Source organism: Schistocerca cancellata, chromosome 6 (assembly GCF_023864275.1).
Source record: "Schistocerca cancellata isolate TAMUIC-IGC-003103 chromosome 6, iqSchCanc2.1, whole genome shotgun sequence".
NCBI lineage: Eukaryota > Metazoa > Arthropoda > Insecta > Orthoptera > Acrididae > Schistocerca > Schistocerca cancellata.
In genome coordinates this window covers 618,726,671-619,015,028 of record NC_064631.1, presented here as the reverse complement: position 1 = coordinate 619,015,028, position 288,358 = coordinate 618,726,671, and the positions used below count along the sequence as shown (strand labels likewise).

Here is a 288,358-nt window from a genome sequence, read left to right as displayed (position 1 = left end):
TTCGGCAACCCCACATAAACTTACCATATGTTAGAACATTTCAGGGGTTTGCATGAAGACCCACCGGATTGTTCACAATTTCGAAGTTTTTTAGGAAGTTGGGGACTTATACTTTCAGCATAAATTGTTTTTGACTGAGTGTGTAGATAGTGGCCACTAGCACATGTGATAAATTGGGATTTCAGTTCTACAGAACTAAAGATGGCTTTATTAAAACAGTTTGTGTTTTGTAAATTCATACAGTAGAATTATTTATATATGTTCTATTGTGTGCTAATCTTAGTTTTTCTCTCAGAACTTCTTTAGTGTGTACTAACCACAGACATTATTTCCTTTTAGCCTTATGTTTTAATCGTCACTTGTTTTGCGTATTAGGTTATTGTTTCATAATCAGAGAATTGTCAAGATGACAAAGTTGAGATGCTGTAATGTGTCAGTGACAAATAGGCAGTATCAGCCACAGATGTAATCAGAGTAATGAGTGGTACTTTTATCATTATTTTGATTTGTGTTACATATGTGAAGGAAGATGGAAGGTTTGTCAAAGGTGACATTAAGTAAGGTGTGTAATGCAACACAATAAATGTAGAAACAACGCCAAAACAGCTCGAAAACGAGATATATAAAAAGTAATTTTGATTATGCAGACTGCCCCAGAAAACGAACTGCAATATGGACACTATACTGGTTATGAAAATGCAGTTGGAAGCCACTCAGATTTTATGAGATTTGACGAGTTCATAACTAGAAACGATTTATATTTTTACATGTGTGTGATTTGGTAATTTAATTTTTGAATCTCTACATGTTAAATTAAATTTTTAGACTCTGTTCTTGCGTTTTCGTCAGTGTCTACAGTAGAGTATTTTACTATGTGTCGATCGTCATTTCTTTGTCTACATAGTGTATTTTTAGTATGCATAGGGATTGCACTTGCTGTATGTGGATGCAAGCTGATTCTTGACACTTTTGCTCGCAGCTCCAGGCTGTGTTGACTTCCTTGACACAGCATGAGGCTACTGTGGATGTGCATTACTGCTCGCACTGAGGTTGATTCTTCTGACTCTTCAACTGTGTTTCAGCGGGGAGGGGGGGGAGTCGCTTTAGGGCCTGTCAGGCTGTGGAAGATGTCCCAGGTGGGCCTAACGTAAAGCTTCCCCAATATGTTTGATGTTTGACAAACACATTCCAGTTGGTATCTGTGGCTGACAGTATCCCTCAACCAGACACAGTCGCTTAACCAGCTCCACAGAAAACCTCTCCGCCTGCAAGATCCAGTTTATCACAGAGGGTTCAATTATTAGTAACTCGTGCTCCAATGTTAGCACAATATAGCTTCACTTAGGGATGTGGCTGCCAAGGAGGGGGAGAACACCAATGTGCACTTCCAGAAGTAGATAGTTCCTGTGAATTAGTATGGGTAGAAGTTATTCGTGGCAACCGCACTAAAATATCTGGGTCCTTTTACCGACCACCCGGCCTCAGAAGACACAACCAAAAAAGGGTCCTAGAAAACTTACGTCTAATTTAAAATATGTACCCGATTCACCTAAATATAGTTTGTGGTGACTTTAATTTAGCCTCCATATGTTGGCGAAAATATATGTTCAGATCCGGGTGTACACATAAAAAAATTATCCGAAATTGTGCTAAACGCAATCTCTAAACATTATTTCGCGCAATTACTTCATGAGCTTATTCGAATAGTAAATGGTTGTGAAAACAAACTTGATCTCTTAGCTAATAACCAACAACAAAACGGAACCATAGATTAGTGAGCACAGGTTTGGGGTAGCGAGACTGGTTACTGTTCCTCCCAAATCCACCAAAATGTTAGGAAAAATATATCTGTCCATAAAGGGGTGATAAAAATTCGCTTCACACCTTTCTGAGAAACAGTCCTTCCAAACTAAGAGTGCAAATGTAGAGCAGATGGGGTTTGAAGTCAAAGAAATAATATCGACAGCAGTTGATTTATACCAAATAAATTAACAAACGACGGAGCTGATACCCCAAGGTACACACAACAGATCAGAACACTCTACACAAAACGGACCAGAAGACTATATAAACAACGAAAACCGCATGCCAAATTGAAACGAACGCAAAACTCCCAGGACGGCGATTTTGTACAGAAGCCATAAATTAAGCGTCGACTTCAATGCAAAATGCTTGCAATAGTCTTAACAACGAACCTTTGTCTCGAAAACTGACAAAGAATCCAAAGATATTCTGGCCATAAGTAAAGTATGATAGCGGCAAGAGATAAACAGAGCCATCTCTTCGTGACAGCAATGGAAATACTATCGACTACAGCCGGCCGCGGTGGTCTCGCGGTTCTAGGTGCTCAGTCCGGAACCGCGCGACTGCTGCGGTCGCAGGTTCCAATCCTGCTTCGGGCATGGATGTGTGTGATGTCCTTAGGTTAGTTAAGTTTAAGTAGTTCTAAGTTGTAGGGGACTGATGACCACAGATGTTAAGTCCCATAGTGCTCCGAGCCATTTGAACCATTATCGACTACAAGGCTGCTAAAGCAGAGTTATTAAGCACAGCTTCCGAAATTCCTTCGTCAAAGAATACGAAGTAAATATTCCATGACTCGGATCAAGAACAACTGCCCTCATGAGTACCTGAGAAGTATGTATCTTTGGAGCTGTAAATCACTTATTAAAAGCAAGTCCTCCGGCCCAGTCTGTAAACCAATTAGGTTCCTTTCAGAGTATGCTGAACCAATACCTCAATACTTAACAATTATATACAGCCACTCGCTCGACGATGGATCCGTAGGCAAAGACGGAAAGTTGTACAGGTCAGGCCAATATTCAAGAAAGGTAGCAGGAGTAATCCACTACATTATTGGCTCGTGTCACTAACGTCGACGTGCGTCATGATTTTGGTACAAATATTGTGTTCGAACATTATAAATTACTTCGAAGAAAACGGTCTGTTGACATATAGTCAACACGGATTTAGATAACATCGTTCTTCTGAAACACAACTAGCTCTTTATTCGCATGAAGTGTTGAGTGCTATCTACAACGGATTTCATATTGATTTCGTATTTCCAGATTTAAAAAAGGCTTTTGACACCGTATCTCACAAGCGGCTTGTAATTACACTGCGTGCTTATTGAATATCATCTGAATTACGCGAATGAATTCGTGATTTCCTGTCAGAGATAACAGTTCGTAGTAACTGAAGGAAAGTTCGAGTAAAACAGAAGTGAATTCTATCGTTCCCCAAGGTAGTGTTACAGCCCCTCTTTTGTTCTTTAACCTTGGGAACGATTTAGAGACAGTCATAACAGCCGTCTTAGATTGTTTCCAGTTGGTTCTGTCGTTTATCGTCTATTAAGGTCATCAGTAGATCAAAACAAAATGTAAAACGATATAGATAAGATATTTGTATGGTACGAAAATTGCAGTTGACCGTAAACAATGAAAAGTTTAAAGTCGTCGACATAAGTGTTTAAAGCTATTACGGAAATTTTGGTAAAACGATAAATCAATCAAATCTAAAGGCCGTAAATTCAACTAAATACCCAGGAAATACAATTGCGAACAACTTAAAATGGAAAGAACATGGAGGAAATGTTGTTGGGAACGAAAACCAAAGACTGCGTTTTATTGCCACAACACGTGGAAGATGCTAAAGATATACTAAAGACGCTGCTTGCACAATGCATATCAATCCTCTTTTGGTGTATTGTTGCCCGATGTAGGACCCTTACCAGATATGGTCAACAGAGTACCAGGATTTAGGGTGGACATCATTAAAACGAAGGCGTTTCTCGTTGCGCCGAGATGTTCTCACGAAATTTCAGTCAGCAGCTTTGTCCACAGAATGGGAAAATATTTTTTCGACGCCGTCCAGCATATGGAGAAACGATCAAGAGAAGGAATAAGGTTCTTTGGTGAGTTTCCATTCCAGTCGGTCAGTGTTAGAAATACGATGCGTTACGGGGATTTCACCAAAATTCCAACAGAGTTGGCAATCTATTTTTGTGTGAGTTGTTAACCCTTTATCATTCGAAGAAGCGTCACCGTTTGTTAGTAACGGCCACAATTCTCTTAGTGACTGATTTAATTGTACTTTATTTGTCACAATGTAATTCGCCAAGTTCATGTCACAACAGCTATTGAGACAGAATTCCGAAACGGAGTGCCTCATTAAAGAAGTAATTGGCAATCACAGACCTCAACACCTTACGGAAAACCTCATAATGTCGGTTTGCAGTAACATAATAGAAGAAATTTCATGTACCTTTTCATACTAGTAAGCTCTTGTTTCGCTAGCTTACGATAACTCTTAAAAAATTACTGTTACAGGAGTGAAATAAATAAAAAGTTAAGTATTGATACATAGATCAGAAAGTTCCATGTGTTTAAGAATTGGCAAAACACTTTCCTCCTTGTGTGCTATCATTCGCCAAGCTTTCGTTTCGATGTCTCGAGCGGTTTAGGAGATATGAAAGATGTTGCGAGTGTTTCATTCCCTCGGGCGTGAGATCGGAAGTGAGCGCGCTACATGGGATCCATTTTCTCGGGATCGGAGGCAGATAGAGACCGCCTCCCAAGTCTAAACAAAAATTCAACATGTTAGCTAAATTTCATACGCAGCGACATATGGTGTAATACGCACCAAACGCCAAATCATGGCGACCCCTAATTTTCGTTGCAAACTTTTTGAGTTTTGCGTAGTGTCTTACTAAAATGTGTACATCACAATAAGAATGGTCATTAGCGAGATGATGGGACTTAACCACGAACTGACCTATAACGCTACAAGGAAGGCAAAAATCAAATATTTTCAGTGAATAGTGTCTGTAAAATCGTTTTAGAAAGATAACAGACTGCGCGCGCTTCGGTTCTATCAGCGCAGAGCGTCGCCAGTCGGCACGCTTGGTGCACGCGTCGCAATATGGGCTGGACCCGCGTGACTCGTGCGGCACGTGCGTGTCGAGCTGCAGTGTCGTGTCACGTCACACGTGCTACACGCGTCTCAATTTGCGCCTAGTCTTAGGCACAACGACGGGGGTTAATGAGGATCCGGAACTACCAGGTGGGTGAGCCCTATAGCCGGAAAGTACCTAGCAGAAATTTTGTGCGGGCGACTGTTGTGTGCGTCTGGACGTGACAGTCCTATAAAAACGCAAAAACGCACCGACACGAAATGCAGTATTTAATCTGGGACAGACAGGACCACCAGAGTGCAGACTATCACCCGTCAGCTTTGACAGTTGCATGGAAACCAGTGGTAGGAAAATGATTCATAATGTTTTGTGGATTCTCGGTTACATAGAAGGGTTGAAATGAAACGTAGTATTAAATGCCAAACGTTTACCGGGACAAATCGAAGGAACACAGACACATAAAAAAAAACAGATAAAGGACGCTTTTGAAGAAAATGGAAATGAATTTGTCAAGATGGAAAACCATGTTGAGCTAAAACGAGAAATCTTGCAGGCGAGAAAAAAATCTGAATTATTCGAAAATTAATGCAAAGTTTGCTAATTGAGCTGTGCAGGAGACAGATGTGGAAGCTCGAACAATCACCAAAAGTGGGAAAACGCTACTAAACAGGCTTCAGAACAGAATAAAGAAACTCAAAGAAGAGCGTTCAGACAACCTGACGGCTGTAGCTCAAATCGCGAAACACAAGGACATGGACAAATGTTTAGAAAAGAGACTCCTGTAACTCTTTGAGAAAAAAGAGTCCTTTGTCGATGACGAAGAAGAATGAGTACCTTGATGTAACGAGTATCGATTGCGATATCAATTACATGTGTTTCACGAAACTCCAACATCAGCAATTAGTTAACAAATTTAAACTTTCTTTCTGCTTCTGGTTTGTAAATGTATGGGTTTACCTAATTTTGGGGTGCTGAATACACAAGTGAAATCAATTTTTCTCTATGAAGTCAAATTTCCTAGATTCACAGCAGAATAAAAAATGGTAGACCCCTAATAGCGAAAATTTACTTAATTAAGTCAAACAAAATTACACATTCAGAACGTTTGAAATCAATACCATTTTGTATGTATATAGGGGTATAAAGCCAATAAATTGTCCAAATTAGTTCAGAAGGTATTTTCCCCTTTAATCGTCTTTGGTTTTTGAAAAATGCAACGACGGAGCTCTTCTTTTGTTTGCTGTTTCATCACTCTCCTTAAGTAGACCCCAGCAGTTGTCACCCATTGTTGAATGGTTCCAATAGCCTTGGTAACAGCGTTTCATGGTAATAATGTCTTGGTCAAAGCTTTCATCATGCTTATCGTTTACAGCTTCCAAATTTTCCGGGAATAAATCAAGGTGAGAATGTAAAAGGTGAATTTTAAGAGACATTCTATATCCCATGTTCCTATAGTTGTCCAACAGACCATTCACAATGGTGACATGGTTTTGTCTTCACTGTTGCACAAAAAACTCTTCACAATTCCTTTAAAAGAAGACCAAGCAGCTAGTTGGATATCTGTGAGTTTGCTATCAAAGGTTGGAACATTCAGCAATTTTATTATTTGTGGTCCAACAACTATGTCCTCTTTCAGCTTAGCCTCACTTAATGTGGGAAACTTTTCTTTCAAGTAATTGAAGGCTTCGCCTTCTTTATCCAGAGTTTTTACAAAGTTCTTGATAAGGCCTAACTTGATATGAACGGGAGGTCCAATGATTTTATCGGGCTCAACGTATGGAGCATTGTTCACATCTAAGCTTTCAGGAACATATACTTCATTATACGACATTCCATGACTATATAGTGCTTCTTGATGTCACGGCTGTCCAAAAGGCACAAAAAGCAGCAGTATTTCGTGAGTCCAGCCTGTAAACCCGTAAGGAGTGCCACAACTTTTAAATCACAGCAAAGCTTTCATTCATGATCCTTATATTTGATTGCCTCTAGCAGCAAAACCATGGTTTCATAAGTTTCTTTCATGTCTACTGTGTAAGCCCAAGGTACCTACGAAAATGCATTGCCATTTTGCAGTAGTACTGCTTTCAAACTGGTTTTACTGGAGTCAATAAATAGTCGCAACTCCTGTGGATTATGTCGTACACCTAGCTACATCATCATACCATTGACATCTCTACATGCTCACATTGAATTCTACATATCGAGATATTGAGCGAAGGAAGCACCTCTTGATATGAAACAGGTCTCTGGAACTAGAAGGTTCCGTTGTTGCAGTCTCGACCCCAAGAGTTCAGCTTGCTGTTTCGAAAGTTTTAGATCGCGAACCAAATCGTTCAGTTCCTTTTGACTAAAGATCTGAGGCGAATATCATGATATTGAGAGTAGTACTCTTCTAGTAATGAAAAAGGAGAAATGCTAATTGAGTTCTGTAACAAGTTTCTGCTAGTAATAGCGAATACCCTATTCAAGAATCACAAGAGGAGGAGGTATACTTGGAAAAGGCCGGGAGATACGGGAAGATTTCAATTAGATTACATCATGGTCAGACAGAGATTCCGAAATCAGAGAGTGGATTGTAAGGCGTACCCAGGAGCAGATATAGACACAGTTCACAATATAGTAGTGATGAAGAGCAGGCTGAAGTTCAAGACATTAGTCAGGAAGAATCAATATGCAAAGAAGTGGGATACGGAAGTACTAAGGAATGACGAGATACGTTTGAAGTTCTATAACACTATAGATACAGCAATAAGGAATAGCGCAGTAGGCAGTACAGTTGAAGAGGAATGGACATCTCTAAAAAGGGCCATCACAGAAGTTGGGAAGGAAAACATAGGTACAAAGAAGGTAGTTGCGAAGAAACTATGGGTAACAGAAGAAATACTTCAGTTGATTGATGAAAGGAGGAAGTACAAACATGTTCCGGGAAAATCAGGAATACAGAAATACAAGTCGCTGAGGAATGAAATAAATAAGAAGTGCAGGGAAATTAAGACGAAATGGCTGCAGGAAAAATGTGAAGACATCGAAAAAGATATGATTGTCGGAAGGACAGACTCAGCATACAGGAAAGTCAAAACAACCTTTGGTGACATTAAAAGCACGGGAATTCCACTGTTATATGCAGAGGAGAGAGCAGATAGGTGGAAAGAATACATTGAAAGCCTCTACGAGGTTGAAGATTTGTCTGATGTGATAGAAGAAGAAACAGCAGTCGATTTAGAAGAGATAGGGGATCCAGTATTAGAATCGGTATTTAAAAGAGCTTTGGAGGACTTACGGTCAAATAAGGCAGAAGGGATAGATAACATTCCATCAGAATTTCTAAAATCATTGGGGGAAGTGGCAACAAAACAACTATTCACGTTGGTGTGTAGAATATATGAGTCTGGCGATATACCATCTGACTTTCGGAAAAGCATCATCCACACAATTCCGAAGACGGCAAGAGCTGACAAGTGCGAGAATTATCGCACAATCAGCTTAACAGCTCATGCATCAAAGCTGCTTACAAGAATAATATACAGAGGAATGGAAAAGAAAATTGAGAATGCGCTAGGTGACGATCAGTTTGGCTTTAGGGAAAGTAAAGGGCGAGAGAGGCAATTCTGACGTTACGGCTAATAATGGAAGCAAGGCTAAAGAAAAATCAAGACACTTTCATAGGATTTGTATACCTGGAAAAAGCGTTCGACAATATAAAATGGTGCAAGCTGTTCGACATTCTGAAAAAAGTTGGGGTAAGCTATAGGGAGAGACGGGTCATATACTATATGTAAAACAACCAAGAGGGAATAATAAGAGTGGACGATCAAGAACGAAGTGCTCGTATTAAGAAGGGTGTAAGACAAGGCTGTAGCCTTTCGCCCCTACTCTTCAATCTGTACATCGAGGAAGCAATGATAAACAAAAGAAAGGTTCAGGAGTGGAATTAAAATACAAGGTGAAAGGATATCAATGATACGATTCGCTGATGACATTGCTATCCTGAGTGAAAGTGAAGAAGAATTAAATGATCTGCTGAACGGAATGAACAGTCTAATGAGTACACAGTATGGTTTGAGAGTAAATCGGAGAAAGACGAAGGTAATGAGAAGTAGTAGAAATGAGAACAGCGAGTAACTTAACATCAGGATTGATGGTCACGAAGTCAATTAAGTTAGGGAATTCTGCTACCTAGGCAGTAAAATAACCAATGACGGACGGAACAAGGAGGACATCATAAGCAGACTAGCTATGGCAAAAACGGCATTTCTGGCCAAGAGAAGTCTACTAATATCAAATACCGGCCTTAATTTGGGGAAGAAATTTCTGAGGATGTACGTTTGGAGTACAGCATTGTATGGTAGTGAAATATGGACTGTGGGAAAACCGGAACAGAAGAGAATCGAAGCATTTTAGATGTAGTGTTATACACAAATGTTGAAATTTAGGTGGACTGATAAGGTAAGGAATGAGGAGGTTCTACGCAGAATCGGAGAGGAAAGGAATATGTGGAAAACACTGATAGGGAGAAGGGACAGGATGATAGGACATCTGCTAAGACATGAGGGAATGACTTCCATGGTATTAGAGGGAGCTGTAGAGGGCAAAAACTGTAGAGGTAGACAGAGATTGGAATACGTCTAGCAAGTAATTGAGGACGTAGGTTTCAAGTGCTACTCTGAGATGAAGAGGCTAGCACAGGAAAGGAATTCGTGGCGGGCCGCATCAAACCAGTCAGTATACTGATGACAAAAAAAAACTCTTCTGTTTGTTCAACACATCCTGATTCACTCAGTGTGGTGTCTGGTTTCGTGGCTTTCAAGTTGCAGACGAGACCAGGCCTCCCCTCACCATGGGGCACAGGCAAATGCACTTAACATACATTTGGATACTTTATTTTATGTCTGGTTTTACTTGAATGTTGATGCTGCGTATCAAATACATTAACTGCATGAAATGATACAATGTGCTGACTATGAGAACACATTTTCACCCCTCATGCCTATCTAACGTAAGCACCAATCTTTCAGTCACTATGTAACGCGGTTAGGATACGACTCTTTTGAGTTAAATGTAGAGCCAAAATAAAACTGATTTGCACTCAATATAAAGCCAAACTCAAAAACAAATGGAATATTAATTATATAAGCAGTATAGTGTTAACCAATCTTGGCAGGTGATGTCGGAAACCGATGTGAAGTGTTCGATGTTAAACCTACAATGACCAGCGTATCCTGGGGAAGGAGACCTGTGCAATTCTGACGAAGTGGAGGGAGACAGAAGCTGTTAAGACTCTCAGAGTTGCGTGAGTCTACCGTCTTCGACCTAGGTCTTGCAGCCAAATACAGTGGCTTAAGGCACAGAAAATTCTGTACGTGGGAAGTGATCCCCCACACTTCAAAATTCCTTTTACCATTTTTATCACTATGAGATGTAGAGCCACTTGGAAAACAATTTCGTACCAAAGACTCAGAAAATGCAAGCAGGAAGTTTGAAGACATAAGGGAATAATAAATTCGAGAAAGAAAGTAACAAATCAAGTGCTCAAAGAAACGAAGACATTAGAAAATATTAAATAATTGGGAAGCGCAATCCGTATATCTCCTACCACAATATCATGGGGTCTGAACAACATGTCATCCAAGTATGAACACTGATGTACATCGAATCTTTGGGAATCTGCGGCGTACTTGTGACAGTATAACAGCTGTGCCAGCAGCTCAGCAAGTACCATACCAGGGTCTGTGAGAGTCAAAAAGGTGCTTAAAATTGGTGCGTTAGCTCCTCTTAGAGTGTAGCGAATGCATGCACCACAATGTGGTGATATTACGAGTGGCTGTGAGTTTCCGTGCCATGTCTGATTCTAGTGTCATGCCCTGCCAAGCCAAAACCTGTACCAAAAGCTTCGTATCTTTGCGAGTGACTGAGAGCGCCGAGTGTGACGAAAATGGTGTTTCTATTACCCACGAAAAACTGTTCAAATGTGTGTGAAATCTAATGGGACCAAACTGCTAAGATCATCAGTCCCTAAGCTTACACACTACTTAACCTAAATTATCCTAAGGACAAACACACACACCCATGCCAGAGGGAGAACTCAAACCTCCGACGGGACCAGACGCACATTCCATGACTGCAGCGCCCTAGACCGCTTGGCTAATCCTGCGCGGCTATTACCCACATCATCAATAACAAACAATCGTCGTCTACACTTACTAACCATGTTGTGCATTTAGTTCGAGTGTTAGTCCTGTTCTTTATTCTGCCAAAATAATCTATCTTTTAAGTCTCAGGTTTATTTTATCCGACTTGTTCTGTTCTAGCTGTTAAGTCATGCCCACATCTATCACATCAGATATTTGGTCATAATTATAGTCCAAATGAACAATTTGCAAGATGTAATTTAAAGCTAAATGCAGAGCACCAGCAGCTTGTAACAGAGGTATTGTTATCTGAACCGGCCGATGTGGCCGAGCGGTTCTAGGCGCTACAGACTGTAACCGCGCGACCGCTACGGTCGCAGGTTCGAATCCTGCCTCAGGCATGGGTGTGTGTGATGTCCTTAGGTTAGTTAGGTTTAAGTAGTTCTGAGTTCTAGGGGACTGATGACCTCAGAAGTTAAGTCCCATAGTGCTCAGAGCCATTTGAACATTTTGTTATCTGAGCGTTATCATAGTTTATGTTGTTTACATTGACGTTGTCACATGAAGGGCTCGCTTGACTTTTGATCAATATCTCGTTGAATGGACACAATCGAATGTTTTTCGTACTCTAGTACTTAATGGTGATGTCGTATAAATATTTGGAAATAAATGTGTTAGGTCTCTTGGATTTTACTACTTCCACTCATCCAGATACTCAACTTCTCCCATGCCGCCCACATCCCACTTGAGCCGTCTGGTGATCAGGAACGGGGTCTCGAGACCTGTGCCAACGTTTTGCAGCCTGGAACGTGACCTAGGACATTTCTGTATACCTGGTTTGTAATTGTGCCGAAGTTGTGACCCATAGTTGTCCATGTTTTAACTGGTTATATTCAACACAAGAGTGAGCAATTAAACCCACCAATACGTGGAGACTGCACTCCTGTTTAGGCCAGACTGGATAGCTCTGGATTGAATGCTCGTGCCGGGCTTCTTCTAAGCGCTGTCGTCTGCTGCCATCAGCATGGACCATTGTTGCAGCCATCCATTTCGCCACCATTCGAGGCGTCTTCGTCTTGCCGTGAGGAGCGCCGGGTTCACTGGCCACATGTGCCACTTCGAGTGGCCGCGCGGTTTGAAGTACCATGTCCCGCCGGAAGTTCGAGTCCTATCAAGGGCATGGGTTTTCGGTTGCTGTTAGCCTAAGTTAGTTTAATGTAGTTTAATTAGTGTGTAAGTCTAGGGACCGATGACCTCTGCAGTTTGGTCCCTTAGGAATTCACACACATTTGAACATTTTGGAACATTGTACTGAGCATCCGCTGATGCCCGCCGTGCGTTGACGCTGAGTCCCTGTCGCGAAACGCCACTTAGAAGCCGGGCATTGCGGCCACGTTGGATGACCAGCCTTGCGTCCTGCGGTGTGCGGCGACGCCAATGTCCGAGCTGCTAGCCTACAGCCAGCAGCACAGTCCATCCTAGATCCTTGCAATCGTCTTGCCTATCCACGTATGCTGCATGCGCCTCTAGTGTGTGAGTGGAAGCGCATTTATGCTTCGCGAATGCTGGCGGAAGTTGCCAAAGCTTACCGATGCCAATTACACACCTGCGATCGAAAGTACTGTACACCCGGGCACATGGTTGGCACAGCCGCGTGAGTGCTTGTTCGCAACCACGTTCGTCTGCCGCTCGTGCACTCTTTTCCACATGGGCTGTTAATACGCAATGTGCGCATGTGCGGTGCTTCTTGCTTACCACTAAACTTCGGCGAAATACATGCGTATGACGAATATCGAATAAAAATTATTGTCAGTTATTCTTGAATAACGAAAGTTATTCGAGCATTATTCACTTACACAAATAAAAACACTTATTTGTCAACTTCGAATAAAAGTATTAAACATAATAACACTGAAATCGAGTGCCGTTTATTGTTCCAATTTTTTTCGTTTATTTGAAGAACGTACTTTTTGTTTCTTTTAAATTAGTCATCAGAACAGCTCTTTTTTTTCCAAATAACTCATCGGAAGGTTTCTTTGATATTCGGAGATTTCCTGTTGACTTTAAAGCAAACACAAGTAATTCACTCCTGACTTCTTCCTTAATCGTGATAACGATTTATGAATACACCTTGCTATGATCTTCAACAAAAAGTGAGAAGTCATCAACTCTGCAGTAGTTTTTGGCAAATAGTTTGTTATAATTCCACTCTAAGTTCAGTTGTCGACTCACATTCCACATAAAACCTTCTTTCTACGCCCCAATATCATTCTAAACACATGACCCAATTTCTTTGACAATTCCTTGGCTACTGTATCACTGTACGTATCTGTATGCCTCCCTTGGCCATGTCGGACAATACAGCTGAATTACAGTTCTTGTTTTAAAATCGTTGGTGGGAGACTTTTGTAATAATCGCAGTTAGTGTAGAAAGGCCAAAACCATCTTCTAATCCTCTCTTGACCTTTTACTATACAAAACTTACAAGTGTGGTGCAATATTTTCTGTACTCAGATCCAGTACCTCTTCAGAAATTTTAGAATCTCAAAGCTCTACGTACCTGCATACAAGCATGTCAAATCAAAAAACTATTCCATATTCTAATGGCAAGCTTACTCATAGTTAATGTTAAAGAAGTTTGGTATGATTTTAACGTCCAGCAGGATTCCATATTCAAAAAAAATGGTTTAAATGGCTCTGAGCACTATGGTACTTAACATCTATGGTCATCAGTCCCTTAGAACTTAGAACTACTTAAATCTAACTAAGGACATCACACAACACCCAGTCATCACGAGGCAGAGAAAACCTCTGACCCCGCCGGGAATCGGACCCGGGAACCCGGGCGTGGGAAGCGAGAACGCTACCGCACGACCTTTCCATATTCGTTTTAGTCGTTAAGAACCATTGAGTTCCAGTTAGTTTCACTAATTTTGTAGCAGTACAAACATGAATGAATCATACTAAATGGACAACCATATCCGACAGTATTAGCGATCTAAGAAAGGCGTTGAATACTATGAGTTTTTGTCGGATGCATTCTCATCGTTGGCTGCTTGTGTAAAGTTCTTGCCCACGTTAGCAGTGGGAGGGAGAGACGTACTGCCGGGTGCAGAGACAGCTGAATGGGGTCGAGTCCGTAGTGTTACAGGGCTGTAACGGACGCGGCAGCCCATCTCCGACCGCCTGGCTATGGCAGCCAATAAACGACGACGGTGCATTGCAGCGCGCGCGCTACGTAGCTACGATTTCCTGGCTGCGGCAGGCATCAGAACAAGTCTCACTCCACTGCAGCAGACTGGCTCTGCGCAGTCAGTTGTGAGCACGGTGTTTCGTAGAGAACATATGTAGTCGTCTTCAGCGTATGTGCACTTGCATCTGTGGCGGAGGGGTGCTAAAATATCCGCTAGCACTGAGTGAAGCAAGCTGCAACTTAATGAACACCTACCTCAGTACAGCGTTAGTTCACCATCCGTTGCTCTGCATTCGTAGGTACTATGTAGACGATGTCAAAAGCAGCGTTGAAGGAAACCATCGTCCATACTTACGATTGCACAGTCCGCGTAACTCATGTAACAAAATAAACCTGTAAATCTTTAGTAAAAACGGACAAAAGTGGATTCTTCCTTCATTGAAAATGTCCGCTTCTCGATACTAATGTATTTTTATTGTCTTTTAGTTATGGTGTCAACAAGCCCACATCTACGACGATAGCACATCTACTACTAGTTCATGCAGCTTATGTCACATGCAAGACAGCCAGAAATGTACTAAGTCCAATCCGTAATATTACGAGATTAATACAGTCAATACTCTGCTACGAAATGAGTTTCACACTCGGTACTTTTCAGTGGATTCTTCAAAGAAAACTGCTCTCCAAAAAATGTTTTGTAAGTGCATACTGAATATGCCACGCAGAATTCTTCACAAAGGCCGACAGCTTCATACGGCGTTTTCTCTACAACAAACACTCCAAAATCTCTCAAACTTCACAGAACTGTCCGTAAATGCATCTGCTTGCACGACGATATAAATCGAACGCCAAATAACAGTCACTTCTTCATTTTACAAATAATTTTTCGGACGCGTTTTACATGACCTTCTCGTCCGGCAGCTAGTCCACGACTCTCTGAATGCCGTTGCTTTCAGGGCATATAACTCATTCCAATGCTCGGGAAAGACTTTACTCTGATTGGTTAATCAAAACGAACAGCCACTCAGATCAGTCTTTCAAGATCACATTCGCGCTTAAGCTGTTTTGCTCCAATCAACATTCGCATATGCATTTACGTCATTTCATGCTGCAATTATTAACAAAATGTTCCACCAAATGAAAGGAATCGAAAACTAAAAGTATGAGTGAAAAATACTTTAGAACTGATCATCCTCTTTGTTGTGGCGTAGCAAGAGCCACGCCACTCTGAGGTAGCCGAAAGGCACGCGATTTAATGCAGACGGGCGTGAGTTCTGGAACAGGATCACTATTGAATGGTAGCAAGAAAAGTACGTAGTTGCTTTATACTTAACTTTTATTCTCTGATGAATACAGCGTTCTTCTTGAGACATTTATACTATAACTCTCAAAGTAGGTAAGGCTAATGGCGCCTTGCTAGGTCGTAGTCATGTGCTTAGCTGAAGGCTATTCTAACTGTCTCTCGGCAAATGAGAGGAAGGCCTCGTACGTCTAGTCGCTAGCAATGTCGTCCGTACAACTGGGGCGAGTGCTAGTCCGTCTTTCTAGACCTGCCATGTGGTGGCGCTAGGTCTGCAAGTACTGATGGCGGCGACACGCGGGTCCGACATGTACTAATGGACCGCGGCCGATTTAAGCTACCACCTAGCAAGTGTGGTGTCTGGCGGTGACACCACACTCTTATCACCTTTCTGGCTGCCTTATTACAAAAGCAAACGCTCATAAACGTACGTCATCTGCCAGTTAGTGGGATTCTCAGTTTTTCATGGCACCCTAGTGGCGTAACACTTGCTAGGTATGTAAGGTGTAATACAATATAGAATTGAAATTTGACGTATGTCCCACATACACGCTCATACACTCTCACCCTAACACAAAATATAAACTTTTAAACTGTTAATTTCATTACGAAAGAAAACTTATCGAAATTTTAGAATTGAAAATCTTTGTAAAATAAATCAGCACAATGAGAGTGCTACTAGTGTCTTCAAATAGCAAAAGATATGTAAACCGTTATTGTTCCTATCTGAATTTACTTTCTTAAGTGTCGCTTAAGTACTTTTCTAATGGTTTTTTTTTTATATCTCCGAAACCATTATAGGTAGCGGTATCAAATTTTGATGCAAAGTGCGTCTGAATAACAATACGTCATGTACCAAATTTTGAATAAAACAGATAATATTTAACACAGGCATTTAGTTTCTTAGGTGAGGTGAATAAGTGATATTAGCACCCGCCACAGTGAGCATTCTCACTGTCCGCTTTAGCGACAGCTGTGGCTATGACGCATACGGCAGGCCACCCAAGTCCGTCGCCGCCGAATACTACTATACTGCAGGCTTACAAAATAGCTTGCCATAACGTAACAAAACTTACTGCAACAAATCTACAGTTACGTAGTAGCTGCGACGCTACACATCATGAAACAAAATCCATGACGACTTTCGACAGCTTGTAGGACGTGGGGAAATTTTTAGTTTTGTAGGGATTTACAATACGACTTCAGATACATAGCCATATATTTCTGGCATTCAATTTTGTAAAACACTGCATGCTTTTATTATGGCAACTGCAAAAACACCCATTGGACAATGAAATGTAGTCTATTTCTTTTCCAAAGTGCTAATCGATTGTTCTATAAACTGACTATTCCGAGACAAGCGGTAGTTAAAAATTGATTGTTTTTTAAATCCTTGCTTCATAAGAATGTATTAAATTTTCTGAGAAACCAAATGCGTCGTCTCCGGCAATGACATCCAGTATCAGTATTCCGTTGTATGATATGAGACTTTTCTCTGGTATTCGTAAATCATTATTAAACGAGTTTTTTTATGCAAAATTGATTCTTAGAAGTAGATGAGTCATTATATTTTCTATAACCGCTAAAAACTACAGATTTGTATAAAGCAAGTGAAACGATAAAATATAATTTTGATAATGATAGTAAAGTGAGCCTGATTAATGAGGCTTTGAATTTATTATGAGAAAAAAGGCGTAACGTAATCGACGTCCTTCGCGCACGGCTGATCGTTCATGATTGACCGAGAGCTGGCTGCTCAACATTGTGGGTGCGTCAACCAGGCTGCCCAGTGTGTTATGGCTGTAAATGTTAAGGCTGTCCCTGCCTATACGTATTTTTATGTTCCATTTGTTACACAGTAAATCAAGTAAAGCCTTGTAGAATTCTACGGTTAGTTTGAGCACTGTTCTGGTCTGTTATGCATAGTGGTGTGCCCTTGACTTCCTTTATCCGAAGAGACTTACACAGACCGATAGAGGGGTATCTACATTTGAACATTTACTTCAAAGAATTTTGCCACTTTCTTTGGCATTATTGTCGTTGTTATACTTGGAAGAAACGATAGGTAGCAGAGGAAATTTTAGGACCAACTGGGGGTGGAACATTCAAGTTTTAGTTTTGTAGTCTGCAACACTTAAGCCACATAGCCACATCGACACATTTCAATGAAACCCATTTGTAAGTCATTTATAAAGCAGAAACTGCAGTGAGTCAAGAGAACAAATACTAATTCTATATAATTAGCAAACATAAAAAAGTATTGTGGCATTATGTTATCCGTTATTTGAGCTACTCTTTATTTTAGTTACTCGTTATTTGAGTTGCTCTTTATTTTAGTTACTCGTTATTTGAGTTGCTCGTTAGTTGAGTTGCTCGTTATTTAAGTTGCTCGTTAGCTGATTTACTTGTTACTTACGTTACTCGTTATTTACGTTACAAGTAATTTAATGACAAATAAATTCGTTTGAATGATCTAATTATTCCCATGATCGTCGAGATAGAAAGTTATTCGAATGGTACCCATCTCATCTCACCAGTACGCCTTATGCTTCCTTTCTCCTTCCGTTAATGTCAGTAACTGAAACGAGTCCTATTAGTTCTTTTGTTCGATTTACTGACGAATGTCGAAAGTGTAGCTGGATTGAGATTCTTCTGTTAATCATAAACACAGTTGACAGTTGACAGTAACAGTCTGTTATCTTGCTCCTCAACACTGTTCTGTTCAAAATATGTCTCAGTTCCAGTACAATTTTAAAAGCTGGCTGACGGTGAACCTCGTTTCATCAGTTATTCTTTCAAGCAAATATAAAGTCCGGCAGTTAAAACAATCACCTTCAATAACATTCAATATTCGATTATCAAATTAATTTTCGTCATTATGTGGTCACATCTGGTGAATCTCAGGTATGCAGCACACACTTTCACCATAGAAAATTAGGAAAATAGACAGCTGAAATGAAATTATAATTCTAAATCCAATCGTTCCTTTGCCGCTACCATTAGCACCGCTACGTTGTGATAAAGCTCTGTAGAATCTCCATTTCCTGTCGCCCACTATACAGTGAGTCAGCGCCGAGTGATACCATGTGAGTGAACTGCCAGCGGCGTGCTTCTGCGTGAGTGAATATAGCGACTGACACTGACGAACGCTACTCAGGAGGATTTGCCAACCTCCGCCCTTCATCGTACCTCCAACGGAACCTTTGAGTCGCACACTTCGAAATCACCACCCAAGGCACGCGCGTTAGTGTGTATGTGTGTGTGTGTGTGTGTGTGTGTGTGTGTGTATGTATGAGTGTATCCCCTTTGGTTGCGAAGGGGCGTGGCTCAATTTCCACACGAAAATTACCTCGAACAAATGTGATCATACATTAAAAAATGCGATGAAATAAGTAAACAGTAGTGTGAGACAAATTCGCTCCTAGTCTCAACCATGATCACGTGTACGTTCACACTAGCTCACATTCTGGAAGACAGATTTAAAATCGTAACATGTTCTGAGACTCCCAATGAATACACAAGTAAAGAGGGAAAGTAAAATAGATTCTCAGGAGTATATGGTTGGCTGATCACTTACCAAAAATAGGGATGAGCCAGCCACCCTGATGACACTGAAAACATCGCTCTAAATTTTTAGGAACAAGCCAGAAATTTCGCAAAACCTTAAAATACGACTACTTCCGTATTTTCAGCTAAAAGAGAGGGCAAATCCGACGGTAAATGAGCTGCTGCCCTCTTGTTCCAACACAAAATACAGTATTCTAAATGTCACCCACTGTCATCTGTAAGCCGCAAGCACTACACAATGGAAGGTCTTCTCGCCGGAGTGAGAAGCCATGCTACAGATGACTGTGTCCTATGCGGACAACAGTTAGAGGCATCTCATCCGGTCTGCATGGCTGCAAGGAGGTACGTCACAGCCGAGATTATTCTCCATCATTCCCTGCCACTCTTCTTAGCATCACTACAACAACTAGATTATAGAATAAAATGGGACGGCACAATGAACGAAACACTGGCTGCTACATCCGCTAATTCATTCACCTTAATTCCCATGCGTCTTGGTACCCAGTAGAAAGAGATATCCCTCCCTAGCCTTTGTAATTGGAGAAGGTTGTCCTGGATATCCAGGACAACTTTTATCTGCTGGTTGAAAGTGTTGACGAGGGTGAAGGGCACCAGTGAAGCGGAACAGACGAGAAACTGAGCAGCTTAAACATATCTCATCTACTACAACGTTCTCAAATCGCCGTCAAAGGCATTGAAGTCTTGAGGTAACTGAATATTGAATGCCCAATCAGGGAAACAGCAGAGCAGCCAGCGCAGTTCCCCTGTCGAGACTTGTCCGTGCCTACAGCTACCTAGTTTTGGTGCTCATTTAAATTCTCGGAAAATTTCCTATTAACAGCATATGCACGAGTGCAAACCCTTCTGTACTGCACTATATCCTAAATTTCCCTTTTCCTCTGCAGTAACCGGAGTGGTTAATGCTGAGGTTAAATCGTTGGTTATCGGCTTGTCCTTACTCCACACCAATACTGACTCCAGTTTACGGTTAAAGCGGATCCCTACGGCCTTGTTACTCACGTTCGACCGGAGAGAAGGTGCTCCATAGCTGGACAGGCCAGAGTATACGCTGAGAGTGACAGTCTGCAAGTGTCGCAGTGCGTGCGTTTATCACGGAAGAAGCTGGCCCTGAGAAAAACGCTGATACACGTTACTGTCGACGGAGAAGAGCAGCATCTCAAGCTGAACTTTTATAGCTTGATGTTGCTGGGGGTGTGGGTGTGCTTTCCAGCTCTGTGGTCAGAGCATTCAAAGACTTCTTTGACCACAGTATTATTCTGCAGAGGGATATTTTTCAGTTGTTGTTTCCTATGGTATGAAATTTTGCTTCCAGTTATTACGGTACAGATGTAATGTAACCTCATTGGCTCTACGTGTTGGGTGTAATGTTTCCTCATTTCATACGTTTTGGCATTGCACTCGATTCTGTGTATCTTCTTCCTCTTTTCTCTACCTTACATGACTACGGATTTCGGAATCAGTGGCAAGTTGTCTGAAAACACACCGACACACATGTAGCTAGTGAGTATTGAAGTAACTTGTAATTACAGCTACGGTGATTTTGTTCACAGGGTTTGCAAAAATTGAGGGCCGCCCTCAGTAAGACTTTCGACGTGTTGGGTGTAGCGCCCGTGTTAGCTACGTAAAAAAGAAGCGATACAACACCCCGAATTGGCGAAACAGGAAAACACTGTTGGCTGAGAAATGTTTTGAATTGTGTGAGGAAATTATGTCAAAATTTAAGTGATTTGTGCTTTTGGTATTGTTTCTTCGTGCACCACAGATGGAAGTAGGCGTCCACCCTAGAGGCATATTTTGAATTATAGACGTTTTGGTACTGTTCCTTCGTGCACCACAGATGGAAGTTGGCGTCCACACTAGCGACATATTTTGAATTACAGGCGTGTAAAGTGTAAGGATTTCTGTACCCCTATTAGGCTCTTTTAACAGCGTCGTGCACCAACGCCGCAACCGTCAGTGTGCCAGAAAGTGGCCCTAATGGCGTGAAACGTTTTGGAAGAGAATTTTCGTTCTGAGGAGAAACCAGTAGCAACACGAGTGTCTAGGCACTGCGAGAAGTGTCTTCTACCTCATTGTAAAGTCTGCACACCACTAGATGCACCATCTGGGAAGAGTTTTCAGATCATTTGTGTGAAGCAAGCGACTCTACGCTTGAAGTAACCGACTGTAAGCATCAACTGCTAGCAGCCGTTAACTACGACTCACAGTGGAAGTAACTGGAAACTCAGCGATCCTGTTACACTTCCCGGACATGGAAAGGTAAATGTAAATTCGTTATGTACAAAATGAAGATCAGAAACTCGAAACCGCTTTTAGCGATAGTTTCAAAGAAGATATAAGTTGACGTATTTACTATTGAAATACGTCTTAGCAGATAGTTAAAATGTACGAGATCCTTCAGAACTACTAGTTACGATGAGAAATGTGCATTATGATTTTATGATTTTTTCAGTGTTTTATGATGAGGATGATGGCATAGATAATGTACATTAAAAGTCGAAGTTGCCACATGAGGAGCTAAGGAGCTCTGTGATGTACAAAACACCAGATGGGTTTGAATGCTAACGTGAACTACCTCAGAGGTTAATGCAAAGCGCCCAAACTAACAGGCCGCTCTTAGCGTCAAAAGAAGCATTATGTGTAGTAGGAATGCGGCACTTGCCATGGGCCATGCCTCCATTTCCATAATTTTAAGTACCACCATAGACGTTGAATGGGTTCAAGTTTTTATGATGACCGAATAAAAGCTAACTGGTACCTCGAGCATGCCAGTGACGCCTACGTCTAAATTGAGTTTCTGTGAAACGACAAAAATAGCTGAGCCACCGCATACTAATCATTTACTTTTAAGTTTCCTTTAAAGGAGTATTCTATGAATGTGGTCTGTGACCTTGTGGCTATAACGATTACTATATTTATTTAACTGTGTGGCTATGAACATTCCCACGCCCGGGTTCCCGGGTTCGATTCCCGGCGGGGTCATGGATTTTCTCTGCCTCGTGATGGCTGGGTGTTGTGTGCTGTCCTTAGGTTAGTTAGGTTTAAGTAGTTCTGAGTTCTAGGGGACTTATGACCACAGCAGTTGAGTCCCATAGTGCTCAGAGCCATTTGAAGCATTTTGCTATGAACATGGATATTAGAGTTCACTCTGTTGCAAGTTCTTTTTATGGAGTGTGGCGACCTTCTGATTACAAATGCCTTATGCCAATCACATACTGAAACCACTATCGTGCTTCGTTAAACCATGTTCTATTAATAAAGGTAGGAATATATATTGTGCTATTGTGTGCTTTTGGCTGGATTATTTTAAGTCACCTTGTACAGTGGTTATCAGCAATTTTCTAATATCGCTATAGTGTCTGAATTTCAGTTTGCCTTTTTTTGACTGTCCTGAATGGTCCGTGCGCGGCTCATGTTCATACTCTTTCTTACTTGACAGCTTGTCTTTACGGATCTGTCGCCTCGTTTCTTATTCGATTTACTGGCATCACTAAGTTGCTGGATTGCCTTCCCATGAATAGCAGCAGCTGCGCGTATCGACAAGAGTACTGTCGTATTATCTTTGAAGCGACCGCTAGTATTTCCGGCTCGTCTTGTGTCGGGAATTTAGTCGGAATGGAGCTCCAGTGAGGTCTGGAAAGCCAGTTCTCATCCGACCGCTGGCGACACACATGCAATGTACGACGGAAGGAGACTTGAGCGGCGACGACCGTTGGTTGGTCGTTCGGTCGGTCGGTCTTCTCTTCAGGCGACGTGTATTTGGTTGCCGACCGCTTCGGGTTCTCTGTGTGTGTCGACTTGCCATTCGTCCTTGTTCCACAGTGATTGCTTTTACAATAATACGAGTTCTTGTGGAAGTGTTTTCGTGGAACTGTGTCTAGCTTGTGTAATTTCGACTGAGCAGTTATGTTAATGCTGTCTGCGTACTCGAGTAGGCAGTCGGTTGGTTGGAACAGAGCAGCGAGGAAGTCTCCACTGCGAGGGAATTTACGTAGTATTCCGCAGGGTGTTTTTAGTCACCGTGTTGATCCTGTTCGAACAGCGTGTAGTTCGACAGCCTTTGGTGTTGTTCATATTTTTGAGTGGTTATTGTGTCTTGACTGTATTTAGACGCCAATTTTCAAGACCGAGTGCTGCTGGTATCTTCGTCCTGGTCGATTTTTCCGTTGTCGTGCTGGGTCGGGTTGCTATCCGGTTATTAATATTACACTTGGCTGCCTGTCTCACCTAAACTTATGTTAGAGTTACCTTCTCAGGTCTACCCTTGGAGCACTTCTGAGCACCATTGTTCTGTTGTTTTAGATTGTGATCTTTTTTTAGTCTCAAATATTGTGCGAGGCCTTCAGCCGTGTTGTTTTTGAATGCTTTTAAGGGCATTTGTGACTAAGTGTTTCAGAAAAATAGTTCGTATGTTTTGTGCAACTGTCAGTAACTGATTTTGGCCCCTTTCCACAACTATAATCTGATCCTCTCTGTCCTGCGAAACCAGATTTCACTGAACACTCTTCAGATTCTTATATTTAACGTATTATTAACTGTCTGTCACTGAAAAGGCTGTACCAGGTTTGCCTTACAATCTATGCCCGTTCGAGTGCTGCTTCTGATCAGTGAGTGTCTCAAAGGATTACAGTTGTTTCGTAGCAACTGTGTCTGTCAAGCTACGTTTCAGAACTGTTGAGTCAGTCTCCTGATCTGACACATCTGTCACAGATCTTTATTCAAGCCGTTACTCTAAGGAGCTGAAAGTATTGTGCAATAATTTCTGGTTTGTACGTTCGGTGCAAGTTTACAACGGACGATGCTTTCCAATTTGCATGTCTTCTTAACTTTTATGGCAGCATAAGATTTTCTGCATCTGCGTTCAAGGTTATGTGCACAAAATTGAACTTAAAGTCATTTGTAACAGAAGGCGTATTATTTTTCAATAAATAAGTGAACAAATACGCTTCACTTGTAATCTAATTTGTCTTCTGACGTATAGGGTGATACGGGTCAGTCCTCCAAGCAATGTAATTCTTCGCTTGTACTCTGCCCCCTCCAAGTGGCTGCTGTTGCGTGTGGTACTGTGTTGCCGATCTCCTCCTGCTCCGTCCCGTACTGTCATGCTGCAGAGATTGACGTAGCTGAGTATACGGGCGTTCCTAATTCCTTGCGAGCTGCGTTTCTGCGTTTATTCACCGTAACGTCTCTTATCTCCAAAGAGTGGTAACGCAGAGGGGCCTTTGTACCCAATAGTACTCAGCTGATACGTTGTCCCATCTATCATGACTGTCTTTTCGGAACTTCCTGATATTATGTGTTTCATATCTTCTTCTTCACGTGAAGTAAAAAGACGGTTGTCGATCAGTTCTAAGAGACGTAATTTTTTTTTTGAAAGACAGTGACTGAATATAATACGCCCATTGGTTGTACAAAAGCCTCTTCACACAGTGTTCTTCATATACCAATGCGCTGATAGTACCACGAGGCCTGTGGTTCCGTAATTTTTCCCTATGTCGTTGGTTCGCTTGCTTCATTTCTCATCCAACGTCATTCGCATCGTCCTTTTAAGTTGTTTTATGAAGTCTCTGTGCGGCTCCTCCGGGTGACATGGCGTTCCCGAAGCTGCGCCTTGTTTAGCGAGTTAGTCGGGCTGTTCGTTGCTGCTGTGTTCTTTGACCCTGATTAGTGTGACTCATTGGTCTTATTTTTGGTGATTTTGTAAGTTACTGAGTGGATTAATGAGTCACTGCGTGGAATGGTTTTTCAGGATCATTACTGCTTTTCGGGAGTCCATTAGGATAATTCTGTCCTCAATGCAGTTTCCTGCGCACTTAAGACCTTTTGGAATGGCTGCTTTTTTTGCCATCATAATATACATTTCTTCAGGTAATTTATTGGGCTGCGTGACTGCTCAAGTTACGTGCTAGAAAAGTCAAAATTGCAATTTAACCACAGCTACTCAAAGGAGGTAGGAAGCTAGGGATATTTGCTGATGGACAAACTTGTGATTAGCACATGATTACAATTTCTACTAAAGAACAAATTTCATAATTACGGAGTTACAAAATTTGAATAATAACACAAAATTTAATTCGGACCTTTGTCCTGTTAAGAGAATATGCAAAAAAAGTCTGCCATGAATTAATATGCTTCTGGAACTCGGGTGGGAGTCTCTAGAGGAAAGGAGGCGTTCTTTTCGTGAATCGCTACTGAAGAAATTTAGAGAACCAGCATTTGAGGCTGACTACAGTACAATTTTACTTCCGCCAACTTACATTTCGCCGAAGGACCACAAAGATAAGATAAGGGAGATTAGGGCTCGTACGGAGGCATATAGGCAGTCATTTTTCCCTCGTTCTGCTTGGGAGTGGAACAGGGAGAGAAGATGCTAGTTGTGGTACGAGGTACCCTCCGCCACGCACCATATGGTGGATTGCGGAGTATGTATGTAGATGCAGATGTAGATGTAATATAACAAACAATATTTTAAAGATAATAATTAGATCTGATTGCCAAAGATTCACAGACAGTCAGCACCATAGGACCACTGTTCAGTTCATTGCTTACGTAACCAAAATTTACACAAAACTAATGATTCACTTTGAGTTACTTATAAAAAGGTCTCGTCCGTAGCGACGGACAGGCAGGCTTCTTAACTAGAGGTTGGTAGAACGGCTTATACACGGTGGTACTCGGAACAAACGAGTAGAAAGCAACCGCCAAGCAATTTAGAAGATGATCGGGCTGGAAACCAGTGCAGAAACCACGCTACACACAGACACGATCTCAGCCTGCCCGCCAAGGCGACGAACTCCATCTGCCTCACGTACCAGGCCATTTCTGCAACAGCAAATAATTCACGTGGCAGACCAGTTTAAGTAGTAATCAGCTTTTTCAAGATCATACAAGGCTTACTAACTACGCGACTACCTGTAACATAACTGACAACCAAACTGAGACATTTACCGAACAAAAGAACAATTAAAATTACACTAATTTACAAAGCCTTGCCCATCATATTAAAATAAAGTCTAAAACGAAAACGGGGGGGGGGGGGAAGAGCACACTAATTAACGTACTCCATCAAATTAACACTGCAACAAATCCTTAAAATAAGCAGTTAACAACACTGGGAAGTCTTGGACTTCATAGGTTCAGTACAACACCCTTTTATTCAGAATCGTCCTTAGCCGATCACCGGCACATACAAGATGCCACCATAAGTTTCACAAATCTTCACACGGTAACAGCAGCATATGAATCATAGTACGTAACTTAATGCTTCCACTTAGACGATGCGAAGATGTCTAGCCTGAGATGTTCAGTCCGGAACCGCGAGACTGCTACGGTCGCAGGTTCGAATCCTGCCTCGGGCATCGATGTGTGTGATGTCCTTAGGTTAGTTAGGTTTAAGTAGTTCTAAGTTCTAGGGGACTGATGACCTCCGCAGCTAAGTCCCACAGTGCTCAGAGCCATTTGAACCATTTTGAACCAGCCTGAGATGACACACCCGCCACCAAAATGCGTCGACTAATCAGCACCGTACACCAGGCGCGTGTCCAAACGGCAATGACGGCGAGGACGGCGGGGTCCAGGCACAGCGGATAGAGACGAGGGCCTGCCTTCAAAACATGTTGGTTCGTTGAACCCCAACCGGCGAGAGAGTTCGCCACACGCCAAGCCGGAAAACAAAAGGCGGAACAGTCAGAGATATAAGACCGGATGAGTATCAGAGACCTAAGTGGAGCATACCTAGCGCCAGTCGCCACCACTCATTTATAAAATCTCCAAACTTGTGCTGCCAGATCTATAAATCCATATCTGGTGCCATTTGGCACCATCTGTATATAGTATGGTGGCGATTATATTGAAGTAGGGAGCCAATGCTTATTTATTGTGTGTGATCATATACAGCACGCACAGCAGAACAACAGCGTACCCCACAGTAATTATTGAAAGCGACGACCGCCAGTCTCAGTGCATGTATTGGAATGGCTTAAGCAGTTCCGCAAAGATTCCGATGTCTCTTTTACACTGAAACAAGCAGCGTGTGATAAACAGCGTACACCTTTGACCACCAAAGAGTCATGTTGTTCACAATGTAGCTCATAGCATGTATGTAGGTTAGGACGGCATACATCGCACTGTCGCATTAAGCTGTGCCGCACTCACACTACTGTAATCAGTAGTGTCAGTTGTCCGTTGTATCAAACGGCTTGTGATGTCTCTACGATGACATGTGCTACTGTGTACAGTGCATGACGCATAGTCAAAGATGGAACTTAACTCGCCACTAGAGTAGGCAGACATGCATTTAATATTATAGTGCAGCAGGATGTAGTGGCTATAAAACAGCAAGAATAAACGGAGAACTCTTTCCAAACAGACGTAATCCTAATTGGACGAAGTTTATTTTCGTGGATACCAATTTACGAGAGACCGGGTCGTTCACGTTATAGGGAGCTGGCCAAGCTTCCATCCAAAGACACGCGCGAACACGAGACTTTGAGGAGAAGCTGGTTGATCGTACGGCCGGCCACCCAGCAATAATCACCCATCAGCTTGCCCATTAAACGCACACTTTGTAGGATACAGTGTAGAGACTACTGGTGGAACAGGTACTACAGCCGTATTATAAATGTGTACAAGCACTGAGACCAACTGGTTTTGAGCCACTCATTCGCTTCTGTCAACGGATTGTCCACCGCAGCGCTGCAGTGACAAAACGTCATACAGTTTGTATTGTTCGCGGAAGAGGCCTCAATCATTCGAGATGTTTCTTCCAATACCCGCAACAACCATGTCTGGATTAAGAACAGTCCTCACGCCATCCACACCGATGACCACCAGCAAACGTATGGGCGAGCATTATCCAAGGTAACCTAATACAATCTTATTTACTGCCTCCCCGTTCGACTGGTTCACGTACCTGGTGTTCCTTCGAGATGTGCTGCAGCAGTTCTTGAAGGCTGTACCTCTTGTTCTACGTGAAAGGATCTGGTTTCAGCAGGACGGCGCTACAGCGCAGGTCAATGTTTATGTCCGCGACCACCAGAACAACAGGTGCCTTCATCGACGGAGTGGAGGGGAGGTTCTGTACTGTGACAAGTGCGATCGCCAGACCTCACACTTCAGGACATTTTCTTTTCGGATTACTTCAAGAGGCTGGTGTATGACACCATCGTAGAAATGATTGATGACCGATCGCTAGGGTCCAAGCTGACTCTTCTGGTGCAACATACAACAAGGATCCTTGACACAGTGCTGCAGAACTCGATTGCCGTGCATTGCATTGAGACTGGCGGTCTTCTCTTTTATCAGTTATTATGAGCTACGTTGTTATGCGGTGTACTTGTGGACTCACTATCACCGGTTTCAGTTTGACCAAAAATGCTTGAGACACCCTGTAGATAAAATTCAGATCGTTTACTTTGGTTTGTGCGAGGTATAAGAAGATATTACGGTCTGAAGCGTTTACTGTACCCTGCACCAGGCTCGTGTTGTCAGTTGCACCTGAGGGCGTTAGCTGTTTGCGGTTTTCGAGGTCATTCCGGCAGCGAGTACACTCTCCCAACAACGAGAATCGCAACGACGCGTGAAATTCTCTCTCCCCCTCACCCCTTACGCCCCTACGGCAGTACACCACTTAACACAACCCTTCCACTGGAAAGATGAGTGGCAAAACCCTCGTCTCACCATTCTGGCAGCTGCGTTCCTCTAGTCGTCCAGTATTTTAATTAATTTTCACTAAATCCATTACATTAAAATATTCCGCACTAAATCTTATCCTCAATACGTAAATACCATATTACATTGTAATATTTTTCACCTAGGCGTCCGCTCATATTCGTTGTCCTAGAGTTTCTTACATTGCCCTCCTTAGCAGCTGACGCCTACAGGCCTGCCTTATCAGCAGTCACAGATCTTGAACACCACAGCAACCAGCCTAGCCACTGTAAAACCCAGAGAAGTATTTTGTATTTTTTTTATATTTGTGATTAACTTGAAAGAAGCATTCATAAAACTCTGTTATCCCTTAGTCTGTAATTCCCTCCTAGAATTCCTTCACTCACGTACCATGCGCCTGTTCAGGAGGAGGAAGGATTGTATAATGCGGAATCTGTACGAACAACCTCAACTATCAGTCGTAGATTCTACATTCAGTACACAGCCCACCTGACCCTGACCCTGTCGTCACTTGTGTCTCTCACTCCATAAGTGCACGCCTCCTTTGCTGAGTGGTCAGCGCTTCTGAATGCCATGCAGTGGACCAGCGTTCGATTCCCGGCCGGATCGGAGATTGTCTTCGCTCGGAGATCGGGTGTTCCGTTGTCTACGTCCTCGTTTCATCATCATTGACACACGCCTGACACGCTCGATGTAGCGTCAACTGAAAAGCCTTGCAACACGGCAGTCGATCTTCCCAAGATGGGGATTCCCGTCCATCAGTGCCATTCCATCATTTGTTCACTGTCTCGGTCTCTTTCTATTATTCCGCTGTCGCCCTGAAACGACAGTGTTCCTTTTAACATCTTTTAAATTCTGGTGATCCACCCAGCTGTCCAATATGACTGGGATACGGGATATTCCTTATGGAGGATCATTTGTAACCCATATTTGCTATAGTAACCGGATATTTTCTTGGATATTATTATCTTCATTCGTGCTGAAAATAAATTTCTTTCGCGCCGCCTACATACAACTCGATGTGTCCTGTACATCTCAAAATCTTTCTGCGAAATTCATGGCCACAGTTATTAAGATCTCAGTGACGTGCACGAAAAATAGTGCTGATTTATCAGGAAAATGTTCTAAACTTGTCAAAAAAATAAGATCTATCATTGTCTGAAGCTTAACAGTTGGTAGTTAGAAGCTTGGAAACCATGAGAAAGAGACGGACTGAAGTATAACCAAACGACATCGCTATGGCTCGAGTTGAGGTGGCTGTGAAGATAGTAGTAGCTCTAAGGTCTCGGTTCCACATTGATCTTTGGTGATAGAAAACACAGGTAAAAGTTTTCTAAATTCACAAATGGGTCGGAAATTGACTATAGGAATCGAAAGAAAGACAGAGAGAATTGGGAAAGAGTAGCGAGACACACACAAACGTAATGTGAGAACTAGTGTGAGATTTGCACACTCATTAAATGTGTAAATCAATTAAAACAGCGCAACTCTTTTTTTATTGTGCTGCTCGGTTCTATAAGGTAAGAGGAAACATATGAAAGCTTGGCAGGATATGTTTCTGCATTAGTTTCACAAGACATTGTATGACTATAAATTACGTTAGCATGACTCGAGCCCACGACCTATCAGTTGTAAGCGTGTGTGTGAGGTTCATTTTTACAGAAAGTTTGAAAGTGAAAAAAAGGCCAGCATGACCATTGTGACTGCAACGTTGTCAAAACCTGCAGGATAATGAGGAAGAGAAGTGGAAAATATTGCTATTTATTACGAGCAATCTGTCTGCAACGCCTAGGATTATTTCTTACCATTTTAACTTCTCAGAAGAGGCTGACTTGAAAATCTCATCAACTCGACTCAAAACATACATTTTCTACCATAACTTGAATTTCCCAGCACTTGGAACATAGGAAGTAAGCTGTTTCCTCTTCCTTGTATTATACATACCAGCAGTTAGTTACTTCAGTCATCTTGAATTTTTCTCATAATTACTTAGTAGTGGAAGAAAGAGACGTCTTCGGCGGTACTGGAAGTGACATTTTAAGAGTTGTTAAAGAAAGTACCGCCCAAAAAATTCCCATTCCTTCTGCAGACGACACTTTATTTCCATACCCCTATAATCACCCGTAAACCAGCTCACATACTGGCATATTCTCAAGTGTTAACGGTGCAATGTCAGAGACGTGTTGTGTGGTTGCGAAAAGATATAGAAATCACTATTATGCAGAGGAAGGCAGCGTTTTGATGTGTAACGTACAGACACGCCAAGATCACCGCTTTGTAAAGCACAGCTTCACAAGTGCGTCTATTTCAGACTCGAGAAAATAATTGTAAATAAAGTAAAGTTTTGGGCACAACCTTCTAATTCACCAGGGTACGGTAAACAGCTTCTAAGCGCTGACATTCTACCAGATGGCTCTGAGGACTATTGGACTTAACATCTGAGGTCATCAGTCGCCTAGAGCTCAGAACTGCCGGCCGGAGTGGCCTTGCGGTTCTAGGCGCTACAGTCTGGAACCGCGTGACCGCTACGGTCGCAGGTTCGAATCCTGCCTCGGAATGGATGTGTGTGATGTCCTTACGTTAGTTAGGTTTAAGTAGCTCTAAGTTCGAGGGGACTGATGACCACAGCAGTTAAGTCCCATAGTGCTCAGAGCCATTTTTGAACTCAGAACTACTGAAACCTAACTAACCTAAGGACAGCACACACATCCGTGCCCGAGGCAGGATTCGAACCTACGACCGTAGCGGTCTCGCGGCTCCAGACTGAAGCGCCTAGAACCGCTCGGCCACATTCTACCAAGGAGAATGATATTAAGGTACGCTTATATAGTATCGCGATGGAAGTATGCAGATTTGTACAATGTCTCCCGAATTAAATTCATCAGTTTAGGCAGCGGCTGCAGTGGAATTTAGATGTGCTGACGCTGTGGGATCTACTTCCTCTTTGTCATAAAGGGACGGCGGAGGGCCGCATCGATGCGTTGGGCATATAGACTCTTTCAACGATAAGTTAATAGATGAACAGCTAATTTGCTGTACAGACGTCTTTCGACGGATTTGCGGAGACACTGGAATCAGTGATCACAATGAAATTTTAGCATAACTGGGCACTAAGTAACAATGGGCTGTGAAAATAAGAAGAAAAATCTCCATATACATTAAAATGGATACAGAGGAGATAATCTAATTTTATAGACTGCAGATAGAATCATTAGATTGCGACAGTACCTACAGACTGTAGCTGCTCTTCTTAGTAGCATCCCATTGAACTTAGGTACTAGAGTTATGCACGGGTCTGTTAAAAAAGAATAGCTCGATGTAGTCATAGAGCCGGCCGCGCACGTCTGATTTCAAGGCCACGCAGCAAACTCGCTGCATATTATAACCTTAGCTGTGATACTGCAGGAAAATAGTCTATGCATTGGCTAGACTGCGGGTTAATAAAATATACAGGAACACAAAATGAAAGTTAAATGAATAATTTAATAACAGCGGTCCTATTATAACGTTTGTAACTGATGTGGACGACAGAGGATTATGTTAATTAATGTTAATTCAAGAACCGACATCTTAATTACACGGTAAATGGACCACGATGTTCAAATAAAATGTAGACAGAAAATCCTCTGATCAGATGTAGTAATGTTACGATGAGAGTGTACAAGAATGGTAGCAAAATCCCCATACTTAATACGAGGTGCGACAATAAAGTAATAAGACTGATTTTCTTCGCCAGGTGTGGCAACACTGCAGGCTTGCGTAGGCACAATATTTTGGACCTTTTTCTATAAGCTGCTTCTAGTCCAAGCGGCACATCGATGCATCTGCTCAGTCATGAGTTGTGCTGTCATAAGTTAACACGTGCTTGTGTCTCTCGTCACGGAAATGAAACCGCATAATATTGCGCAACAGTGTGCCATTTCTTTTTGTGTTAAATTGGGTGAAAACGCGACGACAACTTACGGTGGGCGTCACAAGGCTTTTGGAGAGGAGGTTATGTCAAGAGCTATGTTTTTCGTTGGCATAAAATGTTTAGCGAAGGCGGAACGAATGATGAAGATGAAGACTGCAGTGGACGACCATCAACCTCTTTGATTCCAAGGGAACTGTTCGTAAAGGGGGTGCCTCCCGGACTAACAGTTAACCAATATTACTACAAAGAAATTTTAGAAAGACTTCTTAAAAGAGTTCTTTGCGTCCGTGTCAACATTGCTGATAACTGGATTCTGCATCACGATAATGCGCCATCCCATACTGCTCTGTCAGTACAGCAATTTTTAACCTCAAAACAAATTTCAGTCCTACTACAGCCACCTTATTCACCACTTATCGCTCTGTGCTACTTTTTTCTATTTCCAAGAGTCAAAACGGCGGTCAAGGGACACCATTTTCAAACAGCACAAGATGTCCAAAATGTTGTGACGAGGGTCTTGGAGGATATTACAGAAGATGAGTTCCAGAAATGTTACCATCAATGACAGAAGCGTTGGAAAAAGTGTGTGCAATCAGAAGGGAACTACTATGAAGGTGACAACACTAAGCTTGATTAAAACGGTAAGCAACATTTTTTTCACATCATTCTCATTACTTTATTGTCGCGCCTTGTAGTCCTGAAGGATACACAGAAGCTAAGTCCATTTCGTAATCACAATACTCGAAATATTCACCACCTCAAAACAGTTCAGGCTTCAAAATGACGATTCTCAAGTTAACACAGGTGATACAATAAACAGTGACTCATACTCTGCCTGTTCCCAGTTCCGTAAATGCAGCGGAAGTATTTAGAGTCCGAGTCCTACACTGGAGTACATTCAGACCTCTAGAAACGTGAAGTGGCCTCAGAATAAAGTACGCTAGGGGCTGTTCACCGCCCACAATCAATCACCTACACTACCGAATACCACTCTTACCATAGGCAGATCTCCCTCCTTCCAGCACACGACACAGAAAAGTGTAGGAAAATACTAACGAAAAATCGTAATTGATGAGGGGAAACAAACACTTCGTCGTAGTGTTGATAAACACTGGTAAACATAACGGTTCCCCTTTGTGCTCATTGTTAGCTAAGTACCTGTACCCTTTTTGTATTGGTAGTAGAGGGGATACCTGCAACTCTTAAAGCCTTCTGAAAATTTAAGAAACAATCTCTAAGACTTCTTACTTTTCTCCTATAAAATGTAAAAATATAATATTTAGGAAAATCTAGAAAAAGGAGGTTCACTTCTTCAATTATAATGTGAGTAAATATTAAGTCTGCATTCGATATTTGCTTTTTCAAGTGCAGGTAAGTAATAATAAACTTCGTTCTTCTCTCAAAAACAAATTTTTTATGAACGCCGTCCTGATCGGTATTTCCTGATGTTGTTCCAAGGTACGCAAAAAAAAACGCAAAGGTTGGAAAATGTTCTGTTTTATTTTTAGACTGGAGCATATCTGCTTTTAATTCTGACCATTCTTTCCAGCAATTAAATTGTACGGTTTCTCAAAATTTCATTTTGATGAAGACATCCATAAAGATGTTGAAAACTAGGTCAGTGTACCAAACAGTTATTTGCCACCGGCTGGCTGTATAATCCTATGTTGAAACTAATCGGTATAGTTAAAAACCTGGCGTAGGGTTCTTGATATTTTGCGTTGGTTCCATATTTTTCGTGGACATCTCGTAAGTTAAAAACTGAATTTAGCCGATCAGATGGAGGAAGAAGTTGGCGTGAGCAGCGTATATATAGTTCGACAAGTTTGTGTTTCTTTTTGTCACACGAAAAGGCCGCTGGAGCGCCTGTGTTTCCCCTTTGTCCGCTTTGATGGTCCGGGACGGCATATCCCATGCTATGTCCCTTACCCCTCAAAACCTACGGCACATAAGCGGATGTTCTATTGCGTCCTCAGCACTGGATTATTCGCGAAAGCTCTGTGGTATTAATCTTACTGCAGAGAGCTTCCTATCTGTAGCAATAGTACCATTGGCGTCTGTATACCACGCTGTTTTAACAACGTATAGGAGATATTCCTCCACACAGCCTGTCAGCCATATTGTGGCAGTCGTATTCCCATCTATTTGTAGATAAAGTGCTGTGTGGAGCCTGGGAGAGAGCTTTGTGCGGAACAGGTTGTTATCTAACAGATAACTGCTGTAAAGGCAATGTTTTCTGAAAAAAATCAATTTACACGGATTGGTTTGTATTTAAACGGCGCTCGTTGAGATTGAGGCTGGTGTGTTGTAACAAGGACCATAGTGGGACCATTGGAAACCTTATCTAGTACGAGTTGGTTCTGTATATTACACACTCGGCACATGCATCTGGAAATCAATCACTCCTGTTCCGCACTTGGCTGGGGAAGCGTACACGTTTGCCGCGTGTCCTGAAGTTTTATTTCAGCAGAGCATCTAGTCAGTTGGATAATGGATAGCCCTTTCGAGTTCCTTAGCTACAGGCAAAACCTGTGCTAAGTACCATGCTTTCGCTAAAATTTGAGTAATGACCATCGTAGGCCTCTCTTTCAGCTCAAGATTACTTTTTGCTTTAGCGAGAGTTTACGCCCGTATAGATTGCAGTGCAGCGTGCCAGTTGGAAGCTACAGTCTTTTGTGTATTCGCCGTCATTAACACTGCGAGTATTTTGTGCTGGTCTTTGAGGTTATACCAGTCATGCAGTAAGTTCCTCTTGTTTCTAATCAGAGGCAGAAGCACAGATGTTTCCGGATTAACTGCTGACCTGCTTTCCCGTATTCTAAGGGCAGAAAGCTTTGGAATTTCAGGAACAACTGGGTGCTGGTTTTAATTCAACTGATCAGGAAAACATGGCTGCACGCTTTCTGTGGGCACTTTGATTTAACCATCAACATTCTATTGCGAAAACTCAACGAAGACTGTCAACACATAAAAATCAGTTCGAACTTATTGATTTGCGTACCGTACGAGGACGACTTAGAGCCGGCCGGTGTGGCCGAGCGGTTCTAGGCGCTTCAGTCCGGAACCACGCTGCTGCTAAGGTCTCAGATTCGAATCCTGCCTCGGGCATGGATGTGTGTGATGTCCATAGGTTAGTTAGGTTTAAGTAGTTCTATGTCTAGGGGTCTGATGACCTCAGATGTTAAGTCTCATAGTGCTCAGAGCCATTTGAACCATGTGAACGACTTAGAGATTTTTCAAGAAAAACCGGGAGAAGTGGAAGTCCTCCGCTCCATTATAATGGTGGAGCGGAGGACATCCATGTCTCATAGTTTTTCTAGACCAATCCCTAGGTCGTCGTCATAGCCTATGCTAATCAATGTGTTCCAACCGACTGTTGTGTGTTGAGAGTCTTTGTTGATTTCTCGCAGCGGCAAGTTGAGGGCTACATCAAAATGGCCCATAGCAAGCACGCTCTTATATTCCGTCTAGAAACGGCGCACGTTTGAGTGGGGCAAATGACACTGTTAAGCGCAGGTTTTAATCTGTTTACGATCAGTATTAAGATATGGCGGCTGCTAGGTTGCAATGCTTGGTATCGCTCTCGTTTTTGGAACCAAACTTCCTTTAAAATAACAAAGAACTTAAAAATAAAACTGCACAGGAATAACGTCATTACCACGTGCTTTTCCCTTGGAGCTAGCTTTTACCACTTTTTGGATGTCATCTACTGTAAAACGCTCGTTTAAAAGCATTCTACCCAAAGCATTCTACCACTCCTTGTTGCAACATGTGAAATTTCTTGAAGCAAAGAGAGAGAGGCATTATTATACATTGGTCTGTACTGAAAGAGATTTGAGGAAAGTCCGTAAATTTCTGTTTTAATTTCGCATATGTTGGCGGCTTTAATGCCAGCATTACTAATGCTCTTTTTAAGTAAAGTTTTCATTCCGCTGTCGTTCCCTTTTTGTACTTATAACGAAAGAGGTTCGCGTATCGTATTGTCCATAGGCCTGCTGCCTACTATAGAACTTTTCAGTTTTCAGGTTGTTTAAAGTTTGTGTACGTTTCTAACATCGTCAGCAAGGGGGCGAACTCTACTAGCACAGTATAAATTTCCAAGTGCCAAGATCGCTAAAAACTTTTATTCCTGTAAATGAGCGGCTTCGATAATTATCTGTTGCTGGATTGAGAAAATTGTGTAATTTAAAAGTGAATGTGAATGTCGTGTGACTAGGGCCTCCCGTCGGGTGCAAGTCTTTCGATTTGACGACACTTTGGAGACTTGCGCGTCGATGGGGGGTGAAATGACGATGATTAGGAGAACACAATACCCAGTCCCTGAGCGGAAAAAATCTCCGACCCAGCCGGGAGTCGAACCCGGGCCCTTAGGATTGACTTTCTGTCTAGCTGAATGTAAAAGTATGTCCGAAGATGGCAGCAGAATATTGCCGAAATCGGGCATCTATATGGATGTATGATTTCAGAAACCTTGGCAGGTCGAAATTTTTGTTAAGCATTCTCAAAATTTAAATTTTTATTTTCTTTTAAAGTAGGAGGAAGTTCAGGATGATGACTGACTCAGTACCACAATGTCCTTTAAGCATTTGTGACATGAAGTATTGTCGTCTTTTACCTCTAGGCACTTCAGCGACTTTGGTTTATTAAAAGATTTCGGATAGCATGTTTGGCTTAGTGTCGTCAACATTCAGTCTCGGTGTTTGCCTGTAAATGATAGCGAAGTAGCCGGCGGGAGTGGCCGAGCGATTCTAGGCGCTACAGTCTGGAACCGAGCGGCAGCTACGGTCGCAGGTTCGAATCCTGCCTCGGGCATGGATGTGTGTGATGTCCTTAGGTTAGTGAGGTTTAATTAGTTCTAAGTTCTAGGCGACTGATGACCTCAGAAGTTAAGTCGCATAGTGCTCAGAGCCATTTGATAGCGAAGTGCTTGTTCCTATTTTAAATAGATTTGTTCTGCGAGGGAATCGTCTTCTAAACTGCTTATCTTCGGCTTGCGAGTTCTGTATTTGCTCGCCGGGTTGACATGGAATTTTAAAATTACCTAAATAACCACACTGATCCGAGAATAGCGCCCAAATTACTTCTGCCTCGAGAATTTGACTTGTTAATTCATTAGATAATCACTCCGACCACTGTTTTAAAAATAATCGAAACCTCTGGTATTTGAACTGAAATTGTTCGACATGACTTTGAGTCGATAATGCCTATCAAAACTAGAAGCTCAAAACATTTGTTCGCTCTCGACTCTTGATCTTTGTGCCGTAGTACGCGACTGTAATCTCCTCCAAGTACTGATTTACGGCTTTCCCTACGTAAAAGTAAACATATATCTTCATTGAAGACGTTGTTTCACAAGACCTTCAATTTCCATGCCTGAAAAACACAAGCCATCCCATACCCAACTGACAAGATGTCTACGTCCTTTAATTCTCATTTCCGGGTCGCTGATTACTATGAGAACATAGGTAAAATTTTTTGCGACAACTTCAGCGGTAATTTACTCGGAAAGTACATCACATTCACAATCTCCTAAGAAATAGGAAAGAAAAAAATATTCAGCAGGTAGTTACTTTATTAACTCTGATATTTCAGATGAGCAACTGGTGGCGTTAATGCGTAAATACACTCCTGGAAATTGAAATAAGAACACCGTGAATTCATTGCCCCAGGAAGGGGAAACTTTATTGACACATTCCTGGGGTCAGATACATCACATGATCACACTGACAGAACCGCAGGCACATAGACACAGGCAACAGAGCATGCACAATGTCGGCACTAGTACAGTGTATATCCACCTTTCGCAGCAATGCAGGCTCCTATTCTCCCATGGAGACGATCGTAGAGATGCTGGATGTAGTCCTGTGGAACGGCTTGCCATGCCATTTCCACCTGGCGCCTCAGTTGGACCAGCGTTCGTGCTGGACGTGCAGACCGCGTGAGACGACGCTTCATCCAGTCCCAAACATGCTCAATGGGGGACAGATCCGGAGATCTTGCTAGCCAGGGTAGTTGACTTACACCTTCTAGAGCACGTTGGGTGGCACGGGATACATGCGGACGTGCATTGTCCTGTTGGAACAGCAAGTTCCCTTGCCGGTCTAGGAATGGTAGAACGATGGGTTCGATGACGGTTTGGATGTACCGTGCACTATTCAGTGTCCCCTCGACGATCACCAGTGGTGTACGGCCAGTGTAGGAGATCGCTCCCCACACCATGATGCCGGGTGTTGGCCCTGTGTGCCTCGGTCGTATGCAGTCCTGATTGTGGCGCTCATCTGCACGGCGCCAAACACGCATACGACCATCATTGGCACCAAGGCAGAAGCGACTCTCATCGCTGAAGACGACACGTCTCCATTCGTCCCTCCATTCACGCCTGTCGCGACACCACTGGAGGCGGGCTGCACGATGTTGGGGCGTGAGCGGAAGACGGCCTAACGGTGTGTGGGACCGTAGCCCAGCTTCATGGAGACGGTTGCGAATGGTCCTCGCCGATACCCCAGGAGCAACAGTGTCACTAATTTGCTGGGAAGTGGCGGTGCGGTCCCCTACGGCACTGCGTAGGATCCTACGGTCTTGGCGTACATCCGTGCGTCGCTGCGGTCCGGTCCCAGGTCGACGGGCACGTGCACCTTCTGCCGACCTCTGGCGACAACATCGATGTACTGTGGAGACCTCACGCCCCACGTGTTGAGCAATTCGGCGGTACGTCCACCCGGCCTCCCGCATGCCCACTATACGCCCTCGCTCAAAGTTCGTCAACTGCACATACGGTTCACGTCCACGCTGTCGCGGCATGTTACCAGTGTTAAAGACTGCGATGGAGCTCCGTATTCCACGGCAAACTGGCTGACACTGACGGCGGCGGTGCACAAATGCTGCGCAGCTAGCGCCATTCGACGGCCAACACCGCGGTTCCTGGTGTGTCCGCTGTGCCGTGCGTGTGATCATTGCTTGTACAGCCCTCTCGCAGTGTCCGGAGCAAGTATGGTGGGTCTGACACACCGGTGTCAATGTGTTCTTTTTTCCATTTCCAGGAGTGTATATGCTCTGTTTGTTTGTAACTTGAAAGAATTGGTCACCTCTTGCATCCTCTGCCCATAACGCCAAAATAATTTGATCTGGTGTCCCTGTGATCGAGCGTAGTAGCCATTGTTTGTGTCAGTGTGGCCTCGGTATCCTTCGCACCCGTTTCAGTGCAGTCATGAGGTTCTGTCCCGCTTGTTCTAAAGTGGTGTCATGACCGACAGTGGCTTCCACCTCCGGATACCTCACTCCCTTACGTTTGTGTCTCTCTTCCAGGAGGCCGGATTGAGTTGATACCTGTAACGTTTCTCTCCTAGGACAACTGACTTCTGCTTCGCCAACATCTTGTTTTCCAAAGCACCCCTGTAACTTCCTTTTTTTTTTTTTTGGCTGATGCGCCGTAAGTTGAAAGCTAAATGGATTTTGAAACAAATTGTTTGTGTTTCTCACACGTATCCTTATGTTGTTTGGTGGAAAGGCTTCTAATCGCTACTGTGAGTTACTTGAGGTAGCACCCATTCGGGAACTTTTTACATCTGCAACTTTGGTTGTGACTCCGCATGGTGCACACATTACTTCTGCCTCGAGACTTGTCACCATGGGCACGGTAGGGAGTCGCCGTAAAGGAAGAGAGAGGACAGTAACCCCTGCTACCAAGCCAGCGTACGTATTTCCGTCCGCGTCCTCTTGTGACAGTTGCACTGCTTGTCACAAAGTGCACTGCTGTCGCAAATGATCTTTCCACACACTTCGACCTTGTCTCCGACAGTCCGCCGTAGTTAGAGAAAACAGGACTCTCGACGATCGTCATATACAACGGAATATGCTTCTAGATTAGTTCGTACAATCTGACACTGCTGAGTACCCAGCCCGCCAGCTGTCCATAATTCGTCGAAGTACCGTTTTGTATTCGCCAAGTTTTCTAGTTGCTGTCTCTTTAGGGCTTTCGAAAGGAAGATTATAAACGTTCACACCTCTGACTTCGAATCCTGCTGGCAATATCGATACATCAGTAACATACCAGTAAAAGTGTTTGCTTTTCCTGTTATCGTCAATTTTGTTAATCACTCTCTTCCGAGGGTAAGGTTTCTATCGATAATCCGACTTCGTCGATGGGCAGGAATAATTTCTCTGTGGATTGTGACAACAGGCACATACGTATATAAGGATGTTATGGGAACCCCGTGTAGCTGAAAATCCACCGTCCTAATAATAAGTTGTTCCACGAAGACACAAAGCTACGATGAAAAAAGGTAGCATTTGTAGTGAGTTCTTGTAATTGGAGAGTATTAATGATTGAAATGTCGTAGTGGTATGGTAATAGTGATTAACGTTTTTCAGTCATCATTGGAATGTACGAGGAATTCACGCCATTTTCTCGTATTCACAACATTGTTTGCGTGCTGCGGACTGAAATTGAGCTTTGTTAAGCAAGGCAGAGCGATTTGCCTTAAATGAGACACCTAGAATTTGGTCTAATCTTAGGTCTAAGTAGGTCACTATGAACAACCCTAAATCATGGACTTCCCTGTACGTTTTTCTCAGCCAAATGCTTTATTTTTTCCTACTTTTACCTTCTAAGGCAGTGTAGTTCTAAGAGTCTATGATTAGATAATCAGTCAATTTCTTTTTTTTTCTCCTTTTACCTTCGAAGAATACATGTCTACTTTCAGCCCTCTCGGTTTCGAATATCTGATATTCGGTTTCCAAAAAAAATTGACACTTATTTACAAGTGTTGTATTGAAAACAATATTTATAATACCCAGCCGGGAATCGAACCCGGGCCCTTAGGATTGATTTTCTGTCTAGCTGAATGTAAAAGTATGTCCGAAGATGGCAGCAGAATATTGCCGAAATCGGGCATCTATATGAATGTATGATTTCATGATTCTACAGCTTTGCCTCCACTCTTTATACGAAAGAATAAACCACCATCAGATCGTAAAAACAGTTATCCTTCCCGACATAATGACTTTTAAGACACCGTGAAATAACTAATTTAGCATTGGAAAACACCAAGAAAGCCGCGGAGAAAAAGAAAAAGCTACAGAATCCATGAGTGAACATCAAGAGTTTACAGGCAGGTAGGTCGAAATTTATTAAGCATTCTTCAAATTTAAATTTTTATTTTCTTTTAAAGTAGGAGGAAGTTCAGGATGATGACTGACTCAGTACCACAATGTCTTTTAAGCATTTGTGACATGAAGTATTGTCGTCTTTTACCTCTAGGCACTTCAGCGACTTTGGTTTATTAAAAGATTCCGGATGGCATGTTTGGCTTAGTGTCGTCAACTTTCAGTCTCGGTGTTTGCCTGTAAATGATAGCGAAGTAGCCGGCGGGAGTGGCCGTGCGGTTCTAGGCGCTACAGTCTGGAACCGAGCGGCAGCTACGGTCGCAGGTTCGAATCCTGCCTCGGGCATGCAAGTGTGTGATATCCTTAGGATAGTTAGGTTTAATTAGTTCTAAGTTCTAGGCGACTGATGACCTCAGAAGTTAAGTCGCATAGTGCTCAGAGCCATTTGATAGCGAAGTGCTTGTTGCTATTTTAAATAGATTTGTTCTGCGATGGAATCGTCTTCTAAACTGCTTATCTTCGGCTTGCGAGTTGTGTATTTGCTCTCCGGGTTGACATGGAATTTTAAAATTACCTAAATAACCATACTGATCCGAGAATAGCGCCCAAATTACTTCTGCCTCGAGAATTTGACTTGTTAATTCATTAGATAAACACTCCGACCAAACCTCTGGTATTTGAACTGAAATTCTTCGACATGCCTTTGAGTCGATAAGTGCCTATCAAAACTAGAAGCTCAAAACATTTGTTCGCTCTCGACTCTTGATCTTTGTGCCGTAGTACGTGACTGAAATCTCCTCCAAGTACTGATTTACGGCTTTCCCTACGTAAAAGTAGACATATATCTTCATTGAAGACGTTGTTTCACAGGACGTTTAATTTCCATGCCTGGAGGGGATGGGGTAGATATTTACAACGATAATATCCCATACCCAACTGGCAAGATGTCTACGTCCTTTAATTCTCATTTCCGGGTCGCTGATTACTATGAGAACATAGGTAAAATTTTTGGCGAGAACTTCAGCGGTAATTTACTCGGAAAGTACATCACATTCACAATCTTCTAAGAAATAGGAAAGAAAAAAAATATTCAGCAGGTAGTTACCTTATTAACTCTGATATTTCAGATGAGCAACTGGTGGCGTTAATGCGTAAATATATGCTCTTTGTGTTTGTTTCTTACTTAAAAGACTTGGTCACCTCTTGCATCCTCTGCCCATAACGCCAAAATAATTTGATCTGGTTTCCCTGTGATCCAGCGTAGTAGCCATTGTTTGTGTCAGTGTGGCCTCGGTATCCTTCGCACCCGTTTCAGTGCAGTCACGAGGTTCTGTCCCGCTTGTTCTAAAGTGGTGTCATGACCGACAGTGGCTTCCACCTCCGGATACCTCACTCCCTTACGTTTGTGTCTCTCTTCCAGGAGGCCGGATTGAGTTGATACCTGTAACGTTTCTCTCCTAGACCAACTGACTTCTGCTTCGTCAACATCTTATTTTCCAAAGCACCCCTGTAACTTTCCTTTTTTTTTTTTTTTTGCTGATGCTCCGGAAGTGGAAAGCAGAATGGATTTTGAAACAAATTGTTTATGTTTCCCACAGGTATCCTTTTGTTGTTTGGTGGAAAGGCTTCTAATCGCTACTGTGAGCTACTTGAGGTAGCACCCATCCGGGAAGTTTTTACATCTGCAACTTTGGTTGTGACTCCGCCCGGTGCACACATTACTCGAGACTTGACACCATGGGCACGGTAGGGAGTCGCCGTAAAGGGGGAGAGAGGACAGTAACCCCTGCTACCAAGCCAGCGTACGTGTTTCCGTCCGCATCCTCTTGCGACAGTTGCACTGCTTGTCACAAAGTGCACTGCTGTCGCAAATGATCTTTCCACACACTTCGACCTTGTCTTTGACAGTCCGCCGTAGTTAGGGAAAACAGGACTCTCGACGATCGTCATATACAACGGAATATGCTTTCTAGATTAGTTCGTACAATCTGACACTGCTGAGTACCCAGCCCGCCTGCTGTCCATAACTCGTCGAAGTACCGTTTTGTATTCGCCAAGTTTTCTAGCTGCTGTCTCTTTAGGGCATTCGAAAGGAAGATTATAAACGTTCACACCTCTGACTCCGAATCCTGCTGGCAATGTCGATACATCAGTAACATACCAGTAAAAGTGTTTGCTTTTCCTGTTATCGTCAATTTTGTTAATCACTCTCTTCCGAGGGTAAGGTTTCTATCGATAATCCGGCTTCGTCGATGGGTCGGAATAATGTCTCTGTGGATTGTGACAACAGGCACATACGTATATATGGATGTTATGGGAACCCCGTGTAGCCAAAAATCCACCGTCCTAATAATAAGTTGTTCCACGAAGACACAAAGCAACAATGAAAAAAGGTAGCATTTGTAATGAGTTCTTGTAATTGGAGAGTATTAATGATTGAAATGTCGTAGTGGTATGGTAATAGTGATTAAAGTTTTTCAGTCATCATTGGAAAGTACGAGGAATTCACGCCATTTTCTCGTATTCACAACATTATTTGCGTGCTGCGGACTGAAATTGAGCGTTGTTAAGCCAGGCAGAGCGATTTGCCTTAAATGAGACACCTAGAATTTGGTCTAATCTTAGGTCTTAATAGGTCACTATGAACAACCGTAAATCATGGACTTCCTTGTACGTTTTTCTCCTGGTTTGTGCCTCGATAATCAGCCAAATGCTTTATTTTTTCCTACTTTTCCCTTCTAAGGCAGTGTAGTTCTAATAGTCTGTGTTTAGATAATCAGTCAATTTCTTTTTTTTTTCCTCCTTTTACCTTCGAAGAATACATGTCTACTTTCAGCCCTCTCGGTTTAGAATATCTGATATTCGGTTTCCAAAAAAAATTGACACTTATTTACAAGTGTTATACTGAAAACAATATTTATAATACTATAAGAGGATATTGCTACACATTTTATTTTTATGGCCCATCGATAGCAATCTTCGCATACTCTGCGTTTGGTAGTTACAAAAAGGCACAGTTCTTAATGCATTCCAACTGAATACAATTACAGCAGATTTTGAGATCTCAACTTCATTACATATCGGTTCATAAGTTTCGTAAGTTGCGCTATTCATTTTACCCCTGTATAGGCTAGCTGGAGCAAGCACAACAAACTAGACAGTAAAGCACTTATATTTGGAGAGCGGAATAACAGTATTAAATCTGTCATTGCTAGAACACCATTTTACTCAATAATTGAAATTGAAAACTGAAGAGGGGCAAAGCTTGTTATAAAGGTAAAATTAGGAAACGTCTTCACAAACCACACCTACTATATAAGAAGTACGAAACAAAAAGGAACCCGCAGATTTACAGGTGTTATTGTAAGGTTGTTGGCTACCAGGAGTACAAAAAGTGAAGTTCTCACCAGCAATCGCAGTAAAATAATATCAGAAGGCCTTTGTTTATTTTTTAATGCTCTCGGTGGCACAAAAATCAGTACTCGGTTCCTTGTGGATAACTCGGGAGTCGAAATTGTTAATATCTGTTCAATAGCGGACACACTGAAACCTGTCCACAAATGTTCTTTTACAAACTAAAATAATAGAAATAATGCAGGTCTTCTGCCATCTTTTGTGACTGCAATAAAACACTGATTTAGACCTACCATTTTATTTCAAAACATAGTCATTTGTCACTGTAACAATACTGTTTTTCTTACAAGACTGTAAACAGTTCTCCTGTTTTAAATTATTAATATTACACACTATTAAGTAACATTAGTTCAATACATGAGTTTGTTTTCAGTATTCTCACTACAGGAGGAAGTCATGACAACACCTGAAATTCGTGCAGAGGTTACGTGCAGAGCGTCACCATGAAGTCGGGTGCAGATATCTCGACGCTGGTTTGAAAGTTCGATTTATGAGTAGTTGTGTGACTGACACCAAATCATAGATCCTACGGTCTTGTATGGTGCACAGGCAAAGTGAACTGGAACACTGAGTGGCTTTCTATGGCGATCAATGATCAACTTCGCTACTGCTTTGCCGGACATATCTACGCTAATATCAGTAAATGACTGGGTGGAAGATCCATTATATGGGCGCTATTAGATACCATAATTACACTGATTAGGAAATTATTGAAGAATGAACGGTATCCTTGAGAGGATTTGGCCATATTGGTGAACTTTGCTATATGCTTCAAGATAATCGTTCTAAGCGGTCTGTCCCAACTGGAAAATACAAGACCACAGAAGTAGACAGTTGTGTGCATCCAATTGCAGAACAATGTGTAGTATAGGTCCCCCAGTTGCCGCAATATGAAGTAGTGGGAAAATGAAAAAGGAAGCAAAATGGAAAACGTACAAATTCCCTAAATATGAAGTGGCAGGCACTCAGAATAGCTCATTTGACCTAAATATAACAAGGCGGAAAAATAAAAAACGTAGTTCTACCTCCCCTCCCCCTCCTCCCCCAGTATCTATGATCAAAGATGCCGAAACTCAGAGAAGCCTCTAAGTCATCAAAATCACAGTGACCTATGCATATGAGCAAAAATCACCTACGTGCGCCGGCCGGTGTGTCCGAGCGCTTCTAGGCGCTTCAGTCTGGAGCCGCGCGACCCCTATGGTCGCAGGTTCGAGTCCTGCCTCGGGCGTGGATGTGTGTGATGTCGTTACATCAGTTACGTTTAAATAGTTCTAAGTTCTAGGGGACTGATGACCTCAGCAGCTAAGTCCTATAGTGCTCAGAACCACTGACGTGCGAATTTGAGACAACAACGATGGTGGAACTGCAAATAAGGGCACAGGCACATGACGTCATAGCCCAAAGTGACTGACCTGAGGATAGCATACAGTATTGAAACCATCTACATTAGTCATGTGCATTATTTCCACGTTGCTTAAATGCAAGGTGATGGACCTCAGTATACTAGCACATGATGCCAGGTTACTTGCAGAAAATTCAAGATGGCCACTCGGATTTCTCTTTCATCACAGTCAGTTTACACAAATGGTGGTAGCCCAGTTTTCCTAAGTTTATACTATTTCCCCCATTCCTCTGGTGTCACATTTCACTAACACAGCATGCATGTTTAAAATATTTCACGCATCGTACCTACCAGTTGCCCTAATTTTAAAGCAACATGCTGTTTAAACATTTGTGGTAGGAAGGGATAGGAACAACCGCATCTTCACTTGAACAAGTATCAATCCATGAGGGTACCTTCACTGCCACCGCATTTTCCACCCCCGAGGTACAATTCATGCCATGCATGCACCAAGTCAAGCCGTCTTGCTAGCACCTTCTGCTACTGCCACGAGCCACATAACTGCTACGAGTCTCGTCCACCTGCTCCAGCACTGTGGTTACAGCCGTGAACAATGGCGGTCAACTTTAGGCTCATTCTGCGCATCTGACATCACGTCATCCTCTAACAGGCAATGGGCATTCAGCAGTTTTCCCAGCTCTCTGCTAAGAATGATATGCCTGGTGCGAGTGTTAAACGTGATTGTGTCAGTCTTTTGGTGAATTTGTAAACATTTTGTTGCGACTTGTCACAGCTGACAATGGTGGTAATCGACAAATTTTTCACCAACAAGAAAGTGACATAATTTACAGAATAACTCTTCTTCAAGCGCGAAGCATAAAATGGTTGACCTGCCACAGAAGGTACCAGATCTAAGGAACGTGCTGCCGAAGCAAGTGACGTCAGCTTGAGAACTGTTCACCGCCTGCCAGTGAAGGTAAATTATCTGTCAAGGCCAGTGGAAGTCCAGTTTTCAGATCACCAGGGAATCATCACAGTTGTGAGAAGACTTTCACGAATTATGACGATTTTGACAAAGAAGTTGTAAGGCGAACTGTGCTCAATATGTTTCAGGCTGGCGAATTTCCTGTTGCCAAAAAAAATTACCTAGAAAACGCGTCAAACTACAAATTTTAAAGGTTGTGTTATCTCGATGCGAAGAATACTGAAAAAATATTGGGTTGAAGTACGTATATGGAAATGATGGAAGAAAATTTTTAATGGAACGCTTCAAGGGCACCGATATTAAGAAGTACTCTTGAAGTACTCTGGTAACCTGAACATTTTTTATTTAGACGAAACATGGGTAAACCAGAGTTACACGAGCATAACGTTCTGGAAACTCAGATTTGGTTCGAATGACTTTAAAGTACCGGTGCTACAAGCCAGTTCTGCTTCCGGATTCAATCCAGATAGCAGATTAGCATTGGGGAAAGATAGCAGTTCAGAGGATTAGCATTCTGAAATGCAGAGACATTTACATTACGGTTTAACAGACAATTTCTCCTTACTTGCCTGCAAACCCAGTCTTTCAGATGGACAACGCGATTTGTCGTTAACACGCCACCCACAACAAGTACAAAAAAAGCCGAGGCTTACAAGTGAAAAGGTACGGAACACTGCCATCCCTACACGCGCTGAATTGTTAAATCTTGTAGGCTTTAAAAGCCTCGTGTCAAATTTTATGAGATCGATTGTGTTGCACAGGAACACTGACATACAGTTTGACACCCTATCATTGTCAGTACAGTCCGATGGAGCTCATATGGGCACAAGTGAACAGGTATGTGGCAGAACTAAAAACGACATTTAAAGTTTCTGATACAGAAAAGCCTTTGCTCGAAGCACTTGACAGCATAACTCTTGCTGCATGGTTTGAATGTGATCGCCACGCAGATCGGCTACATGAGGACATGGAGAGAGAAATTTTAATTGATGATGTGCTTGATCCCATCGTCATTACTGTAAGACCAGATAAATCAGACATCGATGTGGACTGCTGTGATGTAGATGACGACGATCGCAGCTACTGAAAAAATGAGTGGTGAGACACACATACAATATTCATGTTGTCTTTTCTTTTTTCTGTAGCTTCTTTTCCTCGGTCACAGTTTTACCAGCAGTGCTGAGATACATTCCGTCTTTTGTGACTGTCATACAAAATTTATTTGAAGCAGACACTCTTTCCTTTATTTTGAAGCATCTTCATTGGACAGTATTTGGCTTCTGCATTCCGGGGCCATTAGATTACCTGTCGTAGTTTTGTGCATAGCTGCGGTGGTAAGATCATATTCAAAGATTGTCTCGACTGAGCTATGTTTAGTACGTAACGGCTATTTGTGAATGACAGACACATTCAAAGATGTTTTCTTTTCTTTTCTTTTTTTTTTAACACACTGCATTCCCAGGACACACAATATATTTTAATATTTATGAATCTGCAGTTTACCCTGCGCACTTCGGCAACTTTCTTTTGGTCGAAGCGCTTTAAAATAAAGTGGAATACGTCTGGACTAACTCACAGTGTGGAAATATAGCTTTTATCACAGTCGGAATATTTTCCAGTATTACATACTTTAATAATTCCCTTCACAAGATTATATAACAACTAATTTGTGGCACAATGTGTCCATATTGGCAATAATTACATGCTGTACATGCGCAGCGCAGAATCCGCTAATCACGGAACCTTATGAGACAGTGCATTACAATCTAGATGACAATGGAACATGTAAACTAATTGGGTAGCCGTCTGTGGCGTTATCAGGGCGTTAGAGTCATGCATATTTTGTTATTTTTTGGCGTTTCACGAAAATATGTATCTGGAAATCATTAGTTTTACCATTGGACCCAAGCATTCGTACTTCCCTGAATGCAGTATCTCTGCACGAAGCACAAAACGAATCATATTGTGCCTGTCGATAACGCATATTATTCCTTTCGATTCGGTCACCTCACGATGGCAGTCGTGTGGTGGTGGTGGCATAACTTCCTCCCCTGCAAGCTCTCCCCAAAAAAAAGCTTATGAACCGCTTGATGTATACATTTCTATGCCTGTACTTCATCTGTTGTTTGCAACCGGCAACTCTGCAACCACTGTCTGTTTTTCTAGATTGCGCGGGCATGCGCGGCCGGGCATTGTTCATGGATTAAACTATAGAAGCGTGTGTGAGCATTACTTTGGTGAGCCACCATAGCACGCCAGGTGCATGACATCACGGCCAACTTCCATCCACCATTGCACACAGCCGATCACTGCCTGTCACTGTCTGTTTCACGTCTCTGTATCGCGATGGCCGCAATCTAGGTGCAAGGGCCGCCTGTGCTGATATCTAGTATAGACACTGGTACCATACGAGCCAACTGTGTGTATTACATAGTGTAGTGTCCACGTGTATCATTCGGCGAGATCCCCAGTGTGTGTGAGCCTGCTGGATATTTTCGGTTTCCCTGTACTGTTCGTAACTAGTCTGTTTCCCACATCATGAAAATGCATTGAGAAGGAGCTCTATTTATAGATAAATAGGGGTCCATATAATTGAGAAAAGCTAAAGGGACTGTATGAGACATGTTTTCAGGTCCAAAGACCATTCAGTATGTAGCAAAATGTCGACGAACCATAAACTCATTGAAGTGTCCAGTGCCATACAAGAGAAACTGTGATTTCTGATGTTGAGCATTTGGAAAGGAAGCAATCACTGAGGCAGGTGCTTAGGCCTGTTACTGAATCTCATGAATGACTCTCAAAGGCAATAGACTTTTAAGATAAAAACTCTATTGGCGATTTCGTTAAACATAACAACATGAACAGACACAATGGGGTAAAGAGAATAACCTTATATGCTGGGTACCAAACCGGTAAGTCTCACTAATAATGCAATACAGTTCAGTGTTAGAAATTTGAAGGACCGCCTGGTATAATGAATCTAATAATCTTAGAAACGTGAAAATTCGACAGTTATTCATTGGAGATAAGGAAATGTATGGTCAAAATTCATGTGTGACAGAAGTTTGTAAGGAAGGCAACGAACTGTTAATATAAAGCCACAAGAGTTTGAAATACAGGAACATTTTTAAACCACCGGTAGGGGCTGTGCCTGCAGCTGTCTTATCTAAATTCAGAATAACAAAGTTAACATCTAGTGCAATGCCGCCAATGAAATAGCTAAACGTTTTAAACTGATCACAGAATCAGCTGCGGCCATCAGTATGGTTCATTTGAATATAATTATTTCAGTAATATTACGGCTTTATTGTTATTGTTACTGAATACTTGTGGAGGTACTTTTTTGAGAACTACATAAACCAACACACAAGACCTTCCCATGTAGGTGCACTGTAATTCAGGATTTGGGTGACATGCAGACGTGGATCTCCTAGATATGAGACAGCATTCAAGAAAGAACAAACACTAAAAATACACTTAAATGATCTTTCCTACATACTCAAAATTTGCCCCTGGTAATAAAGATAGGTAGGGACCCTGCAAAGCTGATCTTTAATTCATATAGATGCGAATCAATCACATACCAGACAAATCTTCAAACAGACCATCACCGACAGTTTTATAACATTTATTTTAAGAGGGTGATGGAGCCGGATATCATATATGAATATTACAATTTCTCCTAGATGAAGGCAATTTTCATGAGCCAGTTGAACTGAACGATAAAAGCATGAACAATGATGCACTTTAATAATAATGAATGGACTGATATTCTCCCACATATCGCTGACCAGTATAATACAAACCATGCACCAAAAATGAAGAAATGAAAACAACTGACATTTGTTATAATGAACTTTTAAATAATATTTGAAGTTATACATGTGATGTCTTATTAAAATTGCAGATTTGATTATGGGTGATTTAGTACATATTTACAGTAACAAGACTAGTCTCCAACACACAATGAAAGAACCCTAGTACTTACGTCTTACAGGGTAGCAGTGTTCGTAAAGTAGCTGGTAGTTTTTATAAAGAATAATTACCGAATATCGGCTAGCTGAACCCCTTTTAAATAGAACATATCGTAAGGAAATGTGGGAATGAGGCACTTGTCAATAGCGTGACTTCCCGTTATCACATAACATTTGGGAGAATGAAAATGATTTTATAAATATGAAACATGCAAGATACAAACAACAAAGTAGCTTAACATGCATGATATGGAGTAGCAAGAGTAGTGTGGTATCCTCTGCAAGTTATCTGTTAAGCTTCACGTCTGCAAGTGCAAATGTTCCAGACATGGAATCAAGTTTGACAAATGACTCGCATGTAGTGACAAGGGAAACAGTCTATTAGACGACGCCATCAATCAACACAGGTGTTGCATACACAGAAAATAAAGATCTACTATGACATAATGCTACAGTTCGAACTTTAGTTGATAGAGCTAAGGAAATATGTGCAAGAATTAGTATGATTATTGGCAAGCTTTTCACAGCAATTGTAGTAGATGAAAAGACTTCTGCAACTTATTAGGTATGGGGTTAAATTTCAACCAACTTATGAATACAGCCCAACGCCTACAGAAGTCAAAGAATAATCCGAAAGCCACGCCAGTGTTTAAAAAATTCGTTCGTTTGTTATTTGCAGCACCTAAAAGGCCCTAAAACTGATTGAAACTGATTAAAATGACGAGAGTCCTACCTCTACCTAGTGGATCTTGTAGATATGAGACAATATTCAAGCTAGAATAAAGGTTACAAATACATTTTAATGGTCATTCATAGGCATTCAAAATTTTCTTACAACTTACCTGTGATAACAAAGAAGGGGAAGGAAGGATTTGCAAAGGTGATTCATCAGTTGCTACAGATGCAATTCAATCATGTACCAGACAATCTCGAACAGACCATGGCGGGAAGTTTTAAATATTTACTTCAGGAGGGCGATGAAACAGTATGCCATAAGCGAATGCTCAACCTTCTCCCAGATTAAGGTAGCTATCGTGGGCGGTTTGAACAGAATGATAAAAATGGGAATGAAGATGCATTTTAATTATGTGGTTCTTACATAGGGACTAGGACTCAAATCCTTCCACAAATCAGTGAGCAGTATGACCAAACCATACACCAAGAAAAAAGAAGTAGAAATGAATATAATTGAGTTTTATGATAATGAACTCTTATGTAACACATGAAGTTGTATTAAAATCAGAGATGCATACGGACAGAAATTTTATATATGTGATTTAGTATGTATTACCAAATAGAAGACCAGTCTTCATCATGCAGTAAACAAACCCTAGAACTTATATCACACAGGATAGCAGTGGCAGTGAAATAGCTTATAGTTTTCATACGGAAAAACTGGAAATATTTTTCACAGAACATATTATAATCCAATGGGGGGTAAAGGTTATTCTTGATGGCTTGGCTTTCCACCACCGCAAAAGATCTAGGTGGATGCCAAAGGTTAAGATAATATGAAATCACGTGAAAAACAACATTGTAGCTTTAGATGCATAATAGGAAGCACATTAGCAAAAGTAATATAGTATGCTCGACAAGTTAGCTGTCGAGCTTCACATCCACAAGTACGACTATTACAGACAAGGAACCAAGCTTGAAAAACGACTCATGTGTAGTGATGAGGGAAACAACCTGTTAGGTAAGGCCAGCAGACAACAAAATGTGGCATACAAAGAAAATAAAGATCTCCTAGGAAATAATGCTGCAAATCGAATTTTGGTTGATGACACTAAGGATATTTGGGCCAGAAGTGATATAATTATTAGCCAATATGTTGCAGCAGTTGTCACTGATTTACAAAATTCGTGCAAAACTTAAATTTCAGCCAAGTTATGATTGCAGCACCTCTCACATTAAAGATAAAGAAGAACAAAAAGGCCACATCAGAAATTGAAAACATTCATTCAGTATGCTTTGCACGAGTGCCTCAAAAGGACAACTGATTAAATTGCCCAGAGTCCTACCACTGCCTACAATGTTGAGTGTGGCTGTTCCACATAACACCACATGTAGATGCACATGAAGAAGGCAATTAGTACTTTACAGCCCATGGGATTCTAGCTAAGGTCCACAAACTTGAGGTTGGATGTACCAAGTGCTTCTCTCTGAAATGCTTTGCTTCCTCTTTATGGTTCCCCACCAATGGCACTTTTCCCTCCAATGCTGCCATTCTGTGCATTTAGTGGTCAGAAAGTTTCCGTCTGCCTGTAGATGTTGAGGAGTCACGCACGACTTATGATCGAGTTGAGTGACCCAGTAATGCAGCAGTATTAATGTGCAGTAGTTGATGGGTGTCGCACTCGGAAATGATGGTGGCCGAAAAAAGCAGTAACTCTAAGCAGAAAGATTTGCAAAAAGTATTTAGGTTCCCTTGTTGACATAGCTACAAAGAATAAGCAAAGACAAACACAAGTCGCAATCTGTGAATGTAAATGGACTGACAGTTTTGCGTTTATTGAAAACTAAACTGTCTTCTGAACTGTCCTGTAAGACAGGAAAAGTTGTATGATAAAAAGAGAGAAACTTTATAACCAAGCACATATCATGATGCAAGGAAGAAAGCGGTTGCTGAACCTTAGAAGAGTTGAGAAAAATCATTTCTCTTCTTAATTACTGAATGCAGTATATGTTATTGTTACAATGTTTTGTGGACACTACAGATATTTATCGGAGAGGAAAAAACATTCACAGTCAGCGAATGTATAAAAAATGCATAGAATGATCTATTTCGAGATTTTAAGAGCAAAGCATATATTAAAAAAATTAAAGACATACTATTTTTAAATCACTGACTGATAGAATAGTCAATATAACCATCATGTAAGTCGATGATCTTAGTCAACAGCAGTTGATGAGTCTTGAGACATAAATGAAGGCACAGCACAAACCTCATTTTTAATGCTTTATTTCGTCTCTGGTCCTGAAGAGGGGCCTTAAGGATCAGATTTGAAGAGAGTTTAACGAATTCTGTGAATGAGGATATTGAAAACAGTCATGTTCCACTCGATGCAATTGTTTGTTTCAACAGTCAAGGCGAAATAGCTGACGGATGAATGAAACGGATTTGCTACTGTTTTGAAACAAAATGTTAACATGAAATATTTACTTATCAGTGAGTAATCAGCGAAGAAGCACCTTATCCACAGCAATTTCCAGAACAAATTAGCGGAAGTTAAGGATTTGATGACTAATGTTATTAATTCTGTTATTGGCTAGATTTGTTAATCATCGCCAGTGGAAAAGGTATTTTGTTGAAGCAGGGCGTGAGTACACGGATCCCCTGCTGCATAACAAGTTCCGTTAGTTATCAAGAGCGAATGTTTTCAAACATGTAGCCTCCTTATTACCAGAAACGAAAGCTTTGCTCCTTGAGAAGGGTGTTCAGTATGCTGAACGGAAGTATGATAAGTGGATCTAAACATTTTATTTCATGGTATCTTTATTCGAAAACAAATTAGCTTTTTATGGTCAAAGTTTTGATAGAGAAACGGTGAGTCAGTGTGCAAGCCTGTTGAAGCACTGACAAGAAAATAAGTCGGATATTCATATTGTCTATCTTAAAATGACAGTCTGAAATGCTGAAATGTGAGGAAAGCTTTTCTCAATATGTTTCAGCAATTCAGTAATGGCAATGCGACGTTAGTCTGTGTTAAAAAATAAAAATCCTCTTAACGCCTCTGTTGCAGAATTAAATATTTCTACGTGTAATATTGACAATGATTATTCTGAAATGGAATTGATGGATCAAAGAGGAAAGTCAGGTCCCTGTTTGAACGTTGTGTTTAGAGATACTGGAGAAAAGCAAAGTGTACTTAGTTAGCAGCCTATTTTGTGAGCTTTCAAAGACCTGGAGCAGAAAGATATGCCCACTTTTAACATCTGGAATACTATTTCTGACTCATACAATCAACTGAAAAAACTAGCGATTACTGTTCGTTCCTTTTTGGATCTACACAAACATGAACACCATAATTATCAAGAATGAACCTTATCAAACATAATCTATGAAGTCATTTTGTTGATGTGAACTTGGAATAGTAACTAATATTAAAAAATGCAAAAAAAACATTACATCATCTTGAGATGAATATTGCGGACCAAAGAGAACACCTCATCGACTTTCATGGTGAAGCAGTTGTCCTATTGTTCCATATGGAGCACAGACGATGTTTGATAGAAAGCATGTGCAGCCAAAAGTACACCAATTTACAAATGAAACACATGTTAACACTAAGAAACCGTCGCATCCTTAACTCTCGAGGCTTCAAACTGTGCTAGAACAATGTCATCACTCATCACAACCGTCCCAGTCGAAAGTGATGAGAGTCAATCATCAGGAATACTTCTTCCCCAACCTTTTTTTAGTGGCTAAATATGGTTGAAAATGACTGCACTCTGAGTGTAGGTATCACATCAACATCAGTAACATGTATTTCAGCATTAAAACTGGACCTGAGCGTTTTAAAAATGCAGTGTTGTTTATGGAGAAATTGGCATCATCAGACGAGTACAAACTACATGCATACGACCCAAGATAACGCTTGCATACATTGATGACATGATGTGTATTCTAGTTGCTTCAAAACAAGAAATTATTTCAATGCTAATAGGAATGAATGATAATGCATATTTCGGGGAAGCTGCCAATCCTGAAGAGAAGAAAAGATTGCTTATCAAATTAATAAGGTAAATTGCCCCAGCCCTGTAACTGATAAGGAATTATTGAAACGTTTGTAAATTCTTTAGGATGGAATTCAGTTACGTTTTTAATATCAAATCATGGGAGCTCTTTGAAGATCATCGTCTTCTGAAAGCACCACGAAGCACCAACTGAATTAAAAACACATCAATTTATGAGACTTTAAGTTCAAACTTACAGTAAAGCGAACATCAGACGTGGTTCAAAGGATGTCGACAATTGTAACTTAACCAGGGCTTAAGTTCACTTTCATTCAGAGTACTACTCATTTTACAATATACAACAAAATAGGACTGATGATATATCCACTCAGCTTCTTCATATGTTTGCTAGGTTTCTTCCAGCAAACTATGAGGGTAAAGAGATTGATGGGCGTCTGCTCAATCCAAGAGAATTTAAGACATTAGCTTCTAAAGTCATTATAGATTGCTCTAAACAGATGGAGAGTGTGAAGCGTGGGCTGATCAATGTCAGTATTCAATTTCAACCCTATGACAACTTCTTAGCAAACACAAAAGTACTGACATTATTATCTCATGATCATGTTATTAGCTGTACGCCACTTACCAGAATCGGGATGACACTTGAATAAATTCATAGGTACAGATTGATCTAAACCATTTCGCCATGGTACCTCACATTGAAAAACTGTGTGTGTTACTACATACCATGTATGCACAATAGATTGTAATTTCTCCGCTCACATATGTGTGACAACCACCTACATTTTATGTCAATGTGCAGTAACCACTCTCCGGTAGTGGGTGGCAGCACTAGCAGTCCTGGATATATAAAACATAGCAGGGGCTGCAGAAAACAGTGCAGAAGTTATCAGAATGTGGAAATGGACTGATTTGTCTAACGTCAAAGAGGACATAGTCATGGGTTTTCTGGCCAAGGTTGGAAGCATTTTCGAAACGGCTAAGTCTGTAAGCTATACATATGCTGCCATGGATAAAGTGTGCAATGCATGATAAAATGGCACTATCGGAAACGGGCGCTGAAACAACTGTGTTGCAACATGGGCCATTGATGACAGGGGTGGTGGGGGGTGGGGGGGGGGGGGGGGAGTGGGAGGAGTGACGGCTGCAGAGATATGTGTGGGCGAACAGACGTGCAACTGTTCAGCAAGTGACCGCTCACAATACCAGGATGAACTTACTATACTCCCATCGATACCAAACCTTCCGGATTTAACCCCAATCGAGAATCTGTATAGCCACCACGATCGGGCTATTCGCGCCATGAATTGAACAGAGAAATGTAGCGCCACTGTCCATGGCACAGTAAGCGGTGTGCCTCCACACCTTTGTCAGTAACTTCCACAACCTCAGTGACTCTCTTCCTTCATGTCTTACAGCAGGTAAGCATTGCAAGAGGTAATTATTCAGGCATTTGACAGGCCGTCATATTAATGTGACTTAACAGAGTATATTATTTACACAATATATGTGTGAGTGACTAGATTTCACTGTTGCTTGCCATACGAAACAAGGTCATATCTGTTTCCTTGTGTATATCTCATTGGCGAACGGAAAGTATATACATCATGTGTTATAATGTCAGTCGTTTGACAATGCTACATGTGGTTTAAGTGTATGTTACGCTTTAAAAGGTCGTTGAAACAATTTAAGTTTGTCAATGTTAACCATTTGACTCTGTAAACTGTGTTATGATGCTGTTAAAAATATGGAGGCATTTCAATCTGTGAAACCATATGAAATTGTTGCAACCTGCGAGGCATATTTCATACTTATGGATTTCTTGTACACAGTTAAACTAGTTTTGTAAATATTGTACAAAGTTCACTACTTCGTTTACTATGAATAAATATTATTATCTGAAATGCCTGAACTGTTCCAATTTGTGGGACACATTTATTCAGAAGCATACTCTCTGAAGTATACAGTGTATGAACACTTCCAAGTATTATTAGCCAAACTAAAATGTGTTATCTACTTTGAAAAATATAGTAGAACTAGTAATTCAACTTTGTTAAAATGGAGTTACGCATTTTCCTTTTCATATCTACCCTGTCAAACAATTGGTTAAAACATGAGATTGCTATACCATACAATGATTAGACAGATGTGCATTGCGCATGTCGTTGAAAGAATTGTTGTACCACAAACAATGGGCAGACACAACTGCAATGGACGCAGCTTTTCTATAAGAACACGTGCATTTGCACATCTTTATAAGTGGTGTTTCCTTCAAGTATAAATGTCAAGCATTTCCTACACTTACGGCCAGAGAGTTCAGCAGAATTACTTATCCCCGACCCACCATCGTGAGGTGGCTGTCGGCTGGTTGCCATGACCTGCCCTGCGCTACCTTGCCTCGTTGGTGAATCCACATGGCATAGGGGGCTGGATTTGGTGACACATGTTTCGTTGTATGACCCCTGGGGCAGCAGTGCCGAAGAGAACTCGCAACACGAGATTTCTTTACATAAAGATGCAACTGTTCCTATCCTATCTTACAGTAAATGTTTTAATAGTATGCAGCTTTAAACTAAGGGCAACTTAGCTTTCACCATTAGTATTTGGAAAGGCGAAAATTATATATACATGGTAGCTGCGTAAGTCAACTGTGACATTGAGACGTTTGGGAGATCGTCTATAATTAGGAGAAATAGGCTACGACAATTTTAAATATAGCACAAGTGGCCTGTGAACTAAGAGAAAACTGAATAGCAATCTTGGATTTAATACTCATAACGAGTGATCAGGCGACCATGCAACCTGTCCTCCTATACTCAGGCCACTATATTATGGACGCGTGACCTAGCCACGAAGCTCATGTTACTGACACATGCTGTCTCAAAAGTATGTCCACATCCTCTGGTCTGCCATCTTGGATTTCGACGTCGTAGGACTGCACCTGCCTATCCAGGTCCGCCATTTCAGGTTCTCACGCCATGGGGCTCTGCCTGTACTCCCTGTTCCACAATCTTGGATCGGTATCAGAGTTCATGACGTCATTCGGCCACACTCTTATTCTCAGGTCGGTCATCGGGTTTGACGTTATATATCCTGTCCTCCACCTCGGATATCTTACTCAGCCCAATGTAACTCGCTCAACCGCCTTAGACTTTTGAATTTATGAGTTCCTGCCATATTTGACTTTCCCACCATTACTTTTTCTTATGAGAGTAAAATCTTCTTAGCCACGATCACAAATAAACGCTACATTGTTGATAACCGGTACCGGTAAACCAAGTTACCATCATAAGATTCATTTTACGCATAAGCCAATTGGCGAAACCGTATGACATTTGGAACTGTGTTCAGAGGCACTCAGTTACCCCTACTCACACACTTCACTTCACACCACGAAAAACCCTTGAGGAACCTAAGTGTGGTGTCACCGCCAGACACCACACTTGCTAGGTGGTAGCTTAAATCGGCCGCGGTCCATTAGTACGAGTCGGACCCGCGTGTCGCCACTGTCAGTACTTGCAGACCTAGCGCTACCACATGGCAGGTCTAGAAAGACGGACTAGCACTCGCCCAGTTGTACGACGACTTTGCTAGCGACTACGCTGAGGAAGCCTTTCTCTCATTTGCCGAGAGACAGTTAGAAAAGCCTTCAGCTAAGTCCATGACTACGACCTAGCAAGGCGCCATTAACCCTATCTGGAGAGAGTCTAATTTGTATCGTCAATAGCGATGTACCACAAGGATGCATAAAAGTTGAGTATTAACTTAGATACGTACTTTTCTTATTAGCATTCAATTACTTATCCTGTTCCAGAATTCACGCCCGTCTGCGTTAGATAGCGTGCATTTCGGCCTCCTCTATCTACAAGGTGTTGGCACATTTGCCAACACATCACTAAGAATCTTCGACAGGTGTCCCAAATCTCATAGAGGATGTCTGTGTCGCTACGGGAACATGTAGACTTCCATTTGGTTGAAATGTTATCTGGAGGCTGGTTTTTCTCTCCCGACAACAAATGGAAACACGCATTCACGTACCTAATCTCATACTGGTGTTGGGCTTTAAAATTTATTCTATGCAGAATTAAAGCCCAACACTTAACACCTGTTACGAAATAAACGTCCTCACAAGGTTTCTAAAAATCAGGATCTGGCTACTCGGTGTAACGGTCTCCATTTATGCTAGAGTACGTCCCTCATTTTGTATAAGGATTTTGTAACACCAGACAAGATATTCTCTACCTTATGGAATAAAGAAGAGAAGTATTACTTCCACAGTAATTAGCCCTTTCTTTTGCGTTGTGCACAGCGGGCAAAGAACCGCAAGTAGACGCTTAAAAAGTAGACAGCCCACTTCCATACCTCCTAAAATGATGGGACCACCTGCCACATCGATAAAATTTAGCTGATTAGGTTCATGCCCTGCGAAGTATTGGTTAGTAACCTGTGTTTTCCTGTCGCGCAGATGGCACTGCAGGAGAAGCGGTCCCTCGTGCAGTTCGGCGTGAACCGCCGGCTGCTGCGCTGCGTCGGCCTGTGGCCAGAGGAACGGGGCAGCCCGTGGCGGCCGTCCCGGTGGCCGACCGCGCTGCTGCAGCAGGGCAGCCTCGCCGCCTTGGTCACCAGCGAGCTGGCGGCGCTGCGCCAGTACTGGGGCGGCGAGCTCAGCCACACCACCATCAACGCCTGCATCATCCTGCTGGTCGCCGTCGCCCTCTGCAAGGCCTCCTCCTTGGTCTCCCTGCGCCGGCCCATCATACAGCTCATGCACACACTGCAGGACACTTCCGTGCCTCAGGTACGGCACCGAAACAAAATATGAGGTTACATTTTCTGTCCCGATGGTAGAGTGCTACCTCTGAACATGTTGCAAGTTTTAAAAAAAGTGTACGTATTCCTATAAGAGGTGCGACGTAACGCGCTCTTTCGCACATCGACGGCGGTTCTGCAACATAAATTGTCGACCCACCTCGATACTGCTGCAGATCTGCACACGCAACTCCTCACTTCAGCTACTTAAGAGATCTCAGAAAAGCAGTGTTAAAGAAACTGAGATTTCATAACTACACGTCGGAGGCCGCTATAAGTACAAAAAGCTGAAAACAGTCTTGTGAACCCTAAAGAATAAATCGGAAATGGGTTGCTGTTCAAATTTCTAAGTTTAAACGTCGTTTTAAACTTGCATTAGAATTTTTTTTATTCCTATTAAGCAAGATCATCAGCCCACATGTGTTCAAATCATTAAAGTTCCTGTCACAGTCATCGTCACACTCAAACAGCCAGAACTTTTCCTATCCATTTCCGAAATCATTTACGAGAGTAACACATTCAATAAGCTGCTATTTACTTCTGCACTCAGCATTCAGTGGTTATCTTTAAATAAAGTTTTTGCTCACCATAAATATTCAGTAAAAAGAATTTACTTAGTACCGCCACGCTTTTAGTTCAAAGTTTACACACGCGATTTTCTCCAGAGCAAAATATCTCTCGACTCTTAAAATTTCACTAATAGTTAATGGTAAACACCAGCCACATTTATCACTGTACCGAAACGCGGAAGTCACAATATCACTTCATTTTACACATAATGCATTCGGACACTTTCGGACACTTTCAGCACGACCGGCTCCTTCGAAAGCTAGTCTACCGCTACTTCGTTCTTCTCTCTGCCTCTACAAGCGCTTCTCTCTCTCATGCGTTAGGTGGCAAATCGTCTCACTTCTTATTGGCCGTACAGAATTACGGCCAATCAGAACCGACTTTCAGGGCGCAGCTCGCACCAAAATTTAGCAAGAACCAATCACTGCCCTCAGCTCATTGGCGTCATTAAAGTAAGCAACTCAAAACTCTCTTGCTAAACAAATAACATGAAATAAACTTTAAGCTGTACTTTACGTCTGGAATTTAACTATATAGTTGCGAACATTCTGGCTGTCTCTTACATATTCAAATATGCGTGGACATCCGTCATCCACTAGTAGGGGAACCACTGGTGGATTCGTTCCTACGATACAAAGCTGGAACACTTGCAAGTTCCTATAGAGAATTACAGACTGAAAATTTAATATTGGCGAATGTCCCACATACACTCACACAAGTACTCTCTTTCACACTCACCCTAACACAAAACATAAATATTACTACAGTCAAATTACAAAAGGTTTTCTGAAATGAGAACTTCCCAAATTTGACTCTACACTGAAGGTGTTACATATCTTTTCAAATAGTCAACTTGGTGAACTAATAACATATCTATATTGATTTAGTTTTTTAAGTGCTGGATAATTACGTTTTTTACTGACTTTTCTTTTTTTTGTAACTTTTAAATTATGACAGTTATTGACTTCAGATTTTGAGAGATTGTTTCTTTACACAACAATGTACCTAATGTGAAGCTCCTCAGGCTATTTCTAGATCAGTTATTTTTATAATTACAGAGAATGTAACTACTCTGTAAGCGCTTCTCCGCTACTTTCATACGCTGCAATCACGCCACATGTTCATGACGCACGTCTGGAGGACACAGCTCGCCCGTTGCAGATCGTATAAGATTCTGGCTGCTTACACTGGAACCCGCATACATTCATGAAAGAAAGCTTTAATAGACAAATTGGCGATCACGCCCTAGCTGCGACGCCTCAGAGGTAGTATTAGTCAATACTAGGCGAATGTTCCTGTAATTACACGTCGGGAAAACATTGGGTATTCAGACACTTTTACTTTTGTCGAGTAATGTGCGCTCAACCTCTCCTGTTACCAGAATTTTTTTTTGTTTCACTGGATACGACTGGGGTGATATAAATCCCAAATAATTTCCTCGGGATATAATGGCAATATTTTAATCAACGAACATAAAAAACATACATTTATTCGTTCAAAGTAATAGCCATCAGTATATTTTAACAAATATCGTATATTCAAGAAACAAAGAGAAATTTATATTGGGGTTACACTGACTCTAGTGGTATTCAGTGCAAAAAGCCAGAAATATATGTTGATGTGTTGTAAATATGAAACTGAACGAAACATCAAAAATGTGTGTACTTAACTGCTAAGGTCATCAGTCCCTAAGCTTACACACTACTTAACCTAAATTATCCTAAGGACAAACACACACACACCCATGCCCGAGGGAGGACTCGAACCTCCACCGGGATCAGCCGCACAGTCCATGACTGCAGCGCCTGAGACCGCTCGGCTAATCCCTCGCGGCAACGAAACATCATTGGATAAATTGGAGTCAGAGAGAAGTGGGCATATATTTCCAAAGAAAAAGGTTTTAAAACAAAGGAAATACAATTTTACAATACGGTTATGGGATTATATTGTCCCCTTTGGTGCTAGTAAGGGTAAAACAACAGCTGAGGCAAGAAACCCGAACAACAGCTTCAAAAATAAGCAAAAAGTAGTATTGTTCATTGTCGCATTCTTTCGGATAACATCTGTTCGACGTAACATATTCTGTTTTCACTAATTTTGCATTCAAGAAACAAACATACGGTACTCAGTGCAAAATCCATGGTCAAACTATAATGTACTGTAGATATAAAAATGATCAAAGCAGCGCTGCATAGAATCGACTGAAAGGATAATGTCCCATCCCACATACCCATATGCCAAATATGTTTCACATACATTAACACATTTCACACGTATTTACACAAATGTTTCACCAGTGTGTCTAGCGAATTTCGCCCTGCAGTTTCATTTCGCGCAGCTCAATGTTTATGGCGCCGTATATCCTGCACTATTTGCTGCACAGTGCTTTAAGTTTGTAGGTCCATCCAGTGTCATATGTGTCTACGGCATGCTTTGTGAATGGAGTTAGTAGCGAAGAAGCAATAAATTAATACGTTAGACATGTTGCTGCAGTTTTTCACCCATCAAAGTATGTGACGTCATATCTCCTGAACTATTTGTCGTACAATAATATATTTTTATAGGTATATTCAGCTACATCTGTGGATACCGTCTGTGAAACTTGTTGCGAATGGAGTTGGCAACGAAGAAGTAATAAATTAGAACGCCGTGCATGATGCTGCAATTTTTCATGCGTTTCATTATTTGACGTCGTATCTCTTGAGCTGTGTATCGTAAAAGCCTATACAGCAGCAAAAATGGATACTTTATGCGAAAACTGTTGCGAATACAGTTAGTAGCAACGGAGTAATACATTTAATCGTCTTGCATGATACGAAATTTTTTCATGCGTCTCAGCTCTTATGACGTCATATCTGATCTAAGTGTCGTACAGTGACACGATTTTCCTTGTACACTCAGTACTATACGTGAATACTCTCTGAAAAATCTGTTACGCCTACATTTAGTAATAAAGAACAATTAAAACAACTTGCTTCATGTGCACTTTTATTCTATGAAAAGCGAAAATGTAATAAGCGACAACCTTTTTCCTTTCATAACTTTGTGGTTGTCGTCAGCGATTGATAATTTCTTCAATATTTGCAGTTATGTGTAAAGTTTGTTGCAAGTTTGTAAATGCTTCCATTCTAAAATACTGGCTGACTAAAGGTATTCTTGAATCGTTGGCTACACTCAATTTTCACCCGCACCTAGACCCCTTTCCTAGGTCGGTGATGCTTACTCTTCATCCCAGCCCCACCCCACCACCCCTGTGATTTTTTGAAACTGTATGTGATGCTTGTATCAAGTTTGGATGATATCAGTCCAGCTGTTTTGGAGGACAAGTGAAATCATAAATTTATACATATATACAAACATAAATTTTTACAACTTGTGTGGATTACTACTCTCATGATCACAGGAGCATTAGCAGTAACCTAAATTAGATGGAAAATGTGCAACACCAAATTTAAAACTAAATATTTTATTACCTCGGGTTACTGAACGTATTACTCATGTATTTAATTATTTTATTAACAAAAAGGTTTAGGCATGTTTGAAAATTTTGTTTATTATCATACAACCAGCAATAAAAACACGAAAATGTTACTTTTTTTCTTGAAATATATGACGCAGTATTGGTTAATTAACACTTCCACTTGCGGTGTACTTAATTTTTTGAGTACTTTTCATTCTCTTCCCGTAGTAACTACAGACGAATTCGTGAAGAAATTAGAAATCGGATTGTGATCTTTAAATCCCACTCACATGAAGGAAATCGGAGAGGACACTCCGTAAGTATCCTTTCATAGACGATAAAACGTTTCCGCCATTAAGTCTTCGCACCAAGACCGAAATGGCAAATAATAGGACAAGCTAACATAGAACAGAAACCCAACGAAATCACTCCCACAATGGAAAGGCAGTTGAATCGGAAGAGATAGCTGTGAGGATCTTCAGAGAATGCGCCAAACAACTTACTCCACATCTAGCAGTAGTTATCGTAGGTCGCTAGAGCAACGAAAAAATCAAGTGATGGTAAAAGCAGGGAATATCAAGCCCGTTTTCTGGAAGAATTGTTGGATACATGCACATATTTAGGAGCCTATATCGCTGATGACCAAATGTCATAGAATTCCGGCCATCATTAACGCTCACGCATTTTGTCGTTTTTGGAGAACGAAAATTCATCTTTATAAAAGTCAGAGATCTGGCGAAAATCAGCTTGCATTTTTCGTCCATGAGTGCCGCAGACAAAGCCGCTCGTACCGTGTCCTTTGGGTATCAGACAGCATGGGATGCAATTCCTCACTGTCCGCCCCTGGTAGCTGAGTGGTCAGCGCGACGGACTGTCATATCTAACGGCCCGCGTTCGATTCCCGGCTAGGTCGGCGATTTTCTCCACTCAGGGACTGTGTGTTGTGTTGTCCTTAACATCATCATTTCATCCCCATCTGGAGGGACCCTAGGTGGAGTGGTGAAACGAATAGCAGAAATTGCAGAAGGTAGAGTGTGACTCATTGAGGGAGAGCTGTGGCTTATGCACGAAAAATGTGGATTACGAAAGACATTTTGGCCACTTTCTTAAGTATTGTTCACTGGTCTGTGGTCCTTACCAAGCTGGATTAATAGACAGTAGAAGAACGGCGTTAGCTTTGAGATTATGCTCAAAAAATTCCAGTGGAAGACGCTGCAAGAGAGACATTGTGCATCATGTGATTGTTAACTGCAGAAATTTCGAGAACGGACGGCCTAAGAAGAGTCAGGCTACGCGTTACTTCGTTCCACATACTTCTAGCGAAATGAGCACTATCAGGATGTGGAAGACGTTCGAGAATACGGAGATTTACCGAGGCATTCTTCTTATGGGCAATTTGCTAATGAAACAGGGGAGAGGGGAAAGTCAGCGGCACCGGAATTACTGAACGCCACAAAATTTCCAGAGTATAGACGCAAATGCAGACCTTCTCCTAGTGGGCTACGTCTTCCAAGAACAGCAAATATCACATGTCACGCTACGTAACAAGAGTACTTGTTTAAAAAAGGAGACTGTTCAGCCAACTTCTCTAATAAAAGAAGGTATCAAACAGCAGAAGTGACATACTGTGCTGGAATTATCTCCTGCCCCATTACATATTACTGTTGTTTTATCTGTATCTATGTAGTTACAAACGGCCCTATACTATATGGAAATTGTCCGTGCCAACGCTGCTGGAAACGTTTACGTACAACTAAAGATATCACGAAGGAACGCGGAAACCAAAGCGAAGATACTCTGACTGAAATATGAATACAAGTTTTCTTGAATAAATATCCAGTTTCTTATCCGTTTCAAAGCTTGGTTTGGTAGTCTTCGCTCACATTTACCAATTAGATTTTACTGGGAGATATTAAATGGAAATATATACTGAATCTTCTGAAATAAGGCTTCGTTGATTCAGTGTATTCTATCATCCGACGACAGGTAGAATACGTGTTCATTACAGCAAAAATGAAACTAGATGTTCCATATGAAATGTAAGCCAGTGACGAGCGACTTATGTCGAATTTCCCAATATTAATTAGTTTTGCGGTGGGAATACAGACGATGGCTATAGACGAACAACTGAAACGTCCCCTTAGAAAAATTACATATGACTGTGCTTAAACTGACACACAAGATATTTTTAGCGCAACGCAATCTGACTTTCAATAATCCCTACAAAAGAATGGCCCTGACTAACATTAACCTATACCTTTCACAAATCACTTACCTCACAAAAATCTTCGTTACTCGAACTACTGCAATACAGCGAGCGCCACTACTGCCAGCTAAATAAAAGATTCAAACTACGGAAGGGACTAACTACTGATAGGCATAGTTAGCAAATGAAAGGTTTCAATAGAGGACAAACAATGTATTTACCTTAATAGTGTTCAAAAGTCATAATATATATAGCAGTTCATGACATCCATTCTTACAAATGTACTGTTTCTGATGGACACACCTCCAGATTATCCATTCTCAAAAATCCGCCATCTCACTTCCCCCACGTCCACCACTGCTGGCGGCTCACCTCCAACTGTGCAACGCTACGCGCTGTTAACCGCCAACTGCCCAACACTACAATAGCCAACAACAATGCAAACCAGCCACTGACTGCACACAGCACAGCCAGTGATTTTCATACAGAGCGCTACGTGGCGTTACCAATATAAAAACCTAAACAGCCTACTAACACAACGTCAAATAATCGAAACTAGTCATGGAGCGAATAAAAACAGAGTAATTTGCCACTTTGGCTGGTTTTTCGTTGTAGTGAGAAACAATCAGTTGCGCAGTGACAGCGATGGCAGCAGCGTATAACCTCGACGGAGAACAAAAACGTTTGTGGACTCTCTGGTAGGTTAGAACAGTGCTAATGTAAAATGCCACAGCAGATGTTGAAGAGCTCACCTGAATAAAGAAACTCATTGTACGAATAAGTTGCATAGTTCTAAATAATAGTACGGAACTCAAGTATTAGGATTCAGTATAGCTGTAAAATTCTTTGTATTCATGAGTAATGTATGAAGCGATAGGAGATTTCTTTGATTCGAAGTGGACTTTGTCGTATGTGCGATGGTCAGATGAATAAGATTCTTTGTATTGGAAGAACCATTAGCGATAAGATCCATTTATGTTAGCGACATGCATTTTTCGTTTAATAATTAGTCTGAGTTTCGTCAACCCTTTCTAGAGACAGACACTGTAGTTTTGCAAGTGTGCTCTTAATATGAATTTTGTTTTTTAACTGTGTGGGCATTTAGCTGCACTGCTTCCATTATAAAAGTGACTTAGTGGTCAGTGTCAGGTTTTACACAAGTAAGTTAGTTATGTCAAACGTTCCCGGACGTTAGCAGTATTACTTTTATTCAGCCTGCGGAGAGCATTTCTTTTCGTCATAAAGTAAACGTAAGATTGACCAGCGGCACAAATTTATCTTCCCAGTGAAAGCGTGTCGATGATTCACGAGTAACTGTAAATGTGACATTAGACGGCAAACATAGTAATTGTTTTAATCTCTTCGGTAATGTGCAGTGTTCACTGTCGATCAGGCCTCTGGAAAAGGAAATGAGCGTATGGCATTCTTGGTCGGGAGACTCCATCCGGGGAAGTTCGGCCGCCGAGTGCCAGTCTTGTTTCAATTGACGCCACATTGGATTACTTGCGTGTCGTTGATGAAGATGGAGTGATAATGATGACAACGCAACACCCAGTCCACGAGCGGAGAAAATCCCCAACACGGCAGGGACTCGAACCAGGGCCCGGTGCATGGGAGAGAAGCACGTAACCACCCAGCTACGCAGGCGGACGATCGGACCTCTTACTTGGATCTCTTATGGAAAATACGGGTTTGCATGCACAATGCCTGGTGCTGTTAGCCACGGATTACGAGATGCCGAGTGGCTAGGGCTTCCCTTCGGGTAGACCTTTCGCCTGGTCCATGTCTTTCGAGTTGACGCCACTTCGATGACTTGCGTGTCGATGGGGATGAAATGATGATGATAGGGACAACACAATACCCAGTCGCTGAGCGAAGAAAATTTCCGACCCAGCGGGGAATCGAACCCGGGCCGTTAGGTATGACATTCCGTCGCTCTGACCACTCAGCTACCAGGGGCGGACGGAATACGGGATGTATGAAACTGAGTTTCGAGGTTCTAGGCGCAATTCTTTCAATCATCCATTCACACACCCATTCACTCAGATACCTTGTTATATAAACCCAGTCTTGAAGTAGAGCTTCCAGGTATGAGGAAAGACTAAAGCTGTAAATCAAGAACCAGGACAATGTAGGCTACTTCTGCGAAGTACTGTGCTCAAGCAATGCACTTATTTAGTTTTACTTTCTAATACTTTCCATTTTAAGCACTGGAGGTAGCTATTGTAATCGTTGTAAGATTTTCTATACAATAAGCAGCCTAGTGCGAAATCAGGCGGATGCTTTCTTCTTCAAACAGATATCAACTTCAACGTGCTCCTATCCATCATATGAACACCAGTCACACTGTCATAGATATATTTGTAACAAATCTCCAAACAGAGTAATTCGTATCTGTCTAGTATCTGCACCCGGCATTTGCGTCCATGAAATAATTTTCATGACGTAATCTCTAGAATGGCCCACAAATGAATCGCTAAGACTTCATACCAAGACTGCAAATATAGCAGTTTATCTGGTCTTGCAACTGAGACGGAAAAAATAGTTTGGAGGATATCTTCTATTCCACTTTTGGACACAAACGAAAATGTACATAGATTTCCTAACAAACCTACTCAATCATATGTTGGACTGTTTCTTTAAAGAAACTGCGACTGTTTTAACAATAAAAATTCAAATAAAACAATTTATCTATGTCAGGCAGTGCCATCCTAATCACCGTAAAAGGAAACGTGCACCACGACTAAATGAAGATCTAAAACAGCTCATGAATCTCAGAGACACTACACATCGGGCATACAAATTACTACGGAAAAACCTGCGTGGTCTTGGTATAGGTAAAGTAAAAGCTGCAGCAGGTCCCATTGTCCCAGCTGTACAACTGAAACGATACTTCAAATTCCCTACAATTACAGTTTAATCACATATGGAACTGAGACTCTTTGATTACTTCATGGGGGTAAATAGCTACTGCCACAAAATTTCCATCTTATGTGTATGACTTGTAACACCGTCAAAAAGCTGTCATGTGTATCAGATCAGCATCCAAATGATGCAGCGTATTACTGACCCGTTACTGACCACTATAACAAACGTCTTCGTCTACTCCTTAACGAGAAGTGTTAATCTGAGGCCTGGAAAAAAGGACTAGCTAAGCTACTATCTAAATAGGACGCAGCCACAGCGTCCTCCCATTACCGACCTATTGGCATTCTCCTTGCGCTGTCTAAGGCTTTGAACATATTCCATGACCAGCTGACAAATTGCCTGACTGCAAACAACCTACTAGACGAATATCAGTCATGATTCCGTAAACATCACAGCAAAACGTCTGCCTTAATGAGGCTAACAGATAACTCGAAGCTTGCTATGGATGCAGAAGAGGCAACTATCATGTCCTTCATGGACTACAGCAAAGCGCTCGACACTGCCGTCGACTTAGACACTTGCCAAACTTAGCTTCCTAAATTTCCCGCCAAGTGCAATACAATGGCTTCGCTGACATATCGCCAGCACTCCGGCACCATAAAGTCTCAATGGACCCAGGTGGTATCAGGTGTCCCCCAGGGTTAGCTGTTATGACCTATACTTCTTTCATTGTACATAAAAGATGTGTCACTCGTATCAACATGTTTGCCGATGACCTCCAGTTGTACCTAAGTGCAAAACCAGTAAACCTGAGGACAGTAATGAAGAACATCAGTGCCGAGCTGTGTGCACTATCAAAATGGGCGCATGACAGAGGGTTCAAACTAAACGTATCCAAAAACTTTGAGTTAGTGGCTGGTGATTCTACGTTCAATAGCCCCAAATATCGGGAATCTCTACCGTACTTAACTCTAAAATGGAAACACACACCCACTTCTCCCTTTGAGGAAAGAGCTGAGAGTCATAATAGATGAAATTATAAATTGGACTGAGCACGAAACTCCAATGTTCAAGAAGCCATTAGCATCCCTCCACGTCCTACACAAGTATAAAAAGCTCTTTCTTCTTGAAGTGAAAAAGAGACCAGTACAAACAATTAACCTTCCAGTTACTGATTACAGCAGTGATAACGTACAAGGCCTTTAGCAGGGAATCTCACGGAGGCTGGAACTGCGTATGAATGCCTGTGATCCTTCTGTCTGTGATGTTCGACTATTTGATCATATTTCACCATCATAAGCACTGCAATCCTAGCTGTGTGCAGAGAAGCGCAGAGATTTCCACACCCTCTGCTTTCTCTACTTTCTTATCGATGAATACGCTCCGTCATATCTGTTCTTGTCTTTGACGCTCTAGTCTGAATAAAATGGCAGAAACACCCGATCCCATCAGATCAAAATCCTTTCTGTCCCATTCCATCGTCCATCTTCTTTCTAGAAGTCATTCTCAGTTGAAGGAACGCGACTCAGGAACAATCTCCGGTATTATATTAGAGAATTGAATATCATCTCCAGCTTCAGAAGATAGTTAATGACATATCTACGAAAGCAATAATAACGATTACCATTGTACGAACTCATTACTCTTGTACATCCCTTTTTCCTACCCGAACTTCCTCATTTCCTATCATTTTTAGCCCATGCCGTTTTCTTAAACTTTCTTTCCCCAGAAATCACTATACAAGAACAAATTTGTTTCGTACACCTGTAAGTTCTTTTGATCTGTGCCAGTACAATTAGTGCTATTACTGTCATTTTTTCAATATTATTATTATTATTAACACTATTAGTGGCAACGACTGGAGTAGTACAAGAACTGCGATTGTTAACCTTATTAGTTCATAGTAAGTATTATATACTGATACTGCCATTGCAGACATTCAAATCATTTAATAATATTTGTCATAGCAAAATTGTCATTTTTTTAGAGAACTACGATGAAAAATAGGTACTGTACATGTGAAACTCTGATCCGATGTAACAGATGGCCTGACGGCCCTAATCATATCAGCATACGTAAGTAAATAAATATAAATAAACAAATATTTTAGACTACAACCACTGATAACGGGAAGATAATCCACAGTAACGAGTTTCAGGAGTCAAGGTCACATCATTCGTCTGTCAAAGTCAATGCTACATGTACCGCACTTCAAAAACTCTCAAGGTCAAAATATGAAAATGGCAATATCACGTACTGTGCTCCGCTTATCCATGTGTCCAAAAAATCGTTTCTTCCATAAGGCGCTAGACACCAGCTGCAGCAACCCGGAGTGGCCGCGTGGTCTGAGGCGTCATGTCACGGAGTGCGCGGCCCCTCCCGCCGGAGGTTCGGGTCCTCCCTCGGGCATGGGTGTGTGTGTGTTGTTCTTAGAATAAGTTTAAGTAGAGTGTAAGTCTACGGATCGATGACCTCAGTAGTTTGGTGCCTTAGAAATTCACATACATTTGAACATTTGAACACTAGGCGCATCAGCTGTCTCTCCGCGCACCACTGTTTCGTAAACACGTGTGCAGAGCCGTACAGACTGCACTGAACCGTCTGCAGTTCCACAAAATTCCAAAGCTCCTACGATAGCAATGGTATTCCATGCCAAATCGTTCACTTCGTCGTAGTGACGCCAACCTTAAAAAAGATCTAAAAAGCCATTGAAGAAGGCAGTGCCGTTTTCGTCAGTTTGAATACTAAATACATTATCAAACTTAGCCCGGTGGATGCTGTTTCAAGTTTCTCAGGCAGGTCGAGTTTCTTTCCTTTCTTATCTACGTATGCCACCCCTAAGTCCTCTTCCATGCCTTCAAGGAGTGACTAGTATCATACACAGGGTGGTAATAATTAACGTGCAACTACTGGCGGGTGACCAGTGTGTATGTAATTATTGTGTGGCAGCGAAATACCGTAGATATTCTTGTGCGTTAGTACGGAAACGATTTATGCTGGTCCGAAGCTCGTGGTCATGCGGTAGCGCTCTCGCATCACATGCCCGCGTTCCCGGGTTCGATTCCCGGCGGGGTCAGGGATTTTCTCTGCCTCGTGATGAATGGGTGTTGTGTGATGTCCTTAGGTTAGTTAGGTTTAAGTAGTTCTAGCAGACTGCTGACCATAGATGTTAAGTCACATAGTGCTCAGAGCCATTTGAACCATTTTTTTTATTCACGCTGAAAAAAATTAGGTCAAATTTTGCCACCTAGGTGCTAAAATATCGCTGTGAATTGAAGAAAAATGTACAGAACTATTTTCATATGACAAAAACAGCTCTTTGTGTTGACAGAACGAATGGGAGGAGCGCATCTACTCCGGAGCTGCGAGGCACGCACGCCTTCTCACTCTGGTGCTCTGCGTCGACTACGCTATCGTGGCCTTCATCTGGGACTCTCTGCCGCTCCTCAACTTCATGCAGCAGTCGCCGGAAGGACGCTACAATAACAGCGACGCCATATTCTCACAGGCAAGAAAACGAAAATCTACAGTACTTTTACAGGTGCCTTCTCCGATGTACTTTTCCAATGGATTTTCGTCGGGCTCATGAGGGTCATTTCCAAATTGCACCAAATTCACATGTAATTGTAGAATTTTAGAACATGTGTTTTGCTCGAGTATCATGTCGTTTTTGGAAACTCAGAATCTACTATGTAGGAATCAACATGGATTCCGGAAACAGCGATCGTGTGAAACCTAACTCGCTTTATTTATTCATGAGAACCAGAAAATATTAGATACAGGCTCCCAGGTAGATGCTATTTTTCTTGACTTCCGGAAGGCGTTCGATACAGTTCCGCACTGTCGCCTGATAAACAAAGTAAGAGCCTACAGACCAGCTGTGTGGCTGGATTGAAGAGTTTTTAGCAAACAGAACACAGCATGTTGTTATCAACGGAGAGATGTCTACAGACATTAAAGTAACCTCTGGCGTGCCACAGGGGAGTGTTATGGGACCATTGCTTTTCACAATATATATAAATGACCTAGTAGATAGTGTCGGAAGTTCCATGCGGCTTTTCGCGGATGATGCTGTAGTATACAGAGAAGTTGCAGCATTAGAAAATTGTAGCGAAATGCAGGAAGATCTGCAGCGGATAGGCACTTGGTGCAGGGAGTGGCAACTGACCCTTAACATAGACAAATGTAATGTATTGCGAATACATAGAAAGAAGGATCCTTTATTGTATGATTATATGATAGCGGAACAAACACTGGTAGCAGTTACTTCTGTAAAATATCTGGGAGTATGCGTGCGGAACGATTTGAAGTGGAATGATCATATAAAATTAATTGTTGGTAAGGCGGGTACCAGGTTGAGATTCATTGGGAGAGTCCTTAGAAAATGTGGTCCATCAACAAAGGAGGTGGCTTACAAAACACTCGTTCGACCTATACTTGAGTATTGGTCATCAGTGTGGGATCCGTACCAGATCGGGTTGACAGAGGAGATAGAGAAGATCCAAAGAAGAGCGGCGCGTTTCGTCACAGGGTTATTTGGTAACCGTGATATCGTTACGGAGATGTTTAACAAACTCAAGTGGCAGACTCTGCAAGAGAGGCGCTCTGCATCGCGGTGTAGCTTGCTCGCCAGGTTTCGAGAGGGTGCGTTTCTGGATGAGGTATCGAATATATTGCTTCCCCCTACTTATACCTCCCGAGGAGATCACGAATGTAAAATTAGAGAGATTAGAGCGCGCACAGAGGCTTTCAGACAGTCGTTCTTCCCGCGAACCATACGCGACTGGAACAGGAAAGGGAGGTAATGACAGTGGCACGTAAAGTGCCCTCCGCCAAACACCGTTGGGTGGCTTGCGGACTATAAATGTAGATGTAGATGTAGATGTAATGTATGCATGCAGGTTGATATCATGTCTCCACAGTTACGTAGCATCAGCCACATCACTTATTAATAGATGTATAAAGCCGGTGACAGCTCTCTATTAAATTATTGTAAACAGGCTGACTTTTAGAATGAGATTTTCAATATGCAGCGGAGTGTGCGCTAATGTGAAACTTCCAGCAGATTAAAAGTGTGTGCCGGACCGAGAATTGCTAGATCACTTGCCCGCGAAAGGCAAAACCCCCGATTTAGAGTCTCGCTCCGGCACACAGTTTTAATGTGCCAGGAAGTTTCAGTCTGACTTTTCTTTCTCCTTCTTTAGAAAGTACACAGGGATCATTTTATTCTTTCTCAGTCCTAGGATTGGTTGACAGCAGAACTTCTCTCTTTGCGTCTTTCTGCACTATGTTTCGTTTCCGTGTAGGAGCTGTAGCTTACGTACAATGAAGAGCCAAAGAAATTGGTACACCTGCCCAATATCGTGGACGGTCCCCGCGGGCAAGCAGAGGTACTGCAACACGACGTGGCATGGACTCGCATAATGTCTCAAGTAGTGCTGGGTGGAACTGTCGCGATGAATCCTGCACAGCTTTCCAAAAATCCGTAAGAGTACGAGGAGGTGGAGATGTCTTCTAAACATCACGTTGCAAGGCATCCCAGAAATGATCAATAATGTTAATGTCTGGGGCGTTTGGTGGCCAGCGGAATGTTTAAACTCAGAAAAGTGTTTCTGGAGCCACTGTATAGCAGTTCAGGAGGTATGGGGCGTCGCATCGTCTTGCTGGAATTGCCCATGTCCGTCGGGAGGCGCATTGGACATGAATGGATGCAGGTGATCAGACAGGATGCTAACGCACGTGTCACCTGTCAGAGTCGTATCTAGACATGTCAGGGGTTCCATATCAATCCAACTGTGACGCCCCACGCCATTACAGGGCCTCCACCAGCTTCAACAGTCACCATCTGACACGCATGGTCCATGGACTCATGAGGTTGTCCCCAGACCCGTACACGTCCATCCACTCGATACAATTTGAAACGAGACTCGTCCGACTAGGCAACATGTTTCCAGTCATCAACAGTCCAATGTCGGTGTCGACGGGCCCAGTCGAGGCCGAAAGCCTTGTGTCATGCTGCCATCAAGGGTACACGAGTGGGCCCTAGACTTCGACAGCTCATATCGATGGAAAAATGGACATGAGCGCTTGGCGTCATTGGCCGGGAGGCCCCTTACGGGCAGCTCCGGCCGCCTTGGTGCAGGTCTTATTACAATCGACACCACATTGGGCAACCTGCGCGCTGGATAGGGATGAAAAGATTATGAAGCTAACATAGCACCCAGTCCCTGAGCGGAGAAGATCCCCGACCCATCCGGGAATCGAAATCGGGCCCGTAGGATGTCAATCCGTCACGCTGACCACTCAGCTATCGGGGCGGACAGTCCACATCGATGATGTTTCGTTAAATGGTTCGCACGCGAACACTTGTTGATGGCCAAGCACTGATATCTGCAGCAAGTTGCGGAAGGGTTGCTCTTCTGTCACGTTAAACTATTCTCTTCAGTCGTCGTTGGTCCCGTTCTTGTAGGATCTTTTCCCCGCCGCAATAATTTCAGAGATATTTGGTTTTACAGGATTCCTGATATTCAAGGTACATTCGTGAAACGATCGCACGGGAAAATCACCACTTTATCGATGCCTCGTAGATGCTGTGTCCCATCGTTCGTGCGCCGACTATAATACAACGCTAAAACTCACTTAAATCTTAATAACCTGCAGTAACCGACCTAACGACAGCGCCAGACACTTATCATCTTATATAGGCGTTACCGACAGCAGCACCTCATTCTGCCTGTTTACATATCTCTGTATTGGAATAGACATGCCTATACAAGTTTCTTTGGTGCTTCAGTGTGTGTTACAGTTTGATTTATGGTTTTCAGTAAAGGTGTTCCTGCACTTATATTCCCACTATCGAACTCCGTAATGCTTCACAGTTGCTAAATATGTATCGGAATTTGATGTACGTCCATATCTCCTTCTCCTCTCTCCCTGTGTCCACTGTCCCTCTACGTCCGCCTCCTCATCCTGCTCCGTCTCTCTTTGCATGTTTTCCTGCCCACCCTCTCTGTCGATCTCCTCCTTCCATCCTCTCTCTTCATCTCTGCCAGCCGATTCTCTATGTCCAGTTTCTCCCCCCCCCCCCCCCCCATTTCCATCCACTGCCCTCTCTGACCTTGAGCCTTGTTTGCTGTTGTTGAAAATTCAGATTCTGTGGTAGTATTCTAATAATATGCCAATAAGGCATAAATACAGCTTTCCTCTTCTCTCTGGAAAGCGTTTCGTGAAACGATTAAAAGTATGTAATGAGAAAGAATATGTACGGAACAAACAATTTGTTTAGTGGTTCAAATGCTCTGCTATTTTAGTTCAAACTGGCTGAAAGAAATGAAACGAACACGCACATCTTCATAGCACAGTAGCTTCTTTCCGCAGTAGGTTTTAATAGAAAACTTTAATATTGTTGAAAATATATTGCCTAAATCTGTATGTATTATAATGAGCACCCTGCAAAAACTTGAAGTAAATCGCTCAAGACCTTTTCCAGATTTGTGGTAGCAACGTTTCCCTATTATAAATTATTTATACATTTATATTATGTATTAAAAATTATAGCCTATGTTTGTTCAGATGCAGGTACATTGCAGTATCGTGTAAACATAGGAGGTCAATCGGTCAAGTACTTTTCGTTAGTTTTGGTAACAACGTTAAACAACGAGTTGTCTTTCTATAATAGTATAGATGGTCATATGTCTCTCCTGAGAATTTTAGCAGCCCCTTATGTCTCAATACATGTCAAAACTAGGAAACTCTTGCTTTTAGAATGGTGTCCAGAACATAGTCTGTCACTAGTCTTTTAACGACTTCGTTATTTGCAATCTTATCAGTCAATTTCCTTTTCAGGAACGCTCGTAAAGATATCCCCAAAAAGTTCAGTCTTTCTCTTTCCTCTGTCTGCACAGTTAGAGTCTCATAACTATACAACACCATAACAGCTAGAAAATGTAAAATCATTCCACAAAATTTTTGTGAGTCAGAGATATCTTAAGTTCCCCCGTCTGCTAACTGTATATCCACTTCTGACAGGACATTCTTGTAGAAAACTACCAAGTATATATCATTCGATTATTCGTCACTGCCAATGCTAGTAATGTAATGTGTAACAATTCGATGCATTTTCCTAATGTGTAGTTATGAATGAGAAACGAATAGATTTGTCGCGTCCATGATTAGAAGTGTGTTGTGTGAAGTACATGTTTAAAATTAAGATATTTATAATTACGAAGAAACACATTCGTTTTCCGTTCTGTCTCATGATTCCTATTTCTTCTCTGAATGTTTTATGCAGTACTAACGTTTTGCCTTCCTATTTATTTCCTACATACTGAACATCCGAATCGACGAAATAGTATTCTTTAAATGCTGTCTCTCTTTCTGTTTCTCTCTCTCTTTCCACTGCAGAAGCAAGCTCGAATATCTTCGGTGTACAGACAAACATTTAGTTTTTAGTACCCATATTGTAGTTCACGTTGGCTCTTCGTTAAGCTTCAGGCACCTAAATCACAAACAAAGCCTCCTATACAAGTCTATAGGTTTTCGTTGGTTTTCCCATTGAAGGAAACCTCTTCTAGGATCATAGGCCGCGGCATTTTCCTCTTCAATTCGTTTTACTCGATCGGCCATTGGTCCGGTACGCTGGGATCTTCATCAGGAACTTGTGGTGTTAATGGTCATCTGAACACTATCAAAAAGACCATCGCTTTCACTTATAAAAAGTAATTTTTTCGATCTTTTGCTGAAGAAGTGGGGTTATTGGATAACATTTCTCCAGCTATCTTTCGTGGGCCATCATCGTTGGGTAGAAAAGATGATTTTCCACTCTCTAGCTGAAGACGGGTTGTTGGATAAAATTCCTAACGCTGCTGTTGTCGAGCAATAGACTCTGGGTAGAAGCGAAATAAGCAAATCAAGAGAGGGGGAAAGATTATCAAAATATTATTGTCACGCCACGGTGGTGGGTTCTTAGATCTTTTTTTTAACTCCGTGTCAAGGCCGCAGCAAAATATGTCTATTTGAAAAAGTAGATAAAAATTCACTTGACGTCATCCTAAGAGACAGTCTCCACCCCTTCCAGTCCCATCAGATGTGGATTAAATTCAAAGAAATAGTATCGAAAGCAGTTGTAAGATGTACACCAAATGAATTAGTCAGAGATGGTACTGATCCCTCATGGTGCACAAAACAGATCAGAACACTATTGCAGAAGCTAATAAGAAAGCATCCCTAATTTAAAAGGAATCAAAAGACCCTAGATAGGTGAAGTTTTACAGAAGCGAAAACAATTTAGTGCGAACTTCAGTGTGAGATGCTTTTAATAGTTTCCACAATTAAACTGTCTCGAACTCTCGCTGAAAACACTTAGAGTTTCTGGTCGAATGTAAAGTACACCAGTGGCAATCAATACCTCAATACGCTCGCTGTTCGATAACTATTTCGATGTTATGGATGACAGTGCCACTACGACCATAGTTATTAAACACGGTCGAGGACATCTGCCAACATGGGTAACTTAGAAGCAGATATCCTTAGTGTAACGAAGCAGCTTAAAACACTTAAGAAAGGCAAAGAATCCGTTCCAGATTGTATACCATTTAGGTCCCTATCGTAGTATGCTGGAACAATAACTTTGTACTTAGCAGTCATATACAACTGTTCGGTCTTAGAAAGATCCTTCACGAAAGATTGGAAATTTACACAAGTCACACCAATACCCAAGAAAAGAAACAGGAATAATCGGCAGAATTTCAGAACCATATCACTAATGGAACCATGGACCTTGCCGTTGGTGGGGAGGCTTGTGTGCCTCAGCGATACAGATGGCCGTACCGTAAGTACAACCACAACAGAGGGGTATCTGTTGAGAAGCATGACAAACGTGTGGTTCCTGAAGAGGGGCAGCGGCATTTTCAGTACTTGCAAGGGCAACAGTCTGGATGATTGACTGATCTGGCCTTGTAACAATAACCAAAACGGCCTTGCTGTGCTGGTACTGCGAACGGCTGAAAGCAAGGGGAAACTACGGCCGTAATTTTTCCCGAGGGCATGCAGCTTTACTGTATGATTAAATGATGATGGCGTCCTCTTGGGTAAAATATTCCGGAGGTAAAATAGTCCCCCATTCGGATCTCCGGGCGGGGACTACTCAAGAGGATGTCGTTATGAGGAGAAAGAAAACTGGCGTTCTACGGATCGGAGCGTGGAATGTCAGATCCCTTAATCGGGTAGGTAGGTTAGAAAATTTAAAAAGGGAAATGGATAGGTTAAAGTTAGATATAGTGGGAATTAGTGAAGTTCGGTGGCAGGAGGAACAAGACTTCTGGTCAGGTGACTACAGGGTTATAAACACAAAGTCAAACAGGGGTAATGCAGGAGTAGGTTTAATAATGAATAGGAAAATAGGAATGCGGGTAAGCTACTACAAACAGCATAGTGAACGCATTATTGTGGCCAAGATACATACGAAGCCCACACCTAACAGTAGTACAAGTTTATATGCCCACTAGCTCTGCAGATGACGCAGAAATTGAGGAAATGTATGATGAAATAAAAGAAATTATTCAGATAGTGAAGGGAGACGAAAATTTAATAGTCATGGGGGACTGGAATTCGAGTGTAGGAAAAGGGAGAGAAGGAAACGTAGTAGGTGAATATGGATTGGGGCTAAGAAATGAAAGGGGAAGCTGCCTGGTAGAATTTTGCACAAGCACCACTTAATCATAGCTAACACTTGGTTTAAGAATCATGATAGAAGGTTGTATACATGGAAGAACCCTGGAGATACTAAAAGGTATCAGATAGATTATATAATGGTAAGACAGAGATTTAGGAACCAGGTTTTAAATTGTAAGACATTTCCAGGGGCAGATGTGGACTCTGACCACAATCTATTGGTTATGACCTGTAGATTAAAACTGAAGAAACTGCAAAAAGGTGGGAATTTAAGGAGATGGGACCTGGATAAACCAAAAGAACCAGAGGTTGTAGAGAGCTTCAGGGAGAGCATAAGGGACCAATAGACAGGAATGAGGGAAAGAAATGTAGTAGAAGAAGAATGGGCAGCTTTGAGGGATGAAGTAGTGAAGGCATCAGACGATCAAAAGGTGAAAAATAGAGGGCTAGTAGAAATCTTTGGGTAACAAAAGAAATATTGAATTTAATTGATGAAAGGAGAAAATAAAAAGATGCAGTAAATGAAGCAGGCAAAAAGGAATACAAACGTCTCAAAAATGAGATCGACAGGAAGTGCAAAATGGCTAAGCAGGGATGGCTAGAGGACAAATGTAAGGATGTAGAGGCTTATCTCACTAGGGGTAAGATAGATACTGCCTACAGGAGAGTTAAAGAGACCTTTGGAGATAAGAGAACCACTTTATTGAACATCAAGAGCTCAGATGGAAACCCAGTTCTAAGCAAAGAAGGGAAAGCAGAAAGGTGGAAGGAGTATATAGAGGGTCTATACAAGGACGATGTACTTCTGGACAATATTATGGAAATGCAAGATGATGTAGATGAAGATGAAATGGGAGATACGATACTGCGTGAAAAGTTTGACAGAGCACTGAAAGACCTGAATCGAAACAAGGCCCACGGAGTAGACAACATTCCATTGGAACTACTGACGGCCTTGGGAGAGCCAGTCCTGACTAAATTCTACCATCTGGTGAGCAAGATGTATGAAACAGGCGAAATACCCTCAGACTTCAAGAAGAATATAATAATTCCAATCCCAAAGAAAGCAGGTGTTGACAGATGAGAAAATTACCGAACAATCAGTTTAATAAGCCACAGCTGCAAAATACTAACACCAATTCTTTACAGACGAATGGAAAAACTAGTAAAAGCCGACCTCGGGGAAGATCAGTTTGGGTTTCGTAGAAATACTGGAACACGTGAGGCAATACTGACCTTACGACTTATCTTAGAAGAAAGATTAAGGAAAGGCAAACCTACGTTTCTAGCATTTGTAGACGTAAAGAAAGTTTTTGGCAACGTTGACTGGAACACTCTTTCAAATTCTAAAGGTAGCAGGGGTAAAATACTGGGAGCGAAAGGCTATTTACAATTTGTACAGAAACAAGATGGCAGTTATAAGAGTCGAGGGACATGAAAGGGAAGCAGTGGTCGGGAAGGGTGTAAGACAGGGTTGTAGCCTCTCCACGATGTTATTCAATCTGTATATTGAGTAATGAAACAAAAGAAAAACTCGGAGTAGGTAATAAAATCCATGGAGTAGCTATTAAAATCCATGGAGAAGAAATGAGGTTCACCGATGACATTGTAATTCTGTCAGAGACAGCAAAGGACTAGGAAGAGCAGCTGAACGTCATGGATGGTGTCTTGAAGAGAGGATATAAGATGAACATCAACAAAAGCAAAACGAGGATAATGGAATGTAGTCGAATTAAGTCGGGTGATGTTGAGGGTATTAGATTAGGAAATGAGATACTTAAAGTAGTAAAGGAGTTTTGCTATTTGGGGAGAAAAATAACTGATGATGGTCGAAGTAGAGAGGATATAAAATGTAGACTGGCAATGGCAAGGAAAGCGTTTCTGAAGAAGAGAAATTTGTTAACATCGAGTATAGATTTAAGTGTCAGGAAGTCATTTCTGACAGTATTTGAATGGAGCGTAGCCATGTATGGAAGCGAAACATGGACGGTATATAGTTTGGACAAGAAGAGAATAGAAGCTTTCGAAATGTGGTGCTACAGAAGAATGCTGAAGATTAGATGCGTAGATCACATAACTAATGAGGAAGTATTGAATAGGATTGGGGAGAAGAGAAGTTTGTGGCACAACTTGACCAGAAGAAGGTATCGGTTGGTAGGACATGTTCTGAGGCATTAAGGGATCACCAATTTAGTATTGGAGGGGAGCGTGGAGGGTAAAAATCGTAGGGGGAGACCAAGAGATGAATACACTAAGCAGATTCAGAAGGATGTAGGTTGCAGTAGGTACTGGGAGATGAAGAAGCTTGCACAGGATAGAGTAGCATGGAGAGCTGCATCAAACCAGTCTCAGGACTGAAGACCACAACAACAACATCACTAAAGTCGATTTGCTTAGGATTTTGGAACATATACTGTGTTCGAACATTATGAATCACTTTGAAGAAGACGATTTATTGACAAATAGCCAACACAGATTTAGGAAATATCGTTCTTGTGCAATACATTAGCTCCCTTTTCTCAGGAAGTAATGAGTGCTATCGACAGGGGGCGTCAAATTGATACTATGTTTTTATACTTCTAGTAAGCTTTTGACACCTTTTCTCATAAGCCACTTCTGATTAAATGTACAATTGTCTCAGTTCATTCATGTCATAAAGTTCTGTTGTAAAAGTCACAGTTCGTAATAACTGACGGAAAGTCATCGAGTAAAACAGAAATAAATTTGGTGTTCGCCATAGAAGTGTTGACAATTCGTTTTTCTTGTTCTCCATAGTCGGCAGCTGTGGCCAAGCGGTTCTAGGCACTTCAGTCCGGAACCGCGCTGCTGCTACGGTCGCAAGTTCGAGTCCTGCCTCGCGCACAGTTGTGTGTCATGTCCTTAGGTTAGTTAGGTATAAGTAGTTCTAAGTCTAGGGGACTGATGACCTCAGATGTTAAGTCCCGTAGAACTTAGAGCCATTTGAACCTTTTCTCCGTAAACATCATGGGATTCAATCTGAGCAGCACTCTTAGATTGTTTGAAGACGATGATATCATGTAAAGTTATCAGATCATCAATAGAAATTGCAAAATGATTTAAACAGTTATCTGCTTGTCGCGAAAAATGGAAACTGACACTCAATAATAAAAAGTGTGAAGTCATCCACTTGAGCACGAAAAGGAATGCGCTAAATTTCAGTTGCGCGATAAATCACATAAATCTAAAGTCTCTAAATTCAATTGAGTACTTAGGGATTACAGTTACGAATAACTTAAATTGTAGTGATCTCATAGATAATGTCGTGGAAAAAGCAAAGCATAGACTGCGATTTATTGGCATAACAGAAAATGTAACAAGTCTACTAAAGAGACTACTTACACTACGCTTGGTCTCCCTCTTCTGGAGTATTGCTGTGTGGTATAGGATCCGAAGCAGATGTGATAGACAGATGTCATCGAAAAACTTCAACGAAAGACAGCTTCTTTTGCAGTTTCACGAATCAAGTGAGAGAGTGTAAAGGATATGATGCATGAATTGAGGTCGCAGTCATTTAAACAAACGCGTTTTATGCTGCGGCAGGATATTGTCATGAAATTCAAATCACCAACTTTCTCCTCACAGCGTGAAAATATTTTGTTGGCACCCGCCTACATAGGGAGAAATGGTTATTATGATAAAATAAGAGAAATCTAAGCTCGCACGGAAAGATTTAAGTGTTAGTTCTTTCCCCTCGCGCAGTTCGTGAGCGGAGCTGTAGAGAAGTAGCTTAAAATTGCTGCGTAGAACCCTCTGCCAGGCACTTAACTGTGAATTGTTGAGTTATCAAGTTGACGTACATCTATATTCCACAACTGAATGCAGTGAGGAGCATGCTTTGAAGCAGAGAATTAGGCAGTGGCCCTCGTAGAGCTTGTTCAGTACCTGGCGTGTCGCTAAGAGCCCTACACAACATAGGGGAAACCGACCTCTTTCTCCCTCCCACGTCAGAGTGATGTCAGAAGGTCACCAACCATGGCAACTGTGACATAAATGTGACATCCATTACACAACGACCACCAGTCGCTTTGTGGCAGTAGAAACTGATGTTAAGAACCGAGACATGGGTGGTAGTAACACTTCATGCTCAACACAGCCATGAAATAGGGCTTTATGCTCAGATAAAACGAGGCATAGCAATCTGCACTGCTAACGGGCAATGAATTACCCGCGCAGACATAAACGCACCCTCCGCGCTGTGGCATGCTATAACAACTGCCGTAAGGGGACAAATTACAAATGCCATCATAAACGAATCAAACCTACGTATTAAGCAAAGAATCTCAGCCTCCCTCAAATTGCTGAAGGGAGTAGGCCACACAAGGAGCACAAAAGTGGTCAATTACACTGAGTCGAGATCGATAGAAAATTGTACAATATTGGAAGGGCTTACTCAGGGTGCCCGCAACACCATGCATACAGAGACTGCAGTTAACAGACTCAGAATAACAGACTGTATCTGATGAAGGCCGACTGGGCACGACTAAAGAGACCGATAGAAGACGCCCCGTTTCAGACAACACAAGGAAGCACTGACTGAAAACAGCCAGACCATAGAGCTAATTCAAAAAGCACAGACTGATGCAGTAGCGATGTCCCACGTAACACCAACCATGAGCCAACAAAATTAGGAAAACTAACTAGAAGGATCGAAATCAATACCAAAAGGCAGAAGTAGGATGGGACAGAGAGGCAATATTGAAACATACGCTATGTGATCAAAAGTATCCGGACACCTGGCTGAAAATGATTTACAATTTCGTTGCGCCCTCCATCGGTAATGCTGGATTTCAATATCGTGTTGACCTTGATGACAGCTTCCGCTCCCGCAGGCAAACGTTCAGTCAGGTGCTGGATGTTTTCTTGGGGAATGGCAGTCCATTCTTCACGGAGTGCTGCACTGAGGAGAGGTATCGATGTCGGTCGGTGAGGCCTGGCACGAAGTCGGCTTTGCAAAACATCTCCATGGGGTTCTATAGGATACAGGTCTGAAATTTGTGAAGGCCAGTCCATTACAGGGATGTTAATGTCGAGTAACCCCTCCGCCACAGGCAGTGCATTATGAACAGGTGCTCGATCATGATGAAAGATGCAACCGCCATACCCGAAACACTCTTCGTCAGTGGGAAACAAGAAGGTGCTTAAAACATCAGTCCTGTGCTGTGATAGTGGCACGCAAAACAACATGGCGTGCAAGCCCTCTCCATGAAAATCACGATCACACCGTAACACCACCGCCTCTGAATTTTACTGTTGGCACTACACATGCTGACAGATGACGTTCACCGGGCATTCGCCATACCCACACCCTGCCATTGGATCGCCACATATGTAACGTGATTTGTCGCTGAACACAACGTTTTTACACTGTTCAGTCGTCCAATGTTTACGCTCCTTACACCAAGTGAGGCGTCGTTTGGCATTTACCAGCGTGATGTGTGGCTTATGAGCGGTTGCTCGACCATGAAATCCAAGTTCTCTTACCTCCCGCCTAACTGTCATAGTACTTGCAGTGGATCCAGATGCAGTTTGGAATTTCTGTGTGATGTTGTGGACATACGTCTGCCTATTGCACATTACGGCCTTCTTCAGCTGTCGGCGGTCTCTGTCAGTCAACAGACGATGTCGACCTGTACGCTTTTGTGCTGTACGTGATCCTTCACGTTTCACTTCACTTTCGGATCGGAAACAGTGAACCTAGGGATGTTCAGGAGTGTGGAAATCTCAGGTATAGACGTATGACACAAGTGTCACCGAATCACCTGACCACGTTCAAAGTCCGTGAGTTCCGCGGAGCCCACATTCTGCTCCCTCACGATGTATAATGACTACTGAGGTCGGTGATAACGAGTTATTGAGTACCTGGCAGTAGGTCGCATTACAATGCACTTTATATGAAAAACGTATGTTTTTCGGGTGTCAGGATACTTTTGATCAACTAGTGTATATAGAGAAAACTAAATTCAGATACAAAGAACTATTTCTAGTACCTAGACGACGACACTGGGACAACTGAATAGAAAAGCTACTCTAAGACGACACTGGTGGAGTACCGTATAGACTAACAGAAAAAGTGAAGACCCCACTAGGTTTCCCCGCACTGGGACTATCACACGTTGTGATTCCATTATGGAGAAGCACAGCATAATATTAGCTGCACAAATTCCTCCCAGACGACACGCACGCAGTTAACCATACAGAAGCACAACTTAAAGCGGAAATGGAACAGAAATAAACGTCAAACACCGTCATTTTTCCTTTCTTGCGAGTGGAGGTCGCTCTGAGGATAGCAATGTTGCATAGGAGTAAAGCCCAACGTCCTGATGACATCCTGACAGGAGTAGTATAAGAAATTGCCCCACAGATTTCACGATTTCTTGCAGCTGTGTTAAACGAGGTGTTGCTGTTTGGTAAAATACCTGCGATGTGGAAAACTGATAACACGGAAACAGACAGGTAAGGACCCTTCACACCAAATGTCATATAGAAAAATATATATACTGAATGTACTAGCCAATGTCCAAGAGGCTCTCCTGTGCAGCTGTCTATAGGCACCCAAGAGACACAGGGGCGTTGTTAAACATCTGTTTAGCTTTGTGTACAAAAAAAAAATTAAAATAATAAGATCAGTAGATGATACGATCATGCGTTCTCTTCACTTAGTTCAAAACTGGGTACATAAATACTTTGTCGCAAACCAGATTAATATCGCATCTGAAGCTGACAATCAATGTTACCCTGCGGTTTTCGCACGTCCAACTGAATTTGAGGCAATTTCGGCGTTTTTATGTCTCCTTCACTATTGTAAAGAGAGAATGGCACAGCGTCATGTGGGGAAGGCACAGTTGTAAAGAAAATTAAGGGATGCCCACAGAGCTTTATATGTATGGTAATTTTTGGGGTTTTTGCTTTCAGACTTCTACTACAATTGATGGACTCGAACATAGCAATGGAATCGTTGCTTATACCGACAATTTACTGGCGATAGCAGCGGGTGACTCGAGGGAACACCTAGAAAGTAAATGAAACAAAGTGATAAAACAGATGAACAGTTGGTGTAAAACCAATGAATTGGACATGTTGTTGTTGTGGTCTTCAGTCCTGAGACTGGTTTGATGCAGCTCTCCATGCTACTCTATCCTGTGCAAGCTTCTTCATCTCCCAGTACCTACTGCAACCTACATCCTTCTGAATCTGCTTAGTTTATTGATCTCTTGGTCTCCCTCTACGATTTTTACCCTCCACGCTGCCCTCCAATGCTAAATTTGTGATCCCTCGATGCCTCAGAACATGTCCTACCAACCGATCCCATCTTCTAGTCAAGTTGTGCCACAAACTTCTCTTCTCCCCAATCCTATTCAATACCTCCTCATTAGTTACGTGATCTACCCACCTTATCTTCAGCATTCTTCTGTAGCACCACATTTCGAAAGCTTCTATTCTCTTCTTGTCCAAACTAGTTATCGTCCATGTCTCACTTCCATACATGGCTACACTCCATACAAATACTTTGAGAAACGACTTCCTGACACCTAAATCTATATTCGATGTTAACAAATTTCTCTTCTTGAGAAACGCTTTGCTTGCCATTGCCAGTCTACATTTTATATCCTCTCTACTTCGACCATCATCGTTTATTTTACTCCCTAAATAGCAAAACTCCTTTACTACTTTATGTGTCTCATTTCCTAATCTAATTCCCTCAGCATCACCCGACTTAATTTGACTACATTCCATTATCCTCGTTTTGCTTTTGTTGATGTTCATCTTATATCCTCCTTTCAAGACACTGTCCATTCCGTTCAACTGCTCTTCCAAGTCCTTTGCTGTCTCTGACAGAATTACAATGTCATCGGCGAACCTCAAAGTTTTTACTTCTTCTCCACGAATTTTAATACCTACTCCGAATTTTTCTTTTGTTTCCTTTACTGCTTGCTCAATATACAGATTGGGGAGAGGCTACAACCCTGTCTCACTCCTTTCCCAACCACTGCTTCCCTTTCATGCCCCTCGACTCTTATAACTGCCATCTGGTTTCTGTACAAATTGTAAATAGCCTTTCGCTCCCTGTATTTTACCCCTGCCACCTTCAGAATTTGAAAGAGAGTTTTCCAGTCAACATTGTCGAAAGCTTTCTCTAAGTCTACAAATGCTAGAAACGTAGGTTTGCCTTTTCTTAATCTTTCTTCTAAGATAAGTCGTAAGGTCAGTATTGCCTCACGTGTTCCAACATTTCTACGGAATCCAAACTGATCTTCCCCGAGGTCGGCTTCTACCAGTTTTTCCATTCGTCTGTAAAGAATTCGCGTTAGTATTTTGCAGCTGTGACTTATTAAACTGATAGTTCGGTAACTTTCACATCTGTCAACACCTGCTTTCTTCTTAAAGTCTGAGGGTATTTCGCCTGTCTCATACATCGTGCTCACCAGATGGTAGAGTTTTGTCATGACTGGCTCTCCTGAGGCCATCAGTAGTTCTAATGGAATGTTGTCTACTCCCGGGGCCTTGTTTTGACTCAGTTCTTTCAGTGCTCTGTCAAACTCTTCACGCAGTATCTTATCTCCCATTTCATCTTCATCTACATCCTCTTCCATTTCCATAATATTGTCCTCAAGTACATCGCCCTTGTATAAACCCTCTATATACTCCTTCCACCTTTCTGCTTTCCCTTCTTTGCTTAGAATTGGGTTGCCATCTGAGCTCTTGATATTCATACAAGTGGTTCTCTTCTCTCCAAAGGTTTCTTTAATTTTCCTGTAAGCAGTATCTATCTTACCCCTAGTGAGACAAGCCTCTACATCCTTACATTTGTCGTCTAGCCATCCCTGCTTAACCATTTTGCACTTCTTGTCGATTTCATTTTTGAGACATTTATATTCCTTTTTGCCTGCTTCACTTACTGCATTTTTATATTTTCTCCTTTCATCAATTAAATTCAATATTTCTTCTGTTACCCAAGGATTTCTATTAGCCCGCGTCTTTTTACCTACTTGATCGTCTGCTGCCTTCACCACTTCATCCCTCAGAGCTACCCATTCTTCTTCTACTGTATTTCTTTCCCCCATTCCTGTCAATTGTTCCCTAATGCTCTCCCTGAAACTCTCTACAACCTCTGGTTCTTTCAGTTTATCCAGGTCCCATCTCCTTAAATTCCCACCTTTTTGCAGTTTCTTCAGTTTCAATCTGCAGATCATAACCAATAGATTGTGGTCAGAATCTACATCTGCCCCAGGAAATGTCTTACAATTTAATACCTGGTTCCTAAATCTCTGTCTTACCATTACATAATCTATCTGAAACCTGTCAGTATCTCCAGGCTTCTTCCATGTATACAGCCTCCTTTCATGATTCTTGAACCAAGTGTTAGCTATGATTAAGTTATGCTCTGTGCAAAATTCTACAAGGCGGCTTCCTCTTTCATTCCTTCCCCCCAATCCATATTCACCTACTATGTTTCCTTCCCTCCCTTTTCCTACTGACGAATTCCAGTCACCCATCACTATTACATTTTCGTCTCCCTTCATTACCTGAATAATTTCTTTTATCTCGTCATACAATTCATCTATTTCTTCATCATCTGCAGAGCTAGTTGGCATATAAACTTGTACTACTGTAGTAGGCATGGGCTTTGTGTCTATCTTGGCCACAATAATGCGTTCACTATGCTGTTTGTAGTAGCTAACCAGCACTCCTATTTTTTTATTCATTATTAAACCTACTCCTGCATTACCCCTATTTGATTTTGTATTTATAACCCTGTATTCACCTGACCAAAAGTCTTGTTCCTCCTGCCACCGAACTTCACTAATTCCCACTATATCTAACTTTAACCTATCCATCTCCCTTTTTAAATTTTCTAACCTACCTGCCCGATTAAGTGATCTGGCATTCCACGCTCCGATCCGTAGAACGCCAGTTTTCTTTCTCCTGATAACGACGTCCTCTTGAGTAGTCCCCGCCCGGAGATCCGAATGGGGGACTATTTTACCTCCGGAATATTTTACCCAAGAGGACGCCATCATCATTTAATCATACAGTAGAGCTGCATGTTCTCGGGAAAAATTACGGCTGTAGTTTCCCCTTGCTTTCAGCCGTTCGCAGTACCAGCACAGCAAGGCCGTTTTGGTTAATGTTACAAGGCCAGTCAGTCAATCATCCAGACTGTTGCCCCTGCAACTACTGAAAAGGCTGCTGCCCCTCTTCAGGAACCACATGTTTGTCTGGCCTCTCAACAGATACCCCTCCGTTGTGGTTGCACCTACGGTACGGCCATCTGTATCGCTGAGGCACGCAAGCCTCCCCACCAACGGCAAGGTCCATGGTTCATGGGGGGGGGGGGGGGGGGGGGAAATTGGACATAGCTGCCAATAAAAGATTCTACACAAAGAAAAAAAGGAAAAAATGCCAAGGAGTCCCATGAACAACGCAGACACTATTTTCGTAACATACAATACAACAACACGATACCTTGGGGCATACACTGAGAAACGACTAATCTTACGTAACCATAAACAAATAGTTTCGAAAAACGCCGAACGAGTATTAGACAAACAACCGTCGGAAATGATGAACACTTTACATTATCACACGTCACACTAGGCCTGTATTACTGCGTGAAGTTTGAATCGATCGTGTGCTTTCCGGCCAGCGCATGTTCGCACTGCCTGAATTTTGCTACTAATAGAGCAGCAGTCAAGGCATGGAAGAGTGCCACTCAGGCTCTCGAGAAATTTTATGACCACACCTGTGCATAGTATTGGGTATCTATCCGATAGACTGCACCATCAGATATGGCGTCGCAGAGTATTCGCTTAGGATGGGAATATTGAGCACCATAACTACAACAGGGGAAGGAATGTTGAGACAAACGCCACTTACGGAGCTGGCGGTTGGCTAGCTAGCAATAGGAATGGGGTAGCAGTGATAAAGGCCAGAGAGTTTATACCTCACCGACCGAAGCAGAAGCATTGTCCACTTCCTGTCTGGACACAATCCTGAACCAACGCAATTATACCACAAGATTGTACTTGTGTGGAGAGAAGTTCGACAGGGCACGTCGCAATTCACTGCATGCTTCTCACATTGGCCGGTCTACTAGAAGACACATTCGATGGCTATACAACATGATAAGGGACGAAAGAGCGTGGAAAGAAATGGACCACAAAGTCACTGCACACAAATACATAAAAGAAAGCCAAAATATACCTGACATGAGACGCAAGAAACATACAAACAAATAACACAACTGCCACATCAGAGGAAGAAGGTTAAAGTCACCAAAGCTACAAGACAGGCGATTATGACAACTCCGTTGACCAAATCACCTAGTACATAAGCAATGAAGGTTATTGTACCTAATTAGGTAAAACCTGTGTAGCGGAAGTAGGCACACAGCTTAATAACGACAAGAACCAACGGTGGGCGCACTGTCATATATCGTGCCACATGTGTGTGTGTATGTGTGTGAGAGAGAGACAGAGAGAAAGAGAGAGAGAGAGAGTCTCCGGCCCTCAGTGGATGATACACAGGACCGAGCAGAGACACCTCTGTGTGAATTAAGGATAGTTGTTGGGGACCTGTGAAGGAGCAACGCAATCTTCACAACGTTCACAACTCGTCCTTCTTCTGTAGCAGCCTGAGCTGTTCGTAATTCAGCTGTGTGTTGGATTCTAGCTGACGTCCGTCGAGGAAGCTCAGCATTTGCTCGTCCCGGAGATGACCCTAGCGGCGCGCCGGCTATCGACGATTGGGGAAGCGGCTGTTGGGGCGCAGTTGTTCTCGCGCGGGCTGTGAGATGTACTTGGTCTCTTGCCAGATTCTATGATGACGCTTGATGACCCATCCGCGATGTACCTGGTATCGGTAGTCGTGCGTCCGGTTTATCTCCTTCCTACCTCTTGCAGGTTTCAGCAACCGAAGGTTCCTATGGGTTAAATTTCGCATCTGTAATACGTCATCTTCGCGGTGTAGCAATTTTAATGGCCAGTAGTGTAAATGGAGCTAGCGTGAAGCTATGACGCAAATCTCGGTTCGTGATCAAATGCGTCCTCCTTATTCCACTACTTTGCCTTAATACGATGTTAACTGTTCTGTTGGTCCCCCGCTAACTCCTCTAATGAAACAGATACAGTTTCTCGCAATATGTCTCACTAGGTAACGAATATTCTGGTTCGTTTCCTTTGGTTTACCGTCCTTTACTGAATGCTTATTCCTTACTCAGCAGATAGTGTCGTAGACCTGATCCACTTGGCGCGTAATGGCTCTCTTCTTTCTTCTGCAGTAGCACTAACGTTCTTACTTAACGTCCAGCATTTCCTCAACAAGTCTCTAAGTATGTGATTTATGCAGTGCTTAAAAAATGCTTTGCTTACTAGAGTTTCGTCTGCCGCAGTACCCGATCATAGCACTGTACCCGTGGGAAGTGCAGACTGGCCCCGTCTACGCGTTCACGTTCACGCTGCAAGTGATGTGCGGCGCCATCTTCACCATGACGCACCTGGCGTGCGACACGTTCCTGATGTCGCTCGTCATCCACATCTGCAGCCAGATAGACGTGCTACGTGCATCGCTGCAACAGCTGGGCCGGCGCGCCGACCGCGTGGGGGCGGCGGCGGCGATAGCGGAGGCGCAGGCAGAGGCGGAACTGTGCATGGGCCGCCTTGGAGGAGGCGGTGACCGGCACAAGGCCCTCTGTGGCCAGGGCTCCGAGCAGGAGCTGTACCATGAGCTCGTGGCCTGTATAAAGCACCACAAGAACATCATAGGGTAAGGCTACTTTTGTTGTTTCCCTTCCCATACAATACCTGTTTCCAGTTCCTGTAAACACTGTGCTCTGGAACTGTGTATCCCGATTGTCAAAATAAGTAAATTCCATATTTTAATGTCGGTAATTTATTATTTATTAATTAGGGTATCTCTGGCCTCCAGCCGCGTCAAGTGATTTAAAATCAGTTACAGCTGAGTGTATCCCAATTCAGTCTGCTGTTTTCTCTCTCTCTCTCTCTCTCTCTCTCTCTCTCTCTCTCTCTCTCTCTCCCCCTCTCTCCCTCTCTGTCGCCCTCACACATACACACACACACACACACACACACACACACACACACACACACACAATGGCCACAGTTTCAATTAGCTCATTCAATTCCACATATCAAACTTTTACGAGAGTCATTTATAGTTTATTTGGTTTTCTTTGCAGTTGTTAGTGATACGAGTTTGATTCTATTGCACTATTCGGCCAATTTGAATCCCCAGACATCCGTTAGTTTAATTTCGATTTTTCATGAATTATTTAACTGAACTGCTGATTTTGAATGTCTGCACTACCTTTATACCAGTTTTATTTGTGTACTTCAATATTATGTTTTATTTTGTTCTGTTTCGGTACTATTCACTCTTAAATATTAATCTAACATTATTGTATTCTTACAGAAACAATAATTTACCTTTATCCAATATAATATACACTATCCATTTTCTTCTCACTGTAAGAAATACAGTAACAGTTCAGGTACAATCTGAATGCTATATTAGCATTTTAGCTCATGCAGTATTTTTACATATACGTGCTAACTTCTTACATTGCAATTTATTTTCTCTCAGCACGTTACCGTATGCAATTCTACCATACTAGGTCACTGATTTTCCTAATAAATCTGTTAAGTAACACAAGCTATAAGCAATCGATTCGAAAAACTCTCCCATGACAATTAAATGTGAACGACCTCCCTTCCCAGCTGAAACAGGAAGCTGAACTGACACTGTTCGCTGATGATACAATCATCATTATTAATCCAGTAAAAAAAACTCCAACTGAAAATGATACAAATAAGGTCTTTGGAAAAGTCATTAATAGGTTTTCCGCAAATGGGCTTGCTCTGAACTTTGTAGAAATACAGTACATCCAGTTTTCTGCTGCAAAATGTACAGTTCCTTCTATAAACATACACATAAACAGAAGTCAGTAGACAGGGTAGAGCATACTAAGTTTCTGGGTGTACATATAGATGAGAATCTTAATTTGAAAATTCATATTTTGGATCTTCTAAAGCTACTAGGTTCAGAAACTTTTGCAATCAGAATAATTGCCATTTTTGAGGATATAGAAATTACTAAGCTAACGTAGTTTGCATACTTCCACGCTCTGATGTCATACTGTATAACATTTTGGGGTAACTGAACATTTAGACAAAAAGTATTCACTGTTCAAAAGAAAGTGGTTAGAATAATGTGAGGGGTTCATAGTCACCCATTTTGTAGGCATCTTTTTCAAAGATTTGGAATTCTTATAACAGCCTGACAGTTCATTTACCCACTAATGAAATTTGTTCTCTACAACATGGACCAGTTTAAAAACAACAGTGACATTCATGATTATAATACCAGAAAAAAGAAAGACTTACACTATCCTTTACTCAACCCATCTTTGGCACAGAAAGGGGTAAAACATGCTGCTATAAAAATTTTCGACGAATTACGATACGAAATAAAATGTCTGATAGACAGCAGTAATAGCTTCAAAAATAAATTGAAGTCATATCTCATTGACAACTCCTTCTATACCATAGATGAATTCTTGAATAGGAATAAATAAATCTATAAATATAGTATAAGCATTTTGTGCCATTTAAGGGTATTGGGTAAAAAATACAAATATTAATCTTTAACTCTGTACTATATATTAAAAAATTCTTGTTTCATATGTGCATTTCTCGTGCACTTGACACGTTCCACATCATAACGGCTACCGTACCGTGCGATTGATCAATGGAACATGCAACCAACTAACTAACTAATTAAGTAACTAACTAACCGTCTAATATCTGGTGTATCACACTAGTGTCTGTTGCAAACGCTTACCGGTCATTGCACGTAAACAGAAAAGGACTTCGTAAGACAGAAACATTGTTACAGCATTTTACCAAATCTTCAAACACAGCTACTGCAAGAGCAGCAAAACCAAATGACGAATAAACAAATATTAGACGTAAATTCACCCTTAAATAAGAAGACATTTAGTGCTAAGTAGTCATCACAAATTACTAAAGAAACAAATATTTTATGACTATGTGCCATTTCTGGTGTATTCTACAGGTACGTCGACGTGTTGCAGCAGGAGCTGAGTCCAGTGGCGCTGGCACAGTTCATGTGCAGTATGGTCATCATCTGCCTGTCAGGCTTTGGCATAGCGGTAAGACTTCACCCTGTACACTTAACAGTCTCCTCATAGGAAAAATATCTTCAGTAGGTGTACGTTAACTCAGCTAACATGTACGGCCATGAAGTAGTATCCATTAACTAGTACTGTTAATTGCGTCTGCGATATATAATCAACTCTTCATCTTTCCTCCGCTAACGAATTTAAACACAACCACCATCAGATCCAGAACTTTGAAGGATAGTGTTTTTTATCCATTCGTTGCCGTAGTGTGAGAAAGGATGCTAATGATCATAGATAAGACCTCATTAGCAATTGGGATCGTTTTCCGCTGCTGTTCTGACCGATGGCCTTGACATTTGCCTTTGGCTCAGCTTTGAGAAAGCAGAAGAACGAACAAAGAGCTGTTTAATGAAAACAGATTCATCACATCATGACAACGGCGCGCTGTTCGTAATAATAAAGGTAGATACAGTTCAGTGAGGTGTGTTTGTTAGAGTAGATTGCATGTACTGTGATGGTGTGTGTGTGTGTGTGTGTGTGTGTGTGTGTGTGTGTGTGTGTGTGAGAGAGAGAGAGTGAGTGAGTGAGGTTGAGTTAGAGAGAGAGAGAGAGACAGAGATGTGACATATGACCAGTGGCAGAAGGTAAACAAGTGTGAAGTGATGGTATACGTCGGATTACTGACATGTGGTCACGACTCAATACATGTTGATCCCACTTGGTTCAGGTACGTATAATATACTGCTTGACAAATACTGAGGAACAACTGGCACTTGCTGAGGAACAACTGACAATTGCTACGACACGACCGGCGATTCCCACGGAACAATCGATCAATTAGAGTTAAAGTAGCTGTAGTGAGCTTGACGTGTCACTGCAGTGAAGCCTGCTCACGAATGCTGTGTGTGGATTCGACAGTTCATGCAGTACAATGTTTGACGAAGGTTTGTATGAAACCGATTAATGTGAAATTTCGTGTTATACGGCAAGTCATCATTAGAGTGCTTATGATCGAAGACAGGCTGTTGAAAGGCTCGAGGCCGGTGGAAGCGTCACTACAGTGACCACATAAAAGGGTTTGTCTAAAGTGTCTTCTCGGCGTTGAAGAAAGTCGCTGAAGTGGAAATGCTTTGCGAAAACATACCGGTGGTCGCAGACTGACCACCACACCGCAAGAGGATAAAAACGCACTTAGGCCTAGTGGCGAGAAGTAACCTCTACTGGACAGATCAATGCAGACCTTGCAATTGCTACCGGGACACGTTTCTCTTGCCAGAACCATTTTACAGTGTTTGAATTAGGATGGTTTCTTTGCTCCGAAGACTTTTAAATGCATCAACCATGAATCGTTGGTGTAGGATGGTTGCGGTCAGCAACAGTGGTCCAGATTGATATTCTCTGACGAACCCCGTTCCACTGAGGCAAGTGATTCTGGCCACTCAGTGCGGAGAGAGGGGGGACAGAACGTTCGTGAATGTCATCGATATGGCCTAGGGGCTATGGCGTGGGCAGGCATTATGCACAGTGACCGAACACCGCTGCATACCTTTGCGCGTGAGGTACCGTCACAGCTCAGCGCTACTGCTGGGAGAGTATTCTGGACCATGAACGTCCTTTCAGGGGAGCAATAGGTTCCGACTCTCCTTTTACGGACGACAATACCAGCTACCACAGGACCACTGAGGTGTCGCTCGCCCTGGAAAGTAAAGATATTCAACTTATGGAATGGCCTCTCTTCTCCCCGGACATAACCCAATAGAGCATACCTGGGATGCTTTTCGTAGACGTACATCTAGGTCAGCACCTCCTCTCCGAACCATGAAAGAACTGAGAACTTCCTTCAGAGAGGAGTCAGAAAATATCCCCCAAGGCCTCCACAACAGTCTGGTAGTTGGGATGAATAACAGATGCAAAGTTTGCATTAGTGCTCGAGGAGGGCGTATTCCTTACGGAAAAGTTAGATTTCGACCTTTATCTTGCAAGTCTGACCTGTGACAAACACAAACATTATTTGTTTAAGGTCCTCCATTCCCATGTGGTGCAATCTGTACAATGTTTCACTACAAATATTCCACTCCAGGTCTGTTACGTATTTATTGTGTTCCATGTCGTCTGTCATTGCCTGCGATTATTCCTGTCCAGCAAAGAATCTGTTTCTTTTCAGCTGTGAAGGAGTGCATGTCACCCGTTTTCTCCAGTAATTTAAAAAATGGCTCTAAGCACTATGTGAATTAACATCTGAAGTCATCAGTTCCCTAGGCTTAGAACTACTTAAACCTAATTGCCCGAGGAAGGATTCGAACGTGCGACCGAAGCAGCAGCGCGGTTCCTGACTCAAGCGCCTATAACCGGTCGGCCACAGAGGTCGGCTCCATTAATTCATATTCATAATTCATGAAGGTGTCGTGATATGTCTATAGCCTATTTCATTGTGCCTTTGTCATCTTTATCGTCTTCATGGTTTAGGCCTTTTGACCTGTTCCACCTAAGAATTGTTCACGCCATCTGCTCAGTAGTCATCCAACGTTTCTTTTGCCGCTTCTGTTACGTTGCATTACAGCTTTAGTTATGCCGTCATAATATATACGTTGGACATGGTCTTTTCAGTTCAGATATTATTTTTCAATTATATTTGCAATACCCTTAAAACTTAGTTTTTGTTCAAAATCGGTATTTCTTTTATGGACTGACCATGAGTATCATGCCACAAAGCGGAGGGACTTCATCTCTGATGATTAGATTCGTCGTAACTGATCAGATATTATGGTTGAACATTCCCTGCAATACAACAGCAAAGGCAACGCTATTACTTTGCAGAGATTAATTATTGTTTCTTTCTGGATGTTATGTTTTAATACGCGTTATATAGTTCCGCAAAACTGCCTGAATCTGGCCAACTATAGCTCTGCATCATCTAATTTAATGAAACTACATCCTAAACTCTCTTACTTGTACAAAAATTAGTCCATCTATAAGAATTTTGGCTTTTGTGGCTTTCAGTCCTTGAAATAACATAGCTTTTGTTTTACCTGCCTACATTCTCATTCCATATTTAGCGGCAATTTTACTCTATTTATGTACTAAAATTTGAAACATTTCTTCAGATTCTCTTATTATAATCTGATGAACCTGAGGGGTATCTGTTGAGAGGCCAGACAAACGTGTGGTTCCTGAAGAGAGCAGCAGGCTTTTCAGTAGTTGCAGGGCAACAGTCTGGATGATTGACTGATCTGGCCTTGTAACACTAACGAAAACGGCCTTAATGTGCTGGTACTGCGAAGGGCTGAAAGCAAATAAAAACTACAGCCGTAATTTTTTCCAAGGGCATGGAAATTTACTGTATGGGCAAATGATACGGCGTCCTCTTGGGTAAAATATTCCGGAGGTAAAATAGTGCCCCGTTTGGATCTCCGGGCGGGGACTACTCAGGAGGACATTGCTATCAGGAGAAAGAAAACGCGTTCTACGGATTGGAGCGTGGAATGTCAGATCCCTTAATCAGGCAGGTAGGTTGGAAAATTTAAATAGAGAAAGAGATAGGTTAATGTTAGTTAGATATTTTTTTTTTTTTTTTTTTTTTTTGGTCATCAGTCTACTGACTAGTTTGATGAGGCCCGCCATGAATTCCTTTCCTGTGCTAACCTCTTCATCTCAGAGTAGCACTTGCAACCTACGTCCTCAATTATTTGCTTGACGTATTCCAATCTCTGTCTTCCTCTACAGTTTTTGCCCTCTACAACTCCCTCTAGTACCATGGAAGTCATTCCCTCAATTCTTAGCAGATGTCCTATCATCCTGTCCCTTCTCCTTATCAGTGTTTTCCACATATTCCTTTCCAGTCACCCATGACTATTAGATTTTCGTCCCCTTTTACAAACTGCATTACCCTTTCAATATCCTCATACACTTTCTCTATCATCTTCAGCTTGCGACGTCGGCATGTATACCTGAACTATCGTTGTCGGTGTTGGTCTGCTGTCGATTCTGATTAGAACAACCCGGTCACTGAACTGTTCACAGCAACACACCCTCTGCCCTACCTTCCTATTCATAACGAATCCTACACCTGTTATACCATTTTCTGCTGCTGTTGATATTACCCGATACTCATCTGACCAGAAATCCTTGTCTTCCTTCCACTTCACTTCACTGACCCCTACTATATCTAGATTGAGACTTTGCATTTCCCTTTTCAGATTTTCTAGTTTCCCTACCACGTTCAAGCTTCTGACATTCCACGCCCCGACTCGTAGAACGTTATCCTTTCGTTGATTATTCAATCTTTTTCTCATGGTAACCTCCCCCTTGGCAGTCCCCTCCCGGAGATCAGAATGGGGGACTATTCCGGAATCTTTTGCCAATGGAAAGATCATCATGACACTTTCTTCAAATACAAGCCACATGTCCTGTGGATACACGTTACGTGTCTTTAATGCAGTGGTTTCCATTGCCTTCTGCATCCTCATGTCGTTGATCATTGCTGATTCTTCCGCCTTTAGGGGCAATTTTCCACCCCTAGGACAAGAGAGTGCCCTGAACCTCTATCTGCTCCTCCGCCCTCTTTGGCAAGGCCGTTGGCAGAATGAGGCTGACTTCTTATGCCGGAAGTCTTCGGCCGCCAATGCTGTTTATTTATCAAAATTTAGGCAGTGGCGGGGACCGAACGCGGGACCGAAGACGTTTTTGATTATGAATCAAAGACGCTACCCCTAGACCACGGGTACAGAACAGATATATGTTAGATATAGTGGGACATAGTGGAGATCGGTGGCAGGAGGAACAAGACTTCTGGTCAGGTGACTACAGGGTTATTAATACAAAATCAAATAGGGGTAATGCACGAGCAAGTTTAATAATGAATAGGAAAATAGGAATGCGAGTAAGATACTACAAACAGCATTGTGATCGCATTATTGTTGCCAACATAGATACGAAGCCCACACCTACCACACTAGCACAAGTTTTGAAATGTTCCCTTAGAAAAATTCATGAAATACTGTGCTGATAAACCTCTTACATTATTTGATTTTCAAACAACTGAGCAAAACTGAACGTACTTAGACATTCACTAAAGTGACACACAATATTCTTAGCGCAACGCAATCTGACTTTCAGTAATCCCTGCAAAAGAATGCCCCTGACTAAAAATAATCTATACCTTTCATGAATTCTTACCTCACAAAAATCTTCGTTACTCGAACTACTGCAATACAGCGAGCGCCAATACTGCCAGTTAAATAAAAGATTCTAACTATTGAAGGCACTAACTACTGATAAACATAGTTAGCAAATGAAAGATTTTGATAGAGAACAAACAATGTATTTACCTTAATAGCGTTCAAAAGTCATAATATATACACTCCTGGAAATGTAAAAAAGAACACATTGACACCGGTGTGTCAGACCCACCATACTTGCTCCGGACACTGCGAGAGGGCTGTACAAGCAATGATCACAAGCACGGCACAGCGGACACACCAGGAACCGCGGTGTTGGCCGTCGAATGGCGCTAGCTGCGCAGCGTTTGTGCACCGCCGCCGTCAGTGTCAGCCAGTTTGCCGTGGCATACGGAGCTCCATCGCCATCTTTAACACTGGTAGCATGCCGCGACAGCGTGGACGTGAACCGTATGTGCAGTTGACGGACTTTGAGCGAGGGCGTATAGTGGGCATGCGGGAGGCCGGGTGGACGTACCGCCGAATTGCTCAACACGTGGGGCGTCAGGTCTCCACAGTACATCGATGTTGTCGCCAGTGGTCGGCGGAAGGTGCACGTGTCCGTCGACCTGGGACCGGACCACAGCGACGCACGGATGCACGCCAAGACCGTAGGATCCTACGCAGTGCCGTAGGGGACCGCACCGCCACTTCCCAGCAAATTAGGGACACTGTTGCTCCTGGGGTATCGGCGAGAACCATTCGCAACCGTCTCCATGAAGCTGGGCTCCGGTCCCGCACACCGTTAGGCCGTCTTCCGCTCACGCCCAAACATCGTGCAGCCCGCCTCCAGTGGTGTCGCGACAGGCGTGAATGGAGGGACGAATGGAGACGTGTCGTCTTCAGGAATGAGAGTCGCTTCTGCCTTGGTGCCAATGATGGTCGTATGCGTGTTTGGCGCCGTGCAGGTGAACGCCACAATCAGGACTGCATACGACCGAGGCACACAGGGCCAACACCCGGCATCATGGTGTGGGGAGCGATCTCCTACACTGGCCGTACACCACTGGTGATCGTCGAGGGGACACTGAATAGTGCACGGTACATCCAAACCGTCATCGAACCCATCGTTCTACCATTCCTAGACCGGCAAGGGAACTTGCTATTCCAACAGGACAATGCTCGTCCGCATGTATCCCGTGCCACCCAACGTGCTCTAGAAGGTGTAAGTCAACTATCCTGGCCAGCAAGATCTCCGGATCTGTCCCCCATTGAGCATGTTTGGGACTGGATGAAGCGTCGTCTCACGTGGTCTGCACGTCCAGCACGAACGCTGGTCCAACTGAGGCGCCAGGTGGAAATGGCATGGCAAGCCGTTCCACAGGACTACATCCAGCATCTCTACGATCGTCTCCATGGGAGAATAGCAGGCTGCATTGCTGCGAAAGGTGGATATACACTGTACTAGTGCCGACATCGTGCATGCTCTGTTGCCTGTGTCTATGTGCCTGTGGTTCTGTCAGTGTGATCATGTGATGTATCTGACCCCAGGAATGTGTCAATAAAGTTTCCCCTTCCTGGGACAATGAATTCACGGTGTTCTTATTTCAATTTCCAGGAGTGTATATCAGTCCACGACATACAATCTTACAAATTGACTGTCTCTGTAAAGATCAACAGCTCTCAAAACTTCGCCATCTCACGCCCCACATCCACCACTGTGGCGGCTCACCTCCAAATGCGCAACGCTATGCGCTGTTAACAGCCAACTGCCCAACGCTACAATAACGACTATTGCAACAATGCCGACCAGCCTCAGACTGCACACAGCACAGCCAGTGATTTTGAAACAGAGCGCTACGTCGCGGTGGCGATACCAACGTAAATGCCTAAACAGCCTACTTACATAGCCTCCATGCTCCCCACAAAAAATTTTGCTTATGGTTTTGGGCAGTGGCCAATAGAGATTTTAAAAAAAATTATAATTACAATAACAAAGAAATCAAATGCACACACTTATTGATACAATGTTGGTCAAAAGCTAACATTTTCTCACAGTCCATAAAGGCAGTCCTGGTCATTCATCACAGTAGTAACTGCAGTTTTTTTCTCAAAGTCTGAGCAGTACAAGAAAATTCACATGGAAGTAGTGGATTTCCATGCAGTCTTGAAGAGGTAGTGTTGTCCTTCAAACGGAAAGACAGTGCTGACTCCTGACATGCAGACAGGTGATGGGCCACAACAGAGCACACCTACAGCAGAGTAAGTCGAAGTTTAGAAGAATATTGGTAGGTAGGTCATCACAGAGCAGACCCACTGTAGTCCCGGTAGCGATTATGGTATTGGTGGGCCACCACAGGTGCAGACCCACTGCAGTCCTTGTAGAAATAATGGTATTGGTGGATCTTCAAAGGTGCAAACCCACTTCAGTCCTTGTAGAGATGGCCAGCAGCCATCTGTTGCGACTCTGAAGGTGCACAATCACCATCAAAGTGCCTTGCGGATAATATAACAAGTCCATAAACCACCACCTGTGCACTCACAAAGTTTTGGGAATCGTCCTTAGAACCAGCAATGCTGTTAACCAGTCCCTTGCTGAATTATCAACACACGTGGGAGCAATAACAGTCCTCTTTTTTGCACATATTGTGCATATACTATGACCAACAGAAATATGTGCAGTCAAATGAATGCTTAGAAGTTAATTAATTTGATGAACTGGTGTCAATTACAATTTTATAACACGAGAATACAATTACAAAGATACAGATACCATCATTAAAACACAATAATACAGATAACTTTTGTAGTAATACAAGCTTTACAAAAGAATCGAAATAACATGTACATCAGTGTTACAGGTATTATGACATAGGTAAATACATAAAAGATCAGTATAACTTTTGAAACATCAACTTCACACATGAGCATTAAAACAAAACAGAATAAATAATGTCTAAACACCTCTACAAAGTAAATAACATTTTATAAATGCAAATTATGTTTGAGGACAACAGTATTCCTCATCACAGTGAATGTAGCTGAGTATTAGAAAAATTGTACAACATAAGTCTTATCAGATAAACATGTAAAGACAGGAAGAACACAAATACACAAGGTACACAGACACATAGTGGAATAACACGAAGGACTGGTCAGGGTTTGTTTTCAGTGTGACATTTGGTACTGCAGTCCAACCCAAAACTTCATTTCATAGATGTTTCCTCTTATTTCACTTTTTTTATACCTTGTCAATGCATTGTTTCCAATTCATCACAACTATCTCTCTTATATAGTCTACCACCTCTTAAGCTAACTTAAATCTACTGAGCTCAGATGCTAAACTAAGGGACGAGGCAATGCAGCGGTACAAAACAATTAACACAAACAGGAATGACAAAAAAATGCAAATTGGCAATGCAAGCAGCAGTATATCTAAATTAGCAAAGCAAATGCAACATTACAACTAATATGAGCCAATGTGCAGCAACAAGAAAAATAAGTCAGTAGTGAAACTGGCTTAACAGAGTAATACGACGTGAAATTTAGTAGCACTATGCCTGGCAAACAGAAGCAGCAAATGCAATAAGTTAAATCTAAACATGACAAGGCTCAAGAAAAAAAAAATATTACAGTAAAGAATTTTTTTATGGTCATCAGTCTACTGACTGCTTTGATGCTGCCCGCCACGAATTCCTTTCCTGTGCTAACCTCTTCATCTCAGAGTAGCACTTGCAACCTACGTCCGCAATTATTTGCTTGACGTATTCCAATCTCTGTCTTCCTCTACAGTTTTTGCCCTCTCAGCTCCCTCTAGTACCATGGAAGTCATTCCCTCATGTCTTAGCAGATATCCTATCATCCTGTCCCTTCTACTTATCAGTGTTTTCCACATTTTCCTTTCCTGTCCGATTCTGCGTAGAACCTCCTCATTACTTACCTTATCAGTCCACCAAATTTTCAACATTCGTCTATAGCACCACATCTCAAATGCTTCGATTCTCTTCTGTTCCGGTTTTCCCACAGTCCATGTTTCACTACCATACAATTCTGTACTCCAGATGTACATCCTCAGAAATTTCTTCCTCAAATTAAGGCCGATATTTGATATTAGTAGACTTCTCTTGGTCAGAAATGCCTTTTTTGCTATAGCGAGTCTGCTTTTGATGTCCTCCTTGCTCCGTCCGTCATTGGTTATTTTACTGCATAGGTAGCAGAATTCCTTAACTTCATTGACTTCGTGACCATCAATCCTGATGTTAAGTTTCTCGCTGTTCTCATTTCTACTACTTCTCATTACCATCGTCTTTGGTCGATTTACTCTCAGACCATACTGCGTACTCAATAGACTGTTCATTCCGTTCAGCAGATCATTTAATTCTTCTTCACTTTCACTCAGGATAGCAATGTCATCAGCGAATCGTATCATTGATATCCTTTCACCTTGTATTTTAATTCCACTCCTGAACCTTTCTTTTATTTCCATCCCTGCTTCCTCGATGTACAGATTGAAGAGTAGGGGCGAAAGGCTACAGCCTTGTCTTACACCCTTCTTAATACGAGCACTTCGTTCTTGATCGTCCACTCTTATTATTCCCTCTTGGTTGTTGTACATATTGTATACGACACGTCTCTCCCTATAGCTTACCCCTACTTTTTTCAGAATCTCGAACAGCTTGCTCCATTTTATATTGTCGAACGCTTTTTCCAAGTCTACAAATCCTATGAAAGTGTCTATATTTTTCTTTAGCCTTGCTTCCATTATTACCCGTAACGTCAGAATTGCCTCTCTCGTCCCTTTACTTTTCCTAAAGCCAAACCGATCGTCACCTAGCGCATTCTCAATTTTCTTTTCCATTCGTCTGTATATTATTCTTGTAAGCAGCTTCGATGCATGAGCTGTTAAGCTGATTGTGCGATAATTCTCGCACTTGTCAGCTCTTGCCGTCTTCGGAATTGTGTGAATGATGCTTTTCCGAAAGTCAGATGGTATATCGCCAGACTCATATATTCTACACACCAACGTGAATAGTCGTTTTGTTGCCACTTCCCCCAATGATATTAGAAATTCTGATGGAATGTTATCTATCCCTTCTGCCTTATTTGACCGTAAGTCCTCCAAAGCTCTTTTAAATTCCGATTCTAATACTGGATCCCCTATCTCTTCTAAATCGACTCCTGTTTCTTCTTCTATCACATCAGACAAATCTTCACCCTCGTAGAGGCTTTCAATGTATTCTTTCCACCTATCTGCTCTCTCCTCTGCATTTAACAGTGGAATTCCCATTGCACTCTTAATGTTACCACCGTTGCTTTTAATGTCACCAAAGGTTGTTTTGACTTTCCTGTATGCTGAGTCTGTCCTTCCGACAATCATATCTTTTTCGATGTCTTCACATTTTTCCTGCAGCCATTTCGTCTTAGCTTCCCTGCACTTCCTATTTATTTCATTCCTCAGCGACTTGTATTTCTGTATTCCTGATTTTCCCGGAACATGTTAGTACTTCCTCCTTTCATCAATCAACTGAAGTATTTCTTCTGTTACCCATGGTTTCTTCGCAGCTACTTTCTTTGTACCTATGTTTTCCTTCCCAACTTCTGTGATGGCCCTTTTTAGAGATGTCCATTCCTCTTCAACTGTACTGCCTACTGCGCTATTCCTTATTGCTTTATCTATAGCGTTAGAGAACTTCAAACGTATCTTGTCATTCCTTAGTACTTCCGTATCCCACTTCTTTGCGTATTGATTCTTCCTGACTAACGTCTTGAGCTTCAGCCTATTCGCTATCACTAGCTGAAACTAGTTACAGAACTCAATTAGTCTTTCTCCTCTTTCATTCCTCGTCCCAAGCCTATATTCTCCTGTAACCTTTTCTTCTACTCCTTCCCCTACAATTGCATTCCAGTCGCCCATTACTATTAGATTTTCGTCCTCCTTTACATACTGCATTACCCTTTCAATATCCTCATACACTAAAGATATGAAAAGTATAATACCTATGTCAGATCTTAACATTAGAGTGATGCATCACCTTAACTTACACTACTAAACAAGTTACCCAGTCATCGACAAAATTTATGTATGCAATTTCTGTGAAGGGAAATGTTTTTTTGTGCTCCCTCATTTTTTTTGTAAGTAGATCGTAAAATTATTATTTACTGGATCTGTAGGCATAAATTATCTATATTAGTACATCTATTAAATTTTATTTTAACTAATGCTGCAGTGCAGCTAGAAATTAAATATTAAACAAAATGAGCAATCTTTCAACTAGTAAGACAATAGATGTAAACTGTTTCTCATCATTTCATTAGGCATTTCAGTAAATACCATAAATTAAGAGCTCCACAGTGTAATCATAGGTTTTCAAGTTTGAGCGTGTCGTATTTGCGATGCTTTCTACAAAGAAATGTCAATAGCGAGTATAATGGCCTCCTTTTTTCTACATCTTTACCTCTGAAAGGCACATACAAATGGCTGTTTTCCCAGATGACTGTCGCTCAGATGGGCCTCCACAGCACATTATGTCAAGGTCATCTACCTTCCTTACTGAAATATTTACGGCAGCAGTTTCCACTACAGTGACAGTCTCATATAAAATAAAAAAATTCAAAGGTTAGAAATTTACATTAGAAGTGTGTAGAAACAAAATCTCATATATAACAATGTCCAAAAAGTTTTGTCAGCATTGTAGTAACTAACATTCACGTATGTACACACATTTCATAACTCATAAAGTACGATTCTTGGTTACCAACATCCTTTTCATAAATCAGAGTCCCTAACCATTACTCCCTATTCCTTACCTTATTACACAAATACATATTCATCAACACGTCTTCAATATTTCATCATAATAAATACATAGCATAATCAGATTCCTCATATGGCATCAGCTTATTGATCATAAACATACCTCAACAGCATAATACACATAGTCGTTGTAACAATAACATCATAACAGATCAATCACATCTCAAAATCGCTGCAGCTTCTTTTAATAATTTCAAGACCTTCAATAAAGTCATCTACCTCAAACGTACTTCAAAAATCATGATCCCATTCCAAATACATCATTCAAAGCTCTCATAGTATCTCAATGGTACCGAAAAAATATGAACAGTTCACACAGTACAGACAAAATACAGTTTCATAAGTGTGAAGTTATCCAACTGTGTAATTGCGTAAACATGTGTCACTGACGTAGTAAAAAAAATGTTTGTTTCTCTGTCAAATAATCAGGTAGCTGTGTAATTCTGTGTTAGAGGAATATAGTACCGATGTGTAAAGTTGTATAAGCAAATACCAAATTAGCTAGGGCTCCTTGTGCTTACCAAACACATGGTACACAAAGTAAGCATGTACCCCTGTGAGGATTAATGTAATTATACCCTCAGGTGATACAGATTACAGATATGGAATGAAATGAATCACGGAAAACTTTCTTTATAATTCAAAAATCGTTAAAAATAAATGTTTTGAGTACAAAATTAATCACTCATATACGTGCCATTTAGCGCTAAATGTGCGTCTTGCTGTAAGATAATTCTGCGGAAGTGTCGTAGTTGTCGTCCTCCGAATCTAATGTTACTTTGATTCTTTTGTAGAGCCCGTATTACTACAAATGTTATCTGTATTGTTATGTTCTTTAACGAAGTATTTTGTACCTTTGTTATTGTATTCTCATGTTCTAATATTGTAATTGACACCAGTTCATCAACTTAAGTAACTTGTAAGCATTCATTTCACTGCACACATTTCTGTTAGCCACGGTATATGCACAATATGTAAAAAAGAGGACAACTAGTGTTCCCACGTGTGTTGATAATTCAGCAAGGGACTGGTTAAAAACACTGCAGGTTCTGAGGACAATTCCAAAAACTTTGTGAGTGCATAAGTTGTGGTTTATGGACTAGCTACGTTGTCCGCGAGACACTACGATGGTGATTGTGCACCTGCACAGTCGCAACAGATGGCTGCTGGCAGTCTCTACAAGAACTGAAGTGGGTTTGCACCTTTGAAGATCCACCAACACCATTATTTCTACAAGGACTACAGAGGGTCTGCTCTGTGATGACCTACCTACCAATATTCTTCAAAACTTCGACTGACTCTGCTGTGGGTTTGCTCTGTTGTGGCCCATTACCTGTCTGCATGTCAGGAGTCAGCACTGTCTTTCCGTTGGAAGGACAACACTACCTCTTCAAGACTGCATGGAAATCCACAACTTCCATGTGCATTTTCTTGTACTGCTCAGACTTTGAGGAAAAAACTGCAGTTACTACTGTGATGAATGATCAGGACTGTCTTTATGGACGGTGAGAAAATGTTAGCTTTTGACCAACATTGTGCCAATAAGTGTGTGCATTTGATTTCTTTGTTATTGTAATTATAATTTTTTAAAAAAAATCTCTATTGGCCACTGCCCAAAACCATGTGCAAAATTTTTTGTGGGGAGCATTGGGGCTATGTATGTAGGCTGTTTAGGTTTTTACGTCGGTAACGCCACCGCGACGTAACGCTCTGTATCAAAATCACGGGCTGTGCTGTGTGCAGTCTGAGGCTGGTCGGCATTGTTGCAAGAATCGTTATTGTAGCTTTGGGCAATTGGCTGTTAACAGCACGTAGCGTTGCGCAGTTGGAGGTGAGCAGCCACAGTGGTGGATGTGGGGCGTGAGATGGCGAAGTTTTGAGAGCTGTTGATCTTTACAGAGACAGTCAATTTGTAAGATTGTATGTCGTGGACTGATATATATATTATGACTTTTTAACACTATTAAGGTAAATACATTGTTTGTTCTCTGTCAAAATCTTTCATTTGCTAACTATGCCTATCAGCAGTTAGTGCCTTCAGTAGTTAGAATCTTTTATTTAGCTGGCAGTATTGGCGCTCGCTGCATTGCAGTAGTTCGAGTAACGAAGATTTTTGTGAGGTAAGAATTCATGAAATGTATAGGTTATTGTTAGTCAGGGCCATTCTTTTGTAGGGATTACTGAAAGTCAGTTTGCGTTGCGATAATAATACTGTGTGTCACTTTAGTGAGTGAGTACTTTCAGTTTTGCTCAGCTGTTCGAAAATCAAATACAATAGGGGTTTATAACCACAGTAATTCGTAATTTTTTCTAAGGGGACGTTACAGTTTATGTGCCAACTATCTACGCAGATGACGAAGAGATTGATGAGATGTATGATGAGATAAAAGAAATTATTCAGATAGTGAAGGGAGACGAAAATTTAATAGTCATGGGTGACTGGAATTCGATAGTAGGAAAAGAAAGATACGTAGTAGGTGGATATGGATTGGGGGGAAGAAATGAAAGAGGAAGCTGCCTGGTGGAATTTTGCACAGAGCATAATTTAATCGTAGCTAACACTTGGTTCAAGCTAGATGAAAGAAGGTTGTATACATGGAAGAAACCGGGAATTACTAGAAGGTATCAGATAGATCATATATTGTTAAGACAGAATTCAGAAACCAGGTTTTAAATTGTAAGACATTTCGAGGGGCATATGTGGACTCTGACCACAATATATTGGTTATGAACTGTAGATTAAAACTGAAGAAACTGCAAAAAGATGGGGATTTGAGGAGATGGGACCTGGATGAACTGAAAGAACCAGAGGTTGTAGAGAGCTTCATTGAGAGCATTAGCGAACGATTGACAAGAATGGGGGAAAGAAATACAGTAGAGGAAGAATTGGTAGCTTTGAGAGACGAAATAGTAAAGGTAGCAAAGGGTCAAGTAGGTAAAAAGACGAGGGCTAATAGAAATCCTTGGGGGAACAAAAGAGATATTCAATTTAAGTGATGAAAGAGGAAAATATAAAAATGCAGTAAATGAAGCACGCAAAAAGGAATACAAACATTTCAAATATGAGATCGACAGGAAGTGCAAAATGGCTAAGCAGGGATGGCTAGAGGACAAATGTAAGGATGTAGAGGCACATATCACTAGGGGTAAGATAGATACTGCCTACAGGAAAATTAAATAGACCTTTGGAGAAAAGAGAACCATTTGGATGAATATCAAGAGCTCAGATGGAAACCATGTTATAAGCAAAGAAGGGAAAGCAGAAACGTGGAAGGAGTATATAGATCGTCTATACAAGGGCGATGTTCTTGAGGACAATATTATAGAAATGGAAGTGAATGTAGATGAACATGAAATAGAAGATATGATACTGCGTGAAGAGTTTGACAGAGCACTGAAAGACCTAAGTCGCAACAGGGCCCCGGAAGTAGACAACATTCCATTAGAACTACTGACAGCCTTGGGAGATGCAGACCTAACAAAACTCTACCATCGGGTGAGCAAGATGTATGAGACAGGCGAAATACCCTCAGACTTGAAGAAGAATATAATAATTCCAATGCCAAAGAAAGCAGGTGTTGACAGATGTGAAAATTACCGAAATATCAGTTTAATAAGCCACTGCTGCAAAATATTAACACGAATTCCTTACAGATGAATGGAGAAACCGGTAGAATCCGACCTTGGGGAGGATCAGTTTGGATTCCGTAGAAATGTTGGAACACGTGAGGCAATATTGACCTAACGACTTATTTTAGAAAATAGATTAAGGAAAGACAAACCTATGTTTCTAGCATTTGTAGACTTAGAGAAAGCTCTTGACAATGTTGATTGGAATACTCTCTTTCAAATTCTGATGGTGGCAGGGGTAAAATACAGGGAGTGAAAGACTATTTACAATTTGCACTGAAATCAGATGGCAGTTATAAGAGTTGAAGGGCATGAAAGGGAAGCAGTGGTTGGGAAGGGAGTGAGGCAGGGTTGTAGCCTCTCCCCGATGTTATTCAATCTGTATATTGAGCAAGCAGTAAAGGAAACAAAAGAAAATTTCGGAGTAGGTGTTAAAGTTGATGGAGAAGAAATAAAAATGTTGAGGTTCGCCGATGACATTGTAATTCTGTCAGAGGCAGCAAAGGACTTGGAAGAGCAGTTGAACGGAATGGACAGTGTCTTGAAAGGTGGATATAAGATGAACATCAACAAAAGCAAAACGAGGATAATGGAATGTAGTCGAATTAAGTCGGGTGATGCTGAGGGAATCAGATTAGGAAATAAGACACTTAAAGTAGTTAAGGAGTTTTGCTGTTTGGGGGAGCAAAGTAACTGATGATGGTCGAAGTAGAGAGGATATAAAATGTATACTGGCAATGGCAAGAAAAGCGTTTCAGAAGAAGAGAAATTTGTTAACATCGAGTATAGATTTAAGTGTCAGGAAGTCGTTTCTGAAAGTATTTGTATGGAGTGTAGTTATGTATGGAAGTGAAACATGGACGATAAATAGTTTGGACGAGAACAGAGCCCGCTTCTCGTGGTCGTGCGGTAGCTTTCTCGCTTCCCACGCCCGGGTTCCCTGGTTCGATTCCCGACGGGGTCAGGGATTTTCTCTGCCTCGTGATGGCTGGTTGTTGTGTGCTGTCCTTAGGTTAGTTAGGTTTAAGTAGTTCTAAGTTGTAGGGGACTGATGACCGTAGCAGTTAAGTCCCATAGTGCTCAGAGCCACGAGAACAGAATAGAAGCTTTCGAAATGTGGTGCTACAGAAGAATGCTGAAGATTAGATTCATAGATCAGATAACTAATGAGGAGGTATTGAATAGAGCTGGAGAGAAGAGAAATTTGTTGCACAACTTGATTAGAAGAAGTGATCGATTGGTAGGGCATATTCTGAGGCATCAATTGATCACCAGTTTAGTATTGGACGGCAGCGTGGAGGGTAAAAATCGCAGAGGGAGACCAAGAGATGAATAACTAAACAGATTCAGAAGGATGTAGGTTGCAGTAGGTACTGGGAGATGAAGTAACTCACACCAGATAGAGTAGCATGGAGAGCTGCATGAAACCAGTCTCTGGACTCAAGACCACAACAACACAATCGGATGATCAGTAAATGGCATCGTAATTATTTTAAAATCATTAGTTCTTTATGTGTCTTTCAGCAAAATAAAATGAACACTTTTATATTGTCAATATAAACATTTTAAAAATGCGAGGTGCTTATAATAGTTTCAACAACGAAACTCTGTCTCTAAATCTGGCAGAAAATGCAAAGAGACTCTGGCCGTATGTAATGTATGCTAGTAGCAAGACAGAATCAAAGCTGTCTCTGCGTGACAGAAATGGACAGACTATCAATGACAGTCCTGTTAAAGCAGCGTTACTAAACCCAGCCTTCCGAAATCCCTTCACCAAAGAAGACGAAGGCAATGTTTCCGAATTCGAATCAAGGACAACTGCCAAGATAAGTAACTTAAAAATAGACATTCTTCGAAAGGTTAAGCAAATTAAATCACTTAACAGAAGCAAGTATTCCGGTCCAGAAGGCATACCATTTCAGAGTATGCTGATGCAGTAGCTCCATACTTAACTAAATACAAGAGCTCGCTCGAAGAAGCATCCATACCTAAGGACTGAAAAGTTCCACACCTCACACCAACACTGAAGAAAGTCAGTCGGTGTAGTCCACTAAATCAGAGGCCCACTTCATTAACGTCGATACGCAGCAAGAGTTTGGAACAAATATTGTGTTCGAACTGTGAATTGGCAAATACTTAACAAGGATTTAGAAAACATCGTTCTTGTGAAAAACAACTAGTTCTTTACTCGTGCAAATTGTTGAGTGCTATCGGCAAAAGCTTCCACATTGATTCCGTATAGCTAGATTTCCAGAAGGCTTTCGACACCGTACTTCATAAGCGGCTTGTAATCAGATTACGTGTTTAAGGAGAATCGTGTCAGTTATACGACTTGTTTCGTCAATTCTTGTCAGTGAGGTAACAATTCACAGTAACTGACGGAAAGTCATCGAGTAAAAACAGAAAGATATCTGGCGTTCCCAAAGGTAATTTTATATACCCTCTTTTTTTCCTCGTTTATATAAACGATTTAGGGGACAGTCTGAGCAGCCACTTACATTCTTTGCAGAGGTTACTGTCGTTTATCGTCTACTAAAGTCATCAGAAGATCTAAACCTTGCAAAAGAATTTAGATACGATATCTTTACGATACGGAAATTGGGAATTGATCCTAAGTAATGGAAAATATGAGTTCATCCACAAGAGTGAAAATAGAAATCCGTTAAATTTCGGTTACACGAAAAATCGGTTAAATCTAAAGACCGTAATTTCAACTAAATATCTTGGAATTACAATTACCAACAATTTAAATTCGAAAACCACATACAAAATTCTGCGGTGAAGGTGAACCAAAGATGGTAGTTTATTGGCAGATCACTTAGAAGATGCAACAGATCTACTACGCTTGGCCGTCCTGCTTTGGAGTACCACTGCGCGGTGTGGGATCATAAACCGATAGGGTTATTGGGGTACATTGAGAAAGTTCAAAGAAGAGCACCACCTTTCGTACTATCAAGAAATATTGGAGAGACTGTCACGGGTATGATAAAGTATTTCGCGTGGATATCATCAAAATAAAGACGTCGGTATCTCCTCACGAAATTTCAGTCACCAACTTTCTCCTTCGGATGCAAAGACATTTTGTTGACGCTAACTTATATAGCGAAGAACGTCATCATAATATAATAAGAGAAATGTGAGCTCGCATGGATTGATATAGGTGCTCCTTTCTTCTGCACGCTGTTAGAGAGTGGACTTATAGAATTGTTGGTGGTTCGACGAATCCTCCGCTAGGTACCTAAAGGTGATTTGCAAAGCAGCCATGTAGATGTAGTTGTAGATGTAGAGGTAGGGTGGGGTACAATTGGCAGCCTTGTCTCGACTCCTTGATTAATATCAGCATATTCTGTCCCATTTCTTACAGTACAGATCCTTCTTTCACTATTTTTGTGCAGTGAATTTATTGTCATAATCAGATTTAGTGAGACTCCCTTTCCCGCCTTTATGTTCGGTAAGACCAAATAATTAGTCATCTAACATTTCCTCAGTTGCGTTTCCCTTTCTTCTGTATATTACTGTTGCCAGAAATATAGATGCACGAGCTGTAAAGCTAATAGGGCAGTAGTTCCCCAATTCACCTGCCGTTGGTACCTTTCGGGTAGTGTGGGTTCCGTTGCTCCACAAGAGCTGGTGGCGGAGTCGGCCGACCCGGTGTCAGAGGCGGCCAGGCCAGAGTCTGAGCCAATTGGACAGGCATCGGAGGTAGGCAGGGTGGGGTAGCAGATGGAAACCAATAACGTTATAGTCAATTCCATTTGTATTTTAGGATACGTTCAATGTACTTGATGCACATAGTTACTGGTTCATTCGCCGTATGTTACAGATTTCTAATGACTTTGGCGCCCTCTGTCGGTACTGTGTATACTTCACTGGAGCAGCCATTCAGCTCCTAATATTTTGCTGGTATGGAGAAGTACTGATCACAAAGGTAAGGTATAGTTCAGTATCAAATATTCGAAGATATAACTAATCTCTAAAGCTTTGACAAATGTTACTTCGAACAGTTTTCGTTAAACCTGGAGCTTTTGTCTGTCTCTAACTGAGCTCCACAAGCTTTAAACTTGGAAGGTATAGTTCAGAATCAAATATTCGAGGGTATAACTAATGTTTCAAGTTACGACAAATGTTATTTCGAATAATTTTTGTGAAACCCATAGCTTTTGTCCTGTCCCTATCTGAGCTCCATAAAATTTAAACTAAATAACTACTATACAAAACTTGCAAAATTGCCTCGTTACCTGTGATTTTTGGGAAAGTGTTAAATAGGGAGAGGTGAAATCAACTATTTTTGTTGCTTCATTTAGTACACGTGAGCATTAATTAATTTCTTGAGATGACTAATTTATCAGAAACTCAACGGAGTTTATTCTGCAACTGTATTTAGCGAACCAGTCTAGTCTAAGATTATCATTCTGGTTTTAAGATGTGCTATGTAATTTCCATCTCTTTTCTCACTGCTATAATGTCGTAGTTGTTATTTTTACAGAGGTCTATGTAGTGATGAACAATGTGTGTTTCTGCTGCGTACGTGGTCAGCAGTACTATTGTAAAAATATTTATTTCCTTTTATGGCCGAACCATTAGCATAAAACAGCTATGGATAAGGACGTAAGTCAGTATTTCAGCCATTTTTATCCATAGCTATTTTATGATATTGGTCAGGCAGTACACGGAACACTTCGATGGAATATCGATCTGTGCACTTATTGATGGAAAACTGTATAAGATAATTGATACATGTATATGCGACAAATGCTGCAATAGGGTATTTGATGCCAACGAACCTTCTTTTTACCAGGTTAATATTAAACCAGGAGATGAGCGCATGTCTGAAACCAGTGATTCTGAATAAATACAGATTACAGCACTTGCGCGATGTCGTTCTTCATATATTTTGAAGCTCTGTAGCATTGTTTACGTAGAATACCATAGCTATTGGGGGGAACAGCTGTTTGGTCACCAAAGATTAGTTTAGATTAATTATTCATTCTATAGACCCATAAAAGAGGGAATCCTCCTGGGTGAGGAACATGTCAGATAAATGCATTACAAAAATATAATTACAAAAACTTGAGATTCATTCATTTTAATGATCCTCCATCAATAAACAGTAAAATTATGCACATGAATTAAATTAAAACTTCTAGTACTTACAGGTTTAATACTTACATCTGCTTTCATTAAATCCATCATGTGCTTGTTTCTTGGCTATTACAACCAAGTATTGTCAAAAATTTAAGTAAATTATTCATTTCAGTGATCCTCAGTTAAGAACAGTCAGATTAAGTACAAGATTTAAAATCAAACTTCCACTATTTACAGACTTAAGACTTATACCTGCTTTCCATATATCCATCATTCACATAGTAGGTAGTTGGCTGTTACAGCCAAGTACTGTCAACAATTAAAGTATAATAAATTTCCGTTAGAATTGTCTACTGCACTTGTTGAAATACTCAAGGATGGAATACAAGGAACTGGCCACCAAAAATTCTTTTAAATTATGTTTTAATTGTGCCTTGTCTGAAACTATACTCTTAATGGTTGCTGGTAACTTATTGAAAATATGCGTTGCTGAATACTGGACTCCTTTATGGGTAAGAGTAAATGATTTTAAATCTTTATGTATATTGTTCTTATTCCTAGTATTGATACTGTGTAGTAAGCAGTTAGTTGGAAAAAGAAATGTATTATTTACAACAAACTTCATTAAGAAGTAAATATACTGAGAAGCTGTGGTTAATATGCCCAATTCTTTGAATAGGTTTTGACATGATGTTGTTGGATTTAGACAACTCATTACTCTTACTATACACTTCTGTACTCTAAAAATTGTTTCACTGTTTGTCGAGTTACCCTAACAATATGATACCATATGGAGTGAAAATAAGCAAAATATGTCAATTATTTTATATTTATATTTCCTATGTCTGACATCATTCACATTGCAAACACAGACTTGTTCAGGTGCTTTAGCAGTTCCTTAGTATGTTACTCCCAGCTGAATTTATTATCAAGGTGTAATCCCAAGAATTTTACACTCTCAACTTCTCCTATTTCCATGTCATCGTATTTTATACAAATACCAGATGGAAATCTCTTTGAAGCTCTGACCGGCATATAGTGGGTCTTTTCAATGTTTAATGACAGTGAGTTGGCTATGAATAACTTATTAATGTCAGTAAAAATTTGATTAGCTGCCCTTTCTAAATTTATATTTGATTTACTATTTATTGCAATGTTTGTACCATCTGCAAATAAGACAAACTTGGCATCTGGTAATGTAACAGATGACAGGTCATTAATATACACAAGTAACAGTAGTGGACCTAGTATGGAACCTTGGGGTACACCACATATAATTTCTTCCCAGTCAGATGATGTCTGATTGCCTACTGCTGAAGTGTTATGTAATAACACCCTTTGTTTTCTGTTAGTAAGATATGACTGAAACCACTTTGCAGCACTACCAGTGACGCCATAATATTTTAATTTACTTAATAGAATGCTGTGATTCAAACAGTCAAACACCTTTGACAGGTCAGAGAATGTGACAGTTGCCTCTAATTCGTTGTCCAATGAATTAAGGACTTTTTCGCTGTAAGTGTAAATAGGTTTCTCAATATCAAACCCTTAAGAAACCCACATTGTGACTCTGACAGTATGTTATTTTCACTAAGGTGCTTAAGTAGAAGCTTGATCATAACCTTTTCAAAGATTTTTGAAAAATCTGGCAAAAGTGAGATCAGTCTGTAATTTGACGGCATTTCTTTGCCCCCTTTCTTGTGGAGAGGTGTAACTTCAGCTTATTTAAGCCAATCTGGACATGTTCCTGTGAAAAGTGATTCATTACACAAATAACGTAAGATATGACTAAGCTCACATGAACACTCTTTTATTAACTTTGTTTGTATGTTATCACAACCACTAGAATGCTTTGATTTCAAGGACTTTGTGATGGATTCTATTTCTTTGGGTGAAGTTAAGTGTCAGTTTCATTTTACTGAGATTGCTTGTGTGCACTGGTCTCAGATATTCCATTGCATTATTTGCTGAACCTGACAACCCCATACTATCAGTAACAGAGACAAAATACTTGTTTAAATGGTTTGCAACACAACATGCGTTTGTTACCAGGGTATCATTTATTTTTAGAGCAATTTGTTCCTCCTCATTTCTGGTCCTACCTGTCTCTGACTTAACTATATCCCATATTGTTTTTATTTTATTGCTGGACGAATTTATCTTTTTCTCATAATGCAGGTGTTTACATTTCTGGATAACCTTCTTCAATATTTTGCAGTGATCAGTATGAACTCCTTACGCTCGTCAGGTGGTCTCGTCCGAGACTTCAAAGCTCTCGCAATAGCCACTGGCTGCAGATTGCTGCAGTTCGTGGTTTATGTTAAGCTGTTATCTTGGCTGGCAAGGGACAAGGGATAAGCGGGCAGAGGAGGCGCGAATGCACAGCTTGGCATTTGTGGCATTATCTCATAGCCCTCTTGTTTGGATATCCTTCGACTGTCCGAGGATTCCGGATGTATATTTAATACTTTTTGTGTAGAGTGGAGGTCTGATTTAAGACACAAAGTGTGTATTATTGTCAGGAAGCGGAATACATGAGTACATGCACGTAGGAATATATAATGGGTTGATGCATAAGTTCGCAGTGTTTTCCCTCGAGTTTAATAAACACAACAGATACACCTAACAAAGACATTAATCAGCAGTAATATACTCTCCATCACTAAAAATGAATGCCTGCGCTGGGTAAGTTTTCGATTCCTAGACAGTAGAAATTACGTGCCCTTGAGGCGAAAAACTCGTCGACTCATATTCGGAGCGAATTTTTGTCTTGGAAAGTAGTTCCTTCGACGTTGTTCGACAGAGAGTGGAGAAGGTTAAATCCTGAGGGCATAAGATAACTGAATCGGGTGGGTGTCGAATAGTCTCCCAACCCAAGTCTTGTATAGCGTTTTTCGTTAGTTTAGCTGAATGTGGGAGGCGACGTTATTGTGGAGCAGCATCACTTCACGTAGTATTCATGGTCGTTGTTCTTGGATTGCGTTTGCAAGACGTTTAACTTGTTGACAATAAATGTCAGCAGTGATGATTACACCTCGGGGAGGCAATTCGCAGTATTCTGTTCCACCAGATGTATAGGATTAACTTTTGTGGATGCGCGTTTTTCTTCATTCAGGGAGTCGCTGTTTTGTTTGGGCTCAACCACGTCTTTCTTTTCGTTGTGTTAGTTAACTAGTAGCGATACAGGATAGAAAAGATCAGTGTGATTTAAGATCCAGTTTATGCCGAGAGACCAGAGGTGCACATATGACCAAATATGACCATATATTTTTGTGATTTTGGCTTAGAGCATGCGGTAACCTTACATCCGAATTTTGAGCCTTATCCATTCTTTGCAGATACTGCACATTGGTGGAATGACCACAGTTAAGTACATCTGCTAGTTGATGAGTACAGTGGCGTGGGTCATTGTGGATTAATGGGTTTAAACGGTATTTTAAAAACTCGAAATGTCTTCTTGGACGAGGAGTGTTACTAAACGATCTTCCTTAAAACGAAAAAACCATTTTCTTGTCGTGCTTTCACCAGCAGCATTATCCCTAAGGATGGTGCAAACATTGCTGGCTCTCTCCGCTGCTGTCACCCCTCTACAGCACTCAAACAGAAGAAATCATCGGAAATGTTCCGATTTCTCCATTTGGTACTCCATTTTATTGCATCCACTGCTCCACTCACTATCTCCGAATGACAAAATGACCATATGAAAACGCAAACAGCAACAGTGATCAACAAATTAAAAAAAAATTCAATAAATAAGTAAACCCATAGCAACCGGAATATCAATATGCAAAACATAAACGCTACGAACTTATGCACCAGCCTAGTACTTTAAAGGAGACTCTCAGTCTACCAGATGAGTCAGGTACATGAAAGTTTTGGTAATCGAAGTGGCTATAGAGGAGATGCACTTCCACAAGATAAGGATATAAACCCAATATTACTTCATTGTTGAAATGCAGTATGCTTTTAAAATTAATTTCTCACACTATCGATAACAACGAGCAAGTCATACTTGGTTCAGAAAGTTTACTTAAGACAGCAATAAATAGTTACGAAGAATTAAGTTCTAAAGGGAGTGGGCAACAATGGTTAGGTTCTCATTTGAAGTAAATAGTTTAATGTCCAGGTAAGACAGAAATCAGTGACGTGTCCAGGTGAGAAATGAATATATAAAACATTGCTGAAGGAATTTTTGTCATGCCAAAGAGGTCGCAGATGATTTTCATCAGCCATCTACCACTACCCAACAGACATTTCCTAAATATACCATCCTTATCAGATGAAGAAACATCCATCTGCCGAGGAAAGTATTTGATGTAACTGCAAAAATAGAAAGAAACTATCAGGATCGAAATTATCAATTCAGGGCATGGATAGTACAAGAATATCATATCATTGATCACTTGTGTTGAGTCAAACATGAGGAAACTTAGTATGTTATAAGCCCTTAGAAAGTTCTATTATAAAATGATTAGAGACTTGTACTAATTAGAACATTCAGTGCTAAAAAGGTGAATTTAGAATAGCTCTAACGAAAATTCAAACTTATTGTATGCAATCTGATCGTCATTTTTGTGAAGTAGAAGGAATCGCAAGAACCCACCATGACTGTGTAAAAATTTTGGGAAGGTGTAGCAAAAAGCCAGTGTTGCAATGTTGGCGAACTAACTCAAGAGTACGAACAGTTACGTGAGAAGCGTTCAAAATTGTGTAAAAAAAGATTTTTACCTCTCGGACTGCGGACTGTGAAAATAAAAGACTCAAACCTGGAGCCTACAAACAGTGGAAGAAAATAATGTGGCCAGGTGAAGCGATTCTCCTGGGCTAGTGATCGTATCGGTTGGACAATGACTACTGGAAAACCGTGGCTTTGGTCGGATGAGTCCCACTTTCGGTTAGTAAGAGCTGATGGTAGAGTTCAAGCATTGATCTTGATAGAAATGAAGCGAAAGATTCTGAAACGAAAGCTGGGTGGATAATTAGATTCTGTCTTCCGAAATTACTTCATTTAAGGTTATTAAGTACATTCATTCTTCAGTCAACGCTGATACGAGTAAATGACAGTTATAGCAAGAAGGAAACGCGGAATTTAAAATCTGTTCAAGTAGCTTTATCTGGAGTAGGCAACTGCTTTTCTGCAAGCCTGTAAAAAAAATGCAATTGATTTTAGCAGTTCTCTGGAACAAGGACTGTCGCATGTTAATGAAAAACACGTAATGGCTACAACATGGTACAAGAAGTGTTGCAGGACAAAGGTGCAGAACAGTAGACTTACGATACTGACGTTTGTATCTGGCTGAAATTTGAACTTCGTGTTGTGCTTGGATCTGGTGGATGTTGTTAAGAGCATGTAACTGTCATGTGGAACCAACATAACGGAAATTCCAATCTCTTCCGTTCATTCATGAGATGAGCATTCAGAAATTCTGAAAAAGATAAGAGTAAACTGTGGGGAAATACTGGTATATACAGTACTAGCAAACAATGCCTCGCAATTGCTAAATTCATGTGGGAGTTGTGATGTATGTCCTAAACGCTTTCATCCCCATTCTCTCCGCCCGATTCCTCCTCTCTTTCTCCATCAGCTCCTTCTCCCGCCCCCCCCCCCCCACTCATCTCTCCCTTCCTCTCGCTGCCTGTCTGCTTTTCACCACACATTTTGTCAGTTTCCTCTCCCCCCCCCCCACTTGTTGTCTGTCCTCTTATGCCTCACTCTGACCTTGAGCCTGCAAACGAAACTTTGATTCGAACCTGAAGTCGCTTAAAATGAATGAGTACATCTGTTTGGAACACTGCTATACGGGGCATGAAAGACACCTCTCCAGATGCTGAATCTGGTAGTAACTTCAATGACAGTATTTCGGATAGTTTTATTTTGTGAAAGGTAGGATTACAAAGCTTCGGACGAATCAACTTTCCGAAGTAGTTTTCTGATTTCTGTGAAACCGACGTCTAGGAACAAAACAGAACAGCACATAGCTGTGTACACTATTTTTGTTTGAAAACATACAAAGTGAATGAAAATAGATGGGACAACCAATTTTTCTAATCCTTTACATGCAATCGTATCGCTGATGAAAGTGGCTACGAAAATTATATCAAAATTGCATACTTTCACAGCACAGCATTTTTCTGGCTCACAATCGTTAACAGAAAGCCTGTGCATTGTCGTTTAAAAAAATGATAGCCTACGTTCGTCTAAATTTTATTAGAGTATCAAGTCAAGCTTTGACGCATTACATACGTCTATAAATGACATATATAAAAAAAAGTATAGCTATATCCATACGAAGGTTTATTACAGTACCTTGTAAAAATTTTCAGAAAGTCAGTTAAGACCTCTTCGAAATTTTTGCTAATAGCGTTTCTCTTTTATATATTTTGTATATACATATATACCATGTTATTTTAAAATATGTAAAATATGTCTGTCAGAATGTTTATTAAAGTATCATGTGAGAATAGGAAGTTAAAAGGTTAAGTACTTATAATGCTATTTGCTAAGAACGCTAAACGAAGTTCCTTTGTACAGTAGTATCAGTGAACAACTACAATAAGCGAACACTGAGACTGAAGGCCAAGGATGAGATACTAGGACTGAAAAACGTGCAGGACGGGAATGCTATCTTTCACCCCTTTAATTGTTCTCCAAATTTCAATAGTCAACTTCCGAAACAAGTCAATAATAATCGAGATTCTTATGAGACACTCAACGCCATCAGGAAATCAATCGTCAAAAGGTACTGGACTGCGCTAACGCACCCAACTGAAAAGTTGCCTTCCAGATTTCCGTATGTGACAACTCAGTGAAACACTAACTCTAAAAAAGGTGCCCTGAGATTAGCAATAATAGGTCTCATACAAAGTTTATAAGTCTTTAATTTGTGATGAAGAATGGAAATTGCTTTGGTTTAAACCTACAGTGAGATATGACTTTAACGTTATAGAGGTGACTAACTTAAATTTAGCCGTCACCAAAGGTAATTACTTTTTGTAGATATAAATCCAGATGTCAATTTCTATCAATATATACCAGCAGCTGAGACACGTAATCGTTGGTCATTCGTTATTGCAAGTGTTGCCCTCAAGGGAATTAATTTACTATAGAGAGTTTGGTCGTAGAATCCTAGACTTACGTATATTATTTATGGAGTGAAAATCAGTAACAGGAAACAAAAATATCGGCAACAGGAGAAAATGAAAGGGTTCAAATACTGCTGAATGGAGAAATATCAGAGCATGTAAAAACATTTAATCTGCACCAGAACAGGCCTTAAAAAGCGCAGAGGTTCATCCTCAGCCGACGGGCATCACTCGATTCAGATATGGAGGTGCATGTTGTCAGCACACCCCTCTCCTGCCGGTTGTCTGTTTTCGTGACTGCTGTTGGAACATGTGCAGGTGTTTAAATACCTCGTCAACAAGATAGAAACCCGCTGGAGAGCAGCACAAAAAATAAAACGAGGATTGCTACAGCAAAAGAGACATTTTATAAGAAAAGGGGGATTCTCTTCATCAATATCGACAAAGATTTGACAGAGAGATGGATGAAATGTCTTTTATGGTGTGTGCCCATGTACGGTGCTGAAAAGTGGACACTGAAGAAGACAGACAGAGCAAGGCTAGATACTTCTCAGATGTGGATATGGCGAAGGATTGAGAGAATTAGTTGAATGGCTATAGCGAAAAATGAAGAGGCACTGATAAGGGTCGGACAGCAAAGACAATTGCCGAATGCAGTTTATAAAAAGTGAATGATTTAGTATTGGACATATATTAAGAAAGAGGGAGGCGCTTACACAAAAGTTGTTAGAGGGTTATGTGAAAGGGAGAAGGAGGCGTGGAAGGAAGAGATTTCAGACCAAGGATGATGTGATGAATGGCAGCACATTCATCAAAATTATGAAGAAAGCAATGGATCGCAGGAAATGGAGATGCATAACAACTGCTACGATAAAATTTTTGGATGTAAGACCCTCCAGTTATGCAAAACACCGTTTTTTCCAAGTTCCCAAACATGTTTCGGCACCTCTGTGCAATCATCAGTGGGTTTCTGTTTCATTTAATTTGTAATGTGAACATTTTTACTAAATGATTACAAAATTACGATAATATTTAGTTGAAACAACAATTCGTTCCCTTTTGTTAATACCTTCACACTCGGTTTGCATGATTTTTCAGGACCACTTATGTATTGTTTATTGCAGGTAGCTTGTCATCTGCAGCCAAACGACGTTACGATAAAAGCTAACTGATGATAGAGATTGTAACAAGTAAATTACTATTCACGTAACATAGCCAAAGTCGGCTTCATATGAAGGGCACCACATGATAAAGCAGTAACTGGAAAATACAGTCCAAGTTTCCTGGATCAATTTGGTAAAGATATTGGTGAGAAGCGGGCTACTTTGGAAATAAGAAATTACTTTCGTTGGGACAACGCATCTAGTTCTCAGATCTCTTTAGCAATAGGACAATTAAGATCTTTAAAATACGAATTGTTGATTCTTCAGCACTATTCACAGATCTGGCATCTTAAAACATCGACCCAATGCATCACACAAGGAAATATTAAATAGGAGAATAGAGTCCAACGCAGCAGTAGTGGTTAATGGATATCCTTAATACTTATGCAGTATCGTCTGAGATCTAATGTATTCTCTGTGAATATGCTAAAACTCATTAAATAGCTTCCGACGTCAGAAACGATGGTTATTTAGTAAAACAGGTGAACATTCATTTTAAAAATCAAGTTGTTTTCTCCGTATACTCGCAATATGGATCTAAGGCTGACCGTCTACGGCTACATCAGATAACAGTATATTTAAATCCCAACAAACGAATTCATTATAAAAATATAATAACTAATTACTAACATCTCTGGTACTTGTTATGAATACTCCAATACGTGCTGCTTAGCTGTTCTACAGATATTACAACCTCAACTTGCTCTAAAAATCGGCATCTGAAATACCTCAATGATGCAGAAGGAAGCTGTGAATGGGTGTGGCACCTATTTATTGCGAAGGGTATTATTTGCTACTTTCACGTAATTACCGCCAATATATTTACAGGTGCTATCAGAGAATGTTATTCGGAAGCATTTATATCCCTGGATCATCAGTCATCTGACTGGTTGTGTGTGACCACTACTACTCCTTTGCTGTGTCAACCTTTTCAGCTCAGTGTGCACGTACACACGGCACCTTCAATTATTATAATTCTTGGACATTTTTGCAGTCTCTGCCTTCCTCAGTTGTCTTCATCATCTGCCAGTCAGGCCAGTACCATGATAGTTATTCCCTGGCGTATTAGCATACGTACTATTACCCTGTGCTATCCTCTTGTCAGTGTTTTCCATATATTCCTATCTTCGCTGATTATGCAGAGAACGGCCTCATTTCGTTTTTTACCGTCACTTGGTCTTCAGCGTCATTATTTTCCCGCAGATGACGATTCTCTTCCATACAATTCTGCCCTCAAGGTATAAATTGTCAGAACTTTATTCCTCACATTCAGGTCAATTTTAGAAAATAGCAGACTTCTTTTGTCCAAGAATTCCCTCATTTCCGTGCTAGTCAAGTTTTTATGTCTTCGTTGCTCCGTCCATCAAGCGTTATTTTGGTCCTACAGTAGCACAGTTCCTTCACGACTTGTATTTCGTGGTCCCTAATTCTGATATCAAGTTTATACTAATCTCTCTCCTGCTGTTTCTCATTACTTTCATATTTCTCCGGTTTACTCTTAATCTGTGGTGCGTGCTCGGTAGACTGTTCAATTCATTCAGTATGGCGTGTAATTTTTCTTGCTTTGACTAGGGCTAACAATGTCATCAGTCAATTTGAGCATGGGAAATATTTCACCTTGAACTTTAATTCCACTGCTGATTTCTACTTTACGTCATTGGTTCCCCTGTGTACAGATTGGACCCAAAGGGGGAAATGTTGTTTTCCGTCTTAAACTATTTTTAATTTTTAATCCAAGAACCTTTTTTATAGATCTTCCAGTCTTATTGCTCCTTCTAGACTGTTGTAAATACTGTACATAACTCGCCTTACCCTAGAGCTATGCACCTGTTTTCTGAGAATTTCCAGTATCTTGCACCATTTTACACTTTTTCTAGGTCGACATGTCCAATGAAACTGTCTTGCTGTTTCTTAAGACCTGCTTCCAATATCAAGCGAAACGTAAGAACTGCTTCTTTTTCTCCCCTCAGTTTTCTTTTCCTTTCTTCTGCATATTATTTCTGTCAGCAACTGCGAATTGACAAGCTGACTGTACGATAACTAACTCCTACCTGCTCTTGGTAGCCGGTGTGGCCGTGCGGTCTACGCGCTTCAGTCTGGAACCGCGTGACCGCTCCGGTCGCAGGTTCGAAACCTGCCTCGGGCATGGATGTGTATGATGTCCTTAGGTTAGTTAGGTTTACGTAGTTCTAAGTTCTAGGGGACTAATGACCACAGATGTTAAGTCCCATAGTGCTCAGAGCCATTTGAACCATTTTTTTTGCTCTTGGTATCCTGCTAACTGTAATGATGTTATTATTCCGAAAGTGTAATGGTATGTCACCAGCATCATAGATTCTGCACACCTAGTTTCAAAAGTCTTCCTGTCGTTGTTTCTGTCACTTCACTCAATGACTTTAGAAATCTGGGAATGAGGTTCTCTCTACCTTCTGCGGAGTCATAACACTGCAGAAGTCTTATGAAAGGGACGTCGATGCAAACTTTCTGTTTTATCTCTGTGTGTCCACCTTTCCTGAGATGGTTGCGGGACTTGGCTGTTCGCTACAGCATGTCGAATCAAACACCTTTCAGCCATCTAATTTCCAAAAAGGTATTTTATTTGGCTACCACTTTCTGGGATTTACCATGCCTTCTTCACCTCCCTTACCGACGTGTAGGAAAATACAAACCTCGGTTCCGGTCAAAAACGTGCCAGCATTGAGATATTGGTATCTGTAGATTTGTGGTTGCTACAGTGCTGGAGCAACAAAAATCTACAGATACCAATGTTTGAATGCTGGCCGCTATTTAGACCGGAACTGAGGTTGGAATTATCCTACACTTCGGTCAGGGGCGTGAAGATTGGCATACTAAATCGCCGAAAGTGGTGGCCAAATAAAATAACTGTTTGTAAATTAGTCGGACGAAAGGTGTTTGACATCCTTCTTTTATAGTCCGCTGCGGCACAGGGAAATATAATACAATCTTTTATGAAGTGTGAGATGTTTTGCGGTGCGTATTACATGTAAACTGTTCATCAGCTAGCAAATGAGAACACTTGACAAAATTATTTAAGGGAATATTACCTGAGAAGATTTATTGGCGGCAGCACGAAGTAACTAGAAATTACGTTCTGCCATTACGGAACTCAGTACGATATTTCATAGCAGGAGCGTAAATTAAACATGTTAGTCCACATCTAAGCAGATGTCTGAATTATGGAAATGAATGAGGACAGCGTGTCACAGCCGGTACGCATAATCCTGCTGAAACTACACCCCCCCCCCCCCCTCCCGTGTCGCTAACGTCCTCCTCTCTACGTCGAGGCGATGTCCATTTCCTGCCCCGCTGCACAGTGGATGCTGATGCGAGCCGACACTAGCAGCGGCGGAGAGAAAGAGGGGTGGGGGTGAAGAGAGAGAGACGAGAGAGAGAGAGAGAGAGAAAGGGAGGGTCGGGGATGGAATGTGGGAAGTATAAGTGAAGGAAATGAAACCAAGACATCGAGACTTCAGTAGTAGACTCATATGAAACTGCAGCCACTCATGTACGATAAAAACCAGCACTAGCTTCGGTAACGACAAGCCAAGAAATGTAGCTGTACGTTACTCGAGGAATCTATCACAGCACCATGCCGTAGCGATTCAGATGGCATTATTTTAAGAGCGTTTTCTAGAGTGATAACATACTATGCTCTGCTCGTTTTATCTGCGAATGGTCTTTAGTAACGACATGTCTATTTGTAGATTTGTTGGTAACTAACTATGGACAATAACTTCGTTGGAAGTTCGCGACCGCTATACAGCATCATCGATGCTCCCTTGTCATGATCAACTGAATTGTTAGTCAATTACTTTACGTTATCACTTACGTAACAATTCGATCCCCATTTTTATGCTAAAATAGCGGCGACGAATAAAGACTTTGAAAGAAATGGTTCAGATGGTTCTGAGCACCTTGGGACTTAACATCTGAGGTCATCAGTCCCCTAGAACTTAGAACTAATTAAACCTAACCAACCTAAGGACATCACACAATATCCATGCCCGAGTCAGGATTCGAACCTGCGACACTAGTGGTCACGCGGTTCCTGACGGAAGCGCCTAGAACCGCTCGGCCTCACCGGCCGGCTTGAAACGTCCCCTTTGAAAATTAAGAATGAATTTGCTGGTAAACTTCTAGGTTATCTGATTTTCAAACAGCTGAGGAAATCTCAATTTTCTCAAACAGTTTTCTCTTTACTTATTCTGATCATCCCTAAACTGACACACAATATTATTTAGCCCAACGCAATCTGACCTTCAATAATCCCTACGAAAGAATGACCCTGACTAACAATAACCTATACCTTTCATGAATCACTTACCTCACAAAAATCTTCGTTACTCGAACTACTGCAATACAGCGAGCGCCAATACTGCCAGCTAAATAAAAGATTCTAACTACTGAACGCACTAACTACTTATAGGCGTAGTTAGCAAATGAAAGATTTTGATAGCGAACAAACAATGTATTTACCTCAATAATGTTTAAAAGTCATTATATATATATGTATCAATTCATGACAACCATCTTTACAAATTTCGTTTCTCTGACGGACAAACGTCCACATCGGCTGCTTGTAGTACCCTCTCAAAACTCTGGCATCTCTCTCTCCACCTCCACCACTGCTGGCGGCTCACCTACAACTGCCCAAAGCTACGCGCTGTTCACATCCAACAGCCCAACACGACACTGCACATAGCGCAGTCAGTGATTTTCATTCAGAGCGCTACGTGACGTTACCAACATAAAAACCTAAACAGCTTCCTTACAACGTATGAGAGTGCAAGGTGGTAGTAACCAGAAATAACAGACGGAGATACATACTGTAAGGATGTGGTCAGGGGTAAGCAGTATAGATAACGTTGAAGGATGAGAGAATGTGTGTCAGGCTCGCCAGACTGTCCGTGTACTGAGTCTGGAAGGGTTGAAGTAATGGTGAGACAGCTCCTTATTGTAAGCTGTGTTGGTTCTGCGGCCATCAGAGCTGGCTAGCGGCAATTACAATATCAAAACACACCGACACACAGTGCAACATCATACTGTCTGCCATGGTGAATCAGAAACATTACAGTAACAAATACACACAGCTTCAGAAAAAAACAGAAGACTCTGAACGCTAGAGGTAGTACGTTCATAATCACAAGCCATGTACAATAGTATTTTCTGCAGAAATTATTAACATTTCAGTCACCTCTGTCAGCATCTGTCTATTTGCCTAGTAGGCACAGGATCCGTCATGGGCCCTGATAGCTTGTTCCATGCGTGATGACATCGACGCCAATGGCCTCCTGTAGTATAGCCGTCTATGCTGCATTCACCTGATTCCATAGTTCATCTGTGGTGAATGACTTTGGGTCACAGGACTGCACCCGTCGTTTCACCATATACCACATATTTTTGTCTAACAATAATACTGGTGATCCGGCGAGCCAGGGCAAAATGCGGACATCGTACGACACGTGCTTGTGCAAAAACATGTGATCGAGCATTGACTTGCTGAAAAATGGCGTCTGGTGTTGTGTAGAATGGGTATGGGTTCGGGTCACAGGATGTCATTAACGTAGGTCACTGGTGAAAGTCCGCTACACACTTACCAATGCGCACGCGCGCGCGTGTGTGTGTGTGTGTGAATTTCTAAGGGATCAAACTGCTGAGGTCCTAGGTCCTTAGACTTACACACTACTTCAACTTACTTAAAATAGTCAAAAAGATTTCGGGTTTGCAGCCGGTCGTCGTAAACTTCATTGCACGATATTTCGGCTGGGCAACTGCCAGCCATCTTCAGTTCCGCCAGCGACATTGGTTACCAATTGAATAACGCGTGGAATCCCGTCATCTCCGAAATTTGCCCGAGGCGAAGACGTCAGAGGACTTCCATAGCTGTGGCCAGCGACAATACCGACGGCAGCTGATTACTGCAGTTCCACCAGCGAGGGCGCTGCCGCTGGTCGCTGTGGCCCTTCTGTCTCCGCGATTGCAACGCATGCGCAGCAGTACTATCAGGGCACTATATAAGCTGGAGCGGACAACGTCTTCGTCAGTCCTTGTTCGGCTCACCTGAAGATGGCTGGCTGTTGCAAAGCCGAAATATCGTGCAATGGAGTTTACGACGACCGGCTGCAAACCCGAAATCTTTTTGACCACTTGATTCGCCGGGAAAATTTCTAATTTTACATCAAACGCCTTTACGGGGAGGAGATGGCCTCAAATGTAAGGAGGATCGACGAGCTACGTGGTAAGAGAGCAAAGCTTTTAAGTTCTTTAAGTTTTTAATGAGATGTCGGGACCATGGCATAATACCCAAATTTGCCACAGTGACACATTTTATTAAGACAACCACTGCACGGAAAATAATGGATCAGGCGAGTCACGCTATCGTGAAGGAGAGAATTTGTTATACGAGACGAAGATTGGATGCCATCTCAGAAGAATTGTTCCATCTACACTTGAAAATTGCAGCACTTCTTTCTCCTATGTCATGGAAGTGGGTGGATGGTGTGACGTCAGCCAAGTTCGACTGGGTATATAAGGCTGCTAGTTCCCGGCAGATGTCGAAATTTGATCGCTTGGTGCCACAACAGCCGTCGCCACAGGAAATAACTGCACGGCGTTCCGTCGTTAATTTCACGGAGAAGATTTTGGACGATGCGACGCTGTCGGTTTTGGGCAAAGGTCTTAACTTTGCACCTACACCAAGTGCATTACCTCTTATAAGTTTCGTAAGTGGTGTTGAACAACCTGTACGTCGCCTTCCTATGGACGCTGCTGAAGAAATAAGAAGGGAAACTGGTCGGGTCCTTCTGAAAGCTCCTCCTCAAAGCAGTAATATAACCGCTGAAGAAAGGGCTGCACTAAGGAACCTTCGAGAAGATACGGAAATAGTGGTGCTTAAGGCTGATAAAGGAAACAATACCGTTTTGTTACCTCGTGGGTTGTATTTGGAGAACATGTATAGTCTACTTAGTGATACTATGTATCGGAGAATTGATCAAGATCCGACAGCACGTGTGCAAAGGAAGACGTGTGCACTTTTGAACTCTTCCTCCCTACCTCCAGAGAATATCAAGCGGTTAAGACCACATGCCAGCGTACCACCGAGAATGTATGGTCTTCCTAATGCGCATAAAGAAGGTCTGCCTTTACGGCCTATTGTGAGTAATACTGACGCACCGACATATGAGTTAGCCAAACATCTAGCTTCTTTGTTGAGACCATTTGTTGGGAAATGTTCACACCATATACGGAACTCTGTTGATTTTATTAACAGACTGGGGGCTCTCCACTTAAGTAGTTCGGATCTTCTAGTGAGTTTTGATGTAGTTTCCCTTTTCACAAAAGTACCTCTTGCGGGTTCCTTGATTCTAATTGGCCAACAGTTTGAATCGGACATTACTGCTTTGTTCCGACATACTCTTTCCTCAACTTATTTTATGTTTAACCGGGAATATTTTGAACAGTCTGACGGTGTTGCCATGGGCAGCCCTCTGTCTCCTCTTGTGGCTAACCTCTTTATGGAGGATTTTGAGGAGAGAGCACTTGAATCTGCGGTCTGTAAACCAACTGTCTTTTTTGGAGATACGTCGATGACACTTTGGTAGTGTGGCCTAAAGGAGAAGAAAAGTTAATGGAGTTTTTTCATCATCTTAACTCCATCCATGAGAATATTCGATTTACTATGGAACTAGAGAAAGATGGCTGCCTTCCATTCCTGGATGTTTTGGTTAAATGGAAGAGTGACGGCACTGTGGGACATTCTGTCTATCGCAAGCCCACTCACACTGATTTGTATTTGCATTCTTCAAGTTGCCATCACCCATCCCAGACCATGAGATTACTTAAAACCCTTGTACACAGGGCACACACAGTGTCGGATGCAGAGAATTTGCCTAAGGAACTGGCACATTTGAGGACGGTGTTCAGAGACAATGGGTACTCGACCCGGCAAATTAACAGGGCCTTCTCTACTAGAGCCAGGAACCGGGAAGTGGATAAAGGGGAGGACGCGCCAGCCAAGTCCCTAGCTTTTCTTCCCTTTGTCGGATATATATCCTTCAAGATAGCAAGGATTCTTAATCGTTTTAATGTGAAACTGGTTTTTCGTCCGCCTTCTAAGATTTAGGATTTGCTGGGATCGGTGAAGGATGATTTATAACTGCGGACGGCGGGAATTTACAAAATTCCGTGTCAGTGTGGTATGGCCTATATAAGCAGAAACACGTACAGTGGAAGAGCGTTGTACAGAACATCAACGTTTCACTCGCCTACTGCAACCCAGTAAGTCTGCACTTGCGGAACATTGTATTTCTAACAGTCATTCAATGGAGTACGACAAAACTTCGATTTTGACCACTGCAAAAACTTCTTGGGACTCCATTATCAAAGAAGCATTTGAAATACGCATTGCGGTGAATGTAATGAACCGTGACAGTGGTTACCAATTGAATAACGCGTGGAATCCCGTCATCTCCGAAATTTGCTCGAGACGAAGATGCCAGAAGACTTCGATAGCTGCGACCAGCGACAATACCGACGGCAGGTGAATACTGCAGTTCCACCAGCGAGGGCGCTGCCGCTGGTCGGTGTGGCCCTTGTGTCTCCGCAATTGCAACGCATGCGTGGCAGTACTATCAGCGCACTATATAAGCTGGAGCGGACAACGTCTTCGCACCGCCTCCGACTCCTCAAACTCCTCTCTGGCCGGACGTGGGGGTTGCACCCCTCTACCATCCTCCACATCTACCAATCCTTAATCCGTCCCATCCTCTGTTATGCCAGTCCTGCCTGGATATCTGCCCCCCCAAATTCTATAAGTCCCTCCAAATCCTTGAGCGTCATGCACTCCACCTCGCCTTCCGTATACGCCTCCCGTCCCCCACGCGGATCCTCTATGATCTCATTCCTTTCCCCCATCTGCTCGTATTCCTCGAACATATCCGCATCCTCTACACCTCCCGCCGTCTTGAACCCCCTCACCCCCTGGTTGCTCCTCTCCTCTCCCATCCCCGCCCCCTGCCATGTCTTCACCGTTGTGTCCCCTCTACCCTCCATCTCTACACCCTACATCTCCTTTCCCAAGGTGGCTTCCATCAGCTCCCCCTCCTGGACGATGCCCTCTCTCCCTCCATTTATCCTTCCTATCAACTCTGATCCTCAACCCCCCTCCTTTCCTCCGTCCTTTCCCTGGGCTCCCTCTTCTTCCCCCCTTCCATCCTGTGTTTTGTCCCCGCCTATCATCTCCTTTCTCTCCCCCTCCCCCCGAGTCCTTTTTTACTCCCCTCTTCTGCCTTCCCCAATACCTGGCCCGTCTGCTCAGCACCCCCACCCCTCTTATGGATCCTCCTCTTCCATTGGCTCATTTTCCCCCTCCCCTTGACTTTTCCTCTCCATCCCCCCCTTTTTTCCCGTCATCTGACCAGTTTCCCCCACCTGCTCTCGGGTGTGGTATGTCGTATTTTTGCCAACTTTAAGCGCAGTGTTTAAGTGAGTGCTCGGTGTTGTGCGTCCTTCCACAGTGTTGTGAACAGAAATCATGCTGTCGCTGGGTGTGCTTTTTATATCTCTTGCGAACAGAACCCAGACTGTCGCTGTGTTTTTTTAATTGTATGTTTATTGTTTTTCTGCTTCCTGTGTGTCTTATTAGCTTCATCGACCCTGTGTTTTATGTTTTACGCTCCAGAATTTTCTGCCATTTTTACCTTTAAGTCACCGATTTTATCGCCAACTGTTATTATTTTTTATTATCTTCATCTTTTTAAAAAATTCTGTAGGCTGAAGAGCGGCGTAATAAGCTGCTGCCAGCCCACCCCCTTTGGGGGAATCGAAACCCAATAAAGGAAAAAAAAAAGAAAAAACGTCTTCGTCTCCTGGACGATGCCCTCTCTCCCTCCATTTATCCCTCCTATCAACTCTGATCCTCACTCCCCCTCCTTTCCTCCGTCCTTTCCCTGGGCTCCCTCATCCCCCCTTCCGTCCTGTTTTCTCCCCACTAAACCTCTCCCTACCTCCCTTCTCCCACCCCCCCAAGTCCTTTTGTATTCCCCTCCTCTGACTACCCCACTCCCTGTCGCGTCTGCCCCCACCCCTCCTATGGGTCCTCATCCTCCATCAGCTCCTTTCCCGGTTCCCCCCTTCGCTTTTACTCTCCTTTCCCCCCTTTTTTGTTTTCCCATCATCTGTCCAGTTTCCCCCCCACCAGCTTTCGACTGTGGTATGTCACATTTGCCAACTTTTTAGTGCAGTGTTCCAGTGACTATTCAGTGTTGTTCGTTTTTCTCGTGTTGCGAACAGAAACCATGCTGTCGCTAGGTGTGAATTTTATGTCTTTTGCGAACAGAATCCAGACTGTCGCCGTGTTTTTTTAATTGTCTGTCTATTGTTTTGCCTGTCTGCTTCGTATGTATATTATTAGCATCATCATCCCTCTGTTCTTTGTTTTAAGTTCCACGATTTCTTTTCGCCATGTTACTCTTTAAGTCCCCGATTTTATCGCCTGTTTTTATTATTTATTCTCTTCATCTTTCTACCAAAGTCTGTAGGCTGAAGAGCGGCATACTGAGCTGCTGCCAGCCCGCCCCCTTCGGGGGGAATTGAAATTCAATAAAGAAAAAAAAAGTCTTCGTCAGTCCTTGTTCGGCTCACCTGAAGGTGGCTGGCAGTTGCCCAGCGGAAATATCGTGCAATGAAGTTTACGACGACGGGCTGCAAACCAGAAATCTTTTTGACCACTTGATTCAGTGGGAAAATTTCAAATTTTACTTAAACTAGGTTACGCTAAGAACAACACACACACCAATGCACGAGGGAGGCCTCGAACCTCCGGCGGGAGAGGCCGCGTAATCCGTTACTTGTTGCCTCAAACCACGCGGTCACTCTGGGCGGCACCAAACGTGATTTGTGGATATCCAGTAGCACTTCACACCATAAGGCCTTGAATTAACGCTGTATGTCTTGTGCGAGTGCAGTCACTGTAATGCTGCTCCCCCTACCTGCGGTGAACGAAAATACGGCCATCATTATCTGACAAACAGAACCTAAAATGCTATCTGATGCCATTCCTGTCCACAGTGACGTCGTTGCATACACCATTGCCGTCCTGCGTTTCTGCACATTCGGCGAATGGAGGCGGACATGTGGATGTCGAGCACGTAACCCACGCCATAATAAACGACGGCGGACTGTCACCGCTGATTGTGTACCGTGTGTGCCACCGTTCCACTGTTGCGCCACAGCCGAGAAGGACGCGGATTTGTCCTGCAATGCCTTTCGGATGAGGTGTCGATCTTCTCGGGGAGTGGTCTGTGTGGTACAACCTGAGCCATCTTGTCGTGTTCTACCGCCTTTTTACAACCGTTCTCCAAACACCTGTTGCACTGCCGAAACACTTAGACACGAGCAGCAATTTCCCGGATCAATGCATAACATTCTCTAATGCCAGAAATGAGCTCTGTTCCAAACCTATTGATTTGACGGTACGGTTCGTGCAAACATCTGTAAGGCATCTTGCACGTTTGCTCAAGTCACACCGAACCGTTACATTCGGTTTATAGCAACAGCGAGAGCCTTTTGCACATTTTACCAGTAGGTTGCGTTGCGCCACGATATCGATGATGTCCGTGACCCGGCGGGCCGACGTGGTTCAAATGCTAATCATTTCTGCAGAGCATACTAACGTACATGTTCTGTGAATATGAATGTCTTACCTCTAGTCGTTCAAGATGTTCTGTTTTCTTTTCTGAACATGAGTGCAAATTCATATTTATCACATACTTCAGAAGTAAGAAAGTGTGCAGAATCTATAATACACTCCCTCTTATGCGACTGTTTTATTTTCGCATTAACTTCTGAAAAAGTATTTACGTGGTAACTATGTCCAACGACTTCGTGTGTGAGATGTATACACTCTTGCCAATTAAACACAGATCCACAACGATGTTCTTTTAGAGACCGGCAGTTAATATGCCTTAGAGTTCCTCTGCATGATGACTGACGAATATGTTCGTAGTTTTCTTCTAGACGTATATGAAAAATATACGTCAGGACAAAAATGGTTCAAATGGCTCTGAGCAGTATCAGGCTCAACATCTGAGGTCATCATTGCCCTAGAACTTAGAACTACTTAAATCTAACTAACCTAAGGACATCACACACATCCATGCCCGAAGCAGGATTGGAACCTGCGACCGTAGCGGTCGTGCAGTTCCAAACTGAAGCGCCTAGAACCGCTCGGCCACACAATACGTCAGTTCGCATGAGTAATTTCTGTATAAAATAGGTCCAAGTTGTTTACTCTTCCATGATATATCACGCTTCTGTTGAGAAAGTAAATTTCATCTTTTCTGAGAGCAAATAATCTTGACAGCAGATATACCTTACACTCCTTACGACAGACCATCACTGCCTCTTCAGATCTGGTATTCACGTGTGTTACTCTCAAGACAAGGCGCCGTTGCCCCCTCTGCAGTGCCGAAGGTATTTTGATGCCTATTGCCCTTCCACCACAAACCAGAACTTTAAGTTCTGTGATATGAGGGCACAAGAACCCATGATTTTTCAAAATTACAACAAGAAATTGTCAAGGAAAATACAATTACTATTATTAATAGTTTTTATTATTGTTATTATTAATAGGAACAGTGCATAACAGACTTCCAGTTTTTCTAGGTCAATGGGGCACCATTTCTCTGCGAGGAACTTAATAGTGAATAGCAGAGTAGACATGTGGATGTAGATGTAGACGTCCTAGCTGCAAGTTCTGTGGCTTACCTACGGTACACGTCTACAAGAGTGGTGGCTGTGTCGCGAGGAAGCTGTGTGGCGTACGCAGTGGATTTTATCTCCTTGTTATGTGCATTACTGGATTTCATTTTCGAAGCTCAGAAGAGAAATAATCTACCCAATGACTCATTAATCACCTTTGAAATCGGCATGTTCTGGGTTCATTGGAGGATCACTTTCACTCAGAAATATCAAGCTCATTTTCATTCTCTCCCATACCAACATGTACGAATATGCCATCATTTCGCAATACTGTTCCATCAATTTTATTTAATAAAGGCTTGCGATACGCAAGAATTTAGTGGTCGGTAGCAGAGATAGCTCTGTCTACGAACATTGAATGCCCCTAGAATTATACCACAAATTTCAGATCTCATGTTGTGTAACACATGTACAGGAAGTAATTTGAAACAACAGCGTACATAATCATCCCGTTCCTTGATATCTTACACTGCGAATTATTAAATCACCTCTTTAGACAGTTTAGTGTGAATTAGCAGTCATCCATACTCTTCCTGTCTTTTCGAATCTCATGCCGGATACAGTGTCACACTTTTTGTCTGGTGGTTTACAAAAATAATGTTAGCCCGGTCTATGCTGTATATTACTTTCATGACATTTAGTCAACATCATCATCGTCTTTCTCCTCGTACTGTTGATATGTACTCCTCTGCCATCTGATTTCATAAATATTTTATTTGGTTTCAATTTCATTCCCTTGGTCCGCCTCCTCCTATTCCTTTCATATTCGCTATCCCAAACCGTGTAGCGGCTCAGAGTCGAGCTTAAACTCATTTTCCAGTAAAAAGTCAGCTTTAGACAGCCTTTTTCGTCAACAATTCCAGATTTCTGCGTAATGTCTCGTACAGATTTCAATACCCAACCTTTAAGCCTAAGCATTCGTCCTATGGAACTGAGAGAATGGTTAAATCTACATTGTTCATTCAACATCTGATTGATTAAGGAGACATCTCAGTCTATACCATTGCCCACGTTTATCAGATGGAGCTAAATGCGAGTAAAGCTATCAAAGTTAGGCCAATAACACTTGTTATTTAAATCATCATATTTGCTTATAGCCCCGTACCCGTCTCCCCAGTTCGAGGAACACATTAAGTCATACCTGGGTTGACATGAAACTTGAAAATATCCCTCAAATTATGATCGCCTTATCCAAAAAGAGTAACTGCCTTAAAATTACCTTCTGTTAACTTTTTCGGATTTTTTAACTTTTTGTTTGAAGTACACTGACGGAAAAATATCGCAACACCAAAAACTAATTAATGTGGAGTAATGAAATTTCCGGAATACATTTGTCTAGGTAACATACGTGAGTGATTAACGTTCAAGATCACAGGTTATTTGTAAGCGCCAGGTAAGGTAATTGCAAGTTAGTAGTTTTGGTACATTAAAGACAGATATAAACACGTGAATGCTGAGTGAGATCACGTAGATGTCCATGCATTTTGTTATACAGGTGTCTGATGTTAGTTTGTGCGATGGATTTCCATGCCTGTTCGGTCAATATAGGGGTGGTTACGGCTGATTATGAACGATGCTTTAGCTGTCGTTGGATGTGCCCTATATCAGCTCGATTGGACACAGATCTGGTGATATAGCAGGTCGACCCAACATGTCGACACAGTAGAACTTCAAAATGGTTCAAATGGCTCTGAGCACTATGGGACTCAACTTCTGAGGTCATTAGTCTCCTAGAACTTAGAACTAGTTAAACCTAACTAACCTAAGGACATCACAAACATCCATGCCCGAGGCAGGATTCGAACCTGCTACCGTAGCGGTCTTGCGGTTCCAGACTGCAGCGCCTTTAACCGCACGGCCACTTCGGCCGGCCAGAGTAGAACTGTTGGGTTACGACAGTTATATGTGGGCGAGCGTTACCCGGTTGGAAAACACCCCCTGGAATCCTCTCAGAACAGGTCGAATTACCAGACTGACATAGAAATTTTCAGTCAGCTTGTGTGGAATCATCGCTGCTCCCATTGTCATATGAACTCGTACGGCAGAGCACTACACCAGTCCTAGATACACTGTGTCTGGCAGTCAGACAGGTTAGTTGCAGGCCCTCAAGTGGACACCTCCTAACCAACAGACGGCCATCACTTGCACCGAGGCAGAATCAGCTTTCATCAGGAAACACAACATATCTACACCCTGTCCTCCATGAAGATCTCTCTTGACACCACTGAAGTCGCAAATTGAGTCAGTAGAGTGCATGCTACAGGGCGTCTGGCTCAGAGCTGTACCTGAAGTAAATGATTCGTAATAGTTCATTGTGTGACTGTGGTACCAACCGCTGCTCAAATCGCTGCTGCAAATGCAGCAGATGCACCAGGTCGTGCGCCGAACACCATGGTCTTCCCTCTCGGTAGTGTCGCGTTGCCATCCGGAGCCACACCGAGCGAGGTGGCGCAGTTGTTAGACACTGGACTCGCATTCGGGAGGACGACGTTTCAGTCCCGCGTCCGGCCATCCTGATTTAGATTTTCCGTGATTTCCCTAAATCACTCCAGGCAAATGCCGGGATGGTTCCTCTGAAAGGGCACGGCCGACTTCCTTCCCCATCCTTCCCTAATCCGATGAGACCGATGACCACGCTGTCTCTGGCTCAAATGGCTCTGAGCACTATGGGACTCGACATCTGAGGTCATCAGTTCCCTAGAACTTAGAACTACTTAAACCTAATTAGCCTAAGGACATCACACACATCCATGCCCGAGGCAGGATTCGAACCTGCGACCGTAGCGGTCGCGCGGTTGAAGACTGTAGCGCCTAGAACCGCTCGGCCACCCAGGCCGGCTCCTCCTTCCCCAAACAACCAACCAAACAACCATCCGGAGCCCGATCTTCTTGCTAACGTATGTTCTCATGATCAACGCAGCCAGAATTCATGTCTAGTGGCTCCATTCCTGAAAACCTTTCTCCAGTATTGCAGAAAAAACACCCAGCTTCTTGTAACACTCTTGCACGATCATGTTCAAACTCAGTGAGATAAGGAATATTCTGTCTTGCGGAAACTAATATGCAGTGTTTTTTTTTTTTTTTTTTTGCACTGTGTACACATTTTAAGCGTTGGTCTCTGAGAGGATACGGAACAAAAAAGATGTAATGAACTTATGTTCAAAAATGCATGGTTTCCCTTGCTGAGGCCATTTATTTAATCATACTCTTTTACAAAGACTGCTCTCAAATTCGCGCTGTGCTATGCAACCATAGTTACAGTATCTATGGTTTCCTCCTAGAGGGTGGTACTGTTCCTCTCCTGCCTTAGTCATTGGTAATGTTGTGTCCGATTCACATCTCCTGCTAACTCACCTTGTAGTGGATGTGACGCAGCATTGTACACAATGGTTCCGTATTCGAATCGTGAGGTGGCAGACATGGTCTTTACTTACGGAAGAGCAAATGGCAACGGGCGGGGAGCCAGATAAATCAGCAGACCTATCCCCGCCTACAACAACCACACCATTCAACGTTTCCAGCAGTGTTCCGCTATTTGTCTAAGGCAGGGTAGTTTCAGGAAGCAGGAAATCGTGAAGGACGTACCCGAAATGTTCGGACACCAGATTTGGAGGAAAATGTAATTAACACTGTGGAAGGCGACCGCTGTGTCAGTACCTGGCGGTTGCTCTGCCAATGCACGATAAGCCAGGCAACCATATGGAACGTTCCCCATGACATTGTTTCTACCTTTATGACTTACATCGTGTGCAGGGCTTGCTAATGTAAGACTTTCCACAGCGGGAGTAGTTTTGTCACTGGTTTCTTCAACAGCCAATCACGACTCCGGGTTTTGTGTCACCCATTTTATTCACAGATAAGGCCACCTTTACGCGGTGTGGTGTCTTCTACTTTTATAACAGACATCTGTGGAGTGGTATGCAGACAGGGAAAGTATGGTGACAGCGAATCATCAGCATCGGTGGAGCCGGAATATGTGGGCCGGGTTAATTGGCTACCATACTTCGGCAGCCAGTCTTCCTTCCACATCACTTAACAGGCCGGAACTCTCGTTATTTCTTTCGGGCGACTATGTCTCTGATACTGGAAGTGCCAATGATGATTGGAAGGGTTATGTGGCTGCTACATGATGGTACTTCAGCCCACTTCGCTGTTAACGTGCAGAAGCATCTGCCCCCTCTTCCCCTGTCGATGGATCGGACGAGGGGCTCCAGTTGCATGGCCAGCTCATTCGGTTTCTGGTTCAAAATAGTTCAAATGGCTCTGAGCACTATGGGACTTAACTTCTGAGGTCATCAGTCCCCTAGAACTTAAACCTAACTAACCTAAGTACATCACACACATGCATGCCCGAGGCAGGATTCGAACCTGCGACCGTAGCGGTAGCGCGGTTTCAGACTACAGCGCCTAGAACCTCTCGGCCACCATGGCCGGCTCGATTTGTGGACATGGGGCCATCTCAAAAGTATATCCAGAACCCACTCCAGATGTGAGACACTGGAGCAGCGTATTCGTGCTGCCTCGGACACTGTTCGAATGCAGCCTGGCCGATGTGAACGCGTGAATGTGTGACTGTGCTGATGCACACGGAAACACATCCTGTAACTGTGGCTGCTTGGTACACCGCATTTTTGACCTCAGTTTCAGCGTACTATTGAATAAATGGTCTGTAACATGTAAATTATGCATTTCCGGTTATAATTGTAAATTCAGTAGATCGTTTTTGTTTCGTATCCTCTAATCGATGAATCCCTAGAGTTGCACAGCGAAAAAAATCACCATCTGTAGCAGCATTTTCTAGATTCTAGTACATCTCTCATCAGGTAGAATTCGAGCATGTACAAAAGAAAGAAGAAGAAGTTGGCTCTCTCCTTGATCATGCTTTTAGCAACTTGCCCATAGAACTTCACATTTCTGGGTACTCATACTGTAGGCCAGGAAGAAAGTTGATGGAATAGTTAAATACATGATGTGCATTTGGAGCCAGTCCGTTAACTAGGATATTTGCTCACTGGAAGAGGGTCATAATAACAGAACATGTGACTTTGCTTAAGCAAAGGTACTCCACCGTCTCCCAGAAAATGACGATCATGGTTTTCAATGGGCTTTATTTGCCTTGTAGAGAGTCACCAGTTCATCCCGAGTGCCAGAATGGTGGCATGACGGAATGCGTCCCGTGTTCGAAACCCGATTATTATTTTTACTTTAGTTTTTCATTTCTCTATCTATGCCCATATAAGATTAATACATAATGGTTTTTCAGTGTATGCCCAAATAACGTTGTCCTTAATCGTCTAATGATTGTATGTCTGGTGAACGATTTCGAAGGAAAAAAGCAACAAATGAGTGAGAAAACTATTTGAAATTGTTTTCGGCGCATATCATGTGTCCTATATTGATTTATAATCAATTACAAGCACCCATTTTCAGTAAAGTGATACATTAAGCGTGGTTTGCCACGAAATTATTGAGAACGTGTGAATTCTCAGCAATGTTAACAACGTTTCTTTCTCAATTACGATTGACACGAACAAATTTTACTATGGCCAACCTGCCTTCGCACAATGATTGTGATATAGCAGTTACAACGTCTCTAATATTTGAACGATCGGTATCACACCTGCTTAAGAATAAACATAAGAATGAAATATGTAAGTTAATATAAGAATTGGTATATGAATTTTAACATAACCACCTGTTAATTGAGATTTAATTACTTTCCTTGCAATTAATATGAACCACAATTTCGGTTAGTGAACTATTTTTATATTAAAATGAAAAGCAATAGCGGCAATTTTAAATAAACCTGGGTCATCTTTCCTTAAATGACTGACTTAATTCAGAACTTTCACGACAGTTAATGCTATTTTTTCTGAAAGTAGCAACAGTCCACAGTTTTGGTTTGGCGAGTAAATCTTTTGGTAAAATCTGTTACTGACGGTGAATTTAAACATGTTTGCTTTTGGGAATTACAATTAAACTGATTATCGGATATCATTATACTGAAATGATTGCAAGTTCTGTTGTATTTCACAAACAAAAGACTAGGGCTCATGAAATGTCGCACGCGAACTATAATAACCCAAAGAAATGCTTCCGTATTTAAGAAAACACATTAAATCATAAATCTGCAAAGGAAGGGCTGGTTTGTAGATGAAATATGGTTAAACTATTCCGCGCAGCTTAATATTTAAAACCAAAGATCCTCTATAGGAACGTGCGATATTCAGATGCATGCACTTGGTATTGTGATATTTAACAACAGTTCCAGTTCTAAATAATTAAGTAATAGTCGATTTAATTGCGTAACGTGAATCAGTCCAACAGAGAGAGACCAACACAATGGCAAAGCCGGCCGGTGTGGCCGTGCGGTTCTGGGCGCTTCAGTTTGGAACCGCGTGACCGCTACGGTCGCAGGTTCGAATCCTGCCTCGGGCATGGATGTGTGTGATGTCCTTAGGTTAGTTAGGTTTAAGTAGTTCTAAGTTCTAGGGGACTGATGACCACAGATGTTAAGTCCCATAGTGCTCAGAGCCATTTTGAACAATGGAAAAAAGAAAAGAGTAGAAGATCAAAGCAAAAAAGAAAAGAGAGTGTGCCCTGGTCCCGCGACCATTTTTACTAACTACACATTATGGTCGTTGTATAATTACCGATATATCACTCAGAGATGTCTGGTATTGTCATTACATTATTTTGGTATATTTCGTGTAAAATTTGGGCGTTATAGATTGATATATGAGTGCTATGAGAAGTTTTACAAAAACTATAAGCGCTAAAAATAACACACATATACAATATAAAAAATGTAATTGTACGTAAAGTAAAACCGAGCTGTAATTTTACAATTAATAGAAGAACCTTTGTTCCCTAACTTAATAAGAAACTTTCTTGTAGTAACCTTCAATAGACATGGGTAGATAAATGGAAAACTAAATGAAATAAAATAAAAATTGTAATCGAGTTTCGAACACGGGGAGCGCATGTAATCATCTGGGACGGTAGCCATTGTACCACCATTTCTACCTAACTTGCAGTGCGCTGAGAGGCCTCTACAATTTCGCCGAAAACATTGAACGTCGTTTCCTCAGAACCGGTTTAGCATCTACGGATAACCCGAGAGACATGTGCGCTTATTTTTACTGATCTTCCACTGAGCTAAGTTTCTGGGAAATTGGGTTATGGCACAGGCTGTGTTCTCCTCGTAAGCACAGTGGAAAATTAACTACCTCCGCAGTGTCTGGGGTTACAAGCTGAAGTTAAATAGGTTTTTGGCATGAAGAAGATGAAGCAGAAGAAGAAAAAAAAACAGAGAACCTAACGAACAGAATAATTAAATCAGTTCAAACTAGTCTACAGTGTTTGAAACCAGCCAATAATCTCACATCAGTCAAGAAAGTAGCTCTTAAAATTGCGTCATAAGTTGCTTCGAAGGAAAATTCGCTCAAAAGAAGGTGAATATTGTCTCTCCAAAACAGGTGTAATATTGCTTCTCATTCCAATATTTGCTCCACTGTATGCATTCGGTGGATTCGTGGGAGTACACTTCTCATAAGAAAAGGAATCCTGTATAACTTTCAAGGAGATGATAGAAAGAGATACCACTTCAGCTGCTACAGCTTCATTATATAGCAACGGGAATGAAATAAACTTAGTGTAGGTTTACATTGCTCATAGGGAGACCAAGGCAAAAGAAACTGAGTATGTCGGTTAGTTTGGTAAAGCTTCCAAATACTGTACTGGGCGACCCTACCTCTCACCATCTGTTGTGGGGCTCAGACTAAGAGAACAGTGTCAGGAAGATGATAGCGGATACTGACGACTGTAGCGGAACTAGCAACTGGGGTTTTGGTGATGGGTTGAGAGCCAAGTGCAAATTTCTAAAACCATTTACTTATACTCGACAAATCGAACCAAATACTCCCAGAAGCAATGTGATCCCAGTTACCGTTGAAAACTATATTCATCATTTAAGAGATTAGAGTTCTAAACAACACAAGTAAAATATCAACAGCAACTTCACTAGTTCAATCTGCAATAACAATAGCCCAAGAACAACAAGTAATCGGTTCACTGAATATATTTTCAAGCAAATAAAATACTCTCGCTCAGCTTGAATAAGTAGCTCAAAATTATCGGATTAATGCTTCCAGTGAGTGTAGTTACATATTATCAGTCTCTTAACGCTGCTTAAAAGGTTACTAAAATTCACCCGAACAGTCAGCATCATTAGCAACTACAGCATAAAATATCAGAACCACAAATCGGTTTCATACCGTGTTACTTATTAACCACCAAGTGTGAAGGGTTCCAAAATATGGAGTATCTAGAATTAAGGTTGAACGTGCTGTGCAGTTTAGAAAAATCTACCTTCTGGCCAACAGCGAATAACAAACTGTTTCAATAAAATTTTAACCCACTGGCAAACAGGGATTCAAATTTAGTTACATAGAGATTTGTATGTCCACAGCCTCCTGGTGAATTACGCAATTTATCACAAACTCCAGTTCGCTGATTAAAGCAGAAAAAATGACCACATCTAATCAGCTACCGAAACAACATCGGGCGCTACAAGACACAAGAGCTCCCTTGTTATCCGAAGTTCTTCAGCGCACAGGAACTGGAGCAGATCGATACCGACCCAAAGCAACTTGTTGTTATCAAGATTAGCGATTCAGCATGTGGCACGAACGTCCTGAGACCCTCTTTCACTCCAGGGAATGTCTACTGTCGAGTGACAGATCCGAAAAGGAAGACCGGTGAAGCGTCCCCAGTCTTTGGGCGCCGAATGAGGTTACATGGATTTAGTTCACAGCCTGTGCTCAAATCGGCAGCGGGCGTTTTGAATTCTGTGGGGCTCGTGACGTGGTAGTTCCGTCTCAATCAGAAAGCCCTCTTTCCACTAGGCCCTGTGGTCCAGGGGGGGGGGGGGGGGAGTGAGGGTGGAGCGGGAAGGATGGCCAGGATTGACAACTCCAGATTACAATTATACTAAGACTCAAACAAAGAGATACAAAAAAGGATATACGCTGAGGTGACAAAAGTGGGATACCCCTCCTAATATCCCGCCGTAGTGCTGTTGCTCGACGTGGCATGGACTCAATAAGGCGTGGGAGGCACCTGCTGAAATTTTGAGCCAGGTTGCCTCAATAGCCGTCCATACTTGCGAAACCTTCATTGGTGCATGATTTTGTGCACGAAGTGACCTATCGATTATGTCCCATAAATGCTGATGGGATTCATGTCACGTGATGGATGGTCCGTATCATTCGTTCCAATTGTCTAGAATGTTCTTCGTATCATTTAAGAACATTTGTTGTTTGAAATCCGGCTAATGTTTGACAGGCAGAGATCTTAGTAGCCGGTGAAACCTTGTTTGAAATTTATTTATTTTTATTTAGGTAATGCCTTACAAAATTATAGTTTACAAAGACAAGCATTAAATCAATGCAGTGTAAAAATGAAAAATGCACCTGTTTGAAGTGATTGTATTTTGACTATCACCGTTGTTGGGCACCTCGTACCGCAGTGTATCTTTCCACGATTCTTCCAGCTGGGTCGGATTTGGGTAGCCAAATTTCACCGCACTGCCCTATCGGACGCATTCGTATTTGGAAAGAATCCACCTGTTGCGAAAGGAGATCGTTGAGTGACCACGAGTTTCACAGAGGCCTATTCTGATTGAAGCCAAGTATCACAGCAGCGGAGGTCTGGTTGTGGGCCTCATGCACTGCTGTATTAAATTCACATCCTAACAAACGGAACGAAATATCCCAACGGGCATGGTCAGCATGACGATAAGAAATCAGAGCGCCGCACAAACTGCGACTAACGCGCTCAGCGAAAGGGTGGATTAGGAAAGGATGGACCATTAATTGATTGGCAAATCCCTGCCTCAGAACAGAATTTTCGGAAAGCAGACAAAGTAAAATTAGGAGCGTTGTATGTGGTTAGCATCCTTCAGGGCCCTTAGGTACCGAATATCGTCTCAATCCCTGAAAAACAAGTAAATGTGTGCACACATGAATATACGTCGGTTGCTCTCACTCGAACGTGGTAACGGACGCACATAATCCACTCTTCATCGGTTGGGTGACTACCTCCGACGCCAATAATACTTGCCGAGCCCACGACACTGGCTTTCTTATACCACAAACCTTACAACCTGCCAGCATACTCCTAATCTCTTTATCCACGGCTTTCGAAACAAAATTCGCCCTGATCTTCACTCTGGTCTTGATAAACCCCAGATACCTTCAACATGCGTCTCAAGGCTGTGTTTGTATCACTCCGTCGCTGACTGACACAGCCCTACTCCCACGGCCACCCCGAACGGAAAATCACACAAAGTTCCGTTTTAAGATACACCGTTTAACCTTTCTTCCCACTTAATTCGCTGTTTCAGTTGACATAACTCTGTATCGATGTACTGTTGCTCGTCTACGTCCTGAAAAGCCTATGTTAATATAAGAAACCTGATAATCAGGCGTACTTCATCCCTCCCCTCCCGCAGCCGTATCCCCTTCTTCCTCAAACGTTCTACTTAACCAGTCGGCAACAACATTCTTTGTACCGCAGATGTGATTAACTCTGAGCTGAAATGCTGAATGTCGCACCTCGCAATACAACCCGTTCTCCTGGCCTAGCAAAGACAAACCTAAAGGGCCTAACTGTTCGTCACCAACAGGAATAGATCGTGTCTGAAATGAATCCTAAGTTTCTCGGTCGTAGGTATAAGGGCCAGGGCATCGAGCTCGTAAACCGACTACTTAACTTCAAGAGCACAAAGCGCCCTTGTAGTGTACGCGATCGGCAGCCTTCCCCGTCCGTCTCTTTGTAGGGGAACCGCGGCCACTCTAGCCATCAAAGCGTCGGAAAAAAAGCCCTGGTGGAGCTCTTGCCAAGACTGCATCCAGACTATCAAATGCGGGTGGCTGTAACGGACCCCACTGTAACTTCTATCCCTTCTTTCTAAATTCGTTCAGGGGAGCTGCAAGCTTCTCAAGGTTTAGCACTAAGTTGCGAAAATCTTTGACATCCGAATATTGCAGGCCATTCCCTTATTAATTTTCGGAGACATACACCACTATAAGGCCCATGTCCGGCTTGGTCAATCCTAACTCCTTGTTTTGAACCATATGTCCCAAGAAGAAGACCTTCCACTGCGCAAACTTAGCTTTCGAAGGCTTCACCGTTAAAACAACATCGCCGCAGTTCCTTTCATATTATCTAGGTGCTCATCGTACCTCTCGCTAAAACTTACTGAGTTATCAAGACAGTGTCCGTGGTGAACGCCGTGACTGGCTTCGATTCTTCGGTCATCGTAATCTGACAAAATGCTAGGTTAAGATCAACTGTGATGAGCACCTTCGCCATCCGGAACTTGCAGAAATACGAATGGATACCCGGCGAGGGTATCAATTGTAGCATCACACCCTCGTTTAAAAGCCTATAGTCAACGACTGGACGCACACCGTTCTGACCATTTCGCACAACTAAAATAGGAGCCAGGATTTGGATGACTCCTTCTCTCAAAATCTCGCCGATAGCAGCCTTCAGCTGCTGCATCCTAGGAGGTGGCAATCGGTATGGCGGCAGCCTAGCCGCTACGTCGCCTGTTAGTTCTGTTTTGTACTCTTCACCTCTCACCTCCTCCAAACGATGCGACAAAGGATCACCAAACTAACTACAGAACTCCCCATGACGCCGACCCTGCTCTTGCATTAAATGATCGATATTATACGGGTCTCCCTTTGCTAGACCTTCCATGACCATTAACGATCCATTATCAACCTCCCTCACCATTAGATGTTTGCAAAATGATTAGGTGTGACGCCCCTCATCAAAACCGGAATAAATTTTCCTTGCTTGCACTTGTGAACATTCCCGACGTGCCGAATGAAATCAACTCCTAATTCAATGGAACTGACAAGTTCCGGACTACTCGAACACTGATCTTCCAGGTGGAGTGGCGAATACGGACCTTGAGGGGGATTTCCCAAAACAATTGCATCTCCCCGGAATTTGCCACCCTGACGGCCCCCTACATCACCACGAAGCTCAAGAAGTTAACGTGACTCAAGACTCGCCAATTATCAATCTTCAGTGAATAAAATCAATGAGCCTCCCGAACCCAAAATAGCACACACCTGCACCTCGTTAAAGCTCCTACACACATATACACTCCTGGAAATGGAAAAAAGAACACATTGACACCGGTGTGTCAGACCCACCATACTTGCTCCGGACGCTGCGAGAGGGCTGTACAAGCAATGATCACACGCACGGCACAGCGGACACACCAGGAACCGCGGTGTTGGCCGTCGAATGGCGCTAGCTGCGCAGCATTTGTGCACCGCCGCCGTCAGTGTCAGCCAGTTTGCCGTGGCATACGGAGCTCCATCGCAGTCTTTAACACTGGTAGCATGCCGCGACAGCGTGGACGTGAACCGTATGTGCAGTTGACGGACTTTGAGCGAGGGCGTATAGTGGGCATGCGGGAGGCCGGGTGGACGTACCGCCGAATTGCTCAACACGTGGGGCGTGAGGTCTCCACAGTACATCGATGTTGTCGCCAGTGGTCGGCGGAAGGTGCACGTGCCCGTCGGCCTGGAACCGGATCGCAGCGACGCACGGATGCACGTCAAGACCGTAGGATCCTACGCAGTGCCGTAGGGGACCGCACCGCCACTTCCCAGCTAATTAGGGACACTGTTGCTCCTGGGGTATCGGCGAGGACCATTCGAAACCGTCTCCATGAAGCTGGGCTACGGTCCCGCACACCGTTAGGCCGTCTTCCGCTCACGCCCCAACATCGTGCAGCCCGCCTCCAGTGGTGTCGCGACAGGCGTGAATGGAGGGACGAATGGAGACGTGTCGTCTTCAGCGATGAGAGTCGCTTCTGCCTTGGTGCCAATGATGGTCGTATGCGTGTTTGGCGCCGTGCAGGTGAGCGCCACAATCAGGACTGCATACGCTCGAGGCACACAGGGCCAACACCCGGCATCATGGTGTGGGGAGCGATCTCCTACACCGGCCGTACACCACTGGTGATCGTCGAGGGGACACTGAATAGTGTACGGTACATCCAAACCGTCATCGAACCCATCGTTCTACCATTCCTAGACCGGCAAGGGAACTTGCTGTTCTAACAGGACAATGCACGTCCGCATGTATCCCGTGCCACCCAACGTGCTCTAGAAGGTGTAAGTCAACTACCCTGGCCAGCAAGATCTCCGGATCTGTCCCCCATTGAGCATGTTTGGGACTGGATGAAGCGTCGTCTCACGCGGTCTGCACGTCCAGCACGAACGCTGGTCCAACTGAGGCGCCAGGTGGAAATGGCATGGCAAGCCGTTCCACAGGACTACATCCAGCATCTCTACGATCGTCTCCATGGGAGAATAGCAGCCTGCATTGCTGCGAAAGGTGGATATACACTGTACTAGTGCCGACATTGTGCATGCTCTGTTGCCTGTGTCTATGTGCCTGTGGTTCTGTCAGTGTGATCATGTGATGTATCTGACCCCAGGAATGTGTCAATAAAGTTTCCCCTTCCTGGGACAATGAATTCACGGAGTTCTTATTTCAATTTCCAGGAGTGTAGAACACCGAAATTGGATGTTACCAAAACGCTCCTACAATCTAGAACACCACCGGCAACGCCTTTCCCCTTATACTATACTAATGCGATTTCTTGGATGGGAACAACCGTTCGACAAGTGGCCTTTCTCCTGACACCTCTAGCATCGAACCTTTGACCTACGTGGTCTATCTGTCTCGCTCTTCACGTACTTCTGCCGTCCTAGTCATGTCTTTATTGTGAACAACCTCCACCCCTCTGATTAACCTTTCTAATAGTCAAAAATACCTAGGGCTCTCATAAAATATAATTCGAGAATGATCACCTGGATGCACCGCCTCTAATATACTGGCCAAGTTCACCTGCTCTTGGAAACCTAAGCTCTTCATCGCATTTTTACTCTCTCCACTTGATTATAAAAAACTCACCGTTAACATTAAACTTCACGTCAATGATCGTTCTGAGTTGAATACTCCGATTTCCATCAGCTCACCATCGGACGTGGTCACTGCTTGGATGGTTCACCGTCTAGGCAAGCCGGCTGCTGATGACAATTTTCCCTTCGCCTTTACGGCGGAAGGCACAGGAAGGGTGCTGGTGTAAATCTCTGATCACCAGACTTCGTACCGTTGTCCTGGCTTAAGTACCAAATCTCTCTGCTGTATCTCAAGGTGCGTGGGCATTGAATACTGTTGATGGTGATCTGTCCGCCGGATAGGGACATTAAGCTCGTCGACAGGTGCAAGCTATGTGCCAGCACTGTGTTTCACACGCCCCCATCAACTCCAACAACGGCGCTACACTACACTAAACAGACACACTCCTACACGCAGTTTCACACTTCACCAAGATGAGGTGCCCGTGGGCGCGGAGGAAGGAAAAACCTTTCCAATTATGCGAATAAACTGCCCTTCTGGTTCCCCCAGCCTCTCATTCCGTACAACCCAACTTTATTAAGCTTCACATGGCAGGTAGTGGCAAAAACCCTCGGATCTTGTCATATACTCACAATTCTCACCTGTGATGCAGCGGCCGAATATGGTACCTCGGGTAAGGAATGCAATAATGTATTGCTACAAGCAAGGGCGAACAAACACTTTACATATGGTGTAACTTATAAGAAAATTACACGAACATAAACGTGAAGAGACCTCAAGCGAACGTGAAGCGACTGCTCCAAAATGAGAAAAATATGCATTTCTGAACTACCGTATCAACCTTAATAAGACGTACCCATTACAACAATTACAACAAATTAAACATGTACGTAGAATCTGGAATAAGAGCAGCTCAAAAGCGTTTCTGAACAAGTTTTTGGATAACTGCTGATTCAGATGAACAATTCATTAACGAGAGCGTCGAGGAAGGTAACCGTGAGCAGAAGCGTTTCAGAACTCATCAGAGACCTGTTATCTGGGACGAAGTAGTGCCCCAGCGATCGAAAATATACATTACCGCATGGGTCCTTCTTGAGCACAGAGTATGAGGATCCATCAATGTGGTATTTTTAATAATATCTAGAACAAGAGGGCTGATATTGCCGTCGACAGGAAAACACGGTAAAACACCTAAACCCCGTATAAGGCTATAACACACCTGAGCTACGCACAGAGAGTGCTGGAAACGATATTGGAATACGGATCTGAATGGTAATATGAGCACCACAAACCTATTTCCAAAAACAAATTTTGGATATGGGAGAAACTGAACTGAGAGATGCTGCGGCTCGCGTTGGTGCTGTTTGTACGTTTCCGCCCTCTGTTGCAGGCCAGGCGGTATCTTTTAGTTGGCATGGTTGCGGTTGTTTGTCTTCTTGTGTTGACTGGCGCCATTCCGTTTCGGTAGCGTTGCCTGTCTGCTAGTTGGAGCAGCGGTGGTTATCGATATGTAGTAACTGTTGTCCTATCCTTGGGGCGACATCGTGGTTTTTCCGGGTCGTGTGAGTGGACAGTTCGGTTAGGGACTCAGGAGGAGCGGGGTCCGCGCAGTGCGAGAACACGCTGTATCCACTGGCGGTACGCATGGACTGTCGGATGGAAAGGCTGTGCTCACGAGCACGACCTCATCGTAAACCGTATCCAGGAAGCCTTAAGATGAGTGCATTTCAATCCAAGTAGAAAAACCGCCATTGTGATATTTCGCGATTCTCCAGTGACTTGGGTTCGTGTTGCTGCTCGTTGTGTCGCCGAGGCGAAGAGCAGCGAGTGGAGTGCTTTCTACTGTGGTGGTAGTGGTCCACTCCTCGTTCTGGGCGCTCTAAACACAGTATTCTGGGGACGTAGTGCAGACCGCCGGTTCCGGCTTTGGCGTGTTGTTCCATTCTTGCATTTGGTTTACTGGACGTCAGGTAGCTTCAGCAAGATTATCATTAGCCATTTGTCAGACTGCCACTAGTCTGAGTTACCATCTTGTGAAGTGAGTGCAGTTCTTGGCTGCCTATCTCATCCCTCGCGAAAGAGTTTGTTGCCGGATCTTCTCAGAGGTCGATTACTGGAGCACTGTCTGTGGCCCCTTGTGCTACAAAGTTTACCGTCATCGTATTTCACCAGTTTGGGCATCAGCTGCTTGTATTTTTTAATTAACCTTTGCTATTGTATTTGCTGTTTTAACGGGGGTAGGACGTCAAACGAGCTGACTTGGAGCAGGAGAGGCATCACAGGACATTTTAATTTCCAGTGTCTATAATTTTACAAATAAATTCATAAAACTTTGTCAGCAACACCAGGAAGGATTCAGGATTCGCACTCATTGCAGTGGAAGATCGAGAACATAAAAAAATAAATTTTTTTGACGTGCGAAATTTCATCTTTTTTTCACTTACTAATGGCTGCATTTGTTGCTATAGGTACACTTTTCTTCATAAGTTAGAGAGATTCTTCGATGAATTCTGCACAGCATACACACCATACTCACAGGTGTATGAAACTCTAGAATTTATTTAATTTATGAAAAAACGAATGAACTGTTATATTTTAAACTTCATGTTTAGAAAAAACACAAATTTTATAGTTAATTACCTGAATTTTTACCACAGTTTTTAATAGATTTGGAAAATTCTAGAGTTTGATACACCTTTAAGTATGGTTTGTGTGCTGTACAAAATTCATCGAAGAATCTCTCTTACTTATGAAGAAAAGTGTACCTATAGCAAGAAATACTGCCATTTGTAAGTGAAAAAATGATGAAATTTCACATGTAAAAAAATCATTTCGTTATGTTTTCGAACTTCCACTCCAATGAGTGTGAATTCTGAATCGTTCCTGGTCATGCTGACAAAGTTTTATGAATTTATTTGTAAAGGTATAGACAGCGGATATTAAAATGTCCAGCATTACCACATCTGAAATGCTTCGATTCTCTTCGTTAACGGTATTCTCACAGGCCATGTTTCACTGTCATAGAAGTGCGCTCCAAACGTCGATTCTCAGAAATTTCTCCCTTACATTAAGGACTATGTTTGATACTAGTAGACTTCTCTTGCGTAGGAATGCCCATTTTGCTAGTGCTAGTCTGCTTCTTATGTCTTCCTTGATCGGTGCAACACGGATTATTTTGCTGTCTAAATAGCAGAATTCCTTAAGTTCGTCTGCTTTCTTAATCCCAGTTCTGATGTTAAGTATCTGATGTTCTCATACCTGCTACTACTCATGGCTTTCGTCTTCCTTCGATTTATTCTGAATGCATAGTCTGTACTTCTAGACTTCTTTTCATTCAACAGGTATCTTAGTTCTTCTTCACTTTCACTGAAAATAGCAATCTCATCAGCAAATCTTGACACTGATATATTTTCACGTTGAATTTCTATCCCACTATTGAGCCTTTCTTTTATTTCCGTCATTGCTTCTTCGTCTTAATCCGAGCATTTCGTTCTTGGTCTTCCTTCCTTTCTTATTGTTTCCTCTTGGTTCTTATATGAATTGTATATTACCCGTCTTTCCCTATAGCTTACCCCTATTTTTCTCAGAATATCCAACATCTTGCACCATTTTACACTGCCGAATGCTCTTTTGAGGTCAACAGCGCATACGAAAGTATCTTGATCCTTTTTTCAGTTGTAATTCCATTATCGAGCGCAACATAAGAATTGCCTCTCTTGTGCCTGTATCTTTCCTACAGTCAAACTGATCATCATCCAACGTATTACGCTAAAAAATTGCAAATACTGTTTTTAAGAGATACTTCAACCAAAGCACCTAAAAGACATTAAAGTGCAATTATTACCACGCAGACAGAAATTCAACGTGGTTCGCACTGGATATCTTTCAATGAGAAGGGCCATGTTCTACAGTAATTTGCCTCGTTTGGCTGTTTACCTCCTCCTCGGGAATTAGTGATGTATTTCAAAATCTATAAGAAAATTCATCTTTTACGCGCATCATTCATCAAAAAGCAGAGATGTGGTACCTTTCTTTAAAGTTTGTGAACTCTTGTTAAATTATCAAGTTCTTTAGTACATACCCACAGTATCACAGTAGATATCATAGAACATGGTGTAACATTTAGCCTGTCAGGTAAAACTCTTTTATAACTGTTGTCCTTAACACCACATCAAATTTGACTGACCACGCGTACGCAATTGCCTTACCCAACGTATTACCAACAATTCTTCACCGAATATTGTATCGAGAAACAACAACTTCTACTTTTGAAGTCAGATACGTTATGTGGAAACTGTGGACAGAATTACTTTAAGACGTGGAACTTTTAAGACCCATGACATTGTTCCCGATTTAGTGAGAGAGACTGTCATCAATATCAAGAATGGCCGCGAAGATAATTGGAGAAAATCAATGTAAAACTACATATCCTGTGGAATAAAATGGTTCAAATGGCTCTGAGCACTATGCGACTTAACTTCTGAGGTCATCAGTCGCCTAGAACTTAGAACTAATTAAACCTAACTAACCTAAGGACATCATACACATCCATGCCCGAGGCAGGATTCGCACCTGCGACCGTAGCGGTAGCTCTGCTCCGGACAGTAGCGCCTAGAACCGCACGGCCATTCCGGCCGGCTGTGGAATAAAACACTCAATCAATAAAAAATGAGAAGTACTTGCAAATGTGGATTTTGAGCGGAATAATAATAATATAGGATCAGTTTTACGTTTTGAGAGACTTGTAAGAGAAAATAAACGGTCACAACGTCAATGCCCTATGCGTTGACTAAGACGAACAAGAGTGTGAAAGTAAAAAATGTTTTGCCTCTCATAATCGACGAATACTGAAGTCCCTAGGATGCAGAGTGCTACAAATACTAATATTATAAGAGGAAGGAGAAGATGATGATAATGATGGTGATGAATGAGTTACATACTGAATGCGAAAGAATAAATTCTCGTTGACGACTCTATTATTCGCTTCGAATCTCAGAAGTATAAAACATTTCGTAAATCACTTTTCTATCATAAAGATTCCGCAACGATTTTGGTTCGAAATGAAAACACCTACTGCAGTGTGGGAGTCGTTTGGAGTGGCGGGCAGCTATCACGTGCTAATGCGCTCCTGCACTCTGTAAATAGCGAATGCAAACTGGAAATCACACTAAAATTACGTTATTTCTCCTCGAATGGGAGCCGAAAATGGGTGCCAAAATTACGCCATTTCTCTTCGAACGCATGCTGGTATGCAAATAAAACGGAGAGAAACATGTTTTATATTGCTTTATCCACGATAACCAGGAACCAGTGTCGAGTGCTGGGATGATGGTCAGCTGCCCAGCTCTCAGTTCGGGGAGGAACGCACGTGTCTGTTTTCTTCTGCGCATGCTCTGTTGTGACGTCTTGCCTTCCGGCACCACGAGTGCTAAGTTGCTTACAGCACTAGATCAGTGTTTTTCTTTGAAGCTGCATACATCGTAGTGTGCAAGCGGCAGTACGAGGACTTTTTAAAATAACTGTCGTTGTGACAGTACTGTGGGAGAGTGACATAAGTTACAGGCATGTAATTCGTGGTCCCCGTTTCGATTCCTACTAACATAATTTCTTTATTAGTTTATTTTATTTCTTGCTAGTTTAAACCATTAATTATAAAAGTGAAAAATTATAGTTCAGTAAATTTGCATAAGATAAACGTATTTGATTTAATTTCTGTGCAGACACTACCCTTGTACGTCTCAAAGTACGTCGAAAGTCTATCAGATAGATGGCGTAAAATAAGAGAGTAAATGGGGTAAATTAGTATGAAAGTATTTTCTGTGGACGATCTGATAGAGGTCCCTTTCCAGTAGATCGTTGGAAGAAAATGTGAGATTTAAAGTGTTACATAGATGTAGGAGGGCTATTCAGAAGAAACGGTGCGATCTATCGCGAAACGGAAACCACAATGAACATCTGATTAAGCTTTGAATAGTGGTGTTGGGCAGTGACCTTAGTATGCCCAGCGATCGCATCATGTCGCTCTATCTGGTTCTGAGCACGTAAATATGCAAATAAAACAGTGTCTCCCGACAAATGTGAGTGCCTGTGAGATATTTCTCCAGATTCCACGCAGCCAACGCAACGCAACTGTCATGCATTTCTTTCTTCATGACCAACCTCCGCCGCACACCGCAAGGGAAATGAGGACACCGGTACAACGTTTTCGATCGGAAGTGTTCGATCTGCCACTATACAGCTGGACCAGCTAGCTGAATCTTATGGATCTGGAAGGGAAACCAAGAAACATCATCCCCATGAAGACGAAGTATGAGAAAGCACTTCGAGTGGGAGACCTTCCACAAGTAGAGATGTGGATAGCTATTTGTGCCTGCAGACCAGCTATCTTGTTTAGTGTTTAACATTGTTATGTGAACACGATTATTTCTAGAAAATAATCTCGGCTACATGGTGTAATTATTGTTGATTTCCCAATGCATTTCTGAATCTCATCCCCACTTCACGTGAGTGTAGATGATACTGTATCAGTTAAATCAATCTACACTACTGGCCATTAAAATTCCTACACCAAGAAGAAATGCAGATGATAAATGGGTATTCATAGGACAAATATATTGTACTAGAACTGACATGTGAATACATTTTCACGCAATTTGGGTGCATATATCCTGAGAAATCTGTACCCAGAACAACCACCTCTGGCCGTAATAGCGGCCTTGATACGCTTGGGCATGGAGTCAAACAGAGCTTGGATGGCGTGTACAGGTACAGCTACCCGTGCAGCTTCAACACGATACCACAGTTCATCAAGAGTAGTGACTGGCGTATTGTGACGAGCCAGTTGCTCGGCCACCATTGACCAGACGCTTTCAGTTGCTGAGAGATCTCTTGAATGTGCTGGCCAGGGCAGCAGTCGAACAATTTCTGTATCCAGAAAGGCCCGTACGGGACCTGCAACATGCGGTCGTGCATTATCCTGCTGAAATGTAGGGTTTCGCAGGGATCTAATGAAGGGTAGAGCCACGGGTCCTAACACATCTGAAATGTAACATCCACTGTTCAAAATGGCGTCAATGTGAGCAAGAGGTGACCGAGACGTGTAATCAATGGCACCCCATACCATCACGCCGGGTGATAGGCCAGTATGGCGATGACGAACACACGCTTCCAATGTGCGTTCACCACGATGTCGCCGAACACGGATGCGACCATCATGATGCTGTAAACAGAACCTGGATTCATCCGAAAGAATGACGTTTTGCCATTCGTGCACCCAGATTCGTCGTTGAGTACACCATCGCAGGCGCTTCTGTCTGTGATGCAGCGTCAACGGTAACCGCAGCCATGGTCTCCGAGCTGATAGTCCATGCCGCTACAAACGTCGTCGAACTGTTTGTGCAGATGGTTGTTGTCTTGCAAACGTCCCCATCTGTTGACTCAGGGATCGAGACTTGGCTGCACGACCCGTTACAGCCATGCGAATAAGATGCCTATCATCTCGACTGCTAGTGATACGAGGCCGTTGGAATCCAGCACGGGGTTCCGTATTACCCTCCTAAACCCACCGATTCATATTCTATTACCCTCCTGAACCCACCGATTCATATTCTGCTAACAGTCATTGTATCTCGATCAACGGGAGGAGCAATGTCGCGATACGATAAACCACAATCGCGATAGGCTACAATCCGACCTTTATCAAAGTCGGAATCGTGATGGTAGGCATTTCTCCTCCTTACACGAGGGATTACAACAACGTTTCACCAGGCAACGCCGGTCATCTTCTATTTGAGTATGAGAAATCGGTTGGAAACTTTCCTCATGTTAGCATGTTGTAGGTGTCGCGACCGGCGCCAACCTTGTGTTAATGCTCCGAAAAGCTAATCATTTGCAGAACACTGCATCTTCTTCCTGTCGATTAAATTTCACGGCTGTAGCACTTCATCTCCGTGGTGCAGCAAGTTTAATGGCCAGTAGTGTATATCGTCATCAGTGGTGTAATGATTGACTTTAATTTGTTTAATTAGCACAGTTTGATGTATGGCCAATGGAAATATAATAATAATCCGAAAGCAATGATGGGGTTAGAAACAAATATACGACGTTAACGGATTGGTTTTATTGAAACAGTTGTTTTCTCCCAATTGTAAGCAGACGCTGTGCTTAAGGCAATCAAGAAAAACAGTACAGTTTGCAAAAATGTTAGAAGAACCTCTGCCCATCAAAACCTCAATAAGACAGGAGAAAAATCAAGACTTACTGTCAAAATTCACAGGAATCATTTTAGCAGGGTACCTGTAAACATAATTCGTAGATTTTCCGAAAGAAAACGGGTGAAAGATGAATACACTACCTGTTAATGTTGTGCGTTCTTGCTTTAAGAAACAGAACTTACGAGCCGGAACTGTCAGTTTTACTGACAACGATTCCCTCCCAATGGCCAGTTTTCCAATTTTAAGGCGGTGCATTCCGCTAGCGTTGCTCCTGGTTCGCCAAGTCGTGTAACGCATTAAGGCTCTGACGAGAGAACTGATATTCTGCTACTCTCATTCTTCCCTTCTCCGGGAACTGTGAAGTTACTGTTTTTGTTTCTCGAATATCAGAAATATCGTATCAAGTTTCTGTAGGAGCGCTCTCTTTAACAACTTCGAAAGCTCTTCCAATGGAATGTAACAGAGGATCAAGGAAAAAATTTAATAAAACTGTGTAGCTTATTTCTAGATTTCTTCCAGTACGTTTTGGGGGAACCACTTCTCAGCTGCTTAGGAGCTGTATTTCATCTCCTCCACAATTTCATTTCAACGTCTGCAGCAGTCACTAGAATTTTAGAATTGATTTGCGCCCTGCAGGACGGACTTTTCTTATTCAGTAGAGCAGCCTAGGTCCACCGACCAGATATGAGTAAAGTTTCTCGGGAGTAGGAAAATCGCCGCAGCAGGTTTCTGCTGCTAGCAAGTGCTGGCGGGATCGATTTTTTGCAATCCAGTATTAATGTCTTACTACCCGACACTAACTCGATGAAGTTTATTCACTGAAAAAATGTGCTTGGCGTTAGCACTTTTGTGGAATCTATATAGCTCGTTAGGTTGTATGCGAAAATTAATGAAGTAAAATGTTTTTGAAGGGAGTTATGACCACATTCAGGCACTTGTACTGAGTACGTTTTGAACAAGTCCTCGTATTATTGCTGCAGATTAAAGATTACAAAGCAAGCACTAAAGGGAATTACGGGTGTTCGACATACGTGGCAATTAACACCAAAACAGACATGAGACACTCAAGGCGTCCTCCAGTTAGGCCTCACAGTGGGCGCAGTTCAGAAGGCAGATGTATAATTGAATAGTCGAGAATCTGCCCACGAACTTCCATTAATTTGTCACGGTGGCTAAATGCATGCTATGAGGTTAATAACATTTTGCAACCTATCGATCATGACACAGTGATTTGAAGGACCTGTTCGCAGAGTGATTGTATTCCAGTGCGAGCCTACGTGCATGTATGTGTGTGTGTGTGTGTGTGTGTGTGTGTGTGTGTGTGTGTGTGCGAACCTGAGTGCGTATGTGGGCTTAGAGATCTCTATAACGAGATTATCCACTCCCTCACATTGAAAACTCTTGACTGACAAACCAATCGTACTGAACGCAGGAAGAGTTATGTGTTTGCGCAGAAATTGTTAGCATGGGCTCATGAGACTCGCGGTTAGAAATACAGTTAAATTCACTCTTGTAACAACGTACTTTAGTCATGTACTACCTAGTCCTGTCTCTGACTTTTTTCAGGCAGTGTTGGTGGTACATTATGTCCAGCCGGTTCTTCAGTACATATAGTTTGAAAGGCAATCGTAGATACGGAAGTTGTAAACGAATCGTCAATAAAAAAGGTCATGATGCATCACATCTGAACCATGATTTATTTTCAAAGAATTTTCTTAAGAATTTATTTTATTTACTAGCGATTCATCAAGAACATTAACACATTTAATCGCACTATGTAAGCATGGAAGTAGTTGCCAGGGAGTAACTGATGAAATCATAACCAAATTCCTTTTAACAAATGGGAATTTTATTCACTTTGATAGTGCCTAAAAGCATTTTTTAAAAGAAACAGATTTGAAATTATAATGAGAAAGCAGCCTCTAAATATCAAAGTTACAATTTATTCAGAGGTAGAAAGAAACAAGTTTTGACTGTATGAGCTTTCGGGCAGAGAACCTTGCCACTCCCTTTTGACACGACCTTAGATACGACCGCTCACAACAGCCTCTGAAAGACTACACTGGTGCAAATCTGCAACACACCAGATAACTTTAAACTAAGAGTTTTAACAATTTACACAAGCACACAAACTATGCAACCCACGTAGGAGGGATGGAAATGGTACAAAACACTAACAATTAAAATATTAACCCTGCCACCGAAGGTGCAACTTGATTTTAACTTCTAAGAACGATCTTACGGTGAAAGGGTGACAACTTTATATACTAAAATGATCATTTAAGTAAAAGCCCATGAAATGCAATCTTATATAAAATTCTACAAGGCTGGCCAAACAATAGTTAAGATGCTCTACAGTACACAGATACCGCCTCTCAAAATCATAGGCAATAATATCAAAGTTTCCAAACCACTCCGTCTACAGGCCAAAAGTGGCCTCATCGGGACCATCCGACCGCCGTGTCATCCTCCGAGGCGGATGCGGATAGGAGGGGCATGGGATCAGCACACCACTCTCCCAGTCGTTATGATGGTATTCTTGACCGAAGCCGCTACTAGTCTCGAGTAGCTCCTCAGTTGGCATCACGAGGCTGAGTGCACGCCGAAAAATGGCAACAGCGCATGGCGGCATGGATGGTCACCCATCCAAGTGCCGACCACGCCCGACAGCGCTTAACTTCGGTGATCTCGCGTGAACCGGTGTATCCACTGCGGCAAGGCCTTTTCCTAAAGTTTCCAAAGATCAAAACATATTTCAGGTATAAGGCCGTTACACTCCAAGCAATAAATTCATTAACACACCAAATCCGACAAACATGACAGAGGCAGCTACTAACGTACGGTAGATTGATAGGGAAGTTACCGAACAACCCGAATCGCAGGTTGCTCTAACCCGCCCCTACTCCACAAGGGAAAAACGGACCACCCAATTTATAAACAACCACCTACCCACGGGTGGGCAAACGGAGAAGAATGGTTGAACGACCCCAAAGCCAAATGGCTGGTGACCTCACCAAGAAAACAAGTAGAATTTAACACGAATAAATCAAACAAGATATCACCAATCACTTCTAATAAACTGCGATTTCTCGAGAAGACCTGGCGCAGCACCCCCAAATCGCTAGCCCGAACCATCCGCTGCCAGCCGCTTCAACGGACCCAGGAAGGCGCACCGATCTCCCGTCTCACGGTGTCGCAGCTCGCACCGGCCAGACCGATGTCGTGGGTTGACTCCCGTTGCTCTCGTGTCGACCGCTAAGTCACTACCCCTCGCTATACGCCGCGACCCACTGGACTCACGTGGCGACCTCACATGCGCCGACGCTCAAGACTGACAAGTCATCTTGTGTCTCAGTGCGCGACCGACCAACCGATCGATCCAACCGCCAATGACCATTGCCTGAGCAAACTCGAGCAGACTGGTGGCCTAACGCGCAGACTCAGATGCAGGAACCAAGCCCCGACCGAGCGACAACTCGCTGAGTTCTCTTACTGGCGGAGTGGAAAGACTCTCATTTTGCTGGCTTTAAAGGTTGATCCGAACGACAGACATACTAGCACTCCGAACGACAGACAGACACTAACTGCCAAACAAATGCGGACGAGAGACAGACTAGCAAGCTGGGGACGAGAGACTGGCCCAGCCTGACCGACTGGCGAGCTCATACCGCCCCTTAAATGCACGTGAACAGGCAGCCATTCCCCTTTCCCACCAGAGGGAGACACCAAAGCTGCAACTGCCACAGCGGCGCCACCGCCAGAAACGGAAGGCGACTGCTTCACACCACACGCTGCGGCGCGCTCTTCAAAACAGCAATTTTTACCACGAGTGAACAACATAGTGTGTTATGCTCATGGGTGACTTACTGGCTTGTTCTACTCTTATCTTAATTTGTGTTTGTATAATCAATCCCGGTACTCGTGGTACCTTTGCGGTGTAACTGGGGTCCGACATTTGGGACAAAGATGCAACAGCGTATTCCAGTGTGTTGCCCTTAATAACTACAACCCTTCGATGAAAATGTTTCATATACAGCCCGGACACAGTATCTATATAGCCACGAATACACTGTACGTTTCTGAATGAACCACCTGCAGCAGAAAGCTAAAACTATGCTAAATGCGGCTTATAATCGTGTATTTCGGCACAAGATCAAGACAAATGCACTATTGCAACACAGAACAACCTAAGTCTATAGCTCTCCAGTAGATTATCTAGAGAAACATTTGATGAACATCGGTGGAAGCGGTTTTCCAAAAGTGATCTGGTATCTTATATTTGAAGCATTGGCGAGATCAGACTATGTAATTAACTGGAAGTCAGAAATACGAGAATAACATCCCTTTCATTTACATTTTTTACTCACCCTTTATGGGAGTCGTTTAGTATGGGTAAGGGACGTTTAAGACAGAGAACACGTTTTTCTGTAAAACTGACAGGGTTGCTTAAAACAAACATGTGGCTCTTGACTTCAATAATTTTTAGTGCTACTTAAGCGAAGTCGGAGTGGTTCGTCCCACGCCTCTTTGTTGTTAGATTTAAATTTGAAGTACGGAGGTTATTCGGAAACTAGGATCCGATCGGTCACGAAATGGAAACAACAGTGAAAATCAAAAATATTTTATTTGTAACAATTAGATACCTCTTCCAGCTACCTCTCTTCATAATCACAGCTCTAACTAAAACGATTATCGTAGCGTTCTGCCAACATTCCAATACCCTCGACATAGAAGGCCTGTGCTTTTTGCCAATTCTCTACGCTTATCTACAGCTTGTTGTCTGCGCCAAAACTTTGACCTCATTGCCAGCGGTATATGTGAGCAGATATAAATATCGTAGAGGCAATGGTTCTTCTAACACTTCAGGAAACTGTACTGTTTTTCCTGATTTCCTTAAGCACAGCGTCTGCTTACAATTGAGAGAGAACATTGTTTCAATAAAACGACTTCGTTAACGTCGTGTATTTAATTTCAACCCCATTACTGCTTTCGGATTATTATCCCATGTCCATTAGTCATACATCAAACAGTACCAATTAAACAAACAAAAGTCAATTATTGCACGACTGATGACGATTTAGATTGGTTTTACTGATACAGTATCACCTACACTCACTTGAAGCTCGTATGAGATTCAGAAATGGGTTGTGGAATCAACAATAAATACACCGTGTCGCCGAGATTATTTTATAGAAATAATCATGTTCACATAACAATGTTAAACACTCAATAGGATACCTGGTGAGCAGGCAAAAATTGGACAGCTGGTGAGCAGGCAAAAATAGCTATCAACATCTCTACCTGTGGGAGGTGTCCCACTTGAAGTGTTTTCTCATACTTCATCTTCAGGAGAATGATGTTTCTTGGTTTCCTTTTCAGATCCAAAAGCCTCATCTAATTGGTGCAGGAGAAACTGCCTAGCGTGTTGAAACTGCGAGCTACATCAGGACTAGAACCAGGAACCTTCCGTTTCATGGGCTACGCTGCTACCGGCTTAGCTATCCATGAATCTGCCCTCAAAGTTTCACTTCTGTAAGCGCATTTCTTCCTTTCTGCTCTTCCATAAAAGACCTTGCGCAAATCTCACTTAATATCACACGATGAAGGAAGTATTGGCAGAGGTGAAGCTGTAAGGTTCAAATGGCTCTGAGCACTATGGGACTTAACAAAGCTGTAAAGAATGTCTAGTGTCTTGTATGGACATAGCCGGCCGCGGTGGTCTAGCGGTTCTAGGCGCGCAGTCAGGAACCGCGCGACTGCTACGGTCGCAGGTTCGAATCCTGCCTCGGGCATGGATGTGTGTGATGTCCTTAGGTTAGTTAGGTTTAAGTAGTTTTAAGTTATAGGGGACTGATGACCTCAGATGTTAAATCCCAAAGTGCTCAGAGCCATTTGAACCATTTTTTGTATGGACATTGCGACGTTATTTTATGGGTATTCTGCTGAGTATTGGTATCTGTAACCAGAATTCTACATGAGCAAATTAACTGCGACATAACCTGATGTTGCTCTCACCTTAGATAATTGGGCTGTATACATCTCTGTTCGAAATAAATAGTTTGCGAATGTCATAGGGTGGAACCACACACGTTTGCATTCAAGCCCAGAAGCTACCTCCCTGCAAATAATAATATGTAGCAGTTTATCCTACAGACAAATAGTGTAAGCATTGGCTATAACTACAAATAGACATAATAAACAGAAATAGTAAATAAAAGACAAATGAAGACGTAATAAAAAGTGTTCTGTTCTAACATTAGTAATTGATGTACACAATGTCAGAATTTTTTTTAAATACTATATGTTCATGAAAGTTAATTCAAATATATGGAACGTTGTCCTACGATACCAGTTATAATACAAACGGAAAATGAACTTATTAAATACAGCAAAATTGCATTGAGATCGTTATCAGGATGGTAGCAAAATCACAACACTATACAGCCATGGAAGAAATGCAAAAAAAAAAAAAAAACTATGTCAGTATGTCCTCACATTATATGAAATGTCTGCCAGCTCAAAATAATTCAGACTTCACTATAACAATTCGCACGATAACATGCAGTAGATAACGAGTAGTAACTCATATCCCGTCTGTTCACAACTCTGTAATGTAAGTGGATAATTTGGGGTACCGCACTGGAGTACATCCAGACCTCATGATAGAGTTCGTCTGGAACTTAGAGTACTTTAGCGGCCTTGCACCAGTCAGAACCTCTCACCAAAATGACTAAATAACACACACTAGCACAGGCAAGTTTGCCTTCTTTCCAGTCAAACGTTAAAGTCAGCCGCTCCGTTGAGTTCATCAATGGTCTCCACATGACTCCAGAAGTGTTCGCCCCACTGTCTGCTCCTCCACTGGATGATGGCCATCCCCCCGAAAAATACATTCTTCTTACATTCTATAGACATGAACTTGACCCAGCGTGACCAGTTTCGGCACTAAACTAGTCTATTACAACAATATTTAAATAAAGGAATGTTATTGGCATTCAGTCACACTCAGATCATTCACAATAAATATAATAACAATTTGTTCTTACATAAATAAACTTATATTCTAATGCACATATGCTCATATTAAATTCAACAGATTGTCGTTAAATATTATTTAAACAATAAATGATGCCTCCTTGGTAGAAGCGTCTTTTCCCTCTCTCCACTTATGATGTCAGCTATCACATGCAAGTAACCACTTCCTAAGTGCCATACATTTGTAGTATCGGCCGTATTTATATCGAAATGAAGTTCCCTTGCATGTATTAGAAGATATGAATTCATACTGCATTCATTTTCTGTGTTATTACGAAGAACACGACGTTCTGGCAAAGATTTGCATAGTGAAAAAGGATATTAAAAACAGGATTGATATATGCGGCTTTCAGGTTTGAATGCTGTTGTACAATGGTATGAACTGAGATATCATCTGTTAAAATTGCATTAAGCGTTTCAAAGTGGTTAATTGTAACATTCATACAGAAATATTTAGTCATCGCAAAATAGTAACTTCTGTAGTTTTTAAGATATTGGAAAAAATTATTGTTCAGACGGTTGTGGTTCAATTTTCTGAACTTTCGCTCTGGGTGGCCTCGCCGCAACACGATCTCAGCATGCCAGCTTAGCATACAATCATACAAAAAATTTTTCCTTGCCTCTTAACAATTCTTGGCGACTGAATAACTCTCCTACATGCACGCAGTGTTACAATACCTCATGGTCTAGAGCTTTGTCTCGAAGAGTCACAGTTTGCACCGGTATCAGCCCAGAATTTTAATTCGCCGTGCTGTTTCCCCTTGGTCCACCTACGAGTACACCATTAATTACCATACCTTTTCAGTTGTACTTTTCTCATGTGCTTTCTCCCTATAGTCTTTTAGCATTTCTGTTCCATATTGCGACGGTACCTAATGGTTAGGGCTGAGTGTAGGTGCTCTTCCAAACTGCAGACCGTATAGTCGTTACCTGTGATTACTCGTACTTTATGCGCTGTGGCTACGCACGGATCTGTTTAAAAAGAATAGATCGATGTAGTCACAGGGTTGAGCCGCAAACGTCTGCTGTCATGTCCTGCAGCTAACTCGCTGCAAATATTGTGCTTTACCTGTGATCCTGTATAAAATATTCTATGCCTTGGCTAGAATTGCGAGTTAATAAGATACACAAGAATACAAAATAAAGCTTAAATGAATAATTTAATAACAAGGGTTCAATCCTAACACCTGTATCTGATGTAGATTAGAGAGAATTGTGTTAAATAACGTTTATTAAAAAAAGGAACATCTCAAATAAATGGGAAGTGGTCCTACGATATTCACTTAAAATGAACAAAAAAAAATCCTTATCAAATACAGTGAAGTTGCAGTGAGGGCATTACAACAAAGACAGCAAAATTCACAAAACTCAAAGATATTCGAAAACTCAGTTCATTTCGTAATCATAGTACACGAAAATTCAACAGTCAAAATATTTCAGAGTTCAATATGATGATTCGCAAAGTAACCCATGTGATACAAAGACTAGTGACTCAAGCCCTGTCTAACCTCAGTTTCATAACGCAAGCGTAAAAATAATTATAGTCCTTTTCTGGAGTTTATTACAGGTAACGTGACATTTGCTTCCTCTGTACACAGTTCCACCTGTCACCATGTTTGTTTGTGTGTCAAATCTGATGGGACTTAACTGCTAAGTTTATCAGTACCTAAGTTTACACACTACTTAACCTAAATTAGCCTAAGGAGTGCATGACTGCAGCGCCTCAGACCGCTCGGCTAATCCCGCGCGGCTGTCGCCATGCATTTTACCATATTTTCTTTTAATATCCAGATTAACATATGTCCTTAATGTTCTGTAGAAACTGAAATTTGTTGAATCTGAGTATGCCTGGTTAGGTGTAAGAGAGGGCCTGAAGGCCTTAATCTTGCCAGGTAAAATAAATGCATAAATAAATAAATAAAATAATATGCTATGAACCTTCTCACTTCTCATTCCATTTTCTTCATGGCACATAGAATGGACATTCAAATCTCTTTTGCTGTTGTAGGTACATTACCTGGCGTTTGTAGACACTCGTTTCGGAAAGTCCTAGTCTTTTCAAGAAGTGTTATGATACTATAACCTTTCATAATCATAGATGTGGGTACAAAATCAGTTTCTATCTTCTTATTGTTAAAATTCGAAAGGTCGACTTTTTTATAAAACGGATGTACGATAATTACAGAGAAACAAACACATAAAACTTTGATTTACCGATTAAAGTGTAATGCAGCAACAGATATTTCCAAATAGACAATTACTGCTGTAGGTTAGTGTCATATATAGTCGTAGAGGTCAGTATAAGCTCAGACGTTATTGGTAGAGTTTCTGAACAAATTCAGGTAAACACTAACTCACAGACAATAAAAATATATGAAAAATATGAATCAGTTACAGACAACACAGATTACAGGGCCTGGCTTGGATGCTTGACAATGGAGGCCCGAATGCGGGCATCAAATACATTATTATTACTGTACTACGAGTAAGTACAGGTGTGGATTTGGTGTAAATTTCGCGCAGCTATGTTTGGAAGATAGTAGTTAGGGAACCGATTGTCACATTGGATGGATGACGCGGGCGCTGTCGATATTTAGCAAATGATTCTGTGAGGCAGGTTTACAAACTCACAGGCGAGAAGGCAAGGGCTAGCGGGCACTGAATACAAGTCTGAAGTAAACAGAGCATCACAGGGCACTGATGAGCTGTTAAGAACCCATAAGTTTCATTTGCAACAGCGCCCAGTTACAAGTAAGGCCAAAGCGGGTTGAGGAAAGCTGATGTAATTATTAAAGACCATTCCACATGACACCTCCTGAGGAAGTACATTAGAGGCGTAGGGAAAAGATGTACGAGTTGCATTCAAGTTCTAAGGCCTCCGATTTTTTTTCTCCGGACTGGAAAGAGATAGAAACATGCGCATTAATTTAAAATGAGGCCGCGTTCATTGTCAGTACGTCCCAGAGATGGCAGCACCGTACGGCAGATGGAATTTTACCGCCAGCGGCGAAAATGAGAACTGTTTAAATACTTAAAATGGCGACGTTTTCCTTACTTGAACAGCGTGCAATCATTCGTTTTCTGAATTTGCGTGGTGTGAAACCAATTGAAATTCGTCGACAGTTGAAGGAGACATGTGGTGATGGAGTTGTGGATGTGTCGAAAGTGCGTTCGTGGGTGCGATAGTTTAATGAAGGCAGAACATCATGTGACAACAAACTGAAACCACCTCAGGCTCGGACAACCCAGTCTGACGACATGATCGAGAAAGTGGAGAAAATTGTTTTGGGGGATCGCCGAATGACTGTTGAACAGATCGCCTCCTGAGTTGGCATTTCTGTGGGTTCTGTGCACACAATCCTGCATGACGACCTGAAAATGCGGAAAGTGTCATCCAGGTGGGTGCCACGAATGCTGACGGACGACCACATGGCTGCCCGTGTGGCATGTTGCCAAGCAATGTTGACGCGCAACGAGAGCATGAATGGGACTTTCTTTTCGTCGGCTATGGCAATGGATGAGACGTGGATGCCATTTTTCAATCCAGAAACAAAGCGCCGGTCAGCTCAATGGAAGCACACAGATTCACCGCCACCAAAAAAATTTCGGGTAACCGCCAATGCTGAAAAAATGATGGTGTCCATGTTGTGGGACAGCGTAGGCGTAATCCTTACCCATTGCGTTCCAAAGGGCACTACGGTAACAGGTGCATCCTACGAAAATGTTTTGAAGAACAAATTCCTTCCTGCGCTGCAACAAAAACGTCCGGGAAGGGCTGCTCGTGTGCTGTTTCACCAAGACAACGCACCCTCACATCGAGCTAACGTTACGCAACAGTTTCTTCGTGATAACAACTTTGAAGTGATTCCTCATGCTCCCTACTCACCTGACCTAGCTCCTAGTGACTTTTGGCTTCTTCCAATAATGAAAGGCACTCTCCGTGGCCGCACATTCACTAGCCGTGCTGCTATTGCCTCAGCGATTTTCCAGTGGTCAAAACAGACTCCTAAAGAAGCCTTCGCCGCTGCCATGGAATCATGGCGTCAGCGTTGTGAAAAATGTGTACTTCTGCAGGGCGATTACGTCGAGAAGTAACGCCAGTTTCATCGATTTCGGGTGAGTAGTTAATTAGAAAACAAATCGGAGGCCTTAGAACTTGAATGCATCTCGTATAAATAAGCGAGCCCGGAGGCCCAGTTGGGGAGTCGTGTGGCAGTTATGTCCGTGACTGGAACCAGAGAGAGTGACGATTGTTTAAGTTGCAGGCCAACGAGCTTCCGGTGATGGATATCGGAGGACAACTGGCCCGCTGAAATTTCCACCAACTTTCGCTGCACAGTCGCGCCATAGCTGTGTGGGGCGGGCCGCACCAGTGAGAAGAGCGAGACGTCTGTTATCCTCCGCTCCCTGGTTGACAATGTCCTGCGGACTGCAAGTTGGCGTACGCATCAGCGTGACAGAGGCGTGAGATAGCGGCCTCCCGGGCGCACAGCTGTCTGCCGTCACTGACTGAGCTAGCCTGGGCAGACAGCCGGAGCTGATAAGGCTCACTATAACGAAGGCGGTCGGCTGTTTCCCTTCAACACTCTGCATGGCTGCTACGAGTTGCGCGTGAGGGAGCAGCAAGCTTTGTCCCGTCCTGCCGGCGCAGCCAACATATGTGGTGGGCACTCAGCCATGGCTTGAGTAAGAGCGCTACAAGGCTACAAGGCTGGACGGCCAGAAGCTGACGCAGCAGACTGCAGAATTGGCATTTGCATTGACACACACATGCACACGCGCCATGCTGCACTAACAGTGGGACCGCGAAAGGTCCGCTGTGTACCTTCAATGCAATGATGTTGATGACACACTTGACTGCTTTTTTCTATGTGCTGCTGAATGAGTCACCATATTTTTCCAGACCATACCTCTCGGTCGTTCTGAAATGTTACTACCCTTGAGCTTGGGAAGTTGTAACAATTTGGTGTCAGAAAGTGGTCGTTTCGCTTTCCAACACAATACTTCATGTTGGAAAGCGCTCATCCACATCCAACACCATGTTTTGGTGAGCAGTTGCTTTTAGTGTGCTGTGAGTGAGGCATTGGCACTTGACGTAGATTCAGTGGTACCAATCCTGCATAATGTGGTGTGTCGAGTGTAACGTTCTACTTATATTATCTTTGATGTTTGCTCTCGCAGTCAGAGTTAGCTATGTGAACTAGGGTACATGATGTTTAGATTAACTTTTGTGAAACCACAGGAACCCATGGACTTATCTTTCTTTAAGGGCAATGGTGAACGTGATAATTCAGTACCAGTGAGGTTTCCGTTTTGCAAGTTGTCTGGGCACAAGTTGCCCTTTACCAGAGCTGTAACAACTATTTGTTCTGTATGTACTCGCACTGCTCATCTGTCTAGTAATTGTACTGAGCGTAGATGGGCTACGTTTCGCTGGAAGAATTAATTTGTGATTATATTTTTGTAGGGTTAAATGGGAGTGCGTATATTATGTTTAAAAAATATATCGGATGAATTAAGGTGGAAGTAGAATTCGCAAAATAGTGGAAACATATGCTGCTACTTCAGATGCAGTTGCTGCCTTAATTCAGCAAGTGCAAGCGTTAACAGAGCATTTTGAGGGCATAAAACAGAGATATTTCAAACTTAATCGAGACACAGAGGCTCGTAAAGAGAGTCACGATAGGTCACAATCAGAGTCATGGGGAAGTAAGTCTGGACTGGGAGAAGCTGCTGTGCCGTATGACCTGGCGGTGGCCGCACTGATTTCGTTAAGGACGTTAGGGACTCTACAGAAGCACATGTGTGGTCAGTTAAACCTGTATGTTTCTAATACGCGTTTGGCGAGGGACGCCAAAATCTATTAGTGAAGAGAGACTGGAATGTGATTGTAGTGGAAGGAGCAGAAGAAAGGGCTATGGGAAACTATGGGCTTGATACTAAGACTGAGAGAGAAGAGAAGCTAACTGAGTTTTGCAGTAAATTTCAGCTAGTTACAGCGAATACTTCGTCGAGAATCGTAAGAGGAGGAGATGTACTTGGAAAAGGCTGGGAGATTCGGAATGCTTTCAGTTAGATTACACCACGGTCAGGCAGAGATTCCGAAACCAGATACTTTACGGTAGGCGTACGCAGGAGCAGACATAGAATCGATTCATAATTTAATTTGTGGTAAGTCCTATGGGACTAAACTGCGGAGGACATCGGTCTTTAGGATTACACATCACTTAATCTAACTTAAACTAACTTACGCTAAAGACAACACACACCCATGCCCGAGGGAGGACTCGAAACTCCGACGGGAGCAGCCGCGCGAACCGTGACAAGGTGCCTTAGACCGCATGGCTATCCCCGCGCGGCTTATTTAGTATTGATGAAAAGCAAATTGAAACATAGAATATGGAATAGTCAGGTAGATTCAAACAGCAAAAAAATGGTATACAGAAATATCGAAGAATGAAGAAATATGTTTGAAGTTCTCCCAGGCTATAGATACTGCAATAATGAACCACATAGCACGCAGTTCAGTTGAAGACGAATGGACATCTCTAAAAAGAGCAATCATAGAAGTTAGAAACGGAAACATATGTACAAGAGAGGTAACTGTGAAGTAACCATGGGAAACAGAAGCAATACTTCAGTTAATAGATGACATACAATAGTCGTCAGGGAAATTCAGGACTGAAGAAATACATGCCACCGATGAATGAAATAAACAGGAAGTGCAGCAAAGCTAAGGCCAAATGTCTCCATGGAAAACGTGAAGAAATCGGAAAAGAAATGATTTTCGGAAGGACTGACTAAGCGTATAGAAAAGCCAAAACAGCCTTGGATGAAATTAACAGCAAGAGCGGTAAAGTGGACAGTGCAATGTAAAATCCACTGATAAATACGGAGGAGAGAGCAGACAGGTGAAAAGAGGAGGTTGAAGGCCATTATGAGAGGGATGACTTGTCTGAGGACGCAGTAGATAAAAAACGGAGGCGATAGAGAAGAGATAGGGAGCCACCAATATTAGAATCATACCTTTAAAAAAATTTGTGGAAGATATACGATCAAATGAATATTCCGTCGGAATTTTTAAAGTCAGTGGGAGAGGTGGCAAAACAATGACTGTTCACGTTGATGCGGTATTATGAAGCAGACGACATATCCTCTGACGTTCTGAAAACATCGTCCACACATTTCCTAACAAATCGAGAATTATCGCACGATCAGGTTAACAGTTTATCCACTCCAGTAACTGACGACCGGAACAGCAAATCGTAAATGTTGGATGACCATCAGTCTGGCTTTAGGAAAGGTGCAAGGTGTTAGAAATTCTGAGAAAAATAAAGGTAAGCTACAGGAAAAGACGGGTAATTTACAATATGTACAGGAACCAAGACGGAATAGAAAGACTGGGAAACCAAGAAAGAAGTACTCGGATTAAAAAGGGTGAAAGACAGGGATGCAATCCTTCGCCACTACTGTTCATTCTACAAATCGAAGAAGCAGTGACAGAAATAAAAGACAGGTTGAAGAGTAGGATAGCTACCCTCAGTGAAAGTGAAGAATAATTACGGGATCTATTGAATGAATGAATGAAATGGTACAGAATTTGGATAGAAAGTGTATCGAATCAAGTTTAAAGAAATGAGAAGTAGCAGACATGACAATACTGAGAAACTTAACATGAAAAATGGCGACTGCGAAGTAACTGAAATTATGAAATTCTGCTACCTAGGTAGCAAAATAACCCATAACGGAAGCAGCAAGGATCACATACAAAACAGACTAAAACTGTCAAAAAGGGCATTCCTAGCCAAGACGAGTCTGCTAATAACAAACATAGGCCTTAATATGAGCAGGAAATTTCTTAATGTGCGTTTGGAGAATAGCGTTTTATCGTAGTGAAACAGAGGCTGTGGAAAATCCAGAAAAGAAGGGAATCGAGGCATTTGGGATAGCGTTACAGAGGAATGTTGAAAATTAGTTGACTCTTACGGTAAGAAATGAGAAAGTTTACCACAGAATCGGCAAGGAAAAGTATATATTGGAGACATTGACAAAAAAAGGGAAAGGGCGACACCACATCTGTTAAGACATGGCGGAATTACTCACAAGGTACTAGAGGAAGCTGCAAAGGGTAAAAACTGCAGAGAAACATAGACATTGGAACACATCCTGTAAATAGTTGGGGACGTAGCACCCAAGTGCTAATTTGACTTGAAAAGTTTGGCTCAAAAGGGGAATTCTTCGCTGGTTGTACCAAAAAAAAAAAACCGAACGAAAGCATGGTTGCATTTAGGCTTGCACCTCCTCGTCCGAAGCACATCGACGACCACGAATGTATTTCTTCTGTGCTCCCAAAAATCAAAAATACGGACATCGCATGAAGAGAGTTCGGGACCGTATGTAAGATGAATAACGGCTTTCTAACAGGCCAATATGAAGCAAAGGTTGTTTCGATTACGGAGCAGAAGTTTCGTTAGGGTGCCGTTATACATCTTCCATATATTCTCGATCTCTCCCCAAGTGATTTTCATGTTTCCAGAGGCTTGAAGAAAGACATTCGCATACATACCGTTCTTATTATTAACTGGAATCCTACGTTTATTATAATGACTTGAGCCCCCAAGAGACAAGTTGGAGTACGGGCACCACAACTTGCCTGTTATCCCCAAGTGCTGACAGATAGCTGTCGGTACCATTCGATGCAGTTAGTATGGAGTGTTCTCTGTTCCAGATTGCTGCTCCAGCCCGACCCAAAGTCTGACACTGTAATTGCCTAAGTATTGTTTACGTTGTCTTTTGTCCTCTCTGTATTAGCAGAGGATTAATTTATTAATAATAATAACTGCACTTACATTTCTATGGATTACGCAGTATGAGACATGATCACAAAAGTTTACTCACTCTTGCGAATGCCACTTCTATTGGTTGCATTGTCTTACAACAGCCTTGATTTAATTTTAGGCTGCTTGCTACGAATTGGTAACACATCTGGAGACGACCATCTCTGTAATGTGCATCCGTGAATCCATGATACTACTGTGTCAAAAATTTATAGCATAGCATAGCCGTGAGTTGTCAGCACTTTCGCTTACTACATCCTCTAACCCACATTGGCCGCACTACTTACCCTCTGCCCCTTAGGTAAGCGGCCAACTTTATTTAGCTCACCGCCTAAATAATAAACGTCAGTTAAAATGAATCCCATGGCAAAATATTTCTGTAGGAATTTTTATGTGTTACTGAGCGCGAGAACTGCGTTCTTAAGCAGCTCTTAGCGTCAGCTGACGTTTTAGGATTCAGCTGTTAGTTGACAGGTTCATACGGGGGGCTTTCGGTAAGTAAAGCAACAAATGTATTTTTCAGAGCAGGATGGTTTTATTCGGGAATCCAGCACACAATATTATTTTCCAGTTTGTCGGTTACAAAACCCTATTTTTCCACATGACCTCCGCTCAATGTGGCAGCCTTATGCCATCTTACAAGGAAGGCCCGTATGCCCACATGGCATCACACTTCTAGTCAACGTCGGAGACAAAGTCTTGCTGCATCAGCAACTTCCATATCATTCAAGTGCTGCTTCCCACGGGATGGAGCCTTCATTGGGACAAAAAAGACAGAAGTCGGAATGCTCGAAATAAGGCTGTACGGTGGATGAGGCAGAACAGCTCCTCTTGGGTGCGGACACTTGTGTGTGGGTTTGTGCTGTCGTGGAGAAGGACAAGTTTGTTTCCATTTCTGTAGTGAATAAGACGCAGAAGTCGTTTCTTCAATTAGCACAGTACACTTCAGGGTAGCATAGCACACTTCAGAGTTGATCGTTGCGCCACGAGGGAGACATGGTTCCAATGGCTCTGAGCACTATGGGACTCAACTGCTGAGGTCATAAGTCCCCTAGAACTTAGAACTAAAACCTAACTAACCTAAGGACACCACACACACATCCATGCCCGAGGCAGGATTCGAACCTGCGACCGTAGCGGTCACGCGGTTTCTGACTGTAGCGCCTAGAACCGCTCGGCCATCCCGGCCGGCGAGGGAGACATAAAACAGCATAAACCTTTCAGGGTCGCCATGACATTCCTGGCCGAGAGTGCGGCTTTGCACTCTCTCTCCGGAGGATAGATGGTGTGGCGCCACTCGATGGTCTACCGTTTTGTTTCCCGTTCGAAATGATGAACCCATGTTGCATTGCCTGTGACGATGTTCGACAAAAAATTCAGACGATCAGCCGCGCAACACGCAATCAATGACCCACAGACTGTCTTGCGATGCTATATATGGTCTCTTGATAGGCATCGAGCAACGCATGGGACCCACACCATAGAATACCCCAACAGGCGGATGAGAAACCCCACGAAAGGGGCACTATCTTTTCGCCTTCACCAGAGGATCAAAATCCTCCACCCAAGGATTCAAAGACGACTACCAACAGCAGTTTCCTGATCCTAAGATCCCAAGCTTAAAAAACTATGAAAATTTTCCTGATATCTTTATCCTTTCCAAAAATACAATTATTCTTACTCTACTTATACATCTAAAATACGGTATGAAGCGAAATATAAATAATAAATAACCGCAACAAATTTCTCAAATTTTAACGCTATATTTCGTAGGCATTTATTTAGTAGTACCATCTCCCGTTTTCAAAAATCTTTATCTGTTATCAAGAAGCACCCTGCAAAGTTGTTTTATGGGTACTAAAACTCAGCCGGGAGTTACGAGACAGATATGCACAGCTAATGGCTGCATTTTATACCAAGATCCTGATCTCGAGCAACCATGGAAGTTTTCTTCATATCTATCTGTTCCCATACTACACTACTGGCCATTAAAATTGCTAAACCAAGAAGAAAAGCAGATGACAAACGGGCATTCATTGGCGAAATATATTATACTAGAACTGACATGTGATAACATTTTCACAAAATTTGGGTGCATAGATCCTGAGAAATCAGTACCCAGGACAACCACCTCTGGCCGTAATAACGGCCTTGATACGCCTGGGCATTGAGTCAAACAGAGCTTGGATGGCTTGTACAGGTACAGCTGCCCATGCAGCTTCAACACGATACCACAGTTCATCAAGAGTAGTGACTGGCGTATTGTGACGAGCCGGTTCCTCGGCCATCATTGACCAGACGTCTTCATTTGGTGAGAGATTTGGAGAATGTGCTGGCCAGGGCAGCAGTCGAACATTTTCTGTATCCAGAAAGGCCCGTACAGGACCTGCAACATGCGGTCGTTTATTACCCTGCTAAAATGTAGGGTTTCGCAGGGATCGTAACACATCTGAAATGTAACGTTCACTGTTCAAAGTGCCGTCAATGCGAATAAGAGGTGACCGAGACGTGTAACCAATGGCACCCCATACCATCACGCCGGGTGATACGCCAGTATGGCGATGTCGAATACACGCTTCCAATGAGCGTTCACCGCGATGTCGCCAAACACGGGTGCGACCATCATGATGACGTAAACAGAACCTCGACTAATCCTAAAAAATGACGTTTTGCCAGTCGTGCACCCAGGTACGTCGTTGAGTACACTGTCGCAGGCACTCCTGTCTGTGATGCAGCGTCATCGGTAACCACAGCCATGGTCTCCGAGCTAATAGTCCATGCTGCTGCAAACGTCTTCGAACTGTTCGTGCAGATGGTTGTTGTCTTGTAAACGTCCCCATTTGTTGACTCAGGGATCGTGACGTGGCTGCACGATCCGTTACAGCCATGCGGATAAGTTGCCTGTCATCTCGACTACTAGTGATACGAGGCCGTTGGGATCCAACACGGCGTTCCGTATTACCCTCCCGAACCCACCGATTCCATATTCTGCTAACAGTCTTTGGATATCGACCAACGCGAGCAGCAGTGTAGCGATACGATAAACCGCAGTCGCGATAGGCTACAATCCGACATTTATCAAAGTCGGAAACGTGATGGTACGCTTTTCTCCTCCTTACACGAGGCATCACAACAACGTTTCAGCAGACACCGCCGGTCAACTGCTGGTTGGAAACTTCTCTCATGTCAGCACGTTGTAGGTGCCGCCATTGTCGCCAACCTCGTGTGAATTCTCTGAAAAGCTAATCATTTGCATATCACAGCATCTTCTTCCTGTCGGTTAAATTTCGCGTCTGTAGCACGTCATCTTCGTGGTGTAGCAATTTTAATGGCCCGTAGTGTAAATAGATTCTAATTTATCTTAATTGTACACATAAAATTCACAAGTTGAATCTGGAATGAGGCGGAAACGTAGTTTACAAAGTGACGTAGTAAGGAGAAATATACTGCTATGCGTCGCCGTTATCTCCTGAGTACATCTTGTTGTAGTACTAAAGCATATATTTTTTTGTTTAAAACGTGATCTGAGGTGTAAAACCAGTTTTGCGTTATTTCCACATATGAAAACTATGTAAATTTTAATGACCAATAATTTTTTTTTCCTTTGTATGAGTTGCGAGCCCTGCAGTAGCAAGGAAAAGAAGGGGAGTATCGGAAAAATATTCATATCGGAGCACAAAAATGCGGATATTTTCCTGTTTATTTAAAAGCCTCTGATTGAATAGTGGAAAACCAGCGGCTCATTCTTAATCTACGTCTTTATACATACTCTGCAAGCCGCCGTGCGATGCTTGGCGGAGGGTACCCCACGTCGTATCCTTCATTGTTCCAGCTGTAGACGGAGCGAATGGAAAACGACTATCTACGTGCCTCCGTATGAGCCTACTATCTCGTATCCTACCTTCGTGGTCATTACAGGAAGCATATGTTGGTGGCAGTAGGGTCGTGCTGCAGTCAGCTTCAAATGTCGTTCTTCTAAATTCTCGCTTCCTTAGCCCCTTTAATAATTTTCCCAAAAATTTTGTCATACGAACGTATTCGCGCATTTTCATGCTGGGAGAGAAAAGGACAGTGACAGTGCCAAAGAGGCGGAAAAGCAATAAATACTGGAAGGTGCAGTTATGTAATAAAAAGAGCGAAGGAGACAATGACAGTGGGAGAGAAAGAGAGGGACGCTGTGGCAGTGGAACACGGTCGACAGTGAAAGGAAGAGAGTGAAAGAGTGAAGGAGACAGTGCCTAGGCGGGGAGTGGAAATGGGCGAGAGCCAGTGATAATGGGAGACATAGTGTATGACAATGACAACGAAGAAGATAGAGAGAGTGTCAGTGAGAAGAGACGGCAACAGTGTGCAGGAACTAGTGAGACATAATCAGTAATAGAGAGCAAGAGGAACGAAGGGGACGGTAGCTCTGACACAGGAGACAATGACAGGGACACACAAAAGGATTATGAGAATGAGTTGGGCTGAATGAATGAGTGAGAAAGGGTAACTACGAGTGGATGAGTGAGAGTGACTTACAGCGATGGACTAGTGTTGCACTTAGGGGAATTTATGGAAGTTTGAGGTGAGTTACATGTTAAAAAAAGAGCGAATAGGTTCATAAGCTAAAAGTTTTCGAAAAAAAATGTAAAGGTTCTGAGGAAGTCGGAATGAGGCAGCTTGTACACCACTTTTCAGTCGAAGTCCTTTAAACAAACAGTAACATATTCGCATTTTTTGTGCTCTTATAGGACCACTTTTCCGCTGGTTATATTATTCTGGAAGAATCTGTACGCTGAAGGAGTGAGGTGAATTCATATACTTACACTGACTGTACCTCATAAACACAACCGCATTTAAAAATGTTGAATAAACTGTATTCCCTAAAAGTTTTTAGTGCAGGGCATATTATTCCGATCTAAAGCAAGCTACAATGAAAACCCCACTCGATGCCGCATATGAGTACCAGGTCTAATAAAAGGAGGACATTGAAGCAATTCTGAGGCGGCCTGCAAGATTTGTTACTGGTATGTTCGAACAGCACGCAAGTTCTACGGACATATTTGGGGAAGTGAAAAGGAAATCCCTAGATGGAAGACGACTTTCTTTTTGAGCAACACTATCGCGAAAATTTTGAGAACCGGCTTTTGAAGCTGAGTGCAGAACGATTCTACTGCCTCCAACATACAATGCACGTAAGGACAACAAACGTAAGATACGAGAGATTAGGATTCATACAGAGGCAAATGGACAGTCGTTTTTTCATAGTATTCGTACGAGGTACCCCCCACCATGCACCATGCAGTGGATTACGGAATATCGATGTAGATGTAGCTCGCATTCTTTCCTGCACTGTTCTACATCTACATCTACATTTATACTCCGCAAGCCACCCAACGGTGTGTGGCGGAGGGCACTTTACGTCATTACCTCCCTTTCCTGTTCCAGTCGCGTGTGGTTACCGGGAAGAACGACTGCTGGAAAGCCTCCGTGCGCGCTCGAATCTCTCTAATTTTTCATTCGCGTTCTCCTCGGGTGTTATAAGGAGGGGGAACCAATATGTTCGATACCTCGTCCAGAAACGCACCCTCTCGAAACCTGGACAGCAAGCTACACCGCGATGCAGAGCGCCTCTCTTGCAGAGTCTGCCACTTGAGTTTGTTAAACATTTCCGTAACGCTATCATGGTTACCAAATAACCCTGTGACGAAACGCGCCGCTCTTCTTTGGATCTTCTCTATCTCCTCCGTCAACCCGATCTGGTACAGATCCCACACTAATGAGCAATACTTAAGTATAGGTTGAACAAGTGTTTTGTAAGACACCTCCTTTGTAGATGGACTACATTTTCTAAGGACTCTCCCAATGAATCTCAATCTGGCACCCGCCATACCAACAATTAATGTTATATGATCATTCCATTTGAAATCATTCCGTACGCATACTCCCAGATATTTTACAGAAGTAGCTGCTACCAGTGTTTGTTCCGCTACCATATAATAATACAACAAACGATCCTTCTATCTATGTATTCAGCACTGTCAGAGATATATCCAGAGAGCTGTGAGTTTCTTCTAGTCACTATAACTCTTATCTACTTACTGCATTTACTCACTGCAGTTAGGAGTGCAAAAATGTCAAGAGCACATTATTATTTTTACCTCCTACTGTATGTAACATACCACACCTTCGCTGGCCACATCTTTCCGTGTAGTGTTCTGGTTTTCTGTAGATTTTCGTCTTTATTTTAGTCGTCCAGAGTTCCTTACTAGTTATTAGGTGCTCACTCGTTTTCAGTTATTTTGGAGTAAATAAAAAGAATGAGCGGCAGAATTTTATGGTCTTCCTGGGAGTTATGAAGCGGACTAGACGCAAAGAGGGGTTCGTTCACTCTTTTGCAAGACAGCTCATAAAATAAATGGTGAATTTCAGAAATCGTTCGCAATGACTACATTATTCTTAAACTGTCTTTCTTTTTTCTATTTATGATCAAGAAAGACAAAACAGGGAAGGGATTTCTTCCGGCAGTCCCGATCGCAGAGAATCAGCAACAAAAATTGCATGTGATAGAGAAGTGTTTTTGTGTGATCTGGTCTCAAAAATATAAAGGATTTTTATGAACTCTCACCCTGTCTGTACTTCATAGTTATTCTCCCTTTTAAGCAGAATATAACGCCCAATCGTGAAGCTGTAAATCCTCTGTGGCACTACATTAATCTGAAAATACGAGCCCGTTGTCGCGCACAGATTTAAGCTCACAATAGACTTTACTGCTGTGAAAACTTTACTGCAGAACTGTGAAACAACGTCCTTACAACCGTGGGGTTAATACGGTTTGTAGCTGACAGGGTGTGCCGTTCTAGGAAATGCTATTTGCAGTAGCACAGTGGAGCTTTCTGCATTTCCTGTACACAGCCATCGACCGACGTCATGCGCAGCGACTCTCGGGGTCGAACGTGTAAAGTTCAGCACAGCCGGCGTATTCCATCGTGTGGAGCGTTTCCGCCGGAGCAGTCGCACAGTGGGGACGTATCAGCCCTTTCGGCGCCTGCACCTTTCTGCCAATGTAAATGTTACCATCAGACAGAATGAACAGTAAGACTGAGAGGGTTCACACCTCAACATTATGAATTGGTGAGAGACTCAAAGTATTCTAAATAGTTAAATACCTACATGAAATCTGTCGTCAACAACGGTTTCTTAGCAAATGTAGTGGACACCAAAATGAGAAACGAGACAAGTAGTTTCTGAGTATTGCCTGAAGCCACAAGGAACTTTCAATGTTACAGTGACGACGTCAGCCAAGACGCTGCGACTATTTTGCTATTTTTTTCATATTTTTCTGTTTTGCAGGGAATAAAGGCACTGCCCCCGCAGTTTAGGGGACATTCCCGCTTCGCACACCGGGCGAGAAAGTTCCCCCTGTTCCCGCCTCTATCGTCGCCCACCAAGAGCTCCCTTACTTGACAAACTGCCTATTGGCTTCTGTCTCGCGTTCTCCGGCCGACGTTCGTCTGATAATCTTACAGAAGTTTCGCCAGCATGCGTGGCTGGCACTGTCAAAGCTTCCCCCTCCATTGCCGGTGGTGAACTGGAGCCGAGCTCCGCTGCCGCAGGCTATATGTACCTGGCGCGCCAACGTCCGAGGGCTTACCCGCGGTCATTTCCGGTGCGGCTCTCCTCTTGCTACCTGCGACAGTCGTTCGCTGCAGTACGGGAAGCAAGGATCCGTTTACCTTAAGGCTTTCCTCTTTCTTGTTAAAGCTATTCGCGTGTTTTTGTATTTCTACAGTTTCTCTGAACAAGCGCGTGTGGTAGTGCTTCTCTACAGCCAGAACTTCCGTGTCGGCGAATTATATTACGTGGTCGGTCTCACTCAGTACGTGCTCTGCCACGACCGATTTCTTCAACTGACCCAACCTGCAATATCGCTTATGTATTTTGATCCTGGTGCTGATTGATCGTCCAGTCATTCCGACATAAGTTTTTCCGCATGTGCATGGTATGCGGTATATTCCCGACATTGCAAGTGGGTCCCTTTTCTCCTTTGCCGATCTAAGACACTCATTGATCTTGTCGGTTTGAAAATCGTCTTTACGCCATGTTTACGCAATATACGGCCGCTTCTGTCCGTCACTCTGGGAATGTATGGCAGAAGGCCGTACCCGACATTTCTTTGTCTGATTTCTTACTTTGCCGAGTGTTTGGCTCTGTTATACTTCTAATATAATTTGTGGAGTACCCTTTGCTCCTCAGAACAGGTGTTGCATTTCCCGTCTGAGGCGTTGCGGCTCACATATTCCTCCCGCTCGCGTTACGAGCGTATGAATCATGCCTCTTTTCTGGCTCGGGTGGTAGTTTTTGAGTTAGTGCAGGTATAGGTCCGTGTGTGTCGGTTTTCGAGTTGTGTCCCACGTTTTCGCCATCCCTTGTGACAAGCACATCTAGAAATGGCAATTCTTTGTCCTTTTATGTGACCGCTACGGTCGCAGGTTCGAATCCTGCCTCGGGCATGGATGTGTGTGATGTTCTTAGGTTAGTTAGACTTAAGTAGTTCTAAGTTCTAGGGGACTGCTGACCACAGATGTTAAGTCCCATAGTGCTCAGAGCCATTTGAACCATTTTTTTTGTCCTTTTACACTTCCATGGTTGACAATGCCAGCCACTCGTGCTGGTGAAACGTTAGTAAAATCATGAGACGAACGTCGACCGAAGAACCCGAGACCAAAGCCAGTAGGCAGTTTGTGAACAAGTGGCCACGAAAGCCTTAATAATTTAGCTCCTTTATTTGTCCTCGGTGCCGTGTGAGTCGTTGTGAGCGTCACTTCGTTGTTTATCTCTCGACGTCTCATGTTTCTGATTCCATTTTGACGCGGCGTTGTCTTGTATAATGATGTCATCCATTGCTTTCAGGAACATTCCACACACTGATATCGTCAGTTTTAGTTTTGACAATTCGAAGCGTCATGTGCAGCAGATTTCATTAGAAATTCATGATTGGCTTGTAGATACGATCAAGGTCACCTCAGAACACAGTCACACGTCTTACTTCGATTCTGAATCGTATGTGTTTTATGTGAAGCTTATAGACCCACTTCTGGTTCACAGGCTCCTCTTTCATTCATCGCCATGGCTGTAATAGTATGGGGAGGTAAAATATAGGAACGTCAAGTTGCCTAACCTTCCACCCGAGGTTGATGATAGTTTCTTCTACATATACATCTACATCCATACTTCGCAAGCCACCTGACGGTGTGTGGCGGAGGGTACCTTGAGTACCTCTATCGGTTCTCCCTTCTATTCCAGTCTCGTATTGTTCGTGGAAAGAAGGATTGTCAGTATGCCTCTGTGTGGGCTCTAATCTCTCTGATTTTATCCTCATGGTCTCTTCGCGAGATATACGTAGGAGGGAGCAGTATACTGCTTGACTCTTCGGTGAAGGTGTGTTCTCGAAACTTTGACAAAAGCCCGTACCGAACTACTGAGCGTCTCTCCTGCAGAGTCTTCCACTGGAGTTTATCTATCATCTCCGTAACGCTTTTGCGATTACTAAATGATCCTGTAACGAAGCGCGCTGCTCTCCGTTGGATCTTCTCTATATCTTCTATCAACCCTATCTGGTACGGATCCCACACTGCTGAGCAGTATTGAAGCAGTGGGCGAACAAGCTTACTGTAACCTACTTCCTTTGTTTTCAGATTGCATTTCCTTAAGATTCTTCCAATGAATCTCAGTCTGGCATCGGCTTTACCGACGATCAACATTATTTGATCATTCCATTTTAAATCACTCCTAATGCGTACTCCCAGATAATTTATGGTATTAACTGCTTCCAGTTGCTGACCTGCTATTTTGTAGCTAAATGATAAAGGATCTATCTTTCTGTGTATTCGCAGCACATTACACTTGTCTACATTGAGATTCAATTGGCATTCCCTGCACCATGCGTCAATTCGCTGCAGATCCTCCTGCATTTCAGTACAATCTCTCGATACACCACAGCATCATCTGCAAAAAGCCTCAGTGAACTTCCGATGTCATCCACCAGGTCATTTATGTATATTGTGAATAGCAACGGTCCTATGACACTCCCCTGCGGCACACCTGTAATCACTCTTACTTCGGAGGACTTCTCTCCATTGAGAATGACATGCTGCGTCCTGTTATCTAGGAACTCCTCAATCCAATCACACAATTGGTCAGATAGTCCATATGCTCTTACTTTGTTCATTAAACGACTATGGGGAACTGTATCGAACGCCATGCGGAAGTCAAGAAACACGGCATCTACCTGTGAACCCGTGTCTATGGCCCTCTGAGTCTCGTGGACGAATAGCGCGAGCTGGGTTTCACGCAGTCGTCGTTTTCGAAACCCATGCTGATTCCTACAGAGTAGATTTCTAGTCTCCAGAAAAGTCATTATACTCGAACACAATACGTGTTCCAAAATTCTACAACTGATCGACGTTAGAGATATAGGTCAATAGTTCTGCACGTCTGTTCGACGTCCCTTCTTGAAAACGGGATGACCTGTGCCCTTTTCCAATCCTTTGGAACACTACGCTCTTCTAGAGACTTACGGTACACCGCTGATAGAAGGTGGGCAAGTTCCTTCGCGTACTCTGTGTAAAATTGAACTGGTATCCCATCAGGTCCTGAGGCCTTTCCTCTTTTGAGCGATTTTAATTGTTTCTCTATCCCTCTGTCGTCTATTTCGATATCTACCATTTTGTCATCTGTGCGACAATCTAGAGAAGGAACTACAGTGCAATCTTCCTCTGTGAAACAACTTTGGAAAAAGACATTTAGTATTTCGGCCTTTAGTCTGTCATCCTCTGTTTCAGTACCATTTTGGTCACAGAGTGTCTGGACATTTTGTTTTGATCCAACTACCGCTTTAAGACTATACGGATTATACAGCGGAAACGCTGGTCCGCTCATCATCGCTTACACGTTTATAGCGGATTTCGATCCGTGGACATGGTGCTGAAAGGAATAGTCCCTCCCTTCTGCAAGTGTGTGGATACAGGGTACATATAATTAACACTGGACAAGAAGGGAACTGATTTGTATGTAATGAGAGTGGACACCTCCGTACAAATTTCCACCGTTTTGTCACAGTCTTAAAGTCCACTTCTGAACAACACAGAAGTATAACTTTGGCAGATCTGGTCCCCCGAGTGACAGCTATTGAACCTAACCAAGTATCTAAATGCCAATGCGGGCCAATGCGCGATGGCCCTAGCGCATTTCAGCCGCTAGCCTTGTGTAGTGACGTCGCCACTGTAGCATTCACGCCGCCACCACATCCACTTCAGAACAAGACGGACGTAAGATGGCGAGGAGTTGAATGATTCCTCTTCGCTGCGGCGCTTTACTGGAAAATTCAGATCGAGGAGGACTCTCCCTCCGTGAGTTTCAATCTGATACGTCAGTTGCTGTTCAAGATTCCAAAGCGTCCAGCACTCCCTCCGACCTGACTAACGAGACCGAGACCGCTCCTTCGGAATCGCGTGAGGATACACTTCTACCGGAGCAGCGCACTAGTTCCAAGGACTTACCAGACATCCCTGAGGCTGCAATGTATTGCCACCCTTGTTCTGCGGCCCCGGGTGGTGAACGTACGCCACAAGCCGCTGCTGATGGAAACCAGATCGGCCCAAGTGTGCCAGCGAAACTATGGTGACGGTAAGAGACGTACCGTCGGTTTTCGTTTCCGTTGATTCTCAGGAGCCGCACTGCCCATGTTGAAGAGCGGGTTGTATCCTCTGTACCTGATACCGAATTTCTGCAGCCCCCCACCCCTTCCTTCCGGCACGTTGCACCATGCGGCAGTTGCCTTCCCGCGCAGCCGCGACAAACAGAGTTTCCAACCTCAGCAAGCGGCATCGCGAAAAAAGAAGAAACTGAAAGAGGGTGAAAGACAGAGATCCACCACTTTACATTCAGATTCATCCATTGACTCTGCTATGGACTGCTAACGGTCATTTGCAAGTAATCAACTTCTTAATTTTGTTATTTCCTCGGATGTGAAGGGAATTAGTTCCGAGCTTAGACCCGCGGTGCTCCGACAGGTTTTTACGATTCAGGTGCAGATGTAATGTTTTTGTAACAAGTGTTATTTGAAAATCTTTCTATTCGATCCGTCGACCCTGGCCGCGGTGGCCGTGCGGTTCTGGCGCTGCAGTCCGGAACCGCGGGACTGCTACGGTTGCAGGTTCGAATCCTGCCTCGGGCATGTGTGTGTGTGTGATGTCCTTAGGTTAGTTAGGTTTAAGTAGTTCTAACTTATAGGGGACTTATGACCTAAGATGTTGAGTCCCATAGTGTTCAGAGCCATTTGAACCATTTTTTTGATCCGTGGACATGGTGTTGGAAAGAATAGTCCCTCCCTTCTGCAAGTGTGTGGATACAGGGTACATATAATTCACACAGGAGAAGAAGGGACCTGTTTTGTATGTAATGAGAGTGGACACCTCCGTACAAATTTACACCGTTTTGTCACAGTCTTAAAGTCCACTTCTGAACAACACAGAAGTATAACTTTGGCAGATCTAGTCCCCCGAGTGACAGCTATTGCGCCTAACCAAGTATCTGAATGCCAATGCGAACCAATGCGCGGTTGCCCTAGCGCATTTCGGCCGCTAGCCTTGCGTAGTGACGCCACCACTGTAGAATTCGCGCCGCCACCACATCCACTTCAGAACAAGCGTAGATGGACGTGGCTGTTGAACTATCTACTGGTACTGCCTTATTTTACAGGGAGGGAATACTACTATGATGACGACGAAATGTGAATGACTGGTGGCCAACGTTAAATACACTCCTGGAAATGGAAAAAAGAACACATTGACACCGGTGTGTCAGACCCACCATACTTGCTCCGGACACTGCGAGAGGGCTGTACAAGCAATGATCACACGCACGGCACAGCGGACACACCAGGAACCGCGGTGTTGGCGTCGAATGGCGCTAGCTGCGCAGCATTTGTGCACCGCCGCCGTCAGTGTCAGCCAGTTTGCCGTGGCATACGGTGCTCCATCGCCGTCTTTAACACTGGTAGCATGCCGCGACAGCGTGGACGTGAACCGTATGTGCAGTTGACGGACTTTGAGCGAGGGCGTATAGTGGGCATGCGGGAGGCCTGGTGGACGTACCGCCGAATTGCTCAACACGTGGGGTGTGAGGTCTCCACAGTACATCGATGTTGTCGCCAGTGGTCGGCGGAATGTGCACGTGCCCGTCGACCTGGGACCGGACCGCAGCGACGCACAGATGCACGCCAAGACCGTAGGATCCTACGCAGTGCCGTAGGGGACCGCACCGCCACTTCCCAGCAAATTAGGGACACTGTTGCTCCTGGGGTATCGGCGAGGACCATTCGCAACCGTCTCCATGAAGCTGGGCTACGGTCCCGCACACCGTTAGGCCGTCTTCCGCTCACGCCCCAACATCGTGCAGCCCGCCTCCAGTGGTGTCGCGACAGGCGTGAATGGAGGGACGAATGGAGACGTGTCGTCTTCAGCGATGAGAGTCGCTTCTGCCTTGGTGCCAATGATGGTCGTATGCGTGTTTGGCGCCGTGCAGGTGAGCGCCACAATCAGGACTGCATACGACCGAGGCACACAGGGCCAACACCCGGCATCATGGTGTGGGGAGCGATCTCCTACACTGGCCGTACACCACTGGTGATCGTCGAGTGGACACTGAATAGTGCACGGTACATCCAAACCGTCATCGAACCCATCGTTCTACCATTCCTAGACCGGCAAGGGAACTTGCTGTTCCAACAGGACAATGCACGTCCGCATGTATCCCGTGCCACCCAACGTGCTCTAGATGGTGTAAGTCAACTACCCTGGCCAGCAAGATCTCCGGAGCTGTCCCCCATTGAGCATGTTTGGGACTGGATGAAGCGTCGTCTCACGCGGTCTGCATGTCCAGCACGATCGCTGGTCCAACTGAGGCGCCAGGTGGAAATGGCATGGCAAGCCGTTCCACAGGACTACATCCAGCATCTCTACGATCGTCTCCATGGGAGAATAGCAGCCTGCATTGCTGCGAAAGGTGGATATACACTGTACTAGTGCCGACATTGTGCATGCTCTGTTGCCTGTGTCTATGTGCCTGTGGTTCTGTCAGTGTGATCATGTGATGTATCTGACCCCAGGAATGTGTCAATAAAGTTTCCCCTTCCTGGGACAATGAATTCACGGTGTTCTTACTTCAATTTCCAGGAGTGTAGAAACATACAGATGTCTTCTTTGCATATACAGCAGGTTAGTCAGTGAATCGATAGGGAGCTGGTTGCATGATCTGGGTCTACAACGACTAAAATAATTCAAAGTCGTTGGTAAAAAGTAATATATTGTACTTAACTGGTGGTAAAGGTGTCTTCATAGTCAGGAGGAATATAATTGAAAACAGAGAGCTATAGAAACATCACTTAGGCCATACTTGAACTAAGCGCCTTGTTAGAGGTTGCTTCCCATCAGCTGAAGGCAATACAACTTTCCTACTTGACGTCCCGAGCAAGAATGGTAGAGCGCACGCTAGAGACTTGTTGCAAACCGCGGAGCGGCGCTAGTCTTTACTCACCGGTCCAGCGATACTAGTACGGACCGCGGTCGATAACTGCAACTCCTAACAAGTGTGGTATCGAACTTTTATACCACAAATACCACTGACTCATTTAGAAGTTGTTGACAGCGGCCGAATAATGGGCTCCACTTTTTGTGCCCTTACTTTAATTCTTCTTTATGCACTTTCAGGATTTGGTCGTTCCATGGACCGTACGCCTTTTTGTAAAGAGGATATAGTTTATTTATTTCGTAAAACACCGCAGTACCTTCAGTTTGGTGGAGATTTTAATTATGTTCAGCGTCCTGTGGATCAGACCCCCAATTGTAATTTCAGTATGTAACTAGACGATTTGATGTGTTCTTTGAAAATACGAGATGCGTAGATCTATCAACATCCGACTCTCGTCAAATATATGTATTTTACAGCTACTTTCAGCAGTCGATTCGATCGCTCTTATCTTTTTGACCTTTAGGCGGAAAGCCATTGGCGATAGATGCGATACTCGCTTGTTTCACTGATCGCTGTGTCTTATCTGTAATATTAAATCATGTGCCCCAACCAGTAAAACTGAATTCCCTTCCCTGGATAATGTACACCTCCCTCTTAAAGGATCCTTCCCTCGAGATTATAGTTTGAGAGGTTTGGGTAGTTTGCGTTCTTAGGGCACTTATCCTTGTCTTATGGTATGGTGGTCACAGTATGCCAAACCTTTGCTGAGGAAGACGTTAGTGCGTTACGGTGCTGAGAGGGCGAGGGATCTCCGTTGGATACAGGAAATTTATTGCTCCTTCCTGCGTGTACTTCATGACGGTACCCGACAAGCCGCCTTTGTGAATTATGGATGTCTGCCATGTTAAGGCGAAGCTTCTTCAATTAACGAGCCAACAACTGGAAAGACTCAGGGTGCGATCATAATCCCACTCCTTCCCACAGGACGAAGTGACCTTATATCGTCTTATGCGGGACAGCCGAGCACGTATCAAGGCCTTACTCACACCGCTGGTCACATACTGACATCCCAACGTGACATTTCCAGAGCGATATATAATTTCTTTACTAACCTTTTTGATGACCTTGCTACTGATACAATTGTCCCTGATGGCATTACTCCTCGAATGAGTCGTGACTCCCGCATTAAATAATGACTTCCTAACTGTTTTTACTTGGGAAGTTATATGTAGCCTAATTGCTGATTCACCATGGCAAAAGTCGCTGGGAATTGACGGTATTTATAAATACGAGGGCTATCCACAAAGTACATTACGTTTTCGTTTGTGTCCGTTAGGGGCGGGGCTAGCGCGGCCATCGTGGTGTCATGGCATTCCGCCGCTCAGTCGGCATCCTGCCGTGCTAGTGAGCGGTTCGTGCTGTACTCCGTTGAGTTACTGTGACAGTTTGAAATGTCAGCGTTAATTGAAAATGCCGCGAAGTGTGAAGTGCGTGTTGTAATAAGGTTTCTGACTGCAAAAAACTGTACACCGATAGAAATCTATCGGCAGCTTTGTGAAGTGTATGGGGACAACATAATCACTGAAAGTGGAGTGCGTCAATGAGTCATAAAAGTTAAAAATGGCCGAACTAACGTTCACGACGAAGAGCAAAGTGGAAGACCCAGCATAGTGACTGCCGAACTTGTCGAAAAAGTCGATGCCGCGGTCCGTGAAAACTGTAATTTCACAATAACGGAACTCTATGAGTTTTCCACAAATTTCACGAAGTTTGTTGCACGAAATCATTACCGAAAAGCTTGGTTACCCCAAGTTTTGTGCAAGGTGGATACCAAAAATCTTGACAAAGATTCACGAAAATCAGCGAATGGCTGCAGCGTAAAGATGGGTTAAGCATGTGAACTGCGACACAAAATTGTAGTCAATGCAGTGGGGGCACACAAATTCCCCCCAAAAACCTAAGCAATGCATGACAATGTCGGCAAGGAAGGTGAAGGCGACTGTCTTTTGGGACAGAAATGGTGTGATTTTTGTGGATTTCCTGGAAAGAGGCACTACAATAAACTCTCAAAGGTATTGCCAAACTCTGCACAACGTCAGAAGAGCAATACAAAACAAGCGGAGGGGAAAGTTGGGCTCAAAGATCTTGCTGATTCACGACAACGCCCGGGTCCACACAGCAAATGCCACTCGTGAAGTTCTCGAATCTGTTAAGTGAGAGTTGTTTCCTCATCCGCCGTACAGTCCCGACCTGGCACCGAGCGACTTCCACTTATTCCCAGCAATGAAGAAGTGGTTGGCTATGCAGCGCTTTGATGACGACGCACAGCTTCAAGGAGGGGTAACCACGTGGTCGAAGGCGCAAGCGGCCGAATTTTACGACGAAGGAATTTCCAAGCTCGTCCATCGCTACGATAAGTGCCGTAATTTAAATGGCAACTATGTAGAAAAGTAGTATTTAAGTGTGGCTTTCATCTGTATATAATAAAAAAAATTTCCAATACTTTATTTATTTTTAATTCCAAAACTTAATGTATTTTGTGGATAGCCCTCGTTACTTAGGTACATTTTTGACCTCTTATACGTGATACCATTACCTCGCTGGTGAATGAGGTGATCCGGGGCTTTCATTCCTGACCTTTAAAGGTTGATCAAATAGAAAGATTAGAAGGATTTATGGTTCGAATTCCGAAGACAACCGGACGTCCAGATACAGATCAAGTCCGCCCGAACGCACTACTTAATTGCGGTCACAAAATTGCCGCCCTGGCGATTAATAGTCGTTTGTCGATATAGCAAGAGAAAATTCTTGCTGCCCGCCAAAGCTACGTGCACGGGCGAACGATTCTGCCTTCCGTAGTCGGATGACGCGACTTAGCCTCGGCCTTGATTTTTGTTGATTTTAATAAGGCATTTGACAGGGTCAGTAACGGTTTCTTGATGCAGGTGCTCAAGGCAACCTGTCTCAGTCATATTTCGTGTGTCATCCAATCTTTTTACTGGTATTCACGCATCTATCGTACTGAATGGACAACTTACGACCCAGATCACTATCCGAAGGGGCTTACCTCAGGAGAACCCCCACTTCATGTCGCTTTCTGTCTTGTACTTGGGACCTCTGCGTCGCTGTATCGCTGATGAATTATGTGGCTGGAAGATATTAGGAGAAACTTTCTCGGTACTAGCGTTCGCTGATGATGTTACAGTACTGCTATGTCACACCGATGTTACAGTGAAGCTCCAAAGAAACTGTTATAGGCATGCGTATTCAAATAAAGAGACATGCACACATACAGAATACAGCGCTGCGGTAAGCAACGCCTATAAAAGCCAAAAAGTGCCTGGCGCAATTGTTAGATCGGTTACTTCTGTTACAACGGCAGGTTATCAAGATTTAAGAGTGTTTGAACGTTGTGTTCTTGTCGGCCCACGAACGATGGGACACGGCATCCCCTAGGATACGATGAAGTGGGGATTTTCCCGTACGACCATTTCACGAGGTAATATCAGGAATCCGGTAAAACATAAAATTTCTGACATCGAGGCGGCCAGAGAAAGATCGTGTAACAATGGGGCCAACGACGAGTGAAGAGAATCTTTCAGCATGACAGAAGCGCCACCCTTCTGAAAATTGCCGCAGATTTCAATGCTGAACCATCAATAAGTGCCAGCGTGCGAATCATTCAACGAAACATTATCGCTATGGGCCTTCGGAGCCGAAGGCCCACTAGTATACCCTTCATGACCGCGCACACAAAGTTTTACACCTCACCTGGGCCCGTCAACAACGACATTGGACAGTTGACCACTGGAAACCTGTTGCCTGGTCATACGAGTCTCGTTTCAAATCCTATGGAGCGGATGGATGTGTACGGGTACGGAGACAATCTTATGAATATATGGAGCCTGCATGTCAGCATGGGCTGTCCAAGCTGGTAGAGGCTTTGTAATGGTGTGGGGGAGGAGGAGGAGGAGATTAGTGTTTAACGTCCCGTCGACAACGAGGTCATTAGAGACGGAGCGCAAGCTCGGGTGAGGGAAGGATGGGGACGGAAATCGGCAGTGCCCTTTCAAAGGAACCATCCCGGCATTTGCCTGAAGCGATTTAGGGAAATCACGGAGAACCTAAATCAGGATGGCCGGAGACGGGATTGAACCGTCGTCCTCCCGAATGCGAGTCCAGTGTGCTAACCACTGCGCCACCTCGCTCGGTATAATGGTGTGGGGCGTGTGAGATTGGAGTGATATGGGACCCCTGATAAGTCTGGATACGACTCTGACAGGTGGCACGTACGTTAATATCCTGTCTGATCACCTTCATCCATTCATGTCCATTGTGCGTTCCGACAGAGTTGGGCAATTCCAGCAGAACAATACGACACCCCACACGTCCAGAATTTCTACAGAGTGGCTCCAGGAACACTCTTCTGAGTGTAAAGGCTTCCGCTGACCACCAAACTTCCTAGACATGAATATTATTCAGCGTTTCTGGGATGGATTGCAACATGCTGTTCGGAAGAGATCTCCTCCCTCCCCCTTTTACTGATTTATTTAGAGGCCTGCAGGATTCAAGGTGTCAGCTCCCTCCAGCACTACTTCAGATATTAGCCGAGTCCATGTCACGTCGTGTTGCAGCCCTCTGCGTGCTAGCGGGGGCTCTACACGATATCAGGCAGGTGTGCCAGTTTCTTTGGCTCTGCACTGTATATCCTCCTGTCACAAGAACACATTGTATTGCTATGGTTCACTCTCTAGTGATTGCATCAATCAACGGAAATATACCATATTACCACTGCAGGTTTTTCAAAACGTTGTTACTCCATGGGCAAAGGTGATCGCTCGCTAGAAATCGTAGGGAATTAGCATGGATTGCTTTCGGATGAAAATGGCTGCGCACGATTGGCGGGAGGTGACCAGTCGAATTCAAGGGTCAATTCATGAAAACGCCGTTCCGTTAGCCTTCTTCACAAACTTCAGATCTTAGATTCCTACATTTTCAGCGGAGTGTGCTATGCTGCACAAATATTCCCGTTCACCAACATGATGGCGCGCAAATTGATCAGAATATCCTGTCTTTCCTTTTGTGAAAGTCATATATTGCGACTTCGGTATGTAGTCGTTCCAAGGCCCCGTCCACTTGGAGGATTGTAACTTCCCGATATCAAAGCGAAGGTTTAAGTATTGTTTATACAGCGTACCGTTCCAACATGTACTCGAGCAACTCATTCTATTACACCTCGCTTATTTACGTGTCTTCGACCGACCAGTCTGACTCCGCCTGCCCTTGGCCGGATCAAATGTAAACTGCGGCACTACCATGAATTTTATATTGTATTACTGACATTTTATCAGTGACAAGCCTCACGACCAAATCCTTGCATTTTCGTTGGGGTGTACAATCATCCCTCTCCCCAGATGAAATGGATGCGGCATTGGTATCCTGGAAAACAGTGTTGTTTCACGGTAGTCTTCCTATCCTCCCGGTGGAAGTCGCCTCATCATTGTATATCGTCATTCACAATCTGATCCCTATCAACTAACGCCTCCATCGCTTAGGTCTAGTCCCACTGGTCATTGCGACACATGTCATCAATCTGATTACAGTACCACACAGGTTTTTCTCTTTGTGGACTCGTCGACAATAGGCTTTCCGTACACGATGAACTGAAGCTGCTTTCACGGTTGAACTTCTTCTGTGTCCAGACTTTTCCGTTTTCCCTCTGACCAAGACTAACTCCATCGTATGGCTTCTCGGACACTACGCCCACTTTGTAGTCGGGTGTAACAACGAACCCGAACCCCTTGTTTTATATATAATACATGGTGAATACATATTGTAAGTGGCAGAGGCTTCCACGTTATCGTGCTTTATTTGCATACGTAGCACCTTGTATGTAACAAAAAATGGCTCTGAACACTATGGGACTTAACATCTATGGTCATCAGTTCCCTAGAACTTAGACCTACTTAAAACTAACTGACCTAAGGACAGCATACAACACCCGGTCTTCATTGTATTTAACAGTCAAGGAATTGTGTAACCTTTTTGTCTTGTTTCCGGAATTTCTCTCTTTGTCTTCTTCTTCCTAGAGAAAAAATTTGCTTCTTTTGAGTCCCCGAAATGTGGTATTTATGTCTCACAAGTTTTTCATAAAAAAATAAAAAAATGTAGTAAAATAAAAATCATGAAGTAAACAAAACCACCCTACTACCATATCCATGTGAGGGAGTATCACAGTGGCAGGCGGGGGGCAGGCATCACGACCAGGCCTCGGGTTTAGACCCCTGTCCACCTTGTCCCCACTTGGCCTGAAGCTGACTGTGTCCGTTCATTTCCGAAAAAAAAAAAGGGGCAGCGTCTTTGGAAAAGTGAGGGTGGTGGCTTTCTTTACTAATGAAAACGTCTTCGGTCTTGGATTTGAACACTGCCACAACTTAAATTTTGAACGAAAATCATCAGCAGTAGCGGCCGAAGACTTCCGGCATGAGAAGTCACCACCCATCATCTACCCAACAGCCTTGTCATGACGATCTCTCCACTGGCTAGCCCACTATTCTGGCCTCCTGAAAGGGACTGTCAGGCGCGAGGTGACCATGAGAAGAGGATTTAATAATCATCGAATGGATAATGTTTAGTTAGAAAAACTTTGGAAATAAACGAAATAAGTGAAAAAGATGCAACAGAAAGAGAGATTTTCAAGAGGAAAGTGTTAGAAATGGAAGGATTCCAAGGCAAGATGGAGAAGAAGACAGGGTCAAAATGGTCCGAGGAGAGAAGAAAGATAAATAGTGAAAAAGATGAAAGAATACTGGAGGAAAAAGAAAGATCAAGAAAGAAGCATTGAAATTGGTGCGTGTAGATGAACCAAACGAAGAAAGAAAGGAGAAGAAGAACGTTTTAAGAGACGTGCGTGAAATGGAAGACGTTTGAACGCAGGAGGAAGCAAGAAAATCTGTAAAGGTAAATGCTAACGCTGTATCTAGATGTAGCGAAATGGAAAGAAGACAATGATTTCTAGTAAGATGAGTACAGGATAATATCAACAGCAGCAGAAAATGGTATAACGTGAGTAGGATTCGTTATGAATAGGAAGGCAGGGTTGAGACTGTGAACAGATCAGTAGTGGAGTTATTTTCATCAGAATCGACAGCAAACCAACACAGCTATTCATATCACCGTTGCTAGCTGAAGATGAAGAGATTGAGAAAGTATGTGAGGATTTTGAACTGTTAAGTCAATACGTAAAAGGAGATGAAAATCTCATAGTCATTGGGGACTGGAATGCGGTTATAGTGGAATGAGCAGTAGAAAGAGTTGTAGAAGAAGATGCGCTTGCTACTGGAAATAAAAGGCCGAGTGATACGGGACTTTTCACTTAGATTACGTCAGCGTTCTATATTGTCATTGAGTCACTACTTCAAGCGACGTACGGTTTTCTTTCCAAATTCTGTGATTTTCATTTTCAGATACACTACCTACTGAGCTATTCCTTGTCGGAGTATCTATAACCTCCGAGAACTTCCAGAGTATCTCTTCATTCCTTAGAACTTCTGTATCCCATTTCTTCACCCCTTGAATCTTCCTAATAAGTCTCTTTCTGCTCCTGAATATGCCTTACAATGAAGTATCTGATTTCGGTATCCCCGACACACTATAATGTAGTCGGAAATCTTCCCGTTTCTCCAGTTCTTTTCCGAGTATACTTCTCCCTGTTGTGATACTTGGAGAGAGAATTCGCGCTGATGGAGAGTAGCTTGAGTTGTAAGAGACTGTTTAGGAAGAGTCGAAGGGCAAAGAAGTGGGATACAGAAGTACTAAGGAATGAAGAGGTACGCTTGAAGTTCTCCGAGACTATAGATACTCTGATAAGCTCGTAGGTAGTTCAGTTGAACACGAATGGACATCTCTGAAAAGGGAAATCACAGCATTTGGAAAGAAAACCGTGCGTCGCTCGAAGTAGTGACTCAGTGACAATATAGAGAGCTGTCCAGTAACCCTGGCTCGGGTACGGAAATTAGAAAACATCACTCCGGTGGCAGACATTAGGCGGGGTCCGACGGTATGGGGTAGGTCGCAAGTAGCTGCTCTGCGTAGCCATTCGGAAATGGAGTCGACAACTGACGATTACACCCAGATGTCCCCCAGTCAAAAAGTGGCGGCCATAGACAATATAATCTCTGGATTAGGAGCAGAACTCAAGGCCAAGCATTTGTCGACGAGTAAATTCACGACTTTAAGACATAAATAATTCACTGAGCACGCGCAATAAGGACCTACAAGAACAAACTAGGGAACTCACCACAAAAGTGACTGAGCAAGCACACAATCAACCTGACACTTGCGTATACAGCAACCCAAAAGAAAAGAGGCAAAGCTTATCGAAGTGGTTAAAGCTAAGCTAACCACTACATTGTTCATCAAATCAATAGCCAAACAAGACCCAAAATCAGACAGGCAAAGACTGTCGAGAAAGATAAACCCCAGAAAAAAGAACCTGCATATGAAATCAGTTCGAACAACACAAGTGCAGTTGCCGTAGAGACTGCTACTGAAGATAACTACAGAAAAATTATGGAAAAAAACGAAGGAACTTGGTACCATCGTATGTGAAGGTCCCAGAACGCGAAATCCTCCAATTATAGTCCACAGAGTCCCTGAGACAATCACTGACAACGAATTTCTAGAGGACTGTCTATGAGAAGAAACTAAGCAACGAACCGTCTGGAAAAAAGTTCGAGCAAGACGTGAAAATTCACTTCAAAACAGGTCTCAAATGGCGTAGCTACAACCACCAGGTTCTTGTAGTGACACCTCACCAAAAGCAAAAGTCCACATTGACTTCGAGTCACTTATTGTCAAAGAATTCGCCTTTGTGAGTCAATGTTACATGTAGAAACCAAGATGCTGTATGAGCCAAACGTGGCTCTGAGCACTATGGGACTTAACACCTTAGGTCATCAGTCCCCTAGAACTTAGAACTACTTAAACCTAACTAACCTAAGGACATCACACACATCCATGCCCGAGGCAGGATTCGAACCTGCGACCGTAGCGGTCACGCAGTTCCAAACTGACGCGCTTAGAACCGCACGGCCACACCGGCCGGCGTGAGCCAAACGTGACCAAACCGGCAATAAAATGGCCGAATGCAGTGCCAGGATACACGTAGCTTGGATCCCACGTAGAATCAAGAGAAGACGATGTAATAAGCGAGAAGGAGGGGACTGCTGGACATACAGACAGTTATTAGACAGAGTCATGGACAATGCTGATTATGGTAATTAATGAATACACAGTGAACAATAATAATGTACACGACACTGCTACAAGAAAGCACAAATCTCCCTCTAGCAGAAGCAGAAACTTCCGGCGTGCTTTCTCATGGCACCGACAGCTGGACCTACTACCGGATAGCACATACAATTACTGTCATATACTCGCTCTTTTACATACAGTAGCGGAGGGCTACACAAATAGGAGGCATTAAACGGATCGAACATAACGAGATAGGAAAACTAATAAAGAAACAGATGTTCTACTGGATTAACTTCAAAACCTCGTCAATCCAAAGAACAGAGGAATTAGAGGACAAGTTAAAAAATTATAGAGAACACTCAGATACTGGCGAAAACTACATAGCCTTGAGAATAGACACTTCAAACACTGGAACCAACGCAAGAGAACATACAAAATGCACAAGTATCGAAAACCTAACAAAACCACAAATATCAAGTAAGAAGGGAAGTAAATACGATACAACCAATTATGAGCATTATATAGAGCCTGTGGCTTTCGTATCAGATAGACTACTGAATCTGGGCACAATACCACCAAGTACTGTGACCAAACCACATATTATAGAATGCAACAACAACGAAAGTGGTGAGAAAGAGACAGAGAAAAAGGAGACATAGACATAAAAACATCCACGCATGATACACTACTGACTCCAAAATCACAACCAGAGACTACGAGTTCACAAAATATAATACACAATGAAAACAAAGGTAGTGACGATGACAACGAATATGATGATGAATATACTTGTCCAATTGATGCGTGTAACATACATATAATCAAATGACAGCAACAGATGGAACCACAACAACAACCGATACTCCCCCAGTAGGACAATCTACCACTGCAAAATCCAACATTGCCACTAAATAACGAATCAATAAACCTACACAAACTTCAATTCTCGGTCTTACAAGAACAGACTGAATCAGAAGAAGCTCACTTCCAGTGTAACAGCTGGTATCGTAACACCAGTAAAAGCAATAAAAAGTCTTCTACAGACGCACAAAGCATTCTTAGAACTTCGCGTGTTACGTAGTGTGGGTAGTGTGACACCAAGATACGCAGCACACGCCACAAAACGCCGACCTCAGCACACCTCCTGACGCCACACCTACGTCCCAAGATGCCGTCACAACGCACCGACCACCAACGGCGCCATGCAAAAACAACCACCTCTGTTCCAAAGATGCTCTCACCTGGAATCAGCCCGATGGCATTCAGTAACACAAAAGCAGCGCCCATGGTAGCCAATAATCTTTAATTGTTGTGAATGAACGTATCATTAAGCTAAGGAGGTTAAAAAGAAAGGAAACTTTACAGACAGCTCAAAGAATGCAGCATAAGCAGTTGCTCCAATACGGAGCAAACAGAATCACGCTTAAGATGGAAGGCATACCAACCGACCCCTACCAGTTGTTAGACATACTGATACAAGTATGTAAACGGAGAATAGAACATGGATAAGATTTATGCCGACCAGGTCAAGGCACATGGACAGACGTACTTTGGCTGTGCTCAGACTGGTAGCAAATGCTACGTACACGTTAAACACCATAGCATCAATAAAGGATATTCTTCAGCTGAATACTATGAGGAGCAAGCCAGTTATTGCTGAACTCCCCAAAATAGTTTAAGACCTGGACATAGATATACTTTGTCTACAATAACCATACACCACCCAAGGCCATCCGACATGGTTTCCGACAAATGTGGTAACCATAACCGGTAGTCAGGACAGCAAGGCAGCAGTTTCCATATTAAATAAATATATAAAAACTGTCAAAATAATCGAATTATGTGATGAACAACACGTAACAATTGAACTTTCGTGCCAAGGAGATTTATGGACAATTGCTTCACCATACGACCAATACAGTCAGTCCATACCGCCCTATGCAAATTACATAAAGCTAATAGCCGAAAGCGCACAAGATAAGAAGGTGGTCATATCCTCGGACATAAACACCAGGACCACCCCGCGGAATTCCAACACAACAGACGACAGGGGACACATAATAATCAACGTCGTACAGGAAATTCCACTACACGTAGTGAACATTGAAGGGAACATACGGATACACAGTGGTCATGACGGATCGAAAAGTAATATAAACATCACATTCTTAAACAACGCTGCCAGAGAACGCATAACGGACTGGAAACGACCGCATTACTGTCACTTTCAGACTTACAGTACAAGCCAGCCGCGGTGGTCGTGCGGTTCTAGGCGCTTCAGTCCGGAATCGCGGGACTGCTACGGTCGCAGGTTCGAATCCTGCCTTGTGCATGGATGTGTGTGATGTCCTTAGGTTAGTTAGGTTTAAGTAGTTCTAAGTTCTAGGGGACTGATGACCTAAGATGTTAAGTCCCATAGTGCTCAGAGCCATTTGAACTTACAATACAAAACAACACAACTAACACAGTGCACACCCGACACTTACTATTCCATAAAGCTGTCTGGGAGAGAATAAGAGGAATCGTAGAAGGTGGAGACCTTGAAACCTTCGACAGAAGGATTTACTTCAAGGCACACATCCTTACGATCTCCTCACAAAGGCACAAAACAGATCCGTATCAAAAACACAGAACACAAAACGCACATAAATACCATGGATAAATAAACTGACTAGACTAGAACAAGAAATACGAAAGCGAGGCTACTATACCAGTGGTCAATAGCCGACAAAGATAGATAAAGAAGCATACATGCTCGTAGAAAACTAATACAAGAACTGTTTTTTCAAGAGATGTAAACAACACTCGTACAGACATGTGGCATAGCAAATACAGAAACATGCGAGGGGATCCATACAAAATAACTACTGAAACAATAAAGAATCGCACAAGCTAAGACAAGATGACGGTGTGATGACAAAGGGATGGAGACAAACAGCACAATTCCTGCTGCACAAGGTCGTAGTCAACACTGACACACACCAACAAGGAACAAAAACTGAACGCAACATGCAACACTGCCACAATCACGTGTCCTTTTGCACAAGAAAAGGCGGCAATAATGATCTCAGTGTTCAAATACAACAAAGCAATGGACCAGTTAGAATTCATTCAGAAGTATGAAAATAGATTGTATCACACATCACCCCATTCCTTACAACTCTGCTAAATGACGCTCTACGGCTGGATTGTGTGCCTACAGTTTGGAAGGCCTCCAAGGCAGTCGTAATAAAGAAGACAGCTGACAGGGATCCATCAGATCCCAAGTCATATAGGCCTAAGTGTCTTATAAGTGCACTTGCCAAGGTCCGGGGGAAGCCCCTTTCTAGGTATTTAAACGTGCACATAGTTCTCCATTGCCTAAGCGAACACCAATTCTTTTTCAGAGAGGGGAATTCGATGGATGATACCATCAAACATATGTTACAATCTGCCATCAATATGAGGACTAAGTATACAATGGCAATTATGACTGGCTTTGTGGGGGCCTTTGATAACCTCTGGTGGCCCGCAATGTTCAAGATGCTCATACAGCTGGAGGTACCCGAAACACTATACAACAGTCTAGTAGACTACTGTATGAGCAGAGTGGGCGAACGGTAGTTGAACGGCCGAAAAGTAATCAAACGAATTACAAAAGGCTGCCTCCGAGTGTCTATCTGTGGCCCCATCGTCTGGAACATCCCTACTGGACCCCTCCTGCAACTGCTGGAGGGAACAGATAACGACATATGGAGTTGTCGCATAAGCGGACAATCTTTTGGTCGTAGTGTCTGATAAATAGGTTCCAGCTGGAAGAAACAAATGGAACACCCAAAACAATAATGCAGTGGCGTGACAACAACAGAGAAACCATAGTGTTAAAATAGGGGATACAGATATTAAACGAGCAGTCACCACAAGCAGTCTTGTGGTACAAGTTGATGAAAAGCAAAATTTCCATGAACACTTGCACATTGTCACAAACAAAGCAGAAAAAATACTACACAAACTGGCAAGACTAAATCCACACCAATACAAAGTCTCCTTGTCAGTTACACGGACATACTATAATGCTCTTTTCGAATCGGTACTTAGCTTTGCCGGCAGCGCATGAGTTCACAACTTAAGCCTATCAAACAAACCGGATATTCGCCGGACGAGGACAAAGAAGCGGTTTACATAGACTATCGGGAGCTCTCGGCACCACCTCAGCTGATCAGTGCGTGTGGTACTCGGAATCTACCCTACGGACGTTACGATAAGATAAAGAGGGCCTATGTACTGGCTGAAGGTGGGAAGGCACGACAAGATCGAAAGATCACTGGAGTACCAACTGACAGGAAACGCCATTTTAAGAACTGTAGTGGATACCTGGCAAGGTGGGTGGGACACAAGTGATAAGAGCCACAGGCTACACTGGTTGTTTCTCGATGTAAGGAAGAGACTGAAACTCAAATATATCGATCCCACCAGCGGTATGGTCCACTTCTTAACCGGACATGGCCGCTATCCCACGCACTTAAAACGCGAGAGTCTGAAGGAGACACCAACACGCACATAAGGAAAAAATGATCTCCAAAACACATCGTCATTTTCTGCGGACAATATACCAACATCAGACACACATTGCAGTTAAACCTCAACGATATTCAAGGCACCATATATTCAGTGCTGAGAGATGAAGATCAGTGGACCATGTTAAACGCACTCACTGACGATATATCAAACGCAACCTGTAGTGAGTATGACCGAGCCAGACAATGAGCCTGTATGCAAAGATAGGAAGGAATCCATGAGGTGAAAACCAGCACTAATTTCGACATGATATCGGGTAATAACACTGATCCCAACACGACCATAAATGAAAATGAAGAAATATCATACATAAACAACACAACAGCCTTCTTTGGAAAAAGAAAAAAGAAGGCATTAATCACAACATCTTTGTATCCAAAGTGAAAAATGACATACTGACAACATATTGTAAACACAGTTATTAGAGATCAAATTTTAGCTATTAGGAAATTTAGAGTAGATGTTAGATTTAGGTGAAGAGCTATGATTGGCGGTCTGTGGCCTGAAGGAGAGTTCCAAAAAATTCACCATCATGCACAATTAGTGAAGGGACATTCTTCCACTATCATCGTTCCTATCTTCCGTTTTTATTCTTCATGAAAATATATGCAAAAATCTCGTTTATTTTAGAAAAGTTTTCAGAATTTATAATATGTCTTAAGGTTAAAATATGCCACAAAGTGTTCTCTGCAATCATAAACTCCTACTTTCTATTCATAAATTATTAATTTTAAGATTCTCGTTTCTTCATTACTTTTAAGTCCATAAGTATTTAAGGCTGCAATATTGTTAATCCTAATTAAAAATAAGAAATAACCAATAGTCTTCACATTCTGTACGTGTACAATTTCCTATAGTGAAAGCACGGCTTGCCTTAGTAGCAATGTGGCAATGCTTTTGTAAATGCCAGCCGATAAGTAACAAATACATAAACAAATAATCTCCGAAGATTGCAAGGGACGAGATGTGCGAGAATTACCTTCCAAACAGCTTAACTGCTCACGCATCCAATTTGCTGATAGAAGAATGGAAAAGAAATTCGAGGATGTCATACATGACGATCAATCTGGCTTTAGGAAAGGTAAAGTACTTAGAGAGCTATTTCTGACGTTGCGATTGATATTGGAAGCAACACTAAAGCAGAATGAAGACACGTTCACAGAATTTGTCGACCTGTAAAAAGCGTTCGACAGTATAAAATGGCGCAAGATTTCCAAAATTCTGAAAAAAGTAATGGTAAGTTATAGGGGAAGACAGGTAATATACAATATGAAGAAGAACCAATAGGATAAAATAAGAGTGGAAGATAAAAGCGAGCCGGCCGAGTGCGGCCGAGCGGTTCTAGAAGCTACAGTCTGGAACCGCGCGACCGCTACGACGGCAGGTTCGAATCCTGCCTCGGCATGGATGTGTGTGATGTCCTTAGGTTAGTTAGATTTAAGTAGTTCTAAGTTCTAGGGGACTGATGACCTCAGAAGTTAAGTCCCATAGTGCTCAGAGCCATTTGAACCATTTAATAAAAGCGAAATACTCGTATTTAGAAGGGTGTAAAACCGGGATTTGGTCCCCCCCCCCTCCCCCCACAAAATTGTTCAATTAATTCAAGCGTCGAAGAAGCAATGGCGTAAACAAAAGAAAGGTTCAAGAGGTGCCTTAATATCAAGGTGAAATGATATCAGTGTTAAGATTCGCTGATAAAATTGCTGTCCCCGGTGAAAGTGAAGAAAAATTACGCGATTTTCTGAATGGAATGAACACTCCAATGAGTACAGAACGTGATTTGAGAGTAAATCGAGGAAAGACGAAAGTAATTATAAGTAGCAGAAATGAGAATAGTGAGAAACTTAACAATAGAAATGGTGATGACAAAGTAGATTTAGTAATAAATTCTGCTATCTAAGCAGCAGATTAAACAATGACGGACGCAGCAAAGAGGACATTAATAGCAGAGTAGCACCGACAAAAACTGCATTCCTGGCCAAGAGAAGTCCACTAGCATCAAATATAGCTCTTAATTTGAGGAAGAAACTTCTGAGAATGTACGTTCGCAGCACAGAATTCTGTGGCAGTGAAACATGGACCATGAGAAAACGGGAAAAGAAGACAGTTGAAGAATTTGAGACGTGGTGCAACAGAAGAATGTTGAAAATTAGGTGGACTGTTAATGTAAGGATCAAAGAGGTTCTTTGGATAATCGGCGAGAAAGGGAATATATGGAAAACACTGAGAAGACGAAGGGACATGGTTTAGGACATCTGTTAAGACAACATGGAATGACGTCTATGGTACTAGAGGGGGTTGTAGAGAGCAAAAACTGTACAGGAAGACAGAGAATTGGAATACATCGAGCAAATAATTGAGGACATAGATTACACATTGTTACTCTGAGAAGAAGAAGTTGGCGCAGGAGAGGAGGTCGTGGTGGGTTGTATCAAACTGTTTGAGCAGACGAGGCTCAATTTCCAACAGATTTAATACGGAAACAATCGAAAACTGTGTAAATTAATCGGCAAGCGTACTAACGCTACTCACCTTGGGATAATACTCTGCTAAGGAACGCATCCTGTCACAAGTGTGAGTGTTATGATGGGTGAGGTTTACTTATGCGTGGCAACAAAAACGGGGAAGACAGATACAGCTTCCTCCATACAGTGCCTTCGCGCCGGTTTCAACGTTTCTGTAGTGCACGACCAGAGTCCTCGGAGTTACACATACTGCGGAAACTCCGTATCCCACCGAGCTAAAGCAGGTTGCACGGAACCGAAGCTAGGTTTATTTCCGTACGTGAATGCACGCATCTTCCACGAATACTGACGATAGAAGCTGAAGCGTATCCTCACTAGGGAAATTCCTTCCTCATACGTAATGGGAAGATGGTCCAATGAATAGCCTGCCAAAAACTGAACGTAGATCGAGCATGAGAACAAGAAGGTATAGTGAACTGTGAAAGAAGAAGCAAAATAGAAACCGTGAATGGTTAAAGCCCAAGATGCGCCACACCGAGAGACTTAGACCCGCCACAGTATTCTGGTTACATGGTTGCAGTGTCGGGTGCGAACCAGAGATCCGTGTTTACAACTTCTTCACGCCATTCTTTTTTTTAACAAAACTATGAACGGTCATTGACGAGTCTGTTCGCTGTATTCAAATTTGTGTTTGTGTCTTGATGTAACGTTCGTTTGGAAAAGCGAAGCCGGCCGGATTGGCCCAGCTGTTCTAGGCGCTACAGTCTGGAACCGCGCGACCGCTACGGTCGCAGTTTCGAATCCTGCGATGGGCATGGATGTGTGTGCTGTCCTTAGGTTAGTTAGGTTTAAGTAGTTCTAAGTTCTAGGGGACTGATGACCATAGATGTTAAGTCCCATAGTGCTCAGAGCCATTTGAACCATCTATTAGCAGCCGGAAGGAAGTGCCTCTCGAATGCGAACCGTAAACATTTCATGACAAGGTGACAAGTCTACGCTGTGCTCCACCGGAAGACACGTCTGGTATGTCATACATTAGACTGGTGACACAGTATGTGTGTGATATGATAGGACTCTCTTATTGACACACCTAACTTCTACGCCTGATGAGTTGGTGAGATATGCCTCCTTGCCCGATTTAAGTATGCCAATGAATGTTAGTGTGATCACTCCCACAGAAATGAAGAAAAGATAAAAGTTTGTGACATAATCTGCAACACTTAAACGCGACATTTTCACACAGTTTTCCTTCTGATCTATCAAAACATATGTTTTTAATGTGTTTGAGGTTTTGACTCTTCAGTTCCTCTGTTATAACGTAGTTCACATACGTTTATTGTTGTTTTCATTTCTGTGAGAGATATATGAGGCATCTCGCCTGCTCTCGCTATTCACCACAGTTACTTGTGAATGTAATATGTCCTTACCACATGACTCATATTCTACGTATAATGAGTGTATAGTATGACAATTGCCAAGACTGCAGAAAGAGAAAAGACACGTCACTGACCGGACGGACAGTTCATAATTCTGTGAAAAAATGTCACAAGGCAGATTTTAGCACACAGCCCTCGTTCTGTAGTTCAGCAGCATGACCACGTATCCAGGACGCTGACGTTTTCCTAACTCTCTCGATGTCGCACATCTTGAGCTTGGACCGTTCAGTGTCCCTATTTTGCTTTTTTTTCTCAGTTCAGAACATCTTCTTTCTGTTTCCATGCTTCACCTGTGTCCATTTTTTGACAGCATACCCACTAGGCCATCTTACCACTGACGGGGGTGCGACAGAGTTTCCCTTGTCAGGAGCATTCCTTCAAGCGGTCGATATGACGTCTGCAACTGTGCGTTTCACAGCTCATGCGACGCGCTGACACAACATTTGGATAAAGAGGGTAGACTATGTCAACATGGCACGAAGAACGAGTTAGTGTTTTATGTGACGGTACAAAAAGGAGACAAGACTTTTTGACATGGGGGGGCAAGAAAGACGTGTCATTGAAATACTGAACGGGAGTGGAGCTGGCAATGTGGATGATTACGTTGCAAAAGTTTATTTTTTTTGACAAATCTCGGTTCACCAATGGCCTGATATTTTAGAATAACCGATGACTCCTAGAAAAAAGTAATTATTTTTCTCGTCGTAGTGTTGTATTTTGTTAACTTATGTTGCATAAAGGATAGTACAAATCTACAGCTGTATTCACGCATCCTCAGTTTCCCACGGGAATTCCTCCTCTGAAAGAAGTAATTCTCGAGGAAAATTCTCCTCCCGCCCTGCTCATACCCCTTTTCGCCCATAATGTGCATTTCCTTCTTTCCGTTTCCAGAATGACTTTCACTCAGCAACGGATTGTATGCTGATTTCGAACTTCCTGGCACATTAAATCTCTGTGCAGACTGGGACCAGGTTCGAGTCCTAGCCCGGCAAACAGATTTAATATGCCAAGAGGTTTTTTTCCCATTATTTTCACTGTTACGGCATAGCGTGCAGCGGCAGTGGAGAAAGTTGCACTTTTTGATTCTCTTGCAACATCCGACGGTATGACAGCTTGCTCTCCGTACATGCAGTACTGGCGTGCGCTTTGTGGCCTGTCTAACCACTTGCGATACTCCTTTCGCTGTAGCATATCCTTGGTTCCACATTTAGAAGTATGTGTAAGAGGACACACGCCGAATGCTTTTAATTAGCCACAAGATGAGAAATTTTCTACTGTATGGCCACTTAGGAGTACGGAAGAGAAAAGGTACCACCGTCCAGCGCTCTTCATCGAAATGCGTAGTGGGAGGGATTAACCTCTGTGGGTGCGGTAGGGGCGTGGGAGGGGTTGTTGGTAGGGGTACATACACAGTATGGTTCACTATTGAACCGCCTCCCATGACACGCTCGCTAAAAGTAAAATAAATTCAATTTCGTTATATTTTAAATAGTATGTTGACGACAGATAGTGGGAGTGGCTAAAAGAAATATTGGTTTCCCCCAAAATTTTAACTGGTGAAATTACCTAATGAAAACACTCTTCACTGATGGACACTTTGACAGTTAGGACACCTTTCACAATGCCATTTCTAAATTAAATGTAACTTCCAAAACATAACAGCGTCGACCTAATAAAAAGATGGTACGGCCTTTCAATGTCACTTCGTGACCCAAAGCAAACTTGCAAGAAACGAGTAGAAAATAAAGAGATTGAGTGAATTAAACTTCCTGGGAAATGTCACTCACCCCACGCAAAAAAAAAAGACGTAGGAAAAAATAAGACAATCTTTAGAACACCGAACAGTGAGTAAAATTACAAATAAAATCCTACAGAACTATGGGAATAGTATCGGTACACTAAAGTAAGTTGTGACGCTAGAACGCAGTCCTTGTAAAAAAATTTTTCGCTTACTTAACACATGAGACTGTTTGTATACAATGAATTGTCTAGTGTAAATATGTATTGTAAATACTATGTTTAAATTATGTAATATTTAACACTGGCAAGTCAGGGCATATTTAGTTAACGTTGAAGTCAGAGAGATTGTTTCGTCGTGCCCCTGGGCGCGGGAGCGCGCCATCGGGCAGTAGTAGCAGTGACGCCGTGCTCGGAGTAAGACGTACAGTCGAGTGCTGCTAGTACTAGCTGTGTTACTTCTAACGGCTAGTGTGTGGATCTAAGTACGACGGGAAGGTAACGGTCGGCATATCTGGAAGCATGGCCGGGCAAGTTATTATGGATTAATGGGCATAGTGCTGAAGAAACGAGAACTTAAATGTGAAGTGCACTGTGGGCCCAAGTCGTAACAGTAAAAGCCCGCTGCCACGTTGTGTCGCTGCGGTGGACTTCCGTCAACCCACCGACAACGAGGGAAGTAAGATATACGGAATTTTCGTAGGATAAATTGTAGAAGGCTTGCCAGGGACTGCGCTTTTCTCTGAAGTTGAACAAATTAATAACAAGCGCTTTATAATCGAATTGTTGCAGTTACATTCCATCCGACAATAACACCAAGTAGGTTGCTTCCGATCCTTACGTTATTGAACCGAATGTGTCACACCATTATCAAGAGAAAATATGTTAATTATCAAATTATTTGCATAGACGGCGAAGAGTAAATTTCTGACCGGTTATCGTAGTTAATTGTTGCACTTAATAAGCTTACGCCAACTGTAGTAACTTAATAATAGACTGAAATAATAAATTTAATTATTAAGATTTACTGCAATACATATTCAGCTGAAGTTAGTTCAAGGATATTTCATGAAACTGTAAAGCTTATTCCACCTGACAATCCCCCCATTAATGAATTATTATCATTCAAAACGTAGTTAATCAATTATTGGCAATATATTTCATTATCAGTAGATTAAACTGTGCAAAGTACCTAATTTTAAAGACAGAATGACAGTCCATTATTCAAAATCTCGATAGATAATTATCTGTGTTGTCAGCATTGCACTTAGCTGACAAATTATGAACAAAATAATTATTAAAACTTAACCATAAATATTTAAGTGTAGTTAGATTATTATGACATTTTTTATATGACTACTGAGCCTGACACAGCACTTACGTATAAGTTTCCGTTCCACCTGCTGTGCTACAGACAGGTAAACTTTATTTTTGACACAATTATTCACGTACTTAACAGTACTGTCACTCATCAGTTGAGCTGGCGACCGATTTTTTAAATGCTTTTACAACTTAATCATTTCTTTCAGCAAAATTTCCACTGGCAAAATTTATTTCCAAATTATTTCCATTATTTCATTTACCGATCGTTATTGAATGAAATTACTCATTCAATAACAAACAAGTTATAACGTCTCCTGTTTCCCGCGGAATAATCATTATTTACTTCGGATTCGGATGCCTTATTCCGACGCGGGTCAAAATTCATAATTCACGGTCACTGTCAACTAGTAATTTCGCAAATCCCGGGAAGCAGGGGGGGTGTTATAAAGTGAGTGCTGGTCAGTAAGTGCTGGAGACGAACAAGAAGAGTAGCCGGTTACAGACTACCGCATGTGATAAAGCGTACTTCACTGAGACAATATATAAGAAAAATCATGTTCCATTATAGGCTGCAGTGTAAACGTTCTGTATCTAAATCTTGCTATTATCTAATTTCGACCGTAAGTTATTTTCAAGCACATTCGTATGTCACGTATTACATAGTGTAATTACCAGATTCTTTAGCAAAAGAATCCCACAAGTACAAGTAAACTAAGTAATATGTGACATAATGCATGTGCTTGAAAATGAGTTATGGTCGAAATTAGTTCATCGCTCGATTTAAATAAAAGACGGTTACATTGCAGCCTACAACGGAACGTGTTTTCTTCTGTAGAGTATTCAGAGACTGTAGAATCTCATAGAATCAAAATAATAACGATAATAATTCAGACAACAATTAGAACCTAAACGAATAAATGAAGAGATCAAGGACTACGCAAATAAACGAAGATCTCATGCCACGAATATGGTTGAGAATGGGATGTGTAGAGGCCGAGGGTGTGACTTCCACTGTGACCCAAGAAACGGTTCCATATGGAGCTCAGGAAGTAACGGTGCCTCCTCTGCCGAACATTGGTTGGCCGTAGCGGTCGTGGTGACTGGAAACCAGCAGCTGACCGCAAGTCTCCCTCGTAGAATTACACTTTTATTCGTGTTAAGTACAGAGATGTGGTCGCCGCTGTAAAAGAGGTTATCGACCCTAGGATGACGTAATGAGCCACAGAGCTCAGCAAGCCGTGGTAAGCAGGTATGTCTGGGTAGAATGTGTATAAGCATTGTCACACGTTCGAGTAAGCAGGCAGGCCGATGTATGACAGCACCATCAAGAATGTTGACCCATCCCGAGCCGCAAGATAAAGCAGAGAGAAAGACGATGCCATTGACATGGGAGCTTATCTGCTGGCAACAGGCACATACGTGAGGTCAGTTGAACGATAGCACATAGCATGAGCGCGGTCGAAGTGGTGTAACCACCCTGGGTGATTATCAGCATTGCGACGGAACGAACGGGTTGCCTCCAACCAGAGCTCGAACAGGTCTCCTACTAGAGAAGTGACTGCCAGCAGGAGGTAGTCGCTGCAGAGTAAGATCTAGTTGTACCAAAGCATCAAGTTCCCCAGCAAAGGCGATTGTCTGCGCTGCTGGAGACAAAGTTCTTGGTGATGACGGGATACTTATTCTGGCTCTGCCGCAGTCTCCACCTCAAAGCCAGCAGCTGATTAAGACGGCAGTGGTGGGCAGATACGGTTGTACTAAGAGAATGTTGGTGAGTATCTTACAACATCAGAGCACGTAATGGGAGTTATATCTGGAGGGGTTTTTATGCAAGACTGCTGGGCAGTACTCCTCCAGTTGCGGCATCCCTGCCCTGGCAGATACGAAAGACCATAGCAACCAGGTGTCGCCATTGGGTGGCCATGACGTCATTCGTTCTGCTCTTGTTCTTTAAACAGCTCTGATGGAGCCTAGCTGGAGATATAGTATCACAAAACTTCACCCTCCACAGGTGCTGCTACCTTTATCCGCTTTGTCAGACTTCTGAATAAGCTCTCTTGCACTATGAATACTCCTTAATGGTGAATACTTAATGGTGCATAATCACCACGATGATGGCATCCGTCTCACTATGATTGCGTTTTTCTGCATTGGCGTCAACAGTTTAGTGCTCCTTAATACGGAGTGCTGCAACATTAATTTAAAAAAAAAGGACAGAATGCTCAAATCAAAAAGGAAATGTCGACAACTATGTAAAGGACCAGTAGGTAGACGTAGATAATAGAACATTAGCCCGTTTCAAATAAAATATCCATCAAAGACTGTGTTGTATCGCTGTAGTGTTGCAGCTTCCCTTCAGTTGGTTATATACAGGGTAGTCCATTGATCATGACCGGGCCAAATATCTCACGAAATAAGCGTCGAACGAAAAAACTACAAAGGACGAAACTTGTCTAGCTTCGAGGGGGAAACCAGATGGCGCTATGGTTGGCCCGCTAGATGGCGCTGCCATAGATCAAACGGATATCAACTGCGTTTTTAAAAATAGGAACCCCCATTTTATATTACATATTCGTTTAGTACGTAAGTAAATATGAATGTTTTAGTTCAACCACTTTTCTCGCTTTGTGATAGAGGGCGCTGCAATAGTGACAAACATATGGCCCACAATTTTAGACGGACAGGTAGTTCTTTTAAATTAAAATACAGAGCGTAGGAACGTTTGAACATTTTATTTCGGTTGTTCCAATGTGATACATGTACCTTTGTGATCTTATCATTTCTGAGAAAGCATGCAGTTACTTGTATACACCCCATTAATGCAATGAATGCTCTAAATGATGTCCGTCATCCTCAATGCATATAGCAATACGTGTAACGACATTCCTATCAACAGCGAGTAGCTCGCCTTCCGTAATGTTCGCACATGCAGTGAAAATGCGCTGACTCATGTTGTCAGGCGTTGTCGGTCGATAACGATAGCAAATATCCTTTAAGTTTCCCCATAGAAAGGGGACGGCAGATCCGGTGAACATGCGGGCCATGGTATGGTGCTTCGATGACCAATTCACCTGTCATGAAATATGCTATTTAATACCGCTTCAACCGCATGCGAGCTATGTGCGGGACATCCATCATGTTGCAAGTACATCGCCGTTCTATCATGCAGTGAAACATCTTGTAGTGACATCGGTACAACATTACGTGGGAAATCAGCATGCATTGCACCATTTAGACTGCCATGGATAAAATGAGGGACAACTATCCTTCCTCCCATAATGCCGCACCATATATTAACCCACCAAGGTCGCTGATGTTCCACTTGTCGCAGACATCGTGGATTTTCCGTTGCCCAATAGTGCATATTATGCCGGTTTACGTTACCACTATTGGTGAATGATGCTACGTCGCTAAATAGAACGCGTGCAAAAAATCTGTCATCGTCCCGTAATTTGTCTTGTACTCAATGGCAGAACTGTACACAACGTTCAAAGTCGTCACCATGCAATTCCTGGTGCATAGAAATATAGTACGGGTGAAATCGAGATTGATGTAGCATTCTCAACACCGACGTTTTTGAGATTACCGATTCTCGCGCAATTTGTCTGCTACCGATGTGCGGATTAGCAGCGACGGCGGCTAAAACACCTACTTTTGGGCATCATAATTTGTTGCAGGTCGTGGTTGACGTTTCATGTGTGCCTGAACACTTCCTGTTTCCTTAAATAACGTAAGTATCCGGCGAACGGTCCGGACACTTGGATGATGTCGTCCAGGATACCGAGCAGCGTACATAGCACGCGCCCGTTGGGCATTTTGATCACAATAGTCATACATCAACATGATATCAACCATTTCCGCAATTGGTTAACTGTCCATTTTAGCACGGGCAATGTATCACGAAGCTAATACCGTCCGCACTGGCGGAATGTTACGTGACACCACGTACTTATACGTTTGTGACTCTTAGAGAGCCATCTGTGACAAAGCGAAAAAAGTGGTCCAACTAAAATATTCATATTTCTTTACGTACTACACGAATATGTAATAAAAAATGGGTGTTCCTCTTTTTAAAAAAACTCAGTTGATATCCGTTTGAACTATGGCAGCGCCATCTATCGGGCCAACCGTAGCGCCATCTGGTTTCCCCCTTCATGCTCGACGAGTTTCGTTCTTTTTAGTTTTTTGGTTTGTTGCTTACTTCGTGAGATATTTGGCCAGGTCACTATCAATGGACCACCCTGTATAGAGTGATGTGTAATTAATCGCCAGTTAAAATATTTCTTGCTGCCTGAACAGCAGAAATATAGCTCATCTTTGAATTTCGGACTCAATTATGCACTGTTGCTTTGAGCCCTGGCAGAAGTTTCGAACAATCTGGAGACAGATTAAAGTAGCATGGACAGTCATTTAAAGTTTTATATAAACACACAAATTCAATGAACGAATCAATACAATAAAGGAGATATTAAATAAGTATTTCTTGAGGACAATGATTTAGCCTAACCACAGGATTAAAGCCAGCTATAACTTTAGTTAGGTCAGTCACAAAGTTACTTTGTGGTCTGACACAAGCTAACATTTGATCGCAGCAAAGGAATAGGAAACCATCTGATTGACTTACGTAGCAAGCAGCGCATTTGCACACAACAACGAAAATAAACCAAAGGCATTATGCACCGCGCCAGTTTCCGCAATCTCAGTTAAACTGAATTAAGTTCAATAAGTTCATTCAGAACTACGTACAATAAATAATTCACCTTGGCAGTAGTGCATTCACTAATATCTGTTACACAGGAATATCTCTAAGTCCTGCATACCTGCTCGACGAAATAATTGTATCTCGAATCAACACATAAGTCCAAGTGGCTTTTCGGCCACAAAAGACTTACCACACTACCTTGCCCACCAAAGCACGAGAATCAAATGATCCTTAAACATGTTGTGACCACCTACATTTTCTTGTGACTTAACTCTAGAGTCAAGTGACCGAATCACAACTGGAAAAAGACTGTCATGATTAAATATTTTACAGCTTTTACAAATTTGAAACATGCGTTGGATAATTTTTATATTAATATTACATTCTCACAACCTATAAATGGCAGGATAACTGGCATTTATTTAGATGTAATACATCCTAAACAGAATGGCAAAAAGCTAGTCCAGTACATGTCTTTATTCAACTGGTCACTACAATACTATGCTAATCAAATACTCATCTGAAATGTATTAACTAAAATCTCATTAAATAAACATAAACAGACTGTGATAATAGAACAAATCATTCATGCTGATGCTAATCTATGGTATGTATGTGGCGAACTCCTTTAAGGCACCGTTTTCTTAGATATTACATAATTTAACTACGACACCCTTTGTATCTGTCAAACAATACAGAAGTGTTGTCATCTAGTAGCTGCCTTCAAGATCTATTCATTTCCCTCTCATACGCTTAAGTATCATGTTGGCAGAATTCCTTATGGGTTAAACAATTGCCGGCCTCAGTAGCCGTGCGGTTCTAGGCGCTACAGTCTGGAACCGAGCGACCGCTACGGTCGCAGGTCCGAATCCTGCCTCGGGCATGGATGTGTGTGCTGTCCTTAGGTTAGGTAGATTTAATTAGTTCTAAGTTCTAGGCGACTGATGACCTCAGAAGTTAAGTCGCATAGTGTTTAGAGCCATTAAACAATTTTGCGCTTGAATGTTAAGAACTTCGTTGACGTTCGCTTTATAAAGATGGTAATAATTTTAATGAGTTTGTCTCTTTACTGTAATTTCAAAACTGTCATTTTATTTTATATAGCGTATCTGCAAGTAGTTTTATGTTTGTGGTGAATATCAAGTACAATCACATCCTGGTCGAACTGCTTATCATGCACAATTATGTGACGGAACAGTTTACCCATTCGCTGCCATGGTATTTCAAGCAGCCAGCTCAGAACAGTTCACCAGATAGTTACCCCTGCTTGTTTCACAGCTCGCTGCAGTGACTCGGATCACTGCTCAGCGCCCAGTAACTTATCTGGCCTAGCCATATCACTGCAACTTGCCAGACACATACAGCTCAACAAAACCCTTAGGAGTGTCTTGCATAGTCGACACACCATTCGTAACTTCTCATTTTGTGGCCTGCATGGGTGTAGATAGTATTCACGCGTAGTTTATCATTCCTTGTCATTTCGAGGTAGTTATTCTAGGTTGTTGGACGCAGCCAATGTCCGCTTTTATGATTTTATTTGGTCTTCATGGATCAGAAAAGTGTGCTTACTGTCCACCCATTCCAGCATAGCTGACCCATCTGTACAATTCTATTCATATACTGCATGACAGTGTGTGTAAATGTCACAAAAAAGTTCTTTTTTTTTGTCACTTATGGACTTTCTGCCAGTGACCCTTTTAGAAGAATGAGCCATATCTTAGTTTGAAAATTACTGCAGCGAGCAACAAGTTACTAAGAAGAGAGAATAACCAACTACACTGACGAGTTTTGCGATCAGTTCTGACTGTTAGCCGACAAAACACTGTTCATGCGATTTTCAGAAATCAGACAGCTCGGATCTCATCCTAAATGTTGGTAGCAGATACCACGCATTTAAATTTCGCGTCACCAATGAGTCATATTCGTCCAGAAATAGATAATTACTGAATGCAGTAGACTGCACTCACAATGCGACTCAACGTGCTACGTTGATGTACATCGGCACGGATTACATTAAGAGCTAACAATTACGAGATAGAAGATCCACCCGCTCTTGAGTTTGGTAGAGCTCTTGCACGTATTTTGGTTTCTATCTTACGTGAAGGGAGCGAAATGTGGACAGGTGTATTCTTCAGAAGCTTTTCACTTCAGTTGACGAAGCAATGGTACAGGTGATTTTTTTTTCTTATGTTCACCTTATTTTGATTATTATTGACCGATGCTCGTTTCACTTGCGTCTGACATTTTCTAGACAAAGCTTCAGGGATTGGTGACCCTTTCTAGAAGGATAGCCGCTTCTCCTTACAAATTTGCCGAGGCTGGACTCGAACTTGCAATGCACTACATACACTTGTAGGTTTCATTTCTTCACTGGGTTTGAAGCACATTTAATTGGCCATTATTTATGCAAAACCTTATGTAGTTTTCGGGACAGTGACAAAGGAAGTGTTTATAGGGAAGACGGTATTAAAGTTTTTATGGGTCAATGGTTTAAAAAGTGTTTTCCACTCACAATAACTGCAGCATAACAGCTGTAGATAACCAAAAATAAAAGCGAAAATTAACTTCTTCTGGAGAACGAGACTGTTAGCTTCCAACAGATAAGACAGAAAAATTAAAAAAACAGTTACATCGGCATGGATTACATTAAGAGCTAACAATTACGAGGTATGGCATAGAATATCCACCCGCTCTTGAGTTTGGTAGAGCTCTTGCACGTATTTTGGTTTCTATCTTACGTGTAGGGAGCGAAATGTGGACAGGTGTATTCTTTAGAAGCTTTTCACTTCTGTTAACGAAGCAATGGTACAGGTGATTTTTTTTGTTCTGTTCACCTTATTTTGATTATTACTGACCGATGCTCGTTTCACTTGCGTCTGACATTTTCTAGACAAAGCTTCAGGGATTGGTGACCCTTTCTAGAAGGATAGCCGCTTCTCCTTACAAATTTGCCGAGGCTGGACTCAAACTTTCAATGCACTACATACACTCGTAGGTTTCATTTCTTCACTGGGTTTGAAGCACATTTAATTGGCCATTATTTATGCAAAACCTTATGTAGTTTTCGGGACAGTGACAAAGGAAGTGTTTATAGGGAAGACGGTTTTAAAGTTTTTATGGGTCAATGGTTTAAAAAGTGTTTTCCACTCACAATAACTACAGCATAACAGCTGTAGATAACCAAAAATAAAAGCGAAAGTTAATTTCTTCTGGAGAACGAGACTGTTAGCTTCCAACAGATAAGACAGAAAAATAAAAAAAACAGTTACAGAAGCTACTCAAGAGGGTGCACCCAAATTAATTCCTCTGCTCTTAATTTCTGCGATCCAGGTTGCAGTAGCCATCATTGAGTCACCTTCTATGCACCCCAAGAAAGGAAACGTAATGCTGCTTTGCTGGTGTAAATGAGACATGATAATCTTGTAGAATATGTTTGTCAACTCTGTTAGGATCGTCTTTCTTCTTGGAATGGCACACTATTAACCTACTACATTCACTTGATATCTTAGTGTGTTCTACATTAAATATACTAAATTACTCTTAATTGAAGTGTAAAATCGAGTTAGTAATTTTACGTTTAAGTGTCTAGGAAGGTCGATACACTCATAAATGAGGTACCGAGCGCCAGGGTGTAATGTCCCCACAGAAAATACCCTCTACCAAGCACCAATTAATCATTTTCAATCAAACCATCCACATTCATTCACTTTGGAAAAGTTATCTGATCTGATTTTCTCGTAATATATGCGGCGACAGCTCGACGACGCCAAAGTACACTCCTGGAAATTGAAATAAGAACACCGTGAATTCATTGTCCCAGGAAGGGGAAACTTTATTGACACATTCCTGGGGTCAGATACATCACATGATCACACTGACAGAACCACAGGCACATAGACACAGGCAACAGAGCATGCACAATGTCGGCACTAGTACAGTGTATATCCACCTTTCGCAGCAATGCAGGCTGCTATTCTCCCATGGAGACGATCGTAGAGATGCTGGATGTAGTCCTGTGGAACGGCTTGCCATGCCATTTCCACCTGGCGCCTCAGTTGGACCAGCGTTCGTGCTGGACGTGCAAACCGCGTGAGACGACGCTTCATCCAGTCCCAAACATGCTCATTGGGGGACAGATCCGGAGATCTTGCTGGCCAGGGTAGTTGACTTACACCTTCTAGAGCACGTTGGGTGGCACGGGATACATGCGGACGTGCATTGTCCTGTTGGAACAGCAAGTTCCCTTGCCGGTCTAGGAATGGTAGAACGATGGGTTCGATGACGGTTTGGATGTACCGTGCACTATTCAGTGTCCCCTCGACGATCACCAGTGGTGTACGGCCAGTGTAGGAGACCGCTCCCCACACCATTATGCCGGGTGTTGGCCCTGTGTGCCTCGGTCGTATGCAGTCCTGATTGTGGCGCTCACCTGCACGGCGCCAAACACGCATACGACCATCATTGGCACCAAGGCAGAAGCGACTCTCATCGCTGAAGACGACACGTCTCCATTCGTCCCTCCATTCACGCCTGTCGCGACACCACTGGTGGCGGGCTGCACGATGTTGGGGCGTGAGCGGAAGACGGCCTAACGGTGTGCGGGACCGTAGCCCAGCTTCATGGAGACGGTTGCGAATGGTCCTCGCCGATACCCCAGGAGCAACAGTGTCCCTAATTTGCTGGGAAGTGGCGGTGCGGTCCCCTACGGCACTGCGTAGGATCCTACGGTCTTGGCGTGCATCCGTGCGTCGCTGCGGTCCGGCCCCAGGTCAACGGGCACGTGCACCTTCCGCCGACCACTGGCGACAACATCGATGTACTGTGGAGACCTCACGCCCCACGTGTTGAGCAATTCGGCGGTACGTCCACCCGGCCTCCCGCATGCCCACTATACGCCCTCGCTCAAAGTCCGTCAACTGCACATACGGTTCACGTCCACGCTGTCGCGGCATGCTACCAGTGTTAAAGACTGCGATGGAGCTCCGTATGCCACGGCAAACTGGCTGACACTGACGGCGGCGGTGCACAAATGCTGCGCAGCTAGCGCCATTCGACGGCCAACACCGCGGTTCGTGGTGTGTCCGCTGTGCCGTGCGTGTGATCATTGCTTGTACAGCCCTCTCGCAGTGTCCGGAGCAAGTATGGTGGGTCTGACACACCGGTGTCAATGTGTTCCTTTTTCCATTTCCAGGAGTGTATTTTCTAGTGCGTTTATTCCTTGAAATAACAGAGATGCATATATGCATTCTCCATGATTGTTAGAGTGGTAACTAGGACAGGTTCTGGAGTATCTGTTGAGGGATTGACGTGTTTCTGAGAGATACATATTCTGCTTTTCTTCTCGCTAAAGCGAGCCAATTAACATTTGTGCTGCTAGCGGTTTGTTTGAAGAGATAGAGACTGTAAAAGGAAAATAATTAAGGCGAGGAATCACCGGAGATCTGGACATGTAATGGAGCTGGATTTAATACACCATTTCCTCCATAAATAAGGTTTGTAACTTTTTTGTTCTGGAGTGAATGAACGAATGAGTTTCTTCTGAATCATTTGATGATCACGTTGGCCCTGTAATTAGTGGGGAAGTTTCAGCTGTGTCGAAGAGAGCCTGCAATTACTGAGTCTGTGTTAAATCGTCCAAAAAGGCTTCGTACACATGTGGAATTCGCACTCTTTCGTAAAAGGAACAAATTGTCCAAACGATTGATTCTGCCGACTGACTGCAGTGTTTAACAGTAATAATAAATGTAAAGATCTCTTACAGCAAGCCAGCCGCTGATTACCAAGACGAAGGACTCCACCAAAGATCCTATTTGGCTGATTTCACGTAATGAAATATTATATTAAAAACTGTACATAGATAAAGGAGAGAAAGAGAGAGAGAGAGAGAGAGCGAATGAAAATAGAGATAATACTAATAATCCTCCATTAGTCTAATTTTTAGCCTGTCTTATCACGGATCAGACAAGAACGGGGAGGGCCTTACTTTACTGAATAGATTTATGTGTGAAGGTGAAGGGATCTTAAAGGCAACAGATACACGTCTATACAGACAAGACGTTACACAGAGATAGCGGCTAGCTGCATTCATCATCTATTCTTAGAGAAAGAGACGGCAACTTATTATCCGAACATTTAAAAAATGTAAAATGGGGTTTAGAATCCGTGCCAGACGTCATGGACCTCGATTACCACCTGAGGCCTCTGCGCCGTAAGCTGTGGCTGCGCGCTCTCCTGACAAGCTTATAATGTGAGGGCGGCACGGTGGAGCACGTGGTCCCAGCGGCCAATAGCGACGTACTCTATCATGCATTTAAGCGCCTGCCTCTGATACTCGCATCAGTCTATGGACATCTCGCCTACAGACACCGTGTTTACATTTCTTTGTTTCCGTGTACGAGTGGATGTTGTAATTCGTGAGGTTTCGCTTGTGACCCCGTTGCTATTTGCGTGTTGTTGTTCGCTAGGTCTTGCTCGCTCGTCCGTCGTTGTTCGTGTCCGTCCTTCCCCGTTCGTTTTCTTTTTTCGCGGGCCGCTCCCGTTTGGCCCCGCCGCAGTTTCGTTCTTGGCAACACCACGATCATCTCGGTCTCGGTTACAACAATAAACTACAACTAAACTCATGATTTACGTTATGAATCTTCTATATGGGTCACAATCGAGAGAGAAACGCTGCAGCTGTTTTGTAGCTCTGTGGCAACCAAGTTGTCCAGTAACATGGGGTCTAAACCTATGATGCTTAAAACTGTACATTTGTTAATGACTGTTATTTTAGCTACCTCACCAAAGTAAATTTTCGTTCTTTTAGAAGACAAAAGTTTACCTACGAAACTGAGGTCCAGTAACTCGTAAAATAGGTTTCGTAATATGTCTGCTCTCATTGCCACACACCAATAGTTTTGTGGAAGAACTGTAACGTTGGTTTAGCATGACACAGGCCTGCACATAGACACAAATCACATTTAGATCAAAATTGTATAATATCTTACTAAATCGTAACGGTTTTGGTACTTCCATGTTATGAACACTTCGTTTCATTGAAAAAAATATCTTGTAATGTTACCGTGATAACTTGCTATTCATTTGTATTTGCATATATTTTTAGTATCTTTCGTTAGTTTACTGAACACAAAAGGTAAACATAAGAGAGAAATTAATGACGAAGACGATAATGTCTCACATTAAGTATAACAGCCTGGCAACGCTCAGGTTCTGTAGTGATACCACGTAAATAACTGTTTTGTTAAATGATGGTCGAGTAGCATATTTTGCCAGGAAAGAAATTTTTTTGGGGCTTGTTCGATAGAGATAGTAAAAGGTGAACAGTATATTGCATAAGATCATGGGAATAATTGTGATGAAGAGTGATTTCACAACGAAGCCCTTGGACAGCGTGTTCCGTTAATTCTACGGAATTGTATAGGCCTTCACCAAACAACAGCAACATTTGCTGCAGTCCTTTTGTTCGTTTCGTATAGTTCTCAAAAGTCATCTTAGTTTATGGCCACAAATGCCAGTTTTCACGTACAAAACCTGGGAAGCAGTTTGTAGTACACAACACCTGTGTGCCTCAAGATACTTAACATTATCTTCTGGGTACTTACACAAACCTCATATTTCTGTTAGGGTTCCACAATCAGATTCTTTTTCATACATTGACTTAATGTCACCACATCTCCTAGTAGTGACGGCGCTACAAACTGTTCGTTGGATGACGCAGGTGACAACGTTCATGCAAAAATTCATACATACTGTTTGTTAGGGTGCATGGTTATTCAAACCCTATTTATCGATCCTGATTTTTTTTTATTGTGATTTCCCTGTAGTGTTTTAGGCCATTACTGTCTGGTCTCTGGGATGCGTTCCAGTTTACTAGGCCAAAGTTCTCACATTCTACTCTAACTTCGTGTATATATTTCTAACAGAAAGTGGTGGTCTGATTTTTCGTGTGGTTCAATCGTATGTTACAGTTATGTCCCAATATGCCACTGTATGATACTAAATTATTGTATTACCAAAGTATCGATTTTACTTCCAGAAATCAATTGTCTACATGTTGTTGCCGGCCTTGACGTGTAGCAATAATACACAATGATGGGACTAAAGTTTGCCACTACCATTTCAGAAATTAGAAAACTCGTTTCTCTTTCGCTTGTGCACACTGGACTCACTAATAATAAAACTAATAACCACTGCACCTTGCAAGTTTTTTTTTCTTTTGTACAGCTAGCTTATATTTCTCTCCCATTTACATTAATATTTGAGTTGCTACGTCAATTGCGAATGTTATATCTAGCAGAAACAACAATTAGGACGAAATCTTCACTTTATAGGCACCTACCAGTGACCTGACACCCGTAACTTTTGTCATTGCCCTAGCGCCAGAAAACATTGGCGTCTCGTTCAAAAATTGTGGGGTTGCATGACCTCTAGTGAATTAAAACAGGCAGGAGCCCTCTAATGCTAACGAACTATTGCTTCTGGAACGGGAATACTATGCGTGCTGGTGCATCATGATTCAGTCAACCGCCTCTTATGTGGTGACTGGGAATGATAAAATAAGCTGGCCAGGGTAGCCGTGCGGTTCTAGGCGCTACTGTCTAGAACCGCGCAACCACTACAGTCGCAGGTTCGAATCCTGCCTCGGGCATGGATGTGTGTGATGTCCTTAGGTTAGTTAGCTTTAAGTAGTTCTACGTTCTAGGAGACTGATTACCTCAGAAGTTATGTCCCATAGTACCCAGAGCCATTTGAACCGTTTCATAAAATAAATATACTTGGGAGGACAGCATGTGCTGCGACGCTGAGAAAATTGAGGTCCACAGCGACGGACACAAGCTGGGGTACCAATATGATGTAACGAGCTGGTACATTAGATACAATAGGAGGAAGCAGCTGTAGCTTTACACGTCTGTAGGCGAGCTAATCGGACACCTGGAATTGCTGTGAGGAGACGTGAAGTAGCTTGTGTGGCTGAAAGCCGTGCGGCCTCAGAACCAAAAGCTCGTCGCGGCTAGGTGGCCCACAGTGGCCGCTGCAGCAAGCGAGGTGCGAAGGTAAGCAACGTCACAGAAATTGGGTGAATTTCACAGTTGGGACTTCGGATAGCTGTTCTTCGCCCGGTCATTTTGCGAGAGACAATGCTCAAAAATGGCGGAATGGCGAACAAGGTGACTTCTTACAGCTCTTTGAGACTGTAAAGAAATTTACCGTCAATTATTAAAGCAAACCTGATTACATCCGCAATCTCAGGAAAATGAGGTGCATGCAATGACAGAACGATATTTCAGTATATTTAAAACTACAGAAATTGATATTAGACACCAAATTAACCTTCTCAGAATGGACATCTGAAATAAGAGTTGTTAAACGCTTCATGGAATTTCAGCACACGATACCCCAGGTGACAGCACTGCAATAGTCTCTGAATGCTACGTATCTGTAGCAATTTTTTCACCTGATTTATTACATTCTTTGTATGTTTTTATTACGCAAATATTTGTAAGAACATCACCTTCTCCACAATTGCACAGCGAATGAATACAACATGAATTCCTCACTTATCTTCATACTTTTGTAGTCATATAATGAATAGCTAACTATTTTGTTAATGAATTTATTTAATTGTACATTGAAAGTGCTATTAGGAAACTGTGCGTATTGAAAGGTGGTCAGTCTGTAATGTAAAAATATAAAAATAGTGATACGTAAAAAATGTACGGCAGTCTGCCAATGTAATCGTATTCTTAATGACTCAATAGTAGCGGTTGAAAACACTTTTCTAAAAATTGACTCACAAGAATGTTCTTAATCTTTAAAGTTAGCTCGATACAGATTAGTAATTAATAAACTACACTCCTGGAAATTGAAATAAGAACACCGTGAATTCATTGTCCCAGGAAGGGGAAACTTTATTGACACATTCCTGGGGTCAGATACATCCCATGATCACACTGACAGAACCACAGGCACATAGACACAGGCAACAGAGCATGCACAATGTCGGCAGTAGTACAGTGTATATCCACATTTCGCAGCAATGCAGGCTACTATTCTCCCATGGAGACGATCGTAGAGGTGCTGGATGTAGTCCTGTGGAACGGCTTGCCATGCCATTTCCACCTGGCGCCTCAGTTGGACCAGCGTTCGTGCTGGACGTGCAGACCGCGTGAGACGACGCTTCATCCAGTCCCAAACATGCTCAATGGGGGACAGATCCGGAGATCTTGCTGGCCAGGGTAGTTGACTTACACCGTTTAGAGCACGTTGGGTGGCACGGGATACATGCGGACGTGCATTGTCCTGTTGGAACAGCAAGTTCCCTTGCCGGTCTAGGAATGGTAGAACGATGGGTTCGATGACGGTTTGGATGTACCGTGCACTATTCAGTGTCCCCTCGACGATCACCAGTGGTGTACGGCCAGTGTAGGAGATCGCTCCCCACACCATGATGCCGGGTGTTGGCCCTGTGTGCCTCGGTCGTATGCAGTCCTGATTGTGGCGCTCACCTGCACGGCGCCAAACACGCATACGACCATCATTAGCACCAAGGCAGAAGCGACTCTCATCGCTGAAGACGACACATCTCCATTCGTCCCTCCATTCACGCCTGTCGCGACACCACTGGAGGCGGGCTGCACGATGTTGGGGCGTGAGCTGAAGACGGTCTAACGGTGTGCGGGATCGTAGCCCAGCTTCATGGAGACGGTTGCGAATGGTCCTCGCCGATACCCCAGGAGCAACAGTGTCCCTAATTTGCTGGGAAGTGGCGGTGCGGTCCCCTACAGCACTGCGTAGGATCCTACGGTCTTGGCGTGCATCCGTGCGTCGCTGCGGTCCGGTCCCAGGTCGACGGGCACGTGCACCTTCCGCCGACCACTGGTGACAACATCGATGTACTGTGGAGACCTCACGCCCCACGTGTTGAGCAATTCGGCGGTACGTCCACCCGGCCTCCCGCATGCCCGTTATACGCCCTTGCTCAAAGTCCGTCAACTGCACATACGGTTCACGTCCACGCTGTCGCGGCATGCTACCAGTGTTAAAGACTGCGATGGAGCTCCGTATGCCACGGCAAACTGGCTGACACTGACGGCGGCGGTGCACAAATGCTGCGCAGCTAGCGCCATTCGACGGCCAACACCGCGGTTCCTGGTGTGTCCGCTGTGCCGTGCGTGTGATCATTGCTTGTACAGCCCTCTCGCAGTGTCCGGAGCAAGTATGGTGGGTCTGACACACCGGTGTCAATGTGTTCTTTTTTACATTTCCAGGAGTGTAGTTCAGTTCTCAGGGTAGTTATGTAATCGTCGATAGTTCCCAATTCTTCTTCCCTTCTTTATCCAACACCACAGATATTATTCCAGGGTCGTGAGAGGTCGTGTGCTTATTGCACCAGAGAATATTTCACAAGTCTGTTCGATGTAAACTACTGCAATACTTAATATCGTTGTTTCGGCCCGATTCCAATACAAGATAACAAGAGTAGATATGTAAATGAAATCCTATAATGGAATTGGAATCCTGTGTCCAGACCTTTGCTGCCTGGGATGTTATCTCATTATATAAAGAAAAGCTGTAGGTAAAGATTGTTAAATTGTTATCGGAGGCCGCCGGGCTCGTAGGATGTGCAAGAAAGTTAATTGTCCTAACCGACGGCACGTCTCGTAGATGAGCTAAAGAAAACTGTTAAAGATTTTCTAAGATGGCGCCAAACAATAAAAATTCTTTGTTAAGGTCCATATCTACTTAGGACAATCCAGGTATCAGACTGCAAATCGATTGACCGCATACAAAAATTCTTTTCACAAAATAACCATTATATTTTTCAGGTTTTAAGTACAACTTACATTATTAGCTGGTACAGCAAGATGAGCTTTACACAAGAACGTCCTCTTAGGTCCGAATCTAAGCAGATAAGCGAATGACAAAGGAAAGATAGTTCATGCATAGAAGCGCAAGATTCCATGGAATAACATGTCCATTGTACTTCTGTCTCTTCTTCCTTGGCGTAACTTATCGGTTCTTTATAGAATTCATCGTAATATTTTGTTTACATTTTTTTTAAACCCAAGGGACACAGTACAAGTCTCATGTGTTAGCTGACACCAAAGTTGAAAAGAGACAAAAGGCACTTCTGTCAAGAAGGCATGAGTAACAGTTTAAACAAAATTTATTGAAAATTTGCTGTCATTTAACATCAGTACATTTGCGGAAAAAAACTGGTTTATTGATTTATGAACCTACTACTACTTATATTTAAGGTAAACGATGTGAGTGTTCAGGACATTTCTTTATTTAAATTTGTTTATAACGTATTAGTTTAGTCCACGAAAGGTTCATATTGAGTCGAATGATGCCAGCAGAATGTAAGCAAGACGTGTTTTTCGAGGGGGTAGGCTTCAGGCAATGGAAAATCAGACAGTATCAGAACACTACAGAAGTGGGGACCGACAATGTTCGACTGAAGAGGTCAAGGGGGCGACTCTGGGCATTTTTTTCGTTTATTTTGGATTAAGTGAGACCTCTCTGTGGTAATGTGCAGGATTGGTTTGTTGGTTGATCCGGGGCAGGGGACTGAACCGCGAGATCATAGATCCCATTGGATTAGGGATGAGGAATGCACAAGATCATTTTAAGGAAATGAGATTTTTTAGCGGGTTTTTAGAATTATTTTAGGGTAGGTATGCGACTTTAAACTTGTTGCATGTCACTGACAGAGTTGCGAGAGGCTAACGATGGCAGACCAATGCAATAAGGAAATCAGGCGCCCAATAGCATAGCGTTACCGTCAAGCACACGGCTGTGACGACGCCACAACACCTAGGCACGTTAAGTCCACAACAGCTCCCGAGCCGGCACAGTGCGACAGCATATTTGGTAGCTATGGGACGGCCATCGACTTGTGTCATCAACTTCATTGTAAGACGAGGACGCACAGTCCAATATACTTTTAATTCTGTTTTACTATATGGACTTCCCAACTATTTGTGATGATATTTTGTCTTCTTAGTCCGTTTAATTTCATGACATAGATTTTACAACCTGATGACGGGAGCATTGTCTCTTGAAACGCGTTGTTAAAATATATGTTTAAGAATCGCGGTTGAATGCTAACAGTGATAACCAACTATCGTCCTCCTGAATGCGAGTCCAGTGTGCTGACCACAGCGCCACGTCGCTCGGTAACATGCATGATTCAGACGTTTAGTTGATTCTTTCTGGATGGTGAACAGCCGCTATGGGACTTCAACTTTGGTTAGGTGTTCAAGGGGATACTTGGTTGTTTGTTCTGAAAGGCGCAGACCTACCTCTGCTGGTGTGTAGCATTTGTTCCTGGGTGGTGGACGGTCGCTACAATTCTGATGTGACTTCATGTTTTAAGACATCCGAATGTGCTCCAGAGCAGGACTTACTTTTTCTCTTGTATTACGAAACAGATAACGAACAATTTTTTGTATCACATATGTTGTAGTTGTTGTGGTCTTCAGTCCTGAGACTGGTTTGATGCAGCTCTCCATGCTACTCTATCCTATGCGAGCTTCTTCATCTCCCAGTACCTACTACAACCTACATCCTACTGAAACTGTATTCATCTTTTGGTCTCCCTCTACGATTTTTACCCTCCACGCTGCCCTCCAGTACTAAATTGGTGATCCCTTGATGCCTCAGAACATGTCCTACCAACCGATCCCTTCTTGTAATCAAGCAGTGACACAAACGTCTCTTCTCCCCAATCCTATTCAATACCTCCTCATTAGTTATATGATCTACCCATCTAATCTTCAGCATTCTTCTGTAGCACCAGATTTCGAAAGCTTCTATTCGCTTCTTGTCCAAACTAGTTATCGTCCATGTTTCACTTCCATACATGGCTACGCTCCATACTTTCAGAAACGACTTCCTGCCACTTAAATCTATAGTCGATGTTAACAAATTTCTCTTCTTCAGAAACGCTATCCTTGCCATTGCCAGTCTACATTTCATATCCTCTCTACTTCGACCATCATCACTTATTTTGCTCCCCAAGTAGCTAAACTCCGTTGCTACTTTAAATGTCTCATTTCCTAATCTAATTCCCTCAGCATCACCCGACTTAATTCGACTACATTCCATTATCCTCGTTTTGCTTTCGTTGATGTTCATCTTATACCATCCTTTCATGACCCTGTCCATAGCGTTCAACTGCTCTTCCAAGTCCTTTGTTGTCTATGACAGAATTACAATGACATCGGCGAACCTCAAAGTTTTTATTCCTTCTCCATGGATTTTAATACCTATTCCCAATTTTTCTTTTGTTTCCTTCACTGCATGTTCAATATACAGATTGAATAACATCGGGGATAGGCTACAACGCTGTCTCACTCCCTTCCCAACCACTGCTTCTCTTTCATGTCCCTCGACTCTTATAACTGCCATCTGCTTTCTGTACAAACTGTAAATAGCCTTTCGCTCCCTGTATTTTACCCCTGCCACCTTCAGAATTTGAAAGAGAGTATTCCAGTCAACGTTGTCAAAAGCTTTCTCTAAGTCTAGAAATGCTAGAAACGTAGGTTTGCCTGTATCACATATGTTAATATGTAATCATCATGTTGAACTCTGAACTGCTTTGGGCCGGTACAAATATTGTGGATTGTGATTAAGGAACTGACATAGTTATCGCATATCTTTGATGATTATTTAGTATAGTTTGCTGCAACGCTATCAGCGAAGCTTTACTGTATTTGGTAAGGGTAATTTTCTTCTGGATTTTAACTGAATATCATGGTCTCACATCCCGTTTGTTTAAGATGTTCTTTCTTTAATAACCATTATTCAGCGTAGTTCTCTATCGCTTACATCAATTACACGGTAAAATAGAACCTTTGTTGTTAAATTATTCTTTTAACTTTTATTTTGTATTTCGGTTCATTTTATTAACTCGCAGTTCTAGCCAATGCATAGAATTCTTGACTGCAGGGTCATAGCTACAAGTTATTATTTGCAGCGAATGAGCTACGGCTCATGAAATCAGACGTGCGCGGATCGATCCTATGACTAAATCAAGGTATTCTTTTTCAACAGAGCCCTGTGTAGCCCAAATACCTAAAGTACGATTAACCACAGGTAAGGATTCAACTGGTTTGCTTGTATGGGAAGGTGTCTTAGAAGAGTAACTCGGCAGAGGTAAGCGTAGGTACCATCCTACAGACTCGGTCAGAACTCTCGTCATTTGATTTTTTTTTTCCACATGATATATTGCGAACCATGGATGAAGGGTATCAGAATGATGCCATATTCCTTGACTTCCGGGAAGCGTTTGACTCGGTGGCCCACTGCAGTCTCCTAACTAAGGTACGAGCATATGGGATTGGTTCCCAAGTATGTGAGTGGCTCGAAGACTTCTTAAGTAATAGAACCCAGTACGTTGTCCTCGATGGTGAGTGTTCATTGGAGGTGAGGGTATCATCTGGAGTGCCCCAGGGAAGTGTGGTAGGTCCGCTCTTGTTTCTATCTACATAAATGATCTTTTTGATAGGGTGGATAGCAATGTGCGGCTGTTTGCTAATGATGCTGTGGTGTACGGGAAGGTGTCGTCGTTGAGTGACTGTAGGAGGATACAAGATGACTTGGACAGGATTTGTGACTGGCGTAATGAATAGCGCGCCAAAAGAGAAGTACCAAGGGTGCCGTCCACATTCACAAGTAAGGCGTAAACCAGCATTCGCCGGCGACGACGAAAACAACGTTTACGCATCATTCTATGAAGCAGAGCATCAATGGCTATTCCCTCATACCTGAGTTAATGCGCTAGACAGAACAGTGTGCTATGAATAGCATCAGTCCTGGCGCACGCTGCACATGTGGACTACTCGGCTCCGCGTAATCACATAAAAAAAAAACAGGCAACACGGGCTTTGATTTTTGTTGATTATTGCGACAACAAGCGAAAAATACCATAAGAATAACATTAGACAAACTTGATTTTCGAGCAACACGGAACAAGTAAATATACTGGACGATCAAAATTTAAAGTCCAACAATAGCAACAATTTTTGTAAGCTTGAATGGTAATTGAGAGAGTTGAGTCAATGTGAACGGCACTCTAGGTGCTTCGACATCTTCCGGGAAGGGTAAACAGAACGAAACGGGCACTCTGGGATGCTCTCTGGGTGGCTCTGGGATGGTCTCAATCACCATCCATGTGCATGAAATAAGTAGTCATTGTTGCAGTTTAAGTTTTGATCGTCCAGTATATTTACTTGATCCGTGTTGCTCGAAAATCAAGTTTGTCTAATGTTATTCTTATGGTATTTTTCGCTTGTTGCAATAATCAACAAAAATCAAAGCCCGTGTTGCCTGTTTTTTTTTTTTTAATGTGATTACGCGGAGCCGAGTAGTCCACAAGTGCAGCGTGCGCCAGGACTGATGCTATTCATAGCACACTGTTCTGTCTAGCGCATTAACTCAGGTATGAGGGAATAGCCATTGATGCTCTGCTTCATAGAATGATGCGTAAACGTTGTTTTCGTCGTCGCCGACGAATGCTGGTTTACGCCTTACTTGTGAATGTGGACGGCACCCTTGGTACTTCTCTTTTGGCGCGCTATTCAAACTGGTCTGGAGGCAACACGGGGCCTAGTATTACTAGACCCGTGTTGCTCGAAAATCAAATTCTGGTTGCGCAATCGCGCGTGATAGCGGTTGATGGCGCTTCCGCTCGGCGCACTTCCTGTATTTAATTAGGTGCAGCTGTGCTCTTCTGTGCTGCTCAGAGTCAAGTTTTATAACTTTAGAGTAGGCGCTGGCTTAATGTTCTTGTTCTCTATCTATTAATGCATTGTATTAGGTGGTTATTGGTAGAGGTGGTTATTGATAAATGTAAATTAATGCAGATGAATAGGAGAAAGAATCCTGTAATGTTTGAATACTCCATTAGTAGTGTAGCGATTGACACAGTCAAGTCGATTAAATATTTGGGCGTAACATTGCAGAGCGATGTGAAGTGGGACAAGCATGTAATGGCAGTTGTGGGGAAGGCGGAGAGTCGTCGTCGGTTCATTGGTAGAATTTTGGGAAGATGTGGTTCATCTGCAAAGGAGACCGCTTGTAAAACACTAATACGACCTATTCTTGAGTACTGCTCGAGCGTTTGGGATCCCTATCAGGTCGGATTGAGGGAGGAACTCGGGTGGGAGTCTTTAGAGGAAGGGAGGCGTTCTTTTCGTGAATCGCTACTGAAGAAAGTTAGAGAACCAGCATTTGAGGCTGACTGCAGTAAATTTTACTGCCGCCAACTTACATTTCGCGGAAAGACCACAAAGATAAGATAGGACAGATCAGGGCTCGTACAGAGGCATATAGGCAGTCATTTTTCCCTCGTTCTGTTTGGGAGTGGAACAGGGAGAGAAGATGCTAGTTGTGGTACGAGGTACCCTCCGCCACGCACCGTATGGTGGATTGTGGAGTATGTATGTAGATGCAGATGTAGATCATTTGGCCAGAAATCCCGTGTGTGGGTTTCAGACCTGTACTCATCTTCAAGGTGAACTTTGAGCTGGTAAGCGGCTTTCATTTTAATAAGACGTTTGTTGATTAGGAACAACAGCAAAACTGCTTGGATGTCTCTAAAACTACGAGAACGAGCGTAAAACATGGATTTCCTTGCATGCAGACACAGAATCATGTTAATATCAGTAAACGGATATGCTCACGGTTTTTTCTTTCTCAGAACATATCGTCATCGGTAGCATAGGGACTAACCGAATGTCCATATCTTATATGTGATGTGATGAAGGTGACAGAAACTTGCAACATTAGCAGGTATAGATTGTTTGCTTCGAGTCATCTAATTCACGGAATTCCATGTGATCGAAGCACTGTTTCATTCCAGTGTGTCAGAAATGCGTTACTAAAGTCTCCGAATTGCAGAATGTCAAGTGTTATTGAGATTTTAATAATATGAATTCTGCTTCACAGGGATGCAGATGAGAATATGTCGGTCGAGAAGAGTTGAAACACGGTCGAAAAATTAAACTGCAGAGCAATTGAAGATCCGTTTATGAGGTCCACATTGTGTCACTTCAAAAGTACCCAACACGAAGAACGTTTTACTACTGCCTGTGTAAATGTTGGTGGCAATCCAAAGACACTTGTAGAGGTTGTGATTATAAGCCAGCACTTATAAATGATAGTTTAGGTTTTTCAACTGTCATGCAAGGAAGCTCGATTTAATTTCCGCTACTCCCAGAAATTTCCTTCCTTTCGGGAGGACTCAGCAGGTCTACACAAAGTAGACACTGAGGCTACAAATGATATGGTATAGCGACATGCGCATACACAGGCGGAGTTACTATCGCGTTCACGAGGTGTTGGTGGACAGGGCACTGGCGGAGCTGTCTTTTGTACTCAGGTGATTCATGTGAAAAGGTGTCAGGCGGGAATATGGCTGCACGACGGGAATTAATAGGCTTTGAACATGGAATGGTAGTTGGAGCTAGACGCATTGGACATTCCATTTCGTAAATCGTTAGGAAATCGATATTCTGAGATCCACAGTTTCAAGAGTGTGGTGAAAATACCAAGGTAATGTCTCGGAGTGTGGACTCATCAGTGGCTGACAGCCTAGCGATCGAGAACAGCGGTGCTTGTGTAGAGTTGTCAGCGCTGTCAGATAAGCCGCACTACGTGAAATAACCACAGAAATCTGCGTGAGACATACGACGAACGTATCTGTTAGGCCAGTGCGGCGATATCCGGCGTTATAGACCTATATCTCTGACGTCGATCTGTTGTAGAATTTTAGAACATGTTTTTTGCTCGAGTATCATGTCGTTTTTGGAAACTCAGAATCTACTATGTAGGAATCAACATGGATTCCGGAAACAGCGATCGTGTGAGACCCAACTCGCTTTATTTGTTCATGAGACCCAGAAAATATTAGATACAGGCTCCCAGGTAGATGCTACTTTTCTTGACTTCCGGAAGGCGTTCGATACAGTTCCGCACTGTCGCCTGATAAACAAAGTAAGAGCCTACGGAATATCAGACCAGCTGTGTGGCTGGATTGAAGAGTTTTTAGCAAACAGAACACAGCATGTTGTTATCAACGGAGAGACGTCTACAGACATTAAAGTAACCTCTGGCGTGCCACAGGGGAGTGTTATGGGACCATTGCTTTTCACTATATATATAAGTGACCTAGTAGATAGTGTCGGAAGTTCCATGCGGCTTTTCGCGGATGATGCTGTAATATACAGGGAAGTTGCACCACTAGAAAATTGTAGCGAAATGCAGGAAGATCTGCAGCGGATAGGCACTTGGTGCAGGGAGTGGCAACTGACCCTTAACATAGACAAATGTAATGTATTGCGAATACATAGAAAGAAGGATCCTTTATTGTATGATTATATGATAGCGGAACAAACACTGGTAGCAGTTACTTCTGTAAAATATCTGGGAGTATGCGTGCGGAACGATTTGAAGTGGAATGATCATATAAAATTAATTGTTGGTGGGGCGGGTACCAGGTTGAGATTCATTGGGAGAGTCCTTAGAAAATGTAGTCCATCAACAAAGGAGGTGGCTTACAAAACACTCGTTCGACCTATACTTGAGTATTGCTCATCAGTGTGGGATCCGCACCACATCGGGTTGACGGAGGAGATAGAGAAGATCCAAAGAAGAGCGGCGCGTTTCGTCACAGGGTTATTTGGTAACCGTGATAGCGTTACGGAGATGTTTAACAAACTCAAGTGGCAGACTCTGCAAGAGAGGCGCTCTGCATCGCGGTGTAGCTTGCTCGCCAGGTTTCGAGAGGGTGCGTTTCTGGATGAGGTATCGAATATATTGCTTCCCCCTACTTATACCTCCCGAGGAGATCACGAATGTAAAATTAGAGAGATTAGAGCGCGCACAGAGGCTTTCAGACAGTCGTTCTTCCCGCGAACCATACGCGACTGGAACAGGAAAGGGAGGTAATGACAGTGCCACGTAAAGTGCCCTCCGCCACACACCGTTAGGTGGCTTGCGGAGTATAAATGTAGATGTAGATGTAGATGTTATGACAGCTAACGATCGACGTGACTGCCTTTGCTAAAAGCAGGACATCGCCTGCAGCACCTCACCTCGGCTCTTAACCGTACCGGTTTGACCCTAGAGGACTGGAAAACGGTGGCCTGCTCAGGCAAGTCCAGATTTCAGTTTGTAAGAGCAGATGGTAGGTTTAGAGTTTGTCACATATCCCACGAAGCCATGGAACCAGATCGGCTGTGTTTGCATGGAATTGACTGGGTCCTCTGGTGCAACTGAACTGATTACTGGCTGAGTATAGCTTTGTTCATCTACTTGGAGACCATTTGCAGCCAATCATAGACTTCATGTCCCCAAACGACGATAGAATTCTTGCTGATTACAATGAGCCAAGTCACCAGATCACAGTTTGCGACTGGTTTGATGAAAATTCTCGACAATTCGAAGGGATGATTTGGTCACCAAGATGACCCGACATGATTTCCATGGAACATTTATAGGGCATGGTCGAGAAGTCCGTTCGTGCACAAAACACTGCACCTGCAACACTTTCGCGATTATGGACGGCTGTAGAGGCAGCATGCCTGAATACTTGTGCAGGGGACTCCCAACGACGTTTTGAGATCGTGTCACATCGAGTTGAGGCACTACGCCGGGCAAGAGGGCTCCGACACGACATTAGGAGGTATCATACCTCTTCAGCGTAGACATGCCAATTGAGGAGCTTCTTGAATGAGACGTACCGGCTACAAGACCTGGAAAGGCGAAAACAACCCTCTATGTAGAACGCGCAGGAAGGCATGAGGCAGGGGATGACTCGGCGGTCTGTCGGTATCATCCATGCGTCTCGGCATGACCAGGGAATTTAGTTCTATTTGCAAGAAATTCCTGGTAATTAATAACACTATGATACTCTTGCCGACAAAATAGATGTAACACCATCGTATCCGGTAGTGTGGGAGTAGAGTTTGAAGCTTCTTAAGCATCCTCGTCAACACAATCGATGGGACCATGTTGTGGTGTTTCAGAGCGAGCGTGTCAGCGAGGCAGCCATGGGCTGTGGCTGGACGGAGGTCAGGGGCCGCCACTTCAAGAGCTCTGCCCTGATCCTCATGATCCGCGCTCAGCGGCCGCTCGCTCTCACGGGCAGCAAGTTCTACGTCATCTCGCTCAAGACGTTCGTGCAGGTAATTTTTGTTTGTAGCGTTGCTTATAAGGCCAACTGATGAATCTTAGTCCCCATCTGCTGGCGCCATGTTACTATTTTCTAACACTTCTACTAGCCTTTATTATGGGATCAATTAGGCGAGAAACAGTCCAATATTCTTTCATATTTGCCATATCGTGTTGCAGACAGTCGTTGACGATTACATCCCGTAGTGCGGGGATCTTTTCGCATTTCACTCGTCGTTCCAATAGTCGCACACAGTTTCTAGGGATTGATATTGCGTGATATATAGGGTCAGCTAAGGTGTGATACGTGCCTAGGTGTTCATTAAATTAGGACCACATCAGTGCCTACATGGGAACAAGATTGTCATCGAAACTTCCTGGTAGATTAAAACTGTGTGCCGCACCGAGACTCAAACTCAGGACCTCTGCCTTTCGCGGGCAAGTGCTCTACCACCTAGGATACACAAGCACGGTTCACGACCCCTCCCCACAACGTTACTTCCGCCAGTACCTCGTCTTCTACCTTCCAAACCTCAAAGGACTAGCACTACTGGAAGAAAGAGTTCTGGATGATTGTCATCGTCTTGGGTGTCTCCACAGTACACATCAGACTAACTGCTGGTTAAACGTCCCGTTCGGCCATCGGTGCACACGCTGTTCCATATCATTTGAAGAGTGGCAAAATTATAAACCAGCAGACTACGCTACCCTCACACAGTCAGCTTCCGATCACTTTCTTCGTTGTTTTATAAATAGAAAGCGTGAGACTATATGTGCCGATGTGAGTGATGGCCGTTTGTGAGGTACCCATGACAAATGTCCATTATGTCCAATGTACGTTCCTCATCGTTCACTAGCACCAAGAACCGTCAATGAGAAGGTGTAGAATGTGTCTCTGGTCCTTGTTGGTTAGAATGTTTTAGCGGACACTGTTCCTGCGACATATTACTTGGCTAAGAATGATACACCATTCCTTGTAGACACCTTGGACACTCCATGTTAAGATGGCAACAAATTCCAGAATTTCTTTGAAGATATCGTCATGGGGCACGTTCAAACACGACGGCTCCTTTCTAACTGACATATCTCCACGTCGACCCATTTTATTGCGTTGATTCCAGACCACCAGTTAGCGCGCACACACACACACACACACACACACACACACACACGCACACACACACACACACACACATACACACACACCATTACACTGTTATGATTTACGTCAACGGTGTAGGGATACATGAGTACTCAGTACCAGTTCTACACTATCTAAACCTCTCAGTATTAACCAGAGTGCTCTTTAAGTGGAACGTTCATGAAATAAACCGAAAATGTCACTTTTCAGTTTATTTTTATTTATTAATTGTGCTCAGGACAATAAATTTCCAAAGTTTTAATGATGAAATCGCATCCGAAGTGCTTGAAAAATAATTAATGTTTGAAGTAACCTTCCTGTCACACCCACTTTCTGAAGCAACACTTCAATATATACAGGTTCAGAACGATAACAAACTCTACATTTGCAAGGAGAGGCTTCAAAATTTTATTCTGGATGTTGACAAGCGCAAGTAGGAGCTCATGGCCGTTCCTGAGTTTTCAAAAAAGTGTTTTCATGATAAAACTTGGAATATAGATGAGACTCTAAATTCACTCGTATGGAAACGATGACCCAAAATCATATATCCGTCTGCGACACTTGTCACAATTGCTACTTATGACGCAGTTCTTGTATTTAATGATGGAAGGTCGGAGGATCAAGGTATCAGAGAGGATAGAAAATTCTACTCGAGACATTTTTAGACAAACAGAGCTACCGCGCCTCTCTGCACCAGAAATGTTAGTTGATGACCTGGCAAAGAAGGAAGGCAGGAAACTAGGATTCAAAAGATAGATTTTGAAGGTGTATGTGGACCTTCATAAGGAAAATCGTGAGATTGAACTTTCAACTGTATTTTCTGACGATTCTGTTTTTTTAAAGGTTATGTACATCTCCTCAGAATCTATGAAGGCTGGAATTATGAAATTTTGTACACTTATTTCCATACACCCCGACAATGTAGTCTCAAGAGAAAATCTGAAATTTTGTGTGTAAGTTGAGATATGGGGCAAAGGACTTGGAGTTTTGCATGAATCTTAGATTAGACTTACAGAATTGTAATTAAAAAGTATTAAAATTCTCTTATGCCATATATTCAAGAAATCTCGTAAGAGGAGCTTACTAAATGCAAAGAGATTAAATACAGAAAATTTTTATATTTATATACATAGTTTCAGGGAAAAAGGTACATAGATTATCTTTTGAAAATGAAAAACTATTAAATGCCCGTAATCCAAGGTACTTAACAGCAAATGTGTAAATTTCATGCGAAACACGGCAAAAATGTAATTTTTGTATCTTAACCACTGTGGATTTCTTAAGAATTGTAAATTCTGTACAGCTTTTAAATTGTGCTTGGTTTTCATGAATGCCCCTTTTAAGACGCTTACTAATATTTCGTCCAGAAAGATTACTTTGGGACTGATTTATTTATAAATAACGAAAAGGTCAAAATTCATTGCGGTATGTAGTTAGTTATTGTCATCATCCAGTGCCAAAATTGAAGCCACGAATCCAGAACAGCGCAATTCCGCCGAAGTTACTCTTGAAATGATAAATTATTTCTGAATATCTTTCAAATTACTCAGTTTATTGTACTCATATTTTGTCTGTAACTAATGTAACTAAGTGTCATTATCATCATCAGTTTTCTGCTATATTAGCAGCCCGCATCTCGTGGTCGTGCGGTAGCGTTCTCGCTTCCCACGCCCGGGTTCCCGGGTTCGATTCCCGGAGGGGTCAGGGATTTTCTCTGCCTCGTGATGGTTGGGTGTTGTGTGATGTCCTTAGGTTAGTTAGGTTTAAGTAGTTCTAAGTTCTAGGGACTGATGACCATAGATGTTAAGTCCCATAGTGCTCAGAGCCATTTGAACCATTTGGTATATTAGCAGGTCCTTTGCCTCTCCATTTTCTGCGATCCATTGCTTCCTTCTTATGGCTGCTGTATCCATCACGTCATCCAGTATCTGAAATATCTTCCTTCCTCGCTTCCTTTTCCCTTCTACATAACCTTCTAAAACTGCTTTTATCAGTCCGTCATTCTTTCTTAATATACGCCCAAATTAATTTCATTTCCTTCCTTTTATTACATCCAGTAATTGTCATTTCTCTCCCACTCTTCTCAGCACCTCTTCATTTTTTACTCTGTCCATCTGACTTACTCTTTCCATCCTCCACCATGTCGACATCTCAAAAGCTTCCAGCCCATCTCTGTCTTTCTCCCTCCAAGTCCGTGTCTCAGCACCATACATGAGAATACTCTGTATACATAGCTTTTTTTCCATATCGTCGATCCAAACGTCCACTAGTCAATAAAGAATGTAAATACTTCACCACAATGTCATTGTGGTTTGAAACTGTATAGGAATCTGTGAAAATGTATAGCTGTTTTATAGTTCCAATAACTTGGCTGTCTAGAAAGTGGTCCAAAACTGATAGTTTCCGTTGTCATTTTTGTGCCGGTAAATTCAGTATATGTACAGTCGTCTGACGTGGGATGAAATCCTAAAACATACAGCCACAGTTGCTTGGAATAAAACACTTCCGTTAGTGGCGTACTGCAAATGCTATAGGGGATGCAAGGCTTAATGACAGCTATTCCTGATGATTCTATACACAAATATTACACGAGTTAGTACTTCTGTAAACATATCTACCACATAATTTTCACATGTAGGTCACACTCAATATATCTCGTCCTCCTCTGCATTTACGACAATGAGCCAATCTCAGTGGATATGACATGTTGCACTTGTAAACAATCTCCTTTGCAACAGATTTCTCTCCTACCACTACGTTAGTCAGCGGGAGAAAATACTCACTCAGTAAGCGGAAATACCCTGCGCGGACGGAAAAACCGGCTTTTATTTGCAAGTCTCCTATCTTTAACTCTTCGATATGAATGGTCATTTACACAAGAGCAACTTGAATGCCTTAGCCAATAGTAACCTGAACATCAATGAGTTTTCCGTATAAAGTGGCATCTAGCAAAATACCAAAAGCATAAGCGAGACAATCCTACGTAACGAAATTTGCAATACTCGGAACTTTAAATACCATTAAACGTTCTCAGAATACTTTTTACTTCACAGTTCAAATTTTCATTTATTATTAATTTCAATGTGAAACCAGGTTTTACTGTACTCGGAGGCTTGGTGAGTACGTGTTGCTAACTGTCAGGGATAAGTTCATTTTCTTTAGTAATACTGGCAGAACAACTACTACAAAGTCCGAAGACGTTGGTCCTAACGTCATTGACCCTGAGCAGGTAGCTAACTAAATCCACACCACACAAGTGTAAGAATTTGAAAAAAAAGGAGGGCGGTTGGTTTCTTACTTAAATACACTCCTGGATATGGAAAAAAGAACACATTGACACCGATGTGTCAGACCCACCATACTTGCTCCGGACACTGCGAGAGGGCTGTACAAGCAATGATCACACGCACGGCACAGCGGACACACCAGGAACCGCGGTGTTGGCCGTCGAATGGCGCTAGCTGCGCAGCAGTTGTGCACCGCCGCCGTCAGTGTCAGCCAGTTTGCCGTGGCATACGGAGCTCCATCGCAGTCTTTAACACTGGTAGCATGCCGCGACAGCGAGGACGTGAACCGTATGTGCAGTTGACGGACTTTGAGCGAGGGCGTATAGTGGGCATGCGGGAGGCCGGGTGGACGCACCGCCGAATTGCTCAACACGTGGGGCGTGAGGTCTCCACAGTACATCGATGTTGTCGCCAGTGGTCGGCGGAAGGTGCACGTGCCCGTCGACCTGGGACCGGACCGCAGCGACGCACGGATGCACGCCAAGACCGTAGGATCCTACGCAGTGCCGTAGGGGACCGCACCGCCACTTCCCAGCAAATTAGGGACACTGTTGCTCCTGGGGTATCGGCGAGGACCATTCGCAACCGTCTCCATGAAGCTGGGCTACGGTCCCGCACACCGTTAGGCCGTCTTCCGATCACGCCCCAACATCGTGCAGCCCGCCTCCAGTGGTGTCGCGACAGGCGTGAATGGAGGGACGAATGGAGACGTGTCGTCTTCAGCGATGAGAGTCGCTTCTGCCTCGGTGCCAATGATGGTCGTATGCGTGTTTGGCGCCGTGCAGGTGAGCGCCACAATCAGGACTGCATACGACAGAGGCACACAGGGCCAACACCCGGCATCATGGTGTGGGGAGCGATCTCCTACACTGGCCGTACACTACTGTTGATCGTCGAGGGGACACTGAATAGTGCACGGTACATCCAAACCGTCATCGAACCCATCGTTCTACCATTCCTAGACCGGCAAGGGAACTTGCTGTTCCAACAGGACAATGCACGTCCGCATGTATCCCGTGCCACCCAACGTGCTCTAGAAGGTGTAAGTCAACTACCCTGGCCAGCAAGATCTCCGGATCTGTCCCCCATTGAGCATGTTTGGGACTGGATGAAGCGTCGTCTCACGCGGTCTGCACGTCCAGCACGAACGCTGGTCCAACTGAGGCGCCAGGTGGAAATGGCATGGCAAGCCGTTCCACAGGACTACATCCAGCATCTCTACGATCGTCTCCATGGGAGAATAGCAGCCTGCATTGCTGCGAAAGGTGGATATACACTGTACTAGTGCCGACATTGTGCATGCTCTGTTGCCTGTGTCTATGTGCCTGTGGTTCTGTCAGTGTGATCATGTGATGTATCTGACCCCAGGAATGTGTCAATAAAGTTTCCCCTTCCTGGGACAATGAATTCACGGGGTTCTTATTTCAATTTCCCGGAGTGTAGTTGAGAAAATCAGTAATTAATGTGGAACAAGCTCACCTGTTCTCTATTTGATAACACATTTCTCATAATTAGCAGTTGTTATCACGTCACATTAATAGTGCAAATGCAGTTGATTTATCTTCGTGAAATGGCTGATTCCTATCCCTAAAATTACATATACCTACTGCTTTCCCAGCTAGAATCATGGTGTTCCATTATCGCTTTCTTTTTCGTTAGTAATTAGTTGAACGTTTGCATGGTGGCAGAAGCAGAGATAACGTCATGCGCAGTGTTCTCTTTACATGAAGGTTAAAGTAAGTGGAGTTGGCGGTATATAATTATGCTGTACGTTGTTTTAAAGCCAGCGTCGCCATGTTAGATGCCCCAAATCATTAGCATACATTTGTTTACAAGGAGATAGTTTACAATAGCTTTTTGTTCGTGATTTCTGTAGTGTGCAAGCAAAAGTTGTTTAAAGTAGTAGATATTACAGTCCTTACGCTAATAATGTAGTGTCAGCAAGGCACTTTCAAAGGTTTTTTCTGGTCTTGAATTTCATCTTTATTCTTGTTTTCACACTTCAAATAACAAAGAAGATAAGTAGATGAGGCGAGAAGAATGCTTTCGTAATCCATTTAAATCTTCTTCTGCTGTGGTTTTGTCGATAGCAGTTGAAGCTCTGACTCCGTAAAAGCGCTTGTTTGCTTACTGGTATTGATCCTTACTCGTCACGTTTTCAACGTTCAGATCATTTGTACAGCTTGTTTATTCAAGTTTGCAAAAGCTTACCTACGTTATCTTTGTTAGCCCATAATCGTATGCAAAAAGGGAAGAAGTAAGCGAGGCATGCTATTATGACTTATAGATGTCCACGAAGCGAGAGATTCTTGAAACGTCGAAGAAACAAAACTCTATGGAGGTATACATCCCATCAGAACTGAGTTATTGTTTTGTTAGACTGTCAGTGCGTCATTGCCACTTTGAAATCATACCCATTGTCGTTCAATGTGTGGCAAATACTAGCTGAAAACGAAAAATTCAATTTTAAATTCCTGTTCCAGCAATTTGCAATACAATAGATGTCAGCAATGCAGTTCTGATGGTATGAATCAGCATTCAAATTAATACCTTCTATATCAGTTAGTGCAAAGAACAGCATTCTGAATAGAAGACTGGTCTCAATAGCCTAGACCCCGTAAAATAGATATTTTGCTTGAATAAGTTTTTAGGACTGGTAGCCTAATTATATTACTCAGGGAGTTTCAAACATAATGTAATAAAAGATATAATTAACAGTTTGTCGTTTAAAATGAAATAATTATAGCTGTTTAACAGTAAACTATTTGTTTCATTACCTACAATATTGGTTGCCAGGACTTTCTCTGTCAGTCTTCAGAAATAACCACCTTGATTTTATTTTTGAATTTGATTTTGAGGTCTTGAATGTGCATAAGCCTAGACCATACTTTGTGGTAAGACAATAATATTGGGGAGCCACACTGCCATACAACTATTACTTGTATTTACTCAGTTACCCATCATACAGGAGATCAAATTTGGTACAACATACATCTTAGATAAAGTAATAAACATCAGTGTGCGTCATACGGAATGTTACCTGTAAGTGAAGAATAATGGGAATAACGATCAAGGTGCACCAAAATTTAAAATCCAGTATATAATGCAATCTTTTGGAGGAATAGAGCTTTAATTTGGCAAGATTTGTTTTTTGTAAAAACGACTAAGCTGTTCCAAAATCTGTGCTAAGGTTTATTTATATGAGATAAACGATCAAGGCTCATTGCATGCTGATGCAAACGATCAAGATACATTTTCTACTAAGAGCTTTTTATTTTTCCTTTCTTGTCTCGCTTTATCATCCTGTAGTTTGATGTTACTCGCGTTCCAACATTACTTGCGGGTTACTCACACAAAGTTAGAACTTTTACACGTCTTAACAAAAGTCGATATAAAATTGCGCCACTTTGTGCGTTCAAAGTAGGCGGGGAAAGGAATTTTTCTCGCTAAGTTGAGCAGAAACAGTCATCACAGTTACCGAGAAAAACCCAAAGCTATTACTTAAGTGAAATGAAGACATCAGAAATGTCGGAGATTGAAGATGGACATTGTTACCCTATGCAGAGTACAAGGGAAATAAAAGGTGTAGCGGCGTATTGTTGATTCTTGAAAGAGATTACAGGCCACGAGTCACTTTAATGATGACGAAAGTGCATGTGACTGAAATATTTTCACAATCCATTTATAGAAAGATATAGATTAATGAAGGAATTCAACCACATGACTTGCTGTGATACAAAAAACTCACCTGTCAGGACTTATGAGTGTAAATCCTTTGACACAAAGATGACCAAGCAAATGTCCCGACGAAGCTGGATGTCGTGATTTCTCCTGTGTCTGCGAGATATAGATTGATAGAGACGAACGAATCAGGATGTTCAGATGTGACAGCCAGCATTCTTTGCGGTGCTTGACATCACCAACAGACGTCTTATTACCATTAAAAAGGCATTGGCTACTAAAAGGAAAGCACATGTGGAGACCAGAGGGAAACAGAAATAAACATAAAGGAGGAATCGTATCTAATTTGCATCAGAATATACAGTCACCGAGAGGCTGCAGATCCCATTATAGCAGTCACGATACCAAACGTTTACATTTACCAGAAGAACTTAATATTCGAAAGTTACAGCTGTTGTACTGTATTGTTAAAACTGGGGACGTAGAAAGGACGGAGAGGCTTCGTCCCTGCCCTAGCCCTCTGTGGTTCACAACCCCACAACAGGCTACAGCAGTCCACTCACCCCAACGCCGCCCCACACCGAACCCAGGGTTGTTGTGCTGTTCGGTCCCCAGTGCACCTACCCAACCCTCCCCTCCCCCCCCCCCACGCCCTACCCCGTCTCACACCATACGAGTGTAACCCCAAATGTTTCCGTGTAGAATAATTATGGTGTACGCGTACTTGGTGATAGTGTTTGCGCTGCAGCCGCCGACATAGTGTAACTGAGAAAAATCATCCACAGACTGACCGGCACACCGGACTTCGACATTAACCCTCCGGACGGATTCGTGACGGGGACAGACGCCTTCCCGCCCGGAAAGAAGTGTGTTAGACCCCACGGCTAACCGGGCGGGCTTACAGCTGTTACATTCAGAGAAAAATTCTCCAGACCTCGTATTACACGAACAGCACTAACTGATTTTTGTGACTAACTACTACATAAATTTTGGGTACCCGAGAACTGAACGTGTTCAATGTATGACAAATTTAGAGCCCACCATTCTAAACTTGATCTACTGATAAACAGTGATAACTGTTCAATTCAGGTATAAACTTAGAAAGAGCTGAAACAACATCAACCAAATTAAAGTGAACTACGTGCGATGAAAGCAGATACGTTTTACGAGATTGAAAGTTTCGAACGTTAGAAGTCTAGAACATCCGTGATTAAGAAAGCAATCTGAATGGTTTACCAGAGGAAACTTCCCCTTCCTAATATTTCAAGCAATGAAGCACATTACCGCAGACAACTGTCATTTTATTGATTTAATATTCATTTGCTTTCATGTAGGAAATCTGTGTTTATACATATATTTTCCGCTTACCTGGTGAAGCGTGCTCAATGTTGTGTCATGCCATTTCTGATCGGAAATGTTACCTGAATCTCTGCATGACCTCAGTGCATTATGAGTTTCCTGTTCTGGATGTTCTGGACCGAATAATAAAATCTAAAGGTAATGTTATGGGGCATCTAAAATGACGGAACTCCGCTTCAAGTTTCTGACGTCATGACAACTCCCTTCGATATTACTTCGAAGGCCCTTTACCACAACCACTAACGCAACAGCTACCCTGACCTACGCAATTCGTTAAATTTCTTTTATAGGGTATTATACGTGATTCTTCCAACCGCTGCCTCTTTCTTCCTGGCATAGAAACTGCTATGAAACCTAAGAGATAGGTATCTCGTGCGTTCTTGGAACACTCTTATTTTTACTTTTAAGGACTCTTTCACCCCTCAGCAGTTGCCCTGTATTCCCATTCGCTAGCTTTTACGATCATGGCAGTCTTCCTGTTCGGATCTCTCTTCCTAATATTTCCAATTATTCCAGGTATCACTGTTAATCTCTGCCGTCCCCGCTTCCTCCTTTATCCTAGGACTGTTTTTTGGCATTCATCCTACCTCCATTCTCCATACATGTCCATACCATTGAAGTGCTCTATTCTCAATTCTTTGCACGGCAGGTTGTTCTGTATTAATTATCTCCCTAATTTCCTTATTTCCTCTCTACTCTGATCTGGACATACTCACTGCCATTCTTGTTCCGTCCATCTCCACTGCCTGCATTGGGCTTCTCTGCCGTTCCCTCAGGGTCCATTCTTTGGCAGCGTATGTTTGTATATTTTACGCAACTGTTTAAGGAATCGTCTTCTTTGTTTCTTTTGATAGTGCTCGGCTCCACTGAACTCCATTTCGCATATTAATTGCTTCTCTGGCCTGCTGGATCCTGCGTTCCACATCTGCTTCACAGCTTACCGAGGAATGGTTAATCGATCATATTTAATCTGCTTTACAGCTTTAATAGTTCCTTGCGGCAGTACCATATCCCTTCCCTCTCCTCCCACTATTAGATATTCGGTTTTACTCATAATTTTTCTAAACCTGCCTCGTTCAAGTGCTTCCATTAACTTCTTTGTCATCAATTTGACATCCTTTCTATTTTGTGCTATCAGAGCCTGATCATTGGCAAATAATAATAAGTAGATGAGTACCATTCTGGAAAGGAGATCCCATACCTTCGCGTGACTGATTCCAACGTTCCAATATACACTGCATATATACACTCCTGGAAATGGAAAAAAGAACACATTGACACCCGTGTGTCAGACCCACCATACTTGCTCCGGACACTGCGAGAGGGCTGTACGAGCAATGATCACACGCACGGCACAGCGGACACACTAGGAACCGCGGTGTTGGCTGTCGAATGGCGCTAGCTGCGCAGCATTTGTGCACCGCCGCCGTCAGTGTCAGCCAGTTTGCCGTGGCATACGGAGCTCCATCGCAGTCTTTAACACTGGTAGCATGCCGCGACAGCGTGGACGTGAACCGTATGTGCAGTTGACGGACTTTGAGCGAGGTCGTATAGTGGGCATGCGGGAGGCCGGGTGGACGTACCGCCGAATTGCTCAACACGTGGGGCGTGAGGTCTCCACAGTACATCGATGTTGTCGCCAGTGGTCGGCGGAAGGTGCACGTGCCCGTCGACCTGGGACCGGACCGCAGCGACGCACGGATGCACGCCAAGACCGTAGGATCTACGCAGTGCCGTAGGGGACCACACCGCCACTTCCCAGCAAATTAGGGACACTGTTGCTCCTGGGGTATCGGCGAGGACCATTTGCAACCGTCTCCATGAAGCTGGGCTACGGTCCCGCACACCGTTAGGCCGTCTTCCGCTCACGCCCCAACATCGTGCAGCCCGCCTCCAGTGGTGTCGCGACAGGCGTGAATGGAGGGACGAATGGAGACGTGTCGTCTTCAGCGATGAGAGTCGCTTCTGCCTTGGTGCCAATGATGGTCGTATGCGTGTTTGGCGCCGTGCAGGTGAGCGCCAGAATCAGGTCTGCATACGACCGAGGCACACAGGGCCAACACCCGGCATCATGGTGTGGGGAGCGATCTCCTACACTGGCCGTACACCACTGGTGATCGACGAGGGGACACTGAATAGTGAACGGTACATCCAAACCGTCATCGAACCCATCGTTCTACCATTCCTAGACCGACAAGGGAACTTGCTGTTCCAACAGGACAATGCACGTCCGCATGTATCCTGTGCCACACAACGTGCTCTAGAAGGTGTAAGTCAACTACCCTGGCCAGCAAGATCTCCGGATCTGTCCCACATTGAGCATGTTTGGGACTGGATGAAGCGTCGTCTCACGCGGTCTGCACGTCCAGCACGAACGCTGGTCCAACTGAGGCGCCAGGTGGAAATGGCATGGCAAGCCGTTCCACAGGACTACATCCAGCATCTCTACGATCGTCTCCATGGGAGAATAGCAGCCTGCATTGCTGCGAAAGGTGGATATACACTGTACTAGTGCCGATATTGTGCATGCTCTGTTGCCTGTGTCTATGTGCCTGTGGTTCTGTCAGTGTGATCATGTGATGTATCTGACCCCAGGAATGTGTAAATAAAGTTTCCCCTTCCTGGGACAATGAATTCACTGTGTTCTTATTTCAATTTCCAGGAGTGTACTGTAAGCGGGGTCGGCGACATACTGCAGCCCTGTGTAAGTCCTTTCGATGTTTGGAACGTCTCACTATACCTTCTCCCTAGTTCAACTGCTACGTTTTATTGATGGCATATTTCTTGACTTAGGGATATCCCTAGTGCTTATACACCTATGTACTTCATAGTTTCCCGTAGTCCGTTGATGGGTACGGTATCATACGCTTTTTCTAAAGCCACTAGTATTAGGTGTACTTCTTGACCGTCAGAACATAGCTTCTCACTTATTTGTCTAAGGCTAAAAATATGGCACATAAAATCGTTTAACTGTAAAACCTGCCAGTATCTCTATCATCTTTCCCTCGGTCTTGTTCTCCAAGCCATTTTTCAGTAGAGAGCTAAGAAGTTTGCTGAAAGAAACCATAACACTAATTCCACTATAATTATTTCTTTGCTTCTTGTTTCCTTTTTGTATATAGCAGATATATATGATACGCCGTATTTCCTTTCCCTCCACAATCTGACTGAACAATTTACAGAGAAGTCTCACCATTTGAGGTTGCCCATACTTCCACTATTCCATCACAACTTCACCCAGTCCACTTGCCTGTCCAGTTCCTGCCCTTTTCAGTATCTCTTTATCTCCTCCTCTAATATAGATTATGATTACCTAATGCACTGCTTTTGTTGTAGACTTCTATCACCTGACCTCGTCTTATTTCGATTAGAAGTTCTTCAGAGCATATTATCTACTGTCCTATAGATAGGCTGCATTGTGGGTGCGGAGTTTCTAGCATTTCTTCTTTCTTATCATCCTCAATGTCTCTCCCCTCTTTTAATCAGGCGAATGCTATTTCCCCACATACTCTTTTCCGTTCCTCTTCCTTACAGTTTGTATTTAATTTCATAGACCTCTTTTTTTATATAACTTTTACCTGTTCTAGTAACTTTCTCATGAATCTCTTCCTTGCATAGAAAAACTACAATATGGGAATTGTTAGTTTGCCTTTGTACATAACGCTCTTTTATTTGCTTACTTATCTACTCCCCAAACTAGTTTCGGTGATAAAATATCGACATCATCAGTGACTTCTTTAAATCTAAAACATGCAGCAAATAGCATATTTATACAACCACTGTAACACATTATTTAATTTTTACAGTTGGCTTTTGAATTATAGTTTTCTGTTGGTACTTCCATATTACCTTATTTATTGTTTTTATGACACGCTCTTTAAGAATTGTTGTCGCTGTTAGTGACATGTTTTATGTGCTTATTCTGTTGCAGATTTTTCTCAGCGTACATCATGCCATCCGCAGCTGTGTGAGCGGCTGTTTCTAAATAAATACTAAAAGGTGGATTTATGCATGTCAGCTTTATACGCTTGGGGTTTCGCATTTTGTTTATGATCCAAAACATTACGCCACGTTTTTGTTCGCGTGTGTCGCGAGAGATATATCGCGTGTTGCGAGAAGGCTATGAAAACTGTAGCGGGAGTTCTGACGACTTCTGTTCCTTATTTATGTCTCTGTGTGTGATAGGGACGTGGTTCTTTTGCGTGTGTGTGCTTTCTGTTCTGTGTCCTGGATCAGTTCTCTCAGAGCTGTAAATAATGTGTTGTTACAAAGTGTTGTGTTTTCCTTTATTACATTTTTCCCTTCCACTATAGCCTTTCGTATGAAGTAATTTTCTTCTAGACTATTTCCGTATTTCAGAATGTGTAGATCGCTATTCTAGTCCTATTCACTCCCCGAGCTTAACCATATACGATATAGCACCTTTTTTTCCTCAACCACCCCCAGCAACTCCGTGGTTATCTATTCAGTTCTCACTCTCCGCTGCTTTGTTAACTGACTCCTTCAGGGAAAAGTATAGCTTGTTAACACTCCAGTCCTCCACCACTACATCCAATCTCAGATTTAATTTTTACTGATTCAGACTTTTCACACTTTTTCTTGTTGCAGATATATCCTGTATTTTTGATCCTCTGTAGTTATACTTACAACATACTCTTTTTTCTCCTCCACTTTCATCCTGGTCTTAATTGCCAAGGTAAGTTTTAAAGTAACTACAGGGTTATCGGAACCACACTGATCGTAGCCGCACCCTGTTCACGTTTTTACTCTTACATCTTACTACGTAGTAAGTAATTGATATTAGTTTCCTTGACTGGCTGACCCAGGTGTACTTACGTGTTCCTCTACTCTGGAATTGGCCATTGAAGACAGTACTTTTCTGAACCATACAGAAATGAATCAACGTCCTTTCGTCACTCTTTTCTGCATCCTCTCCCCACTGTCCTACAAAATCATCATTTAACCTTTTTGCAGGCCGTCCATTGTTCACAATTAAGGTCCATCTCGATATTCGTCAATAACTTAAGTAAGTAACTGAAGAAATCCCACTTCTCATCGTCAGGCACATACCTAAATTAATTCTAATTTAATTCCATGAATTTTTGTTGTTACACTGATTATCCTTTCATCAAATCTTTTTCAATTAACTATATTCCTTGTTTCCATTTACGCCTGATTTTCCTCTTTCAGTTTATTCCTGACCAAAACAGAATAGAGTCTCCAATGACCTGTCGCTGTGATGCTTCCATTTTCGTCTCTGTTTTACCAGGATATCCATTTTCAGTGCTTCCATTTCCTTGATTAGATTTTCAATTTTTCCTCCTAACCTCTGTACGTTTCGTGCTCCGCAAATCACAGTCCTTTTTCTTAACCAGAGTCGATGCCTTTTAATACGTCATGATTTTTCTATTGTATTTGGGAAACTTAGCAAAACATGCTTTTACTGGGGTGGAATGTCCGCCTCCCGCCGTACCCCCAATCTGGAGCACAGAGATTGTTCCCCTGGATCTATTCCTTCACTATGACGAAGTGTCCCCCATACGCTACCTCACCATGTCCGTAGAGGAAAACACAGGATTGGACAAAGGAAAAGTTGGGAGGTTGTGAGACACGCCTTGTCGGGATCCTCTGCTGGAGGCCTGTCCGACATGGGAGACGCTGCCAGTGGCTTCCTGCCGCCGGTGTAGGCCTCTGCGTCACTGAAACACGCAAACCCTCTCGCCCTCACGGACGGTGCCACTTTATCGCAGTGTAACTTCGAGAGGGGCATTCTTGTAATTCATGACGCTAAATTGGGCAACCAGAAACTTATTCGAAGCTGGAGATATATTCGACATGTCCTTGCATCTAAAACGAAAGGTCACAGATACTGTCACTGATGACTATCAGATCTGAAGCTATGTCTTGGGAAATAATTAACCTAGTTAGAGTTTGGCCTGATAATTTATCGTGACACGACACAAAACAACAGCTCTACTGAACTCAAAATCTACATGCAGTCTTTGCCAACAATTCGTTGTGACTTAGGATTCCCCCATGAATTTGCATAAGGCCAGCCTGAAATGCACTTTTGCTTAACGAGGTTCCTCTTGCAGGACTTTGGATTTGGTTTTCGCTTTCGAATAGATTCGTCTTCTGCACTACTGTTACAGGCATTCACACTAATACTGCCTGAAAAAGAATCACTACTATTGTTTGAAGAACACCAGTTCAATGTCAGCAATACACATGCTGTTATAGTTACAGCCTGTTTTCCGTCAGCGAGCAACGGCCTGCGAACGGATTAGGCCGAATATGTGTCGTTTCTAATGCTAAGTGCATGAAATGCAACATCTGTACTGATAATCAGATGGGCACAATTTCATGGATCTGTGCTATCATGAAAATCATTGGCTACATTAAATGTACGTAATTTGAGAATTTTGTGCAGTTCTGATTATTCATGATTTTCACTGCGTTGGATGAATACACATATCCCCGCAGCTCGTGTAGTGCTGCAAAGTCGCCTTGTCCTGTTTTGGAATTAATGGCTCCAATTGATAATTCTGAAGTTATATATCTGCCGTAGTGAAAAAGGCATTTTTATGTATTATACTGCTAATGAATATGGTGAGAGAATTTGTATTGTGGCCTTTCATTCTGAGAAATCGGTAGCTTTTGAGATGTCTTCAGTAATCATGTACTGAAAGTGCTGTTCACCATTAAACAGCGCCTGAAATTATACCTAGTGCTACACAGTTTTTAATTTCTGATATTAATCATTAGAAACATTGATTGTACACTAGTTGGCCATAATATTAGGGACAGTACACAGATTTTTGTATGTTCTACTTTAACTGGATTCCTCTAACAAATGATTGGTTGTGGATCTCTTACGTGTTTTTTATTTGTATCTATATTGTATTGGGATCATAAAAACAACAAAAAATGTAGGCAAAAATATTTTTCAGTTTTCGCACAAGTAATATTGCCACTGAAAAAAATCTTATAAAACCAATTTCAATATTTAGTGATGCCACCCTTTGCTGCAGTAAGAGTTTCTATGCGTTACAGCATGCTCTCTATACACGCCTTTACATTTTCTTTCCTTATACCAGCCTTTTTCCAGTAGGAATTTTTGTGAATAAGAATTTAATTGTATTTATCGGTTGTAATATTCATTTATTTCAAAATTTAGATCTAACAGTTAAAAAACCAAAGTTCGAAATGATTTCTTTATGTTTGTGCACTGACGTGAAAAAAGTACTTTTACTACCAGATATGCAATTTTTTTGCACGGTTATCGTCAGAGAAACATTTAAAACATAACCTAAATAACTATTGCACTATCGACAAAATAAAGCAGATGAAAATTTAAATGAAAGACGCGTTTATAATACAAACGAAATTCAAGCGAAATGATAAATATAAAAAATTAACGTAATAATTTGAACGAGAAAACAGCGTGCTAAAACAAAACAAATTAAATCTAAATTAATACATAAAATTAATTAAAAATACATGAACAAAAACTTCAGGTGGGGGCAGACTGATAGAAAGAAACAGAAGTGGATTTTATGGTAAAAACTGTGTGACAAAGGAATGGAATTACAAGATTACATTCAAACAAAATAAGTGAAAAAAATAATGACCAGTCATTTTCATAAAGATATAAAAACAGGAAAGGTTATTGTAGCTGACAGGATTCGAACGCACAACCTCCTGCCTGGGAAACTGATATCCTACTCATTATACCATGCAAGCAGCGTATATACAATAACTTTTCAACGCTATCGAGTATCACACTAAATTCCGAATTGGTTTTCGTCAGTTACTCTTAAACAAGGGTCCACCTGAGTTAACGGTTGCAGTGTGTGATACCTGGTATCTTAACTTACGTCACCGTACAGATAGGTTCGAAAATTCGATAGCAGCGCTGGGGAACTCTCCTTGTTAGTAAAAGTACTGTAATGAGAAGGATTAATTTCTCTTTGATTACTTTAGATACGAGAACTAGTGAAATACAAATAGGCAGTATTAAAAACAACGATACAGTAAAACGCACTTTTTAAAGATCAATAAGCGAACGAGAAGAAGCATCACCTAACTGACAAATGTCGCATGCTCCTAGTGTTGCTGCTTGCCACAAGCAATAATCATCACACCAGCAGCAATCTCAAAATAAAATAAACGTTTGAAAATCACTTATTAAACAAATATCAGCCGTATCCCTAATAAAGTGGCCACCTACTGTAACTCTCCGATGGCACTAATGGACGTTGTGATACGTGAATGGAGTTAAATTCTGCGCAGTCGAGTTTCGGTTTATTGGACGTTTTGTGAGTGGGTGGAGGGCGAGTGCTTCTGCTGGCAAAACGCAAGGATTAAAATTCCGTGAATGAAATGCAGTAAGTGCTTCAAGGGTCAAAGCTGTCGAGTGAAACGTTTAGATGCTACAACGCTACCTGGCCTTGTTACACCGGAATTCTCAGTTAATTGTACATTAGACTACGAGTATCGGCGCCACTGCCGCTCATGCTTTCCCCGCTGTCATTCCATCAGCAGCACTCGACTATAAATTGAAACTGGCGCATTTCTGTGAATACCGTCTCTTTCATAGCAATTACTGTAATTCGGACATGTTGGTGTCCATGAAACGAAGGGATCGGAAGAGACATGCCATAGAACACTGTGATGAATACTCTACAAGCCCACGTCCAATACGTTCACTGTGCACGATTCCCAGAAACGTTAATTTCAAACGCATTTGACGATGTTGCAGCTGCTGAATGCGTCCTACTCGTTTTTCGCTGTACTCCGGCAACTGAACGAATCTGGACACCGTGAAGAAGAGGGCGCTGTGGCATCTGTTTGAAAAGTACCTCCGTGCCTTTTCCCGCCGCTCCGCTGCAGCTACAGAAGGGAGGCGCTTTACTGCTTCACTGAACACGGACCCGCTCTAATTTCTGGCATTTATGTAGGAGACAACCAACGTTCAATATACTTTTTGTCATGTGATTTCCAAGCTGTGTGCTTTCCCCATTATTTCTATTTCCTCCTTCCCCATTGTTTTCCACCCACCCAGTGTATTTTTTTCCCAAATCAGCGCTATTTTTGTTTTAAGTATTGGAGAGTTCTGCACAATGCTGTTCATACTGAATAACCGTTAATATAGTAGATAATATGTGTATAAATTGAAAATAAATAAAGTAAATTAACTCCTTATCTTTTACTTCTTTATTGACCTAAGGTTCATTACGAAAGCAGCTGTCGTTTTTCATTTTATTTTTGTATTTCGTTAACCCGTCTTGAAGCTCAAAATACACCCACTACCACTGTATATTTTTCACACGTATCCTCTAAATCAGGATTATATTCTGTGAGTTTAAAAACGATAGAATTTTTTGTTCGTTTATTCACCAATCGGTGACAAACAGACCCGAACTATTTGAAAAAGTTAACGCAGAACAGGGAATCAGCGATCATAAAGCGGTTACGGCATCGATGATTTCAGCCGTAAATAGAAGTATTAAAAAGGGTAGGAAGATTTTTCTGTTTAGAAAAAGTAACAAAAAGCAGATTTCAGAGTACATGTTGGCTCAACAGAAAAGTTTTGTCTCAAGTACAGATAGTGTTGAGGATCAGTGGACAAAGTTCAAAACCATCGTACATTATGCGTTAGATGAGCATGTGACAAGCAAGATCGTAAGAGATGGAAAAGAGCCACCGTGGTACAACAACCGAGTTAGAAAACTGCTGCGGAAGCAAAGGGAACTTCACAGCAAACATAAACATAGCCAAAGCCTTGCAGACAAACAAAAATTACACGAAGCGAAATGTAGTGTGAGGAGGGCTATGCGAGAGGCGTTCAATGAATTCGGAAGTAAAGTTCTATGTACTGACTTGGCAGAAAATCCTAAGAAATTTTGGTCTTATGTCAAAGCGGTAGGTGGATCAGAACAAAATGCCCAGACACTCTGTGACCAAAATGGTACTGCAACAGAGGATGACATACTAAAGGCCGAAATACTAAATGTCTTTTTCCAAAACTGTTTCACAGAGGAAGACTGCACTGTAGTTCCTTCTCTAGATTGTCGCTCAGATGACAAAATGGTAGATATCGAAATAGACGACAGAGGGATAGAGAAACAATTAAAATCACTCAAAAGAGGAAAGGCCTCTGTACCTGATGGGATACCAGTTCGATTTTTCACAGAGTACGCGAAGGAACTTGCCCCCCTTCTTGCTGCGGTGTACCGTAGGTCTCTAGAAGAGCGTGGTGTTCCAAAGGATTGGAAAAGGGCACAGGTCATCCCCGTTTTCAAGGAGGGACGTCGAACAGATGTGCAGAACTATAGTCCTATATCTCTAACGTCGATCAGTTGTAGAATTTTGGAACACGTATAGTGTTCGAGTATGATGACTTTTCTGGAGACTAGAAATCTACTCTGTAGGAATCAGCATGGGTTTCGAAAAAGACGGTCATGTGAAACCCAGCTCGCGCTATTCGTCCACGAGACTCAGAGGGCCATAGACACGGGTTCACAGGTAGATGCCGTGTTTCTTGACTTCCGCAAGGCGTTCGATACAGTTCCCCACAGTCGTTTAATGAACAAAGTAAGAGCATATGGACTATCAGACCGATTGTGTGATTGGATTGAGGAGTTCCTAGATAACAGGACGCAGCATGTCATTCTCAATGGAGAGAAGTCTTCCGAAGTAAGAGTGATTTCAGGTGTGCCGCAGGGGAGTGTTATAGGACAGTTGCTATTCACAATATACATAAATGACCTGGTGGATGACATCGGAAGTTCACTGAGGCTTTTTGCAGATGATGCTGTGGTGTATCGAGAGGTTGTAACAATGGAAAATTGTACTGAAATGCAGGAGGATCTGCAGCGAATTGACGCATGGTGCAGGGAATGGCAATTGAAAATCAATGTAGACAAGTGTAATGTGATGCGAATACACAGAAAGATAGATCCATCATCATTTAGCTACAAAATAGCAGGGCAGCAACTGGAAGCAGTTAATACCATAAATTATCTGGGAGTACGCATTAGGAGTGATTTAAAATGGAATGATCATATAATGTTGATCGTCGGTAAAGCAGATGCCATACTGAGATTCATTGGAAGAATCCTAAGGAAATGCAATCCGAAAACAAAGCAAGTAGGTTACCGTACGCTTGTTCGCCCACTGCTTGAATACTGCTCAGCAGTGTGGGATCAGTACCAGATAGGGTTGATAGAAGATATAGAGAAGATCCAACGGAGAGCAGCGCGCTTCGTTACAGGATCATTTAGTAATCGCGAAAGCGTTACGGAGACGATAGATAAACTCCAGTGGAAGGCTCTACAGGAGAGACGCTCAGTAGCTCGGTACGGGCTTTCGTCAAAGTTTCGAGAAGATACCTTCACCGAAGAGTCAAGCAGTATATTGCTCCCTCCTACGTATATCTCGCGAAGAGACCATGAGGATAAAATCAGAGAGATTAGAGCCCACACAGAGGCATACCGACTATCCTTCTATCCACGAACAGTACGAGACTGGAATAGAAAGGAGAACCGATAGAGGTACTCAAGGTACCCTCCGCCACACACTGTCAGGTGGCTTGCGGAGTATGGATAGAGATGTAAATGTACATCGATGCAGATCGTCTCATTTTAAGAACTAAAACATAACACTATATCCTAAAACAGTAGGACAATGGCATAATTATGCCTGAAAGCGTTTTTGCCCCCCATGAACCATGGACCTTGCCGTTGGTGGGGAGGCTTGCGTGCCTCAGCGATACAGATAGCCGTACCGTAGGTGCAACCACAACAGAGGGGTATCTGTTGAGAGGCCAGACTAACATGTGGTTCCTGAAGAGGGGCAGCAGCCTTTTCAGTAGTTGCAGGGGCAACAGTCTGGATGATTGACTGATCTGGCCTTGTAACATTAACCAAAACGGCCTTGCTGTGATGGTACTGCGAACGGCTGAAAGCAAGGGGAAACTACAGCCGTAATTTTTCCCGAGGACATGCAGCTCTACTGTATGATTAAATGATGATGGCGTCCTCTGGGGTAAAATATTCCGGAGGTAAAATAGTCCCCCATTCGGATCTCCGGGCGGGGACTACTCAGGAGGACGTCGTTATCAGGAGAAAGAAAACTGGCGTTCTACGGATCGGAGCGTGGAATGCCAGATCCCTTAATCGGGCAGGTAGGTTAGAAAATTTAAAAAGGGAAATGGATAGGTTAAAGTTAGATATAGTGGTAATTAGAGAAGTTCGGTGGCAGGAGGAACAAGACTTTTGGTCGGGTGATTACAGGGTTATAAATACAAAATAAAATAGGGGTAATGCAGGAGTAGGTTTAATAATGAATAAGAAAATAGGAGTGCGGGTTAGCTACTACAAACAGCATAGTGAACGCATTATTGTGGCCAAGATAGACACAAAGCCCATGCCTACTACAGTAGTACAAGTTTATATGCCAACTAGCTCTGCAGATGATGAAGAAATAGATGAATTGTATGATGAGATAAAAGAAATTATTCAGGTAGTGAAGGGAGACGAAAATTTAATAGTCATGGGTGACTGGAATTCGTCAGTAGGAAACGGGAGAGAAGGAAACATAGTAGGTGAATATGGATTGGGGGAAGGAATGAAAGAGGAAGCCGCCTTGTAGAATTTTGCACAGAGCATAACTTAATCATAGCCAACACTTGGTTCAAGAATCATAAAAGAAGGTTGTATACCTGGAAGAATCCTGGAGATACTAAAAGGTATCAGATAGATTATATAATGGTAGGACAGAGATTTAGGAACCAGGTTTTAAATTGTAAGACATTTCCTGGGGCAGATGTGGATTCTGACCACAATCTATTGGTTATGAACTGCAGATTGAAACTGAAGAAACTGCAAAAAGGTGGGAATTTAAGGAGATGGGACCTGGATAAACTGAAAGAACCAGAGGTTGTACAGAGTTTCAGGGAAAGCATAAGGGAACAATTGACAGGAATGGGGGAAACAAATACAGTAGAAGAAGAATGGGTAGCTCTGAGGGATGAAGTAGTGAAGGCAGCAGACGATCAAGTAGGTAAGAAGACGAGGGCTAATAGGGATCCTTGGGTAACAGAAGAAATATTGAATTTAATTGATGAAAGGAGAAAATATAAAAATGCAGTAAATGAAGCAGGCAAAAAGGAATACAAACGTCTCAAAAATGATATCGACAGGAAGTGCAAAATGGCTAAGCAGGGATGGCTAGAGGACAAATGTAAGGATGTAGAGGCTTGTCTCACTAGGGGCAAGATAGATACTGCCTACAGGAAAATTAAAGAGACCTTTGGAGAGAAGAGAACCACTTGTATGAATATCAAGAGGTCAGATGGCAACCCAGTTCTAAGCAAAGAAGGGAAGGCAGAAAGGTGGAAGGAGTATATAGAGGGTTTATACAAGGGCGATGTACTTGAGGACAGTATTATGGAAATGGAAGAGGATGTAGATGAAGACGAAATGGGAGATAAGATACTGCGTGAAGAGTTTGACAGAGCACTGAAAGACCTGAGTCGAAACAAGGCCCCGTGAGTAGACAACTTTCTATTTGAACTACTGATGGCCTCGGGAGAGCCAGTCATGACAAACCTCTACCATCTGGTGAGCACTATGTATGAGACAGGCGAAATACCCTCAGACTTCAAGAAGAATATAATAATTCCAATCCCAAAGAAAGCAGGTGTTGACAGATGTGAAAATTACCGAACTGTCAGTTTAATAAGTCACAGCTGCAAAATACTAATGCGAATTCTTTACAGACGAATGGAAAAACTGGTAGAAGCCGACCTTGGGGAAGATCAGTTTGGATTCCGTAGAAATGTTGGAACACGTGAGGCAATACTGACCTTACGACTTATGTTAGAAGAAAGATTAAGAAAAGGCAAACCTACGTTTCTATCATTTGTAGACTTAGAGAAAGCTTTTGACAATGTTGACTGGAATACTCTCTTTCAAATTCTGAAGGTGGCAGGGGTAAAATACAGGGAGCGAAAGGTTATTTACAATTTGTACAGAAACCAGATGGCAGTTATAAGAGTCGAGGGGCATGAAAGGGAAGCAGTGGTTGGGAAAGGAGTGAGACAGGGTTGTAGCCTCTCCCCGATGTTATTCAATCTGTATATTGAGCAAGCAGTAAAGGAAACAAAAAAAAAATTCGGAGTAGGTATTAAAATTCATGGAGAAGAAGTAAAAACTTTGAGGTTCGCCGATGACATTGTAATTCTGTCAGAGACAGCAAAGGACTTGGAAGAGCAGTTGAACGGAATGGACAGTGTCTTGAAAGGAGGATATAAGATGAACATCAACAAAAGCATAATGAGGATAATGGAATGTAGTCAAATTAAGTCGGGTGATGCTGAGGGAATTAGATTAGGGAATGAGACACTTAAAGTAGTAAAGGAGTTTTGCTATTTAGGGAGTAAAATAACCGATGATGGTCGAAGTAGAGAGGATATAAAATGTAGACTGGCAATGCCAAGGAAAGCGTTTCTCAAGAAGAGGAATTTGTTAACATCGAGTGTAGATGTAAGTGTCAGGAAGTCGTTTCTGAAAGTATTTGTATGGAGTGTAGCCATGTATGGAAGTGAAACATGGACGATAACTAGTTTGGACAAGAAGAGAATAGAAGCTTTCGAAATGTGGTGTTACAGAAGAATGCTGAAGATAAGGTGGGTAGATCACGTAACTAATGAGGAGGTATTGAATAGGATTGGGGAGAAGAGAAGTTTGTGGCACAACTTGACTAGAAGAAGGGATAGGTTGGTAGGACATGTTTTGAGGCATCAAGGGATCACAAATTTAGCATTGGAGGGCAGTGTGGAGGGTAAAAATCGTAGAGGGAGACCAAGAGATGAATACACTAAGCAGATTCAGAAGGATGTAGGTTGCAGTAGATACTGGGAGATGAAGAAGCTTACACAGGATAGAGTAGCATGGAGAGCTGCATCAAATCAGTCGCAGGACTGAAGACCACAACAAGCGTTTTTGAAAACTGAGTTTGCTATTAATAATCCAAGGTGTAGGTACATTATTCCTAGAATGGCGATAAATTACGAAACGTAATAAATATTAATATTTACATTTTAGAATCGTTATACCCTTTATTTAACTCTTGACTGGCTGCATTTAGTAGTAGCCATAAAAAAGGAAGATAGCTTAAATTTCCAAAACCTGTCATCTTTCATTTCTTCTGCGTAATAAATGCTTTTAAATCATCAATACTTCAGAATATCAAAGCAATTCTAAATTATCTTTTATCACGAAGTTTACGGTAGCAGTCATTTCCGCTAACACCAATTTAACTCTTATGTGCCTATTAACGTACAGGTAGTACAACGTCTGTTTGGAAACTACCCTCCTTTTGGCTATACATGAAATTCAGGAGGAGTTAAGACGAATATATTACACTCATCTTAAACCAATAAATTTGTATTATTTCTCATCACAATCACCATTAAATTTAAATCATTTCATCATTTCTCTTAACGAGTATACAATTTCCCTCGTCATAAATTATGCCGTCTAAGACTGCGGCTAACCCATGAGAAATTCTTTGGCCGAGTTGAAGCATTAAGAGCAAGTGGCTGCTTCACGCAGATGAAGAAAGAGCAACCAGTAGCAGCCGTGTCTGGACTGTTGAGGGGACGATCAAAAATTCTCTTTAGAACTGACGCCACAGTTCCTGAGCTTTCTAGTCAGAATGCTGCCGAAAGATATCGTGCAAAAACATGAAACCCGTTGTCAAGAGTAGCTGTTTTTGAATGTGTGTTCAGTTATCATAATGTCTCACAACAGGCTTCAGAACTGATTGCTCTTACATGTCTCATCAAATCGACAATCAAAGTGTCTTTACCGTCCGAAAAGCATTAATCATAACCACTCTGCTTCACACCGTTTGGAATTTAGTTATTTATTTTTCGTTTTGCTAAGCGTTATGAATTCATTCCATTAACTGCTGTATGGTCTCTGTTTTACCACAATAAACCCACATTTTTCCACCAGTCATAATTTTGTACAACAGACCATCTCATTCCTAATCGCAACGAAAAGCGGAATGCCGTGGAGTTGCCATCCGACGAGGTCTGGACCACTCAGAAAGAAATTTTTGAACCCAAAGATCACACAGTACTTGCTAACTGATTAATAACGGTCTTATGTAAAACGCTCTGAGAAATCTGAGGTAAAGTGTCAGATGATTTACATATAGTGACACGACAATTTTCGCGAAAATTTGTACTTTGTTTTTTATTGTAAAATTAATTTTTATAACGTTTATCATCTGTGAGGCAACAGTAATTATCGACTTAGAGGATGGCAGTTTTCGTTTTCGCAGACAAATAAATAGTACTACCGACAATCAGTCAATACTGAACGGGATGCAAAAATCAATGAACAAATATGGTGTCTGCGCAGTAATAATTTTCTAATAAATGTCGACCAAATTCTTAAACAATGAGAACAGTTTAAGGTTTTTGTAACTGTCAGCTACTTTAGTCTACGTAATATATTACATGCGTACATAAATGATTGAATTATCAAACGGGAAATCACTTGTGTAAAACCTGTTAGAGGTGAGAACTTATTACTGGCATGGCTTTTTAAATTTGCGGATATTTTACTGGCAATTTTAGCAGTAATGTAATTGATGAAACCTTCACGTGTACTAAATAATATGATGGATATGACGTATACTTCAGTGTATGTGTAATTTCAGGACAGTTATTGGTGATAGAAATCCTGAAGTGGGGAGCGAATACTTAGTCCATTCAACAACTGGAAGACATAGTGTGCTTGAACTCATGCGACAGTGGCACGAGGCTCATTACCTGGGACACATCGAATGAGATGTTCATCAGAAGCACAATTTTGTACACACAGAAACTTTGTTTACTCATATGGTACAACAGGCGATCATAAAGGTCACTTTGCAACTGGTATCAAAGCAAGGATCAGGGGGTTGGACAACATGGGATGTGGAGTGCTGAAATGACCACTTACATATACAAACCTTACTACATGTATAGCTGAAAGCCGAAATCAGAAACTATCCGAAGTATGTAGTGGGCAACCACTTCGATACACTCAAAGACACAACAAAGAAAGACGAATTGCCATCACCTTTACTACATTAAATAATCAGATGATGAAGCTGAAGAAGAAAAAACGTCCCGGAGAAGATAAATCTCGGCGGACGTCACTCTAGCTGTAAGGCAGAGTCTCCAGAGGAGAAATCATTATCTAATGAAAAGGATCTGGATTTCTGAGGCGATCCCAGATGATTGGAAGACAACGGTAATCTACCCAAGTAAGGTGACATAATGGACTGCTTCACTGCAGAGTGATCGCCTGTCTGAACGCGTTCTGTAAGGTTGTGTCCATCTCTAAACTGGATGGAAAACAACCGTTAGCAGAGGAAGTGACGTGACTATCAGGACGGTTTCAGGATGGTCATTCGAAGTTGTACACCATCTATGTATTACAACAACTTGCCGAGAAGCTGTGGTGATAACGCGTAAGATTTGTGTGCTCTTCTGAAGTATACGAAGTCACACGACTGAATTCACGAGGAGAAAGTAGTGACTTGCGTAACCGAATCTGGAATACCAAAGAAAATCGTTAGCCTAATCGTAGTTCACATCACTAATACAAAAGTCAAGAAGAATTTCCAGAGCTAAGTCACTTAGTGTTCTAACATAATCACAGGGTTGAAAGCAGGAGATGATGTGTCACGGATATTATTCAACCAAGATCTCGAGCTGATAATGACGGAAGCTTTCCATAAGAACTGAATATGGTGAGAAAACCGGGTATCTCGAATTTGCCGAAGACGTGGTCCTGTTGAGCAGATCTAAGGAAGAAGTAAAGCAGATGAGCGGCAGCGTGGAGGCGCCAGCGAGCAAGATGGGTCTCCTTGTGAATGAGCCGAAGATCAGGCATAACTCATGACTGTTCAAGAGGCCCACTACAGCTGCTGATAGTCGGAACCAGATCCTATAGAAGGCAACACAATTTTAAACATCTGGCGGAGGTATATACAGAGGACCCTTCGCATCAGACAGAGTTCAGAGGGAGGATCCAAACTGCAAACCCATCATACTTCAGTCTCATTCTGCTTTTCAAACATTGCAGTTTCTCAAAGAATTTCAGACTACAGTTGTACAAAGCACTGATCGAACCCGTCCAGAAAAAATGCTTCAATAATCTTCTTTTACTTCTAGTGGAGATTCTACGGAAGATATATGATCCGCAACAAGACGAGATTACTAGGAATTGGTGATCCAAAATAAATGTAAGGTGTATGAGATCTACGACAATCCAGTTACTGTAGACCTGATGAGAAGTAAACGACTTGTATGGGCTGACAACATCGCTCCCATGAACGAGAAACATGCCCTTTGATATTCATGGATTTCTACTCTCCGCAGCGGAACCGCATTAGTGGGCCGCATTAGCAGCACGCAGTCCCGGTAAATGTGTTTCAGATCAAGTTGACTGAATAAACACTTCATAGAACCCTTATCACTGTGGGACACAGTAGATGTCCTATTCTCAGTATATGGGTTCACATGCATCAGTCATCGAATGATTACGTAATTGACTGGGAATGAGGTGAAAGCATGAAACTTCAACACCACTCAAAATGTATAGGGAGAATTTGCAAAAATCTGTAACACACCGACAATACTGCTCAACTACGTATCGTACTCACAAGGAACCCATTGAGTGCAAGGTCACAATGGCCAATAATGTTTGAGGCAATCGACGCCCCTCACATTGTCCACCACAATACCATAATATTGGCTGCTAATGGCAATAGGGAGCGAGACTGGAGGTATTCCGATGGCGAGCGCAGCCTGAGGCTACGGAGCGTATTTGAACTGCTTAGTCGACGAGTTACAACAGTGCTACAGTGCTTGTGGTGTTGATACGAAGTGGAGCAACGGCAACGATAACCAAAGCAAACATCCCATTGTGTTTACAACAACAGTTGCGAAAGCTGACATTTCAGCAGAAAGGAACTCAAGGAATGTGGAAGAGTGAGTAAGAACTGCCAGACGAAATATTTGCGTTTCTGCAAGATGAGTCATTGCAATGTGTCGTGTCATAAACGCTCAACTGTGCAGTGATGACGACACGTGCTTAACAAGTCAATGTGGTACTGAAACAGGTATCGAGCTATGTAGCTCATTATCATCCCTGTAGGGAGCCACGAATCCAGTCTCCAGCGAAACGTAGTAAAAGATAATCCTTGGCCAAGGAGTGGGCACTGAACATAATTATGCACACTGAAGATCATCCGTAACATTGTAAAATAAATTATGGACAAATTTCGAATAAATTCTGAGCAATGTGACCGTGTAGTGCATAAGAAGAGCTACGGATATTTAACGGAGGACAAGGTGCACTTGTTACAAAAACTGGTGTTTGCAAGTTTCAAGGATGCTCGATACAATTTACAGGATGTCCATAATAGTGACGTACCACGTTATGCACAGCAAACTGCGTGCGACGTAGAATACAGTGATTTCACTGGAAGCAATGGATGGCTGCAAAATTGCAAAAAATGTTACTGGAAAAGAAGATGTAAGATAACGAATTTCAAAGTGTGAACCTGACGGTGTACAGAAGTCTGTGGAATCGCACCTAAAGTTTGTAGGCGAGATAAATAACCTTATCCCATCGTTCATTCAGGAATTTGTTTTCAACTCCGACCAATGGAGATTTGAAAGGGAAATGCATATGATAGGAACCCCGGAAATAAGAAGTAGCAAGAGAGTTGTATCAAGATCAATTAACATCAACGCCTTAAAGCATTCGTATACAATTATGCCGACTGTTAATCGGGATGGTAAATTGGTTGGGAAGTTTTTTATTGTGCTGTGAGAAGTTGGAGGTGTTCTACACCCGACGATTCTTTCTTGTGTGCATTATCTTGCAATGGCAAAGAACTGAAAAAGGTGCGTCAGAGACCTACAACTATGTAATGGTCAAAATAACGTACTTGTACTTGATTCTGTTGTGTGTATAGAAGTCGTTCTTCGTTATAGCGAACTGGCCCTCCTGAGAAGTACACTATTGGCCATTAAAATTGCTACACCAAGAAGAAATGCAGATCATAAACCGGTATTCGTTGGACAAATATATTATACTAGAACTGACATGTGATTGCATTTTCACGCAATTTAGGTGCATAGATCCTGAAAAATCAGTACCCAGAAAAACCACCTCTGGCCATAATAGCGGCCTTGATAGCCTGGGCATTGAGTCTAACAGAGCTTGGATGGCCCGTACAGGTACAGCTTCCCATGCAGCCTCAAAATGATACCACAGTTTATCAAAAGTAGTGACTAGAGTATTGTGACGAGCCAGTTGCTCAGCCACCATTGACCAGACGTTTTCAGTTGGTGAGAGATCTGGAGAATGTGCTGGCCAGGGCAGCAGTCGAACTTTTTCTGTATGCAGAAAGGCCCGTACAGGACCTGCAACATTCGGTCGTGCATTATCGTGTTGAAATGTAGGGTTTCGCAGGGATCGAATGAAGGGTAGACCCACGGGTCCTAACACATCTGAAATGTAACGTCCACTGTTCAAAGTGCTGTCAATGCGAACAAGAGATGACCGAGACGTGCAACCAATGGCACACCATACCATCACGCCAGGTGATACGCCAGTATGGCCAAGACGAACACACGCTTCCAATGTGCATTCACTGTGATGTCACCAAACACGGATGCGACCATCATGATTCTGTAAACAGAACCTAGATTCATTAGAAAAAATGACGTTTTGCCATTCGTGCACCAAGGTTCGTCGTTGAGTATACCAAAGCAGGCACTCCTGTATGTGATGCAGCGTCAAGGGTAACCGCCACCATGTTCTCCGAGCTGATAGTCCATGCTGCTGCACACGTCGTCGAACTGTTAGTGCAGATGGTTGTTGTCTTGCAAACGTCCCCATCTGTTGACTCAGGGATCGAGACGTGGCTGCACGATCGGTTACAGCCATGTGGATAAGATGCCTGTCATCTCGACTGCTAGTGATACGACGCCGTTAGGATCCAGCACGGCGTTCCGTATTACCCTCCTGAAGCCATCGATTCCATATTCATTGGATCTCGACCAACGCGAGCAGCAATGTCGCGATACGACAAACCGCATTGGCGAGAGGCTACAATTCGACCTTATACAAAGTCGGAAACGTGATGGTACTCATTTCTCCTCCTTACACGATGCATCACTACAACGTTGCACTAGGCAACGCCGGTAAACTGCTTTTTGTGTATGAGAAACTGATTGGAACCTATCCCCATGTCAGCAAATTGTTGGTGTCGCCACTGGCGCCAACCTTGTAAGAATGCTCTGAAAAGCTAATCATTTGCATATCACAGCATCTTCTTTCTATCGGTTAAATTTCGCGTCTGTAGCACGTCATCTTCGTGCTGTAGCAGTTTTAATGGCCGGTAGTGTATTTGACATTGCAATTCATACCACCAGGAACCCGTCGAGCAATTCAGCCTCTGCATGTTTTTTTTTTTTCGTGCACATAAAACATATTACCACACTATCAGCAGCTACGGCTTAAAGGGTAAGCAGTTTCACGATAAGCTTCTAGACAGAGTGTTCGGAATTTGGTTGCATGCCGTCAGACACCATTAGTTACAACCAAGCCGTTACAGCAGTATGATTATGTTTGCATTCGTTAAGAGTGGATGTCTAGCTGAATGTCCAGCATGGTTTGTAACTGCCTATGAGTTCGCCTTAGATCTTGATGGTTTGAATCTTTGTGATCACTGTAGCGAGCCATTTTTCATTCGGTGTTCATGGTGCAAGTTAATGCTTGGTTTTGAACATTTTGTGAAGTGTATCTCTGCACATGCTGGACATACATTTTCTCTCGCACTCCTGATTCACATGGTGAGTCATCTGGAGCTATTAATTTTCCTGTCGTAACTGTTAATAAAACATTTTGAAATTTACTTTACTAAAGACTGGTCGGGTGACCTCCCACTCTTGCGGTTCCTTCTGAGTTCGTGAGGGCTGCCTATTCAGTCCTAGGCTATTATGTGTTACATTTGCTACCAACTATAGTCTTTCCTCAAGATGTTTATTACAATCACCTAGAGGAATACGGGGTCTGGTATGTACATTATACCAATTACTAAGAAGTTGTGGCTTTCGTAATTTTTTGTTGAACTTAAATCAACCTAAAAAGTTGAAAGATAAAAATAGTGTAATAAGTAATGATCAGACATGAATGTTTTTTTAGTGAAGAATGGGATACACAGCACAAGACAGGAAACGTTTTACAAATTTTTGACGGTAGATCCCTCGTCCTCAAGAAGTATCAAAGGCTTTAATCACAGACATACATAATTACATCAGCAAAGGACGGCTTTTAGCAAATTTTTATCCTATCAGTGGATATTTTCCTCTTGGAACTCTTCTGTTATCATCCCATAAATGTCTATGACATAATATTAGAAAGCAATCAGAGCTCTAGGCTTGTTATTAGTCTATGAGTCAGAAGGAAACCCTTGCGCCTTCCTCTTTCAAGCTAGGTATTTTTGAAACGTCTTGACCACGTTAACACACTATGAGAAAGGGCACTTGTTCACGCAGTGTAAAGGTCACTGCTGTTCCTGGTACCACAGTTATTACCCTCACCACTCAGAAAACTGGTTTCTCCAGCGCATTGCACCCCAAAATGTTGCGTGTCTACCCCTGCTTTGCATGAAAGACCGAAAAAGACCCACCGTGTCACAGTGCCGACTGTGTGTGTTACGTGAAAGAGATGTCCACCGTCTGACGATCAAAAAGGATGATCTCCCACAAGACACGGCGCTCAAATGGGAACCCTGTCAGGTAAATATTCTACCAGACGGAAAATATTATTATGTTAACAAAATCTAACTTGCTTATACGCTGCCAAGTTAGGTGGACCGTCCAACCATACATGAATGGTACTTAATGGTACTACCTGCTAGACTGACTGCAATTACTCTCCTGTAACTGACATCTGCTTACGCTTACATTGAAATAACTGGTAGGAATTAATGTCAAATCATGTCTCATCACAGGAAACAGATGTCTTATTCAAATTTTAATAGTGCTACACATGTCAGAATCTTCTTACATACACTTATTAATTTCTCTCATTATTATCCATTGTCGGACGGCCTTTTCATATTAAGTGGCTTAGGAAGGTTCATTCCAAAAGTCATCTAAAAATTATTCAAATGGCTCTGAGTACTATGGGACTTAACTTCTGAGGTCATCAGTCCCCTAGAACTTAGAACTACTTGAACCTAACTAACTTAAGGACATCACAAACACCCATGCCCGAGGTAGAATCGGAACCTGCGGCCGTAGCGGTCTCGCGGTTGCGGACTGAAGAGCCTAGAACCGCTCGGTCACAACGGTCGGCAAAAGTCATCTAAAAGATATACTTTCAGTTTATTTCACAGTGCCCTCCAGTTGAAACGGCTCTAATTGCAGGGACAGCCGTCAGTTTTCGACAGCCATACTCCAAATGCTCATAATTGTGTTCATGTAATCAAAAATAGGTATAAATAAGCCTACAATATACACACAGTGTCTCAATTTTACACTAGGTAGTTATACTGGCCCTTAAATGGCATAACGTAATCACAAGAAAGTCACCCTAGTGAGGGCGTTACTATAATATTTTTTTAAGGAAAACGGATTACCCCGAATGATCCAAGACAAGACAAGTTTTACTAATAAAATCACATACGAAAATAAAATCGACCGGCAGCTCCTTAACAAAGGCAAAGGACAAGGACCACGAGAAATCTCAAACCGAGATACTCCCTCGGACCCAACCATGCACAGGCAACACCTGCCCGTTGGTTACCCGACATCTCTGCACCGAAGAAGGGACCGGCGTAACTCTCGCAAGGTAACCAAAGTCAAGAGACCATTCCAAGCTCAACAAAGAAAAGGAGGTACCAGAATCCAAAAGCGCAGAAATAGTTTTGTGGCCTACTCGAGAACAAATATAAAGCAGTGGGGGTGTTGATTGAGCAGCGACACGGCCACACCAGGGTTTAAAGACTCAACAAACTCCACGGTGTCTATCGTCCGAGAGCGGCAACGCGGATATCCCTATAATGGCGGCACGAAGTTCTTCCCAAGTGGAGGGACGACCACGAAAAACAACATATGACTTATCTGCCGCTCGCGTTCCCCTTAGGACAACTGAAACTAATTCTCGTTCTGGCAAGTATACTAACAAGGCCAACCAGGCCGTCTTAATGTTTTCGACGAAATGATGCAACTCCTTCCTATGTTTCTGCATCTGGCAAATATAGCGACCCTCGAGCTATTTTACGAACTCCCGTGGTCAATCTTTCTCTGATTACAAGCTCCCTTAGCTACTGAAATGAAAACCCTTCTGCCATGGCCCTGGATACCAGGGTCCTCAATTCACCTTTAGTTAAAGGATACAATAGAGACAAAATTACCTGATGCGAAACACCAAACGCATCAGCGTGCTGCTCAAGGCGAACCAACAACCATAACAACCTTTCAATTTGCTCGAGTCTGTCTATAGCAAATTCTGTGATGTCTCTAAACAGATGCACCACGGGATTAGGCAATTTAGCAAAGACCCCAGCTAACCCCTCGGAGGACATAAGGGCGTAATTCCCGGGCTCGCTAACGCACTGCCCGGAAGATAAGAAGTCCCGCTCCCCCGTCTTCTTCCCATGAAGATCTAAACATGTGACCTTAAACTGCAATTTATTAACCAAGGACCTAAAGTCAGCGGCAGATTCCTTATCATGATCCTCTAACTTTAATGCCCTTAAATCAGATATCCGGTTGGTTAAATGTAACAGCTGTGCCCGCACCCTGTCTAACTTACTGTCAGTAGGTTGAGTGCCCCCTAAAAAGCTGATGTTGTCCTCAAGACTCATAACAGCTTCAAATAAAAACTCATTGGCTGCCTTTGTCTCACCCACGACATCCGGTGTGACGTCAACCGGATGAAGATCGTTAACACGCAAGCGGGCTGCTAAGTCCGGCACACTACCCTCAATAGCCTGGCGTCTTATCGCCAGCTCATAAGTGAGGTGGTCCATCCTCAACAGGCTGATCCCGGAGCACTGCCTGACCGCCATTATAGAGCTGATCACCCAAAACAGAACAGAATATCGAAGGCAGCAATCGTACACCACTAAGAGAGTTTAACAAATCAAACCAAGTGTAATTGAAATGGCGGTATTACAATCGTAACCACGTTCTGCTACCAGTTGAAACCTGGTAGTCAAGGGAAGGCAGGATTCGGTTACGATCGTGGACGGGGCCGTAGTCAGTCACTATTGGTTGCCTCTTTCAGTCACACACAATTTATTTTAAACTAGTAATTCCAGACTCAACAACAAATAAAAATACCACACGTTATCAAGGAAGCAATAAACAACTGTGTGAATAATAGTGTTTTCAGTGAGTTACAATTTAGCAAATCACCATTAAATATAGATACAGCAGGTAATTTTTTAAAATCAAGCCACTGTGATATGGGCAGAAGGCCTTACACGCCAGGAATTGTTTTAAACTCGCAGCAACTTACAAATTACATATACTGAAATATTAAAGGCAAGTCGCCACAAGCTCAGCAGAAGGCATCAGAGGCCAGGATTGGCAGTAAATAAGGTTTTAAGGGCTTAGGTGCGTATATGCGTAAATAGAAATACCAAATTAGAATTTTAAGGCAAATGACCACAATCACGGCTGAAGGCCTTACACGAAAGGAACGGCAATGATATAAAAAATTTAGAAACCTGCTGTTATACAGCAAATACAAAAACAAAGGTTAATTAAAAAACAAGCAACTCATCACAAAACGGGTGGAATAAGCTGATGGTAAACTTTGTAATACAACCCTAAACATCCACTGAACACTACACTGCTAGATTTATTCCAGAAGGCGACCAGAACTGTTAACTAGACATATGTTACCTTTAATGTTGGTATTTCTAATAAATAATACATCAATAAAACACAAGAACCAGTACATAAGTTACTTAAAGTGTACTGAGGAAGATTATACCCACAGAAGATGTGGGCTGAAGTAGCGTTACACTGAACTACTGGCCATCAGACCTCCTTTTAGAACACACATGTTTTACAAGAACCAAGGGGCCACAGCCGGTGCTCAAGGAATCGACCTCTGAGAAGGTCGTGCAACAAACACTTTTGGGAGCGATGAGATAGGCAGCCAAGAATTGTATTCACTTTACGAGATGGTAACTCAGACTAGTGGCAGTCTAACTAATGATAATCTTGCTGAAGCTACATGACGTCCGATAAACCAAATGCAACGATGGAACAATACGCCAAAGCCGGAACCAGCGGTCTGTACTACGTCCCAAGAATACTGTGTTTAGAGCGCCCGCAACGAGAAAGAAATCACCACCACCAGAGTAGGAGAATCACCAGCCGGCCTACAATCAAGAGAGGTGTCAAAACTACACGCCTTATCGGACAGCAGCGCAAAAGTGAGGAAACGTACACTGCCGTTACATACACTAACCCCCAGGGAAGGTAACTGGGGCGTTAGCGGACACCAGGCAAGAAAAATTACCGCTGGTTCAACTTAACAAACTGTAACAAGTTAAACGCAGTAAATAGTAATAATAAGTCGAGGAAATCAAATCAGATCCCCAAGCACTCCACTCGCTACTCTTCGTCTCGGCGACACTACGAGCAGCAACACAAACCAAAGCCACTGCAGATATCACAGTGGTGGAGGGTTCCCTACTTGGATTAAAATGCACTCATCTTACAGCTTGCTGGATCCGGGTTACGACAATGTCGTGCACCCTCGTGACCACAGCCCTTCCACCTGGCAGTCCATGCGTGCTGCCAGCGGTCCCGGCGTGTTCTCGCACTGCGCAGACCTGGCTCCTGCTGAGTCCCCAACCGAACTGTCCACTCACACGACCCTGAAGAACAACGACGTCGTCACAAAGATAGGGCAACAGTTACTACATATCGATAACCGCCGCTGCTGCCACTAGCGGACAGGCAACGCTTGCCAAACCGAGTGGGGCTAGTCAATGCGAGAAGACAAACAACCCCAACCATGCCAACTAAACGATACCGCCTGGCCTACAACAGAGGGCGGAAACCTACAAACAGCACCAACGCGAGCCGCAGCACGGCTCATAATGTTTCGAAAATGTATGTCTGAACGGTTTGATAAACCCCCCCGGCACTGATAAGATGTTCAGCTCATATTCTTGGAAACTTTAACAATGTTACGATATATTACATGTAGCACTGGATCAATTTCTTCAGGTACTAAATTTTATTTACTTCGTTCAATCCGTTTCCATATTCCAATACATTTAAGTAAATTTTGCCACCTTGGCTGCTCAGTTCAGTCCATCCTGTCCGAACACCGCCAATTAACTGAATAATCGTCCTTTTGTTTCCGTCGCAAACACTTTCTGTACACGTAATTTTGGTATAAGAGACAGGAGTTTTTATCATGAGGCACGTTAATCAAACTTTTCTTCTGTTTTCTTGGGGAACCTGTGACTTAATATCTTGAATTCTGGGTCTGAGTCTATCGTGATTAGACTGAAATTCATTAGGGAGCTCACCACGCTTTCGAATAAATGTAGTGGCTTCGTTTGCAGACCAGTGAGTGCGTCCTGTAATTTATTATAACCGCCTTGTAGCCGAACGGGGTGCCGCGCGCTCTGAGGCGTCTTCTCACGGTGCGCACGGCTGCCCCCGTCGGAGGTTCGAGCCCGCCCTCGGGCATGGGTGTGTGTGTTGTCCATAGCGTAAGTTGGTCGAAGTTAAACTGAGTAATGTGTAAACTTTGGGACCGATGGCCTCACCAGTTTGGTCCCTAAGACCTTGCTACAAATTTCCAACAATTCTTCCATCATGTACTTCTCTTTTGAGTTTCTGACGAATGTCTAATTTCTTTACATTGCATCGGATAGATTTAATAAAATTTTCAGAAATATATGTCGCTATTGACCGTCGAGAGTCGTGCATGCGAAAAAGGGGACATGGACATTGAGATAATTTCTGACAAAGGTTCCTGTATTACTTATTATTATTAGGTGATGTGCGGCACAGACATTAAAACACATGCAGTGGGCTATATGTACTTATAATGTGAAACTTCATTGTGTGGATAGTCCATGGATTAAGTTTAGTGTGAGGACTCAAATTTCAGTTTCATCTTATTCAGCACTCATTAACCCCCCCCCCCCCCCCCGGCTCTTTGCTTATTAGGTTTCGCATTGCAAAACTCTTTAATACTTCGAAACTTAAAACATTTTCACTCATCTGTGTTTATTCACATATTGTTCAGATATCCTACAAAAACGGGTAACTTTTTAGGGCATAAATAACATGGCCATAGACATTTATTAACTCCCACGTTAAGGGAGAGAGCAGGCCCCCAATCTTGTGGCGGATTACTGGGAAGCGAAGACCCTACACACGTTGAAATGTAGACACGTAAACTTTTCCTGACGTATCACATGTTCAAATGTGTGTCAATTCAAATGGCTCTGAGCACTATGGGACTTAACTTCTAAGGTCATCAGTCCCCTAGAACTTAGAACTACTTAAACCTAACTAACCTAAGGACATCACACACATCCATGCCCGAGGCAGGATTTCGAACCAGCGACCGTATCGGTCACGCGGTTCCAGACTGTAGCGCCTTTAACCGCTAGGCCAAACCGGCCGGCTGTGTGTCAGTTCCTAAGGGACCAAACTGCTTAGGTTATCGGTCCCTAAACATACACACTACTTAAACTAACTAATGCTAAGAACAACACACTGACACACACACCCATGCCCGAGAGAGGACTCGAACTTCCGGCGGGAGTGGCCGCGCAGTCCGTGACATGACGCCGCAAACCGCTCTGTCACTCGGGGTGGCTCGTGACGTATCATTCATGTGTCACATCCTATGGCTACATGTCGTAAGAAGACACGTGAGTCCTATTCAACAGCTGGCAATGCTTTCACTGTGGTCAGGTTTTCTGGCAAATCTTTGTCTTCTTTGACGCACGATTTGTATTGCTACGGATGATATCATTGTATTGCGACAATAAACAGCAGCAAGGTTGGGATTTGTCAATTTCCGTCTGTCTGGCTAATGCGTCCCAAAACTTTTTTCACATGCGTGACCTTATATAGAAATATTTCTTGTATAAAACTAACATTGTTTACAGGGATATTTATCAGGCAGGTCACCATTACCCTGTGTACGAAATGTTCAATGGAGACTAAACTCAAATACACAAAACTTTCGAATGTAAACATGTTACCACATCAGCTTGCTGCCATCAAGAATGTAATGAGTCCATCAACAGCCGTATTTTATTTCGAATGATGTGCATTTAGGAAATCAATATGCCAATATATCACGCTAGATGCAAAAAAATGTATGGCAAAATAAAGTGTGCGATTAATATGCAAATGAGGTGGTCATCAAAAACGTAGTAAAAACGCAAATTGAGGGTAAATCCGTGAGATGATGGCATGAAAATGGTCCAAAATGAGGGTAACAGGCATATTTCTGCCTCTTCAATAATTATGCGGTACCTTCCCCATCAATTTAATATATCGTGGAATCTATTGCAAAATTGTATGTGTTTCTTTTTTTCTTTGTTAATTCCAAGAGTTAATGTGTTTTGACATGAAAAATATTGTTTGAGCCGTAATGTTCTTATGTGTGTATTTTTGGCCATTTTGATCCGACTGCAGACGTCTTAGCTGAGTAAAATGAATTGTGAGTACGAAAAGTGACATCTGGGGAGCAATTAGTTCAAGACGGGACTCGCAGATGCTTCAAGGGTAGGGAGTGAGTGTGACATAGATGTATGTAAAAGTAATTAGTTTATGGAAAGAAGAATAGTTTTAGCAGTGATAGAAGGAAGAGCAGATTAGAAGAGGTCGGGGACAGTGTATGAGACGGAGAACCGCTGTACTTTACGAGGAGAGACGAGTTGCGACGTAACGCGCTCTTTCGCACATCGACGGCGGTTATGCAACATAAACTGTCCACCTACCTCGATACTGCTGCAGATCTGCACACCTAACCCCTGACTGCAGCACTTAAGAGATCTCAGAAAAGCGGTATTGAAGAAACAGAGATTTCATAACTACACGCCGGAGGCTGCTATAAGTACAAAAAGCTGAAAATAGTATTGTGAACTCTAAAGAATAAATCGGAAATGGATTATTGTTCAAATTTCTAAGTTCGGGTTATTGTTCCAATTTCTAAGTTCAAAGGTCCTTTTAAACTTGCATTAGGGTTTTTTTATTGCTATTAAGCAAGATCATCAGCCCACATGTGTTCACATCTTTCAAGTTCCTGTTCACAGTCCTCACTCAAACAGCCAGAACCTTTCCTATCCAATTCCGAAATCAATTACGAGAGTAACACGGTCAACAAACTACTATTTACTTTTGCAGTCAGCATTCAGTGGCTGTCTTTAAATAAAGTTTTTGCTTGCCATAAATACTCAGTAAGAAATTTACTTAGTACCCCCCCCCCCCGGTTTTAGTTCAAAGTTTACACACACGATTTTCTCCAGAGCAAAATATCTCACGACTCTTAAAATTTCACAAATAGTTAATGGTAAACACCAGCTATCTTTGTCACTGTACCGAAACACAGAATTCACAATATCACTTCATTTTACACCTAATGCATTCGGACACTTTCAGCATGACGGGCTCCCAGCTATCTTGTCCACGCAAAATATCTCTGGAACAGTAACAGCTATTGGAAAACGACTTTCACCGGTATCAATGTAGGGCTTGGGCCCATGAATGTACATTTTTGGAAACAATCTAAAACGAAAGCATATGGGTTTTTAACACAAACTTATGTTTTTTTAAATGGACCTCCTATATTTTTTCTTCAGCAATCCGTAGCATGACAAAGGACATACACAATGGCGTTGATTGCATCGCAATATTCCCATTACATCCCGAGATATTAAGACGCGAAGTTGACGCTTGAAACACCCGACATGCGCTGCTAGCGCACGTCCTGTGGCTCAGGCGTGAACCCCAAAAGGAAATGAAGAGCACAATTCACTAGCGTGCATCCCATTTGTCGACAATTCCTCCATAAAAGTGAGCAGAATCTTGGAGTGACATAATGTTAGATGTGTATTTCGTTCATCCCCTATAATCTTATTACTACTAGCTTGAGCAGGGGGTGACCTATGCCTTCGAAACCCAGGGATCTGTCAGACCCCATGTCAATAAGACAAAGCACGCACTTGGGAAACTGTACGCACTGCCAAACCAGCGGTAACCGGCCACAGTATAATAACAAGCAATGCCATAGATTACTGCAAAACCTAAATATTTTGGCAGTCTTCCTCCTACTGAAGCTGCGTCATTAAACAGGCCATTGAAACTTGGGTTCAAGATGATCTAGTCGACAGATGAGTAAGGTCTGAACCTTTACTGAGTCTAGAAGAACAAAATCGTTCCCGCACAGTATGTCCGCTCCCGAAAGCGGTAGCGTGGGCACCAGAGTTTGGAACTACTGCTACCATCTGCCGCGGATAGAAGCGAAGTGGTAGAGGGGATAATGGCCAGCGTATACAAAATGCCGACAAGAGCGGAGCAGCCGTAATCAGGGTCCACCTGCGGATGGCAACGAGTCTGTTGGCGAAAACATAGATGAGATCTAGAGTGGGGCTGTTGATATTTTCAAAAATATCAGGACTCTAATGCGGTATTTTAAAAACGTCAATACTCGTTCGATATATCAAGGGAAGGTATCAATATATCGGTGTAGTGACTGAAATAATATCTCCATACCGGCACATAAAAATTATAAATCTACTGCTGGTCTTAGTGCTGTATATTTAAGTATCGTACCTCAAGGCAATTCAAGTCACGTGATCTCATCTCGCATAGCTGTCCTTAACTGTCTTTTTGGCGGGAATTGCGGTATTCGCAAGGTGATTTCCAACTGTTTATACGAGCGAAGTGCATATACACATCATCGTAGCTTATATATTTCGATATTTGAGGGTACTATTTTACGAAAATGACGTTTATGGGACTCAAATGGCTTGCATCTTGCAGGGATAGCTTGTATATTAGAGAAGGAAGACAGAAGTGCAAAACAACACAAAAAAGGATATGGTTCTAAGAAATATTAATACGTGGTACAGATGGGGAATTTCACACACTACACAAGGAGCTCGAAGAAGAAGAATCTTCATTTTTATTTTAGAAAGTCGAAGCATCAGTTTTTATATTTGTTATATCAAATTGCACCCAGAATTAATTATTACAAGAGACGCAGTGATACGAGCTGCCAACACATCCTGTTAAAAACTGGTTTCCTTAAGACTGAGTTTCGTTGTTAGTCCAGCGCAAATTTTTGTGCAATGGTCATATGTCTCTCAACACCTTTCTCTTCAAGATTTATAGATTTTCTGTAAGTCTTGTGTTTGGCTTTTAATAGTTGGTTCAAATGGCTCTGAGCGCTACGGGACTTAACATCTATGGTCATCAGTCCCCTAGAACTTAGAACTACTTAAACCTAACTAACCTAAGGACATCACACAACACCCAGTCATCACGAGGCAGAGAAAATCCCTGGCCCCGCCGGGAATCGAACCCGGGAACCAGGGTGCGGGAAGCGAGAACGCTACCGCACGACCACGAGCTGCGGACTTTTTATAGCTCAAGTGCCTTGTCTATACTGGAGTTAACTAGTGAAACCACATAAATAGTGACCACTGATGCTTGAAAAACTGTTTCAGAAACAACTCAGAGAGCTAGTGAACAATAAATAAGTCCGCCACAAAGACATATGTATACAAACAACTTGCAGTACCTGCTGGTTTCAGGCAATTTCTTTAAGAAACGCCACAAATACCTGACAATACATAAATAAACTCCGCGTGCTAATCAGTCAGATTCTATCCACACTACTTTTCGCACGTCAAGTGGCAGCCATATTGCATGTACTTCATTGTAAAATATTAAATACCGTGCTGGTATGAATAAAAATCCACTTTATAAGTGGAGCAGAGGCCAAGTAATTTAGTACGCCCACATCTTAAAATTCAGATTGCTGCCTCATTGATGAAGTTAATCATTTGTCTTTTACTTCAAATTACAACAAAAAGAAATAACAAAATGGAACACTTTTATAACAAATAACGAACAAAAGACAACTGATATTGTCCACTAAAATCAGTTTTATAGCAAATAACGAACAGAAAACACTGGTATTAACCATTAAAGACGTAAATAAACGAAATATAGGTAACTGGGCTTGGCCGTATGTTGGGATTAAATGAGCTTGGGGGTCACGTGATGAAGAACGGATGAATGAGGTCAGCCGTCAAAACTTTCTTGCCGAGAAACCTTGACGATGCCGTGACGCGACGAGAGGGGACGCGATAGCCTGTGTGGATGCCGCCGTTTGAAATGCATTGCAGAATGTTTTGACGGAATGCGACGTGACGTGGCGTGATGTGATGTGACAGCCAGTGTGAATCGGCCTTTATTATTAGATATATGTGTCTGTACACAGCAGCCTGCCTACCTCCATCAGACCAGGAACTGAATGGAAACCGATGAACGTTCAAGCTTGGTGGTAACCACTTCGCTAATAATGGTAACTGGATGTAAGAGGCACAATAAAGGCGTCCGGTGGGTCCATCACTCGTTTACGTCAGATATCGGGTTTGTCCGGAACACTTCATGTCGACTTCCCTGTCTTTTTTTTTTCTTTTAATTTATGCAAACGCCAGCGAAATAGCAGTTGTAGTGTCAAACCTGTGTGATGACGCTAAACAGTGCAGTTTCTGTTGGTAGCGCCAAGCGCCGATTACGTCAGCATTTCCCCTCATTTGTCTCTGACTTGCGGAAAGACCAATCTTGTCATTTGGGTTTTTGTTCACGAGTTTCAGCAAACTGTTTTTGAAGAATGCCGACTGAGCAAGTAGCACAATAGCTCCGGTAAAAATTGGGTTTTTAACACAAAAGATGTGTTATTTCTTCAGATCGGAACCCTTGTCATTCCATTCATATTGCCACCCTCCTAGTGCAATCGGACTTTTTTGTACCACGTATACTTGCTTCACACAGACAAAGAAAAACATTGGACGTGTTCAAAGCTCAAAATATAGAAAGAATCCTTCATACAGTGAAAGTGAAATTACGTTTTAATACAATTTCATAAAAATATCTTCCAATATGTACAGAAAATTGTGAAAAAAGTATAAAATAAAGAAATCGGCACTCGATATTGCCGTTTTGATATCGATGTATCGGGTGAGAAAATACGGCTGATATATATATATATATATCGATACCTATACTAAAAATGTCGTTATGTCGATACTTTATTAACAGCCCTAATCCAGAGGGACACCATAAAATTCTGCAAGTTGCAAATGCTCTGAAATAACACTACATTACTAATAGTAATCATTACTGAAACAATTTTCTAAAACATATTCCAGTGAATTGCAAAGGCGATTGAAGACGATAGTTTTTCTTTACTTAACAAAGACAGATTATCGAGTGTGAAAGATAACAAAAGACTACGTTGAATTGACTGCAGCTCTGATTTTATATTTCTTTCAAACGTGCTATTGTCTTTCATTGCACTAATCGTCTCCTTGTACCATGGTAACTTAACCCTGTGGTGCATTACGTCCACTACACTGGTAACTTCTTCTGCGTTTTCTTCCAGTGCTGAGGTTGAAAATGCAGTGTGGAATCCCTAGTGGTGTTGTGCCCTGAGTGGATCTCCAGTTTCACGATTGGAAACGTCAAAGAGATTAACATTAAAAGCTCTCCACTGCAGTGTAAATCAATCAACGCAGCGTTAACTCTGGTAAGGCACTGCGCATCCCTAAGTCAGTGACTTTCACAATAGTTAACATTAGCTGTTAAACTGGATCTGAATACATTACACAACACCGATCAACTCAAACATATCTGTGGGGCATTTCTGTTCGCTTGTAAGGATTGCACCAAACATAACTCAGACACTTGTCCACCTACCATTAATGTACAATGGCAAACTGTTAACTTCAACGTAATCAGCAGACGTTCTCGTATATGTATACGTGTATCTTTATATATAGGGTAACTGTATCCATCCTTTTTTAAGAGCGACTGCGGTTTCGTGAGCCTATTATCTTGCTCATGTGTCAGGTCTAAGAGGAACGATAGCCAGAAGACGATTTCAGGGATTTAGTTAGATGAGCGTTGTACGCTAAACTTGTAAGAGGTCCGAGCAGATGTAATTTAGATGTATTGCTCACGCGCTGCCTGCGATATGTAAGGTATAAGAGAATCTCAGACCAGAGAGCAGAGTTGACTGCAGTTGGAACTGTGTAGCTGTAGGAGTAAGTAGTTGCTAGCGAGTAGTCTGGTCTAGTCTGGTTTGGTGTATCGTGTTGCTGAGTCGGTCGTGGTGCAGCGATGGCGGAGGCTGAGCATTATTGTATAAGCTAAAAGCACCCTCGCGAATATGTAGTATTGCTATCTCAAGTACCATGTAAACGTTTTAAAAATGTTCTAATAATAATCTTTCGCATAAAAAGTAACTTTTAACAACCATTCATTTCAATTTACAGAATTTACTAATTTCTCCAATCCATGATCATCCCGATTATTGCAAAAGAAAAATCAGTTGTTTCTTTTCATAAATGACAAATCTATCGGCCAGCATTGCAGAGGGCTGTGCCAGATAAATTTATTGTAAGAGCAGATATATATGCGTTATCCGGCGACTTCATTGAAGTAAGAATATTTCGTTTTTTATTCAGAATGATCTTTCAGGGCCAAGACGCAGCACTGCTGACGTCCAAAATTTACCAGATTAAAGTCACAGTCAATTATTGAAAAGTTATAGGTGAGCGACAATTTAACTGTATTATTACCAGGTTACTGATTTTATTTTTTGTTGAGACGTTACACTGAATGTGAACGACATAATTATAATTTATACTGTTGAGAAGTTTAGGAATTTTTCTGTTTTGAGGTTACACTAAATTAGAATATTATTCTTATTATATATTATTTTTTTCTGTGAGGAGGTTACAAACTGATTATTTCAAGGGTTAAATTTGCTGAGGACGGTGTGTTGACTAAATATGTCCTAAGATATTAAGCACTGGGACAGCATCAAAAATGGTTCAAATGGCTCTGAGCACTATGTGACTTAACATCTGAGCTCGTCAATCCCCTAGAACTTAGAACTACTTAAACCTAACTAACCTGAGGGCGTCACACACATTAATGCCCGGGGCACGATTCGAACCTGCGACCGTAGCAGCAGCGCGGTTCCAGACTAAGTGCCTAGAACCGCTCGGCCACAGCGGCCGGCCTTGGACAGCTTCGTGAATTTTTTTGTCAGAGTGCTATAGATAATGTGGAGTGAAAATATTATTTTTGCTCATACTTACCAGTTACAGAAGAAGCATTTTGGTTTACGTCAGCAAATTCATTTTTCATTAAAATTTTCTGAATGTGTCTTAACTAATCTAGCAGTCGTACTGACACTGCTAGCTTAGGTCAGTCGGAAGAGTCAGAGAAGTAGCGTAGCAGCACTTACTGGCCCCAAATATGTAGCAATATTAACCAAAAGCAATAAAAGTTGAGGAACACTTGCGCTTTATATTAGTATCATTTACAAATCAACAAGATAAATATTATCTAAGGGCCAGTTTTACTGGACATAGCTCGAGCCAGTAATTAGCAAATAGGAGCGAGTGGGAGGTCAACCACTTCATCTCAAAAACCGACAGCGTTGGTCTCACGCGTCACCGTGTGTGCCTTGTCTGTTGTTCATGGGATGCGTCGATCTCTTTCGGTAATCTGTAGCTTCTCATTAAGAGTTTATTCTCACCTTTCTGTATTCCAGGTTTGAGGCTTTAATCTCTGCATCTTAGCTACTTACTTGTTCCGCTCTTCCAATCTAATACCATAGCAGGTAGGTTCCGCTGAGAAAGTGATGTGGTGGTACCTCTAGCACACATGGCATGTATTGTTAGCTGTCGTCCAGGACAGTGCTCTCATGCTCTGAAGGTCAAAAAAATTAAACTCTCACGAGAAATGGTTGGAAATCAATGTAATGTCGTACACATACACGCAGTTGAAGGATATTTAAATGGTTCAAGAATGAGATTTTCACTCTGCAGCGGAGTGTGCGCTGATATGAAAGCCCCCAGGGGCTCAGCATTCATTTGCTGGGTACGGGCTTGGCGACCCCGGGGTTCCTGAGCTGGGGACTGGTAAGCGCCACCAGTCCCCTGTCACCGTAAGCTCTGAGCATACTTCAGCGACCACCGTGCGGCACGGCGGTGGAATGTTGTGTGTCTCAGGGAATGGGGATCTTGGCTTGACCGCCCGGATCGCGAGGATGGAATAAACCTCTATAAAAAACCCCTCAATCTCAAGGTGTGCTGCGCGCTGATGAGATGCATGGCTGTTGAGGTAGAACAGTCGATAGCGGGCAACCTCTGGGGAACCTGCCGCACCTCAGTTGTATAAGGCTTACCTAGGCACGCGGGGCTCTGTCTAGGTGGACTTCTAGTTCCCTAGCTGCTCGTGGGACCGAGATGGATCCTTCGAAATCCTCTTTTCTTCCTCCCAGCGGAAAGGGTGGGCCGCTGGAAGGTTCTAACACCCAGTCTCTTAAGAGGGCCCGTGCAGTCAGTCCCCCTGACTCCGGCGCTTCTTTGAACAGTCCAGTCTTAGGTAACAGAATGCATTCTGGTAATCCGAATGTGTTTCTCATTGTGAAACGGAAGGAGGGTAGTTTCGAGAAGGTTTCGCCCTTCTATATACAAAAGGGATTGGAGGGAATCTGTGGCTCCTTAAAATCGGTGAAGCGCTTACGTAATGGGACCTTGCTAGTGGAAACTTCCACTTCCCAGCAAGCAACTAACCTCCAATCTGCTAAAAGCCTTGGAGAGTATGCCATAGACACTGAACTGCACAGCACCTTGAACTACAGCAAAGGTGTTGTGACATGCCGGGATCTAGTTGACATTCCCAAGGAAGAACTGCAACGTGAGTGGGCTCCAGAAGGTATCGTTGATGTCCAACACATAATGAAGAGGGTTGATGGCACTCTTGTCAAATCCGACTCCTTTATTCTGACCTTCAGTAGCACAAAGCTTCCTGAACATGTTAAAGCTGGCTTCCTTCGCCTTAGTGTGAGGCCTTATTTCCCGACCCCAATGCGCTGTTTCAAATGCCAGCGTTTTGGTCATACCACCTTAGGCTGTAAAGGCGAAGCGACTTGTGGAAACTGTGGTCAGGCTGCTCATGAAGGAGTTGGTTGCTCGTCTCCGGCTAAACGTATTAATTGCTCTGGGAACCACCCTGTTTGGAGTAGGGACTGCCGAATATTTTTAGAGGAACGCAAGGTCCAGGAAATAAAAACAACCAAGCGTATCCCCTATGGTGAGGCCAAGAAGATCTATAAGTCGATGCAACCTCCCACATTTGCTACATCTTTTGCATCCCTGGTTCAGAAGCCTACTCCAAAAGTCGATGCCTCAACGCAGACTGAGGTGGTGAGTGTTGGCACTAACACCTGCAGCTGTCAGTGCACTTCCAACGCAGCCAGTGTTTCAGAGCCAGTAGCCCCTACTCGAACGGCAGACAAAGGTACAGTGGCGAACTTGGGCCAGGCCCTGGCGCCTCCAACAGCTGAGGCTGTTCCCAAGCCCAGTGCGCCAATTACCACACCCACATCGGCTCCCCCAAAATCCACCAAACCACAGAAAGCTATTGTACAGCAGCAACAGCGCGTCAAATCCCGTGGTAAACCATCTGACCATGCGGATGTTGTTTTAGGTGAGGCTTCATCTGACTCTTCCCCAGAGTTGATGGAGTACGATGTATGTGTGGGGCAATCATCTCGTTCCACGCCTGCCCCTCCACCTGCTGCGGTCTCCCCGCCCCGTCGGAGAGACAGGATGAAGGTGCTACCCCCAACATAGATGGCTTCCATACTCCAGTGGAACTTGCAAGGGTTCAGGACGCATGTGGAGGAACTTCGTCTACTCTCTCAGGGTAGACCACTGTGTCTCTGTCTCCAGGAGACGTATTTCCATCCATCATACTCCCCTGAGATACGAGGCTACACACTCCACAAAAAGGACGACCTGCGTGGAGAGAGAGCTAGAGGAGGCGTAGGTATTTTCGTCAGGACGGACTACCACTCCTCGCCTCTCTCACTTACGACGACTTTACAGGCCGTCGCTGTGTCCGTGCACGTGCGTCATCCATTGACTGTATGTTCCCTTTACTTGCCCCCAAATGATGCTCTTGATGAAGCGGCCCTCACTGACCTTCTTACCCAGCTCCCCCAGCCATTCATTATTTGTGGTGATTTTAATGCCCACAATGTGCTTTGGGGCTCTGCAATTACCTGCCCCAGGGTTAGAGCAATTGAGAGGCTTCTCCTGTCATCCTGTGCCTACTTGCTTAATGGAGGACAGAGTACTCATTTCTCCACAGCGACTGGGTCGTTCTCTGCCATTGATCTCTCGCTTTGCTCTCCAGCTCTTGCCGCCAGTGCTCACTGGGAAGTGGTCGCTGACTTGCACGGCAGTGATCATTTCCCAATCTGGATTCACCTGCCAGATGGCGTGGGCCCCGAAAGGAGACCACCACGATGGGTGCTCAGTGGAGCTGACTGGACACTTTATAGCCAATTGGCCCAATTCAAACACTGTGCGAATGTTGAGGTGTGGGTGGATCACATCAGCAAAATGGTCCACCACGCCGCTGCAGCATCCATTCCACAGTCCACAGGCCACCGGAAGAGGCCACCTGTGCCTTGGTGGAGGGCCGAATGCCGCTCTGCAATCAGGACGAGGCGTGCAGCTCTGCGTCGGTTCAAGTGTCGGCCGACTGCTGAGAATCTTGCAGCCTTTCGGGTGGTGAGGGCAAGTCGTATACTCCTAGCTCACTCATTTGTTACATAGTTTAATTCTTAATTTCTTTGTGTGTTTTTGGTACTTGCATTGTTTAATTCATAAATTTCGGGCGTATTATAGTATTTGAGAGTTGTAGCATCGCGTTTTAGTACCTGAATAGTGTAAATTCGCGTAGTCGTCTGTCATCTGTTTTTGTTTTGAACGGCCAGTGTCGGTTGGTCACAGTCAGTGTGCTCCCTGCCGCCGTTGGATAAGCAGCTGCAGCAGCAAGTCGTATACTCCTAGCTCACTCATTTGTTACATAGTTTAATTCTTAATTTCTTTGCGTGTTTTTGGTACTTGCATTGTTTAATTCATAAATTTCGGGCGTATTATAGTATTTGAGAGTTGTAGCATCACGTTTTAGTACTCGAATAGTGTTAAATCGCGTAGTCTCCTTCCGCCGCCGAGCAGTGTGTCAGCAGTGCACAAGTGGCAGCATTACTGCATTTACTAGGCAATCTTGTATTTTAATAACCGCTTCAATTTTGTGTCGTTTTGTTTGCGCTCTCTGTAGATTAGTTCAGACGTTCTTTGCACAAGTTTTTAGCATGGATAGGGACTGCAACTGCTGTGTTCGGATGCAGGCTGAGTTGGCATCCCTTCGCTCCCAGCTTCAGGCAGTGTTGGCTTCGGTCACACAGCTTGAGGCTGTTGCCAATGGGCATCACTGTGGGGGTCCGGATGGGGGTTTGTCGGGGACGGCCAGCTCGTCCCACGCATCCCCCGATCGGACTACGACTGTGGTTGCCCGGGATACTGCCCGCATTGAGGCTGATCCCTCACCTGTGGTAGAGTGGGAGGTCGTCTCAAGGTGTGGCAGGGGGCGAAAGACATTCCGGAGGGCTGAACGGAAGGCCTCTCCAGTTTGTCTGACGAACCGGTTTCAGGCTCTGTCTCAGGCTGATACTGATCTTCAGCCTGACATGGCTGCTTGTCCTGTTCCAGAGGTTGCCCCTCAGTCTGCAAGATCCGGGCAGTCGCAGAGGGTGGGCTTACTGGTAGTTGGGAGCTCCAACGTCAGGCGCGTAATGGGGCCCCTTAGGGATATGGCAGCAAGGGAGGGGAAGAAAGCCAATGTGCACTCCGTGTGCATACCGGGGGGAGTCATTCCAGATGTGGAAAGGGTCCTTCCGGATGCCATGAAGGGTACAGGGTGCACCCATCTGCAGGTGGTCGCTCATGTCGGCACCAATGATGTGTGTCGCTATGGATCGGAGGAAATCCTCTCTGGCTTCCGGCGGCTATCTGATTTGGTGAAGACTGCCAGTCTCGCTAGCGGGATGAAAGCAGAGCTCACCATCTGCAGCATCGTCGACAGGACTGACTGCGGACCTTTGGTACAGAGCCGAGTGGAGGGTCTGAATCAGAGGTTGAGACGGTTCTGCGACCGTGTGGGCTGCAGATTCCTCGACTTGCGCCATGGGGTGGTGGGGTTTCGGGTTCCGCTGGATAGGTCAGGAGTCCACTACACGCAACAAGCGGCTACACGGGTAGCAGGGGTTGTGTGGCGTGGGCTGGGCGGTTTTTTAGGTTAGATGGCCTCGGGCAAGTGCAGAAAGGGCAACAGCCTCAACGGGTGCGGGGCAAAGTCAGGACATGCGGGGACCAAGCAGCAATCGGTATTGTAATTGTAAACTGTCGAAGCTGCGTTGGTAAAGTACCGGAACTTCAAGCGCTGATAGAAAGCACCGAAGCTGAAATCGTTATAGGTACAGAAAGCTGGCTGAAGCCAGAGATAAATTCTGCCGAAATTTTTACAAAGGCACAGACGGTGTTTAGAAAGGATAGATTGCATGCAACCGGTGGCGGAGTGTTCGTCGCTGTTAGTAGTAGTTTATCCTGTAGTGAAGTAGAAGTGGATAGTTCCTGTGAATTATTATGGGTGGAGGTTACACTCAACAACCGAGCAAGGTTAATAATTGGCTCCTTTTACCGACCCCCCGACTCAGCAGCATTAGTGGCA

The 288,358-nt window shown here is 42.7% G+C and overlaps 1 protein-coding gene across 1 annotated transcript; it reads left to right on the top strand.

Annotated features, from left to right (window-relative positions):
- The first annotated feature begins 115,411 nt into the window (after window positions 1-115,411).
- Window positions 115,412-255,530, top strand: LOC126088108 (odorant receptor 49a-like). Its single transcript, XM_049906202.1, has 3 exons — window positions 115,412-115,511; window positions 236,757-236,915; window positions 255,131-255,530. The coding sequence occupies exons 2-3, from the start codon at window positions 236,781-236,783 to the stop codon at window positions 255,221-255,223; spliced, it is 228 nt and encodes a 75-aa protein (XP_049762159.1). The 5' UTR covers window positions 115,412-115,511; window positions 236,757-236,780; the 3' UTR covers window positions 255,224-255,530.
- Window positions 255,531-288,358: the final 32,828 nt, after the last annotated feature.

What these genes read in the sequence shown, in the direction of transcription:
- LOC126088108 (XM_049906202.1), top strand. Translation starts at nt 236,781, where the DNA reads ATGGGCTGTGGCTGGACGGAGGTCAGGGGCCGCCACTTCAAGAGCTCT. An exon ending in CGCTCAAGACGTTCGTGCAG is followed by an intron (nt 236,916 to 255,130) that starts GTAATTTTTGTT and finishes ACGATGTTGCAG; the next exon opens with CTGCTGAATGCGTCCTACTC.